Source organism: Coloeus monedula (genome assembly GCF_965178545.1).
Source record: "Coloeus monedula genome assembly, chromosome: 8".
NCBI classification, from domain to species: Eukaryota; Metazoa; Chordata; class Aves; order Passeriformes; family Corvidae; genus Coloeus; species Coloeus monedula.
The window spans coordinates 22,309,078-22,597,435 of NC_138788.1; the positions used below are offsets into that span (position 1 = coordinate 22,309,078).

The window sequence follows — 288,358 nt, forward strand, 5'->3', positions numbered from 1 at the left end:
TTTGACGAGACAAAGAATTAGGCGAGGTTCTTGTCACAAAATAGTTACCGCTTTATTGGGGAGTAAAAGAAGAGAGCGGACAGAGTCCGGGGCTATTGGCGGCGGTGGCTGAGGGCAGGCGAGGCCAGGAGCGTCCGGGTGCGGGGGCCGGACGGCCGCGCTCCTTCCCGCGGGCCGGGGCGGCTCAGCCCTCCCAGAAGCCGACGAAGAAGCTGCACAGCGAGTGCCACCGCTCGGCGCAGTAGGTCTGCGCCGGCTCCTCGGTGGGCTCCGGGGCGGGGGCCGGCGTGGCCGGGCCGGCGTCGGGCAGCAGGCGCAGCTGCGCCTCGGGCGGCGCCCGGCCCGGGCCGCAGAGGCGGGCGCTGAGCGGCGCTCCCGGGGCGCAGGGGTGGTGCCGCCGCCGCAGCCGGGACAGGATCTGCCGCCAGTACTGCCGGCTGCGGGCGCCGAAGGCCGGGCAGCGCCGCGGCTCCCCGCGGTAGGCGCAGCTCCGCGGAGCCCCGCCGCCCGCCGGCCGGCAGCTCAGCCGCAGCTCGCTGGCCCCCGCCGCCGAGCGCAGCTCCCAGCGGCACCGGTGCCGCTCCGGCGTGGAGAACCGCCCCGCCCGCGCCTCCTCCGCCGCCTCCTGATCCGCGGCGCCGCCGCCGGCGGCCCCCAGGGCGGCCAGGGCCAGCAGCGCCAGGGGCAGCCTCATCCTCGGCGTGCCTCAGCGACGGCGCGTCACGGTGCGGGGCCCGCCCTCCCGCCGCATCCTCCGCGCCCTGCGGACACACGGACCGTGGCGGGCGGTGCCCCGGCGGGAGCGCAGCCCCCGGGGTCGCGCCAGCCCGAGCCGGGCGCGGAGCGGGCTCGTCTCTCCAGGCTCGGAACCCCCGGGGCTTTTAGATCGTGTCCGTCCATCCCCCAGCTCTGCCCCGGGACCACCCCGGCCGGGAAGCCGTAACTGGACAGCAGCAGCCGGAGCCCGCGCCCGCCGGCTGCGGCGTCGCAGCTGCGAGCGGCATCAGACCCCGCTACGGGCAACCCCGTCCTTTCCCCCCGCACCCGGCTGCCCGCACGCACCGCGGTGTTTTCCGCCCTGTCCCGAGGCACTCACGGCGCGCTGTGCGGTGCGTGGCGGTGCGGGGACAGGCGTGCGGCGGCTTCGCGCTCCCCGGCTGCCGCGGCGGGCCCGGCACGGGGGTTATCAATGCTCGGGGGCTGCCCCCGCCGACGCCCCTCCCCGGCCGCCGCCCGCGGGGGGACAGCGCGGGGACACGCCGGGAGCGCTGTGCCCCGACGGCACCGACTCGCGGGGACTTGCCCGAAACACTCGCGCTTTGTTCAAGGAAACCGCACGCCGGTACCACAAAGCCATCCCGCAACCCCGGCCCCCTTCCGAGGTAGCGAGGGAGTCTGGGAACCGAGCTGGGCTGCGGCAGCTCGGCTGTGCGGTGTCCCTGCGGAGGCGCGGGGACGATGGATGTGCGCCTTGTGGATGGGTATCAATTTGTCTATTTTCCTTTGCAACTGATGGAGTTAAAAGGGATTCTCCTTCCGGAAGTAGAATGTCACTGTGGATTCTTTAGGATTTTTTATTTTTATTTTTTTAATGTGGTCAGAGTTTCCTCTATAGGATGTGTTTAAAAAACTGCCAGACCTTTCAAGAGAACATAGACATAACCTTTATGTTACTGCACATTTGGAGATGGGACATTAGACATCAGTTTCAGAAGTCTCTTTTCAAAATCAGGCTCTCAAAAGCCATATGTGCTTCTGTTTCATGGGTGGTGAAGTACTTTGCACATCTGTTCCAAACTCCTTATTGTTCTGACCCTGTCACTCAACGATGACATGCCCCCGAGTTACCAGCAGCTCCATGCTGCCCTTGCCGTATTGGATGAACAGATCGAGAACAGCCCTGCCCAGAAGGACTCGGGGGTGCTGATGGAGGAGAGGCTGGACGTGTCCCAGTAATGTGCACTGACAGCTCAGAAAGCCAAATGTGTCCTGGGATGCCTCCAAAACAGCGTGGCCAGCAGGATGAGGGAGGGGATTCTGCCCCTCTGCTCTGCAAGACCCCACCTGGAACACCGCACCCAGCTCTGGGGTCCCAGCACAGGACAGAAAGGGTCCTGTTGGAGTGGGTCCAGAGGAGGGCCATTAAAATAGTCAGAGGGCTGGAACACTTCTGTGAGAAAAGACAGAGTTGGGGTTGTTCAGCCTGAGATAAGAAGGCTCTGGGGAAACTTTATTGAAGCCTTTTTGGTACTTAAAGGAGTCCTGTAAGAAAGATGGGGACAAACTTTTAGCAGTGCCTGTTGTGATAGGACAAGGGGTAATTGATTGAAACTAAAAGACAGCAGATTTAGACTAGATATAATTATGGAAGGGTATTTTACAGTGAGCATGGTGAGGCACTGGAACAGGTTTCCTGGGGAGACGATGTTTTCCTGGAAACATTTGAGCCAGTCTGGATGAGTCTCTGAGCAACCTGTTCTGGTTGAAGTTGTCCCTGCTCATTGAAGGAGGGTGAACTAGGACATCTCTAATGATCCCTCCCAACCCAAACTATTCTATGATACGACTCAGAGGAGGAGAAAGAGAAATGAGTCTGTATCAGCCTTTCTGTGCAGCAAGTCCTAAAAACGAAAGACTTCTGCAGAGACTGAGAGAACAACTGCTGCAGAAGAGGTGGGATGCAGAGTCCTATCTCTAATTCTTCAGGGAAGAGGGAACATTTTCAGGTAGCTCTCCCACTTCCTAACTGCATTGCATACTTAGAGCTCTCCCCAATTGGTTGCGGGGGGAAACAGCAGAGAGAGAGGACCATGCAAAGGAAATAAAATGCCTCAGGCAACAAACCGTAGGAGAGGGTTTACAACCAAGAATCTCAAGAGGAAGCTGATGTCTCCTCCTGGCCTGGAGTTACACACACAACTACCTTTGACGGACAAGGCTGGTCTGTTAGCTGTGTGGCTCCTTTCTCAGGATGCCACATTGTGTACATTGCTTTCATGGGTGCTGAGGACTCCCCCTGGGCTGTAGGAGGAATCTTGGCATCTGACTGAGGGCTGTTGGGTTCATGAGTCCTTCATGAGGCTGAGGCATCATGAAGGACTGCATTGTGGCTTTTAAAACCTATGGCTCCAGTGAGCACAGGGCATGTCATGTGCCTTAGATTATTAGTCCACCAAACCTTGGAGTTGCTTTCAAATTAAGTTCTGACCACCTGTAATTGTTATGTATTATTACACTGAGATCTCTTTCACATTCTTGCTGCCATTTATGCAGTGTGAAATGGAGTTGCCTACTATGTTTGAGATAATTTTTATAGTAGATTATCCTAAGTGTATCAGCTTTGGAGGAAAATGTTACTGTGTGTTTTAATGAGCATGTTGCTGTTATATTTTTTGGACAATTTACTTTGAATCTCATACAAGTCATTACACTTCAGGAACTAAGGAAAGAAAATAAACCAGAATGAGATTTCTCTAGCCTACCCATACTATAATTAATCTTCCTTAATATTCTTTACCATGTTCTCCTGGTTTTGGTACCTATATTTACACACACATTTCTCTCCATGGTTGTGACTCCTCTTTTGCAGTAAAGCAGGTGTTAGTCTTTGATGCTGACATTCATCTTTGATGATGAATTTTCCTGTGCAAGCTACTATTTTCTCTCTTGGATTCAATGGGGATACGGTGTGAGGGAAGATCTTTCTTACATTACTAAAATCACTGTATCCTTTTGTTCTGTTTTTGCAGTTTAAATCTAGTTAGTCTGTGTTACTGCTGTAGCTGGGTTTTGACTGCCCTTTCCCTCCTGTCCCCCTACCTTAGAATAACCTTTATAGTCCTAGAACAAGCTGGTTATGGAGTTATCTTTGAAAACGTGATTAGTGTGCATTGTGGCAGAGATAATTCCCTTGCCTCTGCAGAGAGCCTGAAACAAATCCCTGGGGAGACAAGGGGCCTGTCCGTCCGAGCAAATGAAATAGTGTGCTTTGCTATGTGAGTGCTGCAATGAGACTAAGCTGGAAGGAATTACAGATGTACCATGTTGGATGTAATATTTGCTTTAATCTAGATTCTAAACTGAATTCAAAGTTAATGTAAACACTCATAGGACCAGTCTAAAGCATGGCATTCAGTTCAGTGGAGACAAGTGCAAGATACTGGTCTGAAACACCTGCACAAAGCCAAGATGATGGATGCTGACGGAGTAATACGTCTGCAGGAAAGCATGAAAGGCTACAGTGAACCACAAGCTGAATGTGAGACACCAGTTGTCATCCAATTGCAAAAAGGCAAACACATAAATAAGGATATCAGGTATAAGACACAGGAAGTAAGGCATGGCCTAAAGCCAGACTTTGAGTGGGGCATTGTATCCAATTTAAGCATTACTCTTCAAAAAAAGATAAAGATCAACTGAACTGAGTCTGTAAAAGAGCAATTAGAGTATCACAGACCTTGAAAACTTGATTTATGATGAGGAAATTTAAACAAGCGGCTTGTTAACCTATCAGAGAAAAGAACTGAGAAGGCAAATGGTAAAAATTGAGTCACTCATTAAAGCTATCTCCTTATGCATCTTTTTATTTCAGAAGTTCAGACCATTGCCTTAATCACACTTTTCCCTGGTCAATGAATAAATTATCCTGTTAAGTTTTAACTCTGAACTAAAAAACCTATATGCTGTTTATAGGCCACTTTGCTGACTGAAGATATTTCACGGGAAACTGTGTTACGGTTTTGACTTCAGGATTTTGATCTTTAAAAATTCAGTTGAATTAACCATTTTTATTTTATAAAAACTCCATTCACTATGAAGAGTACTATTTATTTCTCTTATTCTAGCCTCTAGGATTGCAGCAACAACTGTAAATGGTTGCAAAACAGTTTTGCGTTACAAGTGGAAAGTAGTCACAGTTTCCAGCCCTGTCATTATAAATTCCTTTTCAGAGAAGTGGGTAGTGTAAACAATATTTTTGATTCATAAACTGAAATTGCTTTAAATACACAAGACCATAGCTGTGTTTAACCTTCTTGTTTGAGCTATCAATCTTCCAATTTCTTGGTACTGGCTCAAGAGAATAACATCATATTCAATGTGTCTACAGGGAGATAGACTGACCTTCTCAATTACCTTCTAGATCCTGTTTAAGTACTTCTCTACAGACTGATGCCCTTATCCAGGTTTTTGACATGTTTGTGTGTTGTTTCTTTCTTTCCCTGACAATTAAGAGTTACTGAAATTCAACCCAAACTTTTGTTGAAGACATAGTTTATTGCAAAATGACAGAAAAGTTAAAGAAACTGCGTAGTACTGATCAGGAGATTTATAAATAAATTTCTTATGCTGCAGAATTGGTTTGAAATTATCCATATGAAATTATCCATATCTCACCCTTCAGTCAACAGATCATGCTGCTGATGAATGCTCTTTTGGAAGCCAGGACATTGCAGTTCTTCAGAATCATCCCAGAATACATTTTCTCCTCAATCCATTTGCTTTAACAGAAAATATTCCACATATATTTCCACCATCTCTTCTGTCTTGCGTTCCCCACAGGCTTTGTCACGAGCTGGTCTGAGTCATTTGCCTTGTGTTCTCCAAGGCTGTGTTTCCACCCAGGTCAGGAAATCTTAGGGAATTGAGTTTTGGTCGTGGTTCCTCTGCTCCACAGGAACCGCTTTGTTCCTTGCACCATGTATGTATTCCTTTCTTTAATTGTCTTCTATATTCCCAACTCACATTGCTGTGTTTCTGACTAGAGATGCATAACTACATGCTATTTTTTCTAAGCATGTTATTTTTCATATTTAAAATGCCACCTCTTAAATGTTAACTTCTGTAATCTGCTTTCCACTGTGAGGATGCTGCTTTATCAGCCATGTAAAGGTTGCCATGCTTATTCTTCACGTTCATAAACAAACTTAGGAAGCTTTTCCATTTCTGCTTCTCAAATGTTTGTCAAAGAGTCATTGTTGTCTCCATTAGCAGAGAACCCACATGACCACTATTTCCTACCTCCATTCTTCACTGTGTAATGAATGGACTGACCTCAGTGTTGATAATGCCCCTTGTTGAGCCGGGTATGGGAGCTGCAAGAACACCCCTACAACTTCAGGCTTTTCTATCAGCTGATCAAAACACTAAGTCTTGTGAAAGGCTGAACTTCAGCTTTGCCTTTTCCGTTCTTTAAGCTTTTTCAAAATAATAGTGAAGAAAATTGCAGAAGGAATTTATTTCAGCTAGCAGTAAACAGAGGACTCCATTAGAATGTCAAAAAGACCCTTTCCTTTCATAGAACTTATTGCTGGTCATCCTATGGTCAGCTTAAAGAAGCAGGAAATACTTTCCTCATTGTAGCAACATGCACAGAGACCTACATGTAATTGAAACCCCATGCAAGTATTGGAGAAGGAAAATGAGTTCCCTTTTGAATTGCTCTTGTCCCCTTATTTTAGGCGCAGACAGCAGGATTGGAGGAACCCATTTAATCTGAACATTTCTAGAAATGTAAAGCATTAAAATTAGCTCAACAAATGCATCTTGGCACTATTTCTTGGCTGCAGTGTGGTGGAGGTGACCAACATACCAGGAAAGGCTTATTTCATAATTTCAGTGACAAGAGTAGCTAAAGAGCAGAAGGGTGTGGGGAGCTAAAGTGATGCAGGAGATTATCTATTAAAATGTTATCAGAGAATGCTTGTATAGATGGTGTGAGAGCATGTTTTTATTGAAGAAGCAGCGGGCCTGAGGAGAGCAGATGGCTGGGGATGTAAAACCTGGTACTAGGCATGAACTGAACCCCCCATCCACCACATAGGGTATGGATGTACAGATCACTGAGTTAACTCACAGGGGTGAGATTGCTTCTTTCTTTTCTTCTTTTCATGAAATGCAAAGAAACTTCACATTCTGAAAATGTAAATTTTGAGGGTTTCATTAAGACAATGTACTTGTAGAGATTTTAATGAGGAAACAAATCACAATTATTTGACAACCAAGCTGTAAACAGAAGACTGACTTCTTTTAAATGTCTTGTGAATTGAGTAAAAAGGCTGTATGTTGGAATACAAGTTAAAAAAAAAAAAAAGATTTCTAGAACAAAAGGTCTGAACTACTAGATTCCAGTTAATTCCAGAAAACCTAAATGGCAAATTTATAAAACTTATAACAATAAACTCTCCTGGTATGTTTAAGTTTATTTCATAAAAAATAATTTAAATAGTCCATTTTTTTGTAATTGATAAAAATGTAATATGCATAGTGCTTTCTGTATGTCTCCACAGTAAAATACCTCCCCTGAAAGGGGAGGAAGATCAGACATTTAACTTGCCCAGACAGTCAGTTTATTCAGACTGAATTATTTTGCTGCCTGCTGAAGGCAGGAGATTGGTTTTCCATGGTGTGAACTGGTATGTAGGCTATTACAGCACAAAGTACATGTCAAAAGAGATAATTGTGAGAGATGTCATGTACCTAAAAGGTGGATATTTTTCTAAGGGAACCCCATTTATTTATGGATTATGTTTATTTTTACCTTGTGGTTTTATCTAAAGTTCCGAGATAGTGGGGAGAATGCTGGTGTATTAGACACAAGCAGACAATAAAGTTGGCCCTGGCCTATAAATTCTAGTGATTTTTATGGGGCAGAAATACACAGGCTATACAAACCCTTGTATACACTGACAATGTATGATTGGTGGCTCTTGTATTACAAAATTCAAATGAGTGTGATACTGTGTTTCTTAAGTAGAACTATACTCTGCATAAATATCAAATAAAAAAAAAAACACATGCCATAACAAAGAAACATCAAAGAAAAAAACCTGAAAAAAGAAGAACTAGGAATGTAATATTACTTTAGACTGTTGACTATCATATTCTTGCTTGTTTGCATTTGCCTTGTCACTACACAGGCCCACACTACTGAGTTTCCACATCCAACATGGTCAAGTTTGTGTCTTCTGTTAGCCAGTTAGTGCTGCTTTCTCCTTTCTGCATCCTGGTCTCTCTGGGTGTAAAAGGCTCAATTAGAAATGGGAAACAGTTTTTCTATATCCTGACTGATTAGAAGAGCATAGTGATGAGACCTGTAGAATTACTGGATCAGGCAGTAATAGAATCATGGCAAATACCACAGTATCTGGCAGGGAGGGAACTGCTTGCAGTGCTGGGAAGATGCAGCAAGGTAGCAGGCACTATAGAGCAGTGGGATTGTGTGCAGGCAGACTGAAATGTAGGGAAAATCTGTTTTGTGATACAAGATTGCATGGTGTTAGATGCTCAGCCCAAGGGCTATCAAAAGCACAATGACGCCTTCTGCTCAACACATCCAGTTCTCCCCAGATAACCCCTTGGGGGTGCTGAAATTCTTGTATTTACCATGGTAACCTGTATCACTAGACTGGTGTTATAGAGTCTTTGTTCCCAGAGCAATATGCTATGCAGGGCTTTTCTCCTTTCTTACCACGTGTGATACCCTTGCCAAGAGTGATGGGTCTTCTGCCTCTAAAATCCAGTAGTGTAAGTCAGGATATAATGCTAAAAACTGCCTGTTTCATTGAAAATGCTCTTCTAGCTGAGGCTCAGAGACAGGAATGAGCACTTCTTGAAAGGAAATTATGATTTTTCTAAGTAATGCAGAAATATTAGCATCAATAATCAATGGCCTTCAATTATGTGAAAATTTTCCCCTGTACTACTATTCTACCTCCAAGGTTATTTTTTTATTTTTTATTTGATATAGATTTCCTTCATCTCCTGTCAGTGTGTTTCCCAGGAATGACTCTCATGATTGGACTGCAGGGGAGCAGGAATATTGTAGCATCACTTAAAGAGAAAAGATATATTTGGAACCATATGACTTCAGGCATTGTTTGAGCTCAGCTTGTGCCACCCCAAAATTACACATTTCAGCTTTATAAAGTAAGACATACTAAACAACAGTTGAAGCTCAACAAAGCATTTACAATTCAAATTTTGTGCCTGCCTAGTTTGCCTGTCACTGAAAGTTAGGCTTAAATTTACAAAGGGTGTTATTCAGAAGCAAAATAAAATGCTGTGTCTATTTAAAAAAAATTAAAATGTAGTGCATATTCAGATAAGCAACTGTTGTGCATTATCTGGACCCAAAAGTGATGGTAGTAGCTGGTGTTGTGACCTGTGCTGCAAATAAAATCAGTTAGAATTGTCAGAGATCAGCTCAGCACAAAAGGCATTATGTTTTATCTCTATTCCTCTGTCCCTGGACTAGCCCCAGCTGTGCTGAGGTGGTGCCTCTAAGGATCATCATAGCAACTTTTTACCACACTTCAAGGAAATGGCTTCCACAACAAACATCTTTCAAACCACATTGCACTTCTTCAGTAGCATAAGCTGTCAGCAGCACAGTGAAAATCCAGCCCCTTTTTGAAAGAAGCCTGCAGTGAACTGCCAAATTCCCAAAATCCTATTGTTCCCACTAATAGCTGCTTTATATGCTACTTTTGATGGTAACAGGTGTTTGGGGTTTTTAAACTCTTGAAGAACTTAAAAACTGTAGGCTGGCAGCACTCCAAGGAAGTATCAGTCTGGTGAAAATGTAATTCATGGCTTGGATGCACTGGTACTACAGGATAAACATTCTTAGAGTGGAAGTTATGGTTATTAATCACCACTATCCATTAATTTATTGTCACAATGTAGTTTGGCAGCAGTGATACTCTGCTATAATCCAAAACATGAGGCAATATCTAATTACCAGTTTGATCTCTTGAAACTCAGCTCTTTTATGTATTTATCTCCTTCTGCTAGCAAATGTGTACCAAGAACATTTGTCCCGATGTTATCTTTGATGGTTATATTATTGACTCAGGCATTAGCAAATATTCTATATTCTGCATTATTTTATGCACTCGTTTATTTAAAATCTCTAACTCATTCAGCTTTGTTACCAACAGCAAAAAATTGCAACTAGTTTGTTTGTATGCTGCATCTTGTTATTCCCTTTATCTTACTATCCTTCATCACTGGCTTTTTTCCCTGTCAGCTAGTCAGTCTAGCCAGTTTTTCCTCTCACCCTGAAGAAGGTATCTTCACTTAATTCAGTAAATTGCTCTAGACATGCTTGAGTCTTTGGCCTAGATTTCCCCTGATTGTAATAGAAGCTCAGAAAACTTGCTCATGTGTTTCATGCAAAAGTCATCACAAGATGTGAGCCCATTAAAGAGTGTACATAATCTCCATTTGGCCAGTTCAGATTTAAATATGAAAAGAGTAAAATGAAGTGATGTGTTCTCACTGAGGGTGGGAGCAAAGACGAATTTAATTAGTTAAAAACCTATTTAAATGTTGAACTGCAGAAAGCTCTATGAAAATTTTCTTTAAAGAAAAAACGGAACCTAGCAACAATTTCTGCAAATTTCACAAATGTCTTCTCACTACCTAAACTAAACCAAAACTGTCTCAAGATGAAATTCTCCTCTGGTTGATGAAGATAAACCTACATTTTCCCTAGCATCTTCATTCATTTCATACTATGCACATGTGAAAAATCTTGGGTACAGGTCCAAACCATTTATTGCTCTCAGTAGTTCCACTGATAGGCAGTTTTCCTATCATGTAGCTACTTAACTTAGAAAAATGTGAAATGCATTCATAAACCCTGGGCTTCCTAAAATATCTTCAGTGATCAGACACAAGTAGGGACTCAGAAGGAATAACAATGCTAGATAAGGACTACAGTAAGTTTTTTCAAGCCAAATATGCTAGAAAAAAAATCAGTCCTTTAGCATCTTTTTGCCTTTCTTTGGTGCAAATGCAAATTGGTTCTCAAGAGAACTAGAAATCTGAGGAATAGCCTGTGCCCAGGGGGTGCATCCTACTGTGTGTCTCTTTACAGTAAAAAGGGCAAGAGGTGTCACAAAGTGAGTCAAACCATTTCAATGAGATGAAGTTATGTGGTGGAGTCTGTAACCACAGTGATGAAACCACTCAGGTCCATCAGAATCCAGGGGGACTGGACCAATAGTGGTTAATATCCAGAAAGCCACTTCAACCTCCCAAGTTCAGGGGAAAAAACAGTTTATGGAGAACAGAGAATTTTTCATAAAAGAATTGTTACTGATATTCAACTGATTGAAATATGCTTAATATGGAGTGCGTAGGTGCCTCATCTGAAATCCAACACAAGAGGCATGATTTTGGCAAAAGCAAAGCAGCAACAGACGCTTCTGACAACCAAGTTGTGTAACAGGTTTCTCTTTTTGCATCCTAGGTCAGCTGTTTCTCACAGAAAGTTTAACTGAAACGTTAAGGCATCTGATACTAATCAGAGGGATAAGAAAAAAAATGGAGGTGCGATACAAACAATTGGAGTATGATCTTCTTTTCCTCATGTTGATATTTCCACTGGATTCTGCATTTGTTAAAGTTGCACATAACCATAACCTCAGCTAGCTGAGCTTTTGCATGACCACAAGAATTTTGTGTTTATCTCAATTGTATGATAAAAAACCAGGACCTGCAGCTGGTTGAGAACTTTGTAGACTGGCAGAAGGGAAAGGGAGTGGGAATTATTTGAACAGAAGAGGCATTTGGTGTATATTGTAAAGCCCAGTACATGTACTTTGATGAACAGAACTGTTTGATTCAGATGTTTAGGCACTGGCTAATAAGAGTGTTTCAATAAGGTATCTGTGAGGTTGCACTGTTTTGACACCAAGGCTATTTAGAAGCTATTTTTTAGGTCACTGTGACATTAATGGTACTGTAAACGTGATACTACTAGGCATGGAAATGAACTGCTTTTAGTCAGTGAAATTCCTTATGGATTCACCACAGTATATGTGAGGTGATATGTGGATTTGATGATCTGAGTTGTAAAAAGTGTGTTTGAGGAATAGGCATACATCTCCCTAAAAAAATAACTTTGTTGTTTGTGATTCATTTTGCTCTGCCAAGCCAAGAAAGCTGTGACCCAGAAATAGATAACAAAGTGCTGCCAAATTTTTGCTTTGAAAGATACTTCTTTTGGGTGGGCGCAATAGGGTAAATAGAAAATAATTTTGCCTCTTAACTTCTGCTGAAGTAAACCTTGGCTTATTGTAATAATTTTAATATCTCTTATCACACTTGAACCTAACAATATTAATTGAATCTTGTGTAATCTAACACAGCAGCTTGCCCTGTCATGAGAAAAATGTCAGTCAGAAATCACAGTTAATCATTACAAAAAATTATGGGGGAAATAAGTCTTGCTCATTTACTATTCACAGAAGTGGGTGGTCTGTAGAATGCTTCCCAGTCTAGTAAAATAAAATTACATAAAATATCAAAATTTATATATTATTAAATCAGCAACAGCAGATGTAGTCTGAACAGCTATGTGGTGTAGTTTCATATGAAGTACCTTCAGTAATATGCTACTGAAAATGAGAATAAAGAGTTTATAATATGCAATTTCTGTAATTTATTGCAGTCTTGAACATTACGCTGCACTTACTGCAACAGACCTTACAGCTGTAATGTGTGTCATCTACACATCAGTAATAACCATTATCAATTAGCTGCTAGAAACAAACAATTGTTTCCAACATCACTTACAAAAAGCAATTTCAAGTTGTCACTTTAAAAAGCTTCAGTAAAGACCAGGAGTTTTTCTTCAGGAAAATCCACATTTATTTTCAGGTACAATCTGACCTATAAATGAAGCATATTTAAACTATAGCCACAAGCACTGACACAAATAGCTTTTTCCATTCTTAATGCAAATATAGTTTCATAGATTGAAGCTACCATGCATTTTTGATTGTTCTTAAGAAAAAACATTCAAACATATCCGTTGCTTAATTTCTGCTACTCGCTCTGCCCTGCACTGTTTTCACCATCACTCTAAATAAGAAGTCCAGCCTAATTCTTGGGTGAGACAGCCTACATAGCAGGGCAAAACTTGTGAGAAGGGAAATCTTTCTCTTCCATTAATTAACATCTTTTATCACTAATAATGAGACTGTACACATTCTACAAAAAGAAAAAAGTTCACCTGTGAATAATAATTTCATGTGTGGCCTCGACTGCTGGAAGAGTGCCTGCCCATGAGCTGGAAGATGTGTGTGGGCAGGGACAGTTCACTCTCTGGGGGATGGAGCCAGCTGAAGCTCATGCAACAGAAACAGAAGAGTGGCAGGCAGTGGGGGAGTCACACTTCAGGGCAGTATCTCCCCAGGACGAGTTTTAGTGTGGAGAGGGTGAGATAAGATGTCTCTAGACCTTGAGGATAAAATTTTAAGGTTCTTTTTTGAAGGATTTAGATTCTGACATTTTTATGTGTTTCTGGTTTGTGTAAGAAGAAAGAAACGTATTGAGGAAAATACTCTCACAAATTGATCTAATCTTTGACATCTGAATCCATGTACAGTTTATATATGATCACATAGAAAGTAACCTACAGGAATCAAAACAAAAAACCACATATCTTGTATCTCTTGTAAGGAAACACTAGGTTTATTTCAGGGTTGCTCTCCAGAGGAGGCACTAAGCATGCTGAATGGTAGTTGTTAAATGCTAAGAAAAATGGATAATCACTAGGAGAATGGAAGTATACCAATAGCATCTCGAAGTTCTTATCTGTATCTTTTTTGCCTTCAAGAAAACATCTAAGGATAATTGCATGCAAAAAAACCCACAATCAAACATCTTAAGTTTAATGCTTCTTAAGGAGACATGCTGTCATAGTGAAGCAGAACTAGAAATTATCTCAAGAGACCATTACTCTGGGTCTTTGCCCCAAGACAGGATCAACATTGTCACTGTCATATCTGACAGAAGATTGCAGTTATTTTACTAAGAGAGATGTCATAATTTACCTAGATGACCTACTCCAGTGCTTAATTATTGTTATTCTTAGAAAGTTTTTCCAAATTCTTGCCTTGGTCTTTCTTAGAGTTAAACCATTACCACTTGTCCTGCCAGGGAAGCCCATGAAGAACAGATTGCAGTCACACCCAAGTGTTCTCCAAGGACACATTCCTGAAAAGAGCAGGATAGCAAGAGTATATTTTCCCGTAAGAATTAATGATGGGGACTTAAGAGCTACACATGGTTTAAAAATCACAGGGAGCAGGCTCACTGGGAGGAGAGTCTGTCTTTCCTGCTGCTGTCCTTTCGCTGTTATGAAAAATATCACTGTTATGAGAAATATCATCGTTATGAAAAATATCACCTGTGCAATCTGTGAGACTGAATGCCCAAGAAAACTCTTGCAGTGTACGCATTCTTCATGTCTCCTTCTGGACAGTTGCATCTTCGTCATCTTCTGGAGATAAATCAACCATAGGCAAGGGACAGAAAAAAATGGGGCAAGGATGGTGGTTAGTAGAGCACAGTGTATTAAATGGTCAGATGAAGAACTTTTAAATAGTGGACAGAGAAGCAGAGGACAGTGAGATGCCACTGTATTCCCTTAATGTCTGCTGAACCCTTTTACACACGTAGAAATAATCATAAAGTTTTCCCAGTATTCTCTCTTCTGCAAGCCATCCAACACCTGTTTGCTCTGCCTTTTGTTGGTCTTCATATCTGTAAGTAGAGAAATGGGTTGACATAGATGACCTCATTGCTTTTTTTGTGGATCACATTATATTTCTACTTTCTGGAGGGATTGGCTGCCTGAATTATGAGTTGTTTTCACTTTAATTATCTCACTATTCTTAATGCATACCTCAAGTTTGACTGCAGGGTGGGGGGTGAACAAATGCATGGGAGATGTCTAATGACTGTGAGATAACGGGTGAATGTGGCTGTGGGAAGAGGTTAATGTCTGGCTGCTATGTGCCTTTGGAATGGACTTCATATGCCTATCACCCCTCTGTGGTAAGAGCAGTGTTTTCCTATCCCTCTGGCATGGGACTTTCGTTGCTGTGGGACAGATGTAGGTTACATGGAGACAGGGAGAACTCTCCCTTTTTGCTGGCTGAGTGTGTGAGAAGCATTTAGTCACTTATCCCTCTGAAACAAGGCAATGGGGTCTCTCACACTGACCAACTCCTGTACAGGGGCAACAGTTTCCAGGGATAGCTCTGCCTTTCAATCCAATTGCAAAATAGCTGGCACCTGACAACTGTTGGGGCTGCTGCCATGCACAGTCTGTGTCTGAGAAGTCACAACCCTCTTCTCCATAGACTTCTCCTCAGTGCTGTCCTCTCCCTGGAGGCTTATGGCATGGGGCATGGGCTGCACCCAGGCAGTGATGGCAGCAGGAGGTACTGACAACGGGACAGCTCCTTCCTTCTGGCAGGTGGTGTCTTGGTGATAGGAAACCAGCTCATTGCTAAAGTTGACCCTCTCCACAGGGGACCTGGGTGTGCCACAGCAGCAGCACCGGCAGCCCAAGAGGTTGCTGAAAGCCCTCCTGAAGTCTGCATTGAAAGCATAGATCACTGGATTCACTGAAGAGTTGGCCCAGCCAAACCACACAAAGACATTGAAGGTGGTTTGGCCAACGCAGGGTGGCTGTCCTTCAGCGTCTTCGTCGAGGTTGGGCTGGCAGAAAGGCAGTAGACAATTGAGCAGGAAGAAGGGCAGCCAGCAGCAAACAAAGACTCCCATTATGATAGAGAGGGTCTGCAGCACCTTGGTCTCCTTGTGCAAGGAACTCCGCAAAGAGGAGGTGGGCTCCTTGCCATGAGCTGGCCACTGCCCCCCTGCTCTCTCAAGGGTGGAGATACGGCGGATCTGGGCCTGGGCAATTCTGTAGATCCTGGTATAGGTGATGATCATTACGGCCACGGGGATGTAGAAGCTGATAAGGGAGGAGGTGATGGCATAAGTGCGGTTCAATCTGACATCACAGCGGGGTGTCCCAGGTAGCCAGGAGCCTAGATCTCTTTTGTCCACAGCTATATGCCAGTGTAGCTGCACCGGGATGAAGGAGATGAGGATGGAGAGAGTCCAGGCCGTGGCTATCATGGCACAAGCAAGGTGCCGCGTCATCCTGCGCTCATAGCGAAAGGGGCTGGCGATGGCCCAGTACCGGTCCAGGCTGATGATGCAGAGGTGGAGGATGGAGGCGGTGGAGCACATGATGTCGAAGGCCACCCAGGTGTCACAAAAGTGGCTGCCAAAGAGCCAGGAGCCTCCAGCCACCTCAGTGACTGCCTTCCAGGGCATCACCAGGAGGGCCACGCAGAGGTCCGAGATGGCCAGTGACAGCACGAACCAGTTGGTGACCTTGTTGCGCAGGTGGCGGAAGCGCAGGACGGCCAGGCACACCAGCGCATTGCCCAGCAGCGTGCTCAGCACCAGGGCGCCCAGCAGGCACCCTGTGAGCGCCCGCAGCACCCGCGGGCCGCCCCCCACCGCCGCGCTCCCCATCGGGGGCGCTGCCCCGGCGCAAGGGCCGGCTCCGCTGCCCCGGGCCCCGCTGGCTGCTCTTACCGGCGGGACAGCGCCCGAGGCGGCGGCGGGACCCCCCTCGGCCAGCGCCGTCCGCGGCCGTGGAAGCAGCCCCCAGCGGGGGCATCTCTGCCCGCCGGCCTCGGCGTCCCCCGCGGCGGCGACGGGCGGCGGCTCGGGCTGTCCCGGGTACTCACCCGCCGGCTGCCGGGGCCTCGCCTCCCGGCCCCCGCCTCTCCCCTCCCGCCTCGCCGCCGCCGCCGCTCGCGGGGGCCGCAGGGAGGGCCCGTCCCGGCTCGGCGGCGGAGCGGGGCCGGGCTGGGGCAGCGGGGGAGCCGCGTTCCGCCCGCAGCGCCGGGACAGAGCAGCGGCAGCTCCGGGCGGTGCCGTGTGCCCGCCACAGCGGCCCCCGCGCAGCCGGACCGAGCGGGGGCCGACCGGGAAGGGATCGAGCGCCCTTCCCAAGCGCGTGGACGGAGCTTTCCCACAGCATCCCCCTGGAAGAGCTCTTTCCCAGTCCTCAGCCTGTACTTGTCGAAGTGTCACGGGCGAGGCAGGACCTGGCGCTTTCCAAGTGTCTCCTCTTGGAGACGGCGATCACATCTCAGCTTTGTTAGCGAGCAGGATGTCGCTTCGTGTCGGTTTACGTACACCGAGAATGCGCTCAGAGCTGGGTGTCTGGACCTGTTCTCACCAAAACAGTACTGTGCCGTTTATTTTTTGGTTTGAAATTTTATGTAATGAAACCGAAAGCACAGAAACCTAAGATCTCTAGTTTGGATCTGCTGCATTTTGGCAGAAAGTTGTTCACAGAACCCAAACCCTGCCTCTTTATTTTTCAACCAAAGGTGTCTTCTGATGTATTTCAACAGTCTTTTATTTGCTATTATAATAGTATGCATATTGTCATACAAATGTATATATTTACAGCACATATTCACAGCCTATACTCAATAAAGCACCCTAATGCAAATAGGGTATAATCCTTCATATCCAAAGAATGTATATGGTATTCCTGTCATGAGAAAAAAAGAGATTGGGATGTGAATAGAAAATATCAATTAATGTAATTAATTAACATGGGAAACAGGTATTTATATTTACATTAGTTATTTTTTTATTTCTTTGCCTCCTAATTAAAACTACCCCAGCCACTAGTTCCAATACAAATAATTTTCATGCCAGTAAGTATCTGATTTCCATTGTACTATTATAACATTTCTGGTAATTAATAGAGAGTGGAAATTTTAAAAATAAATTTCGAGCAGTATAGCTGGCAGCCTACCCTGTTAAAAAAATCAGGGTATTTAAGCTAAACTAGTTGGATTGTACCATTTCATAACAGATTGTTAACATTTGGTCCTGTTTTTTAAGATCCTATTTTCTTTGTGCCTTGGACATCACAGTCTTCATTAAGCAGCCCACTGTGTTATTCCTGCTATGATACTGAAAATTGGAATACATTTCTTGTTAATGTGTTTATCTATAAGACTAACTCATAATTCAAACAACTGCTTTAGAATCTTCTCTAATTAAATATTTACTTTGTTAAAGCAGTAGGAGCTGTAAAAATAACATAGGCTGTGAGTTAAGAACTAACTCCACTCTTGTCTTATTTGGAACCATCTGTAGTTCCGCTTACATGGATTTTGCCAACATCTGCAAACCACAGTAGATCTCTCATGTTCATTCTAATAGTGAAGGCTAAATCTTTGTAAGAATTATCTTCACACTTGCTAATTTGACTTGATACATTTATTTAGCAATCAATAAAATGACCCCAAAGGACAGAATATATTTGTGAAGGATTGTAAGTGGGACAGTAGAGGGACCTAAGGCAATACAGCACTGAAAAGGAAAGAGCAATGCCTTTGCATATTCAGCAGACAGTAGTGCTGCAGGGCTCTGTAGCCAGAATTCTCCATATTAAAACAGCTCTGTGTATCTTCTCTTCCCAGGATCACATTATGCTCTGTGAATATCTCTAGAGCTCCTTTTTAGCATGCATTATAAAGGAGAGTGTATGTGATGATGCTATTTTGTGTGCATATCTGTGAATGCCCTACCTCAAAATTTTGTGGCTGTTGGCTGAAGTAAAATATGACTGATTAATCTAAAAAAAAAATAATTTCATATTGTTGTAATAAAAGCAGGCATGTAGATTGAAGTCAGAACCCCTACTAATACCTTCACTAATAGGAAGGTTGCAGTGTGGACTCAACTCTTACTAAACACAATAGAATCTGCACAGAGAGAGACGTGATGAGTGCTCTTACCGTAAAGAAACCATCAACAGACACATTCATCTTCTTTGATACCAGAGGATCCAAGTGGAAGATGTAAATGCTTAAGAAACTATACAATGAGTCAGTGGCAAAGACAGAAATAGAAGCATTGCCCTGCTTTTATTCCTATATTGGGCAGGAAGGAGTGAAGTGTAAGTGTATGGGAGAGGGAGGAAAGAAAAACACAGTGGAAAACACAAAACTGTGTGAAAATTAGTGTGTGAAGTGAGTTGCAAATGCTGTAAACTTTGATTTTAACTATTTATTGATTTTATCTTATTTGGGATAGAACAGGAAAGTTCTGGGCAAAATACTGGAAAAAAATACTGATGGAATGGATAAATCAGCTTCTCCTTACTCCAGAAAATTTGCAAGCTTGTTCCATCTGTGAAAAATATAAACTTATCCAGAGAATATACATAAGACATTGTGTATATAATGTCTCGATATTGTATGTTTTTTAAATGCAATCACTGCATTTAAAATGTCTCCCTCCAAGAAGAGATTTATATAAGAAACCAAAATCAATCTCCTCCTTCCCTTTTCTTTCTTCTTGTCTTACTTCCCCCTTGCAAAGTGATCTCATCCTAGACTGAGTGTTTACATGTTTCATAGCACAGATTATGATTAAGAAGAGAACTGATTCAGAAATTAAAATTGAGCCTTTAATGGATTACTACGAGTGCATTTGGAGCTCATGCCTCAGTCTAGGTCGCTGACATGCTGGCTGGACAACAGAGGCAGGTTAAAACCCAGTGCTCAAACAGGACATGATAATCCAAGCCAAGCCTCAAGGTGCACCCTGGAAGGGCACTGCAGTTGTCATGTCCTGTGCCATGGTGCTGCAGCTGGCTCAGGAGAATGAGCCTCCAGCAGGTGAACGGCAGGGTCTGCTCTGTGCCTGGGGGCTCCATGCAGGGTAGTGCCAAGTGCCACCCACGTTGTGTGCTCTCACTCAGCAGCTGTCGGTTGCAGCCACATTGATCCAGTGCCGTCATTACTGCTTTGTCAAATGAATGTAATACCAACAGTGGTTAATTAAATAGTTAATTCAATTTTGAGATCTTGTCCAAGTGGGGGAGGATTATTATAATAAACTTCATGAAGTAGTGTCAGTTTTTAATATGCAGTCTCACTGTGTAAAATGTATTGAGGCACTGCTAAAATGATGCTGTGGCAAGGTTGTCTTCCTTGCAGTCTGAAAAGCCATTGATAGCATGTGAATCAGACTAAACTGGGGTTTGTGATTAGCTCTGTGGTGACTTTACAGTCCCTTTGGGGACTGATTTTAAACATCGTGGAAAAAAATGTCATTGAAGGCAATAATGTTACATCTGAAACCAGTATGATTATCTGTCTATCCATCTATTCATCTCTGCATAGCTAAAGATCTTTTTGTACATCTATGCCTGTCTGTACTCTCAGAATCTTGGCTCTTTATATTATATTCATGCTTTCAATGCCATGAGAGTTTTGTGAACTTGATAATATACTGACACTGCTAATCTATTTGTATAGTGGATGCAGCATTTACTGCTGAAAATAGTATTTTATTACAGAGATATGGATTAGCTGTATGAGTGAACTGGAAGCTGATGAATAATTCATTGTTTCAGAAACTGTCTAGAGAAGTTAAGGGAAGAATAACTAAATTGGCAGCTAAGTATCAAAAGCATGTTTAGTCTGCTCAGACTTAACAGAAATGATTTGAATTTGTCATCCAATACAGAGTCCACTCTGTAGCTCTTCATATATATTTTCATATATATATGGTTCTCTCAGTGATTTCACTATCAGATGTTTAACAAATCAGCTCATGAGTTTGGAATACCTTTAAAGTTAAGTAAGGATGAATAAAAAATAGGTAATAGCCAACCAAATTACTTTTCTGGGAAAAGTGCCTGGCTTCTCTCCCAGATAGAAAGGCCAGAAATACCAAATTCACTTTTTGGAAAGCCTTGCCAAGCATTACTGTTTGAGAGCTTATGTGTTCCAGTCTGGAGGGGTGCTGTGATGCTTTCTATGACCTAATTTGGAGAGACACTATTTGCATTTGGGATTCTTGTGTAAGGGCATTAGGACAACAAAAACTATAGGTAAATGGCTTTTCTGCAACACTTGTTGGTATCACAGCACAAGGGGTACTCAACAGTGAAGATGCCCCCTTTTTCTGGCTGGACCACTAAGCAGCTGAACTGATTTCCTAGAGAGATAAAGAGAAGTTGCACTATTTTGACCCTTCAGGTCTCACATGAAAGCTGCCTATTTTTTCTAGCACCAAACCATTTAATGTCTAAGTGCTTTCAGAGTTCTTGGGTATGCCACCTAGACAAGATGACTCTTATACTTTTAAAATTATAGGATTGCTCTGATTTATCTTACAGATATTATTCAGTTTGAGAGAATGCTTTCTTTTCATTACTGAAAAACTTAGAGCAAGAGTAGCTCTCTTCCCATCGTGTCTTCCAGTTTACAACTGACATAGAGAAGAAAACACTCCCCTTCCCAGGACTGCCCAAATCCTCTTTGATTATCCCCTTTAACCTCTAGTGATACAGGAAATGCACAGAGCCATTTAGAGCCTTACCAACCCTCCTAATTGCTTTCTTATTCTCTCTCTGCTAGATTCTACTGTTCCTGGGGCTGTTCTCAGTATTCAATTTTGGAGCTGAATCCCAGAATTCAAAAGGACTGCACTTTGGTTTAGCTTTGAGTAGACATCAATCATTTAGCCATCTTGGGGTTTTTGGCAAATTGCTTTTCAGTGATAAGGTCATTCCATTGCTTTCTTTTATCTTGATTTTATTTATTTTATTATTCCTCAGAACTAGCATAAGTGAACCTCTTGGTTTTTCCCTTCTGGTGTTCTTAGAGGCCCATCTTTTATCAGCTCTCTTGGCTCAGCTCTAGTTAGCTGCCTCCCTCAAGGCAGCTCAGATGAGAGATCAGGGCCAGCAGTTTATCCCCTCTGGCCCACCAGATTGGGCCCTCCTGGGAGCGTGCCAGTGCCTGAACAGTATTTTTCACCTTCAGAGCAGATACCCTTGCCAACTCAGGCAGGGATGAAATGCCCATTGTGACATTTAGGTACAGTCCCAAATCTAGAAGGTAAAACCAGAAGCTTTAGTTGCAAGACAGCCCCGTGACAGTGCTCTTAACTCTCCTGATCTTGAGCACCATTCTCTGGCAGCTGTGGAGCATCTCTGAAAGGCAAAGCAGCACACATCTCTCTGCAGGAATGCTGGGATGGAGTTGGCTCCTGACACAGCCCAGTGGTTCAGGAGGCAGAGAGATGGTTTTAATTCAGTCCTTGCTTTCTTTGAGTTGCACTTTATTTAACAAAGAAATGTGTTCAGCCGCTTGGATATTTTATGACAGTGCCTGCCATTTTCCAGAGACACATCACAGACAAGAGCTTTTTGATTTTGTTTTCTAAACAGAAATGCAAAACACATGGCATTGCTATAGTAATCTGTACCTATATTATTTTGACTAGTGTTTAATCTAGTTTAGAGTAACCAAGATAATGTGAAAATCAGTCTATAATAAAGTGTTGACCATTTCAAAATGCTACTTCTGTATACCTTAAGATACAAATGCCTCATTGACTGTTATTGCATTTATAAAACTACCTTTAAAATTAAGATTAAAAGATGCGATCCACCCCTTGTTTCCAACAGAGGGCACACACAGATCTTGAAGAATGAAAGATTTTTGAAATTCACTCTTACCAACTGATGTGGCAGAACTATTTCCAAATCATACTCAGATCCCTGTAGGAAGTATTAATTTGTCTCCACTTATGATGACACATTTCCAAAGCAGCAGACAAATGATGTCTTTGGTTTGCTTAAGAATATATGAATTTTAATAAACTAGAAAATCAGTGTGTGTTTTCCTTATTTTTTGCCCATGTCCCCACAATGTGTAAATAGTTTTATGAGAGATGATGTGCATTATTTTTAAAGGGCAGGCTGCAAATGGATTTTCTGTCTACATGGGGCAGTGCCCAGCACTCAGAATTAAGAAGTCAAATTTAATCTCTAATCAACATGATTTGACTTTAAAGAATTTCAGAAAGCCACAACATTGCTTTTTGTTTTGTGTTCATTTATTTCAGAGATTTAGTGAAACAGAGCCTGTGAGCAAGCTGGAAACCTTTCTAGCACCTGGGAGATGTGATACTTGATAGGCACGGAATTTCAGTGTTTCATAAGGACCATTTCAGTCTCACATCTTGTTACAAGTGTGCACGCAGCCCCTATCAGACCTGATTGGACTGCACAGTCACACTACATGAGCATGATGCACAATTGTTTCTGTCCTGAAGGGAAGATCCTGCCACTGCCACTAGTAAGGCTTGACGCTTGGAAAACCTGTGTTTGAGGATTAGCAGCGGAATATGGTACACAGAATATAAGCACGGCAGCAGTGATGCCAGGAGGCAGATAAAAGCCTTTTGATAAAAAACTCATATTCACTCTTCTCTCTCTGAAGATTCCACATCCCTATAATCTGTCCAACACATATTTTAGAGCAATTTTTGAATTCCTCGCACTCATTTGACAACACAAATTTTCTATTACCTAAGTTAGGGTATGAGCCCATACTGGCAAGCCTAACTTACCCACTTACTGCAAGCTCATGGCTAGACCACAGCATGTAAAGTAACTGGGCATTTATGCTCAAGGATACTTACAGACATGTAGGCACAACAGATAAGGTTCCACAGCCTACACTTACTACTTTGGAAATTGATTCCGATTCAAGTTCTTCTTAATCTGAAAATTAATCTGGGTTTCCCCAAACTTAGTGCTGGTAAAGGACACCGAAAATGCTCACAGTAAAGATCATGGTAGGAATAACTACTTGGAAATTATCCCTGGTCAGAAACAAATCCAACCTGCAGGAGTCGCTTGATTATAATCTTTGCCCCAGAAGTTCCAACAGCTCACACACCTTGCCACCTAGTGCTCCACGTTCCTTCTCTTGTAAGAGCTGAACAAATTTTTGTTTGAGATAAACAAGAGATAAACAAAAGCCCTTGTCTGTAGGGCTTCTTTTCCTGTGGTAGAACATGCCAAATATCAGTTGCACTGGCTATAGCTTGATTGCATGATAGGTACTTTCCATGAGACTGTTTAGGCTGGGGACAGGTCTCTTTCAATTCTTCCTTGGTACTCCATCTATGGAAAAGATTACACAGAGAAGAGGAGGCAGGATGTATGATTGGTTCTTAAGACTGAGTCAGGATAAAATAAGTTATACCCCTGGAACTGAAAAATGAGAAGTGTTCTACTGTCACGCTATTCAGCCACAGCCATCGTCTAATAGCTGCATTTACAGCCATTACGTGATGCAGTGTTGGATTGGGACACTTCAGTGATGAGCATAACGTAAAGCTTTATAGAATAACTCAACAACACAAGCTCTCAGTGCTGTCTGGAAAATAGCTCAGGATATGTGTAGGATGCAACACTGCATAATTAGAAGGTGATATTTCTGCGTAGTAAATACACGCCTCTTCTTTTTAATTTTTTTTTCTCATTTCCCTCATTCCTGTCCATCCATGGTGCCAAAAGTTGCATGTTGGTTTGTACAAATAGACAAACATTTCTTAGCAAATATACTTAACAAATGCCCTTAATAAATAATATACTTTAAAAGTTTCTCCCCTTTTGCACCGCCTGTGATTAGTCCTACTCCGACTGGCTGTGCCTGGCTGCAGCATTTCCTGAGGGACTGTCTGCCAGTTTAGTGCAGCTTAAACACACAGCAGTAAATTGAACCTTACCCTTTCCAACTTTCCAACCACTCCCTCTTATTCTGTTTGCCCAAGATAAGGGATACTTGTTCTTTTAAGAATAAAATTTTTTTACTATTATTTAGGACCTGGTTCAACATTCACAAGCAGTGCTTAGTAAACTGAGGTAGGCAGCTCTTGCTTCCACCTATTTATTCCTGTATCTGCATCTCTCAGCTTCATGTGCTGTGAAACCAACAGAACTTCTAGGACAGTAATGCAAAAAAAAAAAAAAAAGTAGGTAATTTTGGATCTGTGAGTAAGATCAATTCACACCAATATTGTCACTGAAAACTGTTCACTCCTTTGGTCTTGTACATTCTGTGACAAATTCTTCAAATTTCTATGCAAGTTTTGAAAGATTCTATGCTGGTCATACCTCAAGACAATAATTTATAATAAAATCCAATTAAAAGTTTTCATGTGCAAATAGTCCTAAGCCCCTTTCAGTTCTCACTGAGTTCAGGAGGAAAGACTCTTTCAAGTTTCATCTTAGTGGACTTTTTTCTTACAGTAATTCTCTTGCCACTAAATTTATCAGACAGAATTTGAGAGCACCCAGGATCTGATACTCAATCTTGGCAGCATTTTAGAGTCATGCTGTATATTTATACGTGGCATCTGTAGGTTCAGGGAAGATTAAAATCAAATCAACTAGATTATTCCTAAATATTTAAAGTGAACTTACCTTATGAAGTGAAGAGGATGTGTTTGGAGAATGCAAAGACAGAATTCTGTTCTCATAGCCCCCAATGTGTGTTACAACATTATTTTAAAATTTTAATTTCACAATATAAATGCAATATAACTTGACTAAAAAAAATTAAAAGGAAAATTCCCAAGAATCACTTTTTTCCTGCTTTTGCTTTATTGGCCATAGAAGTGATTTTATTAGTATTAATGACAAGTAAGCAAACAGCACAAGACTGAGACAGAAATTTGTTGTAATCACCATAGGGGAGGACTAACAAATCTTTATCAACAACATATTAGCTTTAGAAAAGCAAACACTCTCATTGCACGTGACAATATATGTTGGCAAGAAAAGTGCAAAGTAAAATCCCTGCAGCTGAATGAGCTCCCACAAAAAATGGGTACTGCTGTAGGCTAAGAATAATTCTGCTATCTTGCCTAAAAACCAGAAAGTTTTTAAAACCTTCAAAACCAGTTGAAACTGAATATATGTGATTCAAGATCAGTGGATGAAATATGTAGGAGAATAATTGTTCTTGGTCCTCTAAACCCCCTATACAAACCCAAAAGATGTAGGTAGAGAACAGCTGGCCAAAATGTTCTCAGGGAAAGGAGAAGAGGGCTCAGGTCTTCTCCTCGTTACAGTGACCTTCCTTTCACTTCCTTCCAAAAATATGTCTCCCCTAACAACACAGGGTTACTGCCTGAGCAAGTGAGGATCTCAGGCTGAGAAATACAAGGTCCTGTGTTACGTGTTGACACTTACTTGTTCCTTTGCTTCATCTGTGTCTGTTCTCTGCCCATTTTGGTGCATTTCAAAGGGTGAATTTGTACAAAAAGAAAGAGAAAACTCAAAGTTTCTGTGAACACAGCGTTTCTGGCAGGCATGGACAGAGACTGTGGATCAGGTAAGTAAGTGTCTGATTGGTTAACTGGATAGAAAGAGGAAAGCAAAAGACTTTTGGATCATAACAGAAGTGGATTTTAAATTGCTTTCATTTGTTTCTTCTACGCTGTTAAGAACCTGTGTGATTACAAATCTGTTTTGGATGTGGTAATAAATATTTCTGTTTGTTTCTGTTCTAAACTGGTTTCAGATAAGGGTGATTTCTAGATAACTCTCTGTCCATATGGGTATAGTGACATTTAAACCAGGAATATTTGGATACATTGCAGTCTTTGGCTTTTCTGTATTTTGATGGTGATATCCAGAAGGAAACAGAAGTCTATATGTAGGTATGTCATCTAATTAGCCCAGTCTGGCAGTGGGAAACATGGAGGTTTTATGAATGGAGAGTCTTCCAGTGACTGTCAATAACCTGGAAAGGCTCCTGGTGCCTAACAGAGCAATAGCAAGTGCAGCTTAGCCCACAGCAGTGCTCAGGGTGGTTTTGGCACTGTTTGAACCACCAGAAGTGTAAACATACACAAACAAAGTAATACAGACTGAATTGCCTTAATACAGGTGTACAAAATGTTTGATCCACAAGCAGTGTAATTTAATTGTAGGACTGCAGCAGGAGCGTGCATCGCAGAGTGTGCCAAGGAGAAACTTTCAGTGTGCAGGATTGTGTCAAATAATTAATTGTTAGTTACACTCTGCGATGAGATCTTGTCCAGAGGGCTTTGTATTAAAAGTGCGAACTGCTACTAGTGGGGTGCAAGATGTTCTTTCCAAAGCAGCATTTCCAAAGAAGTGAAAGCCTCAGGAGTGAACTGCCAGAAATCACAACTATATTGCAAATAGAAGAACATCTGAGGTTTTGGGAGCCCTAGGGTACAGCTCTTCCTATACATTGATTTGAGGAAGCCATTCCATATTTTAATTACAGAAGTAATGAAACAGCTCTGAGAAACCATCAGCTACATACTGGTTATTGGGTGTACCTGTTAAGTGGGTATTCCAGTTAGCAGCATTGATTGGCATAAGAGTTAGACTAATATCTGAGTCTTTGTTATGTTGTTCTTTTGATAATGAGAAGTTAGTGATAGGCATTGGCTTATTAGTTGTACATTTTGTTGTTTGGGTTTTTTAACAGACTAGTGTTGTTTCTCAGTCTTTGGGAAAAAATTGTAAATTACAGTTTCCTCACTCATAATCTGCTATTTAGTCCCACTTCTTCCCTGTGGATTGCTGACGATGTTCTGCAGACTAGCTGCTCATTTTTGCTCATTCAAATCAGACTGAGCTGAACTAGATGAACACTTGCCTGTCAATGGGAAGTGCTGAATGAATTCCTTGCTTTATTTTGCTTGTGTGCACAGCTTTTGCTTTATCTGTTAAACTGTCTTTACCTATGGATTTCCTCATTTTTACACTCCCCCAGCCCACTGGGAGATTGAGCAAATGACTGTGTGGGCCTTAGTTGCGGTCTGGGATTAAATCACTGCAGTCCTGGAGGTGGAAATAAATGCAAATTCAATGAACCAAATTGTCTTATTTTGTGCAATACAATGTGCTGTTCTTTGGAATCCCTGGCATAATTACCAACTATCCCTTCTGCACTGACTGAAATCAGTTCACCATAAACCAGCCCTGCGTTATACCCTCAGTGCCAGTCTCCATTTTGCTTAGCTTGTTTAACATCTAGTACTGCTTTGCTGCTGCTGCATTAATGAAATCACTGAAGTCTATTCAAAGGTCACACTGCCATAGAGCATCCCAGGTAAACAATGAACCCTTGGTTGAAAGTGAACGCGGACACTCTCTGGATCTGAGTGTTTCCTTAAACCTGAAATCCTCACTGGTAAAGGCAGAGAGCCTCCAGGATGTACATTCACTCTGCAGGCAGAGTGATCAGCCTCCACGTGTCTGAGAAGACCCGGATCAAAGTGGAGAACAAAAAGCCTACCATCTTAGTTACAGCAAAAATCCTTAACTAGAAAGCTTTATCTAACCAAAAAGCTTAATTAGTTCCTCTGTTAATGGTTTCTTTTGACCAAAGTAGTCTACAAAGTGTTCCCAACAAGCAGGTCAACTGTCATATTCGAAGGAAAGGCAATTCTGGGAATATTTACTGGGCATTTTTGCAAGCAGCTGAGATCAGTGGTCCCTTGTCTGGCACAGCTGTAGCTGGATGAGGCTGCATGCCTGCTACCAAGATAGTCAAATCAGATTTGAGATCCCAAGTATTTGCCAGTTAGTCACATCAAAAGGGATGAGATCAGACTTCCTGGTTGCATGTAGAACACCAGTGTTGCACATCTGACCTCAAAAGTGCAGTTACAAGATGACAAGAAAAAGAGAAATCACTTTTTTTTTAACTTAAGCAAAGCACAGAAGATTTTTTATTGCAAAGTGCTAACAAGAAATCATAACACAATAAAATGCATCAACTTTTTATTTAGATGAAGATTCCCAGTTTAAATATTTCTTTCCAAAATGCTCACAATTTTTAGGAAAAAAAAAACTAAAGAGAGGATGGCTGTTTCTTCCCCGTGGTGGGCGATGCCTCTCTCTGGGCATGCCCCACTTGCCTGCCTTTAAAAGGAGGGCCCTGCACCACACTGGAACACATCAGAAGGTGGGTTTATTAGATGGAGAATTTCTTTGGCCAAGGATTCCCAGAAGAATGGCACTTCCCTTGCTACGAACTGTGAGTATTTACTGTTGGAATACGTAAGTTATCTGTTGGGTTGAGGTGTCTCTTTTTGTGTTTGCCTTGGATGAGGGGTAGCCTACTAGACCAAGCATGGGACCTATGCTGTTACTGCTCTTCCGGGGACTTGAAGCCCCTTTGCCTTTTCTTTTGCATGTGACTTGTGCCCTGGCTCTCCTGCTGGGCAGAGGGGACTGTAATAACTTGGTTTATTTGAGAGATGTGGTGGGAAACAGAGCTGACAGGACCTGCCTCTGTAAATGTCCTCCATCCACCTCTCCAGCGTTAACCTGAGGAGTTGTGACACTCCATCGCTTGCTCAGGAGAGGATTCACCCCAAGATTTCGAAGTGTCGATCTCATTTCTCTTTTCTCCCTTCCCGTTTCCCCCAAAGCTCAGGTAGGTCCTATCTCCTCCAAAAAGTGATGCTGTCCTGCCCTGCCCGTCCCCGCGGGGACACGGGTGCCGGGGCTGCCCGGACCCTCCGCCGCCCTCCTCGGAGCCCGCCCCGCTCCCAGGGCTGGGACAGCCCTCCCCGGGCTGTGCCGCGGCCGGCTCCCCGGTCCCGCAGGCGGGGCGGGCGTGTGCAGTAAATACGCCGGCTCCCGGCCGGCGGCGTGCCGGGACAGCTCGTACAATCCCAGCAGGAGCGGCTCTGGGGCAGGGACAGAGGGACGGAGGGATGAGGCCGCCGGGCTGGGCTTTCAGCAGCCGCGGCATATCGGCGGAATGCGGTACATGCTGCGCGCCGCGAGTCTTTCGATGGAATACGGTAGCGGGGGGGGCGGGGGCGCGGCCTCCATAGCGCCTCTGGCGGGGAAGAGCCTGTCTGGGTGCCATCTCTATGGTTCTGGGTGCGGCCCTGCCGCGAAGGCGAGCGAGCGAGCGGGCGGGCGCTTCCTGCCCGGCCTCTCTATGGTGACTTTCCGGGGGGAAGAGCCGGCGCCGCGCGCCTGCGTGTGTCGGGCCCGCCCGCCCCCCCGCCGAGGCCGCTGCCCGACGCGCGGAGCGGCGCCGGCTGCCAGCGCTCGCGGCGCCGCCGGTGCGGAGGAAGGCGCGCGCCCCGGCCCCCGCCGCGCCCCCGGGGCTCCGCGGCGGCAAATGGTGGGGCCGGACGATGCCGGAGCTCCGGGCGGCGCAGCCGTGCTTCCCGCGGGCCGGCAGGACGCGGCGGCGGCGGAGGAGGAGGCGGCGGAGGAGGAGGAGGACGGGGAGCGGGATGGGAGCCGGGGCTCGAGCCGGCGGGGCGGCGGGCCGGGGCAGGAGCGGCTGCTGCAGCGGTACCTGGCGGCGCTCGGCCCCGCCGCGGCGGCGGGTGGGAAGCGCTGCCCGGAGAAGCCCGCGAACGGGGCCGCCTGTGCCGTGGGCCCGTGCGGGAGGATGACCAACGGGGACGTCGGCTTCCTGCTACCGCCGCAGGAGCCGCCGCCGCCGCCCCCTCGGGCAGGACGGGATGAGCCGGGGCCGGAGGAGGAGGAAGCGAAACTGCAGAACGGGGGCTTCCTCCCCTGCCCGCCCTGCCCGGCGGGAGGCGTCCCCTTGGGAACAGCCTTGGAAGAGCCGCTGAGGAGCTGCCGGCTGCGGAGCGAGGCTGAGCGGCGCGGGGGGGCGGTGGCCGAGAGCCCCTCGCCGCCCCGCAGCCCGGGGGGCGACGCCGGCAGCCGGGCGCTGGCCGCCCTCGGCGCGCGGACCTGCGGGGACCGGGCGGAGCCCGCTGCCCTGCCCCCGGCGCCCCTCGGCTTCACGGACGTGAACCTGAACTCCCGCAACACGTACGAGGTGAGCCGCCGCCGCAGCGCCCCGGAGCACCTGCCCCACGGAGGGACCGCGCCCGCCGAGCCGGCACCGCCGCCGCAGGAGCCCGCGGAGAGGGCCCGGCACCGGATGGGCATCGCCGGCGCCGGCAGCAGCTTCGCCGAGTTCTTCGCCAGGTAAAGAAGCCGGCGGCGGGGCCGGTGAGGGCCCCCTCGGCAGAGCCTGGGGCGAGGGGGGTGCAGGTCTGCCGGACCAGGTCACGGGCAACCGCGAGTGGTCTGCAGGAGCGTGTCTCGGGTCAGCAGGGTCTTACTGTGGGTCACACGAAGAGCGATTCCAGCCCTGACAGGCTCTTTCGCCAGCAAGCAGATACTTTTAGGGCAGGACAGAGGCTTTGGACGTGAGAGTAATATGATAAAGGACCCTTTACTGCTGCAACTACATGGACTTCAAACTGGAATTTGCTTCCCGTACCAGGGCATTTCATTGTCTGAATGATCACAGTGGTACTGATTAAACCGCTTGGAGAATAAGGTGGAAGTTGTTGGTATTGGAAACTCCTTTCAAATCTCCGTGGAAATTGTGAAGTGTTATAAATCCTTTGCTACTTGTTGACGGTGTAGATAGAGTTTACTTATTTAGTTCAAAGTGTGTTATGGAAAGCTTCAAGGACTATGTTTTGTGCTTGAATTGACTTCTCTTAAGTTTCCAGCACAAAACTAAAAGCTGTGGGCTATCCAGCTTTGTCTCCTAGGATCTTTGTCACATTACTCACTCTTCAGCATACTACACAGGAGGTGCAGCTGGACTATAATAGTTTATAGCACATTCTGTATTACCTTTATCATGTATGAAGTGAGGAGTTTAATTTCCAACAGTTTTTATTCTCCCAAACTGAGGGGTTATAGTTACTGTTCAAGTCACTCTGATAGAACAGTAGGCCCCTAAATGTTTTAAAATGTCAGAATAAGATGAATCTATTAACTGAAGAATTGAGATGGGAGAGGTTTGATCTCAAAGTGGGATCCCAAACTGAAAAATGGGCTCCCTCTGCCAACTCTCAGGAAAGGAGGAGATGGACTCTTGATGATAAGGATAGTAGCAGTTGAAGAGAAAGTTTGGTGCATCCGCTTCGTTTCAAGGATGGACTGAGAGATGTTCTGCTATTCCTACTATTCCCTATTAGTGTTCTTCCCTCCCATGCTTTTTTTATTTTTCCCCGTGTTACGTGGACTGCAGTATATTGTATGAGATTAGCTCAGCTGGTCGGAGCAGGCGCTAATAACGCCAGGGGTGTGGATTTAATCCTTGTCTGGGCCATTCAGTTAAAGAGTTGGACTCAATGATCCTTGTGGGTCCCTTCTAAGTCAGAATATTCTGTGAAACTACCTTCCTTTTGCCTCACTACTTGAGCACAGTGACCAGTAACATTTATATTGTTGCTTTTTGCCCCAAAGCGATAACTGATTGAAATTCTGGAGCATTTTCCTCATAGATGGGTTAACTCCAGGTGGCAACTAAGCACCATGCAGCTTCTTGCCTACCACCCCCTTCACCCCTGGCTCCTCTTCCCTGGAGGAGAAGCAAAAGTAAAATTTGTAGGTTGAGGTAAGAACAATTTACTAATTTAAACAAAGTGAAATATAATTATAATAGTAAAAAATAATGATAATATAAAGAAAAACCCAAGTGATGCACAGTATAATTGCTCATCAGCCACTGATTGATGCTAGACCCTGTCCCCACACACTGATCAGCCCCTTCTGGGTAACTCCCTCAGTTTATATTCTGGGCATTAGTTTTTATAGTGTGGAATCCTTTTGGCCGGTTTGTATCACCTGTCCCAGCTATGCTTCCTCCCAGCTTTTTGTGTACTTCCTCACTGGCAGAGCATGAGACACAAAGTCCTTGACTTAGGATAAGCACAACTTAGCAACAAACACAACATCAATGTTATCAACATTGTTCTGGTACTGAATCCAAAACAGAGCTCTGTACGAGCTACTGAGAAGAAATAAACCCTATCCCAGATAAAACAAGGACAATAGAAAAGTTTGAACTTGGTGTGCAGTAGTAGTTGTTGTCAATATATATATATTGATACTCACTGTTTTCAGTAAAGGCTTGGGTAATACATGAAAAAAATTAATTGCTTCTATCCTGATAAAAGCTATGGTACAGACACCTCAGTGAAAGAGTGGTTCTCAGCAAATGCTATTTCACAGCCCATGACTGGTCCAGCTGGCTGTGCCTCTGGTGCATTTGGCCTGGTGAGCAATACTGGCTTCAGAGACTTTACCTTCAGCTCTGCCTATACATCCATAGAAGAGCCAAAGTTACAGCTGATTTAATCTCATCAGGTGAAATGAGATTGATTAATGAAAAGTTTCAGTGATTTTCTTTAAAAACAAATTCAAACTTGTGTTGCTTGATAGATTTGTCACTAGATACATAAATACTAGAGTGGGTAATATCCTTTGTTATTTTAAACTTTTTCAGTAGTTAGTGCTTGTCTTCTGAACCAGTATTTCAAAAGCTTAGACTTCTCACTTTTATTTTAAACTGCCCAGATTCATTCAAATTCATTCAGTTGCCAATGTAAGTGGGTTATCCTGCAGTTCTTAAAAAGAGGATCTCAGTAATGAGGGCCGAAATGGTATAAAAATTGTCCTGTGAATGTTTGTAGCAACTCTACTTCCTTGTGAAGCTTCTCAGGAGAAGGTTGCTTGTATTTTTGAGTGAGCACAGAGCCATAAATTTGCTCCCCCAAAATTTAAGTTGTACCGAGTGGCTGTGTACCTGAGAGAGAACAACTCATTTGTGTTTTGTCAGAGTGTGTAGCTCCTCCCACAATGTCCAAAAAAAAAAATTCTGGATGTGCTACACAGGTAGCCCAGCAGCCTGGACTGTCTTATGTAGGATGTTTTGTCATTGTCGAGTTTGCAAGCTGTCTAAAATTTGGTATCTCCCATTGGTTTTTTTTCTAATAGCCATAATTATATGGAAATTCTTCCAAAAGCTGGACATTTCTTTCAGTTACTTAATAAAAAAAAGAGAGAAGGCAAGGGACAAGTCCTACTGCCTTCAACTTTATTGTTGTAATTGCAATGACTGAACAGTCTGATCAGACAGATCTGGGTTAGGAGGCTGCTGTTTCCAGCTGTTCCAGCTTGTTCCCAGCTCTTCAGTTACCAGGCTGACCTGCTTCCTAGTTCTTTGAAATAATCCATGTTAATTGTCTGTTGTCATTTCACTAAACCGGAGATGAAACTGATGAGCTCAGGTCGGGGAAAAAGCAAGCAGCTGTCTTCAGATGCATCTTATCCAAACTCTGTGACAGGGAGAGTGGCTGTGCTCTTGAGATCGTCATTAATAATTACTTTAAGATTCTAGGAAAGTTTGCATTAGTGACTAAAACTTTCTCTTTCAGGTAAGTCTTAGGTATGATATTTCACCCTGGGATCTCAAGTTGTATTTGTGCCAAATCATTAAGCCTGTCAAATCAATGCTAACAACTTTTAACTGCTCTACATCTTGTTTCTCTTCACATGTGAAGTGGGATGCCAGAAGTAGACCAGTATGTGGAGCAGAGTGCCATGGCAAGGAAAATTGCATGACTGTGGTCACTTGTCTCCACTGTGCTACTGTTTTGGTCAGAGTAATAAATGGATTGTTGAAAGTCACCTGTCACTGCTTTGTAGTCCTGTGTATGATTCATAATATAGTCATATACAGGCATTGTTCTTATGGTTTGTGGTCTTACCTAGCAGCTTACTAGGGCAATGCTCTGTTATTGGATCACTTTTGGGTAGGCCCAGTGGGTTGCTATTGGATGCACAATGGTTCAGTGAGCAGGAACATTGCATGGATAGTTGAATTAAAGCCATGATGATTACCTTGACTGCAGTATGCTCTGCATGCGCTGCTCTGGGGGACAGAGCAGAACAGTAACACAAAAAGGTCAAGCAGTAGCAAGTAATCCAGGGCTGAGATAAAGACATGGTGATTCTGAACCTCTTTTAAAGATGAGTTTTACTTCATAGTCCTGCAGGTAGGTACGAGGCATTTTTCCAGCTCGTATAGATATTATACTTTTCTGAATTGTGTATTTGCTAGACAAATCTAGGTATCTGGTAGTTGGCAAAGTTTCTTATTCCTGGATTCGAAGTTGACAACAGTTATATTTGTATTATTTGTATATTTGTATTTTTGTAGTAGAGCACCATTTCCCCAAATACTTTTTTTCCAGTATTCACCTAACAAGATTCACAACAAGCTTAATTCATCATTTCCACTTCTTGTAGGTCTTTGGGATGTGATGTGAGAAATAGGTGTAAGGGGTTATAAGCATGTATGGCTAGGTAGCACACATATTCTTATGGGAACTGTCTTTAGTCTCATACTTCCTTCATTGCCCAGAGTGGTTGTGTTTATTGTCCAGAAGTTTTGAAAATACTTGAGGAGACGATGGAAAGTTGGAAGAAGTCAGTATTTGTAGGCACAAAGCACTAAGAAATCACTGAAACTCACATCTTTGTCTCCCTCATTGTAAATACAGCCCTGTGGTTCCATGAGTAGGTAGCTCTTCAAAAGCTGCTAATCTTCTTGCCTTTACTAATGTCCTTGGCAGAGACTGTGGAGGGTTGCAGGGAGGTTCACTGAGTGTTGTTACTCAATGCACAGTAGTGTCTCTAGCTCTCAAGTTTGTATTTCAATGTATTGCTAAGTAGCGCTGGCAGCTCTTTGCACTGCATAGACATCTACCTAGATGTGCCTTGTGAAGGTTTAGTACTGGAGTCAATGTTTCTCTTCGAGAAAAGCTCTGGGTACTTAAATCAGCATGAAACTACAGGGGATATACTGTGCATCTATGGAGAAGAAATATGTTTAGTGGACTTTTGATCAAAAATGAGTCAAGTGGGAATGAGCTGTCTTAGTTGTGACATATCTTCTAAACCTTCCGTTCATGTAAAGATAAGAGAACAGATTGATGGGGTCACTTCACAGAGTTTAACTTCTATTGTAGTATTGCTTGTGCCTATATCTTGGTCAGATCTTGCTGAAAAAACTTGTGTGTTTTATTTCTGATTTTGGTGTTGTTTTTGCATTGTCCAAATTAAAACAAACCAAATGGAAAAAAGTACAAATATACTGTCAATATATTGGAAAGAGAGAGAGGAATTAAGGGAATACAACAAATCTTTCCCCCAGAAACCATGAGGGCACCCTTCACCGTTTTGTTTTTGGGTGCAGTATGTTTGCTTTCTCTGAGTAATCTTGTAATCTAAGAGAACAAATGAATACATATAATAGCTTTGAATTAAAGATGACTGGAGAAAGTAAGCAAGAGTACCTGGACCCAAATCTGTGGGTAACTTGAAACAGTATTTTTTTTTCCTGAGTTACACACGTAAGTAACTTGATATAAATAGGAAATGGCATTCATATTATCGAGTTGAGAAGCTCCTCTGTAGATTCTTCGCTGTTTGGTAAGAATGATTTATTTTGTGAAGTTGTGTTGGCATGTTGGCCAGTTTCTGGCTTTCAGTGGGTGTTTCATCATAGGTAAGATGCTATGCACCCATAGAATCATTTTGGTTAGGATATCTGTTTAGTAGCAAATCGAAGTTGAATTTTAGGAGTGCAAGCAGAAGAATGTTATGCTGATTTAGTTCTGTATAGGTTTTGAAGGCCATGTGGCTCCAACTTCTGTGTGCAGCAAGTCTTTCCCCAGCTACCCCTTCTAGAAAAAAAAGCTGACTGAATAGATGTCACTTCCAAAACCTTAGAGCCATATGTATAGTCTTCATCAATCTATTATGCCTAAAGTATTATCAGCAGTTTTTCTGTTCTCCGTGGTGGACAGCGTAATGGACAGTGTTATAGTCTACATTGATACATGTATTTGCACTAGGAGTTTTTTAATCCTAATATGAGTTTTCATTAAGTAAGTTCTCATTAAACTAATGCTGTAGTTTTTTTGTGGGGAGCTGTGTGGGTTTTCTCAAGCCCAACAGCTTAAATTGCTGCTTAGTGTGCAGCAAACTGTTGGAATCGTAGCTTGTTTTGCTAAGGAGTGTTTTGCAGAGGCATTTAAACTTAATCTGAAAGCATCTTCTCTTCTCCCCTGCCCCTTCATTTTGCAGAAGGCCTTTTCATTCAGTGATCTCTTCTGCTTATTTGGGGTCACAGGATTTCTTACAGACTCAATATACTGAGAGTAGTGTGACAAAGTGAATGGGACATCTCTTCTGAATAGGCTATGACTAAAAGGAGAATGTTTTACATGGGAAATAACAACCAAAGGAGGTCACTTAAATCACAGCTGGCCTCTAAGAAAATGATCTTTTTATGCTTTTGCTCTCTTGGCTGTTCAATTATTCATTAGGTTATTTTGTCTTGATTGCTTAAGAATAAAAAAGAAGTTTAAGAGTGTTTGGTCACATTTCATTCACATGGATGTAAAAATTGTTACTTCTCTCTTCAATTTCTTGGAACTACTGAGATGTTCATGATATAAAGTTTGTCCTTTTTTTCTCATAATTGGTCTTGTTTGTTGTTCAGCTGGGAAGGGACTAGGTTTGTTGCACTGGGTGGTTGTCATTGCTTTAAACTTCTCAGCCTCTGTGTGTGCATCTGTCTCTTTATTATTGCTTTCTAAGGAAGTGAAGCATGGTTTCTGCTTCATCTCTCTCGTACTGCATGCAGCCTGTTACCAGGTTCAGTCAAACCTCTCAGAGTTTGAGAGAGCTCCAGCATAAAAATCCTACAGATTTTTGAATGAAGTCTGAACACAAGGAGAGCCTGCAAAAGAGACTGATAATTTGGCTCTGTATTTTCAGAAACCAGTCAGCTGTGCAAGCCACCTGCAGAGCATTTTGCTTCTGACTCGATATTGGAATAACAGTCTGAAGAAGAGTGTGGATGTTGTGTGTGTGAACTTATGACTTCAATTAGTAGAAAACTAATTTTCATGGTTACAGATGAGTTTATTCTTTCAGAACTTCTGAGAGCTAAACACTCAGACTGGTGTTCTTCTAAATTCCTTTCCTACTTTCTTTTATGGCCTGACTGAAAAGAATAGCTGTAGCCTAGAGGAGTACTTTCCTACCAATTTTCTCCCTTCTCCAAGGTACTCCTTTATTAAGAAGAAGCTATGTTCAGTTTCCATTGTTATATTGGGAAGTTTTATTTAATGTGCTCTTGGGTAAGTGAAAGAGTATCTTTTGATCATGTAGCATAGTAAAAACTTTCTTGTTGGCTCTCCTTGCCTGGGACATTCTGCTGGTCAAAACTTCCTGAAGGCCAGCTGTAGGAATAGGCAATCTAAGCTTGGCTCTGGTCAGGCCTCAGACCTTGCAAAGCTCTGTCCTATCTCTATTGCTTCAGTTGCCTAATGCATTCATTAACGCAGGATCTTGTCTGTCTTGCTGCTGGGCAGTAATGTAGCAGTTTGTATGCTGGATGCCAGAATGCTTTAAAACTCAAACAGTCCACTAGCTATCACAGGTATTTGTGTGATTGGCATCTGTGAGATGGGAAGCAGTGGAGATTCCAAAGCACAAAGTATCTGCTTTAGGTAGCTGAGGGAAGTGGGGTGGTTTAGTCTGGAGAACAGGAGGCTGAAGGGAGACCTTGTCACTCTCTACAAATACCTGAAAGGAGGTTGTAGTGAGGTGGGTGTCAGCATCTTTTTGCAGGTATCAAGTGATAGAATGAGAGGAAACAGCCTCAAGTTGTGGCAAGGGAGGTTTAGGTTGGATATTAGGAAAAACATCATCACTGAAAGGCTAGTCAAGCATTGGAACAGGCTGCCCAGGGAAGTAGTTGAGCCACCATCCCTGGAGATGTTTAAAGGTCATGTAGGTGTGACACTTGGGGACAGGGTTTAGTGGTGATCCTGGCAGTGCTGGGTTAGTGGTTGGACTCAATTATCTTAGAGGTCTCTTCCAACCTAAATGATTCTATTATTCTAGCTTTTTGTTGTTGTAAACTGTGTTTTGCAAATGGCTTGCTGTTCCTCAAATTCTGTTAAGTAGCGGAGTGGTAGATTGGAAAATTTCTTCCTCATTTTTTAAGAAGCTATCAGGCAAAATTGAATGAAATCAGGCCCCTGCAATCTCATATCAGCTAACAGATCAAAAATGAATTCTTGTGTTTTTAGTATTTCTGCAACTGATCACTGAAGCAGTGACACAAAATATATTGTGAATTGCTAGCTGCAGCAGAAACCTGATGCACTGAGTGGCTGTAAAAGTACTACAGTAATACCTTGTAGTGCTACATTGTGCAATTGAGTAGTTGACAGGCACTCTGTCAGGCACCAGAAGGGAAAAATATTAACTGAGGCTTAACCAGGCTGGTCAGAGTAGCAATCACCCCTGGGACAGTCTTCAAAATAAAACTGCCCTGTGTTTGAACTTACAGTTCACAGACTTGTAGGCCATGTCAAAGGCTGGAAATCTTTACCACCTTTTTCTTGAAAGTATACATTGTATAAAAACATTTGAACTATAGGCATAGTGACTGCCCTGATAAAACCGGTGAGTTTTGCTTTAACTGAAAGTGAGTCACTGCTAGAACAATTTCAGGTAGTTTAATTAAGTTGTACTTGGTGAGTTATCTTGGTGAGCTGATTGAATAATTTGCTATTGTCAGGAAACAAAGAAAATGTTTCGTCCCTGCTTCTGGTATTTATATGATCCTCAGTGAGCTGTTGTAGCTCATTAGGCTGGAGAGTGAAAAAAAAGTTGATGGTTTTCTGTGCGATTAGTGAGTTGGATTGACTTCTAAGGTACGGTCTTGGAATTGATGCAGCAGAAGGGATTGTAGGACATTACTTGTGCAAGGAGGAGAAATGGGCTTCCTCATTATGTGGGTTTGTGGGAGGAAGGGATCTTGTTCCTCTAGCACTGTTTTGCTTGGAGCATGTTGCTCATTAACTAGCTGTGACTTTGCTGGAGTAGATATTCCTGGCCATACAAAAAATACCAGAATATACGGATATACCAGAATATCTGTAGTCAGCTGGTAAAAATTCTCCACTTCTTGCGGGATTTTGTTTTAGATACTGTGGGCAAGTGACATTTGATCTTTATTAGAGAAGATTGACCCTAGTGTTTGGTGTAGTGTCAAAATAGCTTCTTAACTGCCTGATCAAATATGAAGATGATAGAGCAGTTTGGCATAAAGCTTTGTTTTGCTACTTCACTCTGAAAAGTAAAGGCTGATTTTCTTCCTTTACTTGTATTAAATCATTCTGAAATTTAACCCTGTCAGTCACCTTGCCTGTGTGTCTGCTTGTTTATGTATGTTTTTGAATGCTTGAGCTGTTTGTAAAGCTGACCTGTGCAACAGCTCTTTGTTAGGAGTATAATGTAGTCTGGTAAAATACTGTTTTTCAGTAAGTGTTCTGTACAAAGTATTCTGTAATACTGCTAAACATTGTCAACTCTTAAAAATTCCCAAGTGTTTGTGTACCTGTAGTAAAACTGTTTTGCCAGCAGAGTTTGTAAAGCCACTTTGGGACTGGTATCCACTAGGAGCTTGATAAGAGAGTTGATTTGTTGATTTAATTTAGTCTTGTCAGTGCAGTTCCATGATAGTTCTGTTAATCTTTCTGTCCTCTCCAAGGCGCCAGAAGCCATCTCCTTCCCAGCCTCTCAATCCTTAGCATCTAGTCCTTGACAGTTCATTAAATTTCAGGTATACCTAATTGTAGCTGAGGCTTTAGTTGACCACTAATATAAATGGAAGCATCATATTTAATTAAAAAAAAATACTAGAGTCTTGGTCTTGCTGAAGGTGGTTGTTGTTCTGGGTAGGATTTTTTTGTTTCCTTATTTTAATTTTTTTTGGGGAGGGGGGGGAGGGAAGGAAGGAGCCAAAAGCTTGCTTGTATAGCACTTCAGACTGCAAGTTTAGAGTATTACAAACATTGAAGTTCCATTGGAGAGGGTGGTTTGGGATCTTCTTTGGGTTGTTGTGGTGCAGAGAGAAAGAGGAGATCTACTTCTAGAAGGTGCTAAAACTAGAAACCTCCTGTAACAAGTCTGTGGTTGGGGTAATAAAATCAAAAGAGAAGCTTGTATCTAGCTGCTGCTTGTAGCACGATGGTGGGAAATGTGAACTGTAAAATTGGTTGGGTCGCATCTCTTCCAATACAGGGCAGAACTTAGAAACTTGTGCTGAGAGCAATCATAAATCTGTTGGATCACAATGGGCTGACACTTGAAGCTATTGAAATTAAAAATGTAGAATGCCTGTTGCTCTGCAGGCTTTGTAAGTGGCTAACCAAAAAGGTTTTATTTCCTTTCAATGATTCATTATTTATGCTTAGAGTTGAGTTACATTTGTTTCTGCATGTAAATTATTGAAAAGTCTTGTTTAAAGTAGAGGGGCTAATTCTGCTTAATAAAGCAATGGTTTTTTATCTGCTGTTATTTCCAAATTATTTCACGTAAGACCTTAACAGAATGGCCAAGACTGGAGTATGGAGAAAAATTCTGTTGTGTTCTTAAGCAGCTTTTGTGATTTATACATGGTAGAGAGATAGCCAATACTTGGCTATAGTTGTGACAGAATATGGAATTGCAAGCTTGTAGGGGTCTTCAGAATTTGTTCTAAAAGCATGGTTTTAAGTAAAAACTACTCATTTCAGTGTGTTCTATCTGTAGAAATCTATCTATAGCAATTCTTGGAACATGCCTCTTCTAACTCCTTGCTGATACAGCTCTCTGGATGAAGATTATTGAGTAAATAAGTAATTTCTTTTTCAGCTCGTCTTTCAGCTAATTCAAATTTCAACAAGTTTCAAACATAGACCTATGTTTTTATGCCTATGAAGCTTATTAAAAAATTAGCATGGGGTGGAGCAAGAGCAGATTGCGTGCACAAGCAGAACTCTGTTCTTTATGGAGATGCAAAATCAGTTGTTTTGTAATACAAATGCAATCTTTAATGAATTTTGTTACTTCATTCCTTTACAAGTTCTGAGGTTTTATTGGAATCAGTAGATTTTTTTGTTATTGCAGAGAAATTTAACTTCAGGGCTTTCAATTGCATTTTTGTAACTGCGTTAAAAACACAGAGAAAGCTTACTGGGTTTTTTTGTCCAACTTGATGCTCATTTGTAGCATTACTTCTGTGCTGGATCTTCCTTCTAAGCCTTTGTGATTCTGTGAGGAAAAATTATATATGATAGAGTGAGCATGTTCTTGATAGGATGCTGATTCCTTCCTGTTTGTGTGTTGCTTCCCTGGGTTTAAATGATGCAGTTGTCTTATGCAGCGTTTACTAACAGGTACTAGGTGCTTAATCAAAAGGAAAATCTAATCAGCCCTCGCTTCCTCTGTCAGTTCTCGTGGCTTTCAAATCTTGTTTCTCAGCATAACAACTTCCCTGTTATCAAAGCTCTTGAAAGGTGGATGCAATGAGAAGAAATGATTGATGATGGAAAATGACAGTACACCAGATTGTTGTATGTAAAGTAAAAGTCAGAAAAGTATTTTGACAGTTAGCTTTTTTTATCTAAAAAAAGTAACTTTTACCATGCTAGTATAACTTGAGGTCTCTTTTTGGAGCTATTTTATTTGTAAGTTAGTGAGTAAACATTTTGAACAAGCTCAAAGTTATGTTGTAAGGATGAGAAATCAGAGAATAGTAGTTTACCTTTCAGCATTGAGATATAAGCACAGTAGTAACTTATTGTAAGATAACCCTAAATTCTGAATATTTTATTTAGAAAGAAATTGATTCTTTGGTGCTGCACTGTATGTTTGCTTTCCAGGGATGCCCATAGTTTAGTGGGGGGTTGGTTGGTTGGGGTTTTTTTGTTTGGGTTTTTTTTGGTGGGGTGTTTTTTTGTGCGTGTTTTGTTTCTTTTTTTTTTTTTTTTTTTTTTTTTTGTCTAGCATGATGCAGCATTTCAAATTAAAGTTGAAAATTTAATTTAAGGAATTAATTTAATTAATTAATTTAATTAATTAATTTAAGGAAGCATACTTTCCTCATGTGTAACAGTAACTATGATCACATGGTTTATGCTCTCTTCTGAGACCACTTGAATTTTGCCATTTTTCTGTAGTGCAGGATAAATAAATTAGAGAAAGGTAGGCTCATTTTTAGTATGCTTTATACTGATATTTGCCTTAAAAGGCTCAGGTGTAAGATCCAACCTTCCTGTACACCTGAAATCTGCCTATAGATTGCTAAAAGCGTCAGAACAGGTGAAGCTTGAGCCTGAATGTAGAGTTCTAATGACAGGGAAGGAAAGCTACTTAAGTAGCTGGGATACACAAAGCAGTGGAATACTGATAGCCTGCTGTTTGTGGCACCCAGTGGAGTTGTACAAAGGGAAGATCCATATATGTGATCTTTGTTGAAAGAACTGTAGCAAAATGATGTCTAGCTTGAAACTTCATTAGTTTGACATTTTTGGTCAAACAAAAGATTCTTGTGAGACTCCTGGTCTTGTGGAGAGGTGACTCAATTATGTCTAGAGGCAAAGATGTATCCACCCTGGAGCCTTTCCTACCTGCTGATGTTCGTGGTTGCTGCTGTTCAAAGCACTTCAGCTTTCTTTGAGTGGCTGTTGTGCAAATATGGCACAGTCTGGTTTTGGATAAAATTTAAGGTCAAGCTTGAAGTAATTGTGTCATATTTTCCTCAAAATCTTGGAAATCTGTCATCCTCTTGGACTGACCTATAGCTAGCTTGGAAACTGGAAAAAAGTTTTTTGTGTTGAGATTTTTGAGGGGGGGGGGGAGGGGAAGCCAAAACCCCAAAGTAAATAAAAAATTCATTAAAATATCAAGTTCCACCTATCCCCTTCTGACACTTAATTCTATTTGCATTTAGACTACAGTAATTTATCTTAAATAGCAACAAATGTGATTTTAAAAGCAAAAGTGGTGTGGAAATAAGCAATTTCTTTAGTTGAGCATAGTGTTAATGCCACCTGTAGAAATGGTTAACGTTTTTTAATTACTGTACCACCAGTATGGTGAAACTTGCCCAGACTGCTGTGGGCACAGGCAAGAATAGGTGAAGCAACACTGTTAAAACAAGGAGAAAAACCACCAGTCATAGCTGTCGTTACAGCCACTGTAGTTGTGTGATCAGAGCCCATAGGTTTTTGTTTAGTGTAACCCAGACCATGTTAGCAGTAGAAGTCTTGGTCTGTGCCAATAACTTCTCATTCTGTGGCACTTCATTTAATTTTTGAGCTCTTCAAGGCACCTACTGAAACGTTTTGGTGTGTCATTTGAGAGTGTTAATATGTGTTATATAAAAGAAGCAGGGGAAAAAACAACCTTGCAGCTTTGCCCCTGGGCTTTTGTAAACTAGAGCTTAAATCAATGAACTAATTTAATACTTCTGTCCCATGGGTCCTTGCAACAGAAAGCATTGTCTAAAGTGTAAGCTCTTTTTCAAGGAATTTTGAGGTTTTCACATGGATTTTGAGATTCTTTACCAAAATGCTATTGACTTTTCAGCCATTTCAATGGTTGACTCTTCCCAGGACCAGTGAAACTCATGAATATTCTAAGCAGCAAAAAATACATCAAATGTAGTACACTTCCTGCAGTTCAGTGAATGCAGCTTGTAAGCATTCACAGATGCTGTTCCTTAACAGGGCTTTTGTAAGGCTTTACTGCTGTCAAGGACACATCAAATGTGATACTGTTAGCTGCCAAAACAATGTATTAAAAAGTGTCCTTTCATCTTCAGCAAAGTTTATTTGTAATTTCTCATTAGTTTCTTTTGGATTAGAATTCCTATGTGAAGTTTTATTCTGACATGATACAAAGTTTTACCAACTTTTTGCCTTCACAAGAAACAGACTTCATTGAATATGTGCTCAATGAAAGTAAAACTTCTTTCCTTCCAGACTATATTCTGGAAGGTTTGTTTTAATGTTTTATTTGTTTAAAAAAATTAAAAATGAAAACTTATAAAAGCCATGAGCATGCCTAATTCTTTTGTATAGAAATATTAATTAAAACCTTCTGTATGTTTACACATTTTTTTCCTTTTAAAAATCTACCAGCTTCCTGGTTAATAATAAACTGGCTTTGATACAGTGACAGGTTGCCATCAATATTAAATGCAGCTTTCAGCTTCTACAAGTGCTAGAAGCAGTGGAGTTCAACTGCCAAGTAATCCTGGTGGTATTCCATAGTAGGTACAGAGACTGGATGGTTATTGCTACCCATGAAGTCAAGAATGGTACTCCAGAATGCACCTTCCTGCATACCTGGTTTTGGGGGGAAAGGTCTTCCCTAGTTAGGTTCAAATACAGCTGCTGCAGAAGTTGCAGATTTAAGGGCAAGGCTGTGGGGTAGTGCATAGTGGCATGTTGTCTTTAGAAAACTTCTGTCTTGTTTTGTTGATGATTCTTTGAATGCTCTTCTTTCCCTCCTGAAGACAATGTAAAACACTGTGAAAGGTGTCTTGTACTTGTGAAATGAGCCTTTGCTATTTATGTAAGCACACTCTTTTTTTTGGTCTTACTGAGTGGATCTGTTCATTTTACTAATGGTGTGCAGTCCTGGGATTGACTGAGGATAGTATTTTTTAAAGGCATGTCTTTTTCACTGTTCCTCCTTTCCAGGCTTTATATCAGAAATCACTGTCTTGGAGTTTCTGAGTGCTTACTTTGCTTCCACAGGGATGGACTAAGATATTGCAAGTTTCTCTGATGGGGACAGAGTTGTGGCATGTGTGGTTAACAACCAATGCTTACTAGAACAACTCATGTTAATTAAGTTATTATTAATAGCAACAACTAGATTCCATTGATGACAAACAACTATTCAAACCATGCAACCAATTATTCCCAAGTGTGCTTTCTCAGTAACTGGGTTGGAACAACATCTGGGAGACCTCCACAGAAGTGGCATGGTGTACTGAGACACCAACAGCTTCCATCTGGGCATTCCAAAAAAATCTCTCATGGTGTTCTCTTTCATCAGGTGTGCATGTGTAGTCCTGTACTCCCTGTCTGCTTATAGCAACTGCTGTTTTCTTGAATGCAGTTTTTTTGTTTGTTTGTTTGTTTTTTGACAAGCTGTTGATGATGATGATAGTAGTGTGCAGCAGTGGCCTCAGATGGAGTGAAGAGAGTCTTGGTGTTCTAGGTTTCTTGATTTTTCCTGGATTCCACAGGACCACCAGTCTTGAGCTTACCAGTTTTTGGGAGGCTTCCATGCTCTATCGGTATCTACTTCTCCAGCTCTCCAGTTTGCTGATGGCTAGATCCTCAACTATGCCAAATATACAGTCTGTAGAGTTCATTCACGCAAACTTGTACAGAAGGGATTTTTGACAGGCATTTGCTCGTTTCCCAAATAACAAAAAACATTCTGGGAACTAAAAAGATAGCTTGTATTTGAAGATCATACAATGCCTTAAAAACACTAACAGTTCCTAATTGTAAAACTATGCTGCCTGGCTAGAAACCCTGACAGCACTGGAATTTAAGAGCCCTGAGCACTTATCATCCAGATTGTGGTTGTTGAATCACGCTTCTTTTATCTGGGCAAAGCCAACAGATTGTTTGCTGTGCGTGTACATGACTGCATCCAATTTGAAAAGGAATTATATTTTAAAATACAGCAAATACTTTAAGTGAAGAAATCTGGGATCTCTTTCCAGAAGAAGAGTGTGAAGTTAACTAGTTAACACTGTACAAAAACATCTTCCACTAAAAGTGCTCCATATTATGCTCTCTGAGGTAAGCTGGTAAGCTTCCTGAGAAATAACCTTACAGACTACTGAGCTTTTAATCCCTTTGCGTTATGAGTTTCTGGAAAGTAACTTTCCAATATTCAGAATAAATACACTTCTTTCATTTTTAAAGCACTCGTACATAACATGCTCTGTGGGAGCTTGTGATTGGAGTCAAATAGTACAGCTGAGTATCTGACAAGTGGTCACTAACACGGTCTTGTGATGGTTGGCTTTCTAAGAAGTAAGAGCAGTGCAGTCATCTGCTCTTTGAGTGTAATTGCTATAGGCACTGCTAAAGGTTATCTGCCAAACCGAAGCTGTGTGATTGTTCCCTGTTTTTCTAGTCCATGATGTGAAAGTTGAAGGTGAGAAGATTGATAGAAGTAATAATTCACCATTTTAAAAAAACCTCTTCAATTACAGCGTTTTTCAGCTGTTTTCATTTCAGTCTCCAAATAAGTTAGGAAGATACACTTGAAGCAAGTCCCAAACAAAAGTTTGAGAGTCTGCTGTATGCTGTTTATATTTAAGGAAATGCCTGGTATTACTAAAAAAATCTCTGATATTGCATAAAGTAGTTTAGGGGTAAGGTTGAATGTTAAGTACAAATATTAGCATCAAAGCACCTGTAATGAAAGATGCTCCACTTCAAATTAATTATTTGAAAGTAGAATGCACTATGCATTTTCTGAGCAGTAAATCTCTACAGTTCATCCAAATGATAAACTGGCGGAGAAATTGAAGAAATTTAAGTGGGCACAATATACTTTTATATGCTTATAATAAACAAAAGGAAAACCTTCCTCTCTTTTCAGAAACTTTTTCACTAAAAGGACAAAGGAACTCAAACCTGCTGTCCAAAGTGCTCCTGGTTGGAAGTTGTTTGGAAAAGTCCCACCCAGGGAAAACCTTCCAAAAGATTCCAAAATTATCCAGCAGGTGAGTAAACATCTCACAACTCTAGGTATGGAAATTGTAAAAATGACACCCAGGCACTGCATTTCTCTGCTGTTATATCCACATTGGTGTTGTATGACCATGGGGTGCTCTGGGAGCACTCTTTTGGGGCTTTGCTTAAATAATAGTAATTACTAAGGAATCTTGTGTTTTATGATTAGCTTGTACATTCTTTAGTACATCTCAGTACTTATAAAAAGTACTTACAAAAAGGTGGTGGTGCATGTTCAAAAAGAATTTAACCTGTTTTTGTCAAGACATTAGAACTTGTATTAATTTCCCATAAATTTTTGTCTTATTTAACACGGTATGCTGCAGTCTGGCTCACTTTTACATAGTCATCCTTGCCTGGAAGGCTTCCTATGTAGGTAACTTGTGACAAATTGCTTAGAATTCTGAAACAAGTCATCTTTTTAAATTTAAAGTGTTAATTTCACTCAAGATACTTTGTTGCAAAATAATATTGTATATTGAACTTGTTTTGGAGCTACTGGGATTCTTCACAAAGGTACCTCTGATTTCCTTCCTCTGTCACAAAGTTGCACTTCCATATATTTGTCCTGTGGAGTCTGTGGTAAAATAATACTAAAATGTCAGTCTTCACAGGTGAGCAATTGGTAACGTATCTTTGGTGTAATGTTAGCATGCAAACCTGAAGCTGAAACATTAGTTGACATAAGAAATACGAATGTCCCCTGTGTTGGTTAAAACAGTAACTTGAATCTCTTGAGAGCTGCTTTCTCTGTCTCCTTGCTTGAATTCCAAATAAGCTGATGTGTTTGCCAGGTGCAAATGGCTGTGAATGACGAAGTGTTCAGTTATCTCCTTGAAAGAGCTTTATGGCAAAGAGGGTGTTTTGGGAGCAACTAAAGTGAAAAATGAGAGAATCTTTTTGAAGGAATTCAATGCAGCGGGACTTGTGACTCAATAAAATGCTGCAAGAAAATGATGAGATTACAGAAAGTACAGTCTTGTCCGTTGAAACTACGTGACCTTTAAAGGTCCCTTCCAACCCACATCATTCTATGGTTTATACTGTGAAGTAAACTGAATGCTTCTTGTACGTTTTCAAATACAATTTTCTTTTTTGAATGTTTTTCCTCTTTGGGTGGGAGAGGGCAAGCATTCTTAGTTTGCGTGCAGGTGGATGTTGTTGGCCTTGTGCTGTGAAAATACTGTGGTAAAATCCAGATGTCTCTTCCATCCTGAGAAATGAAGAATCTGCACAATGCAACCTGTCATCTGCTTACTGTTTTCTAGTAATGAAGATATTTGTTCTGGAGACCATGTTATAATAGAATGGTTTGGGTTGGAAGGGAGATCTACTCTCCCTGCTATGGGCAGGCACCTTCTAATAGACCAGGTTGGTCAGAGCCCCATCCAACCTGACAGGGATGGGGCATTCACAGCTTTCCTGGGAAACCTGTTGAAGATGATGATCTGAAGAAATTGTCCTACTTTCCTATTCCATTGTCCCTCAGTGATTGTGTTTGTTTTAAACTGTAGTGTTCCCATTTTTTTTAACTTCTCCAAAGTGTCAGAAAAGCAAATGTATTACAACAATGTATCTTTAACCATGATTGAGTTGCTCCTAGTCATGTGGTTTGTGCTATAATGTTTGCCAGATTAGACTCACTGCTGGATTTACATGATCTTGAGTAAAGTATCAGTAATGGCTAATATTTTTAGCTTTCTATTTGGCTAAAGCATGCATGGTCTTTAGATAAAGCCTCATGAGCTAAGAGGCACAGTTACCAAAGGGGAACCAGCCTGACAGTATGCTCTGCACACAGTTAGAGCTACATACCTAAGGAAATTTGATATTAAACTGAGAAATGACCCTTATGTCTCCATAGTTAGCATATGTCAAATGTCTTGCACGTGTGTTTAGAATTTACTATGTAGCTCCTTGTGCATATGCCTTTGAAGAAAAGCCAGTGGTTTCTTTCGTTGAAAAATGTTCAAATTTGCTAAGTTGGTGATGGGTTAGAATGAATATAGGCACACTTGGTTATTGAAGATCAGTGGGGAATAGCATCTTCACTTTCAAATGGCTGACTGTAGTCTCTAGACTAATTCCTTATTAGGCAGAAAATGTGAGTGAAAAGAATATAAGGCCTTGAAGAAGCTAATAGAAATATGATTCAAGCTTAATATGTTTTGTTCACATGCAGTTCTGTGAACCTGTCAGGTTACTTCATAACCTGCATGGAGTGTGTCTCAAAAGCTGCACTTCGACTTTCTAAATTAGAATGGAGGAATCAAATGTGTTCTGAAACAGAAACCCCACTTTTTCCCCCAATTTTTCTAGCGCTCTGTGGTCAGAACCATGATTACTTCTTGTTAGCCAGCTTTTGTACAATGAACTTTAGGTATAAGACTACAAGGCAGTAGGAAAGCTGCCTGTGAGGGAGTTTATGGTAGTCTATTGTTAGCCACAAATCTTGCCATTCCTGAACATTATTTTTCATGGTTGGACATGGTCCTTTCACTCTGCTGATGTCAGTAGCCAGCTTTGGGAGGGTGCAAATAAACACTCGATTAAGGAAACTCAGTAATGAGTCAGCATCCTGCGTGTAGAAGATGAGATTTTAAGAAGCCCTGTTGCAAGAAAAATTAACTCACAACAGGAAAAACTTTGCAATTAATAGGAGGAGGAAGTCTTTTGGATAAGGATAATACTTACATAGAAGTTTTATTGGCAATATCATGAAGCATGAAGTACTTTCGTATTAGTAAAACTGAGAAATTGCATCACTGTAGATTTACAGCCAAAAGACTAGTAGGGCTTCTGTGCCCCTATTCCATCCCGGCTGAAGGAAGCCTCCTTTGTTCTCTTTGTTATGGTAAGGATGATGTAGTAAATTGCTAATTACATTTAAATGAATGCTTGTGGCTCCCAGTCACTGTCTTATCAACTAGACACTGCTACATGTGCCTCTCCAGAGAAGTCAGGTAGTGATTGTAATATCTTGAATAACCTCCAAGAAAATCTGGAAACCTAATTGCGGATACTGTTTCAGACATTTTTCAGATGACGATGCCAGCCAGCTGTGCCTTCAGAGACTGCCTCATGAATATTATTATAAATGATTTCTTTGCAAGCCTCTTAGCCCGTGTAGAAGATGATGAATGTTTTTGTGGCACAGCAGCCTGTGGGGTTTGCCTGCACGGTCCCCGCAGCTGCACCGCCTTGGGCAAGATGCGCTTGCTCAAACTGGGTCAGAGGTTGAAAGTTCTTGGCAGCTGCATCTCCCCGCTCGCAGCTGCTGGCATGCTCATCTCTCATTGGATTTAGAGCTGCCCAAGCAGGATGTGATTGAGGCCAACTCTTTTGCTGGACATCTCCTTCCTCTGGGCTTCTTTCCTTCACTGTTTTTTTGAAAAGGGAAAACAACTCCCCAGGCCTGCAAATGTCAAATACATTTGATGGTTTTAGGAAGTGTGCCTTTTTTCATGAACTGCAGCTAATAAAACTAGCTATTATAAGAAGAGTGTTGTCATTAATGATGAGTTTGGTAAATTCTTTTCAGTCTGTACAGAAATCTGCTTTAAATTAGACTGCTGAAATACTTTAATGCAGAAGCATTTAAAGCAGAAACAGACTTGTGGGCTGATATATAACATTTTGGAATGTATTGACTAAAGTCCAAGTTCTGTTTAAAAATGCAAGTTCAATTTCAGTTTTTGTGCTTACGGTTAAAGAAAAGAGCTTTTAATCTATGGTAAATTTTTTTCTGAATATCAAGTCATTAAGTTTAGCTTACTTGATTAAAGCAGGCATGCATACCTTTTATTAATTTGTTTAAATTACCCTAGTATGGGGTTTTTTTTTTTTCTAATATGCCTGAATTAAAGTAAACTCAAAATATGCAATTACACATTGCAAAATAAAAAACAAGTAAAATATACACCAAATTAGCTTTATCAGCAGTTTTAATTATGCTGCTCTCAGTGGCAGCCTTAAATGAAGTGGAAAAATAAAAGCTTCTTTTCTACTTAAATCTGCCACACCATTAAAAGCAGTGATTTTAGAAATGACTGCTTATTCAGAAGTGAAGCCATCTTTTCCAATAGCTGTCACCTTGTGTACAAAATGGAAGGTTTTAATCTTAGTCCAGTAAATACTAGCTTTGACTGGGTCACTGTTTTACATCTAACCTCTGAAAATGTGCTGGGGTAGCTCTGAAATCTTTACAAAAAATAAATACTTGAGGGCTAAAAAACTTTAGTGTCTTCATTTGCGTATTTTTCCAGTGTTGTTATCTCCAGTCTGAGATCTAATGGAGAAATTGCAGTCACTGGTTCGGCAGAATTCCCGTGGTCTCCCAGGGACAAGGGTTTTCAGAGGCTTCTCTTCAGAGGAGCAGATGTGTTTTGAATCGGTTTTTGTATGACTCAAACCTTCTAGCTTGCAATATTAACTCTTCCCTCCAAACTTGGTTGTTAGAGTTTAGAAGTGCACAAAGCTCTTAATGCTTATAAAAATGTGTATGTGTGTAAACAAACAATGTAAAAATTGTAAACAAACCCAAGGACTGACTCTCTCAGAGAAGTTGTAAAATGCTTTTTCACAGGACTGGTTCTTAAGTAGATTGTTATTTAGAGGTCATGTTGGCTCACCTTGAACTACTACTGGAGAAAAGACAAAGGCAAGACTTCTGCCTGTTTGCCAGATACAGGGTAGAAACACATTGGTAACAAACTGCCTTGAAACAAGGACAGATAATAAATGGGGGTATTGGGTCTTGCAAGGAACCTGTAACACCTGAATAACGATTAGTCCTACCAGAAGCAGTGAGGAGGCTGGGATGGTTTTCTTTGTAAATGCTGTAGCAGTTCAGATTGTCAAGAAATTTCCCACGATTCGAGAATTGCATGTAGTTAATAAAATACCTATTCTAGAGGTAAACCAAAGACATTCCCCAGAGTTTTAGATTTCATCAGTGATTATCTTGTCAGTAAATGCTAATGAAACTGGTAGGACCTCAGAGTGACAAATGCTTTCTTTTGTTTTGCATAAAGGCTGTAAAGTACAGTTCAGCTCTTACTGCCAGGACATCCCCAGTTTGACAAGGGAATCTTGTTAAGGAGAACTTATTGTGTCAGTGCTATGTTGGTGGCAGAAATGTATCTTCAGGGAAGCACCTTGGGGGGGGTGGGATGGGGAATCAGTGTTTTGAAAATAACATGGAGGTATTGAATCTGCTGATGTGAATTCTTCTGATTGCTGTTTTTTTTAAAAAACAAAGTCTTTGAAGACAACTACAAAGAGTATTGAAGCAACCTTTCCTTTGCTAAGGCTTGAAAACGAAAGCATAGGCATTGTATGTATTTTCATTTCTGTTCCTGACAGTTGCTGTATTTGGAGGAAACAAAGAATATAAATTGAGGTAATAAAATTATAGAACTTACTTTGCTTTGATTTGGTGGGACATGATATTTTATTTTTTGGTCTGCTGGATTCTCTTTATGGGATCCATCCCCGTCTATGGGGCCTTTGAATTTCTTTAGCAAAGCATGATACATGGATTTTTGTCTTCTCTTAAAGAACTGAGCATTTGTGGCTTAAGCAGACATGCTGCTGAGTTTGAGGTGCTGAGATAGCAAAATTATCATCTAGGCAGGCTGTATCAAATTCCAAAAGGATAGGTTCAGGTGGTAAATCTGCTGTCTTTCATGGACATTTTTGTAAAGTGTGGAGTTGTGGGGTTTTTTTGTTGGTTTGTTTTAATATAAACCTTATCCTTCCAAGGCTGGCATGGTACTTCAGTATTGGAAAGGAAAAATAGTATGGCAAGGGAGAAGAAAGACTTTAAAATTATTTCTGTTATTGGGGTATGCATGGTACAGAACACTGTAGATATATTTTGTTGAATTCATGATAAAAATCTGATTTTTCCTTCTTCCAGGCAGTATAATTCAATGCTTAAAAGCAGTGGGCTGTGTTTGTCACCTCCCCTGCACCCCATCTTTTAGCTTGGTTTATCTTTCTGTTATAAAACCAGCTTTGACTTTTGATTGGAAATCTGCAGCACCGTGGTTGTACAGGGTCTTCTGTAGCTGGGCTTGCTTTTACCTGGTTGCCTTGGTGCTTGAGTGGTGCTTAGAATCTTACTTTTAATGGAAGTGACTGTTTCTCAAAGCCTTAGAGATACGTCTCAGTTCTCACCAGCTCACCACTAAGGCTGAGGTGTAGCCCACTTTTGAGCTTTCCGTTTAGAAATACTGATTATAACATGGCAGGGGGAAGCAGGGGACAATGTTTTGTTTTTCCTTTCCAACAGTGTGTACCTTCCAAGGCTAGTGGTTAAGTAAGACTAATATCTGTGAGTAGTGTGTACTAGGGAGGCACAGGGTGTATCAGGGACTGCCTTTTGTCATGCACCTGGAGAAGCACCAAGGAAAAATCATCCCTTTGGGCAAAGGTGCTGAGTACTGAAAACATAAAACATCAATTAAACCAGAAAAACAATCCAGTCGATGTCTGTACAGATCTTGCGCGAGTGGGAAGGCTTTGTATATGTGTCTATTTCGAGGGGTGGAAAAGGAGGAGGGACAGACACATCCGTGTGTTTTCAAACATACAAGATGAATACTCTACATGTGAATTTAAATTTTGGCTTGCATGTTGCTGTATTGTAATGATCTTTTCCTTCATTTGTTCACTAAGGCTCTGCTTCTGTTTTTCTTATTAGGATGACAGTTCTGGCAGTCTTGCGTCGATATCTGCTCTCAGTCTATTAAACGCAGGGGTATGAAATTTAATATATACTTTTTCTAGTTGTATTCGATGCCGTGCATGGGACTGTGTAGCACTCATTGAAATAGAACAAACATCACATTTTCACAGTAGCATGAATATTTTATGGCACTAACCATCAACTCATTAAAAACCATTAGTAAAATAAACAAGTTTCACATGTGAATCTCACTAACAACTTGAAGTGATAGACTATTATTGTTTACTGTTTATATTGCATGTTCTTGAATAGCAAGAAATAGGTAATCACAGAGCTTGACAGTAATTTACTTCTATGTTTGCTGTGCCTCATTACTTAATGGTGAAAGTTGAAAGGCTGATGTGTAGTATTTTTGAACACCTTATTAAATTTGAAAATTGATATATTAGAATCTTTTTTCTGTCACTAAGCCACACAACCTATTAACAGTGGCACTTCAGAACTCCAGATGCTTTTAATCACTATTTCCAATGTGAAATTGGAAACCTAGAAAAGCATAGCTATTGAAATTTTTGTTACATTTTACATTATTTATTTGCTGTGTCTGGGATCCTTCTGAAATTGCACATGTCCATTACTTTGTAAACTTTTTATGTAATTCTGCACTCTATGTTAAACATAAATAGCACAGATTGGCTTTTTAGTTCTGTGGAACTGTGAAACAGAGCAGTCACGTAACTGCTGGTTGATTCTGATGCCTGTGGTACACATTACATGGCCTGGCCACTCTCAGCATGTCTTTATTGGGCCCAGGGCTGGCGGCTTCTCATAAACAAAAGAAGATAAAACTTGATGCACCTTATTAAATATCCAATTGAGGAAAAAATACAGCAAACAAAGAATTGAAGGTGGATGGTGTTAACTTTGGAAGATTGTCCTAGAAACTCTTCAGTGTCTGTTTGGTTGTCCTTTTGTACTGTGTGAAGATTAGTATTTTCTTCTCCATCAATATATTTATTCTTTCTATTTCACCTGCAAATTAGGCAAGAATGTACTGTTCTGCCTGTCCTGACAGCATCTGGAATTCTTATTTCTGGGAAAGTGTCTAGTTTATGACTCACAGAATTTTTCAGTGACATCTACTCTTGCTGTAAACACTTCTTTGTTTATAATCACCTTGTAGTCAGTGCTAGCTCAGCAATTTTAACATTTAACCTGGAGGCAGCGTGCATGCTGGTGTAAGATTATGCATTAGCAGAAATTCTTCTTACATGGATGCACTTCTAGGTGATTCTATTAATGCTTCTATTCTTGGATGATCAACCTTAATTCAAATGACAGCATATAATCCTTCTGATGATATATCTAGTTAGCTGTACAATGTCTTGAAAATAATCATATAGATGTTTCATAGACCCATCTGCTGCAGTCACGTGTGTAGAGAGGAGAGAGGTTTAAAACCATTTGCACAATATATGGCAATCCCCATTCTCTTTCGTCAGCAGAAGTCACAGTTGATTGAATAAAATCTGTTTTAGTATCAGGCTTAGCATTAGAGAGGAGAAAGCATGTTTGACGAAACTGTCATACACAGGATGTTTAACTGGAGTATTAGTATGCCTTGACATCTACTTTAAATAGAGGCAATCCTTAAGATAGGGGAAGTTTATTCAGTGTTGTGTTCTTTAGTTGCATAAATTCTCTACATGTCAGATGCCTTTCTCCTCCAGCATACTTAAAACATAATTGGATGTTGGTGTTTTGTCTGTATAATTGGTACTGTGAGAACTTCCACAGTCCTTGTAACCAAAGGCTTTTATCACTCCTTCCCAGGAGTTCAACTTTTGTTGCTGGATCATAAATAGATCAAACTTAATTCCAGATTCATGTTAAATTTTATGGTTGGTATTTATTCCTTTACAGCTGTATAGTTTGCGCTTTGTAGATTCAAGTTTGTCTTCTAACACTGAATCCCTGTGTTCACACTTAGCTAAATATTTTATCCCAACAAGCATACCCTACTTCAGGTCTCCTAATGCTTTTGGAATGCTGCAATGCAGCTGGTATTCCTTTCTGTAAGGTCATTGGCTTACGTGTTGGAAGAAGAGGCTATGAGCAGTTACTTATAAATGTTACACACAGCAATCCAGTGCTGTTTAGCGATACCTAAAATTATTCTCAATGGTCTGTCCTTTATGGTACTTCAGCAGAAGGATGACTGAAACTTCAGATTTGCATGTTTTCCATGTAGATATCTAAAAGGTGCAAGCAATAAAGACCTCTGTGGCTTTTGTTTTGTTTTGGTTTTTTTTTCACTTAGAACACCAGGGCATTTTTGTGGTGTTCTTTGCTGTGGTGTTGGGGGTGGATTTTTTTGGGGTTGGGTTTGTGGTTTTTGGGTGGGATTTTTGTTGTTTTGTTTTAAGAAGATACTGTTTGAGATATTTTTATCTTCTTAAACAAATGCAGTTTATAAGCAAAAGACATTTTCCCAGCCCTGGTTACCTGTCTGTAGGTTAATAGGCTTATCTATATCTCTGCAAGAATAAATACCAGAAATGCAAGTCCCTCCACATACCAAAGCACTCTTAAGTATATTGTCACAGTGTTTTCCAGAAAAAACATGGTTTCAGCTTGTTACTGGGTTAATTATTGGCAGTGGATAAGAGGCTGCAGTTCCAGACTTAGTAAGAAGATAACTGGTTTTACTTTTTATTAAAGCTGAAATTTGCTTTTCTTTATTTTGTAATTGTGAAGTGTTCTGGAATTTTCAATAAATACCTGATACGTTGCAATAAAGATTTTTAAAAATAACCTTCTCTTAAGTTTGTGAAACCATACATGTGATGCTTCCAAAATAATTTTTTTACATATACAGGTTTTTACATAGTCTTGAATCTTAGCTGTCAACTGTTCTGTCTTCTGGCACATGCCCTGCATATTAAGCATTTGACAAGACATTTGACTTTAAACTGTATTTTACCTTGTTATGGGAGAGTATTAGCTCACATCTTTCAAAGTGAAATTTAATGTCAGCTCAAGCTTTTTAGATTCTGCATCAAATGCACCATTAAGGATATTGGATTCTTTACATCTAGTCATACAAAGTATTCCAGAAAAAAAATTGATACTTTATTTGCGTAAGTTCTCCAGACATCTGATGATTGTGGGATCTAATCTTCAAGTAAGTTTTCTAGAGCACAGGCTTTTTGAGGAAAAAGCCTCTTCCTTTGGAAGGTTCTGATACTTTGGAATGTATTTCAATTTGGGGCACGGGCAGCCATGACAGTTTGAGCCTGAGGCTATTTTCGTCTCTGTTTTGACTCTTTCTAGTAACACTTACAGTTTTCCTTCTCTGCCCATGTGATCTCTATTTACAAAACCCAACTGTTCATGATGTGTACTTACTTTCAGAAACACAGTTGGATGATGAGTTCTGCCTTTTGTGAAAATCTCTGTTGAAGAATTTTTAATTTTTGGGCTTTTCTTTCTCTGTTACTTTGGAAATGGTGTATCAGTTCTTAGCACAGGTGATAGCTGGAAGCACTAGCATTGTTCACATGTATTGCTTGTGTTAAAAAAGGTAAGTGGCTTTGTTTCTGATGTACGTCTTGCAGTGGTTTTTTCTTTTTTTTTCTTAAAAATTTGCATACAAGTTAGATATGTAGCGATGTTGAAAAGGTTGCTGATGTTTGAGCTTTCTCATCTCTGACCGCTAAATGAACTTGATTATGTGGCTCTTGTTACAAAGGAGAATATGGAAGTAAATCAGAACTTCTACCAAGAGTAGGAGGAATGGCATTGCTACTGTATGGCAGGCTGGATGCTGATCTCTAGGTGTTATCACAGGATACATTCCTAATTTACAAATGTACTGGAGTATCCTGAGGTATACAGCATGACAGGAGTACAGATGTTGTTTCTGTTTTTAAGTGGAATGAAATAATTTTAGGCTTAAGAATATGTGTATTCATTCATATGGTGAACATGGATTTTTTTTGATTTTTCTTGTGCTTGTGTGAATTACAACAGAACTCTACCAATCCTGTGTCCAGTTGTTCAAGGTACTTGTTTGTATGTGCTGAATGGTGTTGATGCATATTATTCCGTTAATTTGGTAGCACATTTTTATTTACAGAGGCTAAAAAGAAGGGGATGTGAGATTTGAGGTTTTCATCTGGCTCCGTTGAGCTTTTTTCCTAACGATTGTGTCATATTTCTGTTTTGTTGAGTTGCTGTTGTGGTAAAAGGGTTAGAATTCTTTCTTCCTCAGAATCTTGTGTGTATTGAAAGCAGTTAAATATTTCTTTCTAAGTAGATTGCATGTGTTAACCTCGGAGAAAGGAAATTACATGAAACAGACTTGTAGTGATAAATACTGGTATATTGTCACTGAGTGTAGTGTAGGTGGTTCTGGTTAATGTGGGTGTGATTGTGTTGCTAAAGGCCTCAGGAACATGAGGTATACTGGATCTTAAAGGGGGCTAGAATCAGGAGGAAGAAACTGGGAGAGACAGATGTTCTTGATTAGTGGTCTTTGTTGTTAGTGCTGGGGGGTTTTTTTTGTCAACTTTACATATTAATATACTTGTGCACTAGCTAGGCTGGGAAGATTATGCAGATTTCTTTACTACCTGATCCTGGGATGCTCAGCTGTAATATTGAACTAGAATAGATCAAAGGTTAAGTTGATACAAGAAACTGCTTTCTCATTCATCTTTACTTAGCAGTCCTGGAAAGCTGCACTGTTGCTATCAGCAATTTCAAGTTGTAGTGTTTGCTGCTTGCTGTCTTATTAAGTAATGTTAAAATATTTCCTATGACATTATTTATGCATTAAGTAATACTGTGCTTACTAATTTGGAGTGAGGCTGAAAGTTGGAATTTAATTTTTATCAATAATGTTGTTTAGGAATATGAAGCACGGACAGGAAGAATGTATAAACCTCCACCCCCATCAGCAAGACGTAAAAATATTGAATTTGAACCACTTTCAACTACTGCTTTGATTCTGGAGGATCGACCAGCGTAAGTATGATTCTGCTGTGCAACTGAATGACTGAATTTTAGATATGTTTCTGATGAGCTAAAATTCACACGTCTTGTGTGAAAGAATCTTTGGATTATTCTGTCCCACATAATAGCCTAACAAATACTTCCAGAAGTATTTGTTAAGTGTATCACGGCCTATATGAGGAATTATTTCTCACTGTAATGGAGGCACCATTCTGTTATCTACTGTATATCACAGCTGTCTGTGGCCATGCTCTGGGCATCCTTAAAGTCTTCAGTAATTTTCTTGATCAATTTAATAAAAAAACATTAGGTAGGTAATGCCTAAAAGTGCACCTGAAGGCAAGGAAACAGAAAGTGAAGATGTAACAAAACTCACATTAAGTACAAATAAGAATAGTAATGAAAAATGTGTAATAAATTGGTCAGTATTTTCAGCTATACAGTCTTCAGCAATTTGAAGAAAAGAGAAAGGACCTGCTGACTAGGAACGCAAGCTGAGGAAAACAAATGGAGCAACACTTTCAAATTGCACCATGGAAAAGCTTGTGATGGCACTGTTAAATGTTTGCTCTAATCACTTCCAGTTAGGAAATGGAAAATAGAACATATTCGTGTTTCTTTCAGTATTCTCTCTAGGGGTATATAAGCTCATTCTGTGCTAAGACAGAAATATCCTGAATGGAATTATGCATTGCTATGAGTATTTGTTTTCATAAGTGCATTATTTCTTTTACTGTATGGTAGAGAGTAAGATATGCAATAACTGGATTGCTGATGTTTTTCTTTACTTTCATAGTATTACAATTCACAAGCTAGGATAAATATGCTTTTGCAAATGACACTTGTTTCAAATTGGAGTGCTATCCCAAGTGTGTAATGTCTTGCTGCAGTCTAGCCTTTGAAAATATATTCTGCACTCACTTTCATTGACAATATTAATAGGTGATTTTGTCTGCTTGTATGAGAGGAGAGAGAAAACTTTTTTAATATTAAAGTGATAAAACTGTTTTCTATTTATTTTGGACCAAAGTTGACTAGAGATTGGGTAAGAGGCTGAGACCAAACACTGTGTTCTAATTTGCTTTGAAGTGAGTTTCCTTGGTCAGGAGGAAGTGTGTTTGGCAATTAGGGGATCATTATGCAGCCGAAAAACACACACTTTTTTATCTGGTGAACTTTTAGACTGCACCAAACTTCCTTAGCTTTAGCTCTGACATCAGTAGTGATCTAGCCTTTCTTCCTTTGGGAAACCTATCATCTTTTGTGAGAGTTTTAAAGGGTTAACTATAGTGATTAAAAACCTTTACCTTTTATTGAAAATATGTCATCGTAGATTTCATATGAACAACTGGAGTATCAACAGGCAGGTATATTTAATGATTAAAATACACATGGGCAAAAATGCATTGGAATAAATAACTATATGGTATATCAGCATTTCCCTTTTGTCACTTCATTTGAGCATCATTCCAGGTGTTCAACAAATTTAATAAACTTACTTTGGGGGAAGCTCTAGGAGAACTAAAAACAGGAGCAGCAAACATCTAGTAGTTCTCTACAGCTGTCACTGGAACACTGGCAGTGTGACAACCCCGGAATTCACCTTAGAGAGAAACCAAATTTAAACCTGTTCTGAAATGGTCCAGAATGTCATTTGTGTGTATTGAATTAAGGAACAACTTGTTTTCAGAAATCTTCCTGCCAAATCAGTGGAGGAGGCTTTACGTCATCGACAAGAATATGATGAGATGGTGGCAGAAGCAAAAAAACGAGGTATGTTAACTGCCAATAATCACTGTAATTCCTCTCAACTCTGTAGCAAAAATAAAGTAAATCCTGGCTTGTAGGCAAGTAGATACATTAAAGAACCTCTTGTTTAGTATCTGGGTTATTCTGTGGTGCATAGGGGCACGCAGTTTAAAACAGAACTCAGTTACCAAATTGTTATTCTGCTACAATGAATGTAGCTGGGTTCAGAATGCAATTTAACCTTTCATTTACTTTTTTAAGGAAAAACTTCCTTTTTTTTTTTTTTTTTTTTTTTTAAGGTACTTACATAATGTGGGCACCTAGAAACTTTCTGGATATTTGGACTCTTTGTTCAAGCTGTGTTGCTACAGTTGCCACTAAGGGCCAAAGTATAATGAAGCTGACTGCTTAAAGATCTGGTTTCTTAAGAATTTCAGATCAATTTCAATGTGAAGAGAGATGAAAACTTTGGGGTTATTTTTCAATCAGCTGTACCTGTGTGAACCTTTTTACTCCCGCTAGACACGATTAATTTAAAAAACAGATTTGTAGTATCTAGTACTGTGTCAATCTATGAATAGTTGTTGAAAGGACTTTTGTAGTCTTGTGCCTAGTATTCAGGGAATAAGCTATTTTAAGAACCTGTGCTGCATGTTTTACTTGGGCTGTTGTCAGAAATACAATCTTCTGAACTGATTGATTCTCTATGGATTCATGGCAGCTTACTTTGAAAGATGTAATAAGAAATCCATGGCATTTGACAATGCATTTCACTCTGCTCTTGTGATGTGTATCTTTTAAGTTGTGATCTGTCGTCTGTGTTCCTTACTAACAGCATCTTTGGAGGTTCAGCCATGTGTAGTGTTTTCATGTGTGTGCCCTGGTTTATTAACTGTTGCTACACACCCAAAGCTTCAGTAAAAACTTGATTAAGCTGGTCGGCCATATCTGTTTACCAGGGAGGGCATGTTTACTCTCTTGATGTGTCTAATGCATGCTTAAATAGAAAATGTCTTGCAGTTTCACAGTGGTTCTAAGTGATGTCAGGAGAGCACTGCTCTGTCCTTCTTTTAGCCTTTTTAATAAGAGGAATCTACAAATGATCCTTTTTTAACAGAAGGCAGGACATTGTTCTCTTGTTCAGCATTGTGACTTTGTCTTAGGTCTTTAGGTCCTGTTTCCAGAAAAGAAAATACAGAATCCTTTTAGGTGGAAGCTTCAGTAAAATTTGAATAATTTTAAAATGGGTGTAGAATTGCACTTTTAAATAATAAAATTATCTATAAATATTGCTGATTAGTCTAAGTAATAAATAAGGCTCAGATAGAATATGGTATGAAAATCATGAGAGGGAAAACAGTGCTGATGATGTCCTTGCTTTTTAGTCATCCTGTGTACTGCAGAAGAGAATTCTCTGAGTTTCCTAAACTGATTTTTACTTGTCTAAATCACTGCATTTGAACAACTTAGGTTAAAATAAAAAATGTCCAGAGAAATACACCTACAATCAACAGAAATAGTATGTGCAACTGTAATTTACCCTTGATCTTTTAGACATCCAAATACTTGGGTAATAGCTGAAAAACTTGCCTAATAATTTGTGTGCACTAATACAGAATTATTACCATGTTATGCCTAACAGAAATTAAAGAAGCACATAAAAGGAAAAAAATAATGAGAGAGCGTTTCAAGCAAGAAGAGAATATCGCTAGTGCTATGGTGATTTGGGTCAATGAAATACTACCTAACTGGGAAGGCATGTAAGTAAAGTTCTATTTTGTAAATGAGGCAAGCGTGGTTTGTTTCTCCTCTGGAAACTGAGGACCCACATACCTTATTTTCCTTTTCTGTGTTGTCAAGAAGTCAGTTTTTGTTGCCATGATATAGTGTGAGGTCATTACAGAGCAACATGAAACGTGCTTTCTGGGAGCTGAATGTTTGGGGGTTTTTAATGGGGCTTTAGCATACACAGAGATCCTTGAATACTGATTTGGTAAATAGTATGTTATTTTGCTTGTAAATTGCCCAGTGATTTTAGAAAACAAGATGTGCAATATGTGCCTTTTTTCTTTCTTTCTTCTCCTTGCTTCCATATATTAGGCGTGCTACCCGAAGAGTTCGAGAGCTGTGGTGGCAGGGATTGCCCCCAAGTGTTCGTGGGAAGGTTTGGAGTCTAGCTGTGGGAAACGAATTAAATATCACTCCTGGTATGTTCCTAACAGATCACATGTTAATGCTAAATTAAGTTGGTTATTTTCAAAGAAAAAGGTACAGTTTTGTTTAAAAAAATATAAATCAGGGTATATTTTTCCTGAAGAAATGTATTTTGCAAGGTTAGGAACACTTGTGTTTTACAATTAGACATTGTAGCCTCATAAATTATGGAAACAAGGTTCAAAACCTGCTTACATAAACATTTAGTATTAAAAGAATTAAGGTAGTGCTTCCCCCCAGAAAATAATTGTGTTTAAAATTGAGAATTTGTAGCTTTGCTTTCTTAAGGGGGTGAAAAGGGGAATAGCTTTATTTCATAACTAATGAATGATGAATTGTAAGCATTTTATTCACAAAAATAGAAATCTGAATCATGTAAGGCATGATTTCCCTGTCATAATTAGCATGTTCACCTCAGCAGAAAGCACGATACAGTCCACACTATAAAACTGTATATAGTGGTAAACATCTAATAGATTCTTCTCCTGCCCTCAGTGATGAAACCAAGTAACCAGAGTCAAGAATACTTAGCTTGCTTTTGTCTTGGATGGGTGCTTTTCTTACTACTTCCTTTTTGGTTATTGGTTTTGTTTTGCTTTCTTGCAGAACTTTATGAAATCTTCTTGTCACGAGCTAAGGAGCGATGGAAAAGCTTCAGTGAGACAAGTTCTGAGAATGACACAGAAGGTGAGATCTCCTGAGTGCTCAACAACTCAATTCACTTTTACAAACCCAGGAAGTCTCACAAGTTCCTCTGCAATTGCAGCATTAGGAATATTTGTTAAAAATTCTCGAAGTCATTCCCTACCTAAATGTTTGCTGTCTTTGAACAAGTCAGTGAGTAAGGGGCTTGGCAGTACTTACTGTATCAATAAATGACACATTAAAGTAGTGCATGTGCTACTTTCAAATTAATGTTTTCCTCTGAAATACCAAGACTCAGCTCTCATGAAAATGTTAGATGAAATACAAAAAGAAGAAATAGGAAACTACATTACAGTACATGCTCTTGCTTAGCTCTCCTTAGATGGCTTCTCCTTAGTTGGTATCCCTTCCACGATTATGGGAAAGAACAAAAATCTTCTATTTTTTGGTTCTGAAACTGAGAGGTGAAAAATAGGAAACATGACACATTTCAGATCCCACTTCTATTTCCTTGCCTGCCCAGGTGGGCTTTCCTCCCAAATCTATGAAGTGGAGATATTAGCACTCTTGTGTGTAGAATGCAGTTTTGCTGTCTCCTGTGGATGTTCTTTCTGTGAAAAATAGTATCAGTGATGTTTTTAACGTTGGATATATCCTTGTTACGAAGGTTAACTCCTTGTGCTGTTGATAAATATTTTTTTTAATGCTGCCCTGTGATAGCGTCTTTTCCATTACTTCAGTTCTTTGCACTTGCCATAGCCAGTTTGACTGTAAATTATTTGGTTCTTCCATAGGGATACCTCTGTGATTAATTTGAAGGTTGTCTTGAGACAAACAATTTATAAAAAATTCTGTGTATACATGACTGTAAATATGCTTATCCTTGGAAAACATGTTTGTAATGCCTCTTGGTCTGTGGGGTGGCCGTTTGCTTGTTCTGTTGTTGTGGGGGTGTGGGCTGTCTGGGGGGGAAAGCTTAGGTAATCTGTTTCTTTTGGAAAGGTAGTGGTTTCGGATGGGAATGAAGGGAGAAAGGGCTATTTTAATTGTGCCGGATGTCCTGGGAAATGTAATAATAAGGGAAAACTTGAGAGTGATAGAATTTTCATCTCTGGCTGAAAAGCAAGCAAGCTGATAATGCTTACTACTAATCTTTGGTATCAAAGTCTGGAAGACCAACTATCATAGTTTTAGGAAGACTGGAATGAAATGCTGCTTTCCAGGCTTCAGCAGAGCAGGTTCTGTTTAGCCTGTTCATCAAATCGTCATCTTCTGCTTTCCAGTTGGCTCTTGTCTGATTTAAGCCCTCTGAAAGAGCTTTTTCCCCAGGTGCTACCTTTTTCCCCACATCATCACTAGTGTTTGTATCATGTCCCTATGGCCTATTCAAGGGTCAGCAGAATTTCTTCTGGTGGTTCTTGAGTGAATGCTGCCTTCTTTATCTTTATATGCCTACAGGAGTTTTGTTCTGAAGTTTGTAGAATTTGCTTTAATAGGTGTTGGTTTTGCTTGCAGATGCAGGTGCCTCTGTTGCTGATCGTGAGGCCAGTCTGGAGCTAATTAAGTTGGATATATCACGCACATTTCCATCCCTGTATATTTTCCAGAAGGTGAGATTCCTTTAAATTTAGTTATGACAACTTTAGAATTCTGAATAGTTAAACAAGAAAAGAAATACAACTGGTCAAATACAGAATATTTTTAGGAGCTGTTTGACTTCTTAAATGTTTTTAAGTGAGAATAAAGTAGAGACTTAATGATGGACTATAAGAGGTTTTTTTTCTCCTTGAAAATCATTAATAGGAGATTCCTATTAATGATTATGAAACTACAGGCAGAAATGAGAATATTCTCACTGCTACAGAGGTCTTGATGCTTTCTAGTACACCATTTCAGGCTTTATGATTTTTATATAGCTATAATATGTGCACATGCATGTATATAAAATAACAGATAATATTGTAATATGGTAACTTGTGCTGCTAAGTATTAAAATATCCATTGTCTCTGAAAAGGAAAGACCAACCTTGGATCTGTACCAGATATCCTCATTTTCCATTATGTACTGATTTCCACTGAATTATTTCATAGGTTTGTTGTTACTTTTCTTTTAACATCTCAAAAGCATTTGTGGTAATGCTTGGAGTAAAAAATGGTATTATTCTAGATGTGAATAAAGCAACAATTCACTGGCTCACTTGCATCTTAAAATATCAGCTTGTCCTTTCCTATATTTTTAATATGATTTTGAAAATAAATATTTTTTTTTCTTCTTCCACTCTCTCCTCTTGTTAGGGTGGTCCTTATCATGATCTCCTGCATAGTGTTTTAGGGGCATATACATGTTACAGACCAGACGTGGGATATGTAAGTATTTGATGTAAAATGTTTATAACATAGCAAATAAGCTTAAGATGTCATGTATTAAAGTATATTAAGTAAATAGGTTTTCTAAACTTTATGCTACTAGCACTTAAATAAACTTTGGCAGTTATTTCCTAGCAGTCACCATGGTGGTAGTTCTTAGAGATAATGAAATAGCTGAAAATGTACTGAATGTCAGTGATGGGTGTATTATCTGGCTTACATGGAAAATTTTAAATGGATGTGTTCACAAGGCATTATAGTTCTGACAGAGTATCCACAGGAAAAAAACTCCGTAAGACGTTAGTGGACTTCCAGTTAGCACTTCACTGTTCTTACTGTTGCTCCCACTGTTGCCATTTCCATAGTGATACTCCCTGCTTCACTAGTGCACATCCTAAAATCCAGAAACTCCTCCTTGGTGTCTTGCTGACACAGAATAATCACTCCCTCTGAGTTCAGTGAAGATTAGACAGTTTTTAGCGAACATTACTCTGTTTAAAAACAAGCAAAAAAACCCCCAAAAAATAACTGTCAAAATCCCCTGAACAAACCAACTAAACCTCTCTCAGAAGCTTTTCAATAATGCTTACAGAAGCATTTCAATAATGAGCAATAATTAAGAGAAGGATTTTTTTTCTTCTTTGTTCCTGGGGGTATCTAGGAACATCTTTCACCAGCTCTAATGCTTTGGGGCTCAAAAACACTTGAGAAGTTTTAAGTCACATCCATGCAACAAAGCATTATTTAGCACAGGGTGTGTCTTCCTCTCTAAATCAGATATGCTTGGGACTCTGCATAAATAACTAGTCGGTTTTTCATGTTCAAATGTTTTTAGGCCTGAATTCTGTCATCTGTGATCTCATTTTTGGAGACTCTCCCATATTTTTTAAGTGAGATTACAAACTCTGCAGGTTCTGAGACTGCTTGTTCCCAGGGTAGAGTTTCAAAAGGCAAATAAGTAATTTTTCATGGACAAGTCTTCTCTTTTTCATTAGAAATACAGCTAGTCTTGATATTTCTCATCACTTTTTTTTAATGTTAATATGGCAGTAAATGTAATGTAATCTTATTTCCACGCCTATTTATCCCCCAGAAATGAAAAGCTGATAGACTATTTCTGATGCATTATCAATACTCTTTTCTCTAGTTGGCTAAAATGCTGAGTGCATTCTTTTTTTTAATGAGGAGGCCGCAGCATGAATGTTTAGAGACAGTGGAATAAAGATGATTGCAATTGAATTTGGTAAAATTATTGTTAGCATAATGGGTATTCAGATCATCACTTAGCTACAAGAATCATGCTCTTCACTTTTATTGCAGGCTAAAGTGTTTTGGGAGAGTAATGGTGGAAAAATGTAAACTTGCATTGCAGCTAACCACCAGCAGTAATTTTATATATTTGAAAAAATACGGTTTGGCAAGTGGAGAGACATGTATTGACTGTTCTGAAACAGAATTTTGTCTCAATTCCAACATATCTGTCTGGGTCTAAACTGTCCCATATGTGAAGTTTTTCTCCATGACTGCTTTTCCCATAATTTAACAATGAACTTGAGGCCAGGTTTTGTCTCTCATGAGCTCTGCATTCACCCTGTGTGGTTTTAACTTTCTTGTATTTCAAATCCTGAGGACTTGTGGTCATGAGACCTCCCAGAGCGTCTGAACTGCTGAAATCAAATTGATTGCATGCATAAAAATAATTTATCCATGTTGTTTCTATTCATCTGGAAATGTTATGCAATGGTATTTGATAAATTGCAAACAGTAAATATTTCCATTTCCAAAGATGTACTGAACCTACTCACCTATATTTGCCTGATGCTTTTCCCACTTGAAGGTACAAGGGATGTCCTTCATTGCTGCTGTGCTCATTCTCAACCTGGAAGAGGCAGACGCTTTCATTGCCTTTGCTAACCTTCTAAACAAGCCATGCCAGCTGGCCTTTTTCCGTGTGGATCACAGCATGGTATGCACAGAGTTTCCAGTTTTGAACCGTAACGTTCTTTTGACTTGAAGAATAGTTGTTTTATTGATGACTTCCTTTTGTCCTACTGAATAATGGAGAACTTTAACTTGTGATTACAAAACTGAGAATACCAGATACTAATCCATAAAACTCATTCTCATGTTTTGATTTCTCCTCTAGAAACATTTAATAATTTTACTTATCCTAAGGAGTCACATTGTGCTGACATTCTCAGTTCTTGGTGGGGTTTGTGTTGGTTTACAACTAAACATTCTTTTACAACGAAACATAACATTTTGCTTATGATGTGCTTTACTATCTCTACAGATGCTGAAATACTTTGCAGCCTTTGAAGTGTTTTTTGAAGAAAATCTTCCTAAATTGTTTCTTCATTTCAAATCATACAGTCTTACTCCAGACATATATTTGATAGACTGGTGAGTTCACAGGACATAGAAAACCTAGCCTTAGAACTGTCAGAACACTGTCTATTTTGCTATAGGGTTTTCAGCACTAGAAATAAAGCATTAAAAAAGGCATTCAGTAGGTCTTGTGAAATCATGATGAACTGTTTTGTGCAACTGCAGTTCCTCTGGCAGGCTTCAAGCTTTATTAGAAGGGATGTATTCAGTTAGAAAATGAGACAAACAGGAGTTCTCTGTGTTCATTTTCTTATTGCTGCAGTTGTGTGACATAAGTAGGGGAGAGGAGGCTACTACACCATAGTAGTATGGTGTACTGTGATTGTAAGTGACTTGATGAAATGAGCACAGTCAGCTACTGAAGGAAATATAACTATAGGAATAGAGACTTTAAAACAGAGGCAGGATGAAATTTAGGACCTGGTTTGGGGAGGGATAAACTTGAAAATAGAGTGAACAGTTTGAAGTAACGTATGTTCTAAAGCAGAGAGTAGCAAGCTATGTTGTTTGTAATGGAAGGTAGTAATGCAGGCACCCATGAATCATGGGCGTGATGTCAAAGACAGACTATCTGTTTGTGTGTATAAGGATGAGCTTCATATAGAATTATTATTATATTTTTGTGATTTTAATGTGGATAGAAATTCAAAAATGTATCACAGAAATGTAGCTATTGATTTATCATTGGTACATTAGTGGGATATAGCCCTCTATTGAGATGATTTATGGCTTTAGATTTAGTTCAGGAAACAAATGATGAACAGAGCTGTTAAACAATATGGCTTAAATGGGAAAGGTTAGGTTACACAGTTGTGATCTTTGTTGCTTATGTGTGTTTTATACTCTGAGTACGAAGAGGTTTGTAACTTCTTTAGCCAGAGCTTTCTATAGGAGATGACATTCAAATGGAGGATTTCCTGTTGCATAAAAACAGATGGGTTTCAGAGTACAAGTCCTGATTTAAAAAAACTGGAGACTTGTGGATCATTGAAATAGGGGAAAAAAATAAGATTGTATGAAATAACTTGTCATCTGCTTACACTGAACTAATGTAACTGAGATTTAAAGGAAGTTGTTTTTCCATTTTTCTGAAATAAGTTATAACTGTTCCTATTTGTTTGTTTTTTACTCGTTTGTAGGATTTTTACACTCTACAGCAAGTCATTACCACTTGATCTGGCCTGTCGTGTCTGGGATGTTTTTTGTCGAGATGGAGAAGAATTTTTGTTCAGGACAGGATTAGGAATCCTGCGGTTATATGAAGATATTCTCCTACAGATGGACTTTATTCATATAGCACAGTTTCTAACAAAACTTCCAGAAGATATTACATCAGAAAAGCTTTTTAGTTGTATTGCAGCTATTCAGATGCAGAATAGTAACAAAAAATGGGCACAGGTGAGTTTCTTGGAGAGATATATATATCAGTTAAATCAGACATGTCAGCACATGAATATGTGGGGCACTTCTCTTCATAACTATTTTATGCTGCTTGTCTGACTCCCGAGCCATGGGCACTTCTTTTCTAGTGTCTCATTCTGGAAATTAATCTCCATGCTAATATTGTGGTGGTTAATCTTGATAGTATTAAAACACTGGCAGTTTTTATATTCATCAAATAATTTACTTTTTCAGGTCTTTTCCTCACTGATGAAGGACAACAAAGAAGGGGACAAGAACCATAGCCCAGCACCGAAAAGCTAATGTGGAGGTCAATTGGAAATGTGGAAAACCACTTGATGACAAAGAAGTCTTCACATCACTTCTGTATGGAAAAAGCACTATAGAAAATGTGAAAATGAGATGGAAAAAAGACACAGCTCTCAGTGGAGTAATGAACTGATGAAATCTTCACCCTTTTGCCAGTATTAATTTTTGCCATGGGAAGATCTGATTTCACACAGAATACTAAAACCTATGAAACTGAGAAGCGGGGAGTTCATATTTAATACTTTAAAAGAATCACCTCAATGCAATAAACATTTGTAATAACTTCTGTTGGTACTTTAAAAAAAGTTTTTGAGGCATAACTGTTTTTACAAATACCGCAAAGGCACTTTTTGGAGGGGATGAGGGAACTGCTAAATCTTAAGGCCCCTGAACTGCTATCCAAACGAAATGCTTTGGTACAAACATTACCTCCACAATTAACGATTTGCGATTATTGAGGACCAAATAAGGTGATTTGGTATGTTTATGTGCAAGGTGGTTAAAATTTGGGAAGGGGTATTGTCTTACTTACTTGTTTGGTTGTTTTTTTTTAAGTTGCAGCTTCATTCTTCAGTCTGGGCAAATGTAATTAACTCAGGAACCATAGATGTATTGTGCCCAAACCTAGAGCAAAAATAATATGAATTTTGAACAGTGGTAAGAACAGGGCTGCTATTTTCACTGTACAGCTTTCAAAGCAAGTGGTGTTTAAGCATTTGTTTTGGTGTATTGGTTGTGGAGTAAATGGAGTAGGTATTCTGTGAAGGGGTTTTGTCACCAGAAGTTTTATTTTGTTGAGCCATTTCCAACTAAAAAATACTTGTATGTAATGGTGAACACTAGAAAATGACAAGGCTATTTACAGCATTTGTGTTTTCAAAGAAGCAGCCACTTTGAACACTTGGAAATAATGCAGACACAGAATTGTTTTTGAAACTGTCTTTTTATTAGTGTGCAATACTGAAATCCAAAAAGCATCTGGTTTAGTGATAACTTAATTCTTTAACATCTTTTAACTGTGAGACATAAGGTCATACTGTATGTGTCACGGCAAATATTTTCAAACATTTCCTGTTCTTGAAGATGCTGTACAACAACCTGTGGTTGTAGGGGACAGAAATTTAAAATGGATAGCACTGCAGGTGAGGAACACTTGCACTCTCTTGATCCATTTTTTGCTAATATTTAATGTAAATAAATTCCTTACATGTGGGTTTTTGTAACTGGTCCCTCTGGAAATCAAGTAAAAATTACCATTATGTATTTTTAAGTACAGGAGGCTTCCAGTTGTCCGGTGTTTTAAAAGCAGAGTCTGCATAATCGGGGTAAAGATTTAGTGTGGTGTAACTTGCATTGCTATCTGGTTTAAAACTACATATATGCTACTCATAACATTACAATTTGAAATGTAAATGTCAGATTTTCTTAACTTATGTATTCACTACTTTAATTGGATCCGATTTGTCTTATATTTTTGTGTTATCTTGTACAGTTTTCTTACTTTTCAACTATAAATCTGTATATAACTGTAAATAGAAGGATCAAGCCTTCCTTTAAGACCACTAGTAACAATTCCTGTGTAAATAAAACTCAAGCAGATGCGCGCTGCTGTTGTGTTCCGTTCCTGTGCCGTTCGCTGGGGCCGGGCTGCGGCCGTGGCGGAGCTCTCGGTCAGCGAGGGCGCGCTCGGCCTCCGCCGCCAGGGGCCGCTGTGGCCGCTGTGGCCGCGCGGGGAGCGCTTCCGCCGGCGGGCAGCACGCGCGGGCCGCCGCCATGAAGCCGGTAGGGGCTGTGAGGGGAGCGGGGCCCGGGGCTCAGGGGGGGACCGGCGGGAGGGGGAGCGGAGCCCGGGGCTCACCGGGGGACGCGCGGGAGGGGGGAGCCGTGGCTGGTAGCGGCCAGTGCTGCCGGGGCTCCGGGAACGGCAGAGCAGTGCGGGTGCTGTGGGTGAGCACCGGTGGTGACCCGGCAAAGCGCAGGCTCGTCTCTCACCTCGAGGCGAACGCTGGCCTTTCAGCGCTCTCCCGATAGCCCAACGTAGAAAGGGAAGCTAAAGTTGAACTGACTCAAATTCCGGACTCAAAGATTGACAGGATTTTGTTCTCAGTTGGGAGGGGCCCGCAAGGATCATGGAGCCCAACTCTTAAGTGACTGGCCCGTTCAGGGAGTGATCCCACAATCTTGCTGTTACTCGCACCATGCTCCAACCAACTGAGCTAAGGATTAGAGAAACCCCACACTGATCCGGCCGCTTGTCCCCTTTGTGAAGGGACACATCACCCGTACCAGCGCTTCGATGCCCAGTTTCTCTGCACAGCCTTTGCCTTCCCATGGCCCTCGCTGGGTGATCCCTTCTGTGTCCATTCCCATCCCGAGCACTCTTGGGAGTGTTTTGCAGGTTTGGCACAGGCCGCCTATATTGACCCGCGCCTCTGGGCTCTCCCTGGGCCCGGTTTCTCATACCCACCGTGCCTCCCCCAGCTCTGGCCTCCATAACCCTGTTCTGGTACTGCTGCTGTGGTGAGCCTTGCAGCAGGCAGCCTCGCCAGGTCCCTGCCGCTGCTGGGCAGGGGGAGTTTAAGGGAGGAGAAAGCCAAAGCTCAGCCTGAGCGGGTGTGCTGCAGGAGGACATTTACCCGAGCCTGTGGCCTTGGACGTTAAAGTCCCCCGAGGTACCTTATCATGTGCTGGGGAACAGCAGCACCCTGAAAAGAGAACAAAGTGCTTGGGAGCGCACAAAAGACTGTGCCCTAACAAACTGTGTACCATACCTTGAGTGTCCTTGCGTCTAAAAGTGATGGACATAGGGTTTAATAACAAAGTTGTCAGAGAATGTTTCTGTAATACATTTGTCATGGTGCTCTCCTCTCAAAGATGTAACACAGTTGTGTAAATTTGAGGCTAACTGATGATACTGTTAGCAAGAAACGTATTGTTCGGTCCTGATAGAAATAGAAACTCAGAGATCTTAAACAGTGAAATAAATTTTACAAAGGCTGTTAACATGTCAGTGACTCGTAGTTTTCTGTTTGTTTTCTAGAGAAAAAACACAAAGCGAGTTCCAAGTTTCCGCAAGTTACTGAGAACTAGTCAGATAAAACTTGACAATAAATTAAAGAATAAGCAGTACAAGCAGAAGAGTGCTGCTAAGAAGTATCGTAAAGAACAAAAGAAGCTAAGGGAGGCTGTCAGAGATGCTATTTCTAGAAAGCCTTTTCCATTGGAGGAATGCAAGAAAAAACAAGTTGGTAAGTGTTTGTTTAGGTATGGGTGTTACTGAATATCCTGCTGCTTCCTGTTGTAAAATTCGAGAAAAATACACTTCATTTTCTGTATACAGGTAGTTACTGTTTGTGTTGAAAGAGAGGGAGACTTGTGAAAAATACAAAATGTAGCCATTCTGGTACCTAGAACTGTCTGTTAAAGATGGTAGAAATGTGTTTGCACTGATCACTGTTGGATGTCACACTAAAGGGGCAGTTTTCTGGGATAACAAAAACCACATGCATGAAGGTCAGTGAGCTCCAGGTTGAAGTAAAGTGTAAAATGGTCTCAAAAGTGTAGACAGGGTTAGGTTTTCAAGGGTGACTATGCATATAGGATCTTAATCTGTAAACATCTTCTTCTAAAATAGCTGGAAAATGGGAAGAAAAAGAGGAAGAAGATGCTCTTCCACTGGACATGATGGATGAAGATGACTTAAAATTAATGGAGGATTTGGCCCAAAAAGCGTCCTTTTTAACCAGAGATCTTTCTTCTAAGTGAGTTGTGATGTCTCCTTTTCATGCTAATTCAGCCTTGCGTGCTCAATATGTAATTAATACGTAAAGTCATGCATTTATCAGGAGGTCTCTTTCAGTCTGGTGTTTCTTTGCAGCTCCGGTATAGTGTTTCCTCAGCCTGTCAGTACTTCAGTATTAATGTATTGATGTGTATCAGTACATTCAGGTGTTCTGCCTGACCTTCAGGATACTGTTTCTGCAGTGTTCCTTCCTGGGAGGTCCCTGGCTGTGAAGTGAGTAGCATCCCTCAAACTGAAAAGAAGTGCTTTAATCTGTAAACAGTCTTTTTTTCTATATAGAGTATTTGGGACATTCCCTGGACAATGGACCACTATACATATTGCACTGCAAATTGGTGGAAATGTGTCTGTAAACACATGCAACACCAAAACATTCATACAAAAAGTTTGTTACCAGTTTTGTGGACCAAAGCATTGGGTAGAGTTCAAAGTGACAATGTAGAAAGACAGTGCTCCTAGTTGTAGAATAGTCTTTACAAATACACTTCTACAGAGTTGTCTGGTTACATGATTGTTTGAAAATCTTAGCTTGCTTTTTTTTATGGATGTGAAAAGACTCTATGCCTAGCTGCTGTAGGGTGGTTTTAATTTGTTAATGCTGATTCTGCTTAGTAATTAATAATTTTGTCTCGTTTCAAAGGAAAGTAGTAGATTTTTTTTTTACAAAATTGCAGTTTTGCTGTATTCTACTACACGGTTTCTTGTAGCCACGCTGCAAGTTCTTGAATTAGAATTTTATTTTAAACCTTCCTCTTTCCCCAAACTAACTATGCGTGACATAATTTTAAAGTCTTATAAAACTCCAAATTTATTGTGTGGTTTTATTTAGAGACATTTTGCAAAATGTGGTTCTGTGTGTCTTACATTCATTATAATAGAATGTTTTTAGAATGGTAGGAAAACAGTGGAAGTGGTTGCTCTTTTACCTGTTTTACTGTTACTGGCTTTTAGCTCCTTTCATGGTGTTCCCTTAAATTGAGAGCTTGTCTTTTTAATCTGCTTTACTCTGGTCAGCTATAATCTGTCTTAAAAACCTGTCAGATATTACACCACTTACAGACTGTGTATTCATAGTAGCACAGACTAATTACTTACCTTCTTGTACACTTACATGTTGTTTAGGAGCATACCTGTGGAAGGGTGGCACGCCACACTGTTACTGCTGTTGTCCTTGCAGAGAGGGGTGTGACACAGGCTTTGCCAGTAGTCAGAGTGGGGGAGCACAGAAGGGAAGGAAGGACAAGTAAAACAGCACCCTGGCCTGGGTGAGAGGCAGACACTTAATCCAGCTGGTCATACATGGTTCTTGTCTAATTACATGGCCGGTTCATTTAGTTTGCCTCGTATTTTTCAGTGAACCTGTTCACGTCAAAAAACGAAAACATGAAAGCGTGATTGAGAAATATGAGAAGGTGCCAAGACGTTTGCAAACAGAGCCAGAAAAAGAACTCATCCATCTGCTCCCCATCAAAGATAAGACTGGCATTATTCCTCAAGCTGTGGAAAAGCCAGGTAAGACACAGATTCTGGAAATGGTATAGTATAGTAGCCAAGAAGTATATAATTTATTCTTTTAAAATTTCACAGTGTCGGTTATGTGCTTGACACTAGAAACTCTATTTTTGCAGTTCTCAATGTTGCACATGATGAAGAAGAGGACACAGAAGATATGGAGGAAGCAGAAGGTAATAAAACATTGTGTTTGCGTTTTGTTGGGTTTTTTTTTTCCAAATCACTGATGTACCCGAAAAGTACTTTGCTGTTTCCCAAGGAAGTTTGTAATTGAAGTGTATTTGTTCAGGATGTTTTTGAATATGTTCATGACCGTGTTGCCACCAAAGCATGACCATTAATCAAAGCTTGCATTCTTACTTGTTGGAGTCTCAGGAATGGCTGGCTTCAGATTCTCTTTCTTCAAAATCATTCTGATTTTTCATTTGGAAGTGATGCTTGCATGAAGTTCCTTTTATCCTTGTATCATCTTTGCTAGTAAGAAGGAAGATAGTGGTCTTACATAAAGAAAGTCTGCATGGTTCTATTTTGATTACTCTGAGATCATTTTGAAATGCAGTTCAGGACAGACTTTTGTAGGCTTTAAGTGTCTGTCTTTGTCTTTAAAATTTTTACTTAAAACATCAATACCAGAAAACTGGGATTTTGATTTGCAATTGGCTATCGAGTTAATAGTAATTTTCAAGAGTTGTTGCTACTTCTGGGTCCTTACTGTCTAAATATAATCTGAGGTTGAGGAAGGAGATACTTGTAGCAAAATAATATTCAGAAAATACAAACAAAACAATTGGATTTTTAAAAGAAAAAGTGAATGGTGAATAATTTGGTACAAATTGCAGAGCGCTGCAGTTTTTTGGCATGGTTGGAGTAATATGCTGAGTTTATATGTTCCCACTGTACTCAGAGAGCACCATGGGCAGATTCAAAATCATTTAGTCCACTTCTTTTTGCAAGCAAAAGATTTTGAAGTGGAGCAAAAATTAATCTGTGGGTTAATATGAGGTCTAGCAAAGTCATTCTTAAAGCTTCTTTGACTGTGGAACTTCTTGTGTTACTCCTGTGTGGGCTTACCAGGGTACCCTTCTGAAATGCAGTATCTGCAACATGGTATTTGTTGAGTGACTTCCCCTCTTTCTAACTCTCACATCTGTGCCAGACTTTAATGAGGAACCCCTGCCTATTCTCACTCCTGAGGAAATGGCTGCTGAAAGGAGAAAAAAACTGCAGGAGAGGAAGATGCACATAGCTGCCTTAGCATCTGCCATTCTCTCAGAGCCAGACAGCAATGTAAGTACATTTACTTAACCACGTGTGTCTGTGTTGTGCACTAAGTCAAGAAATAAAGATATGAAGTGAGCAAACAGTAGCAAAAGCACAAGAACATGTGGGTAGAACAAGGAAAAGGTCAGTGTTGTATCACTTCTGTTATTTTCTGTACAAGCTACTTTGTTCCTTAAGCATGACCCCCATGTAAGCTCTCATTTCCGGGTTGTATCTGATAGTTCTCAATGTTTCAAGATATACTAATAATTTTCTATAAATATGTGCAAGTTTGGAATAGCAGGATATTTTGAACATTCCTGAGATTAAAATTTCGTTGGGATATCTACATTTCATGGCTCTTCATGCAGTAGATTCTGAGTAACTGCTGAGTTAACGTACATTGTGCTTGTCCCTTGGTTTGCAGTTGATCTTCATCTGATGTCTGCCTATTTTCTTCAATCAGATTAAGAAGTTGAAGGAGCTGCGGGCCATGCTGATGGAACAGGATCCTAATGTGGCTGTGATTGTTCGGAAGCTGGTCATGGTGTCTTTGATGGAGATATTCAAAGATGTTGCGCCTTCATACAAAATTCGGCCTCTGACCGAAGCAGAAAAGGCTACCAAGGTGAAATATCAAGTCTATTTATAGTGTATGTGAGTAGTTAAGAGTTTTTTCAGCTATGCCAAGTACTAATACTGATTTGTTTAATACGAATTTATGGTTTTGAGCAAAGGGGACAAATACACAAATACTTGTGGAAGCTCTGAAGCTATGATGCTTTCAGGAGCAGAGGTTTTTGTCTTGAACCTTTAATTATTCCTTCAATAAGTTGGTGACATGCAGGTGGTAATGGAGGGAAAAAGTAGCGTCTGAAAGTAGTATACCAAACCTGGGTGACTTTCCTCACAGACCTTGGAATAAGGTCCTGTGCTGAAGAGCATTAGAAAGAAAGCAAATGATGCAATATTTTCACCTAACTGGCATGGATTTCTTTGAAATGTGTTCACCAATTTGCGAAAAAAATGCAGAGCAACTTGTTTTCTGGAGCTTGTTTTTAACCAATTATTTAGAAGGTTGAGTATAGGTTTAGTGCAGTTTAGAGTCACGGTTTTAAAATAACATCTAGTTGATAATGTTACTTCAAGCTCTATAAATGAAATAGGCCTAGTTGGAAAAGGCCCTCTGAAGACATCTGTAGAGAAATGCAGAAGCATATATTTTTTAATACATTTCTAGGAATGTCTGGCTAGAAAAAAAAAGCTACCTAGATATCTGATACTTGGTTTAAAACTTCTTTTTTTTTTCACCACTGGCTAATTTCAGTATTTAGCTCTCCAAATAAAATCTCATTTCTGTTATTTTTAAAGGTTAAAAAAGAAACTCAGAAACTGAGAGAATTTGAAGAAGGTCTTGTAAGCCAGTATAAATTTTATTTGGAAAATCTGGAACAAACAATTAAAGGTACAGTCAACACTTCCCATTTTTTTAGTAAAGACAAGATTGTTTGCAGCGGTTTCCCTCCTCTGAATGTATGCTACCTTCTGTCTTCGAGATAGCAGTTGCATGAAGTATGCAGGAGAATGCCTGCAATCACTGAAAATTTAAATATTTACAAGCTCATTATCTCTGAACAGTAATCACTAAAAATAATATTTTGTGCAGATTGGAAGCAAAGGAAGTTGAAGAAAAGCAATGTCATCTCATTAAAGGCATATAAAGGTCTAGCAGAGGTAGCAGTGAAGTGTCTGTGTGAGCTGCTTGTGGCCCTACCCCACTTCAACTTCCACAATAACATTATTGTTCTCATTGTTCCACTCATGAATGATCCATCAAAAATGGTAAGTGATTTTCTGATTAGAGTTCTTGTTTTGCATGAAAAATAATTCTTTCTGAGCCTTATTCCACAATATCCAGATCTTGTGGCTGGATCTTTTCACTGTTTTAAAGGCTGTGTGCACTTTGTAATTAGTAAATACCATGAGTGTCATCTGTTAGTAGCTGTTGTTGTGGACTTGGCTTTACAGCACAATTTATGTGTTTTGCTTTTCAGATTTCTGAATTGTGTGTTGAGGCAGTTAAGAAGCTCTTTAAACAGGACAAGTTGGGCTATGCTTCTCTTGGTGTAGTTAAGGTCATTTCTGGCCTTGTGAGGGGTAGAAATTACGATGTCAGACCTGAGGTAAGAGTCTTTCTGTTGTACATCACAATATTCTTCAGTCAAAAGTTTAAAAAAATCCAAACATTAAAGTTACTGCAGCTGCTGGCTACAGACAAGCAGAATTTCCTCACTCTGTCAGACCACAGACAGTTCAGGATTATGCTGAGCCAGAGAGTTAAAGAGAGGTATGGGACAAGGGAAGGAGGAGGTGGAGATCAGATCCTGCCAGAGATATGGGTTAAGTCAGGCAGGGAGACTTGAAGTGAGAGGCAAATGGAGGAATGGATAGAAATGGACAGTGCTGGGGAAAGAACTGGGAACAGGGATTAAGAGATACAGGTATGAAGGAATGGGAGGGGAATAAACAGAAGAACCTTTGGCCAGCAAAGCCTACTAGCTGGAATGGAATTCAGGATCTCTTACCTTTTGTTCCTATGAGGTTGTAGATCACCTTTCATTGTATTTATTTTATTTTACAATAGGTGTTAAAAGTATTTCTTCACTTAAGAATTAAGGAAGTAGAATTACAAAAAGATTCCGAAGACATTGCACCTAAGAAAAAGTTCATGACTTACAAAGAGAAAAGAAAAAATCTTTCCAGAATGCAAAGAAAGGTATGACATGTGGTTTCTCATGCTCTACTTCTGTTACTTTATGTAGCAATTTTTTCCAGCAGTGATTGCACATCTGCTGTTGCCATTGTTAACTCTCAGCATCAGTCATCAGTTTTTACTTTATATTTGAAAATTTATGAAGTCCTACAGGGAATTTAATTATCTTCCTATTTTTTTCCTCTTTCCTGTGTTGATAATGCTTTTGAGAATCACAGGGTGACTTAAGCAACTCACCAAGTGTGGAAAATTTGTTCTCTGGATATCTTTGCAACCTGGGTATCCAGACTGGTTGGAAACATTTGATCTGTTGTCTTAAAATCAACTGTATATTTTCAGTGGAAGAAAGCTGAAGAGAAACTGGAACGAGAACTCCTGGAAGCAGAAGCATCAGAAAGTAAAGAAAAGAAACTGAAGTTGGTAAGTAATTGAGAGATTATTTCCCTATTTTTGCAGAGTGGCAGCTTCTAACTCTTTTATAACTAAGTGTCTTCCCTTCATCCCAACCTGTCAGCATTCCACATCTTTTAATCATGCTGTCAGCTAACAAATGCTTTGCCTGTGACAGAGATTTCAGTAAACCACTCTCAGTTTACCCAGGAAGGCCAACAGCCATTTCTATTCCCTTCTGCTCTCTGCTCAAAAAGGTATTGAATCCATTAGCAAATGTCCTCCAGGTGCCCTACTCCATGGGACACTATGTAGTGGGTGTTACAGCCTCTCAGAGTGGCCTTTAGGCAAAGGAGGAGTGTGGCTGTAGTCAGGTGAGAGTCATGGGCAGGAGAGCACGTGAGGACTTGAGCTTTTCAGCACAAGAAGAGCAGAGAGGGCAGTGCCAGGACTGGTTTGGAAGGCCTGAGTGCAGGTTTGGACAGAGAGAAGCATTTCAATTGAGTTTAAGTGAAGTGGAAATGTCTATTTTACATGATTAAGTATTTAATTTTTTCTTTCCTTTAGCACACAGAGACCTTGAATATTGTATTTGTAACTTACTTCAGGATCTTGAAGAAAGCTCAGAAGTCTCCACTTTTGCCAGCTGTGCTAGAAGGTCTTGCAAAGTAAGAACTGACTGCCTTCTCTTGTGTGTATTGGAAAAGACATAAAGCACTAAAGAACTTTTTGTCTCTGAAAGGGATTTGAGCAGTGAGAAAAGATAGTCCCTGACAAATAAGTTGAAGTTCTTTTATTTCTCTGCTGAAGTTTTCAGCTGTTTCCAAAGGCATTTCAATGTGATTTGAAATTTTCCGTGATAGAATTGATGTGGTGCAAATGCCACAGAGGATGATGTGATTCCATTATTTTGTCTGATTAATTGCTGAAGGACACAAGCATGTTGTTAATGCTCTAGAAAAGCCATGATTAGCATTTCAGGGCTGAACTGTGCTTTCCTGTGAAGACAGTAAATGTTCAGCATTTGATTTAGCCTGCTTTTAAGATGTGTGTCTTGGCAATTCAGAACACTTTGAAGTGAATTTTCAGATAATGTCTATAGTTTAAAAATGAAAATCTCTTTGATTCAAGGTTTGCTCATCTCATAAATGTGGAATTTTTTGATGACCTATTGATTGTCCTTCATTCTCTTATTGCATCTGGGGTAAGTTGAGTTTTATAATAGTTTTCTTAAAATTAGTTTCTTTTGGTTACTTAATCAGTTTTGTATTCTTAGGATTTAAGCTACCGTGAGAGTCTTCACTGCATTCTCAGTGCTTTTCATATACTCTCTGGTCAAGGTAAGAGATTTTTAAAATCAAACTTTTGTTTAGTATTGCCATTTAAATAAATGGAGTAAATGTGTTTATTTGGGATTATGTTAATAGGTGATGTTCTTAACATTGATCCGATGAAATTTTACACACATCTTTACAAGACGCTGTTCAGCCTACATGCAGGTAATTCCAGAGTCTTATTTTCACTGTTCACCTAGATGTTTATTCTGTTTCTTTGCTATTAAAGCCTTTATGTAGCGTTAATAAACTACACTTTTTTAAAGATACCTGATTTCTGAAAAGATTATTGTCTGGTTTAAGCCACTTTTTTTCTTGGGTTGCACACTGCATTACTGCAATACAAATACTTGAAGTACTATTGCAATACATGGTTCTAGTTGTGTAATTTCAGTAGGAAATGCCAAGTATGTGATCTTGGATAAGCATTTATCCTGTCCTCAGTTTAAATTTTTTTAAATCCTTATAATTACTTCTTTCAGGGGCATTTTAAAAATTCTTGTCTTTTTTCTCTAATTCTTTCTCCAATAAAGAAAAAAATACCTGATTTTTCCAATATAATTTTTAAAAAATTAAATTTAGATTCTGTTTGCTAAGATTTTCTAGTATATATTTCTGATTTTTGTAATTATGACATTTTAATTTTCTAATCTAAATTTTCCAGTAATTATGAGAAGTTGAATAATTGATGAAAAAAGAGATTTATAAAATTTGAAATTAACATAATTTTAATTAACTTCAGAAATGTGAATTCACTAAGAATTAAAAGATTAAGAATAAACATTCTGCAGATCTGGATGGGTAAAAGACTAAATCTTTGCGCTGTTTAATAGTTTATAGAAAACGATACAATGAGTGCATTTAGGATTGAAACAGTAGCTGTGTTTCATGTTTAGACATTTTTGATGGAACAAGTCTTTTCTTAGAAAGGAGCACAGAAACAATGGTACATTTTTTTTGTTCAAAGCTGGACTATTTTGATCAAAAAAGGGTGGATGCTTAATGTCTGAATCACGAGAAGTGTCTGAGCCTCACAGCTTTCATGCTGTTCTCAGTTTCCAGTGCCCAGCCTGTAGCAGATTATCCAGCTGTATGTCCATGATGTGGTTATTTACTCTTTGTATGAAATTCTGCTTTTGAGGTGGCACCAACGAGGATATTGAGATTGTGCTGCAGTGCCTGGATGTCATGTTTGCCAAGAGGAGAAAGCAAGTGTCTCAGCAGCGAGCTCTTGCTTTCCTAAAGCGACTTTCCATCCTTGCTCTTCATGTACTTCCAAATTCCAGTGTTGGGATCTTGGCAACAAACAGGATATTCATGCAAGTAAGTTTTACTTGTTGAAATTTTTAGCTTACTGGCTAAAGGTTATTGAATTTTTTGATAAATTGATTTTATGCAAAACTTTTTAAAGCATCTTTAACTAGAATGTGAAAACAGAGTATCCTTAAATGCTGCTGAGACTGAATAATGTGGAATGAATCCTGAAACTGACTTAGCCATGTTATAATTGGGTGTGTAATATAAACAACTCAGTTTCTGGTTTTTTTGTATTGTAGACATTCCCAAAGATGGACCTCTTACTAGACAATGAATCTCAAGGCAGTGGAGTTTATCTCCCAGAATTAGAGGAACCAGAGCATTGCAACGCCCAGAACACAGCCCTGTGGGAGCTGCATCTACTGCAGGTTCATGAGTAACTCAGGGATTTGGGAAGTAACAGCAGTAAATAGCTGCTCAGTGTTTAGGTGCTTTACACAAATGGAGAACAGAGGTCTTCAGCCTTATCTGTCAAGTCTTGGCTGACATGAGCCTATTCCAACAGAGTGGAAGACCAACACAGTGGTATGGAAGGATGAGCTCAAAAGGGGATGTTACACATCCCCTATGATAATACCACACTGGGTCTACTGCAGGTTGCCTTATTAGATTCCCTTGGAGACTTTTTAAATCTGTTAAGTTCGGTTACAGTCCAGCCCTTGTTCCAGGAGGAACTGACACCTTGATCTGTCATTCCAGTCAGGGTTTGGAGAGGGCTTCCTCTGCCCTTCCTCCCTGTTTTCTGGGAGTAGGAGTTAGATATGTAGCTATGGAGAATCATGCTCGCAGCATGATATGAGTGAATAAATGCATGACTGGGTGTTCTTACTCAATCCCACAAACTGACTGATATTGAGGTGCTCAGTTTCTAAACTAAAGGACCTTCCATCTTACAGAAATGGAAATAAATATGAGAATCTATAGATAAATACATTATCCCTTACTGTCTGTCTACTGCCTTCTTTCTTTCTTTCTTTCAGAGACATTATCATCCAACAGTGCAGAAATTTGCATCTCACCTTATTGCTGGAGCTCCAACTGAAGGCTCAGGAGCTCTTCCACTTGATTTGACCCAAAGGTGAGTTATCAAAGAGTTCTTTTTTTTTTCTAAATAGGCCCTGAAAGGAAGCTGTTGCTTATACTATGTTAAAGGAATTCCTAAAAATAATTATCTATGAAATTAAGGACTCTGATCTTCAAACTCTCTTTGTTCTTCTGCCAGTACAGAATGTTGGCTGCCTTTTTCTTTTTTTTTTTTTCCCTTTTGAGACTTGTTGCCAGGCTGTGACAAGGGTAAACATCTCAAAGTGCAGTGTGTTTTCTTCCCCTGGGAGCAAAATATCTTCAGCAGCAGCCCTGATCTGAATATGGATCAGGATCACTGAACTGGGGCAGTCCAGTGGGAACTAGAACCCAAGTAGCCGTGTAAGGTCTGTAGCAGGTTAAAACATGAGAACAGCCATCCAGGCTCAGATGAAGATCTAATTCAGCATCCTGTCTTTGGCAGTGGCTGGCAGCAGGTGCCTTGTGAAAAGTAAAACCAGGGCATACACGTAAGACATGCTCTGAGCAGTGTCCTGGCCTCTGACAGGTTTCAGCTTGGTGGATTTCCTGAACCTGATACCATTTTCTGTTAGTGCCTCTCTCTTCATGGAGTTCTTTCCAAAACTGTTCCATGTTCCTTGAATCAGAGCACACATGTTGCAAATGCAGCATTGTTTGGAAAGGGTTCTATGAGTTCACAGCTCCTTATGGTAAGATCTGCTTTCTTTTGTTTTGAACCTTGTGCCAGTTTGCTTAATTTAACACCCTCTGGTTCTTGCTCTGGGAGCTGAAGTGAACAGTCTGCTCCATCACACTCTTTCTGTGCCTCATAGGACTTGGCAGACCTCAATCATAACATACCTCCATCTACTGTCTCTCCTGGATGGAGGGATCCAGCTCAGACAGGAACTGTTGCATATTTTCCATCAACTTTATTGCATGTTCCTGTACTTACACCAATTTAAGCATTTCAAGATTAAATTGGAGACTTGCTTGCAGTATTTGAGATGTGGGTGATCTGTGGATTTATACACTGATGTAACTAATTTCTATTGTGTTCACTGTTTCTTTTCAACTCCAAACAGCACTAAAGTCACAATCCCATAAAAATATCTGTCCTAACAAGAAGATTGTTTTTGTTTAAGTGATAGTGGTCAGCTCAGAGCATACTGTTTTTATGTGGAATTGCTTTTTCCAACACTAAATTTCATTTGCCATTTTTCTGATCATCTCATAGAGTCTGTCTGCAGTTCTCCACCCAGTAGCTCATTCTTACTACTACAAATAACTTGGTATTCTCCAGCTCTTTTTTGAGCATGTTGGAAAGCACAGGTCCTGGAAAAGACCTTGTGGAAATCCAGTTTCTTCCTGCCGTTGCAAAAACTGACCATAGACTCCTGTCCTCTGTTTCTTGTCTTTTAACCAGTTCTTTTCTGTGATGGTCTTCCCTGTTCTCCCATGGATGCTTTTTCATAAAACCCTTTGGTAAGGAACTGTTGGAAATTCTGGCAGATTGTGTCAGCTACATAATCTTTACCTGCCTTTTTCCTCCTCCCCTTTTTCAAATATGTACAGAGCAGAGCTCTGGGAAGACAGCAGAAAAGTTTTCTTGTCTCCCACAGCTGAGTATTTAGACACATTTTACTTACTTTGACTCACATTGTTTCCCAGCCCTTGGCTTCTGATCTTTTCCAGGTGATGCTCATTACTCTGAGGAGTTCTCCTAAAGTGTGGTGGAGGGGGGAGAGTGGGGGGAGTGTGAGAAGTTGCTCTTGGAGTGGTGATAGATCAGCTGAAGTTGTATTTATCTAATGCCATTTTTCTTTCACTGTTTATTTACTGTAGGTCTGCTACAGAACTTTTTGAGACATACTCTATGAAGGGAATGACCTTTAATCCTCCTGTTGCATCAGTAACACCTAGAAGAAAGGTACTGTCTCATCTCTCTGTATCCTTTTTTAACTATGTGACACACCAATGTAACCTGTATCTTCTGGCTCACTATGCAGTGCCCAGACATTGGCACACTGAGTTTGGCTTCTGGTTTCTGTACTTTTTGCATCAAGTATATTTTTTTAACTGGCATAAGATAGGACTGAGTATAAGGAAGGGAAAAAATAGCTGTATAAATAGTCCTACCTCCCACAGCATCAGTTAACATAGCAAGACTAATACGGTAGCTGTTATTTTGCACTGTGCAGTGGTTCAGTGCAGATTTCTTGGCTCTTTTCTGTAATGATGAACTAATGTTTGTTCAAAAAGCAATAATAAAAAGCCAGCTCTTTCCCCAGGGTGGGTAGTTGCCAAGACAGCTGGATTTCCAGAGCATTTGATTCAGTGTGTCGAGGGATACTGATCCCTGTTAGTGTCACTAAGTGGAAATTTGAGGGGAATGAAGAGTTAATGTAAAAAGAGGAGAAATGGGGAAAGTGTGTTTATATCCTCAGCACTGGATGTGTTCCAGATGCCAGCCTCCATTAAATGCCCAGTGAGTGGTGTGTCCTTTAAAAAGTGATAATTTTCCTTCTTTCTAATGTAAACAATATAACCTATTAACATTGTCAGTGCTCCACTTTGTAACTCAGTAATGTCAGCTGAAGCCTTGAAAGCACAATTTTTCTTTCCATTTTAGAGAAGCAGCTTCTGAAAATGTGTTTGTACTTAACCTATTCAGTTGTTTTATAATGACTTCTTGATGTGTGTGTCCTGCTAGGGAGTTACATGAGCGGCTCTGACAGAGCAAGGCTGAGAACAGCAGATGGGAGAGAAATTTGGGTTGAATAAGAAAATGCACAAGCTCTTTTAGGTAGCAGAAACAATGGAACAGGAAGAAAACAAAGTGTCCATAGATGGCTATAATGGACCTAACTGGGAAAATTACCTTGGGGTCTTGCCTGTTCTATGGTTGTTTGGCTCATTTAACAAATTTTGGCAGTATCTAAGCTTTCCGCACTCTGTCCTGCGTGTCCTCTGTGTGCCAGGCTGCCAGTCAGCATCTCCCTGCTCTTGACAGAAGCTCTGACTTGGAGCCCTGTGCACCACTAAAGAGAGGCTCTCATTTCTCTGTGAGTGCACAAAGTACTTGACTCTGGGAATTTTAAGACTTTCACAGGGAAGTTTAAATCATGTGCATGACAATCATTCCTCATCTGAGCACCAGGAAAATGCAGGGCTCCAGGTGTGGCTGGAGGTAGAAGGGCCAGGGGATTCCTCTCTGACTCACCTGTGCTGTGAGTATTGTTGCTTTCACTGGCCTTTTGGTCAGAGACGCTTGATTGATAAAGGTGTGCTCTCACCAAACTGTGCTTGATTTGTATTTATCAGGTGTGTTGAACAGGAGGCAGTGTGTGAACCCCCCAGAGCTGGAAGCCATGGCTGTGTGTAGTAGGTAATCTTTTAAGGCCCAGCTTACCAGAAAGCAGAAAACCCTCACCAAACCCATGAGCTTAGGAAGGACTGCTTGACAGTGCTTGCGTGCAGCCAAGGGAAATTTACTGCAGGCCAGGGAGGAGTGAGCTGCCAGTTCCAGTCTGGTCCAGATGACCGGGACCACGGGAGAGAAACAAGACTGCTAATCTAAGGTAAGCATGGAAAACATGGCCTTGCTTAGTAATACAACTAATATTTTGTATTTTTCAGGATACCTTCTCACAAATGGATTCATTTGTAGATGAAGAACTAAACAAACAGCTTCAACAACATGTCAGTCAGACTGTTGCTCACAAACCCTTGGATTTTGCTAAGCACTTGAAGGAATCATCCTTGGCATAAATGTACCTATCAATCAAGTTCACTCAGCTTCTTAATTATGGAGAAAGATTGGCTGAAAGAAATCACCACTCATCATAAAAGGAATAAAAGTAGGCTTTTGTGTGAATACAGAAACACACAAAAATGTACCAGCAGTTTTTCACACAGCTACAAGCCTGTGCCCCTAACCACCAGGCCCATGTTCAGGGGGCTGGGGCATCACAATGAACTGTCGTGTCAGTATTTTAAAAACAAACCCACGTAATTTAAGAATTGTTTCAACCATGCATAATTGTGTTTTTGTTTATGTATTTTTCTAATTTTTATAACAGAATACAGACATATGTGTTTCTGGGAACTCACTGGGTTGTGTTGATAACTTAATAAATATTTTGAAAATGTTAACATAATATTGACTTTTTGATGTCTAAGTTACCTAGACATTTGGAAAATGTATTGCGTTTTTCCTGTTTTTCTTCTGATGACTTCTAACCATTTGTCTCATCTTGAAATGATTTTGCATTTGGTGTTTTTTTTCCCTCTGATGAATCTTGGTATTAGCAAATTAAGAATATTGAATTTCAGTTCTATACTGTCATTGTGATTGAATGCTCTACTGCAGTGACTTGAATAAAGCATTGCTGTCAAGAATACTGGACAAATACAAGGTAAGAATGTTTTGAGGTTTTTTAATGTAGGTAATTCTCTCCACGTTCCCCAAATATTATTTATTGTCTGATTGTTTTCGAATCCATTTTCAGCTGCATGTTGGCTTTGCGAAGAGCAGGTGAAATATATGAAATAATTTAAAGGTGAGTACTGTCTCTATGTGAATTGCATTGTACAGTGGAATGTAGCTGGCTGACAGCTAATACATGTCTGTAGTGCCTAATCTAAGATGTGATAATGGTACCTGTGTAAGTTTTGCAAAGCTTTCCTGTAAGTCAAAAAATATCTTTTTTTCTCTAGGGTATTTAGTCCTTTATCCTGATGTATGGTTCTTTGATAGTTTTGCAATTTTTTTCTCTTTTAATACATGTTTTTAATATTAATCACACTGGTTCACCAACTTCCAAATAATTAAACATAAATTTACAAACATTTTTAGAACAGACAACTGTGTATTAAGGGATTAGAAAATACCTATTTCACTATGTAGACTGCAAAACTGCATACATAATCCTGGTGGTTATACATGTGTTTCTGTCTGCTTGGGCTGTCATTCCCATAGTTTTTGAGTAGTTCTTTAGTTGTTAAGTGTTTGCAAATACAGATGTGATTTAAATTCTGCAAAATTCCAAGGGGGCCATTTGTCAACACCACTGTCAGTTCAGGAAGGCAAAAGCAAAGAGTCAACATCTTAAACCATTTATTTTTTTACAACATATACAAATACAAGTTTATTCTTCAAGTCAGCAAAGAGAAAATAGTCCAGGTGGAAAAGTCACTTTTAAAATCGTTCATTTTACATAGTTTCCAAACATATAAAGACTGGCACGTAGTGATGTTGCATTGTCAGAATATTTTGACATGCTTGAAGAGACAGAGGAAGACAACTGTACAAGTCATTCTGAAAGAGCCTATACATCTACTGGAGCAAAATCTATTTACTGCTGTCTATTTTTGTGTTTAATTTGCTAACTCTGCCAAATGTCTATCACTATTTTAAGTTACAAAATATTTATCACAGACAGGAAAAATTGCCACCATTGGTACATTTAGTGGGCTACCCTAAAAGTAAACTGAGTTTTATAGTGGAATAGTAACAGACAGTGATTAAAAACCAGATGTTAATTGAAGCATTTGAAGAGCAGAACAGACAGTTGAGTTTCAGAAGCTGCAGATTTAGCCTGTAAAGCTTACCAGCAAGGTCTTCTTTTTGAAAATAAACTATGAATGTAAGAGAAAGTGTTCTTGAAATATTTGGATATTGCTGTGTTTAGATGTTTAATTCTCGAAAGCCTGTGAATCCTAGAAGCAGACACCTTTCTAAAAGTGGCTATTCAGACACCTCACCTAGTAATATTTGTAGCGAGAAAAAAGTCACTAGGCTTAAAAAAATTAAAACTGAGATAATATTTTGTAGTGTTCTGACTGCTCTAATCTGGGGTCAGTAAGATAGAAACAGGAAGCCCTTTGGGCGGTAGAGGAAGCAGCTCCTGGAGTGCTCCAGTTCCTACATGTGGAGCAGCTCTGCACGCACACAGGAACTGCAACTGCCCAGCTTCTGGCCCATAGAGGCACACCACTGCAAGCAGCACGTGCTGCACAGGGAAAGGGTAAGGAATTGGTAGAAAAGTAGCAGTTTTTAAATAGTACAGAATAAAATACTTCTGTGGTTTTGCCAATAGGCAATGGAGCATGAGAAGCAAGAGATTTCCACCTGTAAAGTGTGCAGTGCAAGGCCTGCTACTGCTCGGAGACTGCCTGTTTCTGGAAGATGTTGATTATTCACATTCCTTTCTTTCAAACTTTATCCTGGAAGCTGCTTCCTGTAAATAGTTTGTAATGTAAAAATGAATGTATTTTCCTAATTGATGTCCATACTCAGCCAAAAGCATGGAAAAGGACAAAGATTTTTTGTCAGTTTTGTCATAGGAATGTGTGGAGAGATTCCTGCAGCAATAAAATCCGTGGCTAAACAGAATAAACTTTCCTATTAGCATAATAACTTAGCACATGAAAGCCCTTTAACTGGGCTTTCACAAAAGTTAACAACCCCCCCTTGCTGTTTAATGCTTCAAGTGGTGGTGTATTTCCACTACTTGGAACCAGCAAAATGAAGGGCACTGCAATTCTTTTCCAAATTCACCCCAAAGTGTATCATGTTTCACCAAGACAAATTTACCTGGGTATTTACCAATACTTTAAGTTAAAAATTCTGGCACAGTTCCAGCTGTCTATATGTCTACAGTTAGGGTTTTTTAAATAAAAAGCCAAATATTTTGCTGTTTCCTTTCACTGTGATAAACAGCAGTAAAAGGAGGTTTTGATTGTGCTTGATGAAGATACTTGTAGTAATAAGCTATTCCCACAGCTAGAAAAATTGTGTTAGCAGAAATAGTACAAAACTGCTGACTTTAAATGGCCACCAGACTTCAGGCTGGTGTTAGGCCTGTGGTACACAATGTGACATGACTACTGATGTCCCCTTTGACTTCCCATGATTGGTTTTTTTGCTTTTATATCTGGGTGACAGAAAAGCACTAGTGGATGACAACATGGACATAAGACCGACGTTGAATCCAATTAATTAGCAAGGGTATCCTCCAGCCTACTGTGACACTACAGGTGATGTTTAGAATTTTCAGAGCTGCTAGAGATTAAACCCCCCCCCAAAACCCAAAAAACCACACCACCACTACCAAAAAAGAAAGCTAAACAGATAAGGGCAAACTACAGGAATTTAAGAGTTGTTTCTAAAATGCCATAAAAACACCAAAAGGAAAAAATTGTCAGTGATACCAAACTGCTATTGTGTTAAAATAACAGAGAGAATGAAGCTAACATTAAAAAAAAATGATTGCATTAGTTGAATTGTGCAGCAGATTGATATAAGTATTTCCCAGTAATTCCAAAGTATTCCAAAGCAAACTATGCCTATAAAACTATGGGTAAGTTGTCACTTCTTAACACTTTACTTGGGATCAGTCTTTCCTTGGGCAGGGTGGGGAGGGAGCACACATCTCTCACAGCAGCTGCTACTGTTGGAAACGCTGAGCTGCTTGGGGGCTTAGCTGGGTCATGTTGCTGATTTGCAAAATGCTGTTTCGGTACATAAGTTCAAAACTTTACTTTTGTGAAAGATGAGCAGTGGGAAGTGCATGGACTCAGTGAGGAAATGCCTCAGAAATCAGACTTTTTTGTATGTCTGTGGTTATTTTTTCTGAAAGCTGGAAGTGACCTCAAGAGGGCACTTTTTTGCTTTGGTAATGGCTACTTTATAGGCATTTTCTGTAGTGTATAGAGAAAGACTTCGTTGCTTCTGGTGACAGAATGCAGATTCTATCTGTTTATATGCCAGTTAATAACTTTGCTTTCTTTTAGTTCATTTTCTTATTCATGGGGGGCCATTAGCTGTCATGAGACTACTGCCAGTAACTTCGTGCCTCTGTTTAGGGTTTGCTGTACTGAAACAGAAACGTACGGAGCAATTTGTTCCCCACAGACACATTTCTTGTGGGAGACCAAAGGGATGGCTGATTGCAGCAGCTGTTCAATTTGTGCCCCTGTAATGGATTGTTTTAAATAACTAAACACATCAGTAACTCCCATGGAGGGGAAAAAAAAGAGACTACCACAACTAACTTAGATAACAAAAGATGAATTCAGCACACGTAAAACTTCACAACAGTGTTTCTATGTAAACAGAATTGTCAAGAGTTATAGTGTAAAGTTCTTTATACTCTCTGGGTTTAACAGACAAGTAAAAAGACAGTTCCTGGCTATATGCAAAAATGTGGTTTGAATTCAAAATATTGAAACATTAATCACACTTATCAATGCATTATTTTGGATTTGGTCGGTACTGGATATTAAACACCTTGTGCTGAAAAGAAACAACCAGAAATGTTCAAACATTTTTTTTTCTCTAAATCCAGAGAAAGATAAAAAAGTTTGCATTTTCTAAAAAGTAGTATATGATAAATATACTATACAATGGCATGTACTTTGGAACATGATAATAAATATTCTTTCTTTAAACACAAGCCTGGAAAACTAAAATTTATAAGAAGGAAATGTTGTTCCTTGTCAAAGTCTCACTACCAGTAAGGTGTATTCAGCTATTGTACATTATTTTGTTAATGTAGATAAACCATAAATAATTTCGAGTGTTTTGTGTATATTCACCAAAGTTAAAACAGACATATGAAGGAAGTTACAGTATATTTAAATCTCTTTACAATCACTTAACACAGTGTTTAACAGTAATCTTCAGGTAAAAGTGCATTATTTTAATATAATACACATAAAAGAACACTCTGGTTCTCTGCCTTCAGATTCTTTAGAGGCAATGAGCTAAAATTATCTTTTGTTTAAAAAGGGGAGGGTGATGACACGTGTTTGTTTACAACATACAGTCCAAGAAAACTTCTCCATCCGCCTATGGAGAGTCTGCAGATGCAAAGATACAGGAAGAGAAGCATCTTCCAAGAGCTGACAGGCATCTTTCCAATCCACAGTATCCCATTTAGGATTCCCAGATTCTGGATGTTAATCCAGCAGCGTTGCCTGGATTAAGCGTCTGTAGCACAGGGCACACAATTGCTGACCAGTTCAGTCCACAGCAGGATTCTTCAAAGGCACTGCAGAAGGATTCAGTGATGTAAATTCCAGGTTTGAGTTTCACAATTAAAAAAGAAAAAAAACCAAAGCAAAACAAAAACAAACAAACAAAAAAAAAACAAACAAAAAACCCCAAAATACCCCCAAAAACCCCAAACAAAAAAACCCCCCAAAAACCAGCAAACCAACCAACCAACTTAGAAAAAAACCCCAAACCAAACCAAAACCCCAACAAAACAAAAAACCAACCAAATGCAGAAGAAGGAAAGTGACTGTGATCTTCCTGTAATTTACTTTGCTTTCCTTGAATTCAGATTGTTTTAATGCATTAGGGGGGTTATAGCAGCCTAGAAATAAGGTATTAAATTCATCCCTTCCTATTTGAAATACCTTGCAAATGAAAACGGTGCTTGAATTCTGGTAATTTAATGGCTTAGCAGCAGCATTACAGTGCATGTCAAATAATGCTTTAATAATTAGATGTATACAGAAAAAAATATATAATCTTAAATTGGCTGTATGTGAGGTGGGATTATCAACACTGAAAAAGATTTCTTCATTTATAATGAGCTGCAACTTCCCAGCTGCTGTCGCAGTGCCATAGTAGCACTGTGCAAGTGTCTGGTTAGTGTACATGGCTGGGCAAGTGGCACTTACTGTCTCCATATAAATGGGACAGTCTTTGTTGTGTATTTCAGTTGTTTGAAGTCAAGCAAGATGGAAAAAATTGAAGAGATACAGAAAGGGTAAGTGTAAATGTTTAAACAGTTCTGGCAAGATTTCCACAGACAGAAATTAACACTATAAACTTGTTCTAGCTAAAAAAGAGATAACCAATCCTGATGATTTAATTATCTGGATGTAACAAAAAATAGTAAAAGCTCTACTGCTCACTTCCATTTGCCATGGCTCAGAGCAAGAGAGTAACAGAACTTCACTAATTAAGCACAATTGTAGATAAAAATGCATACTGCAAAATAAACCAGGATGCAACATTTTGGATTAAATGGACAGAGAAAGTGGATGAAACTCCACCATTCTGATTCACTGGAGCAAATTCCATAATAAAGGATTGGAGACCTTCCTGATGTCATTGTGCCTGTGCACACCAGTCTATGAGGCTTTTATGGATCATTCTGCCAGTGCTTGTGCCTCACTTGGTTTAATCAGCTACAGCTTGGAGACAGGAATGCTCTGTGAATGCCTGCTCAGTGCTCGAGTTGGTGTCTCGTACCTGGGCAGGCCTTGCCGAGGCAGCAGCCAGCACTACTCCATGATGTCACTGAAGGCCAGGGCGCACGCGGCTCTCTCGTCCCTGCCCTGGGGACTGTCCGACAGCACCTGCAGCGAGGGCGACACGAAGCCCCGGTACTGCTTACTCGACTTGGTCAACTTCTTCAGTTCACTGGTGAAGGAGATGCCTTTTCTCTTGTCATCTCGTGCTGCCTGGAAGAATTAAGATCATAGAGGTGGTTTAACAGCTACTTGTTCACTCTGAAATGCCAAAAGAATATGAAAACACCTAACATATTGCTAAGCAGGCCTCCCTTTAGGAATTCAGTATGGCTGTGCTTTCATCCAGGCACATCCTTCTGATTGTTCTGAATAAATTAATTTAAAATTACGCATTGTTAAAATATGTTTAGCAAATTTGGTAATCTGTGTTTATAATACAGTTACTTTAAAGCAACAGCGGCTGTGCATTGGTGGTGTCTGCTGGAAAGAAGAACACAGCTCCTTCTCCCAGTAGACATGTACTTCATTCCTGCCATTTTTTAAAGCCTGATACAAAGCAACAGAACAACTTTTTCACTGGGCAGGAATAAAGGGGACCTTATTCCAGTAGCTTGTAAGTTCTGCCCATTTGAATGGTCCTTTATTATGATGGGGAACATGGCATGCTCAGCCAGAAGGTTTTGAGAAACAGAAAGCTGGTAGCAGACAAAGGCTGTCCTGGATTTGCAGGCTGTGAGGGAATTGTGTTGCTGAGTGTAACTGATACAGTTTTGCAAAGGAAAAAGTAAGAGGGGGTCAGAGAAAAGAGGAATCTGCTTTTTGCTGTAGTCTGTCAGTCTGTCCTGCCCACCTGCCCTCATGCCAGTCATGTCTCCTTCCCACCGAAAGCGGGTTCCCATTAAGCTGAATCACACACCACCTATAACACCTACAGCAAAGTATTGCATCTTTTACCTGAACCTGTTCTTTGAGCTTAAGGATAAATTTTCCTGCTCCCTTCCACTTGCTTTGGGCCTGAAACACACACTCTTGATCAGAGAGAATCCTCTGAGATGGTTTAGATGTTGAAGACTTTTTATTTGCTGGTTCTTTTGTCACCTCTTCCAAGAGCACATAATCACTTGGGTTTGGATTACTCAAAATGCTGTAGGAGTATTTGGCTTTGCAGAGAGTCTGTTTAAAAGCAGAAAAAAAAACCACCAAAAAAGAAGGCACTCCATCAGATTCAGGTTGGTAAACTGATTCCTCAGCCAGTGCTGAGAACAAACCCCACCTTGGCTTGTTTGAAACCAACTTCCACCCCACTTGTTAAGGTGGGCACGTGCCCTTACCTGCTGTATGACATCCTGAGCCGTGCTGAGGCGTGGAGCTTTGATCACGGTGCGTGGTTGCTCTGGGGAGACATCATGTACCTGAACAAAGAAACTGTCATCCTCAGAGCTGATGGCTGCTTCTTCTTTTGCTTCTTGAAAGACGTTTCTCTCATTTAAATTCTACAGAGAAAATGAGAGACAAATTCATTTACTTCAGAGAGGTAACTAATAGCTGGTGGTCACAAAAGGTTTTACCACGTGGAAACTGGGGACTGTGCAGTTGCCTCAGCTCCATTTCATTAAATACATTATCAGAGAGTTTTAACAAGCCACTATTGCTTAATCTAGTAAATACCCATATTTTCTAAAATCAGTATCTCAAATACCTTTCATAGTAGGTGAGGAATGGAGATGTTTGCATAGCACCATATTTCACAAAAATGGTCCCTTAAATCCTTTCCTTATGTGTACAAAATGATATTTTGTCATGTAATGGTGCCAGTACAATGGGAGATGGTGGAAAGGGTTATTTTCTTTTCTGTCCCTGCACTAAAGCCAAAAGAATTTAGAGAGCCAGAATCTGAGTGAACATTTTCCTGTGGTGTGGAACAAGAGGAAGGCTGCTTGTTTCTCTCTCCCTTTTCAATGACTACTGCAGACTTTAGACAGAATTCCTCCCTGAGCCTTCTCTCAGGGAGTGCATTCCTGTCCAACGCCTTGGAACACGGCTGGGATTCATAAGGGGTAAATATGTGCTGTGTATTGCACCCTGCCACTGGACCTGCTCCTTGTTTTCCAGTCAGATTTGCAGCTTCATTGCTAGCTCCAGGATCTGAGGTCCTGCTGTCTGCAGAAAGGCTCAAAATTATGGATAATGCTTTGAGGTACATCACAGGACAGAACTACAGCATAATTTTCACGTGTGCTAAGACAGATTTTAACCCGTTTTCTGAAGGAATGGGGCTTGGCAGGACTGTGTGGCAGCGTACACTGACAGAGGCAGTGCTGCAGTCAGTGGAATTCAGCAGGCTACTATTTCCATAAACAAATTTCTACCTTGTCATTTTTGCTCCAATTATTAGATGTAAAGGAAACCAAAATGTGGACTTGTGTAATATAAAAGCAATTTGTCAAAATTTGAAGCTGTATCAAAAGTTCTGTCAAAATAAGCAAAAATACATTTTTTTCAGTTTAAAGTATAGCAGAGGACCTCTGTAATTTATGTATGTAAAATCTGTGTACTAAGCAAGCATTTTTATTTGCTGAACTGACCAAAGAAAGTGCCTCTGAAAATGGGATCATTAAGTGTCTTTCTCCTGCTTTTTTTGTCTCACAAGCCTGGGCACTAGCATATTTTAAGCTGTAGATGCTTTGCTCATAGTTTAAACTGAAGTCATGTTCCACCTTTAAATTAAAAGAAATCACCTATTTCATTATTTTCGGCTATCATTGGTAATTTAATCATCCTTTGAGGCTTTTAGACTTATCCTTTAATATTAAAATTATTTCCAATCTTTCTAGACAGATAAGAAGTTCCTGCCATCTAAATTGATTGTGGTTGTCTGGAGTTCTGTTATCTATGATCCTTTGGTATTAACTATTATCTTTATATTAATTTCCCATGATGGCATAATCTAGATTTGCATTAAATTAGAACTGTCACTCAAAACAGAGGCACTGAGCTGGTGACTGAGCCATAATGAATAAACACCACACAGCTGCTACTGGAGCTGAGGGAGGTCCAGTTGGTGTCACATAGGTGTATAAAGTCCAGCTGTGGCTGCTCACTCAAGAGTTAAGTTTGTTTTTAAATAATGTACACAGCATTGACATTACTTACCAAGTAGTGAAATAAATAATGCACACCCTTTTGTTTCCTGGTCCTAAGAGCTATTTTTAGCTACCTTTATAAATAATAATTTATCTGAAACAGACTTACTTCCTCTCGGGTTTTAAAGATAATTCTTCCAACATATCCTTCTTCTGGGAACCAACTGTTCAAAAGCTGCACTAACCCTTCTTCAGGACCAATCACTCTCTGGAATGGTGGTTTCCTGCATTCACTCTTTTCTTTAGATATAAAACTCTTCTCTTCCATCAGAAAATAGTCTGCAGCGCATGACTTGGTGCCTTTTATGGTAGCCAAGAGCTAAGACAGACAACACACAACAATTAGAATGCTAAATATAAACACTGCATAATTAGTAGTTATAAATGAGAATGAATAAGGAGGCTTTAAGAATCAGTAACTATTCTGACAGTGCAGGCAGGATTTCTGATGTGCTATTTATTATTCAGATATTTCACTCCGGGGTAATGTCCTGTTCTCTTTAGCCCAGCCAAGCAGTTCAACTATTCCAGACAAGGCAGTACTATTTAAGCTTATTTCGGTCCTTTTTGGCTGGCCAGAAAATTTATTCATAATCCCAGGACAGTACAGTCTTTTCCCACTGCTAGAATAACAATCCCTGCTGAGTTAACTGGTTTTTCTACTCATGAACTTAGCCCTCTAACTTTTACTCTCTCTTCCTACAGTGCTTCAGTTCAAAGAATTGTGCAGGAATGTTTGCCCTTGTTGTAAGGAGAACCCACTGCCCCCATCAACTAGAGAGATTGTTCTTCTCATCTGCATATGCCCAAATATTAAAATACTAAGAGGGAATATGTTCTAAGATTATAAACCCATTCTCTGAAGCCAAGATTGGGAAAATTCCACTGATTATACTCTGTGTTTGCAATGTAATTAATTCCACAGCAATGCATTTCTAACCACCCCTTGCTGTGATGAATGAACTACAAGGACCCTGTGTGTGAGAAGTGCAGGGAGACAGAAGTCCAGAACGATGTTAGTGTGGATTCTTGCAATGAATTCCTTGCAATTCAGCAGGAAGCTCACCTGATGGAGCAGCTGTGCAGCCGTGGTCCCTGCACTTACATTGAAAACAGTGAAAGGCTCCGGGCCTGGAATTCCATGAACTGTCACTTTGTAAGTCACAGGAGCTTTCCGTTCTCCCAGGCTAAACAACTGTTCAGACAACATTCAACCGGTTACTGGATGTTTTCACACAGGCATGTTATTTCTAGGTTGCTTAACAGAAACTGTACAAACAAGTTCTAAGGGCCTTGACAAAGAAAAGCTGTTCAGTTAATACATGGCTCTTTCTTACACTATGGATTGAGGCATTTAAAAACCCCCAACAAACCCTCCAAAAACCTCCATCCTACCTTGAAGCTGAAGAAAAAAGGGAATTTTTCCAGTGGGAATATATAAACTGCCACTGGATGAAGGGCCAACCTCCATCACTCATTCCCCACGCTAGCTGAGCTCAGATATTTGGATTCAGCACACAGATTACTGGACGAAATCTGTTTTAACCTGTTTTAACCTCCAAACAACTTGTTCTTCCTTTCTGCCCCAGTAATTCACCAAGATACAAGTTTGGTATGTATTCACAGGAGGTAATATCTGCAACACATCTGCTGCACACATGGGAGCTCAGGAAGTTTTATGACACTTTAGGAGTCAGTAAGATGATAAAATACATGTTTAAAGTTGCCAAAACACAAGTAACTCAGGTAATCTAACAGTAAGGGCTTTTAAACAAAAATCACATCCATCTATGCATGCATACATACATATTTTTAGATATACAAATATCTGTATGTATGTATACATATGTGCACATACATACATAAATCTGTATGTATGTATGGAACCACGGAGTTCATCTTTTCTTGTAATAGAAATCAATTTTACTCTCATTATTTCAAAGTTGTTGGTAATTTGCATCTTTCTTTTTTTGGTCTCAAATGCTTTGCTTACAATTCATGGACAAAAAAATGCATGAAGCAGCACTGAACCTCACTGCTCATCCACACTCCCCCAGTCAGGGGTGTATTTCTTGTTCTATACCTAAATACAGCAGAGAAGCCAGACTTTGGAAAGATTTACCTTCCCACCGTTTAAGCCAGGTGGGATAACCTTACTTCCACCAAAGCCAAGAAAACGATAGTCATCAGGGTATGTCTGAAGAATGTGCAGGTTTGAGGGCTAACATCTTTGAACACTGGCTCTAGAGATCTTCACATCATAGCAGTTACTAAACTAAGAATACAGGTAATTCACACACACAAACAAAAGTTAAATTACCATAGATGCAGGCAGATTGTTTCCAGAGGGACTTTCTTCCATTCTCCGACTGTTTATGAACAAACTGGAAATTTCCAATGTTTCATTGTGTAGGTTATGGAGCTGGACATGTCTGTAGCCTAAAGAGGAAAAATCCTTCTGTAAATACTTTGCCACATCCTGGGACACAAGTCTCGTAACTGGAAAACTCAAATTTTCTGTATTTATAGCTACACTTTGCGACATGGGTAGGATTTAAAGCACTGTAATAACACTGCATTCACACTCTGTACAACAGTGTGACACCAATCCTGCTGCCAAGTGGCTCACAGAGCAACCTATGTTTTGCTGTAACATTCAGTATAGTCATACATTAAAATATCTAAATGAATGATTTCTAAGTATCAGAACATGAATGAAGCAAGGTCAAATTCTTACTGAAAAATGCATGTCTATGGCCAGATCTCCTCATATGCCAACCCAGATAGTTGTGTGGTGTTACAGTGGCACAAAGCGAATATGGAAGAGCTACTGGCAACACGGAAACTCCCACCCCCAGGTGTCACACAATTACTGATGTTTCCTCATCTCTCTCTCACTTTTTTCCACCCTTCCTTCAACTCCCCTCCAGCCATGGCTGCGAGAAGCACAATTCCCCTCTGCCCAGTGATCAGCTGTTACAGCAGTTTCTTGGTCAAAGAACAAGGCAGGAGTGGAACCACTCCAAGCCTCTTAAGGGAGCAGCCAGTCTTCCAGTGAACATAATCTCAGGAGCACCCCCAGAATTGGAGCAGGTGTGTACAATACGCCCCTGCCTCCACAACAGCACAGGATCAGACTTTTTACAAGTCACTGGGGCCAGCTCCCAGGGAGCCTTAGATCAGCCCTGTACTGCCAGGCCATGGTATGCTGTCTGGCATTTGTTCCCTGTCTCCTCTAGAAAAATGCAATCAGCTGATTAAAAATTTCCCTCTGGAAGGACCCAGCCCAGGAATCTGCTGGACCATTTTGGTACAGGGTGCCACCAGGAACTACACTGTACCTCTCTTCAGCGCTTTTAGGGGAATGATTCTCTGAGCTGTAACAGCTGAGCTGTTGTTTTCAACAACCGCAAACCGCAGAAAGACCAAATCTTCAAAGTGAACCCGGAAAAGGAACTGCTCGTTCCACATGGGGTTCAGAGTGTTGCGGTGGATGGGCTTCGTGCGGAAGTGGCAGCTGTCCAGGGGCATCCCCAGCACGTCGATCTCGATACAGGGGCTGCCCGTGCTATTGCTGGGGCAAACGTTCTGGCCAGACACAATCTGAAGCCGAGGAGGACAGAGAACAATTAGTGCAGTAATCCCTATGCTGTCATGATCCTGAGCTAAATACTGCTCAGCACACCCCTAAGCACAGTTCGTTAACATGCTGATTTAATTACAACACTCACTTTTGTGATTGCCAGGGCAGTAACTTCAGAAGCAGAGCTTCCTCAACCCTCCACCCCCAACACTACTTCTATGGTATCTTTCCCCTGAAAAAATACACTACACATAGTGAGTGTTCAAGGCATCTGAACATTAATCCAGAAAGAATGTACCAGTAATGTAGTCAAAAAGGATCACAGTTTCTTCTCCATTACTCTGGGGTGATGGCACTGAGTTCTGGCTTGCTTTGGCATACACAACACAAGAATTAAGTGTGCAATTACCACAGCTGGGAGAATTCTGATTCTTATGAATCTCACTTTTCTGGCACATTTCCTGGAAAGGACTAGCTTCTGAGAATACTTTGGTTTTGGCCACAAATCCATGAATTATATATATTATATAACTTACAAAAAATATTTTTTCAAGATTCAGTACAGCTTTCCATAATGGCTTTTTGTGCAGCTTTTCAAGTGTTCACAAATGTGTAAAACATCAAGGCACGTGTAATTTTACACAGTTGTGTAGTCCCAAGGAAAATGCTTTCAGAACTAGGTTTCAACAAATACTGTGAAGGAAACATGAAAGTAACTACGGATACAAATCAGCCAACACAATAAAACAAAGACAAATCTTTGTTCCTTCCCTCTCCAATTTCTGTTAGTTAGGCTGACTTTTGGAAGCAACATTTAAAGATTCAATCTTTTCATTTAGAAGGATGACTGTAATGCTGGTTAAAGACTGTAGTAGCAAATTGTCTCTCTGTTTGCCTGTATGAAATTCCCTTTTCATGTACTTACTGTTAAAGAATATATAGCTGGCTCCTTATTATCAAGGTCTCTTTCCAATGGACAAAACTGCTGGTACATTGAACAGTTTTTATCCCACAGAACTGGAGGTTTCAAAACATATCCACAGCCACCGTTAGCCTCAAACATTGCTGCATTGAGTTGCAGAGGAAGGTCTGTGAAAGTAAGGCAGCCAAAATTGACAGAGAGCAATGATACAATGGAAAAACTGTAACAGTGAAGACAACGTCCTGTTTGAAGTACCTTTCTAAAAATTATTTTAGTTGTGTGCTATTCCTGATTTTCAGAATTAGCTGTGATTTATGTATCCAATATATCCAAGTAATTACACAAAACTCTAAGAACAGTTCATTCTTTCCCTTTCCATTGTCTTTAATGAACTGCAGAATGAAACAGCACTGTAGATGACCTAATGGATCCCCCACTGAAAACGTGAAGGAACACAAGATAGGATAGCCAATAGTCCAAAAATGTTTTGGTCAACATTAAACCAGCATCCAGGCACTTCAAAGTTAAAAATAGTTCAGTACCTTTTTATTCTTGAAATTATCAGAAAGGGATAATAGTTACTCAAATTGGGGGAAAAAAACCAACCTTCAGCAACAGAATAAAAATAAAAATGGAAGGTGTTGCTGTCCAGGCACTTCTGGTTTATCAGGGGACCTGGTGCATTGGCATAAAGCTCCTGGACTCTGGGGTCAAGGCTCTCAAGGACCAGATTGCCGTGGTATGAACCTGCTTGTGCTGGGTTGCACAGATACAGGTAGATCCCCTCAGGAGAGCAAGGAAAAGTAAACAGGGAAAATACAAATTCATTACTTAAGGCCTCCTATCACATTTAGAACACTAAAACCTGAGTTTGTGTAGCCTTACCATCTGTTTGGTAGTTAAGAGCCACGAGCTGTACCCCGTGGAGCCAGAAGATCAGTGGGTGGGGATTGGAGGAGTCGATGCGTGTGGCAGCAGGGTAGGTCCTCAGGAGCTGGCAGGTGGTGTGCTGGATCAGCTTCTGGGAATAGCGCCTGCAGAGCCGCTTGGCAGCGTTCTCGTTCAGGGACGAGATGTGATAGCACTTGGGCGTCCTGATAATGGCACTGAGGGAAGCTGGAGAGTTGTAAGGAGAGCAAGGATCTTCCCAGGTCTGCCGCATCGCATCAAAGGGACCTGGAAAATAAACAGTGCCCTCAAGGTACAGCTGCAGGTCCAGAGACTCCAAAAATTCAATGTTTTCTACGGGGTGTGTGTATGTGTGCTTTGGTTCTGGTAGAAAAAGGTGATCCTGGAAAATGACACTACTCAGGGCAAGTGTCACAGTCCTTACACAGTAAGAACAATCCATGGGAGGAAACACAACATTCAAATATTGAAGTAATACCATGATTAGATGTGCTAACAACCACTTTCATAAATAAATACCTAATTAGCATTTGCCTGAATAAAATAAGAGAATAAAATTCCCTTCTTCTCATTTATGTATTTTACATGAGGAAGAGAGGCAAGACGGAAAGCCATCTGCTAATTGTCCAAACAAGCAATCTACAGAGATTGCAAAAGTTAGGGGACAGAGGCAGCAAAATATTTATATGCCTTACAATTAGGCACCAGACTTCTTCACTTTTAGGACACTGGCCACAAGAAGGAAATCTTTTCTGTCTGATGCAGTTGTGCCCTTGGGCTGTAAGAAATGCAACCCTCCTTGAGTCAGAAAATGAGTTCATAATATCTGTTTATGGCAACCACTTCAAAGGCAGGGGATCTGGGTCTTATTTCTGCTCCAGAACCTTTTCTGTACTTTCTTTGTATTTCTTTACATCTGTTCATAGGCAGAAGCACAGTTTCCAGGTTCACAAACTGAATTACCTGCAGAGTCTAATTTGCACAATTACACATTTGGACTTGGCTGAATTTTAGGCCGCTAAGTTCTACTTCAGACAATAAAAATTCTTTTCTGGACCAGCCCAACAGTCCTGGCTTCCATTTGTACTTTGAAAACACTCACTTAGATCTTTTAAAATACGAACTTCAAGATACATCATTTAAAACGTACATTAGTTTTGAACTGTTTATGAATTAGGGTCATCATATTTCTGACCAAGTAATGCTAGTATTCTACACTCAACACTTCAGTTGTAATAGTGGTACTGTAATAGCTGCCGTGCTAACGAGAAACCATTCCAAAGTTTAACGTCTTACACATTGCAAAGCATTTGATCTTTAACAACTTGGTACGGTGCATGTGTTGCATTACAGAGTCATTCCATGTGACTGGTGAAAGAAGATGCTAACTTTACCTTTTCCAGATGCTTTGGCAAGAGCAGCTGACTCCCCAGGGCTCAGCCTGCCAGGATTGTTGCCAAAAATGGACTTCCTGCTTTTTCTTTCTTTTCCTCTGTTAGAGCCAGATGGGTTTAGAGTTGACAAGCCTGTTCCCATAAATGTAAAATAAATGAGCCAAAAACATGACCAAGAGGGCATGACATTTTCCATCGTATTTTACATTATTTTTGAAGGCATGAATTCTCTTGTTATATAGTACACAGGACAAGGGTACTATAGTGTATTTTTCTCCATAATTTAATTTTAATATCTTTACATATATACACACTTTTATATATGTATATATTATGTATGGTTTTATATGTAATATATATATGTATGTATTTCTATCATGTATATAGAAACTCATATGAAACAGTACAATATACAGCTCTCTCTCTGTGATATAATTTTTTCTCCATTTTACTTTTTGGCTTGAGGAAGGTGGCTTTCTGTCAAATTACTGAATTGTCCAAATTGATACTAAAACAATCTGAAGTAACATTCCCAATGTATTCATCCTAGGAATAATTTTAAAAAATAAAAATCTTTTCTACAGAAGCAATCAATCTGTACAGTAATGAATATCATGGAATTCATCAAGATTACTATATCTATATAATTAAATAAATGTAAGATTACTATTTTAAAACATAATATAATATCATATAATACAACATAACATAACATAACATGACATGACATGATATAATATAATATAATATGCCCAAATGCTGTTGGTTAAACAGTTTAACTTCAAAATGTTTTCAGAGTCATCTTCTGTGTAGGGAAATGCAGTTAGGTGTGCAAAATCCATTACATATTTAATGGCCAATATGTACTAGGAGTGGAGCTGGAAAACTCATGCTATTATTCAAACTTGTTCATTCTAGAAACATAATCATTAAAATCATGACCTGAATCCTGGTGAAGTAAACAGACTTAATCCCACTTAAGGTTAATTTCTTTCTGTTGGCTTGGAGAGAGCACACAGCAGATCAAAATTAAAGTGCACAGTAATTATTCTGACACCCACAGCAGTGAGGTAGGGGATGCTCTCAAAGACCCAAGATGCATTTGTGGTATAGAATATAACAAAGCAAATACACTGTATATGCCTAACTGTGACTCCTAAAACGTTCCTCGTTAATTCACATCAATTCACACCTCCCTAAAGACAGTTCTGGATTTAATACTTATATTTCAAATACAAATGTAAATCACAAAGAGGATACATTGGCCTCTTTCTGACTGAGCTGCAAATTTTCAGCTCTCAATCTTTCTGTACATGTGTACATGTACTTACTAAAATTACGCACACAGTTTCAGTGGAACTGTTTGGGTTAGTAATATTTAGAATATACATAAATGTTTTCAGCATTGGAGATTATTGTCTCTTTGGGCCAAAGCATATACATAAACCACAGAAGATGGTAGAAACTGAGATCAAGGAATATGAATTGAACTAGAAGAATGAGGAGTTATGCACTATGTGCTTCCAGCACTATTTAAACCCAGTTTTCAATTGATCAAATGGATTTGGCAAGTAAGATCCAGGTTTCAAAATGCTATTGTGGAGACAGTCACTGAGGAAACAAACTAACCTCATAAATCACCAGAGAGTGCAGTGCAAAGCCCCAGGGCTGACTGAAGCCAGCATGATGGCCACAGGGTACACTGCATCTGGGAGTTTCCTTTCAGTCTTTCCCATGCTTTGCATGTTACACATCTCTTCCCAGAGACAAGCTCAATTTTTCACTCCAATTTAAACCTGACTTTAGAATATAGCTTTACTAATTCATAGAATCATAAATTCACAAAATAATGGACGTTGACAAGGATATAGGAGTCACCTGGTTCAACTCTCTGGTCAAAGTAGGACCAGCTTAGATCCCACCATAATGTACATAAATCCTATTGTACTACCACAGTGACAGAGTAAATGTTTTGTGTTTCCCTACAACCCCTGTGCCATGTTCTTTGAGTTGCAGAGTTTAGTGCCCATTTCATGTGTTAGATATAAGCACACTGCTTTACTGCTTCTAGATTTTTAGTCCACAGGACTGAAAGCTTCCCTGCCCTTCTCATTCTCACCATACTAACGTAACAGGTTAAACTGTAATTGCCACTTCCTCACCACATCTTTCAGACCAAGAGAAAGTCTGCAGGTTTGAAGACCTTGAAAGAGAATTTAAAGCACTTTTATATGTAGGGTTCCCCTTTCTATGTTCACTGTAATTTCTTGAAAAGAAATTAATAAAGGGGCAGATAATCTGATATGATGGAGATGGTGACCAAATTTCATGCTGGTGAGCTCAGGTGACTCCTTGCTCCCTCCACTTGATTGTGCAAATCCTGCTTTTATGTACTCAGTTTCTCTAGTCATTGTGTAAGAATCTCAGCTCCAAGGCGACGAGCCAAGTGCCAGTAGCAGTGCTCAGGGCTGCTCCACTGCCCTCAGCTTGGGTGAACCCAGAGATCAGACATTCAGCCTCTCAAATAAGGGTGCAATGACATCTAACACACTGAAATTCAAGTTAAGCAAGGACTGTAAGGTCAAAAAGCACAGAAACAACATGAGCTATGCTGGGTTCCTTGTTACCAGAGGTTTTATAAACAAGAAATGCTATTTTCTCCACATGAAAAATTCTGTTTTGACCAGGGAACACTTAGGGAAGTCTGTGTTACCCAGTAGGTTAGGGAAAGTGAACATAATGGTCCTTGTCCTTTTTTATAGTCACAAATCAGTGATTAGCATTCAGGGATGTAGGCAAGGGTAAACACGGAACAAAAATACATGAAGACATATGGAGAAATAAAGTATTTATGCCATTGATCAGACACTGACATGAATTCTGCCCTCTCTATTTCCAAAACTCTTGCATTTTTACTGCACAGGCAGTAGAGCTACATAGTCATGGATCTACCAGCTTTGTTCCCCTCATTTAATGGACAGTACTGGGGCAGGGCACTGCACCATGTCTGTGCCCTCCAGCTGAGCAGAGGAATCCAATCAGTGGCACGGTGGCCATGGAAATCTACGTTACCTCAGAGGAGGCAGTATTTGTCTCAAAGGAGACAAAGTTTGTTGGAAAAGTAATTTCTACAGTTTCATATGTTTATCTGTGAAAGTAGATAATTTTCTTAATTGTTCTATTCATGATCTCTTTAAAGCAAGAGGAAGAAATTTGAGAAGGAAAGCAGGTATTTCTTTTATAACCAGTATTACATGAAAAATTAAATATTTCGAAGTTTTCTTAGAATATCAGAATTTTTCTGTGTGTCAAAATGCTTGGAACAACCCTAACTATCCCCATTTAATCTTGAATATCTTTCTTTAAAAGAAAATATTTTACTTGAAAGATATCTCATTCCAGATTTCATTAAAAAGAGTATCAGATTTGAATTTTTAGAAGTCATTATTTTTACAAGTGACACCTACAATTCTTAAAGTTATAAAAGATTAGAAAAGAATGTCTGTCCATTTTCCAGCATGTTTATCTTGCCTATTTGACACTATTTTATGTTTGGTTAGCTTCTCTAATCTGATTATAGTTCTATTTGTATAAGATCATGTTTTGGCAGAATTGCTCACTTTTCCACAGAAAACCATTCCACTAAAAAGCAGATTTTTCATTTAAACATTAAACACATCAATAAACAATAAATTCTCAATTTAAAAGTATTTATGTACACAGTATGAGCCAAAATATACCCAGCCTCACATTTCAGTACTGAACAAGTAACTATCAGTGATCTCTTCAGTCACTCCCTCTCCTTTTCTCTGCAAACATTATTCTTCCTACTGTACAGAAGAAGATTCTCCTATTTCCGTAACTGCTTCCATGAAGACTGTGTGAGAGTGTGCAAGCAGCTGCCCTCTCTCACCCCAGGAAAAGTTGCTTTACCCCTGCAAATGGCTCCTCTCCTGTCCACTTGGGAAAGAACAGAAGATGCAGCTGCAGGCAAAGGTGAAACACACTAAACCGAGGTCACTTAAAGGAATGTGACACACTCCTCCTTCAAGGTCTTAAGAGTATTTTCCTTCTTAATTCAGTAGGTCCTTACATGGAAACTCGGAGCTCTTAAGATAAAGCTTTCTGTCATCTGGCATTTGGCAGTGAAGCAGTTGTCTAAGTTGTGAAGACTGGCAAATTTCACTTTTGTAAACATTTTAATATGACAAACAGTATGTATTCACATAATTTATGAACACTACTTCTCAGCCAGGAGCTGTTACTAGGAAGACTACCAAATCATGAAGAACGAACCTCCTCGACTACTTCAAACTAATTCAAAACATAAACATAATGTCTCCAGGAATTAGAAAGCTTAAAGCAATAAAACAGGGCAGTGTACTTACCCGGGAACTTTACAGCTTGACAGTAAATGACAAGATCTGATAGCTCTGGAGCTATTTGTCTGCTTTCCTTCTTATTTTGAGGAAGATAGAATTCTTCACCCAGCTCCATGTCATAAACCTGAGTGACAACACCAAGAACATTTAATAATAGTATTACTGAATGTGGAAGAACTCTTGCATATCTTACTTATGTCTTTGAAATATTTTCTCTCTTTTTTCCTCAATGGTTTCTGTTCTCACCTAACAAATCTCCCTCCCATGTGCAGATTTCTGCATAAATACCTGTTACTGATTCTGCGGTAGTGTGTAAAGGCCTTTTTCAGAGTGAGTTCTACAAACATTTAGACAAAACACATCCATGTTGAGAAGAATCTACAATATACTAAACAGCAATACACTGGTTCCTCTTTCAGATGATTTAATAAGAGGTGTTGTGGTTATCTGATATTTTAGTGTGGTATTTTAAACTTATTTTGAAACACAAAGATGCTGACTATTCAGATGAAATCTTCAGTTCCATCAATATCAATGGAATGAAATATCTAAATAAGCTTCTGGATCTAATTTTCAGCCAAGCAGCCTATATATACAATAAATTCTGAGGACTTCTCTTGAACAGTATGGTGAGCATCTGTTCTATTTAAGCTATTTTCTCTGCTGTCCTTCCACGCTTTCTATTATTTCTCTTCACTAAAGTGCATTTGCCATCTAAGTCTCAGTTATCTAAACTGTTCAAATCCTTTGGAACCTGGTTATCTATCAAAGCATAGCTGAAAAGAAAGGGGGAAAAAGCAGAACTACCTTTCCTTTATTATTGTAAGTAGCACAGTCAGCCTTCTTTAGTCGTTTGGCAGCCTCTTCATTATATTCAAACTGCAGCTTATCACTTGATAATTTATTCTCAGGTCGGTCTTCAAGAATATTATCTAAAAATTAATGGGATTTTAATAAATCCAAACAATTTCAAATGAAAACTTAATTTGAATTAACAGTATTTGTGGACAGTGCTGTGAATCTTATATGAATAACCAGATGGTAAAATAATACATTTACTGGTCAAAGCATCATCCTTGAGTAGTAACCTTCTGTTTAAAAATTTAATGTTTGTATTTGGTTGAGACATTGCACTTCCTTTAAAGCCCATCCTTTTGTGCTCAGATCTTTAAACCCAAACCATCTAATGATTTAAGTTTTCCATCTAAAAACAACTGATACTCCTGAATGACAAAAAAAATGCCAAAGTCCAATCACAATTAACCCCATCAAATATGTACACATTTTGTACAGCAAGTTTTGGCTTTCCTCTGCTTGCTTTCACCATGCACAAGTATTTTTTACATCTATAGAAATACCTCTTCAAAGCTACATATTTTTCAGAGAATAGTATGCCTAATAATGATGTGGTCTTTCTGGACCAAAATACTGCAGTTGTCACAAAAGGAATGGTTCAATTCATTCCTGATGCTTTGACCATATTCATTTTATGCATAACAAGTGTCACACATGCAGGTTTCTAACAGTTCCTGAACAGTTAACAATGCCATATAAGAATATCTACTTGCATTTATAATATGAAGTAAAAACTATATATTCACACTGTCACATTGAACAGGCTGAAGATGCAGTGCTGATTTCATGCAGTTAAAATGCTCAACCAAATGGCTTTTACCTTCCTGGCTGTTAGGAGCAGGAGAAGCATTAAGGACATCAGCTACAGGGAAACGAGTCAGAGAGGGAATAAGAGTACAGGGGATTAAGATTTAGAGCCAGAGAAATGAAAAATAAGTGTCAGCTGTAAAACTATTAGCCTTACGCAAAAAAAAGTATCGGTAAAAAAAAAACCCTGAATCTGTTTTAGAAAGTTTACAGACCATTATTTAGATTAGTTTTAACAAAATATTAACACAATTAAAGACTCCAAAGAATAATAATTGTAATAAAGTAGTAAACCATACTGCAGATTCCTTTGTATACTGGAAGGTGTGAATGTTTCTTGCTAGTTTCAGATTTCGCAAACCTTCTCTTAACTAGAACAGTGCTCAAAAGTCACTTACTGCAATTAAGTTTGCAATATTTTCTTGGCAAGTCTCTTAGCAAAGATCTAAGTTTTCACAGCAATTTACTATCTACACTGTCTCTACTCTGTTCATCACGAAGAGTATGCTCAAGTAGCCAGTTACGTCAACTTTCAGGCAAAATGCAACTGAAGGCAGCATTGACATCAAACTCATAAATAACACTGCTATTCCACAAGCAGTGTCAAGTCCTGAAATGCATTCATTAATTTTATGACTATTTTTTAAATCCCTAAACACAGAAGAAAGTAATGTAAGTAAGAGACCATCTGGAAAGAAGTCCTGTGCTGCAGGACATGCTCAAGCCTTACATCTTCTCTGAACACGGTACCTAGAACAGGTCCCCACTAGACTTAAGGTGCAGTGAGTGAAGTGCTCCACTGATCACTCAGGAGACCATCCCCAGCTGTGCCAGTTGTCCATCTAGCCTAGTATTCTCTTTCTGGCAGTGGCAACAGAGCAACCAGCCACTAATGGTCCACTTCCCTAGTACCACCCCAACAATCACAGCTGCTGAATAACAGGGATGTTGGACCAAATACTGCTACTGGTAACATTTGCTTATAAATCTGCCCATGAATTTGTCCAATCCTTTTTTTTTAATATTCTAATGCCATTTGGCTCTGCAATTTGCCACGGCAGCAAATTCCAAAAGTTTACTATCAGCTGCACAAACTTGTTTTAGACTGATCTTCCACTTGTTTTACTGAGCACCTCCTAGATCTAACGAGTAGCATTCTCTGCTTCCCTTAATCCACCATTCCATGACTCAGTAAACCTGCTTCCAATTCACCCCTCAGTCCTCTTCTCTACCAGCTGAAGAATTCCAGCCTTTTCAGACTCATGCAAGGATACTGTGTACCTAGCTCATTCCTGAACTAGAATATTCACATATCTTATTACTACAGTTCTAAAAAAAGCACTGTAATGAAAAAAACCCCCCAAAAATAACTATAGTTACCATCAGAGAGAGATTCATAGTCATAGTCATATTCATCCTCTTCATCTTCTTCCTCTTCATTGGTGGGTGTGGGGTTGCTAGCACCATTGCTAGCCTGTGCTTGCATATGTGCCAGCTGGTGAGCCTACAACAACAGAAGTACTTACTACATTATTGCTAAGTACTTTTAAAAAGAGAAAGAATTTTCATCACTCTTTGCATCTTATTTTGTTTATATGAAAGCAATGAATAGATTAAGTGAGAAATAAATAAGATTGTTAAGATCGAGATAAAATACCCCTTTAAGGGTTTGAATATAAAGAGAACTTGTATTGCAAGAAAAAGACTTAATAAGATATGAAACCTAATTAATTATGGGAAAATGCCCATGTTGCACATCATTCAAGACTGCCTTTTTCTAGTCTGAGGTATGCTGTTTCAGAAACAGTTAAATACTTTTTCAGAAGATGGAGAATATCCATATACTGGTATGATCAGTGTGATTTACTCCTCTGATAACAAGAATTTAAGTCTAATGCAATTGTGCTTACATTTTGGGTAATGGCTGTTAGTTTTCAAGGATTCCATCTAACTGCTGACTAACCATAGACATTATTAGATTGAGGCTACTAGAGATGAAGCCCTAATTTTTAGAAATCAAAAAAATTCTCACATGGGAATAAGCACTATTTGAGTAGCAGAGTCCCCCACAAAAAGTCAGTAAGAAATTGAGTATTTGCCTGGTTTGAATATGAAAAAAGAAACAAAGCAGAACTCTACCAAAAATTACTACAATTATACACACGTACTCAATGCGTATCACTACTTCTCAAATAAACATGAACAGCGAATGTTATAGCCTCACAGAAAAAGATTCATTTCTATTTGTCACGTAGGGCATGTGGTGTTAATCATAATATTATGAAGTTTTATAAAATTAATATACACTAAAATTTAGTTAAGCTGTAGCTATAATTTACTGTATGTGTTGTCTACTTATTTGAAAGCACTGCAATCCACTGTGAGTCTTCCAAGCATGAATGTGTATTAGATTATTCTGCTGTACACATGGGATTAGCAAAAACTTCAAACACAAAGGAACTATTTCTAACAAGAGTTGGGTCTCACTGCTTGCTGTTAAGGAAGGGCTTTACCTTTTGTTTCAATATATCCACTGGTGTTTGATGGGCTTTCAGCTTCTTGTTTTTAAGCAGGATTTTTCTTCGCAGTTGGCCGGGGGAAGGAAGCATGGGATCATCAGAAAAGTCGCTCTCAAATAAAAACTTTGTCACCAACTTATCTCCAAATACATTCTGAAATATCAAGAACACGTGAGGTATTATGGAAAATCCCAAGGCATGAGCATGGAATAACTTCCTGCAGTTTACGGCCTACCTTGAAAATCTCGGCCATCTTGCGCTGCTGAGGCAGCGAGCAGTGGTTTTCTATGGAGATGATGACTGGCAGGTCAGAAGTGATGAACGCGTTGCGATCAATGGCTTCAACCACCTCCTGCAAGAGAGAAAGGCCATTGAAAGAATGTGGGATCATTCTGCAGCACCCAGTTCAGCTACTGCTAGCTGAGAGGGGGGTTGGACATCTGCTTTCCTCTGGAAGAAGGGAGAGGCCACAGTGTGCTTTCAAAGCAAGCTGACATCTTGTTACAACACAAGTGGCAATACCCACTTTTGTTACTTATGTAACAACAAAAAGACAGAAAATTACCCTATATATGCTGCAAATACTAATTTGATAAGAGTAATATTTACTGCTGAGAATTTAATGTCTGACATAATCTATAGTTTATATTCTATTAGAATTTAACCCATCAGAATTTGTATTTTTCTAGTAGCCAATTACTATTTCCCTTTGTTACAGAAAAAATAACTTCTCACTTTTTTGTTTCTATGTGCAATTACCAGCATACCTTAAAAGAGATCTTTGTAGTAAGAGTGTGCCCATGATAAATGATAGGCATCCCGTCATCACCATCCCAGCAGTCTAATTCTACACTTCTGCAGCCTTGTAAAAGGACCTACAATGCAATTGAGCAGTGTAAGCACATATAAGACACAGCATCATACCATCAAAGTAGAAGACAGACATCGCAGAGATGAATGAAAGCCCAGTGATTCAACAAAATTGCTGGAAAGAGCAATTTCTGTGAAATATACAGCCCACAGAAGGTATAGTGCCCAGATAAGTGCATTCCCTAACTGAATTACTTATTTCCCAGTGAAAAGCGATGGGAAAATTAAGAAAGCATGTATGTTCTTGGAAAAATTACCATAAAGCTTTCAAATTCATGGTATCTTAGAGGACACATGGAATCTGTTTGCAGAAGTTGGTTCTTATTGTACAGCTTAATTTCCTGAGAGAGAGAAACATTTCCATATTTCTACCTGCAAAAGCAGCTATAAAGCAACATAGCAATTTATTCCAGGTTACTCCCATGACAGCTTAGGGGGAAAGCACCTGCAGTTTGTTTGTTGGGGTTTTTTTTGTTATTGTTAGTTTTATACATAAAAGTCTGAAAATGATGTCTTCAAAATTTCTGTGAGGATAGTTAAAATGGAAATGTGCCAGGCCATCTTAATTATATTAAGCTAATTTACAGCCATCAATTCATTCATCATTCATTTATTTATTTAGAAATCCATTGCTAAAAAAACCAATGAAGGAAGCAAAGAGGAAGGATGAAGGGAGAGATAACCCATCTTGTGGTAGCCCAGTTTTTTATTGCTATCAGTATTTAGCATGCCTGTCATCTGTACTACAATTTAATATTTTACTGAATAGAAAGATCTCAACAATCAAACCCATTTGCAGCAAAACCATTCATGAACAAATAAAAAATTATTTCTACTCAAAACCTGAATAATTTGATTTCAGGCAGTTGTGCCCATAGCTGGCTCTCCACCACTTCTGTGAGAGCCAGACATACAGAGCCAGAACAAAGAGCCCCTTCAGCAGGCAACAGCCACTTGAGGGACAGGAAGAAGCTCTTCTTAATCATGCAAACCTTGCAGGCAGTTGATCTCTATCTCACTTCCCATCTACTACCAACACAATACTAAGATCACTATGCAGTGCTACTGCAGGAACCTCTGCAACTGCATTACTCAGTGCATTCATGTTATTCAGGATTTCCTAACATGGCCTCACCTCTCTGTCTATAGCCACAGGTGAGACAGCACATGGGACACCAGATGAGTCTTTTCTCAATGGTGAGTCATTAACTCAGCATAATGAAAACACTACTGATAGGAAGTTTGATGCTTTCTCCAGCACTTTGCAAACTCACAGACATACAAATATATATATACAAACAAACACAGAACTGAAAGCCCAAGGGAGAACTTGTTCCTCCCCTGTTCACCACCAATCAGGCATAAAGTCTAAAACCTGTATAATATTCCTAGAAGTAACCTTTGTAGAAGTTCTATTTGAAATTTGTCTTTGCAGTGCAATGTACAGTATTTCAGTAGTGTTTTTGACATCTGAATGAACTAAAATATTAGATCAGTCTTTCCTGTGGGAAAGTCTAATTTTAGTAGGTTGGGTCAGACCGACTGGTGTCTAAATGCTATGAATCTCAAACTAAACCCATTTTTTTGCCTTAGAAAAGGCATTTGAGCACAACTGTTCTTACAGGCAGCTTTCCCACACATCATGTTTTCCAAAGTTTTGCAAGCAGGGGTTTAGGACATTTAGATTTTCAAAGCAAAAGGGTCATGTTCCTGAAACTTACCAGTAAAACAAACAAGTTCATGTTGAAAGCTACAGAACAATCCAATCCTGCATACCTGGCTGTAGAGCTCCACTGAGGACTCCCCTTTAAGCTGATGGCCAGTAAGGTAAGTATTGTGTGAGGATTCTATGTAGTAATATGAGAGAGGAAAGTGCAAGTCCTCAGCATTCTCCTGTGATTCATCATTTTTGGAGGCAAAGTTGTCTTTATCCATCAAAAATCTAGAAGTGAGAAGATGTGAGGAAATTTTATGCTGTGCTGAGCATTTTCTGACTCTCCTAGAAACATCAATACACTTGTACCATCTTTTAACATATATATATATACACACACATATATATATACACACGTGTATATATAAATTAGTGCATAAGTAATTACCTTGCAAATCCTTCAAAAGATAGCAGCCCCTGCTGGCACATGTTCACACTAGGCTCAAATTTCTATAAGGAGGAAGGAATTAAAGAGATATATAATAACAATTCTTAGAAATATGTCTATGTCATGTTTTTATATGTAGTCTGCTCATAGCACTGAACAGTTAGTATGTAAAACCATGTTTTGTGGATAAAATAATCAGGTGCCTGCAAATTGTGTTTTACAAATCACTAAACAAACATACTAAAGTCATAATCATAAATCAAAGAATCATTCCAGTTGAAAAGGATGTTGGGAGATCGTGTAATCCAACCTCCTGTTCAAAGCTGAGATGGCAATTAAGTTGAAATTAAGAAAGATTTGTGATCAGGTGTCCTACTCCCATCTATTATGCTTAAATACAACATACCACCATCTCAAGTTAACAAGATTTGTGGTATTCCAACTTGAAGTTTCTTTAGAATTTCTGTCTTTCAAACTTTGCAATTCTGTCTTACATGTTGATAGTTATATATAGTTTTTAGCCTTTGTTAACTGCTAAATGGGTGCTTAGTTTTGGAGTACATTAATCATGCATGTTTCGAGGAATAAAAGTTTTTCTACACACTTTCTAAAATCATCAGCCATTGTACACAAGGGAATAAAATGTCCATGTTTCCTCTGGAAATTTTTTTTACAATAAAATAAAGATACATGTAAATGGTGCTTTTTAAAGTTCCAAAGCAGGGTTATGCTCAATCAAATGTGGTCACAGACAAGGAGAAATAAATGAACTGTCACAAACACTTTTCCTAGCTAGTGACATCCCTTCCCTGCTAAAGTACACATAGCTAATAGAACTATTTATTTGCGTTTTTTTAAAATGGATATATTTATGGACATCCATACAATTTTCTAGCCCAAAATAAAGACAGTATTAAATTTTAAATTCAAGTAAACTGCAGAGACAATATCATTGTGAAAGGAGATACCCACACAGATGCTATTCTGAACAGCATACAATGTTAATGGGCAAAATGGAAGTACCACAAATTCTAATAGAAAGGAAAGATATTTGTATTGCAGACCTGGATAATACTGAGGATTTCATCATAGGTGCAGTGTTCTCCTTGACAATTCACTAGGAAGTCATTCAGCTGCTGGATTCCTACTCCAAATACTCCCAGCGATGTGCTTTCAACTCCAGTACCATTGGTTACGATGCTGGCAGCAGCAATAGCATCAGATATTTGCCTCTGGTTGTCTGATAGCTGCTGCCTGCTCTTAATGAACAAACCAAGGTCTGAAACATTTCTAGTCAACAAATCTTAAAAGAAAAATGAGGAAATAAAAATATAAGCTAAATAATTATGTGTATTATATATCCCATATAGAATATAATGTAGTGTACAATACACACAAGTATTTCACTGAGTGTTTTAGCAGTGACACAGTCGATCAGAACAAAACCATCTTGTTTCTGTCCACTAATAGAAGAGAGAGCATTAAGCATGCATGTGAGTGGACTACAGGTGTCCAATGACTCTGAACAAAATCCTGGAACCTTTAACATGGATCCACGGCCTCTCACACACCCAGGACTCTCCTGCTCCCTCTCACCACCATGTACAGCCTCAAAGCCTTTCCTTCACTGTGTGCAACCCCATATCCTTCCTGTTCAATCCCCTTTTATCTTCTTCCAGTCTCCTGTGCCAATTGCTCTACACCCTCCCCACAAGCTGCTTGGCAGAAAGACTGTTTTCTTTACATGTGGCCAAAGTCCCAGACTTAGATTATGGTGACTGAGAAATGTAAAAGGGGACAGAGGCTTCCTTCCCCCTTATCCCACATGAAGCAGATCCACTAGGAAACTAGATAAGAAAAAACAGCCAAATGGGACACAGGGTACAGCCTCCTCATTTCTCCTCCCTATATTTGCACAGTGTTTTAGCCCTTCCAGTGCTCCTGCAACCTGATCCCTGATCCTACAGATCCCTGGGCTCAGCCATTCAGCAACAAGCTTTATTCTTCTGCTATTACCAGTTACAAATATATCTGGCTAGTGGAAAGCTGGAATACTTTTCCTTCACTTCATTTTTGTCTTAAACCCTGCTAACTAGGTATTAGTGGAGGCATGGCAGCAGCCCCTGACTTAAACATGTAACTGATAATGAGACTGACTGAGATGCATTTTTTTAAGGCCAATAACTGAAGTTGCACAGCAGTCTAACAGCTGCATTTTTCTCTTTAACAAACCTAAATCAGGCTGGAATCCACTGCTATTTTCATCAATCTTCAAATTAGTATAAAGTGGAGTAGGCTCTAAGCCAGACCGGTTGCAAGGCACAGCATAAACATCAAAAAGGTCTTTCAGATCCTTGCGGCTACGGACACTGCAAAAAGAGCAGAGAAGTTCAATTTTTGCTCTTTTATAAACTTGGATGAATGAAATTAGCATAGAAAAAAAAAATCTTTTACCTGAAAGATTTGAAGAGCTCTACAAATTCCACAAAAGTCATGTTACTATCAGACACCATGAAGTTCTGAAATCCCTTCATTCCTCCTTTGACGCGGCCATGCCAGCTACTGCTGCTCCAGGTGCTAAATCCAAAAAAGACTGCTGTAGTTTGGTTATATTAAACCTCTACTTAATTGAAATATTATGCATTACTGTATTAACAGTTTATTTGTGTTCTCCTTAATGCATTTGTTAACAAAATCTGGAAGAAGCAAATTAAGCACTATCTTATAAGATGCATTATGATGGTTTTTACCTTCTTGCTTTATAGGAGCTATTTTTTTCCTTCAAGACAACTGCAAACTTTACCAGAATGAATAATGCATATCATGCAATTTAAAACTTTCATGTGGAAAAAGGCCTGATGCACATAGCACAAATGAAAGCACTTATTTTCCCTTTAAAGAAAACAATGCCAGTATTCTTGAAATGCAGGCTGCGTATCAGGTTCATTGAAGATGAAATAATAAAATAGATTGTTCAGTAACTGCAATCATTAATCTAAGTTGCGTAGCTGAAAAAGGCTTTTGAAGTAGAACCAGCACATTTCCAAAAGTCACACCCAAAATCTTTAGGCTACTAGAAGATTTACACTGGTAAATACAATTAGACCCTGACTTGAGCAGTATGAACAAGTCCTTAGTGAACAACATGTAGTAACTTGCAATGAGGGGCTGAGCTCTTGAGCCCCTTCCTGGGCCTAAACACCAATGAACACACATTACAGGAATGGGATCTGCCAGCACCAGCATCCTGAAAAGGGCAGGAACTAAGCAAACAACACAAATATCAGGAACTATCTAGTTTAAACCATAACTAACTGCAGAAGTGACAGTATTTCCTTCAAAATATCAGACCATGTGTCAGATTTTATTGCTCTGTAATGTTCAAATATACAGATCCATTAATCTATTAATTTTGCCATCAGGTTCAATACAAATAGTTCCAACAGCTGTGATGGCAAAACAGGACCAGCTTGTTGTCCAGTGTTCCTAAAGACTTGCCTGCAATCAGGTGACTTCTTACATAAATATGCTGGACCAGATTCCTGAGTTTACTCCTGGCATGAGATGGATGCATGCAATTGGAAACACAATGTGATTTAAAAGTATTTAAAAATACCATCTATTTTAGTTGATAATGTTCGATTTGTTTGACATCACTATGGCAAGTACTGAGACATACTGCATATAACTTTTTTTAGCTAAAATAATTCCTAGCATTTTTATCAGAGAGGAAAAATAAACCATGATGAGGAAAGTCTCTAGACTCCAGAAAACAGACTGGAACTGCAGAGTACCAAATGGGAGACCAAGAGCAGAAGAAAATGCTCAGCATTTCATCCTATCTGATCAATAAGATTATCTTCCAGAGTAGTGGGAAATAATACAAACAAAAAGTTTTCAAAAAAGAAGCCCCAAACCCCCAAGAAAACCCCATCATCACCAACAACCAAAACTGCAACTAGTAGCAGTCTGGATTACACCTGTAAATAGTTAATGAGAGAGGAGGTTTATTCTCTCTTCCCAAAAAAGCCCCCATCTCTAGTTTTCCATGTCCTGTGCTCTGTGTTCCAGTGGCCTTATCAACCATTCTCCTGCTTCCTCCACCTTACAAGTGGCATTAGATTTCCAAGGAACGTGGAAATTTGTTGGATGCCCATCTGCTTTGAAGGAATGACAGAAGCAGGTGCAAGCTACCTGTGTTCAGAATAAAACTCTCCAGTGCTCCAAATTTATTAATGGCTCATGAAAACTGGGTCACGATAATGGGTAAAACATGTAAATCTGTTCTGAGGAAGACTTCTTCTGGACATATGAAACAGCCATAAGCTACATCCTGAACAAGTTCTACCAAGCAGGGTCATAGCAAATTTGGGATTTCTCTGCGAAGCAATGCTGAGGAGGTGCCAGACAACTTTTCCAGGGAAAACCTGTGATAACCGGGGGAGGTCCACAGTGCTAAGCTACAAAGAGATCCATGCAGTTCTGAGAGGATTTAAAGGAACATTAGCTGTCCTTTCCCAGGGAATGCAAGTTCTCCATTGAGCCTTTTAATCTCATTTAGAGACAACAACTATTTTGGCATAAAAGCAAAAAGAAGATTTGCAAAACATGGAAGCATTTTCCAGAGATAGAAAAGCAGTATTTCTTCAGTTCAATGTAAAAGAAAGCTATTCTCATCCTCGCAAAAAAAAAAAAGAATAATTGCTTACCAAGACAAATCCAAGCTTGTGAATGACAGTGAAAAACAAGAAGAACACAGAGCCTCACAAACCAGTGTTAAGCCAACCACTTATGTTCACAGGTGGCTCTACTACTCATACCTGTTGCCAAATCCAACTATTTTTAGTATACATATGATCCCCGAGAAATACACAACAGAAACCATTGCACAAGACACATCTCTTCAAAAATAATGTTCTACCAGCAGCAATAATCTCTTCCACTGTTTACTGTTGCTGTCCTGGAACCCCGAAGATTCATATTCATAACGATATTTCAGCATTCCTTCTCTGAAAGCCTCTGTTGAGACTGTCCTCTTGTATGTCATACATATACTGTTCACATCCCTGACATATTATCATTGTTACATTATATTGTTAATACTGTAATTACTACAACTATCACCATTAGTATTTACAGCATTAATAAAATAATGCACTGTTACTGCACACATTGCAACAGCATAACCTTTAACACTCCCTAAGTGACACAAAAAGGATGAATGTTCAAGAAAAAGAGGCCTGTAAGAGGAAGATTCCAAATCTGTTCCTCCAATTCCCAAGACAGTACTGCAGTCATCACCAGGAATGCCAGCAAAAGTTATTACTCCCCCAGGTAGAAATTATTTATGCTGAGAAATCTCAGAACTTCAGTTCACACATCTATAACATTTCTGTTGATTTTTACTATACAGAAGGTGCCTAGAACTATGTTTTGGAGAAGATCTGGAGAAAGAGTTAAGCTCCTTATTTGTGTAGTTTTGGAACAGCATTCCAATCTGCTTCTGTAACAGACATAAACTGAAGCGTGCTGCTCAGGGACCTGCTACAAAGCCATCCTCAGATTCATGGCATTTCAGCTTAAATGTTTTGTGCTGTTCTACAATGTGTTTTAGATGTCTACAAAAAGGCTAATGACAATTCTGGAGCTGTTTTTGTCAAATTTTGCCAGTTTGGCACAAACCCCACATTTGATGATAAGTAAGTAATAGTAGCTTCTTTTCTTTTTAAATCAAAGCATTGATTCTGTCCTTACCTAGACTGACTTTTGCTTGATGATATTACAGGAGAGGAGACTGGTCTTGCTGGTGATGTAGCTCCTAAACTGGGAGATCCAGATGCTGTCAGAGAGTGAGCTCTTCTTGATGGCAGGTTGTTAGATGGAGAAGAGTTGATAATAATATTTTGATCTAAGGAGAAAACAAAAGTTTTCATCGCAATTACAACATCTGTCCCAATAAAAATGCTTTTGTCCAGAAGACCTATAGGATATTTCATTAAAACATATAGTAAGACACCAACAAGATTCTAGATTTGTCCCAAAACAGTCAAAAAAGTACATATTGAACAACACATAAAAATGCATTTTATCTGAATAGAAATGGAAAGCTACTGAAACTAAGTTAAAGAACAATCATGAACAACTGGAGAAATGAATTTCAAAGTTCACAGCATTTGGAGTTTCAACTGCAAAAGTAGGTTTATAAGTTTAACACTATAAAAAATGTCTGCATAAAAAGACTTCCAGCAAAACCCTGATGGACTTTAAAGTACTGAAGCAATATATTTACCTGGTTCTTCTTGTTCATCAATATCTTGAGGATCTGAACCACTTCTATTACGATATTCCTTACAGCTTTTTGCCTTTCGAGTTGCCATTTCATCATCAGTGGCCTCTCCACTTTCACCCTAGAAATAATGAGCACCATAATAAACATCCCAAACCCCCTATTTCCATTTCTTATCTGTACAATCTGTAATGAAGCCATGATATAAATCACCTGTTCCTTACAAAACAGGTATTGTAAGGCCAATACCAGTAGAAAAGAGACAACTTAAACAGATACATAGTCAAGCGTGGGACCATTAGGTGTTACCTCAGTTTGACATCACACAGAAGATGACAATGATTGTGCTTCTCTAAAATGTTGCAGCTGGTTTTACACTATTTTACTGGTGCACTGGAGCCCTAAAGAGGATGGATCTTTTCATCTGAGAATCTTTCTACCTGCCCGCTAGAAAATGTGGGTAGCATAGAGGTGCTAGTCCTGCATTTTCTTCTCTCCTGTCTAAGTTTAAAGCAGTTTTCTCTAGGAAAAGAGAGGAGATTCCAGACTAGGTCATGTTTCTGTCACCCACATGAGATAAAAGTGGGTGCTAATGTGAGGTGGAATAACTGTGGTAGTGTTTTTCGAAACATGAAAACAAAAGGATTAAAAAAAATTACACCAACCTCCAGACATCCCTTTGCATGTTAAGATTTTTATTACCACCAATATTTTTACCTTTATGCTGAGGTAGCACCTAAAGGTTGCAAGAAGATTCTGTCCCCTTCTGCTAGCCCCAGCACCTACATGTCCTAACAATGCTGCGAGCATGAGAAAAGAAACACAAACTATCGGAAAACCATAATCCCCAAACTTGAAACTACAATAAACAGTTTTAAAATTATCATCTAACTTCTTTTCTCTGGTTCAGAACACAGCTACGCAGTAACTGAAAGAAGGAAACAAAACACATGAATAACAAAATATTCTACCCTGATGAGTACTTTCTTCTTTTTCTTAGCTGTGCTGATTCCCAGAGTGTTGTTTCTCTGTACATTGGGCTTCTCAGTGCTTTTGGTGAGCGATCCCGTGCCTGTGTTTCTTGCACTCCATCGTCTGCCTCCGAACAGCTCAACAGCCTGAGCCAAGGTTGGGCCTTCAAATCTTCCATCCTCCTACAAAGATTCTCAGCGTTAACAAAACAAGGAGAATAAGGACACCTTTTTTAAGCAATAATATAGACTACTCTGAGGAACCAATGAAAGAAACATCAAGAGGAGGCAATTTTTGATTATTGAGTGAATTCCCCAGGGCTATTTTGTTTGCTGCTTTGGAGATGTTTTTGGCCCTAACTATTATCACTCAGTATTTTGGTGCCCTTTTCAAGTACTGTCATTGCTTTTTTCTTTAATAAAATACTTACGTTGTTTACTGTAATTGGAAAAGCTTAAAAGTGAAGATGAGATCAGGCTAAAACTCCAAACATATGAAGAGCTTCATAAGAAAAAAAAATTTAACCTCAGTGTATTGAAAACTTACAAGGTTTGACATAACCTTGTGTGGAGAATCAGATCTTACTGCTTAAGCCATGTTACAAAGTTGGAGATTTATTAATCTAGTCTTACTTAGGATAGAAACTAGTTGCATTACATTAAGTTGTTGATATCTTTGAACTTTTTTATAGAGAATCACAGCATGTTTTACCTGGTAAAGGCTGACATACTGTTTCCGTAGCCACTGTAGTCTTTGATCAGGGAATCTCCTCATTTTTCTTACAGCTTTAGTCAATTCCAGCAATCCATCATACAGCATTCTGGCAGTGTATTTTGGAGCAACAAAGTGCAGCAACTTATTATCAGTAGTCTGAAGTCCATAAAGTAGTGTTATACCATTTTCTTCAAGGGACATATTGCAAAGTTTATTTTGAACACACACAGTGTGCATATCAATGCCCGAGTGTCCCATATATACAGCCTTGGCTGAAAACAAGTCCAAAAAACCTTCCACCAGTCCAGTATTACCAAGAAACTGGTATTTACCAAGCTCAGCGGTATTACTCAGCACACTCAGTTTTACCTTGGCATTTGCAGGGCAAACTGTTGTGGGTTTTGTCCAAGTCAAAGTACTATTGTCAGGCTGGAGCTGAAGAAAGCAACGAGCTGAGAGATGTGTCTCCTGGTCATAATGAATGACGGTCGCCCCTTGTTGCATGAACTGATGGACGTCAGCCCTGATGGACAGCACGTACCAGGGAATGAGTTCTATCCCGTGGCAGAAAGCCTTTTGCTGCTCTTCCACTGAATTTGTGTCCCATTCTTTCAACTGCTCAAATATGTCACTTTCAGAATCTGAAAGATCTCCAATGAGAAATCTGCATATGAGCAAAGATGAGAGAGTTATATTTAGTGATACATGTGCTGATTTATGGTATGCTTTATTAATATTTTTTCTGCTGTAGTTTAAATAAATGAACTACTATCATCACTATATAATTGGGACTTACAGGAACTTGTGTAGTTTTTGAAGTATTACAATTTATGTTACTGCAATTTTGCATTAATTAATAGATGCTGCTAGAATTAATTATAACTCCTGAAACAATATGATTATATTTTCCTAGAAGTTTCCAAACTTTGCATTAATAATAAGAGGTGTCTGATTGGTTCTTAAAGCCAAGCGATTCCAGTTTTTAAATACACTGTGTAAGATTGCTTCAGTTGAAATACCAAGTACCATATGTGGAAGATGTTAGCAGGATGTAGTGGATTTCAGACAGGACTTCTAATCTCTATTCTATTACTGATTTAATGTGCAGACCTTTCACATTATATAATACTCTGACCAACACTAGCAAAACTGTGGCTAAAATACATACCTTCCTCATAAGAATGCAGCGAGAATTTTATCAGATACTTTCCATCAGAAATTTTATTTTACTTAGGGAAAATATTAACATAAAACTTGTATGCAGCAACCAGAACTTCTGAAATATTTTGCCAAAGTTAGAAACAGTAGATACAGAGCAACAATACTGAGCTAGTAGATTAGGTAGTTTAAATAAAATGCCTTCCCTGACGAAGCTTCTAACATGTATGAATGTACAAATGTTCAATATTTGGATACTTCAGTGAACATAAAAAAGGACGAACTGTTCTGTGTACAACAGAAATAATGAAGCATATTTTCTTAAGGATATCCAGCCAATAAAATCCAAACCATCTTCCTCTACATATCCTTCAAGACATCTTATCCTAGTACCTCCGTGCTTCCCCTTCCTATCACCACAGCACTCCCAGTTCCTGCCCCTCTCCTACCAACCAAGCCAAAGATGACTTGTGTTTCCAAGTCACATACACCATCTCCCCCAGTGACCATCAGCTTTCCCTAAAACTCTTCCCTACCTGGATGACAAATTAACCTGAATTTTTCCCTTATTCCATACAGCAATTCTAATGATTCCTCTACAAATTCATTTATTGGTGAGATCTCTATCTCTTCACCAAATTTATAAAAAAGGGACAAATAAGCTGAGGATTTATTGCTTGTGGTGAGGGGCCCTGGCAGAATAACTGCAGTCTTAACTGTAGCTCTATTTATTTAAGAAATATTCCTAAAAATAATGGTCAAGCATGATAACCGAGCTGGTATATATTGCCTTACTAGAGTCTTACCAGACACATGTAAATAGAAATATTTACCTGTATTATACACAATAAACATTTTAAAATTAAAGAAACAACTGAAGCAGCTCCTTCTCCCCTATGCCCTCAAAACAATCAAACAGGTCTCTGTAAAAATGCTATAAAATGTATTCTGAGAGTAGATGTGCATGGCTGGAGGAGTCTATTATAGCAGAGATGGCAGAGCTTTGTTTATGCCTTGTTTCACATGTGTTGCATGCTGCAGATTAAAACATACAGGAAGCAGGTAAGCCAAGCACACACACACGTAACCATACACAGAAATGGAGCCTCTGACACGAGCTGCTAAAAGCCACACCACTGTCAATTACTGAGAGCACTTACAGAGCCTGGGGTGGACCAGGGGCTTTCTTTACACGTGCTGCACTGAGAGGCAATGAAATGAAAAGATAAAGGAAACAGTGACACAGATTGCAGTTTTAGAGGAGAAAATTGCAAGGTACACAAAAAGAAAAAAAAATGGGAGGTTTTCCTCTATTATTTTATATGCTATTTAGTGTCATTGGAAAAGCTTAAAAGTGAAGACAAGATCAGGGTAATAAAGCAATGATTCAAAGTCAGCAGTATCTTCATAGGTCACCCAGTAATTAACAATTCCATAAAAACTGTATTTCAAACTTGGTTTGTTTTTTTTTTTTCATTTTCCTGCCTACCTTTTTTTAAAAAAAATTATTAATTGTCGAAATTGAATTCTAAGAAAGATTAATGTTTGATATTTATCTGGCATGTACAGAAATCCAGGGCAATTAGATGGGTCACTGACTACAGAGTGATAGAGCTTATTTGCTAACGCAACTAGGAAAGTAATTATACCCACTGCCCATTGATTCTATTAGATGCCTTTCATTTTCTTCAAATCAAATTAACCTACCAGCTTTGGTGCATTCATGTTCCACAATACTGATCCAAATCATCAAACGAAAAACTAATTGAAAATCTTTCTTGCAATTATAAAGTAATGAGAAACATGTTATGCAGTGTATTTTTCTGCCTTTATGACCACAACATTACAATTATCAGATAATGCATAATTATGATATAATTTGGATTTTATAACACGGTATGCAAATATGACACGTCTCACAAGAAAGAGGACTAAATTTCTTCCTTAGAACTTTTTAGCTGTTCATAGCAATAAAAATAAACCAAACACAGCCTCCTTACGAGCACAACAGAACATGCCTCTGTTGCCATTTGCTCCTGTACCTCACCCATCTTTCTGCATGCCCAGGAAAGTCACGGCAAGTGAATAAGGAATTTCCAAAGCCTATGAGATACTTGAGTTAAATCAGTACTTTCAGAAGTATTCTCCTACAAGTATTATACTGTTAAAATCAGTATTTACTGCATCAGAAGTACAGATACTCATAACTGAGTAGTTAGTAGCCTGAACCAGGAAACATAGCTTTAACTACCGATCCGCAGTTTTGTCCATTCAAATCCTAAATTTTCATTTCAGATTCACACTGGGTTTTTTAAAAAACTGAATTCCTACTTTATTTTAGAGCAGAACTTACCAGATTCTATTTACATATGAAGCATAAATAAGTAAATTAACAAAAATTATTTCATAAACACATAAAAAAAGGAACTCCATTTAATTTCTATTTTGTTCATCCAAGTGAAATGTTTATATGCCTAGCTTATTCGCCATTTGAACTGTGATTTGCAAGTTGATTTTAAAGCATATTTATTAACAAAAAGTAATTCCTGGAAGAAAGTATTTGGACTGAAGTAAGAGATAACATAAATGGGCAGAGAAGTGGGTCTGTCTTTCTTGGCTTAATCTACTGCTCCACTTCCCAGAAGCAACTAAAGCCAGATGTGAATAATTCTATTAGAAACCATTCTTTCAGGAAATAATGATTATTTATTTGAAATGAAATTTAGAATTATATGTTAATGAAATAAATGCATTTTCAACAGGAAGATAGTAGTTGCCTCTCAGGCACTTATTAGATTTAATGTTTAAGTAGCTGAAATAAGTTGGATAGTTCTGAACATATTGATATTTCTGACACACCTTATCAATAAAATAAATCAAGCAGTGACTTAAGCATGTTTTTTTTATGCAAGCCCTCACATAATTTTACAGTGCTTCACCTCAGAGCAGTACAGTTCTGTTACTTAATTTGAAGTTAGTCTAACACAGTTACTCAGCTGAAAGCTGACCTGACCCACCTATCTCTACATGAGCTTTGCAATGTGACTTAATTGCAAAGCAACACTCTAGAATATCATGCAATGTCTTAAACTTTGCATTTACTGTCTTTCCTGTTGGTGACTAGTACAGTCTTCAAAAGTGGTCTTCAAAGTGAAATCAGATTACTGAACACTGGGCTATTTTTACACAGGGCACAATGAAGTAAACTTCTTTGCAAAATAGCAGGACTATAGCAACCTAAAAATTCAAAATGTGTACTCACACATGAATGTTTTCTGGACAAAATTTAAACCCCTCAAACTAACATGTCCTTAAAAGAAGAAGTCTTTTGAAGGATAATAAATAATCTTTATTTTGGAGGGGCCAGAACACTCCCTGAGCATGCAGAATATAATGTTCTGAGCTCTGATAACAAATATGTCCTGGTGCTATTCCTGTCACTAGAGATCAAAATTGTAATTGTAACTGTGGATTTTTAAGGCTCTCTGTGTAAGACAAAAAGGATTTACCCTTATCATGAGAGGAAGTAATTACATCATGAGGGAAAATATAGCTATACAGAGACTTTCCAAGAAGTTGAGTATCAGGGGAAAAAAGTTCTGAATTGGAAGTGGATAAATACAAGGGAAGATGTTAAAGTTGCTCTTATTCCTAAAAGCAAGCCTTGGTAAAAGAAAATCAAATATTAAAACCATGAAATATACATTTGATGATAGAAAATAAGATGAGACCTACTGGTACCGGTTTTTTTCCTTCAAGGAGTTTTTCCTTGAATTGCTCCCTTCACTAACAGTGTCTTCACCCTCTTCAGACTCCAAACTGCGATTGCAGCTCCGAATAGTTTGAAAGATATTGTTTGTTGTTGATTCTTTCTCTGGATTATTTAAACCATCTTGGCCTACTCGTTGTAAGAAATTGTCTTGTCCACTGTAATCTGAAACAAACTATATAGATATCTAAAAGATTAGTATAGGTATAAATAGAACATTGTGTCATCTACTTCTCACTGTATAAATTTTTACTATTAAGATAATTTAGTGCATATTTCCTACTTGCTTCCCAAGAGATTTTGTGCCTACTTGCAACCCAAAACAGAACAAATCATTTCATAAATCAAGTAACACAAGTTAAAGTAACTCCTGAAAACTTTTAAAAAACCTCAGTCTTTTACTTTTCATCTAACAGGGGCATTTTTCTTTTCAAACCAAAATAATAAAACTCAAAAGAATTGTTTCTTTCCATAGAGAAGCTTGACCTGATGAGCTTCTAAATTCTGTTTTTAAGGAACTGAAAACTTCCAATTCCCAGTGAATTAAGTGGAAGGTCAGAGTACTTAGCAGAAAATAATTACACATTTCAGGCTTTATATACTTACTTAATCCAAAGTATAAATATGATCCTTTGTTCCTAATGCTAATTTCTCAGTACTCTGATATTGAACTAGGTAGAAACAACCAAATTTAAATTTCTAAGTAACTCTGGAAATTAAATTGAGGCCCATGTAACTGACAAGTCTAGTAACAGTCTGGTTTAGAAAACTTTAATTAGATGATGCTTTTGTGTAAGATTATATAAAATAAAGCACTGGATAAGAACATAACTTAGAATATTCATCTCATTTACCTCTAATGTTTCATCCTGGGAGTTATACCGCGGACAGAGACTGATGAGGCTTGATGCTCCATCCAAAACTTCACAGAGCTCTTTTAAAAATACACCACAGAAAGGAACAACTTTACAGCCTGGAATATTGAGTGCCCGGTTGACCACTTTCCTGTATTCAGATGATGACTCATGTTGTGCCATAGCATCCTTCAGACTTCGCATGGTTTCAATATCAGACTGGTCCATAAATTGCCACATTTTTAACACTTTTCTTGACCTATTGCAAGAGGAGATCACCACATTTATTTAAAAAAATGGAACAATTTATCTTCAAGTTCAACACCTGCAGCATATCTGTAATAGAGGAAATTATCATTGCTCAGAAATGAATGCATGAAATCAAGGCCATTATTTTTATGAAAATTCCCTCCCTTGAATTATCAAAGAACAGAACTAAGAATTAAAAACTAGCAGTCTGATCTACTGGAGTAGTATTTCACATTTTAATAAAAGCCCAGCTGCATAAAACATACCAACAGGCTTTCTAACATTTTTATTGTGCCATTGCCTAAAATTTCCAACGGCCCAGAAAGAAATAAGACAAGATTAAGGAAACAGCATAAAGATAAACCAGAGTGTTTCTTACAAATTCCTTCAGCTTTATTATGAACAATCCATAAAACTAGCTAAAGTTGGGGGGTTTTAATAAAATTAAATTTATTTTTAAAAATTTACATTGATTTCCTCCCCAATTTGCTCACAAAATAAATTATTTATTTTCACAGAAATAAGGACGTCAGGACCATGTTCCAGCTCCAGTGCGGAGCTGTAGCTGGAAAGAAATTCTCATTTCAGACAGAAACAGCTCCAAGGACTGTGAGTATCTCTGGGAGTTCTCTTACCTTCTGAACTGTTTGTCTATGTAATTGTATGGCCTTTCTTCCCACCCCTGGCCTCAGACATACCAAAAGGTCCAAAGATACACTCACAGTAGACTGCCCTTAACCCCACTTTCCATCCCTGGCCCGGAAATGCTGCTCATCAGGACTAGCCTTCCTCTCCTCTTCCTCCCTTGTGCTGTGCAGATACATTGGAGATAAAATTAAGCCCTTAACTGGCTTTGCATTTTCCCTCATAACTTACATGGCTTGGAGATTGTGGATGTATTCTGCTGAAATATACTCCCCATGCCTATGAGTGTTCCAAATGTGCTTTATATACCAAAAACATAAACAAATAGCTCAGTGAGAGCCTTACTAAACCACAAAGAACAGCAATGCAAACACTTTAGAGCTTTGTTACACAAACATTTTATACAACAAGGGTCAAAGACAAGAGATGGGAAATTTGATCTTAACTCTTCCCTGTTCAGTCCCATTTCCTGCCATCTGAATTGCCAGTGCTAAGGCACTGCTTTCCTGCTTCCCTGGCCCTACATAAACCCATAATTCCAGAGGAAAGCACACAATGAGCTGTCTTTGACCCCCTACTCTCTCCTCTTTGAGATAATGCAGGTCCTTCTACATAAGACCATGACAGCATGAGTCTGTCTAAGTACATCAGTCTGCATAAGTAAAGGAGAGGGGTTAAAAAACATATTTGGCTGTGTGGTTTTGTTGGGGTTCTTTTGTCATTTTGGGGTTGGTTTCTTTTTTACACTTAAGACTGATCCTTTTAGAGCATCACCATGATTATGTTCCACTTATATTCTGGAGACTCCAACCCCAATTTACATTAGTTGTAGCTCATTAGATAAACCACAACTGCTTTCCCATCTTCTTTGTTCATTTTAAAAAATTTCTGTTTTAAAAAAAAAAAGTTTTCTAATGCAACATATTCATGCACCAGGAAAACTGATGGAGTCTTCAGAGCATTTTGAGGAAAAAAAAGGCTTTAGCACGCTTCATTTCTCCAAAAGGGATTACTAGAAAGTCACAGCATGAGATGATGTGGCTTAGCCATGGATTTTTGTTTAGTTTCATTGTTCTCCAGAGATATCTGCTTAACAGAAGCTGCAATGTAATCTATCACTGAAAAGCCATCTGAAAAAAAGAGTTGCCAGTACCTCAGCCCTGCCAGGAATTCCATTACAGCATTGTAGTTGCCCATATTCCAGCAGCATTTTGCCACATGTACTAGGTATGAGAAGACTTCTCGTTTCTCCTCCATAGAACCTGCAGTCAGGATCAGCCAGGTAACCCACGAGCTCACCTTGTAAAATCAAACAAACAGTATGGTCAGCCAAAGCAACGTCACTTGGAGCATTCATGTGTACTTGACAGATAACGTGGGGTTTTTGGTTTTGTCCATCAGGAGGGTATCAGTCAAAATTCCACTTACACATTCATGTCCAAATCACATATGCCTTGCACACACAACTTACACAGTGACATATTCACATCACAACAGTAAAATCATTAACTAGTCTAGAAAAACTTTTATTAAACAAAAAACAACTGCATCTTAATATAAGATATTCTGAATGTGCATTGATGCCACAGAAGAAAATGGACAGCTTCAGCTAGCACTGATTTCTAAAGCTGCTGGAGCAATCTGCAGTATAAATTCTCATTAACATGACTTACAAATCTCAGCCTGACAGTGAATAACCCTTGTTAACAATATGAACAGTGAAAGTTGATAAATTGGAATTTTTTTGTTTTCGTTAGTTTCATAAAACTAGATGCATTTAATGCACAATTTTGCTAATTCCTATATGCATTGAACATTCCAGATAATTTGCATTATCTGTTTGCAAGATCACAAATGAAGTAAATAAAAAGAAATCCCACCTTCCAAAGTGTGCCCATACTACCAACTTCTCTTTGGTAATTAATTAATGCCAGAATCAGAAAGCAACTTAGTACATGATTCTGTTTGTATTTAAACAAATAAAAATCAAACCTTCATTTTATCAGTGTGCAGATTCTCTTTCCAGTTTATGTTCCCACAACATCCATAAAAAGTAGATATATTTCACATGGAAACCTAATTTAAACCAACTGTTTCTTTTTACAATATGACTCCCTGGTGGCTTGACTTTTGTCATTGTGTAAACACTTAGGAGGCATAAACGTGATTTGTTTACTGACACTGTGTTCCATTCTTTGGTCCTGAAGGACTCAAGTGTTTAGAGATAATACCAGTGTGAGGAGAGGCTTATAAAAATTAGAAAATGCTAGTTCACCCCTCAGGGGCCATAGACTTTTATTTTAAAAACCAAGCATGTGAAATAAAATGCGTAAAGTACTAACAAGAAAATAACCCCAGTGAAAATATATAAGGCTTCTATTTATGCAAGTCTATACAGACTCAGAGTTCCAAGCCACCCATTCCTGAGGGAGGACAGTCAAAGAATATGAAGAATCTAAGTTACTATTTAACCTTTCTGATGGCCAAATCAATCAAAAACAATAAATGAGAAAGGTCCAGATGAGAAGAAAAGTCTTAGTCCCTATATGCAATGTATATGTCTGTACAAAAAAAAAAAAAAAAAAAAAAAAAAAAAAAAAAAAAATCACATTTTTAGGGCTGAATTCTTGAAGAAATTAATTAACTGGGGAGGACAGTAATTTACAAGTGAGGACAATGCTGCAGCAGCTCATAATGAGATTCTGAATTCAGCTAAAATTTCATTTGATGTGTTCAATTAGTTACTCCTAAAATATAAAACTCAATCAACAAAGAAGAGCATACCTGAAGAGCAGGAAGGTATGGAAAATACAAACCACCACAGCACTGTGTGGCGCGGGGGTCAAATGAGGGCAAAACCAGAATAAAAGGTAATAATATAAATCCACTAAAAAGTCAGAAATTGTGAAACAAAACAGTCAGATCTGTGATTCAAAGCTGGCACAGATTTGTTTTTGTATACTGGAATAAAGTGACATATTATTTTTGGATATTATTCTCATTTTCCAGAAATGGCTGTTAGGGAATGCAACTGCTAAATGTGCAACCTCACAAAAAAATTAGTATTTGTTTTCTATGAAATACCAAATGTGGTAATGATTTGATTAATATGGCTGTAGACGTTTTAAAGAATCATATCACTTTAAACAGATATGTTTTAACCTAAGGTAGTAAAGATGTAATGATCAGGAGAAAACAGTATCAAAATTGAGAAAGAATGTCTCAAAAGGCAACTGACTTCATTCTCTCCCTTAAGAGGAAACCTTGAAACTAGGGCAGCCACTTACTGAAATTACATTTAATAGGGAGTTTAGGACTGCTATGAACAGTATGATGAACTTTTATAATCAGTAAACACAAACAAAAAATTATAAAAGGCAGCATGGGTGAGCATTTGCAGCCTCAAGATAATGTATAACATGTAAGAGCAAAAGAAGGGTACAAAAAGCACCATGAAGTTTATGCTCACTCCTCTTGCAGGACAACAACTGGGAGTAGAAAATATTTTAAAAATCTTTCACTAAACAAGAAGAAAAATAAAGTGTCTGAATCTTTTAATTTTAAAATAGAATGGGCAAAGGGAGATATAACACATTGGGCTGAATCAGGGGACAGATGATACAATCCACTCCTGAAAAATAATGAACATGCCTGCTTTAAAAACTCTGGTATTTTATTTTTTTCCTGGAGATCAGGAACAGAGGATATTCAAGAAATAACAAACTTATCAAATTTTCATTGAACTGGAAGTTCAGAAGTGAAGGATTCCTCAGATGCTGTCCGTGTGCAGCTGAGCTAGATGCACCTCACACAGAAGAAAAGCAGAAAACAACTCTGTATATTTACTTATTTCTTGGTGGCTATGGAATTCACCTGGAAGCTGAATTTAGAATCTTGTTTTTTCCACTTTGGCAAGCAAGTAGCACAGATGGTATTTTAATGCGGCACAGTTTCTCTGCCACTAAAACCAGGGGTTTTCTAGCAGGGGGAAGAGAGCAAAGGGAAGCCCCACCCCGGCAAGCTCTGACCTCTGGACACTCCAGCCAAGTGGATACAGAACAGCACCTCCTCTTGCAGCACTTCCCTCCTGGTTGGCTTGCAGAGCCACCCCCCCAGCTGCACCACAGCTGAGGAACACCTGACCTGAGGATGAAGCACCATCAGCTGCCTTGGTATCAGGCTGCCACTACAGCAGCACGAGGGCTTCACGACTCAGGCAGTGCCTGAGCACAGACAGCACATCCCAGCCAAAGAGTGCGCAGGAGTAGCCTTGCCAAGGAGATCAAAATACATTGGAAGCATTTCTCAGAATGAGCACTAAAGCTTTTTGGACCAAGTTTTTGTGTTGGACAGCACTTTAACATCAGATCACAATCTACATATCAACATAGTAATCATTATTTCCTTAGTTTACTTCTTTTTCACACTTGACTTACATAGTTCTGTTAATGTAACTCATTTTAAGCTCCCTTCAGAACAGAAATCATCACAGCAAACCTATAATTAGATTTCCGCTGCACTGCTGATGAGTCTGAAAAGCATGAGAAAATGTATCCTGGCTTCGTTACGATAACCCACGATTGCAAGACACAAGAAAAGTAATAAATTAAAACACAATCCACTTAAACAAGTTGATAATAACATCAGTCTTTTCATTCAGATGGATAAAAATGAATGTCTTTCAGGATTACTGGATACCAGTACTAAGTACTAAACAAGCAAAATCGAATAGGTGTTTGCTTAAGACTTAAATATTTTCCGGTGCCCTAATAGAGAGAAGCACTGACAACATTGAGCCAAATTAAGTTCAGATACATAGAAAGTAGCCTCATTTGCAAATTTTCAGATATATAGGAATCTCCTTTGAATCTGAATCTGAGCACACAGGACCTGCACCAGATGTCTCAGCAGTGCAAGCTGTACTGAGCAATATGTATCACAATTTGTAGTACAAAAAGATCTGTACAGTTTCAGGTTTTCTGGAATTATCTTTTTATATCACCTCTACTATTTTAACTGTATCAAAATCTATACTATTCAATAACTCTTTTTTTTAAAGTTTTTTGGCTTATCTTACTTTGATCAAAGACTTCAAGTAAATTCAAGTTAGATATTGCTAATGCATTTGGGAAAGGCATATTTTTACTCAGCATTAATTTTTCTTTACTTTTAAACATGGTAAATATATATCAGTCATTTAAAATGTAAAATGATCCTATGTTTTTGATTACCTAAATACTGAACTACCACTGATTTCAAGTCAAATCTATATGCAGGCAAAAATCTCCCAACTTGTCAGGGGTAGGATATAGCTTATTACTGAGGCTCAGCTGCTTTTACTAATAAAATATGAAGGACGTGAAAGAGACACCCCTGATGGAACTTGATCCTCAAGTTACGGTACATGACCTTAAATCTCTTTACAAGTGCAATCTATGGGACTGTTTATCATTTACTCTATGGGAACCCTGCTACATGTAGTACACAGGAAGGAACAGCATTTAATGCATGTTGAATTATTAACTGTATCCCTAAACTTGCCATGGATTGTCTTTACTCATTCTCTTATTTCAGTCTTCTAATACTCAAGATTATGATAATTCATACATATAATATATATTTGGCTATATTTTTATATATATAGTTTCTTTACTGTCTTCTATATAGCTCCTAGAGAATGTATTATGTGATTTTTTTTAAATGGGCATTAATTTATTGTTTATATTTTATCAGAATATAAATGTAGTGGTGCTATCGAGGGAGGAAATTAATAACAATCTCCACCTGCAATGTGCAGTGTTTTATCATTTGTAGTGTTTTACACTCATTTCCCCAGCACTTAAGTTTGTAAAATTTTTACAGCAATTCCCAAGCTACATACTTCAGTGGGTGATGCTACATGGAAGAAATGATGTCTTCTATTTTTATATCACATTTTTAGGAACTTCATAATACTTGAGAGATGCAGCTTTCAGAGGTGAAATTACCAAACACAGCTGCCTGCCTGAAGTTTAACAAATACCATTGCTAGCAAAGTAACATAAAATCTTCTGGTTTACCACAAAGTAACATTACAGTACATACCTTCTTTAACACCTAACATAAAAATTAGCCATGGATATGTTTCTATAACAAATTGCAGCTGATTTCAATACTGCCTACACTGGAGCAAGAAAGCAAGAAACTTTAATACTGACAAAATAAAGTATGTGTATGAAAAGTCTCTGAATACAAAACAAGAAGATGATTTTTCAGGTATCTAAAGGATAAGCACAGCAATCTATAACCCATTTAACCAAGTCATTCTGGTTTTAGTAATTTTGTTTGACAAAAATCAAGAAATCTGAGTAAAATCTGAAGAACATGAAAAACCCATGTAAGAAACAACCTTCATCAGATATCATGCAGTAATTATGGCAAGAGGGAAAAACACGATTTTGTTTAAAAGCAGAATTCTGAGTGTATCAGCATAGTCCAATTTCTCCCTTTAAAAACAATAATTAAAAAACACTAGCAGTGTGCAGCACTAGCACTAATAGCTGGCTGCAATGAGTTCCTCTGCACTGCTAACTGTGCACAAACCTGCCAGTGCATATTGATGAATATCTGTGTATATATTTATACACAGTTCTGTGTATAAAACAGAACTGGAATTTTTTACATGGGTTATACTGAGGTTTAAGTATTACATTTTTTTTGGCTCTTGGTATAATATGCAAAATAATTTTCAGATGAATTTTTAAAATCTGAATATGTTAAACTGCATATCTTATGAACAGACAGTTTACTTTACATGCTTTTGTGAAATTATATAATCTTACAGAGAACATTTACCATTTAAAATCTGATTAAACACTATTCCAAACAAGGACTGGAAACAGTTTGATATTTTTACAAACACAATCTTTTTAAAAGCATTATGCAAACCCATTTAGGCATTGCAAAAAAATGCTGAACTAAGAGACACAGTGCAATATTTATTTACATTCCATTATTTCAGTAAAATGATATGTCTCTGTTTCGCTAGTGAGGTTTAAATTTGTATTTTGAATGAACAATGAAAAAACCTTACAAAATTTAACCATTAAAAATAAAGCTAACATCATCACTAAGTGTCCTAAGTACCCATATTTTAATTAACTTTACTGATACTAAGAATGACTTAGTGAGTGGTGAACCCACTCCAATAGCAGGGCTATACTAACACTGTTCAAACTTTTCTACCTTCTTAGCTTATTTTTTGGCAGTCATATCTTTCCAAAAAATCATCTTATCCATTCGACTTCTTATTTTGCATTTTCAGTTCAGTAGTGGAACTACCTTCAGTCAGCTGTCTGAATGATCTTCCAATCTGGTGCAACCTTCAATCTAAGACATCGCAATTGCTTTGTATCTCAGCACGGAAAATTAAATGTTTCAGTTTAAGTTTTATTGGTTTTCTTTTACTTGAAGCTTAAGCCAGAAAGACTGAGTTACAAGAGACTCTTTTCATGTTTATAGACAGCAATTATTGAAATTATTTTAAATGTTTACATAAACATAAATGTTTATAACATGTACATTGTGCTTGTTTCTCTGTGGTTGCTTTGCTGGTGAGAGGTGGAAGAGTGGTTGGGAGTCAGTCATAAAGGTGCAAGAGCCTGCAGGGGTACAGAGACAGAAAAAGAAACAGAATCCCAGGAAGACTGTGACATATGACACTGAGTAAGGAGCACATGTCACTCCAGGTAAAGAAGTACGGCGAACCCATGCCATACAGGAATCAGAGAAAATAAAATGAAGAAGAGAAAGGCACAGTAGGCAACAAGGAGAGATGGAGAAAAAGTATGTCACAGTTGTCAGGGTCCTACAGCACGCTTAGGTACCATTTTCCTAACTTCTTCCCAGCTGCCAGGGCTCAACTAACTCTGCAGAATCTCAACAGTTTCTTCCTACAGTTTTACATCCTTGAAAACTAAACTTCTGATAGAGCTCCATTAGAGCAGAAAAATATATTACTGCTACTGTTAAGTGCACAGTCCAAGAGACTTAGAGCCAATAGTTTTGTAAAGGTAGATGTTACTGTATGTCACTCTTATCCTCCCACACTTGCCACTAATTCAGAATCAGCTTTCAATTACATTTAGTAACAGGAAAGAATATCTGTCTTTAGCTTGGTCTACATTCTTGCTCTGACAAGACTCTATGATCAATTGGATATTATTAGCAGCAAATGAAGTATCTGCTGTGTCTCATTGATAAGTATGTGTTTGTGCCCAAGGTCCCACTATCATGCAACGGTATTTTTAATCAAAACTTAAAGACTACAGGCTTTATTTATAGCTGATGGTACTGAATGCATGTAGCCCAAAATCTTTGGGATTGACTGTCATTTTACACAAGTATTATAAAGTGCTTCTCCTTAATACGTACTGTCAGAAAAAATACTAAAAAGTATATTTCTTTATGAAAAATACTCTAAATAATATAATTGTTATTTAACACAACAATGACATGGAATTGTTTTTACCCATCATGTATCAGAAGCCTGTCATCCTAAAAGTAATTTTGGCTCCCACATTATAAATACACTTCAGTATTTCTATAGGCAATGCCAAAAAAATCAGCAAGTGCTCACTGAGTTTTGCCAACAAAATCATGACTCTTTGTACAAGAATTTTCTTTCCATTTATAAACATAGACATTTTGAGAGTTCAAGCTTGTGATTGGCTATGGCAACTGATATACTTCATCATAAGATACAGCATATAGCAAAACAGTGATTTATTACAAGCAGTGAATATTGTACAATAACTCCATTTAAACACATAGCATCTATGTTCTTAAAAAGTTATTCCAGATTACACTTCGAATAATCTATTGCACTAAACACCAGAGAACCTGTGCGCTGAATATTTAGGAATTAATTCAAATTATATAAAAAACTATCCTGTAGCATTACCAAACAAGTAATGCTAGACTACAAAACTTGCGAAGTCACAAACCTCTAAGACTAAAAGATAATGCTGACTGTTTTAACAAAAGGCAACTTTAACACTAAAATTGTAATTGGTAGGGAACAGACTCAGTCATTTCTGACAAGACTTCTTCAGCACCTACTTTCTTTTCAAGTGACCCTTCAGTTCAGAACACAATCATGGTCAGTCTAATTTGTACAGCTGATAGGAACATGTCCTCAAGAAACTGCCCTGGCATTGTGCCTCACCAGCTTGTAGCCCAGCTTGGCCAGTGCACCTTGTCTCCCCTGGCCTCAGCACAGTGATCCCCGTAAGAGAAGCCCCACAGGAAGCGGGGCCCCAGCTGGGTCAGCACCTACAGTTCTCTCTAGAAACACACCAGCCACAGAGTCTTCTTAAATATTGCTACTACAGCTAATTTAACCTATTATGCCGTTTAAAGACTGAATATTGTAGTTGCAACTTTTATGTATGTTCCCATAATGGAATGAGGTGAGAGAAGCCAACATATTTACCCTATTTTAGCTGCTAAATCTCAGCAACTTGCAAGAATCAGGAACACTTTGAAACATTCTAAATATTCAGTCACCGATTCTTCTTTGCCCAGCAAAAGGAAGTGCACTGGGGTTTAATACACAACTGCTAATGTTGCACCTAATTCACACCCCCACCCCCCCCCCCCCCCAAAAAAAAAAAAAGAAGAAACAACTGTTCCATGTTTCTGCAGATGAAACATGAGGTTTTACTAGGGTGGTTTGATTTTGAGTTGGGGTTTGGGGTGGATTTTTTTACACTTTTCTCAATCCTTAATCAATTTTCTATTAAACTTGTTAGAAGATCACCTTACTAAAAACAAAATAAAATCTTATTAAAAACCTCAAGATTTGGCTTGTAAAAATGTCATGCCAAGTGACACTTCTTTGTATAACAATGCTCAAGACACACACAGTGATTAAATAAACAAATAGTGCAGATTAGCATAGTTATATTACCGAAAATATAGAAAATTCTAGTTTATAATACTTCTGTGCTGACTCCTAAGATCATGCTTAGTCTACAAAAATCCAAAACAAATAAATATAACTCCAGCACCTAACAAAATAATAAACTGACTGAAACTGTACTCTGTACTGTCAGTATAAATACAAAGAATTAGAAGTCTGTAATTTTTTCTTCATGTTTACTTTACAATGTGCAAGAAAAAGTTAGGCCACTGTTTCCCAAACTCACTGAGCAAATCGGTCACATAGCTCCTATTAAATTCAGTGCCAAGTTATTTAGCTAAATCCCTGGTCATCTTGATTTATATTTTAAAAATTTGTCATTCCAGCTAAATTCATTTCTGAGAGATAAAGGAAATAACTAACCCACACATCAGGTAATAACCCTTATGAAAAGCAATTTAAAAGTTTTGTTTTACCTCATTAAACCTTGTCACAAGATCTTCTACAGCATTATGTTCACCATTGGGAGAAGAAAGAATAGTAGCAGATATGGAAGCCTTAAGAGATGGCAGCTTGCTTTGACATTCAGCATTACCCAAATCCCTGGTTAGAAAGCAGAGGTAGTCGATGGGTAAGACTTTCCGGTAGAGCTCCTGCTCCTGCTCGGTCAGAATGCTGGCAACCTCCTCTGGGAACTGGATGAGGTGCTGCAGTTCGACCAGCTCCTTGCTGATACCGGCCACGCTGGAGGGAAGCATGCTGGAGCCAGCCATAGATGTACACGCTTGGCGTTCTAAAACAAAACAAATAAAAAATTTATTAGGCTCTGCCTTTAACTCTTGGACCATGCTGTGCAAAAGCAAGACAACTTGTTATTTTGGTTTCGTTAAACTGTTCATTCATTTACTCAGCAATACACTGTATTCTAACTACTTTCTTTCTATTTAAACAATCTAATACATTCTTTTACATGGGGTTTTTCTGCGCTCTTTATATCTGGTGTTGGCTAGATAGAGGGCAACTAGAGTTGGGAGATTGTTAAACCACCCACCAAAACAGACTTGCTTCCTGAAACATCCAAACACCTGCTTCTGGCACCTGTGGCCTTGTCACAGCCTCAAATAAAAGCGTCATCTGGCAGAGTGTGCCTCTGCTTTGCCTCCATGTAACAGCTATAGTGCAAAGCAGTTTGAGTCCTTGGCTGGGGCACTGAGACCCTACTGCCACAAGAAATAATGTATAATGATAACTTAAAACCCATGTGGGTCAGCATTTTTCTTCATAATCCTCTTGCTGTAAGATAAATTGCATCTGAGCTCACTGCATTGTGAAACCAAATGTCTGAGGCTACAAAACATTTTTCATTCCTCTCAGAAAATGCATATATTTGGGAGTATGCATGTTTTATCCATTAATACAAAACATTCATGGTAGTTTTATAATATCCCAGCAGTGATATCTCTTGAAAAATAAAACTTTTCCTAAGAAGGAAGAAGGCAAGCTTTCTAAGATCGTGTGGGAAGCATGAAACATCATCACAATGATTCCAAAATAGTGAGTGAGTCTTCTTACTAGATAAGTTTAGAATGAGTTCTCTGAACAATTTTTCAAGAATTACTTAAATGTATAAACACTCATAGTCGTATATTATGTACTCTTTCTCATTCTCAGAAAAAGAAGTTTATTTTTTTGCATTGCTTCACAAAATATCTTCAGAGATTTTTTCCACACATAATGGAGGTACACCCTAGATCTACCCTTTACCTAATTTTTTTAATATATATATAAACTCTCATTTTATAGAGGTAGCAAATGTCCTTTCTTTTCTCTAAAAATGAAAAAAACAAGTTCATAATGACTGATTAAAATTCAGTCCCCTATAATAAACATAAAATATGCTACATGAGTTTTTCACTCTAAGTCACTTTGTGCAAACTATTATTAATCAGAGGGAAGTTTAAAAGACAGAAAATTGGCTTTTGTTAATATATTCTACTGAAATTCAAAAGATAAATTGCAGCAGCCCTAAATAAAGTCTTCGGGCTAACAGAACCTATTGAGAAATGTTCAAACACAGAAGAGGCTTCTGAAAGAACAAATTGTTTCTGTCTAGACTAGGAAGCAAAAAAACTAATGGGCTTAATTTGCAACAAGCAGTATCTCGGTTATATAGTGGGGAACATATGTAACTTCGGTGATAATGAAGAAGTGCTGTACAGTATCTGTAGATACCGAGAAATCTCTGTCATTGAAACACCTGCAGGAAAGATTAAGGGGGAAAAGCCAGGTAAGAACACCACTGACATGACTCTGATGGTTTAGGCAAGAGGTGGAGTGCAGTGAGCTTCTGGGCTCCCTTTCAGTTGTTTGCTTCAATTCTACGTGAGACTTCAGTTCTGTTTCCTGCTTCAATCTGCCCAGAACTATTCTGAGAGGTTTCGTAATAAAAAGCACTAAAAGCTCATGTGCACTATCCTTGACTTTGCAACAGAACATAGGCTTATGTCAAAATAAAAACAATGCAAAATACCATGTTCATTTTATATGACAAGGATTATTTACACATGCTTTGCTTATATGGACTGAACTGTCACTGTCCCAACCAGCATTATCTCAGCAAGAGAACGATATCTAAGGCATGACACAAACACCCACCAACACCCATTTGCTACCTAGAAGTCACAACGCCTCTCTGACTCCACATGTATGACAGCTCTTCCCACTCAAGGCAGAGAAAGTGCAGCCTGCACCAGCTTCCCCTGTGTCTCACCACTGAAATTGAGGGTGTACTGGTTGTGTCTATGTTGTACATTTATTTTAGATCACAAATGGACTTCTGAAGTGAAGTCTCAAGCATCCTCACTTACTGTGCTTTAGTTTAGTCTTAGTGCAAAAAAGTGGATCCTTTTCAGAAAAAACTGCACCAGAAGATGCACTACCAGAAGGCAACTAGCACATCCCAATTTGTAAAAAGCTGTAGCTGTCAGAAACATTCAGTCTCTGGAACAGGCACTGAGGTCAGGAAAGGACGGTTGGCCCAGACAGCTCAGATTATGGCCTGGCTGCAGGTGATCACATACCACAGGAGACAGACAGCAAGTACTGTGGACAGTGCAATGCCACAGCAATACTGGTGCTTTGGAGATCCAACATTATTTGGTAACTACAGTTTTAAACACCTTATAGCTACCAATATGGCAGGAAAGGAAGATGTAACTCCATAAGGAGTGCCTATTGACTGATAAAAGAGAGATAACAAATGAGTGAAGATGAGCTGTTCCCCAACGCACTGCTTGCTGTGCATTCTTAATAATTCACCTTCTCCATCACAGTAACAACTACACCATGCACAAAGACCTCAAAATCTGGCAAAGGTTGACACTGAATTTGCAATACGCTAGAGCACTGATCATGCTCCTTTGCGCATTACCTTGCCTAACTATAATCACCCTTCAGGCTCCACTTAGTACAACCTCTCATATCTAAGAACAAGGCTCAACACCACAAGCTGACCACAGCTAAGGCTGGCTCTAAAGCATATCTCCATACTGCCAGAAGACACCAGGAATAAATGTCTCATTAGAACTTGATTTCACTAAACTGACTGCCCATTGATCAAATTCAGCAGAAAGCTAGTGCAGGGAGTTCGAATGCCTTTAACGAAACTTTTAATGAAACTATCATCTTTCATAATGAAATCTTCACAACTCAGCTTCACTCTAACAGAAAAAGTAAGCTGTCAAAAAGAAAATCTTTTCATGGAAGCTAAGCCAAGGTGATTCAAGAGCAGCCACTGGTATTGCTGGATTTGGAAGAAGATCGAAGATGAAAATATATAAAACACTTCCTGATTCAAAACACTGAATTTCAAACTAGCATTTCTCAATTCTTCATTAAACTGGAAGAACTGTATGTAAATTCTCTGTGTAATGTGAGAGTCCATGGAACAGGCTGCTGCAACAAAAATGCAGCTGATATCCAAGGAGAGGAACACAGGCTAAACAGAAATCTGAAGGCGCACAGCTCATGGCTAAAGTATGGCTATAAATACTGAAGAAGTATAGATAACTTATTTAAGTAAGTAGAGTAACTTATTCCTGTTGACATTTTCTACACCTATAAATATTTAATTCTTCCATAATTCACATTTTTGCAGGTCTTGGTTGCTGGCATATTCAGATATTTTATCTTTCCTCATTCCAGTCTTCTGTGTTTTATCACAGAAAATCCAGGATCCTTATTCTCAACTTCACCACCTTCCATGATTTACACTCTGCATGAAAGCCTATTCCTTTTTCTGTCTCTTTGCCTGTATTAAACTAGGTTTTTTTCCTGGACTATCTTTTTGTGTGTGCATGCTTCAGACTTCTACCATTTTTCACTCCAGGAACTGATCTGTTTCTGCTATAAAACTCCTTATCCAGTCTCATACACAAGTCCTCCAGCTTTGCGTTGTCAGTTTATGTTCTTCAGGAAATAGATAGTATCATTCTGCTCTTCAAAGAATGGCCAGGTCCTTCGAGTAACTTGCAGAATGGAACTGCTTTCAGACCAAAATCACAGTAGTTTTTTTACAGTTAAGGCAAGATACAGTCCTCACTAAAATTAGCTGCTGCTGCAGTAAATGTTACTGGTTTTTGTGTTCTACCACACCAAGTTAATGCTAAAAGTACTACAAGAAAATGAGGACCCTGACTATTCATTTGCGAGTTGCTTTAAAGCCGAAATTGACAGCTTTGCTTATCCCTCTGATAAACAGCTGAAGCAGATAATCTTTAACATATCAAGTATTGCATTCATTAATCAAAACAAGATAACCTCTGCTTAGCTCTAACAAAGGACTCGTGGACTGATTTAATCATTGCTGATGCCCATGGGAACAAAAAGGTCTCTTCTTCTGTAACAAAATAATAATCTTTTTAAGAATGGGAAAAAAATATGGAGTGCCTGCTTCAGGATATTTCTCAGCCTAGGCACATCATAAGTAATAAAACACCCTGTCTGAAGAACAACGTGGTTTTGTTATTTATTAAAACTTTCTACAAGGCTTAAAGGAGCTCTTCTGTCAACAGAGTAACTTAGAATTAATTCAGCCTTTATTACTATAAAGCTTTGAATTTCCATACGTCTTGTGTAAGTACAGGCTCTAAAAAGCTTTACTGAAAAAATGAATTTCAAGCAGGTAAATATGTAAAAACTGTGTGTGCATTTTTGTGTGTGTATGCAGAGAAGTTTCAAGACAGTCTTAAGAAACTGGGTTTTGTTCTGGTGTTTTTCTCTATTGAACCATGTTATGTTTGTTTGTTACGTTACCAAGAGTGTTGATTGATTCAGTACTGTATTAATTTGAAAACCTGAGAAGTTCACTTTAAAGAAAAAAGCCAAGAAACTTTTATGAATAAAACAATGTAAAATACTGCTGGAAAGGCTGTGTTAATTATCTATAATTGTAGCATTTTTCTATATTTGTATGTTCTGCTAAACATAGTAGCTATATGGCAAGTGATATGTCCTAACAAAAAAAAAGTAAAATTGTCTGTATATTTATTGTATTTAAGCTAAAATTAAAAGAAGTTGCTTTATAAAATTTTATTTCATCATGCATACAGATATTTTATTAATACACGATATGATGTAAATGTTGGACTGCTGCCATTAATTTCCCGTAGGGCAGAAATTCAGGACTGGGTTTGAACATGGTAAGTGGAATCTATACAAAAACAGAAGGGAAATAAATACAGCCCTGACAGTAATCACACCAATGTCAAAGTGCTAATCCTACTTAAAATTACTGTGGTCAACCATGTAATTTGTACTTTGATAAAATCGCATCTCTTTCCACATGAGCTGTGACCAAGTAAGGACAGTGGTACAGAATTACTTCATCCCAACTCAGTTACAACAACTCTTACATGTGATACTTGTAGGAATGCACTGTGCATATGGGAGCTCATCCAGGGAAAGCTCACTGCATTTTTTAAATGAATGCAATTGCAAAAGAGTAAGCTTGCCTAGAATATGAAAATTTACTTTCAACAAAGTTTGATGAATTGAAAAATTAAATAACTGGATTTCTTTCTTAGTTTTATTTCTAGATTCTTTTCTTTCTACACTTACTTTGATTTAAAAAAAAAAGTATTCTCTCCATTCAAAAAACAGTTTTAAAGCAGTAAAGTGAAAATTATAATCAATAACAACATGCTCACTCTCTAGAAGGCTACTGGCGATTATCTTGTGATTATGACAAACTGTGTTCTAAAGCAAAAGATGGATTTCAATAGCTGTAAGAATAAAAGTAATTATTCAACTTACTATAACATCTTTTAACTTAGATGCATTTTTGATAATAGACTTTGCTTCCATGACACTATACTAATGTAACCGAAAACACAGAAAAATCTTAGAGGATTATTTTTCTCTGCTGGTATTAAAATGTGTGCAATAAATGGATTATAATAGAAGCCTTTTTAACAAGATATGCTACAGATATCCTGCAAACTGTTCATTTGCTTTAAGAGAACATATGGATTATGTGTACAGTGAGAAAATAGAAACAGACCAGAGAAAAAAAAATTTTAAATAGCCACAGATAAACAGCTGTCAATATGTAAAAAGTGGAAGCGTTCTGTTCAAAAAAGAGGAAAAACACAATAAAAGCTCCCCCAAACAGAAGACACCTATGCAATATATGGCCGTTTAATTGAACACCAGCTTCCAATACAGATCAGCATAACTGGGATACCATTGTTTTGCTGTCCCTTGGATGTAACGTATCTCAGTACCATAATAACCAACCCAACAAGCTTTTGTTAATTTCCTGTTTCTCTTCTATCTAATTAAAAATCTCTCTCTCTCCCTTAATGAACATGAATTTGCTGTTATCAATTTTGACTGCAAACAACTCACTCCAGTATTAAAGAGCCTGATATTTAACTTAGTGGGAAGCTTCGCACAGAATAGGATCAAGTTCAAGTTTAATTTCACTGTAGAAACCACTGAAATCAATAGATCTGTTTCTTCTTCAAATTTGCTTATGAGTCAAATAATCAAAGAATGAGAAGATTCACAGGCTCTCTCTCCATATACCTATATCTAGCAATATGGGCTACTTCTTAAAGCTGCCTATCAACATACATTGGAAATTATTATCACCAGGGGAGCTCTGATCTACAGGGTACGTGCACTAAATAAAACTGGAGTTCATTACGACCTGAGCATCAGTAAGCAGAAGACATAGAGATGACTTGAAGAAAAGATGAGCTAGGGTCTGTAGGAAAAATGATTTTTTTTTTATTAAACCAAGTAAGATTACTGATAGACTCTGAGGGCATGGGATCTTTTTCAGGCTTGGAATAGAAACAGCAAACTTCACAGCTAGTTCAAGAATGCCTGCTTCGAGTTTAATACAGTCATAGTAACAGCAAGACATTGAAGAAGGTGATGACCTCCTGGGGAGCAGCAGCAAGTTACCACATAGGGTGAGCTGAAAAAAACAATCACTTCTACAATACAAAGAGAAACAGAAAAAGGTAGACACCACCTGTAGAAAAGAAAACTGCAACACACAGATATTTCTGCTTAGGCTGAGATTTTATTGTTGAACAGATATATGAAACCTCTGGAGAGGATTTTTAAAAAAGGCAACTAGCATGTTGAAGTATAACTGAATGAAATTACATTATATACCACAAAATCCTGACTCATGAACTGACTGCACAGTGGAATTCAACAAAAAGAAAGATATGGAGTGACCATAACAACAGCCACTTACTCCTAAAATCACTTCTTGCTTTAGGAACTGGCAATGAGTTCAGTTTTGAAAACCAGACTCTGAATACACTTTTTTATTTTTACAATTATAACATCAATCACGTGAAAACCTGGAAAAAAAAATTGAAAGTACTGTATAGTTAGAGATACAGCCTGCCTATATAATTTCTGACTTGAAACAAATTTAAGTTGTCTAAAAAGTGACAAAATTATTAGGATAGTTGAGATGCACGTGCATGGGAAAGAATTTTTTTTTCTTTAACCACAAAAGTTGGGTAAACATCTTCACAGGGTAAAACCTATGCACAACAAAACATTCATTCAGATTGTAAAGTTGATTGAAAGACAATCAGCATAAAGTATTTATTAATATATTAACTTTAAATTAACAATTACATAGCAGTCCTTACATTTTTCAGAAGTTCCTACCCATAAGTATGAGCTTGAAAACCTATTTAAACTCTGTTTATGGGTGGATTAGAGGATCCTGGTTGTAAGCTATATATAGTGAAATTAGCTCAGTTGGCTGGAGCATGGTGCTAGTAACATCAAGGTCGTGTGTTCCGTCCCTGTATGGGCCATTCACTCAAAAGTTGGACTCAAAGATCCTTGTGGGTCCCTTCCAACTCAGAATATCCTGTGAAATCTCTGTGAAATATGAGCACTGACATAACACATGAAAGGCATTCAAAGCATCACCATGATTTCACCACACCTGAACTGCCATGCCTGCCTCCCATCATCCCAAGTGTACAGCTACACTGCCCTGTGTAATTACATCCATTACTGCTGCTCAGATTTCTGGAAGTGTATCCAAGGGCTTTTACGACTCCACTGGCCTGAGTCATTCATGGAAATATTTTGCAGCCTACAAGAGAACTTGGCTGCTTGTCTCTGAATTACCATATACTGTCAACACATTTAACCAACCATTTCCTCTCTGTAGGCAGGTTGGCTGGTACTGGCTACAGCTGATAAAACCAATCAAAGACATGTCCATAATAAATAGATCCACTGGATTTTCTTCTGGCTGTAAACTCACAAGAAAAAAGGCGAAACTAGTAGCAGTGTAACAGTAATTTTAACTTTGCAAAATCAGCAGATCTCAGGACAAAATTTATCCAATTTGATGCTGATTTTCCAATTCCTTTCCATTTTCAGGGCAGTTAGCAAAGAGCTGAGACTTCATTCTCATGCAGAAAAGTGTAACTAGCAATGGCTCCAGAATATCTGCATAAGAATCAGTGTCGTTTTGTGTGTTAACCCCAGCCAGTAAACATTTCTTCTGCATCTGAAATAATAGGATTTGAAGACAGTGCTGCAACAAATGACCCTGAGGCTACCAGGGCAGCAAACCGACCCCTCAGCTACGAAGGGCACTCCATGTTACGCAGGGTTTGGCTGAACATAAACATAGGTATTATGGAGAGATGAATCAGCAGTGTGTACTGCCAGAAGTCTGAAGAGATCCACCATCTACATGCTTAGTCAGAAAGCAGCTTTAGTGCTTCCAGACGACATGTATGGCAAGGGGCCACCTGCAACCTGCTAATTTAGGGGACCTTCACCTACTGCTGTAACTCATGAAACTATATCATGATTTCAGAACACCTGCCAGAAGAAGGTTTAATTATAATTTGGTAGATAGACTGTGAATGTCTGGCTGGCTGGTTGAAAATTAGCTCTCAAAAGCTGTTTGATACCAACATGCCATCTGTCTTGCTGTGGCATGCTGCAGCATGCACTGTGCAAGACCAGACACAAGATTTCATTGCTTCAGAGGCAACTATCATCAGGAAGGCTGGGTGAAGGGATTCTGGGCAATAATGACTGATCCTCTAAATCTACACCTTTATATCACAGTGTAACACACATGTGAAAAGGCTGGAAAGTGGTTAATACAACACCACCGCACTTGCTGTTTAACTGTTTTCGGGTTTTTCATTATTTTCCTGCAATGAAATCCCATCTAACGAATCCCATCCTCTGCAAAACTCCTGAATTATTTCATAAATATTCCACTTGCACATACATTTCATAAATCTTTCTCCTAAAGGCTGTCACAGTGGTAGACTAACAGGATTTTGACTTGAGTGACACACCAGCAGGAGGGTTCTCTGTGCAGCATTTGTATTCAAGACCTTTTAAGATCCTGGATATAAACACAGCATAGCATATGGAATGTTAAGTTCAAATGCTAATAAATGTACAAGTAAATTAACAGATAAATTCCAGCCCGTAAGAACGAAATGGTCAAAAGGAAGGATTTATGAGTTTACTTTGGAAGAAAAGAGTATTGTAGAAAAAGAACTGTAAAATTCTCACTGCAAAATGAACTACTTACTGCTTGAGTTAAAGCAGAACTCAAGCTTTAACCCCACCCCCCAAAACTGATGCAAAGCATGTCCAAAACCAAAGCAGGAGCTGCTGTTCACTGACAGAACAGAATTAAATTAAAATGCATACAACTTTGAGTTAAGGCTGCAATGGAGAAATATCCAGCAGTTACATAGAGTGCAAGAATCTCAGGTTGGGTTCCAATATTTGAGTATTTTGATCAAGACAATTAAAATTTATCTTATTCCTATTTTTTTTCCATTTATGTAAAGCAGAAGCTTTTCAGGTTTAAGAATGAAAGAACTCTGTTATAAATCAGTGAGAATGGGAGAAAATGCAAACAAAAATGTAATTTGGGAATATATATACACACACCTATGGAAAAAAAGGATGTTAAATAAATCAGTGAGAATGGGAGAAAATGCAAACAAAAATGTAATTTGGGAATATATATACACACACACCTATGGAAAAAAAGGATGTTAAATACAACATGTATATGAAGTTAGGTACCCATTAAAGCAAGGTCTTATGATACTGATTTTCTGTATTTTCTTTTTTGTTGTTTCAGGAACTTTTTAATTTTCAAAGACCATACAAACTGTAGCAAAATATAGCATTCATAATGTAAATAACTAAAACTGCAACAACAGGCATTTTCAGTGCTTCAGAGCCTCAGCCTTGAGGCATTCCTTTCTAGCCTGAGACTTTGACATCAGCAATCCCTGCATTTAATTAATGACCTGTTGAAGTTTGCACCTTGGCCGCACAACTTTTAAAAATTACCACAAGCACAAATTCAAAGTGCATTTTTGGCTTTAAGATCCTCAGAAACACAATTTGTAAAAAGCATCATCTTCCTTACTTTGGTCTTATCCTGAAGACTAGATTATATGTGACAGTGAACCTTCAAGGATAGGTGGGAAAGATGAATGGTATGTTCCCATCTGGTCCCGTTTACGAAATAACTGCACAGGAATGCCTAAGTTCAAATAACTATTCAAATGAAAACTGTTTCTATTTGGAAAACAATCATTAAGTATAGTCCTTTAAGGTAAAAACAGTAAGAATGTTTCCTATGTCTTCAGTGATCATACCAGGTGAAACAAATACTAAAATTGCCATTGATGTTAGCAGTACAAGACGAAGACTAGATGCCAATCTGAGCACTTAAGTATAATTATGTCAAAGAATAACATGAGAATTAAGTAAGATAAGTGTACAACACTTACAACTCATTATTCTTGCCATTTGAATCTTCATATGAAAGACAATCCAGTGCATGAGACACACCACCAGATTTTCCACATAGACCAAAGGGCACACAAATCTGCTGCATAAGGTGTTTTGGTTATTATTCTTACTGATGATTGGAACAAAATTAATCCAAGCCACATCCAGCAAAAACAACAACACTTGATTAGATGTTCCCGATTTAAGCCCTGAAGCTTAGCAGTGAAAGAATTTTAAAGGAACGGAACACACTTGAAAAATGTTTGATCAGTTCAGAGTTTTCATCATTCTGGCTTGCTTTCAGCAGTTACCTAAACAGAATCTGTTCCTAAAACTAGCTTGTTTGAGACCTGTCCTCTACGTAATTATTTCACAGAAAATGGATAGAGAATAGAACCACTAACAGCAGATAGTCTCGACTGTGCACTTGCATACAAAATACCTTTGTATGATCTGCTAAGGAAACTTATCCCTTATTCTATATTACACTTTGAATAATATCAATTCAACCTCTACATAACTGAAGCACCTACAGAATCTACAGCTTCACCAGTTAGTTTTGGTGAGGATTCGATTACTGACTCTACTGTGTGCCCTGAATATTCCCTCATGATGAGAACATTTCGTGAATAGCAGATTTACTGTAGCAGCTGTAATTTAGTTTGATATCCAAGAGTTTTAGATTTCTAACGAAAACAAAATCCAGGAAATATACCTGTATTTAAACAAAAACATACACACAGAAATGCTTAAGACAAATCAGAGAATACAGCAAGATTTACTAAGGCATCTGTCAAAAAGCTGTAATGGAACATCACAAAACTATTGTGATAATATTTTTGTATTATCTGTGTCAGCAGAGTACAGCAGCAAGAACCTAATAACAATACGGTCTTTCAAAGTGCTCTTAAAGCATTTTATCATCATTTATAAAGATACTTAACAAAGTTAATAAGAACAGTAAATTCTATGCTGTTACAAAGAAATACTGCAGTAATTCTACCTTGTAGTTCAAAATTCACAATGTAGAGAAAAATATTAAAAGGTCCTCTCACACAAGAATATATGAGTGAACCAAGGACATTCATTGAAAAGGATGCTAAAAATGGAGAAAAATTATGAACTGGAAATAAAATAATGGATTACATAACAGGGTGAAGGGCAAAGCTAATACTCATAATTCACAACCATTCAACACTTGCACTTCATTATTAAAGAAATGGCTTAAAAGTATTTTAAGACATACTAAAAAAGTATTCACCGAAATTGGTCAAAAAGAGAGGGAGATGTTTAAGATGTGAAAATGAGTACGTCATTAACTGATGATGACCCAGTCAGTAACCTGCAGCCACTGGGAATGCTGTTCAGCAAATCCATGGCTCTTTTCACATGTCCTGCAGAGCACTGTCATGGTGGTCAGCTCCCTCGACTCTACCCCAACACAGCCAGAGCTGTGCTACTCCTCCTTAGGTCTCTGCATACAAAATACCATTTGATCTGTGTCCTGTTTACACTGCACAGAAACACAGATGCAAAATCATAGTCGATGCCCTTGCTGTTATCCTTATGTGTATTCCTAGATAAAAGCATGCACAATCTCTTAAATTTAAATTAAAAGAATTATTATTCTATTGCAGTTGGACTAGATTATCTGTAGGTCCCTTCCAACTGAACTATTTTGAACTACTGTATTGTATTCTACATATTATTTACATTTTTTTTCTTGTGGTTGGAATTAAAAGTGGACTATCTTCAAAGCTAGTATTAATAGCCATTTCTGAGAAATCCAGTATTATGGGCTAAGTATCATGGGTTGAGTGCTCACAGGACAAAAAGCATGTTACTTAACAGATACTTTAAAAGAACAACAAAAAAATCAGAGTAACATAAGATGTTTCTTCCACAAAGATTCTGCAATATCAAAGAAACAAGCAGTTGGAGACACACATCAGATGAAAGCTGTGGGAACCTCTAGAAGTCTGCCAATGCAGTTAGCCAAATTCACTGGGGGAGCACTTCATGGATAAAAACTACAATGCACAACATGCAAAGGGATCCATGCAGGGAAGACACAGATGGCTTTCCTAATACATGTTTATTGTTTATTTTAGGGTGGATTCGTTTACGTTCTTTTTCTCTTCCCCCAGACACAGTCTTTTCTCAAGCTCTTTGGTGAATATGTACTGTAAATGTACAAAATGTTGAATTAGAATTTTTTCCTATAGGGTTAAAATACAACTCAGGAAGCCAGCCTGAAAAAAGGGAAGTCTGTAACCACAGAGGAATAAAATAAAATTATTACCATGCAGGTTTATTTTCAGAAGGGAAGTAATTCAGCTCTTTTCTTCTGTAAACTACTTCCTCTCATAATTCAGGAAAAGTAAAACCAATCTCTCTACCCAGAAGAGCAGCAATCCTCTTAGTTACCCCAGTCTCACATTTCCTCCTAAGCTGCAATTTGAATGCAAGTTTCCAGTGTAGTACAATACCTGTTTGGCAAAGTCCAAATACCATTGCTAAATTTACTGAGTAAAGAAAAGGACTCTGTAGTTTACAGAATTAAATGAAAGAAGGTATTCCTTACTCTAGAATGCAATTTCCAAATTTTAAAAGGTAATTTTGAAAGGCATCTTTCAATGCAAACATCTAATTATGCCAATTACCAGAAAATTTTCAAAAGGGTTATAACAGCAAGCATCCTGGACAAGCTGATTTTTCTCATGAGGAAGCTGATGGGAAGCTAAGGGAAATTCATATGCTGTTTTGATAAGGGATTAACATTAATTTACAACTTCCCATGATAGTAAGTCATGTTCATGATGTTATATAAGTATTATATCATGCCAGATTTCTTTTAATAAAGTATTGCTACTAGCCAGCTATTCTTAGCAAGGTTTCTGGAATCACAAAGGCTGTGCCAGAAGCACAACTCAAAGGATGCTGAGAGGCATTTTAAAGGGGAAAAGAGAAATATGCAGCAAAACTCGGGTCAATATGATCAAAGTCCTACCACTGACATACAGAACACATCAAATGCACAGTCACAAAATTCAGTGGCTATACCAAGGACTAAAGGACCGGTTACATCGTGGGCTACCTCACCACCAGAAAAGTACTGTACTGCTGTGCAGTACAGACATGGCCAGGTGAGCTACCAGTGGAAATGCTGATATGCTTAATAAAACTCTGAAGTCCAAGAAACAATCTGTAGTACTGAGACAGCAAAAATACTATGCAGCTTAATGAAAGGAACTCATCACAATAACAAGAACTGCCAAAAAGTCAAAGCTGAAAAGATTTTGATTCTTTCTTTCATATGTTTTTAAATTACAGAGTGGAGGAGCCTGTGTGATTTAAGCCTTAGAACTGAGATCTGTTCTACGACGCAGGAGTTTAAGCCAGAGAGGGATTAGTGGAATACAGCAGACAGCAGAGAACAGGGCAGGCGCATGTCTGGAAGCCAAAAGAAGTAAAACAATAGACTACACAAAGTATTAAATCAACCTTAACTTCATGATAGAGATCTAAACAATCTCAACATCTATGACTTGCCTCAATATTACTTACTTCTTCCAACGTCAAATATAAATGTTCTAAGTACTTATTTATCCTTGCAAGCTTTTTTACATCTTCACTAGTAAATTGCTATAGTTCTGCTTAGACTAAACCCTGCTATAAGCAACTGTTTTCTATAATTGTTTTTGTTTACATCATTCGGGCATCATAAGATAAATTAGCAAAAATATGTTTTTACAAAATCATGTTCAAGTGAACAGAGGATAGCTATATGTATTATACTGCTGGAACTAGCTATCTTGTAAAAAAATGGAAGTATGTATTACATTTGGCTTTCACAGGATTAATACACTTGCTACACAAAAGCTATTCTAAACAGTCACAAGACTCCTTAATGAATTGTGTCTTTGTCATTAAGCTTCAGCAGATTATACTAGAAGGGGTGTTTGCAGTCCTTTCCTAACATGAAAACCTTCAAAGCTAGTGATTTTACCATCTGAAAACCAACTCAAAACTAGTACCTTCCTCAGATTTTAAGAAATCTCCCTTAACCTGAAGATTTCAAAAGCAATTAATTCCTTCTCTAAAAGTGCATAGTAAAAATTAGCTGTTCTCTTACTTCCTTGTGGTGCTACGGCTACCTGTACAGCAGCTAAGGTTTTAAATGGAGTTAGGGCCAACCTTGTCAGCAATATTGTTAATATAGTAAAAAAATAAAACAGCTGGGAAAATAAAGCACATTCATCTTTAAGACCAGCACAGTCCCTTCCAACTCAAATTATCCCACGACTGTTACATGGCAGTTTAGCATTTTACCTTACAAACCTGACTTTAATAGAAAAGCAAGAAGCAGTCAAATCAGCATACATATTATAGATCTATTGGAAATAGGAAGTATTCTACACAAAAAAATTGCAAATACCATGTATGAAAAGTTTTGCTTTCCTAAAGTTCACGGCTCTGAAGAAATAAGATGGGACCCTAAAACTAAATGTTTTCTATGAGCTTTTAGGAGGTGGTGGTGGCAAAAACAGGTCCTCCTGAATAGATCATGGATAACATCAATAATACACAGTTACCTTTTCTGTATTTTTAAAGCCACAGACAAACCACAGAATATGCAAAGAGCTATAAAATTATTCCAGGCTTGAATAGTGAGACCCAGAAAAAGAGATCAGAAATGCATAACTTTAGTTCAATAAAGTGAAATTGAGAAGAGACTTGACTTTAGTAGATATGTAAGCACCTCCCAACAGGGGAAATATATCAGATTTTAAATACTGAAATCTAGCAGAAAAAATGCATAACAAGAAAAATGGTTGGTCCTTGATGACAGACAAACTCAAACTAGAAGTGTCACCCTTCTTTGTCTTGGAGTTTCAGCGACTACTGGGAAAAGCTGTGCATGTTCTCAGGCTTCTTCTGAAGGCTGTACAGTAGCACAGTCACCGTTCAACTACTGAGCTTAGAATTGAGACAACTCAGAAGGATGTCAGACCAGCTAAATGTCTCCATTGACATTAGGCTTTGCAATTCTATGAGCTTTCTTACTTTCCCAAACAACATGCTGTTACTGCCCTCCTGTTTTCAAATTTGATGTACCATCATCCATGCAATCACTAAACCTTTTTTTTTCTTTCTCAAGCTTTCTGAAATATTTTCTAATATTTGATGTTCAAAAAAAGTTTTGGTTTTTGAAGGATCTGTCTGTTTCTTTTGAACAAAAAGAAGTATAGTATTTGTCGGGTTTGGAAGTAAACAGAAATCCTAGTTACTGACACAGTTCTAGTTCTATCTTTGCAAACAAGAATTCTAAATATATTTTTGTTTTTCCTTGATGTCTTTTTCAGCGCAATTCATTCTATATATGGTTATGGAAAATACCTGAAGGTTTTTCTCCCAAACACTGAACTTGTATGCAAATCCTACCACCATCTTCCAGAAAACCAGTACCTGAAGCAGCACCTCTCCTTTTTTTTTTTTTTTTTTTGTGTTCAATGCATATTTAAAAGATTTGTTAGTAGCTGTTAAGAGGTTTTATATTCACAAATCCTGTACCTATGAGGTAGACATGAACTATATGATTAATTTGATTCCTTCTACTTCATGGCAATTACAGAACTGCACACTATGAAGATCTAAAGCCTAGAAGAAAATTCTACTTTTAAGGTTCATTTTTTTTTTCAAATTGAAAACACTTTAACTCAAATAACAAGAAAACTACTTCATGGTGCTTTAAAGTATGATACCACAAGTAAGTTCTAAAATGTTAATTACATTTTATCACCCAAGTGCTACACCAACACAAAACCAGAACTACCTCTTCTCAGCAAATATGACAAAAGCGTTCTTTTTAGGTATAGCTATTTTCAGAATCAAGTATCAAAGATTAACAATGTTTCAAATCGGAATTCTTCTGAATTCCAACTTGAAACTTCTAGAAACTCATAAGCAGAGCAATTTATTTGAAAAAAGCATATAAGAATTTTTAGAGTAAGTTATGCACATTTATGATACTTCAACAACTACTCTGTTTTTAAAAGGAAATATCTATATTAAAGAAATTTTTCACAGAATCACAGAATATGCTGAGTTGGAAAGGACCACGAGGATCATCCAGTCCAACTCCTGGCCCTGCACAGGACCATTTTGCTCTATTTCTCTGCAGAGCTCTGCAATTTAATTTTGAACAAGCAAATACAGGTGAACAACTCCAGGTCAAACCTTGTCTAAAGCTAACAGTAACAAAATTAAAGGCATTTAAAGCAATAGTTTTTCCAGACAGAGAATTCTTTCTCCCATCTCAAAGAAAAATGCTCTCAGAAGACACCACTCCTGCCCGGGGATGGGGGTGAAGAGAGGAGACCTAATGCAACAGCATCAGATCGAACCCTTTTCTAGAAGATCTCAACACTTTACAAAGAAAGCTGAAAATGTGCATGAAATCTGTGGCACTAAGTCTGTGGGAAATGTAGACAAAAATATGTAATTACTGTATAATTGTGCAAAGCCCTTAAAATTAAGCTCAAGAAAAAAATCAAAGTACTTTTAGCATCAAATTGTATCCTAGTTCTTCTACTGTTGCTTTGAAACATTTTCAATTTGCGCTTGATAAATCTTCCTGGCAAATTACTTATTTCAGAATTACTAAAATATGTAGCAATGCTTTTATGTACATAACTAGTATTTCAAGAGCAAATACTTAAACATTCGAAAACTATGTCAATATGAAGCCCCTGAAATAAAAGCTAAACCAATTACGCCCTAAGAAAATGCCCAAATCAGCTTAATTTTTAGAAAAATGGTTACACCATTCTGCCTCAAATCAAAGCTAAGAACATTACAAAACAGCCAAAAGGCAGCATCTGGGTTGGAATTAACTAAAATAATTTTCATTGCCTTTCTAGTAATACTTCTAGGTATCTCAGATTTGCTATCAGTGACTGAATAAAGACATCAAAAACACCACTGTTTTGCAATTAATACAGATACACTTGGTATCAGGGAATTTTTTTTCTGTGCTATCTAAATCACTGAGGTGAAAATAACAGTGTTGACAACCAAGACAACCTTCCTATTGCAATGGGGTACTATCACCTTGAATGGTGAATGTTTGTCATAGCCTTTAGCTAACAGCCAGATTAGGGAAATGGGAGGGTTAGCACGTAAAAGACATTCCTTTCACAGAGTAAAATATTATGAACCTTCATTAAAGTTACAGATGCCAGTTTAAAAAAACGTGCAAACAGAGGTGTTTCTTTATGACCAGTTAGTAGCAAAGCATTGCTTTTACATGCTGCTGTGCATTTGTGCCACTCAGAAACGAAAAAATAGGTAAACTCCCTTAAGCAACCATGAAACAAAAATTGATTCCAAGTTTTAAACTTGTATACTGAAGATACAGGGAGAAAAGCTCACTAAAGAAAAAAGCAGCAGTGCATTTACATTCAAAAACATATTACTAACTTACAACATTTGAGTAATTTATGTACTTTAGGAAAAAAATACTTTTACCTTGTTCTAGAACCTTAAAAAGTACTGAAATTCATATTTTGTCCAGCAAAAAAAGGACACTTCTTTTTTGTAGAATAAGAAACAAAGGAATGTCCCACAACGTAATTTAACATTGAAATAGTTGCAATGTGAACCGGATAAATGCAAAGCATTTTGCCTAAATTAATTGAAATGTTGTATTCCATTTCAAACAAGTTGAAATACAAAATACACAGTCACAACATTATTTCATATTCCTTACTTCCCTTTCCACCTAAAAACACTTTTGTGTCCTTAAAGCACTATTATTAAATGCAGCCAGTATAGATCTAATATTAGATTAGAAAACTGTCACCCAATTTACTTCTCTGGAAATAAAACTACCACTTTGATTAAACTCCCCGCATATAATCAGGGCCACAGAAGGGCAAATCTTACCAGCAAATGTACCTTCCATTGAATCTTAGATTCCTCCTAAAATGCCAGGAGAGCAGGTACTTTCAGTACCATAAAAAGTCTCCACACTGCACTTGTCCAAACTAACAGTCAGGCAACAGCTGCTCAGTTTAAAGCTACAAACTGTGGCAAAATGCATAACTGACATGCCTTGTGTAAGCCATGAAGAAGACATGCATTTGGCTGGCTCACTGAAAGGTCAGATTTCCCACCTCCCCAGATAAAAGCTGAAACACAAGGATTCAAATGGAAGGAAGTTTAGAAATTAAGGATGAGCATACATCCCGCTAAGACTAAAAGCATTTGATTTTGACAGCAGAGTTATAAACACGAGTGATTTTAATTCTGCTGGATTTTTGTCTTTTAATATATTAAGAAATAAGTTACCCTACAGTCAGGCTTTTGTACAAGTTATATTTATAACAGTGTTGTTTAAACAGACCAAAAGTAATAAACGGAATTACTTTTGTTTTAGGAAACTTCATCTGAAGCATTACAAAAAACACAACATGGGTTTCTTTATTAGCAAATGCCCTACCTTTACAGCTATTATGCTCTCTGCACTAACGACTCTAGTAAAAGGCAATAGCATTAGCTTTAATGGGACAAAGGGCTATGACTTAGGCAACCATCCAAAAAAGTTTCTTTGAGAGGCAAAGTAAAGGAAAACCTCCCTGAGGCTTCCAGAAATGTGATGAACCGTAAAGAAATTACAAATAGGGGGAATTAAAAAGACAGCATAGTCCTCACATTGCATCTATGTTCAGAAAGTAAGTAGACACAAAACGCCTGCCTTCATCTCACAATCATTATCTGGCTCTGGCATTTTTATCACTTCTTTTCTTCATTCTAACCTTACACTTGTCTACACACAGTTTACATCACTTTTACAAGCAGCAGGACTACATCACTGAAAAGTTAGTTATGAAATTTGCTAGAGTACACAAGACTGAAAACCAATATGCTGCCACAAGAAAGCTTTCTCCATTTCCCCAGGAAGTCTGAGAGAGAGGTCTGTGCAGAACTGGAATGCGAGCAGTACACTCAGAGACACTCTGTTTATACGGTGAATATACGTCTTGTCTGAAAAATCTCTACTGAAGGAATGACCATGGGACCTGGCCAACACACCATTATTTTTTCATTGACAACACAAGCATATTATTTCTTAATTGGAAGAATGACAATTCAGTGTTGTATCCAACTTCCAGCTGGAAACTAGGACACTTAGATTTTTTAAAAATTCATGTTAAATATGATAATGTAAGGATGCCCATGGAGATGGAATAGAAAAATTTAAAATTAATTTTATTTATAAATATCAATTTTATTAATGCTATCTCACTACAAATACACAAAATAAACCATCAAATTAAATATTTCTCATCATTATAGGGTCAATACTAAAGTATTTTTCACTAGTCATAAAAGCAAGTATCTGAAAACACAAAGAAAAATATCTGAATGTCTTTGATTCTGCTAAGTAAACTGTAGAGTATTTCTTAGAATTTAATAACAACAAAAAAATGTGTCTGGAGAGAAATAAAACAGCATTATCCTACAAAACTTGACTTTCTCTCCTAGTTTGTTCCCTAAAACCAAAACTTCAAGAGATGACTTTTGAGTCATCTTGATGCTTGAGTCCTTGGGGTTTTTTGCTCATGATTGACATGCTAACATAAACATACAAAAAATTTCCATTCTACACTTTAAAAGTTCCCATGGACACTACTTTTACAAGGTCCATTCAAACAAATGTTCAGACCTTTGAAATAATAAACAATAATAAGCATTTCAGGGATTAACTATCTGCACTCAGAATCCCATTTCTTTTTTTGTCAGAAGAGTAGTCGTCACAAAAAAAATAACAAATTTGCTTTTAAAACTAACATCATTTTGCACAAACTTCTGCTCTCTCAGTCTTCATCCAGATATTAGCATGTCCTTTATTACCTTCCTCACAACAAACCTCTAACAACACAAACTCATTCTATGTATTTAAACTGTTCTTTTTCTTGTGTTAGAAGTAACAGCTATAGACTCCCAACAAAAATATTGCTGTAAGCTGAGACTCAGATACACAGGTTAAAGGATCTTCAGTACCAAAACTATCACACAGTATGAGTGGAACCAAAATCTATATAAAATCATCTGAAACTCAGTTCTGTTTCTTAATGGCTTACCCCTGTACACAGGTTAGGATATCCAGATCCATACAGACATGTACCTTGAGTATGACAGCTATTACATACAAAGGCGGAATTTTACAGATGAAAATATATTACATTTTTTTATTTAGATTACTTACACTGGTTAACTTCGATCTACTGCCTGGTTCAATTATGTGTCTATCTTGCAGTAATACAGCTTACTGAACCTGGAAAGAAGACTGTAAGGACAAGACAAGCTATGCTGGTAGAATTTGTATCTTTGTCCCTATAATGTCTTAAACATGTTGGATTAAAGGAAGTTTTTGTTAAATTAATGTTGTCAAGGATCCTCCTTAAGTCTTTCTCCCACTACCCTTGGTGTGACCAATATGGCTGTAACTGGGCCTGGCCAAAGGGTGACAGGCCCAGGAGACTGACCTCAGTGATCTTTCCCTTCTGTCAATTTGCAGGGACAATCATTGTAGCCAGCTCCAGACGGTCCCACGTGTCCCTAGACTTACAGCTGTCCTCCAAAATGCTTCTCCTCCTTCCTGACATCTCAGTCTTGATCTGTGCTTCCTGCCATGTCACTCTTCTTTCTCTTCCTAACCAGATGACCTGCACTTGTTCCTGCTCTTCCTGACCTACATCCTGGAGGCAACACAGCAGGCATGAAATCCTTCTTTCCTGACTCACACCCTTGCCTCAGGCCACATTATCTACATACAGTCTGACCTATCTCCAGTATTTGATTTCCTCTCCTACAGTGCATTGCCTGGCTCATCTTCTTACCACAGATTCTCAGCCTAAGACACATTTTGTCTTTTCAGGTCTTAATGTCAGCTCATTTGGCTTTATCCCTCATTCTAAATGGTCTTAACCTTTGGGCCCAAACACACACACCAAATAAATCATGCTGGCCTTTCTAAATCTATGTACATCAAGCTTGTTATCACCCATTACTCGGACATACAGCTATCAGACAACTGCCCCAATTTCAGGGATCCTGGAATTTTCCCAATATTGTAACAATACACTTTGTGCAAAGGATGCAAGAAATAGCAGTGGGAAAAGCCACAGAGATTTGGGCACCTGTTTGCTGTGCAGTCTTACAGATGGCAAAGTCTGATTACAGATAAAGGGTAATCACTAAATTCTGTGGTATGAATGAAGTAGGTTTGTTTAAGATCAATGCAGTCTGCCTCCACATTCATGACAAATTAGTTTCCTAATGTTCTTGGTCAAAACCTGCTACTGTCTGTTTAACAAGTCCTGCCCAGCTTTCTCTGGAAGAGGCAGTCCGATTTATATCACAGAGACTGGCATCAGACTCCTCAATTCTAGAAGATGCTAAAGTGAAAGAATATTGATACAAAATGTTTGCAGTCTGCTCCATCTTCAGACACCTCCTTCTACTTTCCTTCCCTTTATCTTAGACTACAAATTGAATTAAATTGGGGTGGAGGGAAGAGTACAAGTTTCTTTCAAATGACAACTCTATCAAATGTAAAGTACAAACATTTTCACATACTCTATTTCCTTCTTTTTTTCACTTTCTGCATAAAAATGTCAATACCATATGAACTGTGACAATGACTGGCCCTTCAAATATGATTCCAGTGAAAGTTCTGGCCCATTCACAACTATGAGCAAACTTCTGTAACAATCAATTTGTAAGACACAGAACAGGCTGAAAAGCAGGATTTCCTTTCGACAGGAAAAAAAGCTGGCTTCAATCCAAATCCCACTGAAAGACACTCTCAAAACTTTTTACTAACCAAAAACTCTGAGTTACATACAGAGGTACTAAAACAGTGCAGGATAAATGTCTTCAGTGTTCATATGTGAAAATTATGTTCTCTGTAGCAACAAAGATGCTGACAAGGATGTGAATGTCACTGACCAGCTGTGGGAACTCCAGGCATCTGTGGTTCCCGGAGTCCACTCTCAGACTGTCCCTGCGCTACCGGGACCGGAGTCGCAGCCCCTCAGTTGGGAGCCTGACGGCTCTGTGAGCCGTCTGAGAGGAGGGATTGCAGGCTCCCTGCTCCAGGCCCAAGACAGGACTCTCCTACACAACAAGCCTACATGAGTTTCTGAAAACTCTCAGTCTCAGATCCATGTGACTGGGGATTCTGGCTTAGGAGGTCTGGTATGTTTGGAAGCCTTCTGTGGAACTAACAACACTGGCTGATCTGCCCACAAAACCATCCTAGCCCTGGGGACTCAGAGCATTTAAGGTCCTTAGCTACCAAGCAAAACCTTAGAAAACTATTCCCTGGAGTTGGACTGCTTGTGACTGCAAGGTTCATTGCTCAGGTCACTAAGTAACCCCTGAAGGACTGAACACAAAGAACTCACTAAGTGCTTGGTGCTAGGGAGACAGAAATCCAGGAGGCTATCCCAGTATTAGGGACTTGCTGTTTGCAGGATCCCTATTTCCAGGGCAGATATTACGTAAAAGCCCTAACTAAAGAGAGTGTAAAGTTTTTGAGAAGTCTTCCTTTTTGAGAAGTCTTCCTTTTGAATCATGAAGGCACTCCCCATTAAAGTAATGGGCTCCTCTTTAAATAGACTGGGCAAGAGAGTGGTGAACTTTGTCTCCAAAAATTGCAAACATTTTGAAAGAAAAGTAGTGGAATACTGTCTCATCCAGAAAAGGTTCTCCAAATACAAATTCAACAGCCCTTGAGATCTTTTCAAAACTTGATGATACAGACTGGTTCTAATTAACAAATTTACTTCTGCTTTGGAAGCTTTTTAACAACTGTCTTGAAAATCATTTGAAGTGCAGTAATATTTACTCTTTAGTTGACAACTGATTTGGAGTTACAGTGCCCGTCTTCCCAAGTCATTAAATGTGACAGAGCCCTACTTTCATGGAAAGGGCTAAACACCTACCTGCTGATTGCAGGTAGTGAATTAATTATTTATTTTCGCTTTGCTTGCGCACAGCTTTTACTTTATGTATTAAACTCTCTTCAACTGAATTTTTCAATGAATTTTTGCACTCTTACCCTTCTGATTCTCTTGCCATCCCATTGTAGGGGAGTGAGTGGCAGCACAGTGCTACCTACCAGGGTTAAACAACAGCAACTATTAAAGCACAATAGGATCAATATAGTCCCTTTTCAATGCCTCCAAACTACTGAGTGAAGTGCTCCGATGACATTCTGTATCCTGTGATAAATCCTCCATTGCATTTGATGACAGAGCTCTTACTGATGTGAATTAAAATTTCTCAGGTTTAGATGAGATTAGCTTATTGAGGTTAAATCCAGCCATGGAGAGGATGCTGGACAGATGAAAATAACCTTCTTACCAATCTGTATGGACAGGACAATTTCTCAAAAGGTACACACCCAGGAATAATGACCACAGCTCTGAATTAAAAATATGGTTGGGTTCCTTGCTAATGTGAATGACTCAGCCACATCCTCAGGTAACACTCCATAAACGTTTTTAGAGAGGACTCTGTCATTTCTCAGCTATAATAGATCACCACAACGTAACTGAACAGGAAGCTTCCACACTCAGAAAACTTCAATATCCTAAAGCTGCAGCACATCTCTTCCTCACCAGAGACCAGTAGAGTAAATCATGCCTAGACCACTACAGTAAATCCAAGCTCTACCATGTACACAGGCTATCAGTGGAATCACAAACTGAGCTCAAAATCCTGTCTTTTGTCTTAGTGTCTTACATCCTTTGGCTCAGAATCCAACAACATACACCATGTAATACTGTCGGCACAGATATCCCCAAACTGGTGCAAAGTGTGCTAGTACATAGAGTACACAGAGCACACGTGCACTCGCTAGCTCAAGCTCCATAAAAAGATAAAGCCATATTAGCAGCTCAGTGAGCCTAACTATTGCTGCTGCTTCCAGTTCCAGAACTCCGTTCCAAAGCACACGCCTTCCGAGCTGTTGCAGGAATGTCCCTGTCCGTTTGTCTAAAGCACTCATGTCCCCAGAACAAATACAAACCAAACAAAATAAAAAGGAAAACCCTAACAAAATAGGACACTATACTGTATATATCTGTCTCTCACAGAAAATGAGGGTATATGAAGCTTAGTAGTGCTGCTCAAGGTACTACTGAAATTCATTCAGATGCTACAAGTTTGCCATCTGTACCTGTTATTCTTAGATATTTTACTGCCTCCCTCTGCCCTTTGATTCACCTAGAGAGAAACTAATTGAAACAAGAAAGGGCCACTCTTTGGGATAAAAGATAGCCATATCTGAGGATAAACTATACCTTTATTTGTCTGTAAAAATGAAGTCAGTATCTGCATTAGCTAAGGAACCACGCTGATTTTGCACTTATTTTGTCAAATTCCTGAAAAATTTTGGGCAAGCCATAATATCCACATGCATCACTTCTCCCATGGTATGACTGAGATACTATATCCTTTAGTTATGGTTTATCAGATGATGATAAATCTCCAACTGCTTGAGTAACTTATGAAATATTCTAGGCATTAATTAAAAATTAATCGATAATGTAGGTACTATTCTATACAAAAGCATCTTTTAAAGCACAGAATTTGTACCAAGAAGGCTTTATTTAACTTCCAAAACTGACTAAACTAAATCACATTAAGGATACTCTTACTACATACGAAGATGATCAGCATGGAAGTTTAGCATGCAACATCCATTTTCCAAAAGGCATTTTCCACGTAGACAATACCCACGTTATTTGAAATGATTCAATACCAGAAAGATGATGGACCCGGGAGAAGACCACCAATACATCAGTAACGAAGTGTACATACTTCACAACACAGTGCTATGCTGACAGGTACTTGTATAATGACAACAATAATAACCAAGTAGACCATACACTTCTTTCTCCAGTTCTGAACCAAGCCAGCCCATGAGCAGGAGCACTTGGTAAATGAGAAAAACTACACATAGGAACACACTAAAAACAATGGCTTAGGCATTAAATTTGAATGCAGGCAGAAAAGATTCCAACAAGAAAAAAACCTGAAAAGGTGTTTGTTTTGTAATAAGACTCTTTTCAGTTTAACTGCATTTTTACTTTAGTAAACTAAGATAGCTAGTCATTATGACACATCAATGATTGCAAAGGAAAATATCTGAAAACATGAAAACTTTTTTTATCTGTTAACTTCATATGAGTATATAAACTACAGAATACTATATAGTATTAATAATTCTGCAACTCATTCTATAATTAAAGCAGAGATAAAAAAAATAAATCTTCATTACCTTTAAGCATTGTTCTTCCAGTTGAGCCTCCGAAGATATTTAAAAGACCGCTTCTTGCTCCTAACGATGTAGTTGCTTCTAGCAAAGCACCAGTTATATAGTTAGAGAGTGCAGTCCTCTGTAAAGTGGCACGATACTGACAGTAAGCACCTCTTACACATGGTTTTACACAAAAACCATCTCCTTTGCATATACAGTCTGTAACAAATGTTGGGAGCTTTCTCAGAAGATGAGGAATATATTCAAAAATATCTTCTGCTCCTTCCTCTTCTTCTCTCACTGTACTGAAGATCTGTGGAGAATGCAAAAGCATGGACCGTTAGTTCATTTGCTTAGGATAACACATTGAATATAAAACAATTCCAAATGACCACAACTTCTTGCGAAGTTCAATGACCTGCAATATCTACTTATCCAAAACTGGTTTTTGAGGATTTTGTGTTAGGCTCCCAAACAGGATATTTAAGTAAGATGTCATTCTGGCTTTCAATCTATGGTTAAAAGCATTCTAAGGATAACTATTAGACTAAAAAAACCTCACATCAATATACCTCATCAGCATTTAAAATACAGAATATGCAGAAATTTGTTTATAAAAGTATTAAATCTATTGTACTTCCAGAAAATCTTAGAGATATCAGTAGCAGAAAAAACAGATCAACTCAGAGCTGGCACTTTTTCTTGCTGAGTGGGTGGGGTTTTGCAAACAGAAATGGCTTTAATCCCTCTGAACCCTCTTTCAAAATGTTCCGGTGTCACGTTTATTGCATTAAGTCCAGCCTACCCACAGGTCCTCTATCTTATATTGGTTTAGTACTCTTTTTCCAATATTTGTGATAACACATTAATGAACTTCAGCCTGTGGCTTAGCAACTAAGTAGTGTTTGCTTATTTAAAAGAGTCTAACGATCAAAGCAAGAATCTGGAAGAAATCTCTTCATTTAGTATACAAGGGGAGACTTGATTCTTTGCATTCTTCTATGTTGACTTATTCATTAACATTAATAATTTGTTTCAGTGATCTGTGCTTCGTAATTACAAAGTGTAAACTACCAAACTAAAAATTAACACAGGCAAAGGTCAGTACAACTGCCACCAAGACAGGTGCTGAGAAAATTTTTGTGAGGTTGTTCCCCACCAGTCTTAGATGAAGTCTCAGAAGTAAGCTGATGGTTTCATGACAGTTTTTTTTCAATTAATGCCTTGTTTCTTGTTGCCACCCTTTCCCACATACAAACAAAATACAGCTATCCATCAACATGGCAGAAACTGCAGCGAGTCCTACAAAGCAAGCACATGTGTGCTCAGTCAAACGATAAGAAACTGTTTGCACAGTCTGTGCATGCCACATGTCAGAGGCACCGGCATCCTGCCCACAGGACGCACACGTGCCCAGCCACGGATCCAAGGAGGGAAGCGGCTCCTGGTACAGGGATCTCACACCCATCCACTTCTGCCCTGAGACTGGCATTTACCCTGCCACATAAAAGAGGAGGGATCAAAATCCCTGCTCCCATGAGGGATCTGACCCTCCACTAACAGAAGAGGTGAACAGCGCTGTACTTCTTTCATCCGCGTAAACAAATTGCAGAAAATCAAATACAATCCAATATGTTAAGTACATATTTGTTGTCTTAGCCTTAATTTTTGTATTAACCATGTTTGGGAGAAACCAGCAAAATTTTATATTAAAAGTATAAGAATTCATTAACTAGTAATGTAATTCAACGATTTGAAAAAGAACCCTGACATATTTGTTAACATAAAAAAAGAAACTTTCACATGTTGACTACGGCTATATATAACTCTAAATCCATTAAAAGAGAGCTTCTGTGATGCACTACACCATGAAATGCTGTGGCATCTTTTTTCCCCTCTCTCTGCAACTTTTCCAAAATTTATTTGATCTGAGGTTTCTAGAAATATTACACCTGCATTTTTATCCTCTTTTCTTTGCTATCTGGCAGTTTTATGGACTTTTAGACTGTCAGTACAGACACATCTCCACCTTAGTTCAGAAAGAAAACGTGCTCTTACAGCATGCCTTACCTGAACAAGATGTGCATAGACCTTTTATTTAGCTAACTGTCTGCAAGTACCTTTTCAAAAGGTGTACTGTGAAATAGTGAACCATTGGACTATGAGCGTGTCATGCACAGCAGACATAATTAGTCTTTCAGCTTGTTTAAAAAAATATTTAGTTAATGAATATAATTTAACTTCTCAAAACTGCAGTTACCATCCAAAATATTTTTAAAATTGGGTTCTGCAACTTATAAAGGCATGTTCTGTTGCCTACACAACTAAAATTTCTTTCAGCTGCCAAAGCAAAGAAACCATTTGTTGACAGAAATAGGCGACAGTGTTTTGCTGGAGAGATTATACATAGAATAATGGTGTTAATCTCTTCTGTGTAAAGTAGACTTCAGGGCACTAGCTGTCTCCAAAGACTCTGCACGTCATATAACATTTTCAAATTTTGTTTTGATGTGTTAAAGTTCTGAGCGTGTTACCTCTGCTGCACACAGATGAGGTTACGAAAAAATGTGAATACTTATCAGCCCCTGTAAAAGAACTGAAACAATCAGAATAGCCACAAATCCCTCAGGTAACTGATAGGGGAAACCACCTTTCAGAGAGATTGCACCAGACAATTGGGGAAACTTAATCTTGCCTGGGAGACAAAGAAGTTTATTCCAAGCCAGGGTTTACAGTTCATCCTAGCAGACTCCAGATCCTATTGATCCACATCACTACCAAAGAATGACTAATGTAATTAAAAATGAATGTGAACCAAAAAGAGGAAAATGCAGCACTAAACTGACAGCTACCCATCAAAAAACAAAGTCTCACTTTTGCCTTACATATCAAATTAAAGATTTCAAAACCATCTGCAGTCTGACATTGCCATGTCTCACCTACTGCATATAAAACAGTAATTCAAAAGAAACTCAGGACAGCATCTGAATCTAAAAGTGCTGTGATATTAAACATTCTAGAATGAGCATACAACACTTTTAAAATAAGAAATGAGATGAAACAGGAAACTACATATACTAATACACCAGTATTTCAATCAAAGTATACTATGGCTTCAAGAGATTTTTACTGTCTTCTATTTTTTAAGGAGATTTTAACGGAAAGTAAAAGGAAAATAAAAATTACCTGCAACATACAATATTTCTGATTTCTACAGGAGAAGAATGTCCTCCAACTCAAAAATGGAAATTAGCATTAAAATAAAGATTAAATTCAGGCAAAATTCTATCCTTGTAGCTTTACAACCAAGTCCATATTTGGAAAATACATGGAAACAAAATAGATTTTTCAGCTCTTAAAAATGTATGCAATAAATCATCAAAACTTTTTGAGGGACTTCTAAAAAGTCCCTCAGTTTTGCTTCAAGTAACTTAAAATGGTATCCGCAAGTTAACTTATTGATAACCTTCAGGCAATAAAACTTTCTTACAGTGACAACAGACATATTTTGCCAGGATATTAAAAATATCTTTAAAAATAACTATAAGAATGAGGAACTTATGCTAGCCTTGAAACTATTCCTTATTTTTCTCTTGCAATCTTTTTTTCTGTTTAATCATCAAGCAATGGCAAATTGCAATATGTCCTTTTCTCCACGACATTACTATAGGTTTACTGTGTAGAAATGGTGGAAATCTAAACACTACAGCTATTTATTGCCCAGTTTATGACAGATATTCCCCCAAAATGAAGCTGGAATTAATGGATGCTGCTGTACTGGAAATATCAGATATAGCAGTTCATAAGAAATAAAAGTGATTTCTTACTTAAACTTACATGTACCTCTTACTGTAGTCTTTTTTTGTTTCTCTTTTCATATTTTTTCTGCCTCAGGTATTTAGCTTAAAACTTGGAGGCATGTTACCATATTGCCAAACATTTAGCAGCTGCTGTGCTTATGAAACCCAGAAACAGGAATTACGAACAGACAAAAAATGTCCCATTATTAGGAAGCAAGCTTAATTTCTCTCACTTTATTAAAATAATGAAGAATATGTGTACCCAAGAATTTCATTGCAAAGAATGGTCATGAAAAACTATGCTTATTGCTAGTACACTGTAAAAATATGAGAAAATAGGGTGTAATAGAGCTTTAATACTTCACTGCATCTGTCCAAACTCTCTCTAAACATATCTATCAAGATATCCTGAATGATGAAGATGAAATACTGAAATGTAGCAGGTGTGTGCATGTGCTCAGTTGGTTTGGCATATTTCACTCTGATTTCCTGGCTGTTCACCTACATAGCATTTCTATGATAGAGGGCTGCTGATAGCAGCCTGCCTTCATTTGCTGCACACTTTAAAAGCAATTTTAAATACCTGTAAGCCAGAATGGTATATCAAGTAATAACTCTCAGGACAGCATGTGTTGAAGATCAATTAAATATCTCCTTTGAAAACACAAAGGTTTTACAGAACATACAAGCCTAAACACAATTAACATCACAGGAAATGCTGCTCTTTTCAAATTTGTTCTGCTCCAAGAAAAATTACATTAAAATGAGGAAACTCTGATGGTGATTTTTCATTTTGGCCCTGCAGGTTTTTCAGAAGAAAACCCTTACCAATACTGATCAAATGAAGCTAACAGTGATCTCTTGGAAGTCATGACCAAGGACCATTCCAATTGCTTTTACAGGTATTTATTCTACCATTTAATTCAGATATCTGTAGCATGGAATTCAAGCACAGTCAGCTACAAAAAAAACCCACTTCTGGCAGAAAGAAAGTAGTATGCAAGGTGAACTTGGGTGAATGAGGCATTAGTGCACAGTTGGTTAATACTTCAGTTTTACGTCTTCCAAAATGGTACTCCAGCATAACACTTTGGAGCATTTATTAGTACAAATGTAAAAAAGAGGTGATGCTGATTTTAATTTTCTGAAGTACACTGGATTTTCTCAGCTTTATCTCATTCAGGTTATGACCATACCCACATTGATTAGTTCACAACGTTTCAAGATCACTGCTAAAGTACAAATCTTTAATTCAAGGTCTTTCTAAAATATTAATCTCTTGTAACAACTTCTGATTATGTATCAATGATAAGAACTGAAATACATTAAACACTCAATGCTTTTTTCTTTATCCCTAGGATAGTGTATATGTTGTCTTTCTTCTTACTGTATATGTGACATTCTCAGGAGTACATGCCAGAGCCCATATATCAAACAGTTGTGCAGGTTGTTCAAAGCCAAAGGATATTACTGTGTTTGACAAAGAGGATGCTCTGAACAGCTGAAAGGTCTGCTCTGTCAGGGCTATTTCTTAGTTCTGTTCACTGGCAAGTCTTGTTCACTTTAGCAATCGAATAGGTGAGGTCTTCAGAAATCCTTTCAAGAAACTGGACATTTGGTAAGTGTTTTTCAGTGTTTGGAGTACAAAAGCCAGACATTTAGACTGTTAGAACATTATCTTCTTGGTGGTACTCAGCAGCCTGTAACCAAATAAGCACACACCAAGAGAGCTGATGAAATTTTTGGCTATGTATCTTATGGAGTTCTGGTATTTTACAAATAGGGCAAGGTTTATGATAAAACCTGTGGTCAATTAAATTCCATTCCTAACTTATTACTCCAGGTGAAGTGGACGAATACAAATAGCCAACTGTAAGCTTTTCTAAATTCTAGCACCACTGAAATTTGTGAGAGACTCACGATGGTGTAGCCCAGCAGGAGATGAAACACCATTCTCATTCCAAATCCAAAACAGAGCACTGTAACAGCTACTAAGAAGAAAACTCTACCCCACCTGGATGAGGAAGGATGAGGAATATGTTGATATTTACAACGTCAGGACAGAGCACAAGACAACAGTACTGTGCTACAGAGCAATAAAGTGCGCTTTTTCAACAGCAAGTTTCGTTGAGTATTCAGTTCTACACAGTAAGTTGTAACTGGGCAACGTGGCACAGAGCAGCAGAGGACACACAGAAAACAGATGAGTTGACCCTGGGAACATGGAAATCAGTGTTGACGGCAGCTGGAAGGCTGCCAAAAGAGCGATCAAGCACAGATGTGCCCAAACACTAATACTCATTAAGTGATGTTCTGTGAACTTTCTACAGCTTCAACTGCAATTACAGAATCTGCATTACCTCACCAGTCAATATTTCTTATGAATTGCATCCTGTTAAGGATGAGATAATTTCAAGGAACAGAAGCAGAATTTAATGAGGATCAAACTATCTTGCACAGGCGATCCTTAAATACAGTTCAACATTCTTCAGAAATATTAGCCACCACTATTCAGTTCTGGTATCTGATAAGTGTCATTAGTTGAGAATTTTTTTCATCTGTTATCATCAGGAAATGACGATGCAGTTTTTAAAAAAATTAATTTGAGACTTGTGTTTAAGACCAGAAATTGTAACAGCAGGTCCAAACTTCCAACAAGTCATCATTTTCACTTTTGATAAAACTTGGTGGCTATTACTTACTTATTTTCCATTTCTGCAAGGTAACAGTACTAATTTTAATAGCCCTTACCAAAGGAAAGATGGACTTCACAGAATCAGAAGATGGAAAAAGCAGTGTAATTGGGATACAGATTTAACACAGCATCTCCACCCCCAGAAAGTCCTGCTTTTCAAGGCAGGTAACACAATTTAGATTAAAATAATTACTAAGAAGAGTCAAGATATAAAACAGAGGCTGATGAAAGGCATTAATTAACTGTCATTCAAAAGTTTTTCCATAAATACTTGAAATTTCAAGTCGATTACGGAGAAGATGAGAGGATGACACCAAACACAACACAGGAGTTGTTCACATCACTTTTCAGAAATGTGAAACAATACCCTTGCCAGTGAGAGAAACCTCTGTAATCTCAGCCAGAAAAAGCCAAAACCAACACTTTCTGGTCAGCTGGGTCAGATATTTATACCTCTGTTGGTACAAAAGTGTATGTGAAAAAATACATAGTTCTTAGTTATTCTAACTTGCTAACTTCTTCATTTTAAATATTTTATCTTTTTCTAGTACTTCGCAACTTTCAACTTTTAGCTGTTTACTGTTCTACCCCTGTCAACTCCACATGCAGACAGTCCTCTTTTTATTTCCTGAGTGCTTATTTACTTCCTCCAAACTTTCACCAACAATATAATTTACACACAATATGCTGTCATAGTAACTAAATAAATTTAATTACTCCTTTAAATAAACATCTGTGTTATCTCCACCTAACTAATGCACAACCTGGGTTTTTTTTACTGAAAAGCTGCTAGTTTTACTAGTCTGAAGTGGGTCATGTCTTTGAACGCCCTGATCATGTGGACTAGAATTTCTTGGGTTATCCTACTGTGTTAAATTACCAACTGTGTTTTTAACATAAAAGTATATGCACCACACACATAGCTACTTTTCAAAAATATTTTTTAATAATGACTTTCGATGCACCTTACTGATGAAAAAAAATCATTCATATAAAACTTCACAGGTGTGTTATAAAAATATTTAAAACAAGAAGATGACTAGCAAGTTGAATTTTTGTTTCAGTATAGAAGCTTTAATATAACGAAGTACATTATCTAAAATAGGCTAATTAGGCTTAAAACTATGTCAGAAAGACTGAAATAATCCACTCAAACCATTCAGATGTTAGAATATTAAATGTGTCATGATTCAGTAATTTCAATTCAAGAGAGATGAACATTCTCCTTTCATCGTAGGAGAAAGGTCTTTGGTACATCAAACTGTAATGGGACGTTACTATTACAATGGATCGCTGAACCTTCCAAATGCAAGTAAGAAACAGTAAGAAATTCTAACAGAAGCTACTGAAAACTCTATTTATACATCCTTGAAAGCTTGCTTTCTTCAAAGGTAGAAAAGAAAAAATTAATTCAATTAGTTCAATAAAGGTTTCAAACAGGCATCATGTTCATATTTTTCATTTCGGAAATACTGATGTGATGGGTGCATTCAAAATAGGTGAATACTGAGCACTCAAAGCGGAGGAACCCAACAGCCCCCTTCCCATGTCTTCTTTCTATCTATTATTCTATATGTGGAGCAATACCAAGTCTAGATTTTCTCTAAAAAACAAACAAAAACCTCACACACGCATCAGATACAGGCAGAATTCTGTATGGGTTTTTACCTTACTATCAACTGTATCCTTCCCATTTGAGGAAAGGCTTCCACAGAACTCACACATTTAAAAATAGCTGCATTCTCACTCATGTGAACTGACTATTTAAACAACTTTGAAAGATGAGCTTAGTTGCATATTCCTGAACTACCAACTGACAATAAGGTTGAGGGGTAACGCACAGTACAGAAAAAACCACTTAAGAGATCTCCTATCAACATGATCATCTCAGAACCAAACAGAAAAACCTAAAAATTATGGCTGTTGAAGACCACGTCTCACCGCCCTTTACATGTTTGATTTCTCATCCTCTTTCTACAATCTCATCTATTTGTCAAAGTTCACCATAGCTGCTTATGCCAAACTCTGGCCTTACGTGTTCTTTAAAAGTATTACGTTAATATGTATACTTACATAACTGATCCAGAAAGCACACAGTCTGTTCCATTCCCATGTCTCTCATATTAAAATTCATAAGATAGCCAATGGGAAGGGTTAAAGGTCACAGAACTGGCTAATTCAGTTTTTACACAGGTGATGCTGCATCCCTGTGAGTAGAGAAACTGCTCAGAATTGATTATGAAGGTCTCAAGGTCAGAGTAAATGTGCCAAGGCTCAAACACAAAGTACATGTAATTAAACTGTCTTTGTAATTATATAATCACTATTATTATTTGTATCAAAAAAAGCTCACAATGGGACTTTGTTGTGCTTTACATTCTGGACTTAGATTGAAAGGTGGATCTTTCCAAATCTATCAATAACAGTCTATAGTTCAGATCTGTAATCAGAAACCTAAAGATTAAATAAATGTAAAGTGCAATAAAACCTTGCTGTATCCCTAAATATTTTCATTTATAACCAACTGCAATTGATATTACAGTAAAAGATTGGTAGGCAGATTACTACAGCTGTAAAATTTATGCATCCTACCCATGGCATACAGCTAATAAAAGAGCAAGTTTTCCTTAGCACAGGAAATCTAGTTCTCATTTTCTAATTTTGTAGACACTGAATCCATGCCTATTTATTTGCTTGTACTTCAGCTGTTGGGTTCATAGGGTCACATGAATAATTATAAGATTATTTTGGATAGTACTTAGGGGCCAGGAAATTCTCAGAGTTTTCATGACTGAATTGTTTGATAGACTTTTAGGTCAGAACATGATTTCATGAAACAAAATAACTTTGTTTTATAAAGAGGCATTTTCCACTTTAAGAGGTTTTTTTTTTTAAATTACCCAGAAATAGGAAACACAAAATTCCTTGCCCAAACTCACAACAGAATATTGACACTTCAAACTTAGTTTCTAAATTACATGTTTAATCTTAATTTACTGATAAAAAGTGAGTCTTCATTCATCACTGTTCACAATGAACATTTAATAACAACACTAAAAAAGATAAAAATAAAAAGGGCAATTTTGTAAATTTTTAGAATAAAAATTTTGGCTAAAATTAAGCAATCACAATAATCCATCATGGTACAATGAAGCGATTTTACTTATGTTGGTTTCTTGAATCAAGAACATAGTACCTTCAACACTATTCATCTTCCCCGTCATTAGCTGCTAAGGAAGACTGTGCTGGATCTACAGAAAGCATCTCAAGTGTAGAAAAGCTAAAAATGTGAAGACAGTGTGAACAACTAATAAACGGTGCAGTAACCTAAAGAAATAACTTCCTGTTTTCCATGTTTCCAGCTGGGGTGTTCAGCTGCTGCCTTTAAATAACTGTCCTGCAGAACACCATACATTCAATTTTCACATCATATTTTTATTTTATGACACAACTTTGATGACAGATACCTAATACACATCAATAGCCATAGTTACATTAAGACAACAGTATATTGGAATAAAACTGAATCTACCAAAGTAATTGTCACTGAAAGAATCTTTGATTGTCATCTGAATCCGCTAAAATGATGAAAGGATGGTAACATTAGGTTTAATTAAAATTGATGCTGTCTCCAAATGGAGCTTTGGAAGCCAATTCCAAGATCTAAACACAGGGCATTGGTTCATTAATTGTATTTCCAGTTCAGTTTAACTTGACTGAAAATCACAAAATAGGTAATCCACTGTTCTGCAATTTTCAAAAGTTCTAATTCCTTCATCACATTTAAAATATGCTTTCTAAAATAAATATGCTTGTTTTAAGAGAATGAGTGAAAAAGTAGAGTGACTGAACAAGGTAGAGGGAATAAGAGCACGTTAGTTCAGTATTTAAATTGCAGGTTTTTGTTGTTGATGAAGAAAGTTTCTGCAGGACCAGAGTGTATGTTCTCCTTTCTTTTCCCACTGGAGTGGAATGTCACTGGAGGCTTGATTTTCAGAATTTAAGGTATCTGGCTTAATACCAGATGAACAAAAATATTTTAAATTAACTTTCCTTATTCTCTGGGGATTGCTACAGACCCAGGGGCTAGAGTTTAGTCATCCATGAGATTTATTTTGCTTTAGCATTAGCTTCAACTAAACTCTGTATATACAACAGCTTCCTTACCAAAATTCATAGCCGCTCTGCTCAGTGTAATCATTTTTATAAATTGCAATTATATTATACTGAATTACATGCATAAGTGACCTGTGTGTATGCTTAGCCTCTCAAAATGAAGGATAAAACTTAGATTCCTATTACAAGCTTCTCTTTCATACTATCACACCAGTTCTGAAAAAGCTTTGACTCATTTATCTGTAAGTACGTGTGCCAAATTCAGGATTCTTTAAATTTCAAAAGCTTTACCTTAGTGAGAAATAGTGCTCTTCAACAGCTTTGGGAGAGCTGAGTACAGATTTGTTTTGAATTAACTGCAGCAAGTTTTCACGTACATAACAAACTACTCACGTACTTGAGGGAGGAAAATTTGCAATGGATGTTTCAGTTAACTATTCAGCAAAAATGGTTGTTTGCTCTTGTTTTAAATAATTATCATAGAAAGATGAAAAAATGTTGAAAGCATTGTATGTTTCCATGAAACTCTAGTAGTAGCTTAACATTTTCCTAAGTCCCAAATACTTTCAACTTGACAAGTACATTCTCAAGATCTTTAGAGGGCAATTTTGCCACAGCGTCATCATTCTGAGAATAAGCAGGAAGACTTGTTCAGACAGTGCTGCGATAAGAACTTGAGGCGACATCAGGGACAAAAACTCCCAGAAAAGCAGTACTTTATAAAGATTATATAGATCTAATGGATCTTTACTGTAGTACAGAATAAACAATCAGAGATCATTTCCAGGCCCCTATTTTCTCAGAGTCACATGAAGGACAATCTATTCTGTTGAGGGTAAAGTGTACATATCCTTTTTATAACAGAAATCTCATCAAATGCCAAATCTACATTAAATACATAAACCTATTGTAATACTGGTGCAGAAAAGGGCAATTCTGTGGTGAAAAAAATTAATATCCATCTGAGACAGGTACTTCTAAAGCCTATTTTAAAACTGAGTCTTTATATTCCAGAAGTTACTCTACAAACTACACTAACACATTCTTCTACAATGAAAACTGCTTATGAAGATGTATTTATCGAAGACCACATGAAAACAAAAGATGAAGCAATGATGGAGGTCTAGCTGCTTATGCAAATGTAAGATATAAAGCTTGGGCACTAGTTTAGTTTTATTAAAATGACTGATATAAAAAAGACACTAGCTGAGAGTCATGATCCCCCTCTAAATTAAGAGAGGGAAGAACCAATAAAGATGGCAACAAATACAATTCCATAAACTAAGAATGGTTTTGCTAAGTGCACCCTCAATATGTGCTTAACAAACGTGTGACTGTAATTCAACATTTTGTCTAGTCATTCTTTTTTTCTAATCTTCTGACTAGCTAAAGATGTATTTTATTCATTTACAGGGCATTAATGCCCTGGACTTAGTAATATATCAGCAAAAGCCCATATTCACATGCTACTTAGCAATATGGTCATTTAGTAAAATATCATATCTGTATATCCCACAGCTCTCCTTTTTTATCACTTTAAAACAGGAACTTTTACCTTCCTATCCATTTATTCTGCTTCTTGGAGAGTAAGTCCCACAACCTAATGCTGCCAGGCATTATCACTGTATATATGACTTAACATTATTTGTAATGTATCAACCTTTAATTCCCCTTTGTGTTATGATTTATTAGCAGCACAAAGAAAAAATTGATATTTTAGACCCTTTACTGAAAGCACCAAAGCTTTGTCATAATGTTCCCAGGTCATTTGCTTTGAACATAATAAAGCTAACCAAACTACAAAGGTATCAGAAAGGTAAAACTCCTCCAGCTATTTAAGTGAAAATAAGACAAATTGTCACAGAGGTACACAGTTTGTGTACATTTAGTGTAACCATCACAACTTATTCTTACTAATCATCAGAGCTTGTGTACAAAAAAGAACATTATCGTGTTATTTTTATAAGTAGGTACTTGGATCCCTCATTAACCAACCTACACAATAAATTGCTTGCGCCAAGTCAAAAGCACTGTTCATAGTTTAAATTCCTGAAACATATTGCTTTGCTGGAAGACTAGTCCAGTACATTTAAACATTAAAAAACTTGGAAATTGTCTAGACTATTTAAAAGTACAACATATGTTTGAGAAAAGGAAACAATTGTCTATCATCACTAGTGGGTAGTGTAATTTTAGCTTCACATGCACATGATGGGAAAATAAGACAAAACAGTATTTTTAGCATTTATAAAAATATACATAATAATCAAATGTCATCCTGACAGCATTTTGACTGAACAGTTTTCTATTGATTACACTGGGTAAAGTGATAGGTACAGAATTTTTCTCATTTATATTCTACTGTATATTCAAAAAACCAAATCTTTTATATTTTGTTTATGATTGCAATATACTTTACTAAAAAATATCAAGTGTTTCCTATAAATCCTTGCTGTACATGGAATATTTCTTCATCAAGTCACAGTAAGAGTCAGATATTCATTGGGGGGAGTTAATGTTGACTTCATTAACTGCGTCTAAGTATATTATAAAAACAATAAAGTAAGAAAAAGAAAAGCCTGAAATTAGTAATTACTTTATTTATAGAGTTAGAGCCAATACTAAACAAAACAGTAGACTTTTATAACTTCATGTGCTAAAATTCTGTAAGTGGCTTTACAATCAAGTAAACACAATAAGCTAGTAAACATTCACATGCAGTATGCCTATTTTAAATAAAAAGGAAACAACACAGACTTTTCAAAATTACTAATTGTTTACATCTACAGGGTAAGCACTGACTGAGAAGAAACTCATTCCAGAAAGAAATATCTTGCTTAATAAAGCAAGAATATATTTTTTTCCAGCACTGCATTCTTCTTTCTGACGAAGGAAAGCTTTCCTATTATTCCTGCAGTAAGAAAAACTTTTTAGCATTTTATATTACATGAACCATACCTTTTTCCCTTGTGTTTCACCATATCCATATCATATCAACTGGCAGGAAACATGACAAAACTGTACAGAAATTGAAACAAGCCAACACAAGCAGAAACTGCAGGTTGGCTTTCAGAAACACAAGATGACAGTGTGTTCCCGTCTACAGAGACTGCCTAAGAGCCCGGAGAGAAAAGAAGTGTGTTGCCAAATCTTAATCCCGTCGCTGCATTTCACATGGTGCTGCCTCACCTCTGCAGCTCCTACAAGTCTACTTCCCAACAGTCAGTGGAAATTTGTTCCTTGTAAAAACTCCATAAGCATTTCAATGTGATCACAGACACAGATAATAAAATCTGATACATTTTATGTTTAATTTTGCAGACCTACTGGAGTTTGTGTTTACATTACTGCAAATGAAATGATGCAATGCTAAATTTATCTGAAAGCACCGCCTTAGACTCTTGGTATTGTATGAATTTATAGAAAAAAATTAATTTGCAATGCCAGCCATTAAGCAGTTTCTAAAATGTATTTATAAATACAGAAAATAAGGTCACTGGCATGATGTAAACTCACTCTCAGTAAAATAATTCTTCCCACATTAAATTTCTCATCTCTAAGCTACTAATACAATTATATTACTTCAGAAAATATGCAGATTATTAGGAAAAAAGCTTTGAGACAAATTATATAAACAGAAGAGGATTATTTCTAATTAGGGTTCTCTTGAACCAGTTCCCAAGCACACTGCTGAGGCCGCCACACACTGACTGCTCTGCTCTCATGCTGCAGTATCCCTTCCTGCTAACTCACCATACTTCTTCACAAGGGGGCACAATTTAGAAAGGAAAGGCCTGGTTCACAAGTCATTTTTGCAAGCCAAAAAATTCCAAGGACGACTGTATACAACTTTAAGAGGGTCACAGAGAAACACAGAGTGGATGAAGGAGAATTTTTGCTAGTGCAGGAATTGAAATAAGCAGCTTTACAAATGTTTTTTTTTTGGTGATTAAAGATACATGAAGGAGCCAACATAAAAGTACTGCAGCACACTGGGTATTTTGTGGCTTTCCTCAGATAGGGTCCTTAGAGTGGGTCACACTTTAAATCAACATGAATAATTCCATATCTGGTAACCTGGGTAACTATCTCAGAAGTGGGCCTTGTTACTATTTAGTTAACCCTCAAATACAGCTCTTCAGTAACTTGATCTGTGGACAAACACGGATTGAAAAAAGACTATAGGTGAGAATAACAAGTTATGGAAGGGGAAAAAAAAAGAAGTATGTGATAAAGGTAATGATGACAAAGGTGAAAGTTGCAAAGGCACTGACTAGCAGGAGTTTTGAAGAACCACTGAGTAGTAGAAGGTGTGAAGTAAATGTGAGAGTTGCATATCTTCTGAATTCTTTTTAAGTAACATGACACACCACTTACTGTATTTAAGATACCTTCCTTTACAATTATGGAAACACACAGAAGAAAAACTCTTAAAAGATATGCCACAGTTGCATACTAGGGTGCTGGGAAAATAAAAAGCATGCAAAACATCCAACTATCAGTAAAACATGATAGTTTCATTCAGTATTCTCTTACAATAATTGACAGACCGCAGCAAGTACATAAAAAGGTCACATGGCAGAGAGCATTATGCTCAAAGAAAACAAATATAATGATTTCTGAAAAGAAATATGTAACAAGTGTTTTAATGTTATTCAATTTATCAGGACTATCAATTTTAAATGGAACATCATCTAGGCAAGTAAAGGAAAATAGCAGGAAGTAGCTAAGGTCTATACAAAAAATTTTACAAAACTTCACGACACCTTGTCATTAAACACCCCATAGACCAGTACATTAGAACCATTTTAAGCATTGTAGGCTCTAGCATTACAATACAGTTTTTTCACTCTTCCAAAACTGAAGCAAGAACAATTTCACATGCATGCTTTTTTTGAATAAGACCTCCTGGAATAAATATGATATACTTTCCTACAGAATCTGTCCTTTCACTAAAAAAAATGAAATATCATACAACAACTACATGTGAAGAACTTTTCTTTGGAAAAAATAATTTGTTTAACTCTAATAACTGATCTTTCTCTAATACCAATTTGTGGTTTATTTTCTCAAGTGCTGGAAGCCAGAAGAAATATTTTAGTGGTTGTATTCAGGGAAAATGTATTTTTGATTGACAAGGCATGATGACTTTAGGATATTCCAAAATTTGGTTCATTTTTCCCACACAAATTTGTGTCTAGAAGACAACCCCTTGGAATTCCTAAGCATGAAAAGAACAGGGTAAAAACCTCTTCCATATATACCAATTTCATTACTTCTTTTGGAGACAGAGATGGATCAATTACTTTTGAGCAAAAGGGCAACAAGAAAACTATGCTGGAAGGAGAATCCATATGGCTAATGAGCAAGAGGAACAGCTATCGTCTATTCTTGCCTATTTTATGCCCAATAATGAGTGTTTTTCTACACAGAACGACAAAATAGTAGGTACACACTCAGCTATCTGCTTTCTTGCTACTGATTAACTCACGCTGAAATGCATCTTTCAAAATCTAAACTCTTTGATAGAGACACATCATATAAATATTTAAAGATACCTCTCCTACAGAAAACATGTTGGACACACTTCTAACCATGCTGAGGTTTGCAACGCAGATTAGCTCCTCAAAGAAATCCTCTACCATTATTATATGTTTTGAAACTACAAGTCACAAAACCCAACTATTCTCCCTTAGCAGGCCTGCCAACTGTTTTACTGGAAACAGAGAGAAACATCAACAGATGTTTTCAACCTGCTGATATTTTTTAAAAATGGACATCTTAGATGATAAACCTGTTCCTTCATTTCAGCAAAACCACTTTCCGTGTAACAGGTGGCCCTACTGGGAGATTATCAATGAAAAGATGATCATCTTTACTATATTCATTCCAGTCTCCATGGCAGCTTCTACTTCCACTGCGAAGTAGGGGAACAACTATCATTCTGAACGAAGAAAACTTAACATAATGAGTGAATATAATACAGTTCAGACAAATAGTTGTAATTCTTTTTCTTAATTACAAGGAAATTTATTCCAAGATAAACCTGAAGTTTGTGGGAAAGCATCTATGGGCATTTAGTTCATAATGTATTGACATTTTCAAGTATATGGATATTTCAAAGGAGACATTAATGATTTCTTAGCAAAATGATTTTGAAAGAAGGTAGCAGAAAAAAAAAGTTTAAAAATATGTAATGGACTTACCTAAGCAGATCTAGAAACTGTAGCTTTACCTATATATACTGTGTGCTGCTAAGGTTCACAGTCTTTCATAGCTACTACTCCACAAATGCTGCAGAAATGTTCTTTGAGAATTTAAAACAAATCACCTGGTCAAAAGATGTAATTTGAACTGAAAATTCCTAACTCCTGGTGCTCATAATAAAATCTTCATTCTAAGTGCCTATGCCCATATCATTATCCCAAGTGTGAACCTTGATACCATCTAGCACAGAAACTGCTTTCCTCTTTTAAGCTTCTTTAATGTGCAGCATGATCCATTATGCAAAGAAATACTTCAAGACAGCCAATCCACTCTTGGCAGTCCCAACAAAACAACAATCTAACAGATTTATTCAAATACAATTTAAGTGCACTTCTGGCAGATAAACAATGAAATTCTCTTTCCTCTTTGGGGACTTAGGGTTTGTGTAGAAAAACATAATGCTATCTAAATTCCACGTATAATTTGGTAATGCTCTCTATCAGTTGAATTTAATATCATCATGCCCCTATGGTCTGGAACATATTCTTTTCTACACAAGTAGGCTTGTCAAACTAACTAAATTGACAGCATTCTGAAGTGAGTCCCTACACACACATACACGCACCGAAAAAAAAAAACAAAACAGGAAGACTGGGAGGAGGCAGCTGACAAGTCTACATTCATTTAAGTTGTCAGTTCTGAGCAGTTTCTAAGATCTCATCAGGAACTCCAATATCACATGCAGGACGTGAGGTAAGTATTGACATGACTAAAACAGTCAGGAGTCAGGCACCGCTAAGACATCCTTGCTCTCTTCATCTTAGCACAGGGTCAGCAAGAAAACCAAATGCTTTTCCTGTCAAATACACATTTCATGTATTTTTTAGTGCCATAACATATGGACCTAATAGCATTTACAAGAAATTCCATTAATCTGTGGAATCCAACAGAAGAACAACACTGTTCCCTCCACCCACGTCAACAGCTTTTTTGGTGTTTGTCATTTTTTCAGTCCAAGGAAGACAAGCAATGTTTTCTCAATAATGTCAAGGAATTTTAGGTAAATAAACCACTACAAAATGCCTGAGGGATGAGAGTTTATTGTGCCAGCACAAGTCATAAATGGTGTGACCTGTCTTCAGAGAAGGTGACATTGTCCCCAGCTGCAGGATTTTCTTGACAAAAAGGTGAAGGTGCACTATTAGCCAGCTTTGTTTTCCTTCCAAAGACAACAATCCATCTCTGCAGAAGACCGACTATATGACCTCGTAATTAAGAGTTGTCAATTCTAAAATAGCTTTAGTTTCACAGGGACCTTCTTTGACATTACAAAGAGCAGGAACTTTGTGCTATGGAACAAAAGCAAACTCTGTATTTCCTACAAATCTTTAAATGCCTATCTCATTTGCTTTCCGCTTCTCTGTCTGAATGGAACTGGAGAGAGCAAATATCTGCAAGGAATTGTACTACAGTATACAGCCTGGGGAAAAAAAAAAAAAGACGACAACAGCCAACATTTTCCCTTTGGTCTCCTTGCCAAGTCTGTCCCAGAGCAGAAAACCCCAGATGCAAAACTCTGGTGTTACAAGTTCTCCCACACACCTTTCATGAATTTTGTCTGTGTAGGTTTGTCCCAAAGGGCTTTAGTTTCTTAGATATTTTGGAACCTGTGTCCATACCAAGACATGCATTTGCAATACAGTAAACTGCTGTTACTTGTGAACTTCAAAACTGGAGCTACTCAGATGTTTTCTCTTGGCTGGATAAGAAAATACAGCTACATGCTGTGTTTAATAATTAAGATTTTCATCTGATTCCACCTACTGGTAGAAAAATTGTTTTCTATAGCCTTGACAATGGTATAAACAAGAAAAAAGCATTGCCCACAATCTTATTTAAGTAGTAGAGAGTAAAATGGACAACTGGTTTTTTCAACAAGGAAACCAATTTTAAAAGGTGCTAGTAAAGAGCTGAAGGAGTGACATTCCATTCTTTTTTTTAATTCACAGGCTGTATTGAGGCTTGACTAACTTTAAAGCCTAAACTTGTTTGAAATACATAGCACTTAGGACTGAAAAAAAAATTAATTTCATTTTAAATTGTTCTTTTATACAATCTATTCTAGTTAGTGTTTGTACTGTTCTTTACATGAAAAAAGTTTCTTTTCATCATTTTGCCAAGAGCAACATTTTACTAGAAACAGATTTTAATCTGTTTTTAAATACATATGTGAACACAAAGGACATTTTAATCAACAACACAAAGCAAACTGAATAAATCTTTTAAATTAAGATAATTCGCTCAAAATAAAACTTCTTATTGTTTATATTCATATAAACATAAGTACCATGACATAAGACTATCCAAGAGAAACTATCATCTCTTTTCAAGCCATATAAGCACAAAAAGCCAGGAAGGTTGGCTCCATGATGGGCAAATTCACCTTAGGAAAAGATTATTTTGTCTGGTTTGTAGAAGAAAGTCAGCAAAACACTAAAACTCAACCTTAAACCATTTTCTGAGGATTCTCAAGCTCGTAAAGGGATGGATCTCACAAAACTAAGGTTTGACATATACATCATAGACCTAATTCTCCTAAATGAAATATGGGATCTAGGCAATTGAACTACATGACATTGCAAAGCCTGTGAAAAGACCTGACTCTTCTACTTGGTCCCACAGAATGGAAGAAGACCGGCCTCTCTAACTGCACTCTTAAGTTGGAAAAGTTCTACAATGACAGTGTAGGGGGGCTTCCCCACAAACTGCCTGAAGAAATCCTTGAATGCCCTTTAAATATCATAAAAACACTCCCCCCAAGAATCATTAGAAAAATATATCTGTACATGTTCCCGTTTTTTTTTTAATGACCTCTTCTGGGCTTCTCCTTTGGCTGCCTATCATTCAATCAGACTGGGAAGAACACTTTTAAAAAAAATATAATATGATAGAAGTCATTCAGAACTTCAAGGGGAGAAAGCAGCATGCGGAAAATGCTTTAAAAATTGATGAGAAAGGATCTTTTCAAAGCAACTTTAGACACCAGTGTTTGTTGAACCTTTTGAAGTGCTGTGGCCTTTCTGAGGGTAAATAATCATACAAAACATTTTAGACACAGTAAGATTCATAGCACAAACCACAGAATTTACTCCCAATATAGCATACATATGTTTCCACAAGAGTGCAGACCATGTGAAGTATAAACCTGTAAACATTTTAGCAATGTTCTACTGAATGTATTTCCCAACCAGTGAAACAGTTAAAAGGCGGGTAAGCCTGTAAATGTTCTTTCATCACTAAATATTCGACACAAAAAAGTGCCAAAGCAGCTTAGTTCAGAAAGAAGCTCTGTTATACTACAGTGCAAATAACATTTCAACTCTAATTTTTGCAAATAAGCAGAAAACTTGTCCTACTGCATTTTTAAGCATTATTTCTCTTTGAATGTTGAGAAATAAATTAGTTACAAGAAGAATAACAGAGCCATGAAGTTTGGAGTCACATATAGTAAGTCTGTTGAGTCCACTCTAAGCAAGTTTACTGTCAAGAAGAATCTTTTAAAATATTTCTAAAGTAGTCAGTTACTTCCAGTAATAAAACAAACCATGAATACTTCCATGTGCAATTAAATCTCCCTCTTGTTTGTGCACTCTTGTGTGGGAATGTGGTGCAGTACAGTGCCAACACTTGAACTAGTGTGAACTAGTGAAATCAGGAGCATATGGAAGCAATACCATTACCTTTTTTTACAATGTTTTTTCCATTGTATTGTATTTCAGCTCCTTTCCTTGCCTTTTCATTAGCTAGTGGAACAATGACATAACATGGTGATGACAATTCCATTTCACACATGCACTGATTACAATGTATTTAAATAATTTGTTCCTTTTCAGACTATAAGCACAAACTTGCTTTTATTAGATCAAATCTGTAGTAAATCACAGTATGAAAGGCATTATGAAGCACTTCTTTCATTATTTTCTAATATGCTAAGAATAAGTTTTGAAAAAAATAATTTTAGATATTTGATCAGTCTGAAGAAAAAATGAGGGAGCTGTACTATCAGTCTTCCAGTAGATCACAGGATGTTAGATTCCTCCATGTCCATAAAAGAGCAAATAATAAAAACTATTCACCAACATAACAGAAATTTTCTATCAATATACACTGACTGCTCCACTTGTTATCCCATACTATGTCTACTCCATAAACTGTCCTGAGATGCATATCATGAAGTCATGCCCCCATGTAGCATTGTGTGCAAAGAGAAATACTCAATAGGGGCCACACTCTTTACTGTATCTGCCTAATCTAGGCTTTTAAAATAGCCAAGTCACAGCTGCATTCACACGTACTAGAAATCCGACATTTGTAGAAGCATGGCTTTCTGCACAAAATGGTACTTAATGAAACTGTGCCCCAAGTGGGGGGCAAAATGGAATTCTGACCTGCAGGCAAAGGCACCTGAATGCTGCTGTAGGACATGGGCCTCCGGGCTCAGAAAGGCTGCTCCAGTCTCATCTGCCATGTCACAGCAACAGCCAACCTGTCTGCAAAGACCATGGCAAACACCTCATAATCTGCAATAAGCCAGAGGCTATTTAAGGAGAAAGGTCTATCAGGCATGATCTTTGACTACTTGGTACATAATTTTAAATCTTTAGAATTCTTATTTGAAGTGGGGGAAAATGGTTTCATTACCATTTGGGTTTTGGGGTTTTTCTTCCAAGCATCCAGTTGTCTAATCAAACACCAGTGCCAAGTTTGGAATTCCATTTTCCCTCAAATTCAGTTTTTAGATTTTTTTTCCCCTTTATTTCTGACTAAAGAAATATCTACCAATGGCAATTAAAAGTGATAATGCAGCAGAGAAAATGTATCACAATTAGCAATAAAACCGTATGAATTACTCTATCCACCAGATGGCATATGCCTCACATTTTACTTCAAATACAGTAAAACTTCAATGGCAGGTGCAACAATCAGATTTTTCCTGTTTCCTTCTCTTCTAATGTACAAATTTCAATAATATTTTAGTATTTACATAGTTTCAAAAAATGAAAATATATGAGCTGTAACCATGGTATGGAAAAATGAACTAATTTCCACACTTAAATACACACAGCCCATCTACAAGCTGTTTTGAAACCTTAGCCTTTGCTCTCCTAGCAAAGAGATGCTAATACAGTTCTACTAGGAAAGTTATACCTGTAAAACTATCCTTGCAGAGATCTGGGTCAGCATAAATATAGTATAAGGATTCTTCTTTAGTGAAGTCTTATTGTCAAAAGGACTGCAGAAAGACAAAGATATTATCATCAAGGGTATCATATCACATACTCAGTTATGCGTGATTATATATGCACGTGCATGTATATATGCATCCAAACCAGGTCTAAGTGGAAATCAGTGATGACAGTGATGCAGCAGCCCTGTCAATACTTTCAAGGAGTGTTTCAGTGGAATTTAAGCCCAAATTTTTTAACTGGAGTCCTAAAAATCAAACCTGTAAATCTCTAAGACTTCTAACTGTTGCTGGTCTGATTATGAGGAACACAGGGAATTCAGCATGTTGAAAATCACAACAGTAGGTAAATCATCCAGTAGACTAATTAAGAAATTTATGTGTCTAATTTAAACACACAATTGTGGCTGCATTTTTTCTGAGTAGTACCAAAGTGTGAATTCTAACTTCAGAAAAGTATAATGAGAATTATTGTATAAACAAAGCCTTCTCAGATCATCTCCCTCCTGTTCTGGAGGATCAACTGACAAAGAATAGTTTGAACCCTCATACTTTCGTTGGCTGATCTCAGTCAGACCAATTGCATCTGTCCATGGTATTAGGCTAAGTTAAAAGCACTATGTTGAACAACATGACAACAGTTGGCTGACAGGAGCAACTTGCAACAATTAGCAAAATGCAAATAGCCTTTGAACCAGGGATGTATGAAGTCTAATGGTCCTAGAGCCATTTGATCCAAGCAAATCCTATAATCAAACTTGATTCAGGCAGGACACATAAAATATAATTTCTTGTATGCCCTTCATTCTTACCTAGGTCATATGTTAATAAATGCAGAGGATCAACTGCTGGACCACATGTTAATGGACATACTAGTAAGGAGATCCTCTGACTACAGAAGATCATCTAGAAGAGAAAACAAAGTATAGTACTTTAGTACGTTACTTCTCTCTTGGGTTAGAGAAAAGCTGTTACCAGTGACTTGCCTATAGTGCTTGCTTGCATAAAGAAGTTAAAAATTAGAAAAGTACAAAAATTAGAACTGCAGAACGCTCAGTGGCAAAAACATCCTTCAAAAACAGTGCGGTTTCAAACTTCCAGTTAATATCCTGTCAATGCTTAATCAATTTTATGAACGTTTCTTACTGAAAAGAAAAAAAAAAAAAAAAAAGAGGCAAATATCGAGAAGAAAAAATAATATGGTTTTCCTTGTTACAAAATAACATTACAGAATAATCTAGTCTATAAAAACATTCCCCAAACACTTTGTTATCCTACAATGGTAATCTTGACAAGTCATTAAGAAGTTTTTTCCCAGTCTTAATGGATCTTGAAGGCTTTAATATCTTAACATCTTGGCCTAACTACATGGCAAGGCTTTTTAAAAAATATCTGTAAACTTTGAAACTTGCTTTACAATTCTGCAGACATGCTGTGTTATCCAGCCCCTGCTCACCTAGCAGCTGCTCCAGTCCCTGGTAGAGCTGTGTGATTCCTTCCCAAGCACCTGGAACTGACACAGGCACCAAGAGAAGCTCTGTGATGTGATTCAGGACAAGCCTAAGAGATAAGGGAATGTCAAGAGGATGAACAGCGTTTTCTTTATCCCATTTAAATGTGAACATTAAATGGCGGATGTGGAGGGTGTGCAAGGAAAGCCCTGCAGTAACTCCTCAGCTCAGCAAGGTTTCAGTAAACCATAGTTTTAGTGGCTAAAAATTTGGACCCTGGGCTTCAATGTCCTCAGGCCACTCACAGTGTTGAAAGAAGTCATAATGCCTGACAAAAAGATCACAGCTATGGCAGCAGCAGTTTAAGATCTGAAATCGAAAAGTACCCACATCGAAGATAATAGGGCAGAGAACATATGGACAGGCCTGGGGTAGAGGCATAAGTTAGACTACAGAATGATGATGATATGCTTAGGGGGCTTTTAATTTTAATTTCGCTTTTAAAGTTTCATTAGATGTCAACTTTTCTTCTGTTCTCCCAACAGGAAAACAACTTACGGTCTAGATTGTCTTTATGGGGCCTGACATAGTATTTATCAACACAATACGAAGCAAATAATCTCATCTCAGCCAAAACCTGCAAAATTTGGTCCAACAAAGTCATGGTCTCAGTCATGGGTTTCCAAGCTGTGGTGCACATACTATTAATGACACACAAACGTCAGTTAAGAACCAAAAATCTCTTCTTGTATGTGCACAAGTACTGTGGCTACTGTGGCAATAGTAATATATGATCAAGGTAAAGTAGAAAGCTCTGCTCCTTGTCTTTGGGAGAAAGGTGGAAGTCTGCAAGTCTCTGGAATGCACAGAGAGTCAAAGTAGCAGCAGTAGTGTTAAATTTTCTGATATGCCTCATCTTAGTCTTCTAAGAAACTTTGTTATTCTAAGCTTTCCAAAATTAAGTTTCATTCTATTTCATTATTTAATTTCATTTGTTGACCAGGTAAGAATTTGAACCCAATTTTTATCCAACTTGAGACTCAGTAACTCTTCTTGCAGATCTGTTTTGTTTAAACTAACATCCATTTTTTAAAAAGCATGTTATTTTTATCAAATACTTTCCATAGCAGAAATATTGTTGAGGGAAAAAAACCCTATAAAATATCATCTAATTAAAACCCCAAGAAGGTAGTAAAATTGCCCAACTACTGAGCCCTGCCACACTTGCTTGGCCTTGTCACATCAAGCCTTGCCAAAGTGTCTCAATTCACAATGATTTAGGAATCAAATGATGACTAATAATCTCTCTCCAAATTCTATTAATTTTCATTACATTTCTACTTGAAAGTGCAAACTCTGTATGTAACTATCACGATCACACTAGCACTACTTTACATATGCCTTAGTTCCACAGAAAATCAGCAAATCTCTTAGTTCTGGTTAGGTTTGAAAACAAGATTCTGTCGGTTTTTGCTCACAACATTTTTCAAGTCCCAAAACTCAAAGGATGCTTTGTCAACTATCTCTTTTATTTTCCTTCCAAGTTTTTCATAGAACACTGGCTCCTTTTCATTAGTTCCTTCAGTTAACTACCTTTCATATCCCATTAGCAAATTCGCCCACTACTGTTAAATCAATTTCCATGTCTTTTACTTAATGAAAAAAAGGAGGTTTTCAAGTTTTTGTTCTCTCAGATCCACTGAGTCACAACCACAGGGGTATGTCCTGTGAATCTGCTTTCATCTTGGCTGTTGTTTTCCTTGTGTTTTTTTGCAGACTGGAGAAATTTAAATTCAGCAAGGATCAGAGGAATCTGGTCATTAATGCCTAATATAAATACTAATTAGCAAATACTTTTTTCCTGATGAGTACAGTAGAAAAAAACCCTTACAAATGTAATATGCTCTATGATAGTTTGATTTAACTTTGGCCAAAAATACCATCTCTTTTGAAAAACAAATTGCAGTCTAAAAGTGTAATAGTACAACCATTTGCATATCAACCACCCAACGTAAAGTTTGAATGCTGTTTACTAATCTTCACATGAAATAAAAAATCCCCTAAAAGAACATGGAAAGAAAGAGGACAAAAGAAAAGTTAAAACTGAAATATAATAGCTAAAAATGGGACAGCCGCCACATGGGAATTTATATGAGCTCCACAAAGCTGGACTTAAGGCTGATATAAGTAGGAATGCCCACTAAGACCACGCAGTTGCATGAAGAAGGAATTTCAGCTTTAAGTGTGAGACTCAGCTGAACATAGATTGTGAATATTGCCAAAAACCCCCCTATCTAATAGTAGAGAACTAAAGGGAAATAAATTGGGAAGTTTTCTGTCTCTATAAAAGATTGAAGAACAAAGGAGACTCCATAAAGACCACCAGTGTAGGCAATAGTAAGCACGTTGAGTGTAAATTCAAGAATGGCACTAGGAGACGAGATAAGACAGCTACTTGATCGGCTTGAAGTACAAACAGCAAAACTAGTTAGCAGGAGTTAGAAATAACTAGAATTTTCAAGGGAGAGAGGAAAATGTTTCCCCCTTCCCATCACTGAATTTAATGAGAATTCCCATGGAGACTTCCAAGATCAGGAAACCTCGAAAGAGAGAGCAAATCTTGGAGTCATTCACCAAAAGGAACTTGGGGAGGAGGAGCCTGGAAAAGCTCTAAAGCAACGAAGAGAGTGCAAGATGCACGGGTGAATCTTTCTCAAATGGCAATAGCTGGACGATATCCTGAGGTAAATACTATTAAGGCTGGCATGTGTAGAAGACTGCAGAGCCCTTAAAATGGCATGGGATAAGGCCTGTAAATGGGTAAATATAAAAAATAGTTCAGGCACCCTGTCCAGGGGAGCAAATGCATACTCTGAGGTTCTGGAGCTGGGACTTTCACTACAGACCCAGCTCTTCCTCTGCTAGTCACTGATAAGAAACCCAGAGACCTAACAGGTAAGGAATTATTTAAAGCTCACGATCCAGGGGATTGGCCATGGGAGTAGAAACGCAACCAACAGAGGTCTCTGTGTGCTTTTCTATCATGCCAGAGGGGTGCAGATTAAATAAAATCTGACCACTCAGGTCCCAGAGAGGACTAAAACAGCACAAGGGACAGGTGTGCCTGGATGCCACAGAACAGCCTGGTACACTAAAACAAAAAGAAGAGCCAATGGGTGATCGTTCCACAATCCTACACAGTAATGACCTCAAATCTGAATATAGGGGACAATATTTTCTTTACTATCTATATAAATACCTCTTTGGTTTAGTAACTAAATCATTTAAAGGTCCTGAAGAAAGATGTCTGAAGCAAGGACAAAACACAGCTGCTGTCTATGTGGATATGGAGTAAGTTCACCATGAACAAAACAGAAACAAAGTGTACTGCACAAGCCAGTCCTAATAGACGGTAATACCAGCTATTCCCTGTCTTCCCCGATACACCTGCCCTGCTTTATTCTGAAAATACACATATACAAACTCAGTTCTAAAATTCCAAAGCAATTTGTATGATTATAAAAATGAACGTATCATCTATCCAAAGCAGTCCAAAACCTGGGGGGTGGCAGAACAGGACAAATATGATGTAATGGTCAGGTAATTATGTTGATCATCTATCAGATAAATCAGAATATTCTCATGCAAACATAAAAACTTGGAACTGCTTGAAAAATTCCAACACACACACCCAAATTCCCCACACACAGCTTCATCCTGGTGTTTCCGATGCTGGATTACTTCTTCTATATGAAGTGAGTTCCTGGTGTGGCAAAAGCTCTGCAGTATATGAAACGTCTACATACAGCAAACAATACTTCATCTTTCGAATTTCAGCATAACTGCATACTTGTAATGGTGTCCAACATATTTGTTTTACTTTTCCATCATTTTATAAGGGTAATTTAATTCTGAAACAAACCATTGATGCATTTATCTCCTCAGCAGCTGAACCACTGGCAGGAAAAACAGGAAACAGCTGGTCAAAACTAAAGTGTGATGAGAAATTCATTCAAAACTAAAAAAATATGACTCAAAAGTGATCATCATTTACAAAGGCTGGATTTGCAGTTTTTACAAACCAATGGCAAAGAAACACCGTGCAAGCTAAATTACATATGCAGTGATTCACAAATGCCTGCTAAAGATAAAAGAACTTTGTTGCTCAAAAGCAGTCAAATTACAATAAATGTCCATCCACAATCTGTTGGTTAAGGAAAACTGTAACGAAAAAGAAACAAAATCCCTCTATTTCTGGACTAACAGAAAATAAGAAAATTAATACACTGCTGTTAAATATGGTTCATGTTATACTTCATGCTTATAGATAACCTCTATCTTTCCTACACCCCCAACCCTGCTGAGTGACTTGGTGTGAATAGACCAAAGCCTCCTTTATGCTGATGGCAAATCACTACATCTCAATGAAATGTTCACACGGGAAAAGTTTTGCACTCTTGTAGTTCTCCCTGACTGTATTTTAAGTAAGGTAAGTTTTAAAAGGACACATAGGTAAGCCAGAATATGAGCTAATTTCCTAAAAGGGAAATATTCTAAATGCTCATGAAATAACACTTTTTTCCCTTGAAAATATATACATTGACATACGCAAGCCACCAGTGCAATCCCAAGATTGCAAACAACAGACAGGAAGTACAATGTTACAGCTCCCATGACAACAATAATGTGCTTATATAAAGTAAAAAATTTCACATATGCACAGGGTCAGAACCAGAATGGCCTCAAGCATGCTGCAGGATGCTCTAAGTCTGCAAAGTTTCTCAAGATAAATTCCTAATTTAAAACAGAAGATTGAGGACAGTTTGCTCTCGGGAGTCTTTTTCTTGATCCAACACAAAATCCCATTTAGAACAATTCTCCAGGCCTCGGATACATTCTTATGTTCTTGCTGAAAGACGAACCATTCAGAATTATCATTCAGACCTTTATTCCGCCTAACCATTTGTGATGGGTTATATACATTTTTATTAAAGACTTGGTTTTTACTTTGCTCTTATGCTCATAACTCTAAAATTCCCTAATATTAATATTTGGAACTGGTGGGTACATTTTGGTTCCCTCCCCCTCCCGCCATTGGAAACTTACAGGATATGTCTCTTCTGCAGACTACAGTGCAGCACACAGCTACTGAGCTTGCTGAGATAAAAGGAAATCTAGCCACAGCATATGGAGAGTGTTTGGGAGAAGTTTATCTTCTCCAAACTCTGAGTGAGCTCACTAACAACTAACTGCCTCTAAGTCTAGAGAACAGATGAGATCATTACTTGTTTGTAAAACAGCTAGGACACAGATTCAAGTTCAGAAGCACAGCTTCCAAGCAGTGTGATAACATGAACAGTAAAAACCAGCATAAGCAACTGAGGGAAGTTTTATTTATTAAGTTAATGATCCCACCTGAGTTATATTACAATGCATTACACATATTTATATAGAGAATATTTTTAGTTTAAAACTATGGTTTTAAAATTGCTTAATCCAAGTTTGGCACATGTCTGTCTCTTAAAACATTTGACATAAAACTACGGTTCCCATGAAGCCAACAGCTCCATTCTGCACATCTTTTTTTTTCTCCCTCCAAGTAACATTATCCCAATAGGAGATTTTAAACAGATTACGGTATGACCAGGATTTCACCCATTCTCTAATATTTGAAGGGAATTCCTAAACATTCTAAGAACTAAGACTGCTGTAACATGAAACTAGTGCAGCTAATAATACATCTTTTGTTTTGCCCACAATTTACTAATGAAGGTTGGTATCTGTTGTGATTGCCTGAAAACATTTTTTACAGTGTCAGGAGACTAGCATGAAAATAACCAGTACATAACAATCACTTTTAATCACCTTAAAAGAAGCTCACATTATTTTATTGTGGATTCAAAGTCCAAATTGTAGCAACACTCAGTTGTATTACAGTTACTATAAAAGCTAAGAGGAAAAAGAAAAGCCCCACTTTCATGAGAGTTCATTAGAGTATTCAGACTCCTCAAACAAGTGCAGATGCTGATTTCAAGACAAAAATAAACTTTTTCATTACTGTTGCATGCTTCCGTGCTATCACAGCAACCTTCTCTGTAGGTCTCCATCTTTGAGTATTTTCTATACTAAAAGCAGGTCTCCAATCTCTCAGTTCAAAAATTAATGTATCTGGTTACAGTTGAAAATATTAAACAAATTGTTACTTTCACACAATTGGCAGGGCAATAGAAGCACTGTCTGATACATGTGTTTTGCAGGTAAATAATAGTGTCTATGTAATTGTCTAGTGAAATTATCAGGAGAACAAAAATTAAAAAAAGAAAAAAAGAAAAATAAAAAAGTGGCTACAAATACCAGGTCCTAATGTTTGTTTCCAGCACTGCCCCACTTCTGACATTCCTGATGAAGGCTGTGTGCTGTCACACTGCCCTGAGTCATTAGTTTAGACTGGTGTGGGAGCACTCTTGGAACCCCCCTGTCACCTGATAGTCCAGCTCATAAATACTTGGACAGTACTTAACGGCTGTATTACATTCAATTGTTATTCTGATTTTTAGGCCGTCACCAATTCGTATTTTCAAGAAAATTTCATGACCAGAGGGCTCATAACTGTACATTATCCAATCACTTTTGACACACAGAGGAACCAAATAGCCTCATATCTCATGGAGGACGTCTTAGATATTGTGGCAAGTAAAATTTTCCAGTAGAGATTTTTCCTCTAAATTGTGTTTTAAATTTCATACTGGTAAGGTATATGCCTACCAATTACTGTCAACCCAACCCAATTTTAGAAAAATTTCTTTTTAAAAGATTCTGAAAGATTGTAGAAAAGCAAGATAAATTCAAATGTATATGAAATCTCACAAATTCAGATTTTAGTTATTCACTCACCAACAGAGTGATCTTTATATGGCACAGTTTTTATTAACTTACACCAGAGTAAACAACCCAACTTTTCAACAGTTCATACAGGTAATGGAGATAACTTAGTTTCAACTGAGAAAGAATTTAGAAAAGTGTCCAACTCTAACACTCTAAAATGAACCCTTTAATGTGCTGCAGGGAGATTTTCTAAACCAGACCTTCATGCTTCTTTACAGTTAATGAACAGTCACTAGAAGGAAAGTCAGAAAATGTGGAAAAACTGAAGGCATAATATAATACTCTTGCCAAGACTCCCACACTATTGGCTCTAAATACCTAAGTGTGCTCACAGCTAAAACTTATTGTTCATAATTTGGCCCAATGTTGTTAAAGGTATAAGGCAACTAAAAAATAATACAAAGTATTAAGCAATTTAGCTCAAACTCTGTGGCACATTATGGTAGTAAAATGACTTCTTCTACAGACAGAGGGTAAATTTTCTATTTTTAAAGCTAGCCTTTAAAACTGGAGTAACTCAACCCAAAGCAAATATAAGTATAGAGCCTCATTTTAAAAAGTTCAATTTATTTTTACAGCACTTACTGAAGGGAAAACATAATTTCATGCCTGTTTGGCTTCTCTCCTGCTTCCCTGATTTTTTTCCAAATAGTCAATTCTGCTCATTAACTTTTTTCTTCAAACAAAGAGACAAGAAACACAAGGTCCAGGTAGAACAAATACCAGCTTGTCCTTACCTAGCAACTACTTTAACATAAGTAAATAAACCTTTATGTCTAAAAGCACAATGGCATTTTAACAGGCAAAATACTCATGCACAGTCAGATAAAAAAATTACTGTTAGAGTGGAGGAACACTCCAACCACTTGCAGATTATTTGCTTTATGTCATTATTTCCTGTAAATTCCTTTCAGCATGCTGGACTAGAAATTTTATTTCAAAATGGAAAGCTGAAAAATCTCAAATCTGCCTGTAGTCCACACCACAGAATCACAAAGTAGCCTTTTTTCTGTTAAATAGAAGTACAAGTACAGCATTAAGTTTAGCATAAAGAGCACTGCTACATTTTAGGTATGCAGGCAAAACTGTGAGGGGAGAATAAAAATCCATTTAAAGAATTCCATCTTTTAAAATAAGTAGCAAGAAGTAACAAACAGTGGGAAAAGCACATAATTCTAAGAGAAAGATGGTATGACAGCAAACCCAGACCTGAAATTCCTACAGAAACAATTAAAAACAACCCAGGAGTGAAAGCCAGCAATAATTTAATTTTTTTAGGCTGCTTTGTGGGTTGTGAATCTCTGAGTTTGGCAGAATAACTTTACTAACAAGACTCTTATGTCCAGGTTTCATGTGGACACTCCATAAGCTGTGTGTCTACTAAATCCGATCAGTCACCTGAATGAAACAGCACATAAACAGAGACTCTTATGCTGCTTATCCCTTTTAGCACAGAGGGTAAATCAGATGCTTTCAAGCTTTTGTTTCACTTCTTAAGAATCAACATGGGCCTCTTCATGATATAAATTATGTTTTGAATGCACTGGAAAAGTGTATCTTCCAAGATACTACTAGATATAAAAGACTCTAGATATAAAACACTCTTCTTTCTGACAAAATATTGACAATTAAAGGTTACAATTAACTCAACACCTGAGAAAAATGACCAACAAAATGTTCTCCAAACACACTGCATTACTAACTCTTCCTTTGTTCATAGTCATGTGTTAGCATTTGCAGTAACGAGCTCCTGCATTCGGTTAGTGCAATTGTTGTTGAAATAACCTAAGCAGACATTATTTCCATGACTGATAGTGAAATATTCAATCTATCTATATTTTCAGGAATGCCAGAAAAGCATGCAGACTAGAATTGTTGATACAGCTCTGGAAGGGAGGAGGGCAGCAGAGGGAGGAAACTGAGCTCTCTATAGGTTCAAAATTAAAAACAGTATTTATATTAATTACAAAGTATTTATTTTAGTTAAGAATATATTCAGAATTAATAATCAATTATAAACAACAAAAAAAATCAAATACTATCTATTAAACAGAAAAAAAATTGTGCCTAGCTCTATTTTTTTAAAAAATATTATCCAAGATGACTATTTTAGATTCAACATTAATAAAACATGATATAAAAATGTTTTACCTCCAAATCTTTTTTCTCTCCTTAACTTTTTATTAACAGATACCACCAACTGACTACAGCTCAACTTTATGGAAATAAAGAAATCTTAACAAAGGGCTCCTTACATTAGCCATGCGTATCACAAATCCTTGCATTACATTCATTTTACACAGGAGTCATAAAAACACTATGGATACTACAAGGAAAAAAACAAAAAACTGATGCTAACAGATGCTGAACTACTATACCAAATCATTACATTAACTATGAAACACTCCCACAAGATAAATCTATAATAGAATCACTATTCTACCTGGAAACAGAGTGGGGCAATTAATGTTTTCTTTAATTGTTGCCTAATTAGTATTTGGCATTTCAGTACTGCCTTAGCAACTATGATGAATATCAGGTATATTAGAGTGCCAACTTCCATCTGAGCAGAATTCAGCAAGCCAGCAGAGTTCTTGCTTCTTAAAGCTCAAACTACTGGCACCAGGAATGTAATGACACAGCAAAGATAGTACTGACGCCTAGAAAATAAGCTTAACTAAAGAATTCAGCTATGTTGTTGCAGCTGCCATCGCAGATCTTGAGGTCACTTGAGAGAATCAGTGAAAGTCTAGTGAGCTGCCCAGATTTAATATCTTAGTCAATGGCCGACATGGTTACTTTTGTCACACTACCTTACCACCACAGCCAAACCACCACCATATCAGGAAAAAACAAAGTGTATTTCAGCCCTATGAACCTAACATCTCACAGATCTCAGAAACTCTGACTTTGGGAATTAGTCAGGTTGCTAACATGGTGCAGCTGAGCTGAACCCAAGCAGTGGATACTGCCCAAGCAAAGCCAACACCAGAGCCTGCACTCTCAAGATCTGTTTCCATGGCAAATTCTTTGCACTTGTGACTTCTTTAATATGTACTGATGTGTGGGGCTTGCACTGTTCCAACATGGACAAGCAAATGTCTCCTGAACAGATACAACACCCATCTGAGAAGGGTAAATGCTGCACTGTATTTAGCTACAAAAACTAAGTGCAAAACTAGAAAAAATATTCAACATAAAGATCTTCTCCCTTCATACAACACACACATTCAATCCAGAGGGGTCTAAATCTGTATACAAAATACCTATAGATAGTAATAATATGCTACATGAAGCAAAATATAACTTCATGTATTTTCTATATAGCGCAAATCCTTAGTCCCACCTCCCTATGTAGAGGAAGAAAAAAGAAAAAATCATTCAATAAGATGACAGATCAGTGCCTTTCCTATATTAGTGCTAGAATTTTTATGTAAGGGATATGCACAAATGAGACCCACATTTTCCTACTTAGAACATAAAGGTCTCTATTGTTCCATGTTACACCAGTACTGCTATGAAAACTTAATTTCTTCAACTTTTTTTTCCTCTTGAAGAACAGAACTACTGTTCCCTTAGCTGTTCCAAACAGAATGCATGCTCAAAGGGTGAGATAAGGGGAAAGGAAGAACAAATTACCACATTCATTTACTACTTTTTCCTTCTTCCTTTGATTATTAGCATGAAAGATTCCTACAAATGCCCATAATTCATTAAATTATTTTAACCCAGTGCCTATGTTCAACAGGTCCATATATTTGTCACATCCATTAAGTTAACTTCTGTTTGTGTAAATCTATCTATAGTGCTAATAATATAAGCCATAAACACATAGAAATATTACTGCAGAAATAATATTTGACACTAAAATAACAGGAAAACAATGCTAAGAGAACTTGATGCACGTTATACATAAAGAGATTATATACAGAGGTTGATAAGAAGAAAAACAGTTTTGGTGTCCATTTGGATCAAGAAAGACTTAGAAACATGTGGTTTTAAGCTTTTTCTGACCATGAGGAAAACATTTTGTGCCTTGTAGTTCCGCAAAGTGCTTTACAGTGCCTGTTTATCTTCTGCTCACTTGTAGACAGAACTTTTTCTATTTAAAATTATTCAGTGAGTACTTACTACTTTTGTTTCCGAGTTCATATAAATAAACTACAAAAAAATCTTCAAATGCTATATGTTCAGTAATATACAGCAGTGGTAGAAAGTGGTGAAACAGGCATGCATGATAAAAGCTAAGGAACTCATGTCAAATTGGAAATGTCCAGTGAAGAAACATGAACACATCCTTCAGCTACCTCAGCTACAAAACATTCTCCCATCTCTCCCCCAAAAAAGTTATAATGATACTGAAATGTACTGAGCATACGCCACGTTAAATAAATCCACAGAATTATATTCACCCCTCCATGGGAGCACAACCATTCACCCTGTAGTGCATCTGCTGTCCCAGCAAGTTTGAACTTGCACTGACCAGTGTAGTGAATTTCACAATAATGAACAGTACCGCAAAGCTCTGCAACCTGGTAAAAAACCTGACATACACGTTTAAAGAACTCTCCAATCAACTATTTAAATGGAAAAATACTAATTTCTAGAAGGACATGAGGATATTACAGGAGGGCACAATTATAATGAAGTCACAGAGTCCTCTCTTCCCCTATAACTGACAAAATTTTGAATTTGTTTGATCAATTTTACCATAGGACTCTGTGATCTTAAACGAATGTAAATGATAGATGATTCTGTGATTCCATTTCATGAAGTTTTCCTCCATTTCAGTCCTACTGAAAGTTGTTGAAGACTCTGAGCACTAAGTGCGAGAAATTTCTTCGAGCAGAAGAGATTCCCATTTATTCAGGACCAATTTATAAGCATAGCTTATATGACAACACTCTCCTTTACCTTGATTATTTTCCCCTCCCTAGAGCTTATTCATACATTTTAACAAAAAAACCCCACAGCTCCTTTTTTTGCTAAGCTCAGTAATCAGTGGTCAAAATCTTTTATAGATTATATTGACAACTATGTAATTTTTACCAGCACAGAAAATCTTTTACTACTTAAAATAATATATTAAGAATGTGCTATGTAATTTCTATAATAATAATTTATGCATTCATGAGTTCATTCTAAACTTAGAATTCCTTGCATTATGTAACTTAAGAGAACACAAATCAGGGCAATATCAGCACACTACTGTATATTATTCAAATATTACTCATTTTCTTATTTGCAAGTGTAAAAGAAATAGAAATACCTGTAACTTGGGGAAATACTATGCTTTCTTTTCTTGAGCAACAAATTTTTCACTGTAATCTAATACTCTCACATATAATGTTATTACTGTATTTATGGAACAATTATATCATTAATATATCCATCAAATGTTTATACGCACATATATGCTATATATATATTCAAATGCGTAGAGCTATAATATATATTTATACACCTATCATATATATGGAAAAATATAAATGTATATAATATACCTTTTCTATTTAAAATACAAATATCTATAAAATGCAAATATATTTTTAATCTGTATATAGGTGCGTTATATTCTTATATGTAAAGAATCTTTGTCAATAAATAAATTTATACATAAATCTAGGTATAAATATTTACCTATACACATTTTATACAGATACATATGTATATACATATATATGTATAGCTTTTATACACATATAGTTGTAGGCATATCTACTACATGTATTTTAAACCAAAAGAATTTTAAAGGATGACAATAAATTTTTCTAAAAAGCAGTGTTCAGCATAAGGTTGTTCAATGCGGGTAAGTGAAATATCCCATTCATTGTTACTAAGTGTTTACTAGTTGAAGGCACTTTTTTAATGGAAAGGTCATCAGGTTATCAAAACAAACAAGGAAACAAAAAAAAAAAAACCAAAACCACTATGAAAAACGTACCTCACACCATAAAGACTTCTCAAGACAGGAATTAAATTTCCATTTTATTAGGGACTGAATCATGGTTAGCTGTTCTGTTGTAATCCTAGAAAGCTTCACACCACTGTTGTTCCTTCTTTGCTCAATATAATTCCAAGCAACGGTTCCTATGTGCCCTGAAGGTAAAGTCCTAAAAATTGCTCTCGTTCCAGTATAAACTGATTTTTTAACCTCTTTATCATTTTTACAGAAACGTCTTATTAATAGTGTAGAACGTTCCTTTTTGCTTCTAAAAAAATCCTCTTCCAACTCTTCTTCACAGTTATCATTACAGTCCTCAAAATGGCTCAGAAAGGGCTTTGAGGGCATTCTTCCAGTAAAGTTATTTCCACAGAAGTTGTGACCTGAGCATGCCACTTTAACCTTTCGTGGTGCTCTTTCCAGACATAAATACCTATCCCTTAGAGCATCTTCATACAACTGCTGCCCATTTTCATTCTCACAATTATTTGTCAACTCCATTATGCTGCAGGTGCAGGCTGGGGAACCAGTGCTGTTACCATCATCATCACTCATGGGCTGCAAGCAGTCATCCAGAATGAAGCTGTTGTGTAAACTGCACAAAGCCTTTGATATATTCCTTTCACTAGCACAATGTAAGTGAAAAAAGGCCACTTTATTGGGATCACTGTTGTCATTCTTATTTACTGCTGTCTGGCTTCTTAATGAAGGTCCATTCATTTTCAACTGAATTTCAGCAAGCATGGCTCTTTCCAGCGAAACAGGAATTCCAGTTTCCAGGCATGCCTCTTCCCCTGCTAAAGGATCACAAGATTGATACAACTGACTGCACGGGATATTGCTCTTGTAGTTTTTCTGCACAATGTTACAGTTAATGTTAAGAAATTCCACTGAATCAGAGATGGAGCTGTTCCTCTCCCAGAAGTTTTCATTACTCTTGTCATTAGTCAGTTGTTCTTTGGCCAGAGGGAATATTTTGGGCACTGAGCCCTGAAGACTTTCTTCTTCAAGTCTGTGTAAGTAAGACAGAGTGTGTGTGGTTTGCCTTCCTGAACTGGCAGTATGTCTTTTTATAGCACTGGTGTCCAAAGCATTTTCAGTATTTTCATCTCCAGCTGACTGGGCAGGTATCACCTTACGCTGTACCACAGAGAGGAGAACAGATGCTGCCATCTCCTCAGAGGTCATCTTGACACAGTCTTTAGTTGCTGGATGTGTGCTGGGGATGGGGGGAGGACCTTCTCCACCAATCCTCACACCATGATTTCAGTGTAATAAAAGATTCAGTGCTAAAGAATCAGGGTACACGTGGTAAAATGTATATTGACTGCTTGTTCTTTTTGAAGTGGCTTTTACAAAAAAATGTACTTTTTTACTGTTGGGCTGCTAGGCTTTCCCAACCTTGGATTACTGGCATGAAACACTAACATTTTAAAACCAGTTTCTTATTGTGATGTAGCCATTCAGCTGGACTCTCTCCACAATTAATTCTTCTGTCATATATAGCACACCCACTGTTGTCTCAGATTGTGGATGACTAAACACGTACTCCATGTCACAGATGCATCTCCCCACTGGACATCCAAAAAGTTGGTTTTCTGTAAAGAAAAGACATATATAGATATATTGAACAACATCCATGGCACAAAATCCACCATCACAACTACAAACACAACAATGTGAGTTAATTGTACTGAGATCTAGAGAATTCCAAAATACACATTTAAATTTGTCTTAAAATTTCACAGAAGAATTTTGGAACATCACAGTCATATTTTACATATTTAAATAGCTTTCTTCACTTCACTATGGAAAGCCACATGACTGCAGAAAACTAATTATACTGAAGCTGTAACAATTAAATCAAACACATAAATAAAAAAAGGAAAAAAGAAAATATATTTTCCATATTTTTTCTGACTCATAGCCAGGGTAAATTAAAACATTTTCAAGAACACAGTAAATTTTAAACCCACACTGTGTTTTTAAATAATTATTTTCTTGTTCAGAAATACAATTGTTTTGGTGTTACATGGTTTCTGCTTTCATTAAACTGTATACTGTTACCATGAAATCATGAAGAAAACAGTATTTTTGCCACAAGTTTACAACTGAAAAAGCACAAAGACAGATTAGAGCAAGACTGAAATACAAATAATCTTTTGACTCCTTTACTTGTATGCCTTAATCTAAAAAGTTAACCTGCATTTCAACATTGTCATTAATTCTCAGCTTCTTTCCTGCAAGCAGCATGGTAGAAGTAAATCTTGGAATCAGAAAATATGAGGTTACAGACAGCTCAACAAAGGAAACAGAAGACTAAAAGAGACACACCTAGATAATTCATGAGATAAATCACGGTGAATTAAACAAGCGTGCACTTACACTTCAATTTATCATATTTAGCACTGAAAAACAAACTGTATTATTAAAAATGTGGAAAATGTAGAGCTGTACTAAGGCCTACATTTACTAAAAGTCTAAATTCAATAGAAACAAGCAAAAAAAAAAACCTTTAAAGCTTCAACAGCAAAAAGTAGCAGAAAACTGAGGCAAATTATGAAATCACTGGTTCAGCTGCACATAATAGTTAAATCATCTGTAGTGGATAGAATTAGGAATGACGGTAGGGATAAAAAGCATAAGAGCTCAATAATTAATTTGAGGTGTAAAATCTATTTTGATACTCTTCTCAAGTAACTATGATTAACAATTTTATTTTAATGCACTTTAGAGTGTCAGCTTTCATTTTTATTGATTACTAACCATCATCCAAAAGCAGTCTAGCACAAATCAAAAGGTAAATACACTCATTACTTCACAGGACCTTTGACATGCTATTTTCTCACACAATTAAATTTGAAACTAAATGTATCATTTTGCCAGGGATGGAGGATCACAAAGAAAGGAAATACAAATTAAGAGAAGTTACATTTTGCTACAAATCTGTGGCTTAAAAGTTTGCTAGGCGACCAACAGCATTGTTTCTTCATACAGTACAGCTACCACAAGTGCGTGGAAAAAAAAATACAATTTAATACTTCAGTCAAGATTTCAATTTTATTGGTTTAATGACAGGGAGGGTTGTAAAGGAAAGTGACAGAGAGAACAAAGAGCCACAAGTTTTACATTCTCCACCCATTACAAAATGCATGTGCATGCCAGATCAGCCGAAGCAGAGTCCAGGTGGTAAACTCAGATCCTGTACTAGACAGATTTAGCACCAGAAAGGAAAATAACAGCTCCAGTTCATAGAAAAGTTTTGTAGAAGGAGACAGCAGTAGTTCAATGGGCTGGCAACCTTGGGTCTTTAAAAGAGTCACACAGCTCACAGAGCGGCCTAGGTAATACTGCAACAGCACAACTGTAGAGCACATGCAATGAAAAGGCAACACTCAAGCAATTTTTAAAGTCTACATTCCCTGGTAGTCCCTATACTTTTACATTGTACCCTGAAATGCATTCCACTTTCTTCAACTTCACCTATTTCACTTTAAAAAGAACAAAAAAACACCCCACACCACCACCAACCCAACACATCCACACAAAAAAAGGAAAGCACTTCACCAATTTTTTTATTCTACCATTTCCTATCCCTCTTCCCTGTCCTTCCTTTTCAAATCCACAGGTGACAGCTTACATAACTTTTTGCCACTGCACACTTGATGGATCCCATCTTATTTTTTTCTGGCAACCACTGGCCTTTCAGTTCACATCTACATATGATGATGCTGATCAAAGGAGAAAGATTTAGGAAGGAGAAGCAGCTGATTTTTTCTTCATCTCTTTAGTTTCTTTCTTGCTATATCAAGTAACAATAATTCTTTGTAAAAGGTATAAAACATGTATATGTAGTAGTAGTTGTCTTCAGCATTGATTTTTCAAGGAATTCTGTGATCTATCAAAATGTCTTAATCTACTGATTTATCTTCCTCTTTGGACCAGAACACAAATTTCCACACAACTGAAAGAAAATACAAGCCACCGATATATTCATAACTATACTCTCTGTATTATTGCTAAGTCAAGAATAAAAATGAATGAATTGGATTGTCACTGCAAATATTATACCTCTTATTACATCCGTTGCAAAATGAAACTCTTACAAAATATCACTCTATTATGCAAAAAGACAATATTATGCAACTTTAACATCCCACAGTGATTTTAGGATAATGAAATTGACCATGTTCGTTAACTTACATTGGGTTTTTATGAAGAAACTTTAAAAAATAAATATAATCACATAACTGATTTGCTTCTCTAAGCAGGTTTTGCTAAAACCAGAAGCCCATTTATATCCCAGACTATCCACAAAGCTCATTCAGAGACTAGGACTGGTCTTTCAGTCCTCCTTCCTCCTACATAATTTTCCTCTTTCTCTTATACCTAAATGTTTCCACACATCCTCCCCAAACAGCTTCTCTCAGACCTTTTTCTTTTCTCTAGAAATTATCTCAAATCTCCCCCAACACTTCTTGTGCTGGTCACCTCTCTCCTCAGCTGCTGAGGCCACACACCTGCCCATTTCTCTCTACCAATATCATTCTTCTCTATCTGTGCCTGTTTGAAATCCAATTCAAGAATAATGTCTGCATAAGAAGCTCCCACTGCATGTCCAGCTGTTCCCATCCTCTTGTGACCACTGCAATGTGACTGCAATGCAAATGTGATCCATCTCAAGAATCTTTTACTCAAGTTACTTCACAGCTAAAACACTTTCCCAATCTAGTTCATAGTATGGCTGTACTAATGTGCCACAACAGCACAAGGGAGAAAATGAGCAGCACAGGCAAGGGAAGAAAATGCTTCCTAATGTGGTTTACACATTTCTGCAATTTGAAAACATCATTTGTTGTTTCAGCTATGTCAATCTAGTAGGTAGCTGCCACCAAAACTGGTAGACCTACCCCTCCCCTCACTCTTTTTTTGTCCCCATTCCCACCATCTCACTCCTCTGGAGATCATGAGTCCACAGAGTTAAACTGATTCACCTGGCTGATAAGTCACAAAACTATTCTTTTCATCCAAACAAAGTGACTCACATTGCAGTCACATGATCACTATATTCCATGAAAATAAAATATTAGGAATGTCTGGTAGAAGCTTCTCAGTAGAAGCTTCAGTTTAGACCATGTTTGCTAGGATGCCTAAATGCACCCTGAAATTTCTCTTAGTCTGGTATGTTTAGTGTATGAGTATGCAAAACCTCATGAGACAGCAAGTAAAAACCATGATGGTAGAGCCTCTGATCTACGGACAACTGCAAAAATATCTGAAGCTGTGGCTCTGCTGAACAGATGACATGGGTTTCATGTGTCCTAAGTTATACTCTTCTCAGTGTCTGCTTTCCATAGCAATCAACAGATTTCAGTTCAGTGTGCCCAGCAAATTCCTGAAACTGATGGAATTCATTACACATGCTGTGAAGTGCGTTAACACGGTGTTATAAATGCTATCAACTGTAAAACTCACAAGCTCAACCAATAAAACTGTATTTTGTATTGTACTGTAGATTTGCAGAATTATCACTCTCTGTAGCTTCCTTTACTTGCCTGTCTGCATATGGGTGGCCAAAGCCTAGATCTTCATATAAAATCCTCATACAAACATACACATGCACTTGCATATAAAAATGCTGAAATTATTCAAAAGGATATTCTTCCTGTTGTACATCCACACTGATTTAGACTTACAGTTAAATCTGAACATAAAAGCACATGAAGTCAACAGCAAAGCCTGCACTGTATTCAATACATGCTGGCATTTTCTAAAGCCACTAGATTAGCTGATTAAATCCATTAATAACTACACTGGTTCATTTTACAAGGCTGAAGTTATGTCAGAAATGTAATGTGCTCCTTCTATCAGTAAAGGAAAGTAAAAATATAAGAAACTAGATCCAGCATTAGTGAATCATTGTGGATGCAGAGGTCAGCCAACAAAGACAAATGAGTAATTAAAATAAACAACAGCACATGCATTCACAGAATGTATTAAGTCTGAAAACATGTGACACAAAAGTAATTTGTCTACAATTTGTCTGCTTTTTTTTCATTTACACTGACTGCATACACTTTAAGACTTCAAGTATGAGCTTGTTCTAATTAGTATTAATAACAATCTATAACAACATTCAAAGATTTCTTATTCCCCAGATATCTGGAACTGAAGTCTACAACAGTCTAGGTAAAACATTGAATATAATCAAAGACTACAAAACTGTATTAATTTACTATCAGTTTAACCTATAACTCATTACTCAAGGTAATTTACTTCTGAAGTCAGCAAGAATTCTGCTTCAGCAAAAACAAAACACAGTATGTTGAACTTAAGAGTATTATTTAGTCTTAGGAAAGGCATATGAAGGACCAGAACCATCACATGATGTGGTAAGTTAGAAAGCCTTTCAGTTCTAGGCTGTCAAAGGAAAAGATGATCATGTAAATATTGGGAACAAGTGGCAACTGCATGAGGGGCAAGTAAAGGATGGGTATCAAGGTGAAGATGGGGATTGTTTAGAGAAGTTGCACGCTGTCAATGATGCCAAATGCAATTCTGCATGTACAATGCTGTGGGAGCCGCACACGAAACTCAGTGACTCCCTGGTAGGGCCAGGATTATGAGTGCAGAGAATACGGCGGACTGACAAACAGATACAGGACATTACTAAACACATACTGTGGTTTCCATGGGCTAACTGCTATTGGACTGGGACAGACGGTAATTCAAAACAGCTGAAGGGCAAATGCAAGCAACCTGACAATCCTCCCCTCCACCCTGGCCACACTCAGACATCTATAACTATTTCTTCAACTTTCATCCTACATGCTATGTATACAAGGTAACTATCTATCCTAAGCAAAAGACATTTCAGCACACAAATCCCCTCCCAACAACCAAATAATTTTATTAATATTTCAAATTCTTAAGTATTTACATATTATCTAAGGCATAAGCAATCAGTTAGTGAGAGATTCTCGGGAAACAGCAAATGACAGAAATAATTTGGCATGGTAAGTGGATACAAAACAATTGATCATCTTCGCCACATCACCTCAACAACATGCTTGACAACTACAACCCCAGTTCAAGCTCTTAAGGAGAAAACTGATTCATTAGGAAAATTGTTTGTATATTAGAACTATCATTTTACAATTAAAAAAGAATAATGAGCTTTATTTTTTAGTAAATAAGCTATAGTTTGTTCCAGAGCAATTCCATGAACAGAATAAGAAACCACATTTATTAAGTCCTCTTTAATTTATGCTGTATTATGCACACTATTAGTTTTTCATTACAGTGTTTTATGTCAGAAACAAGCAAGAGATACTAGAACAAGAACAGGGCACCAATATGTCATCACCACTTTCTAAACCTCACTTCTCCCTAGGGAACCACGGGCAAACAGTAAGGAGGAAATAGCTAGACTCTTAAGAATCACTTGTGATGTGCACAAATCCTATTTGAACAGTTGGAAACAAGTTATAACAACATTTGATTTGGCATAGAGCATCATGCAGAACCTCAGATTTACCAGCAGCATCTGTGTTTCAACAACAAAAAAATCTCAAAGAACTACAGTATTTATATATCCTGTCAAGTTAGAGCCTTTTTTCTAATTTCTAGAATACTTATCTAAACATGATTGTGTATTAGATGTCTCAAACTATGCAAATGTCTGCCAGATGGTGAACCCTCTCAATTGCCTCATCATTCATCACTGCATCAGGGAGAATGTGAAGCTTCTGCCAGATACCAGCTCCACTCATTATTTCTTTACAGAAATTCCTTTTCTGCACAAGTTGATGCACTGAGAGAAGCCAAAACTGCATTTATCTTACTTTCAGGATCAGTTCTGTATTTCTTTCTAGATGATCTGCAGTAAGCTGTTTAAATAAACTTTTTGTTTAGCGGTTACTTGAATTTCATGCTAAGTGACCTTATCTGAAAGCTGTAATTCCATCATCGACACTTGGATGAACAAGTCCTTCTACCTGAGATGCACAACAACTCTAGCTGTTAAAGGCAGTATAATTCCTCTCCATCTTTGAACAAGTACTTCTGGAATAACTTTTAATTTTTTGAGGAACGTGAAAACAGTCTTAAATGCATAAAAAGTACTTTCAAGCACTGAGTCACACTAACAGGAAAACGAAGTGCAGCACAATTCAAAATAAAAATCTTCAAGGTACAGAATTCAACAGACTTGTCACTGGTAAGTAGATCTCTTAGAAAGATTAGGCAAACTATAAAGAAAATGACTGACAATAAAATGTATGTATAAAAGACAAGGATAAATAATGCTTATACAGAAGAAAACCAGGAAATACAGTGAGAAATAATTTTTTATTAAAAAAGCATGTAAAAGATGAATGAACTAGTGCATCAGGATTTATTTTAAGATTTTAAAATTTTAAAAGTAATCATACAAACCATGCAAAAAAATAAACACAATTAAAAATGGGGTTTGAGATTTAAGCCAAGCTACTGGCAGGCTCTAGCCAAACTAGCTGATCCCTCGTTCCCTGTCACTCTCAGTAAGGTATCTCCTGAATAGGAACTCCTGCAGCGAGAAGTATCAACTAATCCAGAGGAAAACTAACCAAGAAAGAATGGAAGAGAGTCTTCAGGTAGAATTACCTGATGATGCTCATGATTCAGTCATGTAAATTGACAGAGACAGCATAAGCATAAAGCAGGGCGGAGACTAAGGGAGAATCCAAGGCCAGAGTAGAAATGCATCTGCAGCATGTCACATTGAGATAGCTTAAATAAGTCATCAAAATACATTCTAAAAGTTGATCTATAGGAATATAGACATGTAAGTATAAAAATCTGAGAGGTTCAAGCAACACAAGTTAAAACTAACAAATAAGACTAACCAAAACAAATCAAAGACCATAAGAGTAAGATTGGTACTAGCTGAAAGGATCAACCATTTTTTGAAATTCAGATGTTATCCTCTGCTTCACTGGAATTATTCACATAATTTGCAGTGAACAGCAAGAAACACATTCACAGCACTGCCCACACGTTGAGTGTATATTTGAATACCAACAATCAGTCATTCAGATCCTTTGAAACACCTAGAGCTTCAGACTTGAAAATAATTCAGCCATCATCCTCTTTCAAGGCTTTGTCCACTTTTGAAAACTTTATGATTCACCCTGAACTCAACGCCATCATTCATATCTTCCTTTTACTCTTTAACAAATTCCCAAGTCCTTCATTTGTGTGGTTTCTCTTTACTCAAATTATGCCATTTCTCCTCAACTGACAAAACACAGTAAGTCTCTTCATTAAGGCCACCCAGTAGTAAATATGCTGGAAAGTAACAGGAGACTCTTCTACTAAGGCTCTAAGTCCATCAAACAGAAGTGAAGAAGAAGAATTGAAAGTGTTTTGTGCACAATACATCTTGATTTCAAATTATTTTTAAAATAGTGCAAATCATGTTTCTGTTAAAATATGAATGAAAATAATTGTTGTCATCAAAATACAATTAATAAATACGGGGGAAATGACTGTATATACTTATTTGCCAGTCACTTCTGTGACCTTTAAACATTAATACAAAATGGAAGGCTTACAGACAAACACTACTGTTCTGAGAACTTGGTTATCACATTCAAAATCTGCCACTTGGAAATATGAACTGTTTATGACTGTAAAGAGTCAACAGTAACCCCGGACTACATACTAATGTAGTAGTAATTTGTAAACATGGTATACCCCATCCATCCTAGTTTTTACCAAACTCTGTCTTCGAAGAGTCATTAGCACATGCAAACTAAGTACATGAGCAGGAAAAAGTACATTATTTGAAAGCCAGATGAGTTCTTAAATGCGAAGGGAAAGTAAGTAGGAAACCGATTGCAGGCCTTCACTTATAAAAAACATCCAACCATAGATTCACAATGGCACACCAGAGACAGAATTAGGTGTTCCATGTTCTGATCTCATTCTCTTCTTACTACACCTTTGAAAGATGCTTTTGGAGATGCTGCCTTTACTAGAGGATACCATTTGTCTGAGTCAGTTGCTCCAAGCCTTCAGAGGTTAATGCCTTGGTCAGCCAGCCGTTGGCCAAGCCCTACAGCAGGCTGACCCATTTGGAGTAGTGGACAGGGTTCAGATACCACAGCACGCCAGCCACACTCCATGCCCTACCTGGAGCACCACCTATGCCTCCCAGCAAAGTTTCACCCCCTGTACTGGGATCCACGCTTGAGCAGTGATAGAAACCAGTACATCAGTTTCTACAGCAACAGGTTTATTTGCTTGGACACTGGTAACAGAGTGACAGTTCAGCCTTGAGGTAAAGAACCATTTACCAGCTATCCAAACACCGTTATCTCTCATTTTCCTGAAGCGATACCAGAGAGGTTCACATCACAGAGCAAAACTCCACATCCAGCAGGAATCTCCAGCCCTGACAATCCTCTTTCTTATCTAGTTCTGCTTAACAGCAAAGTGTCACTAATAGTAGTCTTCCCATCTGAGCTCACCAGCATTTCTACCCAATGTGAAACCATGCCTTCAAGGGACTTAATGTGCCCTACTGACACATATCTCAATAAACAGCAACTGAACTTTGTTGTAAGAAACTGTCACCCTGCTGAAGTTTAAAAATTACTCCAATCCAGGTGTGACACAATAAGCAACAAGAACACTTCGCTTCCCCTGTCTTGTTTGTGCTTCCTTACAGTATTTTTCTCCTGTGAACACCCAAGTCTTCTCTCATTTCCCTCTCTCTCTGTCCTGGATTAGCTGTAATTCAAGCCACACTGGTGAGAACAGAACAAACCTGTAATAAAAATATTTTTGAGTACTAAAATGTCTGAGGGTATGTTAAAGGCGCATATATCACTACAGTTTATCTTCTGTAAACCCAAGCTAACACTTTTACTCACAGTATGCTAAGCCACAGTAGTCCTATTTAAAACATTACTTGAGGAATAATTTTTATGTTACTGTTCAGCCGTCATAACTACAACAAGAGTGAGTTTGAAACCCCAGTGTATGTTTCAAATAAAAAATAAATGCTAATCTGTATGAGGACAAAAGTTCCATCATTTGTCAATTTATGCATTCACACTTTAGTTCTAGAAAAGCAAAGAAAAATGATTCAAATGCTGAAAACTGACATTATTAAATTATTACACTACTATTCCCCTTTCTCAAAATATGTTTTCTTTGTATACCATTCCTGACCTATTCATGCCATTCATTTAGGAATCTTAATATTTAACCTCCTATTCTTTCTCTTTTGAACATCTGCTATGTCACATGCATATTATTATGCTGAAGAGAGAATATAAGAGTAAAAAACAAGATAAGAGCAAAACAAGGCAAGAGCAAACAACCTGTTTGCTTAGATTGTAATTAATTATCTGCTTTAAAATCATGGAATTTTCAGAAGCCTATTGATTCAGCACCCTTGAAGATACACGAAACAATTTCTATACTACTATTATTGTTCTAACATTTCTAGATATCAAGCACTGTGACACTGGAAACAGCACTACTCAAATATAGCAAACAATATTTGCTCAGCAAATCACCGCAACATTCATTTTTTTCTTATGATGGCTTTATCAATCACATCATTCTCTGGGAGAAAGCCCACCCTGACGTCTAATTCAAGCCATGAAGCAATCTCTGAGATTTTCGCTCTTGCCAAAATTAAATGCGCAAGCAGCAAGTCACCACACAACTGCAAGTTATTTTTTCAGGATGTTTCAAGATGTTTATTATGTTAAGATAAAATTGATTATGTTGGGAATGACCTCTTCTGTGATCATTTTAAATTAAATGTTTTAGTATTTTAAAACCCCTGTAGGCCTCATTGTAATTCAAAATATAAATACTATTTATTCAATCCTACTCAGTAAATAAACGGGACAGAAATACACCCATGATCAAAATTAGGAGGTTTCTTCTATAATATATTGTCACATCTTCCAAGATAAACAAAATCAAACATAGAAAATACACAGCAAATTCCATGTTTGTTAAGCTCCAGTTGCATTTCTTTAACAAGCTAACCCATCTGAAGGGGAAACATGCCTGAAGATTAACATAGCATGTCTTCATTAATGACTGTGACATATTAAGGTTTTCCTTCATTAGAGAACCTTTAAGATCATCATAATGAACACCTACAGCCTTGCTGAGGAGATATTTATTTGCTTTTCCTGGTTATCTTTTAGACACTACGAAAGTAGTCCATTAAGTATTTCTGCCTACTTGTATTTACAATATGTGGCTTATAAATGTGCATTTGTACTTCACCAATTATTTTAGGATAAAAAGATAACCTTCACCCAGTATTCAATTTAAGTTCAGTCATCATAAAACAGCTTCAGTTTGGGTAGCACAGTCAAGCTCCTTGCTTCAAGAATAGTAAGAATATGGAATTCTAAACATGAAAATCTGCTCCCTTGATGAGATGGGACTTTATGCCAAATTTTTAGTCTACTTCAGTCTTCACAATTACAGTTAATTCGAGTAAGAATGTGTGGCAAAAGCTAATTCTGTTATCTAACACAAATGATCACTTGTTCAAAGTTTCTTACATTTCTTAAAAGTTCTTGTACTTTCAGCTGAATAGATGCAATTTTAACCCAATGAAGTTCTTGGTAAAATTAATGGACAAGTATTTCAGAGGATATTTAAGGTTCATGTAGAGTAGTTAAAGGTACAATCTAAAACAAGAGAATGCATGATAACCAAGCATAATATACCTTAGTTACTCCTAGAAGTAATGAATTTGAAATAATTGTGATGCCACTTGGAACTAAAGCTTTTCTTAGAGCTGAGGTATTACTAAGGACTTTCTCCTATATGGACCTTCAGTTAATGTGCAGTTTCTTCACAGACAAAATGATTTACAGAACTTCTCTTCTGCACCTGAGTAACATCTGCATGAAATTTATTGAGTCTTCAGCATTTTCGAGATCTGCGCTTTGTAATAAACCCAATTGCTACAGGCCAAGTTAAAAGTTGGAAGAAAGTATGTACAGACACACAGTGTGCCTTTGCAAAGTCATTTCCATATGAAACTAGGCTAAAAACTGCAGTCATAATTTGGAAAATGACACTTCCTTCTCCAGAACACCTTTTTTTTTTTTTTTGACTTAGCTGGCAATATGTGCCAGAGAGTCCGCTAGTATCCAAACAAAACTGTTTCATTAAAATCTGAAAATGCTGCTAGGCAATCTTCTCAGTTCTTTTACCTTAGGATAGAGTCTTATTTTCATATGCTTGTGTAATAACATATTACATAAAAAATGGGTGTTACATACATACTTTTTTAGTCAAGCAGAAAGTTTTTTTTGCATCCATTTGATGGTGCATCCCTGCTGCTAACACATTAACTCAATACAACTCAACTCCTTGTATTTAGGTCAAAAAGGTCCTAGAAGGGAGGAGGCATGCACGTATGCCTGATCCACGCTCTAAACTTGAGCAGAGAAGGGAAAGCACCACAGAGGAAGCAGCTGGTGCCACAATTAAACAAGCCAAAGAACACAACCACAAAAGGACTGTAAAAGATAACAAGCCAGCAAATGCATGTTGAAACGCTCAAGGTTATTTCTGCTGTAACACTTAAAGAAGATCAAACCACTCTGTTTTCTGTAACACATTTGGGCAGGATAACAACGAACCAATGCTGCAAGCAGCACAGAACGCCATGACGTTAACCCAGGATGGGATCAATGTGGGAATTTATCAGAGGCACCGTCAAGGCTGAAGAACACGAAGTCCGTAAACGTTGTAACCAGCCCCACCTGCAACCCCCCCAGCAGGCCCAGGAGCCACTTCAGCTCAGGACTACTCCCATTTCTGGGCTGAGCTATGATGTTGACATCTCTGGGCTCAGGCCCTGCTCTCTGCCACTCCTCACCATTTGATCAGACTTGTAGATCAGAATCAGGACCCAACTCACCCACTGGTGCCTTTCTTGACCCAAGTGGAGTGCAGCAGAGTCTCAACCCTTGGCTTGTCCTCCCACTGACCCCTCCTGTAACTCTCCAGGATGAGAGGTCATTGGTCTCACCATCAGGCACAACCACAAACGATAAAAAGAAATTGAGTGAAATTAATTATTGAACAGCACGATGAATATGGACTTTTCTAAGTCGCCAAAAGCAGGGATGAGGAGGTTGCTCTGAAACGCTGAATCAAACACTCTCAGGCCAGTACTGAAGCAGCAAACTGAAAGATAAGGAGCAGTCCAAGGCCTTGTAATCGGACTTCTCTTGGGCAAGATGACAGCAATTACTTCATCCCTCTGAGAGGAAAACCCTGCAGACCAGTGCAGAGGAGGCTCACCTGCAGGACAGACCGTTCAAACCAGTGATGACCCCAGCAGGCGGCTGAGTGCATTATGAAGTAATAACTGGCACGAGAAAAGATCCCTGAAGGGAGGCAAAGCAGCAAGGAAAACTAATGGTCTGTGCAAGCTACACAGTTCTGAACAAAACAATGGCTGATGTTGGCAACAGAGCTCTGCTTGCAACAAAAACCTATGTAATGTCTCAAAACGGTGCAAAACCAAAAAACTACTTCAAGGAAGTTTGCAAGGTGATGCCTACCAGTGGCTTGCCACAAATGTCAGTGACTTGCCACCACTGTTCAAGTCCATTGATGATACGAAGAGAAAGCATTTACAAATGATAGCTCAGTGAGGGTACCACCTGTACCAGCATTCACAAGGTGCAACAGGCAGAATGAAGCTCTCCTTTTTCCCAATCAATATCTTTCATACTATACAGAGATCTTTGTTTAAATAGTAACAGTTTCTAATGTGAACGGTATTGCTTTCCTCTCCGGTACTTTCTGGTTGATAGAAAGCCAACAAGGAAAAATCAATTTCTCACAAGGTTGTGTGAGAAATGTGGTGATGAGAAATAAAGATATAGTACCTGTACATCTAGAATAAAGTTCATGGATAACAGTAGAAAGAGCATATAAAACCAGCATACGTAAATGAATGCAGACTAACCTGTCCTTTGAGATTTCAAATTAAATATTGTTCATCTGTCTTCTTAGGCAGGTTACTGCCACACCTCAAAACAGTTAGCTGCTCCCGTAGATCTTTTTCACTTTCATTCTTTCCTTCAAGTTCTAGGGCTTTTTTTCCTTGATTCTTTACTTTTTTTATCAGTAGTCCTCTAATTTTATTATGAGCTTATCTTGCAATCTTGTAAGTATCTCCTTACACCTGTTAATTTAGTTCCTGTTAATTTAGTGGGGACTATGTCACACTCAGACCCCCTGTATTCAAGATGTCTTTTTCTTGATTTCCAAAACTATCTGTTTTCCCTTTTTACCTACCTTTAAGAAAAATAAAATCAGTAGAATGAAATACAGTTTAGAAAAGGCAAGTTCTACCCTCAAAACCAAAATCTACCTTAGACCTCGCAAAGTATTTGACAAACTTCAACAGTTCATGAAAGTAATCTGAGAACAGATTAAATTAGAAACAGACAGCACACTCCTTACACTAAAGTATTCATGGATTCTGTAGTTTTCTGGCTTATTACTTGTTCATTAATGCTGGTTGCTTTTACTTAAGTGTTCTAATGCTTTTATAAAAGCAGAAACAGCTATGGAAGTAATAAGGCTAGTAGTACTACAACATTTCGACATATTTTTGAAAATACAATGTATGTATTTCAGCACTTCTGATCTTACATGTGACCTCTCTGAAAAATAAAAATTATATCCACTACAGAAAATATGTTGTAACTATAGAGAAAAAGCCAGAAGGGTGTACATTGTTTATATAACTTTATAATAGTTGTACATAATCCAGGTGTGCATAATTATTGCCTATAATAACCATAAAAACCAAAGCACTTGCTTAGTTTTCATGATTCACTCACCAGAAAAAAATTACACAGCAACCTTTACATAATCTTAGTTATGGTAAAAAGAATGTGCAAGAGATATTATTACGTACTAATTATAAACTCCATATTCTTACTTTTAATACTTTAAGTTCAAATATTTGACAATAACTAATTAAATATTTTTTAACCATACCAGAAAACATTAAAAATAAGCCTAAATTTTACGAATAATCTCCTTCATAACTTAATAGTCTTATTTTATATAGTCACACATCATTCAATGGATTGTCAGATTATCTAAACACTGAAAGTTTTAAGGCCCTGAACATGAGAAACTCAAGTACTAGAAGTGCCTACACACAAACATACAATAAACAGTACAATATCTAGGCTTTTTTAATTACACACTCATATGTACATCAAATAGTAAAAAAGCAAGTAGGTCTTTAGATTTAGTAGAATGAGAGACAAGCCATGTGCATAAAAATCGTAATTCTGTAGATACGGAATTAATTGTTGATATTTAGGACCACAACTAGAGGGGGAAAAAACTACTACCAAACTGATAAGCAGAGGAAAAAGCCCAGGTTAATCTATCCAAGTTCACTGTAGATGGGCGGTCTTTTCCTGGGGGCTTTGGGCCACATCTAGCAAGCAAGAGACAGGCAAGTCATACCAAGAATATGTCAGGGACTCAATACTTGCAAAAATCTGTATGCAGAAAGATCAGAGCTTTCCTTTTTCTCTGACAGAGGAGGGGCCCCAGCTTTCATGCTTTTCTGGCAAATAGAGGGAACATGGCCAACTTTCTTTGCATTTGCTGGCCAAAAGCTGAGACAGTCTCTGTCTCAATTCAAACTTTAAAACCTTTATTGGGATGCATATGGTTGCTCACAGAATAGAGCTTTATTGTAAGCAAAATGGGTAAGGCAGGAAAACCAGGACACAAAGGCTTTTTTTTTAAATTATCCATCGATTTCTTTGACTAAAATGCACAGAATATGTATGGGAGAGTTTTGCTAAGTGTAAATTCGAGCAAGAACAAGCAAATGAAAGTTGGATTTTTTCTTTTGTTCAGGGCTTTCCACTCTTCGCAACAGCAACCTCAGAGCTCCAAATGCTGTCATACCAAACAATTTTCTTTGCTTTAAATCTGTGTACACACCTTCCTCAAATATTTTTACAGCTCTCCCACTAACTCCTAAGTCAATTCTATGCAGCTTTCTATAAAGCACCATGGCTGAAATGAAGTTCAGGGGTGCACTGAAGCTGTTATATAGGATAATATTGTGCTATACTGTTGTAACTGTGGTACAAAATCTTTTGTCCTCAGAAATTTTAGCCTCAAAACCAGCTTTCTGTACCTAGGCAACAGGACAACTGACTGTTCAGGATAAACATTTTTATTATTAACTTGCATAACAGAATAAAGAGTATGCAGAACAAAACAAGGGAATGACACAAACATGAAGCTAAGCCTTGGGCAAAGTAGAAGACATTCGCAAATTTTAAGAGAATACACAAACTTGCCTCTTCTAGGAGGGTGGAAGACCTCCAGAAAACCCATTACTGTCTGTGCATCTCTATTATTCCTACACCTATCAGGTAACAAAACTCCAAACAGATGTTTTGATCTGAATCCTGAAAGAGAATTCAGGCAGGCATAGTAGTCTAATACTATACAGACATTTGAAGGATGTTACTGCATATTTTAACACTGACCTGTTTTATAGCCTGCTGTCTAGGGAACTGTTTATTTCTGCACACCACTACTGAACCTGGCTTGCAAAGCTAGAATCACAGTTCACAAAGTATAAAGAATTAATTTCTGAAGAGGCATCCCAGTATTGCCAATTCTTACAGTCATGTAAGAAAGGCACTGTTTTTCCAGAAGCCCTAGTTGTACTAGTAATATAATTATTCATAATCTCAACCTTAAAAACAGAATGAAAATGGGAACAATAATGGTTTAAGAATTTTAAGACAAAAAGGAAGTTTCCACACTTATCAATTTTAAGCCATATCAATCATAGAAGGGGAAGGATAATGAAAATTTGGAATTTGATGCTCTAAACAGTTGGTGTTGACAACACATTTTTCATACTACAAGTTTGTTGGCATGCCCCCAGAATGGATTGGAATGACTAGACAAAACAGTGAAAATACACCTCAATTGTAGATATTATCCATTCATTAATATCACAAATTACCCAATTATTTTTCTAATTTTCCCGAAGTTAATCTAAAATTTTAGTATTTCCTTCTCTTGGTAAAGAAGAAGGACCATTTACAACCCAAAATGTTGCTGATATCCAAGGTACTTGAATTCATTTATACAAATGAATCTACAAAATCTTAAACACTATTTTCCCTGATCCCTCAAGTTCTTATACCTCCTATTACACAGAAATAAGAAGTTTTAACATAGAGTGTTGTGATTTGACACTGGTCCAATGCCAGGCACCCACGAGAGCCACTCGCTCACCCTCCCCTGCCACAGCTGGGCAGAGGAGGGAGAAGGAAAAAAAAAAAAATTAATGAACACTTCACGAGTGAGATAAGGACCGGGAGAAACACTTCAAGGGCGAAACAGGCTCAACTTGAGTTGCAAAGCGAATTTATTACTAACAGAATCAGAGCGGGATAATGAGAAGTAAAATAAGCCCTTAGAACACCCTCCCCCCACCCCCAGCCCCTCCCTCCTTCCCACCAACAGCACAGGGAGACAGGGCACGGGGGTTTGGTCAGTCCATCCCCAGATTTCCTCCCGCTGCTCCGGGAGAGGAGTCCTCCGGGTGAGGCTGTGGGGCCCCTCCCAGGGGAGAGGGTTCTCCTGAACTTCCCCAGCCTGGGCCCACTCCCACGAGCAGCAGCCACACCGCCCCTGCTGCAGCCTGAGCCCCTCCCATGGGCACACAGCCCTCCCAAACTGCTGCGCCGGGGTTCTCCCTTTCCTCAGGGTGCAGTCCCCCAAGGACACGCTGCTCCAGCCTGGGAGCAAGGGCCCTCTCTCTCCACCAGGTCTTCCACTGGATCACAGCCTCCTCCAGGCATCCACTGGCTCCAGCATGGGCACCTCCCCCACGGGCTGTGGGTGGATCTCTGCATCACCCGTGGATCCCCATGGGCTGCAGGGGCACAACCTGCTTCACCATGGGCTGCACCATGGGCTGCACCACGGCCTGCAGAGGCATCTGCTCCGGCGCCTGGAGCACCTCCTGCCCCTCCTTCTCCCCTGACCTTGGTGTCGCCACGTTGCTTTCCCTCACATGTTCTCACCTCCTCCTCTTCTCTGACTAGAATCCAAAATCTTGTGACTTTGTTTTGATTTTCTTCTTAAATATGTCATCACAGAGGTATTACCAACCTCTCTCATTGGCCCAGTTTTGGCCAGCAGCATGTCCATCTTCAGAGCCATCAGCCATTGGCTCTGCCGGACACGGTGGGAAGCTTCCAGTAGCTTCCTCACAGGAGCCGTCTTTGTGGCCCCCTGCTACCTAAAACCAGGCTGTGCCAAACCAATACAGAGTTCCAGAATTTGCTGCACGAACATAATCACACCAAGCAAAACATTCTTCCAAAAAGTATTCATAATTGAGTGACAGAGGGATCCTGCTAAAAACTTTTGCCATAGCTCAGAATTTGCTGGAACAAGAAAAAATTTCAGCTGGCCACTAAGAACAAAAAAAAAGGCATTAAATAATTTAGGAGACTCATAAATGCCTTCTTAGTCGTGGGCCTAAACTAGCGTTTTACAAGAATATTGTCTTTATAGCAAATCCGAAATGTTTCCATAACTATATATAAACAAATTTAATCTGTGCAAATAGATTGGTAGTTGACGATATCTGCTTAATACAAACAAGAACAAACAGTATTAATATTATACTCTTTCTCTACAGTGAAACTGGCTGCTAAAGCTATTAATGGCCACCACATTCCTATACTAGGTTACTACGTATACACTTTTATTTTCTTTCAGAAAAGTTAGAAGAGAATGGAAACAACTGAACAGTGCATTTGGGGGTTCAACTGTATTTCCAAACTAGTTTCTACTTTAGATCTTTACCTACAAATGTTTTCTGCTTAAGTACCTAAAGCTAGTTTGGCTTAGGTAAAAAAATCCCACCTTCTTCTTCAACTTGACACATCTAAAAAAAAATAATTAAAGAATTAATAAACAATTCTGTTTCATACTGCAAGTTAGCTTAACCACGTATTGGAATCTTGTCATACAGTCTCTGAAATCTGTTTTAATTAGGGGGACAAAGGCATAAAAAGTATCACAATGAAAACAACAGCATCCAATGCTACATGGACTTGGCCTAAGCTATATAATTTCATGAGATGATGAAATACTGATAGCTACTTTCTAAATCCATCCAACAAAAAAAGAAAAAAAAAGGGGAAAAAAATTTAAAATGCTATAATTGTACTTAAATATTTAAATTACCCAGGCTAATATTAGGAATGTCTCTAAATGGGATTGTCACAGAAGTTTAGTAAATGACACACATATGAAAGCATCCATTTCTATGTTGTTTCCCCCTGAGACACTTCTAAGTCTACTGAGTGAACACCACCACTGAAATTGAACTTCTTGCTTATACTTTTCTGAATTAAAGCACAGAATGAGAACAGACGTATATTCAAATCAATAATGACAGCAACATATTGAGTGGCTCTTAAGACAAAAATATTTCCAACAGGTGTCCAACTGTTTGATTTTATTGTTTTTATTTTTGTTGTCTATTCCATAAATTGATTATTAAGAAAAACAAAAACAAACAAACAAAAAGGTGCAATCATAACAAAACAAAGGTAATTAGGCAAGATTCTCCCCTTTTTGTATGTTCTTTGGGGGTAAAAATGCAAACAACGGACTATCCATGCTACACTGAAAATCTTCAAGGGCTGTAAAGGAGCCATATTAAGAAATATTCTTCACCTAAAAAAATGCAGAAGTACCATAACACAAAAGACTTCAAGAAGAATTATCTGCCTGGTCCTCTTTGACACCTTTGCCACTCAATATGTTACAAAATCATAGCCCATGGCATAACTACGGAGTGAACTCCAAAACCAAGCAGGGACTCAGCCTGTTTGCCAGCCCCTCCTGCAATGAGAAATCCAGGGGGTTCCAGCCTTGCAAAGATACTCCTCTATGTTTACTGCTTCCCATAAGTCTGCTGAACTAGAATGGGTGCACACTGAGTGATGAGAAGCTTAAAGCTTTCACAAGAAATACCTGCAATGAGGTTATTTTCCCACAGCTTTCAGTAGAAATAAGGCATGTACTCACAGAACATCTTATACACTTGAAAGTCACCGAAAGTGACTATTTCAAGAAAAAGTTAGAAAAATATTAACCAACTATTAGAAATCTCTGCCCACCAATGCAACAATCTGATTATAAATGCATTTTAACATACTTGTCCAAACTGACCAATAACTAACTGGTTGAAAATATATCTTTGAAAAATGTCAGAGTATGAAAATTACCTAAACTTAGAAGAGAAGCAGAATACAATCTTCAAAACACAAACCAGCCTGGATATTAAAACACTGGGTTTTCTTTTTCCCTTGTAATTTGGTACATAGCTAAAAATCCAAAACCCTAAAGGAATTAAAAAGGAGGCATTCACATCAAGAAAGTTTCTCAAGAAGAAATCTACAGGTTGTTCTTTGATGTGAACTGTTGGTAGTGCACAAAGCAGTAGCTGGTCTGGTATGACCCCTTTTTATCTTGCTAAATTCCAAAGGGAAACCAAGTTGGTTTTCCCCAAAACACTGCTGAAAGGTATTTGTACCACTACAGAAAGAAATTAACCTAATCCAAGCAACAGAGTTTTGTACTTGGAGTAAAGGAATGCATTATGAAAATGTTTGAAAGAAGATGCAGTGTAACAAAAACCTCAAATACCAAAGATCACTGCAGCAGCATTCTTGCTGTATGCTGTAGCAAGACAGAGAAAAATACTGTGGGAGGAGAGATCTCACATCAGAGCATTGTCTGAAACAGCAGACAGCAAGGTCCTACTACACAAGGCAAGGTCAACACAACTGGAGAGTCATCTGTTTAAGAAAACACACTATTATTAGATGCAAGCTATGCAGCACTTGTGCATACTAATAGAATAAAACCATTACCCCAAAAATAAATATTTTCAAATGGTAGCTTCAAGTTCGCTCTCAGTGTTTCTACTTTTTGTGTCTCATTTAAAACATTGAAATGAGTAACATAAAGAATACTGAAAACACCTGAGCATTTAATTTTTTAATTACTTATGAAAAGTTACAACTGACAAATATAATAGTGTATTCAGTTTTCTTTTAATGAGGAGGCACCACTGAAAATGTTGTAACAAGTTATTAAATACTACTTACTGATAGCTATGTAGAATAAAAAGTATCCCACAGTGTACAGCCTATTCAAACTGTTATGATATGCCTCAGACTACTCTGAGTAAAATGTCACAGTACATATACTGGCCCACAGAATACACTTCCTTGTACAAGACTCAAGCCTGCACTGTCTCAATACCCAAATGCTAATCCAAGTACACACGAGTTTCGGGTGTAAAGAATGCAGGAGGAAGCTCGGTGGGGCACGCACCGTGCTCCACAAGGTTTGTGTCCCTGCTGCTCTAAATCATTTAATGAAAGAGCTGGTATTACCTGTGGCACCATCACTGACACCTGATAAATTGGAGCAATGTAGCGGACTCTGGAAGAAGTGTAATTCTGGGGAGTTGAGCTCATTCCTCTTCGCTCTTGGAGTTTACCAGTTTTCAGTAAGTGCTGCCACATCAAGCTCTTGCTTGAACATGTTGGATTATTTATGAATGACTGGGCAGTTAAGAAGAAAGTACTGTGGATGGCCTAGTTTAAAATCGGTGACATTAATTATGTCTTGCACCGAGATGTCAGCATGACAGAGTATGCGAAACCAGTGGATCAGACTTTGATCCCACATTGACATATTTCCAAATTAACTTATTTGTTTCAAGTAAAACCAAAATTCTGTGCCTCGAAACAAAAGAAAAATATTAGAGACCTCCCAAATTAGGAAATTCATAGAAAGTCTATCAGTACTTTATACTCAGCTCTTAAGCACAAGTCTTGTTTCAGCAGATAGATGCTTTGCTCAAAAAAATCAAGGAGTGAAATATGACCAATATCTGGCAGAAGCATGACTATGGAAAACCCCACCCACAAGCAGATATATATATATATAGGTTTGCCAAGATAAATAAAGCAGTATGCAGAGTTAGCTGGACTGCTCTCACATAGTATGTACTCAGTCATGTAGGTCCTCAAGTACATGTGCAACACCTCTCTTCTCAATTATTAAGAAGGCTCAGAAAGGGACAAAATTAATCTAAGGAAAAACATGGATTTCATGTTAGCATGCTAACAGCTTTCTAAAACAGAGATGTGATGAAAAGTGTTATTTACAAATGAATCAAACTGCATATTAAAGGTACAGACAGCTGTTAACCTGCTGTCTGCACAATCAAATTATAGCCATTGCTCAATGAAACCATCAATGGCTGCATTGTGAACAGGCGTGAGAGTAAGTCTGTCCATGCTGGAGCTGCATAATTTGTTCCAATATTTCAGTTACCAGTATTTTCAAGAAATATATAAAACAAAAAAGAGATGTGAATTATTGCTAATAACACGTATCATTGTCATTTATAAAATTTAAGAGTCATAGTCATGACTCAAAATCCATTTTGCAGTAAGTGCTGTAGAAACAGGAAACAAAATGACAACCCCTGTTCTGAAACGCAGTTGTCAAGTGTTTTAAAAGAAAAAACACTCTTAAAGAAATGCTTTTGTAAATATGCACATAAATCAAGATGATCACTAAAAAACCCCTTAGTTTTAATATTTAATGAAAAAAATCCCTATGCAAATCATGGAATTCTAATGAAATAATAGATTAATTATTTTTTGCCCCCTTTATAACCGAAGTTTTCCTTTAACTAATTCTCATTTCAAATCCAAGAACTATTACTAAATTATAGCTGCTCTTCTCCAAAAAAAGGAAGAGCCGCTAACTTAAGCAAAATGTTTCCAGGGGTTATAAATCTACAACCTTCCATGAACAGTCACACCTGTCACTTTTCAATATGTGCCTTGCTTCTATATTGGATTTCAGTGCAGGTTCTAGTCACCAGTGGATCTTAACATTCATATTTCTCTTAAATAAAACAGCCCTTTGATAAAAGAAATACTCACTTCTACGGGTACTTACGAACAGTGCTCAAACTGTTCCATGACATTCTTTTGGATAACCTAAATACCGAGAATTTCTTTTTCTCATATTACAAATCTCCCAAATCTCATCTTATCATCTCTTTCATGAACTTGCTCAATGATCTCCAGTAAACACAGTTTTGAGAATTTTTTTTATTCTGCAGTAGGGCTTTCATGTTTCTTCACCTAAAAGTTTTACCTTGCGGCATTTTTTTCCTACTTAATGTCTTGGAGCTCTGGTTTGAGCATCACACTTTTATTGGATAAGATGTATCACATGAAATCAGTGTTAACTGACAGGACAAGAACTGCACTACAGTGCCTGATCTACAGTCACAAAATCTTAGAAACAAACTTTTTACCATGTATGAAAACACGAATGAACTCATTATAGAATCTGAGATTACTACCTCAATATGGCAGAACAAGAATGAATTCTATATAGATGACTAAGAAAGCAAGACTTTTAGTAATCCTCTGCAAATTTATGCAGACTGGACATGCTCTTTTGTGTCTTGGGAATTTCTCTCAAGCATTTCCTAATACACAAAACATTGTGTCTGTTTCTGGTTTCACCTTGTATGTTTCATTGCTCACAGATTTCCTTAGGTGTTTTTGTAATGATCACAAACATTGGTTATTTGCCATTGACTTTTCAAGGGATGCAATACCACAGATCAGAGATGATTATTTGTAGCTGGAAAGACATGACTTCTTAAACTACATAGTAGTCACTGCTCTGCAACAATTACTAAGTGGTTGCTTCATAATTGGCAGGTTCTCTGATCCTCTTTCAAATATACAAATGTAAAGAATGGAAATATTTAGCAAACTTTCATCATACAAACGTAGAGGACTGAAATATTTGGAAAACTTTTTATCAAACTTTTAGCATAATAAATACAACAAGAAGGCCAATTCTGCTCCTTACACAAACACCTCACTATGAAACAAAACATTTTACTGTTCCTTGAAGTACAGCTGATCCTTCAGGCATTTCTCTACCACTCTTAATCCAGCTCTTTCACTTCCTTTATCAGAAGCCCAGTTCAGTCACCTGTATAGGCTCTTCCCTTTATCACCTGTGCTGGTGGCATCCAAAGAGGGTGCAGCAGAACAGATAAGCATCACACCTAGACACTTTGGTCCTGATCCTACGAACACTTCAGTGAAACTACTTCTGTAAGTGTTTGCAGACTTTGAGTCTTTCTAACTCAACAACACTTCACCAAACAGGGCAAAGTGAAGTCTGGAGCTGGGAGGAATGCATTGCCCCTTCACGCCTGGGTGTCAGGGCCTGCAGCACCCCCAAAGAGCAGAGACCCACTGAAGGGGGGAGAGAGACAGCACCCCTGTCGCTTACAGCCACAGGCTCCTTCCAACGCTACATCTCCGATGCACCGCACCAATCTTGGACTACAATTTGCCAGACATTAACGTAAAAAATACAACTGTTTGTACAATCACAGTGGAAGAGAGAAAGTGAGGGATCAATTTGTAACAATTTCTAGCATATGGGCTAAGGGCATCCCACCCCAGTTTTCTTTTACGTTTGGGATCTTCTTGAACCCTCCCGGAGGAAGGGGGAGAGCCTTTAAGCCGAAGGTCAGGCGGGGAGGGCGCGGGCAGCGGGGTCTGCGGAACATGGCCGAAAGCGGAGCCCCCGTCCGCCCCCGGGCACGGCCGCAGCGAGCAGCCCTCGGCAATCCCCCGGTGCCACAAGAGCGGGGGGGCCGGGACCCGGCCCCAGAGAGCCCCCGGAGGAGAGCCAGCCACGCTCGGGAGTCAGGGAAAGAGCCCATGAAAGCGGGCGGGGGTGAGCACGGACGCACCTTTCAGCGTCCCCCCGGCATCTTGTCGTCCTCCTCCTCCTCCTCGGGTCGGCGGTGACTCCAGCAGCGGCGGGGCCGCGGCGGCGGAGGGCTCTGCGGGACGGGGCCACCCCCGCCTCGCCAGGGCTCCACGGCCGCCGCTGCCCGGGGCGGCGGAGCGAGTGAGGCGCCTTCCCCGGCGGGCCGGGGGCGGAGGCTGCGGGTGCGCACCGCCCCGCCGGGCCCGGGAGGGACGGGGAGAGCTGGGGAGGGGCCGCGGGGCAGCGCCGCCGGCTGAGTCAGCCGCGGACAGAGGGCGCGGGGCCGCCCGGGAGGGTTGCCCCGGGACCGCCCCTCCTCGGTGGTGCAGAGCGGGTTTCTCCCGCCGGATGCCTGCCCTCGGGACGGGTCGCTGGGAACATCCCCCGCACACGAGGCAGACGGGATGCGGCAGCTCCTCCTTGTCCGCGCTCCCACAGGCACGGCGCGCTGCGGGCGGCGTGTGGAGCACTCCGCGTCCCGCAAGTGCGGCAGCGGGAACCGCTGCCCCCGGCTCCGCGTGCGCGCGGCTGCTCCTGAAGGACCAGGCGGCGCCTGCTGAAGGGACCGCCAGAGCCAGAGAGCGCGCCCCGGGTCCCGTCCCGCCGCTGGCAGCTGCTAGCTGGAGCCGCCCGCGGAACAGCCTCCTACCTCCCGCAGACGGGCGCCGTCGGCCGAGCGCCCCAGCCCCGCGCCTCCGCACCGCGGAATAGCGGCGCCGTCCCGCGCGGCTGGAGCCGGTCCAGCGCCATCGGCGTGCGCGCCCTCCGAGCGGGGGCCGGGGCGGGGGCGGGCCGGGCCGCGGCTGCCTCACCGCATCGGAATGTGGGCCCGCGCCCCCCGCTCCGCAGCGCGACCGCGGCTCGGCCCCGCAGCGCCCAGGGCGCGCAGCGGAGCGCGGGAAGCGCAGCCCCGGCTCGGCGCCTCGGCCCGGCAGCATCTCCGGGGACAGCATCCCCGGGGACAGCATCCCCGGGGACGCATCCCTCGGGACAGCGCGGAGCCTGGGGAGGGCAGGGCAACGCGGCGTGGCTTCCGTCGGTGCTGCGGGACTATGCGGTTTGGTGAAGGCAGCAGTGCATCTCTGCCTGCAATTTTTTCCATAAGAAGTACAAGAAGGAAGAGCGTCGTAAACTTCCAGTTTAAAGGAATCATTCTTAATTCTTAAACTGGCGAGAGTTGGCTATAGCTAACACGGGTTTGTTTAGGACGTTTTTATGTGAAGGGCGCCGATTCTCATAACGAAGGTATGCGGAGATTGTGTCCCAGTGTGGAGATATAAAACTTACAGTTCATTTATTTCATTCTCTTTCAAAGCAAGGAACTCGTCGTACCATTTTACATTATACTATTTACATTATACTTGAAACATCAGATCTATCCCTAAGTATTCTACTTTGTTACCTGAGCAAACACTCATCACCTCATTGCAATAATTATCTTGTGAGCATAATACAAGAGTATTAATGTCCTGTAGATAGTAATAATAGTGGAGAAAGTCTGTTAGCAAATAGTCTATTCAACAAATACATCAAAAAATACCAGTGAGGTTGCCCACTGGTAAGTTACATATTTTTAAACAGTTTTTATGTTGTTATTTGGATTTTTTAAACAAATTAGGTCAGGTATAGTGTGTTATATATTTATTCACTTATTACTTCCTGGCTTTACATTTATTATCTATTCTGAGTCTGTCCATGGCTTACAGATTCTGATTATCAGAACAGAGAAGAAAATACATCCACTATAGTAAAACACCTTGATCTTTTTAGCAGAATACCATCTAAATAATTTATTGTTAAGGAGACATGAGACATGATCAATCTGAACTAATTTAGGTAATTAACTTGTAATATTGGTCATTCTATACTGAAATACAGTACATACTGGATAAAATCCAGGTTCTGCAGAAAATTTAACATTCCCTTTGCTTCCAGCATGGCCTGGATTTCATTCACTGCATATAGTATCCAAAAAATACCATAATACAATATTTTGAAAAAAATTAAAATTTGAGTAGTGAATGTTTTCCAACTCATGTTTTGTGTGGTCTGTGTATTTTTCAGTACTTTCATATACTCAGATCCTGAATATTGGCTCAAAATACATTCAATTAATAATATTCTAGTGTACACTGCAACTTGCGTCAGTTGCTTCATAACAAGACATGCAATGGATTTTCAGCTCTACAATAGTGATAATGAATTATCCTCCAAACACACAGGCAACACCAACCTTTCCACAGAAGTTTTTTCCAGTTTCTCTCTGCTTTTCCATTTGTTTTAAAGAGTGCAGGAAATTTGCTATCACATTATTCCAGGGGGAAAGATATATAATTTTTCCTTTACAATGTGTTTGCACTTTTTTTCAACTTCCAAATTTCCAACAATAAAAGATATCCTATACTGAAAAGAAAGTGTTACATTTTACTGAATGGGAAATTTGGAGAAATCACCAGATCCTTGACTTGCCAAAAAAGCATCGGTCGTCAGGCACACATCAATGGGCCAACTTAGCATACCAGGGATCAATAACAAGCTCGAGCAATTTGTTGCATTAAGGATCTTATTCTTGAGATCCAGCTCTTCACCTGTAAATTGAAAACTTCTTGTTTCACCAGGACACTGGATGATTATTTAATAACAGTAATATTTTTGAACACTGTAAAAGTTACACGTTAGATACAACAGTGAGAAGTGCTCTCTACAAAATAATTAGATGCTCATTTTCTCTGGGATGACATTTGCTTCTCTGAATACTGTAGGAATGAAGAAATTATGAATATCACAAAGCTGCAGGACTGCTCTTTTCCTAAAATGTATTTATGCAATTAACAGTTCAGAAATTGCATCCCTGCTACCAAGCATTGCAGGATGAGAAAAATTTGAATATGAATAAATAATGGTGTCTAGATATATCTAATAAAGTTGCTGCAAGCAGACCTACTTGGGAAGAAGCTCATTTCCTTGGTGACAAGTTGGAAAGCTGCTGTTAGGATTGTTACCCAGGATGTCTCTCCCTGGTTGTACACACAATGAAAGTGACTCCCCCCCCAAAAAATCACTGACCTCTCCTCAAATTTGTTCCCAAGGTGGGAGAACTCTGCAGGCAGCCAGAATTCCACTTTCTGTTGGGTACTCCCACATCTGAGCTTTGCAGAAGTGAATTTTGAGCTGCGTGGTAACCTCAGCGTTAAACAGATGAAGAAAGTATTGTTTTGCTGGACTTAACTCACGGGTCATGGTTTCTTTTTAACATTCTTAGCCAAGCAGAGAGTGTCTTGAGAATGCTTCAGTTTTCTCCCTCATTGTACATCAGTGTCTACCCTGTTCTCACGAGAACTCGCTGTTAGTCACCGCATTGTACCCTACTGCTCCATCAGGCTTGCCGATATAGAAAGACAACACATCCAGCTAAAATACAGTATTTATAGGGAGAGAAAAATACAGGACTTCCAGAAAATATTGATGTGTCTCACAGTCTTCTATCAGCCATGCATTTTGGAGTTTGGGTTACAGAATTGATTTAGAGATGAACTTCAAAGTGATGCATGAATATTAAATTCCACACATTCCCATGAGATGGTAAGTATTATTCACATTATACAGATGGGGAACCTAAAGCAATGTGAGTTTACTTGGGCAATTTTCCCATCAGGAAAAAAGTAACTACAGTGGTAGCATCAGTACTCAAGAATACCTGGCTTTTTTTCTGCACACAGTCTGAGCTATGTATCACTTGCCTAAACCCTGCAGTATAATGTACAAAGGAATATTTTGTTTTTAATTGTGGTATTATATAGCAATATTTTCAAACAATTTATTTAACAAATTACATAAAACACTTAAAATATGCTTTTGATTTTAAAAAAATAGCCAAAAGGTTTTTCCTTGGGCTTTGCTCCAAAATTCACCCTTCAGCTAGGACTAAAGAAAAGCACGCACACTTGCACAAATGTAAACAGAAATTCTAAAAGAAAATTAGAAACACATGAAAGTAAGGACTGAGAATGTTTTCTTAACTGCACTCTGGTTTCAGTACAGCTAACTTTTCATTGATTTACTAACAGATAGACAGTTTTCTTGTGAAGGAACACACAGGCCTTATCTGCAATTCATTCCTTGCTTCCAATAAACCAATTATCATTCTGCAGAAGTACAGCCCATGGAGGCAGGGGTGGTGACTGCTCCGTCAGGGCATCTCAGCTCTCTCTGTAAAGCACAACCCTACTTCAGTCATGAAGGGATTCTGCCCCATGAAACCAGTTCTTACAGAAAGGCAGTTACACTTAAAACAATTATTTTACTAAGAGCCCAATTTTGAGGCTGTTTGTGATTGCTAGATAAATAATCCTGTACAACTTCTATACTGATTCAAAATAATAAATAAATAAAGGCATAAGACAAACTACTTGAATTTCAGAAATTGTTTTTAAATTATTAACTCTGAACTGGAGCTTTCTTATGAAGTCTGCTATTCTCCAAAGGTTCCAGAAGCTTTGTAACTAAATTACAAACTTAATATTACTTTTTGTGATGTGAGGTCAGTTTTGCCTGACTATTAACCATCAGTCATAGAGGCAATTCTGAAAGTCTAATGAACTTGCTCAAAGACTTTCTGATATTTAAATTAGAAAAAAAAACTTATCTAGATTTTAAAAAATAACAGTTAAAAACAAGCTGAAGCAATGAGCTTTGGAATTGACATCAGCTGTTTGACTTTCAAATCATTAATAAAGCTATGCCCCAATTAGTCTTTGGAAGAGATACAAAAGGTTTTGTAGTAAACTTGCAAAAAGCTCACACACTTTTTTCAATTATCTCTAGGCTCTCCTTTTCTGCTAAGGATAATTAATTATAAATATGGAATAATTGCATTATCTTTTTTTTGGCTACACAAGTTGTAGTCCAAGAAATTTCATATTTCAGTGAAGTAGCTCCTGATATAGATCAAAGAAAGCCTTTTATGCCTTAACTGTATTCCCATTGTATAACTTAGCTATGTTTTTAGTATACCATTATTTTATGACAGTTTTTTAAGTTAGAGACTACATTAGAATACTTTTTAATTTCATATTACACTTCAGGGACAATGGAAGTCGAAGTATTAATACTAGTAATTGAATAAAGTTAATATATTTAATAAAATTGAATACTATACCATAATTTTGTTACTTCTCCCTAAAAAAAACCCAAAACCCAGAGGATGGAAAATACATAGCTATTAATTGATTAATCTATGAGAATTTAGGGGCCAACAATATACATAAAGATTAGCAATATTAAAGTGGCAAGGAACTAGCCCTTTCATTCCACATCAAATTATAGAGTCATGATGAAAATGTATTGAGAAACCTGCTTTATTGTTTTCCTCATATAGTCTTAGATTTGAAGTTCCTCAAATACACAGTAAAATCCTCAATACATTTATAATGATAAAATATGTTGTTTCTTGCATAAAATTACATGGCCCAACCAGAATGGAGTATTGTCCTGAACATCTAAACAATAAAGCCTGATGGATCTAAATTATTATATGTAGTTGTCTTTGTTTAATGCCATTAACTGTTCAAGTTCACCTTATTAATCCTTTTGAACAGCATTTCTAGCACAGTATTTCTCTTCTAGTATTTCTAGAACAGTATTACTCTTATTTGTCCTGACTGACATTTTCAAGGGAGCTTCACCAAAAGGTAGTTCATGATTGTGTCTTTAGTTTGAATACCAAATTATCACTGCACTCATGGATTCCCTTCATCTGCAAAGCAACAAATTGCCTGACTTGCCCGTGCTCTGTCATCCCTTTAAACAAGCAGCCAAGACAATGAGTTATTCATGTAATAAATTATAAAATCTATATTGTCTTTAATGCTCACATCTAAACAACAATCAGTCTACACGTTGAATTTAATATTAACCCCATTCAGCTCCTTTACTGGCAACCTGCCATAGTATACATTTCACCAAATTCAAGAACCAACACAAGAATTTGTTTGGGTAAGTAACCAGAACAGTTAAAGCCATAAGATATTTTAACTGTTTGTTTTTCTTTTAATAGTTGAAGAATATGGTGTCAACACAGTGGGCAATCACATTAGAAAACATGTAATTACCCAGTACGTTAGTATTTTTCTCTTAAGGTATTTCACGTTGGGAGATTTCAAGTACCCTCTATGTAAAAAGTGTAACTCAAAATCTTGTAGTGTTTTCACTGTGTACTGTAATTCACTGCAATTTTAATGCAGCATTACACTAACAGGATAATTGAAAAGGAAAATAAAGTGAGTAAAATCTTTTAGCGCTGTAACAGCACCCATGTTTTAGTCTGGTAAGCACTTCAGTGCTTTGCTGAAATATATAAGAGGTAAGTAAATAACAATCTAGTGTTTTCTACAAAGTCAGGCTGACTGATTAGGTGTTGAAAATATGAGAGCAAGGGAATGCTTGTGGTTGATAGTTCTTGAGAAATGAACATTTATGACTAGGACTTTCCACAGAAGAAGCCAGACAATCAGACTGCAAAACGGGTAATCACCATTTTGCTCTTTGCTCATGAAATTAAAAAAAGGATATTAACTTTGCAATATCTATTCCAGTCTTCTCCCCCAAAAAGGAACATTATTAAATTTCCTGTAAATTCTAAAAATACGTATTTTACAATCCACTTGTACTTCTAGTACTAAATATTTAAAGCAAAAACAATTGCCTTGTTCCATTGTCACATCAGTGCACATAGTTTCACAGCTAGTTCTAAACAACACAATTTTATGTAACCTTAAATACAACAGAACTTTAGTAAAATGTTTTTTCTTTTATAATAAAACCAAAATAAACTTCAGCTTCTGTTTTATATGCCAGTTGAGATTCTTTGCAGTAATTCCTTCCACATCTGCTCTGCAGCTTTCAGGTTTATAAAAGCAGCATCTCCCAATTTCCTTTCATCAAGATATCCATATGCTGTGTTTTATAGACATGTTGGTACAGTTTAACACTGAGTCACTAATTACAGCTTGGAGTCATATATATACTAAGGCTAAGAAAATAAATACATGTGGTTATGAGGCATTTAATACTGAAAATCCCAGACAGCCTAGTCGAAAATTCTTTGAAGTGTGATAACATGCCAATAAAAGTACCCCTGAAATTATCACAAAAGTCATAAAAACAAAATTGAGACTTAAAGTAAAAAAGTCAATAATAAAACTATACATAAGCACCACCAGATTCTAAACTAATGACCTAAGATCATGTGCAGCAAAAGTTACCAGGAAGATTGTGACAGCAAAAAAAAAAAGGGGGCTAAAGAACCAAAAGGTTTGTGAATGGGGCTGTTACGGAAAGATCTTCATAAAACATTTGTCCAAAACAAATTTCTAGGATTTCTGAAGACAGTACAGTGTTGATATCTCCCGTTTTCAAGTTTCTCAGTTGCCAGTGTATTGTAAATGTGATCAGCTTTCCAGTGAATAGTCCATCATCCATGGTAGCATTTGAGGGGAGAGAGAGCATAAGATGACCTCAAACCCCAATAATCTTCCCTATATGCAGGATTAGGAGTTTTGCAGTGTCCTGACTGATCTGCAGTGCTGTATTCCATTTACTGTACACCCTCACTGCACACCCAATATTCCTGTGCCCTTGAGAGTACAACCACAGCAGCCCCCATCAATTCCACCTCTGAGAGACAACAGTGTAAGCACAACTGAGGAACTGAAAGTAGCCGCTGTTCTTTACAGCACATTGTATGTAAGCACAGTATGATCTATATAAAAATTTGGGGGCCTACACATATCTGTTAAGCTCCAAAGAGAGAGATCTAGGCTGCAATTTTTAAAAATGCAGTGTAACCCTTCAGTCTTCTGTCTATAAGCTCCTAATGCACTAAAAACATTTAAATGGTAGAAATGAAAAGTGAATAATGCTTTTTCATTAATTACCTACCTAGAGCATTATTTCTAAGTGTGCATATGAAAGAGGAAATCTGTCTTGTCACAAAAAAACCATCAGTAAAGACTGCAAAAATGCTTTCAATCCTGAAATGAAGTTCTAAATATCCAAGGGGACAAAAGGCAAATTAGAAAAACATGCTACAAAAATATCTGTGGGCATCAGAGAACTTGGAAAGACCAGAACCCTCCAGAATATTTTAAAGAGAAGAATCAAACTGGCAAATATATTTCTTTTGAGAAAAACAGCATTTAAGTTTCTTGATCAAAACTGACATCTAGAGAGCTACAGGCTAAAATAAAGTAGCATTCATTACCTTAAGCCCAAGGTTTCCAGGTTTCAAAAAAGGCATAGTAAAGAAATAGAAATGTGGGTATAACTCTAGTTTTCCTATTTTTTTCCATGCTAATCATGGGATACAGGCTGTAACGTGAAGCAAGCAACATGCTGTGAAAAGTATTCTTATATAATCAGCAGAGAACAAACTGTTCCTTCTCTTCCTTAAATCTGTACCCAATCACACAGACAGGCTTCACTGGGACAGCTTTGCTACAGAGTACTTGCCAGTGAGAGAACAAAGATTTTCCCCCAGACTTTTCCTTTCCCTTTTCTCTCCCTTCTCTCTCCCTCCTAAGAGAACAAGAGATACAAGAAGCTGTTCTGTAAGGCTCTGTCAAGATGATTTATGATAGACATTGACATTAAAATGTACAAGTCCTGTTGATGCAGAAAATATGATTAATCTGTAAAGTTTATAGCTTAATATATATACGCATATGTATATGTTTCACACCTTCCTTCTTTCCTTGAAAAAAACTACACAACTGTGTTGATAACATCTGAAATTAAAATTAGCCACCTTTTCTGCAAATTAAGAAGTAACAAACTGCAAAGGAAATAGAGCTACATGGTTCTGGCAGGTAAAGCAGAAAAGGGAGAGGAATCATGTAAGCAAACAAGGCTTCTGGGGAAGAAAAGGCTACCTTGCGACTTGCAGTCCTCCCATGCGGGATTTCAGATTGTAGTATTGTGTTCTCACTCTCCATTTTCAATAATGAAAAAAGTGTTTTGTCATATGGCAAGAATAAAGAACACCAACTAAGTGTTTTCATAGGACTCTCCACATACATTACTACGAATAGCAGAACATAGGGTCTTATTCATATTACATAAAGATGATGTTTAATGAAGAAATTCAACCCACATCTATTACAAGGCGTTGATTGACATGAAATATTTCTGGCAAAGTGAAAAAAACCCAATACAATCAGGTTTACTTCTTAAAAGCAAACAGCTTTTTCCTTCACTTCCTGATCAAAACTCAATAGTGACTGAAAAATTTTTATGGTAATATAAAAGAATATTTGTTTTAAGAAATAAAGTACTAATGGGAAAACAAGAAAGAAAATATTAATATCTGATTCACAGTGCATTGTGTGTATTTTTATAAAATAAAATGGATTTGCCATGTTGCCTTTCCAAATAATATTAAAAAGGTTTTTCTCTTCTCTAACATTACTCAGCTTCCCAAAAATTGTCCAGTACTTCCTACAAAGTAGAACAACACCTAACAGAGCCAGTTAACACCAGCAAAAAATACTCCAGCCAACCTTCCAATGGAAAACATGTTGACAAGTATTTTTTCTAGCTCACTGAAGTACTTAGCTATGTCACCTCCTCCCTTTCTAATATTTCTCTCCCTTAATTTAAGTTGGGACAACCTTTCCCAACTCTACCAGGCTTTAGGCACAATATGGTGTGTCTATGCTCAAAAGCTTGCACATCTTCCTTACTTAATCAGCTGCTCTGGCTGAAGAGACTCTTCCAGCACACCTGCTCCTGTCCATAGCCCCGTGCTGTGGTGACCAGAGCAACAGTTATTGGGAAACCCTGGCACTGGAAATATTTGGCAGTAGGGCCTGGAGATGAGGTACTAGATGATGTATAAGGCCTCCCTGCCCCAGCACCTGCACCAAGAACCAGCTCAAGAACTATGCAGGGGTCTCACCCCAGCCCCAAAGTAAAAATTAAGAGTGGAACAGAAATATTTTTTGTATCCCCCAGCCAAACAGGAGAAAAACAGAAGGCAACAATTACAACCTGCTGGTCAACTGCTCAGACAGTGTATGTGTTCTGTTTCTGTGCAACATTAGAACCAGTACCCTAAATTCATCCTAGCCCACCACAAATTGCCACAAAGAATTCAACAGCAAGGATGTACTTGTTATCCCTCCCTTTTAAATTTTTTTTTTAATAATAATAAGAATGTTTAGGATATATGCTACATATCCAGACTGCATCATACCCAGTACCATCATTACTGATAAGATGTCCAATCTCATTACAAGATCCCTGCCAGCTCACTGATGCTCACATGAAGGGGGCAGACCCTCTCTCCTTGCTCCCTAGAACTTCAGAGAGAGCCTTGCCAAAGTCCTCCAGCACCATCTAGAATCTTTTGCTCTCGGAGGGTGCAGGATACAGTTTAAAACATCAGGAAAGGAGTTTAAGAGATTATTCAAGGGTCTGCTGACCTGCATTCTGTGTAGTCAATAAAATGTTTCAACAACATTTGGAATCCTACTTAAATTTAGTATTTATACTACATACATCACATTGTAGTGAAATGTTTAATGTCTAGATCTGTGGATTTTTAAGAGGATTTAATCTTACATCCTGAGGAATAAATTAAGAAAGACAGCCCCACCTGCCGACAGAACAGTCACAGTACAAAGGGAAAATGAACTTCCTACTCACTGGCCAGAAAATACAAGTTTTCTTTCCACCTCTTTCATACAGACCCCAAAAACACTTCATTCCAGCAGAGCAAGAACTCAAATCTCTTTTTCCCTTTGCTCAACAAGTAAATTCAGATAACAAATTAGTTTGTTATCCTTTCTAGAATTCACTGCTCCTTGACAGGGCAATGTACAAACTCCATTCCGTAGTGTCCGAAAATACAGTTCAATAAAAGCTAATTGAAGAAAAATCAACTGAAACCTATTTGAAGAATTCATCTGCACATTTTATCTCAAATACTATTTCCTGTGCTCAGGACTATAAGAACTCTTTATCAAATCAATAAGGGGATAACTTGCAGTGCTCGTATTTTTACAACTTCAGTGAAGTTTGTTTCCCAAGTAATAATGGGAATGCTTTTTAATTTGAAATCCTTTGATCTCTTTTCCTTTTGCTTGGGTTTTGGGGGTCTTTTTGACTGAATAGCATAATTCTGTAATTTTGTTTCAAGAGTTTTATTATCTAGTAATAGCCTTTGTCTCTTACGCTATGTCACTAATAATTCCTGAATAAATATTTTAATACTATCCAAAAAGCTCTTTTTCCCCCCTTCCCTTGAAGCCTAAATTTCTATTATATATTTTTAGCTATTCCAAAGAACACACAGAACTGCCAAGAGAAAGTGGCAAAGTTTCTTTCACAAATAATCTTCCCGTGCCTATCCGTGGCACAGTTAGATCTCTAGGAAGTACCTTGCTTTTCCTTTACTTTAGAGCACGTGAAACAAACAGCACTGAGTCGTTCTACAAGAAGCTAATTTTTGAGCATATAAAATGAAGAAGATGCTGGACAGACAGGCCAACACTGCCAGTAATTCCCCACGATGTAACTCATAGCCCCTCATCTATTTTTCCCTAAGTTACACCCAGAAAAAATGATTTGTCATCTCCTCTCAAAGCTCTCAAGCGCAAGCTTGAGAAGTTCACTTCTGCTATCTTCTGCTCTTACAAAAACTGGCAACGCTGTAGAACTAGCAGTGGTCTAGGGATAATAAATTTTGCAAGCTTTTTGTAATACTTAGCAAACATGAATTTTTTCTTCCTCTTTGGTGAAAAATTAATTATTGACACACTAGATAATGGGAAGCACAAGGATGAATTAAGTATCACCTTGTGACAAGAGGGACAAGAGTTGGATTCCAATCATGATGTACAGTAATAAAATAGAACAAAAAAATCCACAGAAACAAACTGCCACTTGGACACAGGAAAATTTAACTTTACTGATCTGTCAATGCTACGGTGTTTCCAGTTATGAAATGAACGTATGGAAGTTGATGAAGCTTCATTTTGTGACTAGCTTGTTGCAAGGTATAAGATGCGATGCAGCATGCTAATATCAGCAGAATTTGAGGCATATATTCATGTTTACCAGGGACTGTTTCATTAACAATTCTTTCATTAAGTTTTACAATCACTACATTCAGTTATATTCCACTAATCAATACAAAACCAGAGACTAATTCTTCAGGATCATTTTATTAGGAATGAGGAATATAAATCTCTTATGAAAATATTCTTAACATTTCAATATATAAGAATTGTCTATAAAAATATACTACTACATAACAAAGCCAGTAACTTCTACAAAACATATAATTCAACATATATTTAACAATATATAGGACATAGTAAAAATCCTTTAATTAATGCTGAGGGTATTTTTACCCCCTTTTTGTCAAACAATAATTCACATAACATAGGAAATTACTCATTCTAATACACAGAAGTTATCACCATAAAACTATGTATGTTCCCCCCTGAAGTCACCTGCATCTGCAGGAACATAAAGCCACAACTTTTCTTTGGATGAACAGGCAGTTATGACCCCAAAAACATCCTTCTGGTAGCTGCAATGTCCTGCTGAAGTCAGTGTTCACATCTGCTGTCAGCACTGCCAATGCTGAATCCACACAGGGACAGAGATCGTGTTTTTATTACCCTTGTGGGGCTGATGCCACAGATGAGCCTGCCATGGTTATCATGGTTAGAGAACTAAAAGACAGACTTTTCCTGGGTAACTACTGCTAGTTATCAAGGAAATAACTTCTAAAGAGGCTGCCTCCCTAGAAATAAACCTTCCAACAGACAGCTCTTAAACAAAAACGCAAGGAAGAGAAAGTAACGATGGGGGTAGTCATTTATTTTAAATTATGATCAAGGGAAGTATGATCCATTTGGTCATTACCAATTATGGGAAGCACCATCTTGGAACACTTTTCGGAACTGGGAGTCTGGTTTCAGAATAAAAATGACACATTTAACTAGTAATATCACCTGTTATGTTGAGGTTACTTTATGCCTGATGTTTGACAAATGCTGGAAATCCACTTTAATTACATAGACCACCCTTGTCTACACAATGAGTTTGTCAAATTCCTGGTGTAGATTTATTTAAAGGGCTTTTAGAGCATACTTTAAACAACCAACTTAACCTGAAAGAAATTGGCTGCTGCACAGTGACAGTACAAAGCCATCAGCTTTCTATAGAAGAGGTGGGTACATAAGGCTTTAAGGCTACAAAGTCTCACTGAAGACCACAGGCAATTACAGTGTCTTGCATAGTAAAGAACACATGGAACAAACTTATGATGCATCAGTAACAACTAAATATTTTTATCCCTACATTTCTGTGCAAAATAACCAATAATTAACTATTATTCTTTCTATTCAGAATCAATGAATGAATATGTTGAAATTCAAGAGAAACTTAACATTTTAACAAAGCAATTGCAATGCAACAATATTTCATCATATTACAAAGGAAAGAGTTTCTATTAGAAAAGTATATTTATCAAACTTTAAAGATAACAACAGGACACTGCAGACAATGAACATCAATATATTTCTGACTCAAAGCTCAGAAAAATAACTTTTGACCCTGAGAAACTTGCTATATTGAAAAGCTAAAAAAGATCAGAATCCAAAAGAATCAAGGCTCAGTTTCATTTCAGATTCTCAAACTGTTAAGCTTTGAAGAAGAGTTTTACCATCCTAAGAGAAATTTAAAGAAATATTTTCAATTTAAAAACCCCAGCATTTCATGGTATCCACATTTTTGTAATTTCTTTAAGGCTTGCAACTAATATTTATGTTTTCAGCCTATATTTAAGAGGAAAAAAAAATTTTAAATTGAGGTGGTTGAAGAACTTAAAGCTTAAATGTCTTTCATTCTCAACATCATCTAAAAAACCGATTACAGAAACTAGCTTGTCATGCTTTATGGATAGAGAAGCCCTAGTCAAGTTCTTCATTCTCATTCCAGTTAAACAGTTCCCTAAAAGACAGATCAAAATCAAAACAGTGTTCCAAAACACTGGTTTAGATTATTATTTTAACAACTTAAATATTTAGGAAGTTTTAAGAACAGCAAGAGGAAATAAGCAGATGATACCATAAGGAAACCCTGTATGTTTGAACAAAGAAAAAAATCAATCATCTGGGGGTTTTGGCACTAGAAATATATTGAAAGAATTTCTGCAAGAACTTGAGACAAAAATTACAAATCACTGTACCTAGATGTTGATTTCTGGTCATGTAGCATATTTTCTACATTTACTTATGTGTTAAGGGCAAGAAAACAATCCTTTCTTCAGTAGCCTGTTCTTCTCTACTGAGTGTAAACAAGATTCATTGAAATCATATGAACTAAAGAATTTTATGTAAGCTTCCACATAATTTTTATTCTGTACTGACAAAGCAGCATTCATACACTGTACTTTCAACTATTATCTAATTCTACTTCCTAATGTTTTCATACTGTCATCAAGTTCAGGCTACTCTGGTTTTGCCCTCTCCTAAATTATGATTACTAAAAGATCGTACTGGATCAGCTCCCAGGGGTAGCTCATCATAACCACATAAGCACTGAGCCAAGTGGAGAGATCTGGGCTAGCTGACAATCCAAGTTTGCATCAATCTGAACTGCTTTGGAACCACACCTTTATAAGTGGCAATTCAAACACATGCATATTAAACATGAAGTGAAGCAGTAAAAAATGCAGCCTGTTTTCTTTCCCTCCCCTGAAAGCTGTTGCTCAATGGCAGTGATGGTTAAGCAGCAGAAAAACAATCCCAGTTCACAGTATTATGCAAAAAAGGGTGCCAAACTGGAATTTTATTATTACGTGAGGGTTTTTAGAGATAGTAAAGCAGTTTCCTGACCTTGTCAGCAGTAGCTGAGCTTCAGCCTTCAGGAAAAGCAGAGAACAGACAGCTGTAAGCAGGAACTGATTCTACCACTCAAGCAGAATCTGCTCATATCCATAAACACATTCAGATTCAGGGTGCTGGTTTTACCTACAGAAACTTGGACAAAGTCAGTTCCTCATGATACGTGGAAAAGTACTGTGAGGTACTGAAAAACACCTGGAGGACAACGCAATGATTGGTCCCAGCCAGCACAGCTTCATGAATGGCAAGTCTTGATTGTCAAACCTGATTTCCTTCTACTACAGGATAGCCCACCTAGTCAATCTAGGAAAGCCAGTACATGTCATCTTTTTGGACTTCAGCAGAGCTTTTGATACTGTTACAGCATCTTTCTGGACAAATTGTCCAGCACACAGCTGGATAACTCTGGTGCATGATGGGTGAGCAACTGGCTCACGGGTCAGGCACAAAGAGCTGCAGTGAGTGGGGTGACATCAGCCTGGCATCCAGTCACCAATGGGCTCTAGCCTCAGCCCAGTTCTCTTCAACATCTTCATTAATGACTTGGACACAGGACTCTAAGGAATATGAAGTTTGCTGATGACACTAAATTGGGAGGAGCTGTTGACTCCCTCAAAGGCAGGGAGGCCCTGCAGATACCTCTATAAATTAGAGGGCTGGGCAATCACCAAACATAAGAAGTTTAACAAGGTCAAGTGACAGATTCTGCACCTGGGGTAGGGCAACAGACAGACTGGGGAATGAGAGGCTGAAGAGCAGCACCACAGAAAGAGACTTGGGGGTCCTGGTAGATGGCTAGGGAATATGAGTCAGCAGTGCCCTGGCAGCCAGGAGGGCTATCTGTGTCCTGGGAGGCACCGGGCACAGCATTGCCAGCCAGGCAAGGGAGGGGATTGTCCTGCTCTGCTCTGCACTGGGCAGCCTCACCTCAATTGCTGGGGGCAGTTTTGGGTGCCATAATATAAGAAAAACATTAAGCTGTTAGCTTAATGGAGCGCCACGAAGATGGTGAAGTGTCTGCAGGGGAAGACTTACGAGGAGTTGCTAACGTCACTCGATCTGTTCACCCTGAAAAAGAGGAGACTGAGGGGAGACCTCACTGAGGTCTTCAATATCCTCATCAGGGGAAGCGGAGGGGCAAGTGCCGATCTCTTCTCCCCATGCTGTGACAGGACTTGAGTAAATGGCCTGAAGCTGAGTCAGGGGAAGTTTAGGCTGGATATCAGGAAGAGATTCTTCACCCAGAGGATGTTTGGGGACTGGAACAGGGCTCCCAGGAAAGCAGTCACAGCACCAAGCCTGTCTGATTCAAGGAACATTTGGACAATGCTTTCAGGCACATGGTGTGACTCTTGGGGTGTCCTGTGCAGGGCCAGGAGTTGGACTCAATGATCCTGACAGGCCCTTTCCAACTCAACAGATTAGATGACACGCTGACCCTAAAGTACTACATACATTCTATGCCTTTGGGACTGAAGTCCCTAGATCTGCCCTGACATGATGCAATGCTTACTGGCAAAAGAAAAGACATGTGACCAGACATCTATAAATCAAAATAAGAAAACATGTGCCACCGTTAGTGATTTTGAAAAAATCATGTTATCAAGTGTACAAAACACAGCATTCACTAGAGTGAGTAAGTAACTGAAAACCTCCCCATGATACAAAGAACCAAATCAAGATTCAAGTTAAAATTTTCTTTCAACTCTACTGAGACAAGATCCAAAAGTATGTAAGATTCAACTTGGGAAAATCCCACTTTCTGATACTAAACATTTAGTCCTCCTGAAACATGAAGGACACCAAGACCAGTAATACAAGTATTTTTCTTTAGTATTTGTTGCATTCAAGATAAAGCCTACAAAAGAAAGAAGATGTGCAAGAGAAGTGATAAATGCAGACTTAAAAGGGCCAGCTGGAGAAGTGGGATTCAAGTTGCCCACTAGCACTGTCTGATGTAGTGTGGATGCCTGACTGTGATGTGTATGCATAGCTTCATCCTTACACCAAGCTTTCCTCAAACCTTTTCTGTAGAACCTCTGTACGACCTTGGCCAACCCCCATTTTCTGTGAGACTGCAATTACATTGCAGGCTTGTACATTCTTAGGAAACAGGCAAAAGCTTTACTGTAAATCCTCCTAACTTTATGAAGGCAAAAGAGACTCAAACTTCATCTCATAAAGAACTATTGTATAGAAGATCTAAAAAGAGTCATAAGCAGCATTAAATATAAACTATATTAAATACCTAAAAAATACAATCTTTTGCATAGAATAAAGAAAAGTGCAGCTACAGTGCAGCATTCCATACCACAAGAAAGGGCTTATTTATGAGTGGTACAGGATTAACTGTTGTCTCTCACCACTGAGACTGCAGCAACTAAAGACATGTTTATTGGGAAAATCACATTTGAAAAAAAAAAAAAAGGTGATTAGGTTGTTTCACTATGTCGGTAAGGTAAGTGCAAACACTTAAAATTCTTTTTTAAAAAAAGCCAAGCTGATAGGTAATTTTCACAAGTTAATTTTCCCTTGGTATTTCTTGGAAAAATGAAATTGCTTTTGTTCTTTTAGAATCCAAATTAAAATTAAATCCGCATTTGGCATCTGTTTTGTGCAAAATAATAATTAGAAAGCTTGTAGAAGAACAAGCTTTATCTGTTCTATAAAAGCTGGTTGTTTAAGGATTATCAACTCTTCATTCCCTTCTAACTTTTGTACTGCAATCCCTGTGGTAATCAAGCACAGAATGGTATTAAGTCTGGGAGACTTATTTCCATTGCTCTGAAAAATAAAGAAATCATCTAAGAAGTAGAGAGTCAGGAAATTCAGGAAAATAAATATTGTCCACTTTGGAAAGGAAGCAACAAATTTTAAGTATCTACCGCCCATATGAGCATGCCTAAATATAAGAAAGGAAAGTATATACCTCCTCAGTTGCTAAAATATCTTCAGTTTTGGTTAAAAAAAAGTCAGCTTATTTTATTGGATATAATTTGGTACTACAATTTGGTAAATGGGATACTTAAAATAAATAAAAATAAATATTGTATTTATATATATTTCAAGACTGCTTGTTTCTGTAATGAATTAGTGTCTCTATTATTAGATTTCCCTCTGTTTAGGTTTTTTCACGCTGTGTCGCCACTTACGAATGGCAGTTCCGGAACTACTGGCTACTACACAAAGGGCACCACCCACAGTCCACCAAGTTGGGAGATGATTGAGAAAAAGAACTTGTAAAATAAAAGCAAACACCACATCCATTGTTTTCATGATTGATACAGGTCCAGCTTTCTCTATCTGTAATGCTTTTGTGAGAAATACCTGACCCCCCAACCCTAACAAGCCTATTAATATTAGAAAAACCCTATCTCTGCCACAGTGTGGTAAACGCCATTCATTCAAAACAAACAATGCTATAACACATCCAATTAATCCAATGACTGCATAATACCAAATTGACAAAAAGTAATGCACAGATTTTCCCACCTTCCTTAGTATAACAATAGTCAAAGCTGCAGATAACGTGCTTGTAATTGCTGCTATAGTTCCTTTAAGGTGATCTGTGTAACTTCCTTCAATCCCCGTAACATGTGACCCAAACAGAAATGGTGGTCTGGCAATAAGAATCACTCCAGTGATTGCAAAGAGAGTAAACAGAAGATCCCAAAGGCTGTATTTCTCTTTGAGAAAGATCCATGCCAGTAATGATGTAAAAACAGGACTGGTAAAAGTTATAACAGTGGCATCAGCTAGTGGCATGACTTGATAAGAGTAGTAGAGAAGAACCATTGCAGTAGAACCAAGGAATCCTCGGAAGAAAAGAAAAATTCTTTTACCTTTTGGTCCCAAAAACCCTGTTCTGAAAAACAGAAAGGTCACATTAATGTCACTGTCTTGCTTATTTCATGACTAACATCCAAACACATTTAAATATGGTACACACCTTTCTAAATGAGGGACTTTAATACCCAAATATTCTTAACTGTCTGATCACAGACCAATTTATTTCCATCATGACCCGCAATCACATTCAGAGTCCAGAACCTGTTCTCCTAGCAATTAATTTTTTGCTTGCAAAATAACCCAAGAGTACCTACAAATTACCTTCTATTTTTTTAAGATCACCCCTTTGTGGAAACCAAAGCATTTGATACAATAATCCTAGTACAAGCCTCTACCATTCAGGGAGTCAAAGATTTTCAGTTTTCTGATTCGTATTAAGAAACTATCAACTAATCTAAAGTAATGCAGTTATGCAACTGAAGTCCAAACTAAAATAACACTGCAATCTTATTTAAGTGAGTCATAATTCTAGATCTAGTTCTAAGAAATAACTTTAAACATTTTCTACACTTACTTGTAGTATATTAAACCAGGAAGAACAAATGCCATTTGGAAAACACATCGAAATGCACTCACTTCCACTGAATGTACATCTTCTATTTTTTTAAGAAATAAAGAGGCCAGTGAGAAAAGGAAGGCAGACAGTATGGTATAAAACAGACCAAGTCCTGGGCACGCAGCTTTCTTCTTTGTCCCTGCAACAGATAAACTACAGTTAGTAAAGATGTATTAGAAGACTTCTCTGATCAGGCAGCTCCACACACTGCAGTGCTCCACACCTCTGTAGCGATTTTTGTGGTGGAGAACAGGGGAACCAAAGAAACAAATGCAAATATTACATCTGTTTAACAGACATACCTTGAAAATACTTTTCACTGACCATCATGGGTCCTCTTTTTTTTCTCAAAACAGGGTGTAAGACATGAACTCTAACACCTGGGATACACAACACTGCAGTTCTACATGAGTTAGTAGGACTCCTTGTAGATATCAGACTAGTACAGGTTTTACTATAGGGACTAGTCACAAATCTGCCCAGGGACCAATAAATATAACTGACTACAAAATAATCAGATTCTGAAACAATTATCTTGGCAATCAGCTGCTTAGTTAACTAAGTTAACTAAGGACCCTGAGCAAAAATTTAATTTAATTTCTCACAAATACACAATGTAAAATTTGTATACAGAACATCATTTTTGTTATACCTCATGTTTATTTTGCAGCTAAGTCACCCTAATTTTGACCCAGACCTACAGAAGTTTCAGATCACATTTTTATCTTGCTGTAGGAATTCAAATATTTTCTTCAAATAGGCATCAAATATACATTTTTAAGCAGAAAAAAGTTTAAGTAACTAATGTTAAAACATCAAAGGCCTGATGTCTATCATAATTCCATGAAGACCTTAGTTTATGCTTATTTATCAGACCTCCCCTTCATGAAAGTTTCCCAAGTCTGATGTTTCTATTAAAGTTTCCTCATTGCCTAAGGCTTTCTTCAACAACATACTCTTCCTCGTTCCACTCATTTTCTCCACCCTGAACTATTTAAAAAAAAAAAAAAGCAAGGAGAGGGAGAACTGTGTGAGAGAGAGAACTGTGTTGAGGTCAGCAGCAGCGATCTCCACGGAAATCAGCCTTTTTTGTTACTGCTTTGCATAAAAGTAACAGTCTTTCCACTGAACCTAGAGGTGAACACCAGGGAAAATAAAGCCCACCTAAAAATCTGAGTGAGATGTCATCTCACTATCTCTTTCTTTTTCTCTACCTGCATAAAACATTGGGAGTCACCTTTTCTTCTGTGACACCCTCTAAAGATAGGAGCAAGAACTCCATGTCCCAGAGGCAGTGTTTTGATAAAAGGGTGCCTCATCTCACATTAGTGTGGCAGCCTGTGAGCCTTACGGATCCTCTAAAACATAATCAGCAGGGTACTGCTGTGAGTTGCTTAGCAACTAAGTATGGTTTTTGAGAGGTTTTTTTTTTTTAATTAATAAAACTTGTCACAAACCATTTTGATCCTCCTTGAGATCAGCACTCAAGGCTGATAAACTGCATCTTACTGCCTAGGAGAGGAGACTGCAGGCTGACAGCAGCAACCACAACGGCTTTACAACAGCAACCACAACCTGAAGTAGGCAAAAGGTTTGCTTCTCAAGGAATCCTGCCACACTGCAGCTGAAAGTGAGTTACAGCTCCTACTTGAAATACTTCTGTTTAGCAACAGCTTCTTACATAAAACTGACTATAAAAACTACCACCAACCAACACTGGACCGGGACATCTACCAACTATGAAACAAAGTGGATTTAAAAAATGTTCATGAACTATGTAATACCTTAATCCACATAGTCACATAACAGAACTACAAAATCAACAGTCTCTAATATTGAAGCAAGAGGAATCAGACTGGCCTATAACTGAAATGGGAAATCCAAACCCAGGCTGGCTTATGGATGAACACAGCACAAACAGAACTATTAACTTTTATTTCAGGCATGACAGCTTGTCTGATTACTACAGAATGAAGCCAACCTAAATAAAGAAAGTGTTGAAATGGAAAACCAATCAAATTAAAGCAAACTACACCAAAAGGATCTTACACCCAGAACTAAGCTTTGGATCATAAGGAACAAACAAAAACCAGAAGGAACTAATTTCTGTAAGCTACCCAATATACCAAGCCTATCAGAAACAGAATCTTCAGAATCTTGTAATACTAGAATTTAAACCATCAACATCTTGCATTGCCAAAGCATGTACTCAGTGCAATGAGAAAGTGTTTTACTTCCTTTTAAAAATAAAATGGTACAAGTTCTTCCACCAAAAACAAGAACTGCAGTTCTGAAGAGTACTTATTTCAAAGTAAGTTTCAGGGAGAAGTTAGGTTAAGATAACATTCCCACCCCACAAAATATTAGGCCTCGAAATACTAGCCTAACGCCATCAAAGCAGTCAAGCACTCATGCTTTTTTGAAAGAATGTAGCAGCCTGAAAATCAAAAGGTTTCAAGCAGTACCCAGGTCCTCTTTTTTGAGTGGCTAGAGATTTGGTTTTCCAATTTTACTCCCCTGCCATCTCCACAGGTAATGCTTTCAAACAATTTTCTATTCCTGTTTCAAGTTGTAGGTAAATGCCTCCCACTGTGCACTGTTTTAGGTGTAAACTCTGACTGTGTTTTTAATGCCGTGCTTTGTTCCAAACAGTTTTTATACTTGCAAAATGCACGCAATGAAGAAAATCACACTTATCACATGCAAGCATCTCAGGAACAGTAGCAGACGCAGAAGAGTACTGGATATGGGAAAAGTGGTAAGTGAGAAGATGATTCTTCCAGACCTTCAGGAAAGGTAGGAGAGTCTCCATGTTGAAAAAGCACAAGAGCTCTCTTTGACTTCTGTAAAGTGCCAGGAGCACAACAGCCTGCATTGGAACTGATCATGGTCATGCAGACAAGATCTAAGCATGATTCATAGTCTTCAGTCATAGACTCAGTCAACAATTTTGCGAGACAGACATCCCAAAGACAAAGTACTCTTTCTGGTTAATTAATGTAAGTTTTTCAGGATTTCAAACACTTTTTTTTTCTCCCAAGCTTTGCCTCAGAAGGGACACTAATGTGAATTTCACTGGTGAAGGACTCTGAGCTCTCCGTAGCTCACCACCAAATCTATTTTCTGCTGGAAAGTCAATTACAGTCAATTTAATGACAAACACATTTTCAGTGAAGTTGTTTGAAAAAAATAAGTACTCCAGATAACTTGAGAAGTTATTTCAAGATGGCATTTATGTTTTAAGAGGACTCTTCTTTAAAACTACATGTTGCATATTTCACAATAACTTTGTGGCTTTATCAACTAAACATCACCAAGAAGTGACGCGAGGACTCGAGTTAGGAAAAAACAAACGTTACACTCAGACTAAAGCCATGTAAGAATTCCCAGGAAGTCACAGTCCCAAGTACGTGGACTTGCTGAACTGCACTCTCAAACGTATTTATAGTGCCAGAAGGCACACTGGCAGAAGGCACCTCTATTTACCCAAACCTGTCAAGTCTTACTTTAAAATTTTAACAACAGGAAATACTGTTTTCCCGAGAAATAATCGTTTTCAAAGCTCTCTCAGAGGCGACAGAGCCGCCCGGCGCTGGGGATGAGCGGTCCCGGCGCTCTGCCCGCTCCCGGGGCGTGGGGGGGCACCGAGCACCCGGCCCGAGCCGCGCCCGGCGCACGGGCACAAGGTGCAAGGGCACGGAGCAGATCGCGCCTGCCAGCCCGCTGATTCCTCCACCGGGGCCGGCTTGTCCGTACAAGAGGAGCGGGAGGAAGAGGGCGAGACTGAACCCGCTCGCAGGTGACCCGCGGGCACGGCTCGGAAGCGGCGAGGCGGCTCCTGCCGGCGGCCGGGCGGGCACCGGTGCCGGGCGCCCTCTGCGGCCGCCGGAGCCCGCTGCGCGCCCTGCCGCCACGTGCGGACAGCCCGCTGCCCTGGGGCCGCTTCTCCTTCCCCCGCGGCCCGGCAATGTCACCCCGAGAGCGGGCAGCCTAGCCGGGAGGACGCTGCCACCTGCCCCGCCTGACGGACTCCCCCTCCTCACCAGGTGCCTCGCAGCAGCACGGCCAGGACATGCCCGAGCAGCAGCCGCAAGCGCGGCGCTCCTCGGCGCTCGCCGCCTCGACGCCGGGTGCCGGGCACAGGCACGGCTGCACCGCACCCGCTCCGTCCTCCCGGCCCGGCGGCACCTCCGACTCCTTCCCGCCCGCTGCCGGAGCAGCGTCGCCCTCTCCGCCCTGACACAGCACCATGAGGACGCAGGGCTGCCACGATGCTCCCGGCGGCTCCTCGGCTGCCGGCGACACCTGCCCTCCTGCGCATGCGGTGCGGCCGCCCAGCGCCGCCTGCCGCCCTCCCTCCGCCCGCCCGCAGCGTCGAGCACCCGCGGGGGGGACTACACCGGGTCCCGGCTCCGCCACCCCCCGCCACGCCCCGCCCGGAACCAGCAGGGCGGCCCGTCGCTCCCGCGGCGGGTACCTGCCTGCGAGCTCGGCGGGAGCCGAGCGCCCCTGCCGGGACAGGAGGCAGCGCCCCACCGCTTCCTTCCCCGCGTCCCCCCCAGAGGGACCCGGCGAGGGCCGCGGGAGCGGTGCCGGGGAGCGGCGAGGCCGTGGTGCCTCGGGAGGGGGAGCTCTGACCCCGCCGGAGAGCGGCGGGGGCTGCACAGGCCGCGGCTGTTGCCGAGCAGAGGAGATAAAACACTGGGAAGCGGTGACGCAAAGTTATTTTAGGGGCGTTTTTGCGTCATCCGCGCGCCCGAAATGAAAGTGTCGCTGTGTGTGTCCGCGGCAGTGACCCCTCACAGCTCAGCCTGGGCGGGCTCATCAATTGCCCCGTTTCTGACCCGCCACAGCCCCCCATGTCCGGGGTGTCACGGTGGGAATTCCCGCTGGACCGGGCTCCGCGCCCGTTGGGAGAGCCGGGATGACCTTTGGTGGGCCCGTCAGTGTTGCCGTGTCAGTGGGCAGGGCAGAACATCGCTCCCTGCAAGAGCTGCTGCCTGCACTCGGGTCAAAATGGAGATGGGAACCTGGTGGGCGATTCAGTCAGGATCGTTAGTAGGGCACAGAAATCATTTAGCCACCTTCTCGGGGTACGTTTTCCCTAAGAAAACAATGCCGCCTATCGGAAAGGGTAGAGAGAAAAACAGGAGTAGCCCTTTTTCCCTACCCATGAGAAAGTGCAGAGTAAAAGAAGCAGAATAAATTTAAAATACTATTTTTTTCCCTTTTGAGCAAGTTGAGCTGTTACCAATAATTAAAATGGGAGGAAAATCTCTTAGCTGCATAAATTAATCCGTGTTTGTTTCTTTATTCTTAACAAAGGGAAATGTAATCTACAGCTTTAGCAAACTGAATGCCAAATGGTAGATACAAGCTATTTCATACAAATGATTTTAAGTTTTCCCTCAAGCTACCTCATAAAAGCTATTTCAAGCTTTCTGTGTCTCTGGTTTAGCACATTTTATAGTCCATGCTAACCCACCAGAGGCTGTAAGTATTTCATTATCTTGGAGCCAGTGCTTGATTAATATGACCAGAATTGTTTCACAGATTGTTCTTAACTAAAAATTAGATGTGCCATATAAATTATTAAACCAAGATAAATCAATTAATAAGGTTGTGTTGAAATCAGAATTAATTATTTCTAAATATTTAAATTATCTGAACTCCTATTGCTATAAACCAAGAAAATAAATATATGCTGCAGTATTTATAAGCAACTTTATTACAGCTCCTATCAGCATAGCTCTGTACAAAGTCTATATTGAAAGCTTTACTAAAGCTTTCCTCTGGAGATGCAAAAATTCCCAAACAGACACCCTTAATTAAGAAGTTACTTTTTCCTAATGCACTTCTCTATTCCTCAGAGTTTGGTTTAATTTAGAGAGGGAGGTGCAAATAAACCTGGCAACCTGTTGCTTTCTCAAGAAACTTAAACTTATCTGCACTCCAAGGCAGCTTTCACAGGCCACTGTTCATGAATCACCAACACAAAGTTAGAGCTGTCCTTCCCCAGACAAGTTTTGGTGGAAGGGCAGTGGGGATTCTGTCTCTCAGCAGCTATCCCGGGCTGGCGATCCCACAGGTGTCTCAGAGGAACACCTGGCACATCCCCTGAGCAGTGGGATTTTTGTGGCTGTCTGCACAGTCACTTGGTGAGTTGCCTCTGTAGCCAGTAACAGCAGAAGCAGCTGGCTAACTTGAGTCTTCAGTGAAGAAAACCAGAGCCTAAACATGGTCCACAGTACAGACACAGAACAAATTTTAGTGAATGCTTACAATTTCTGGCTATTTGTTAAAATACACAGATTATGTACTTATTTTATAATACTGCCACTATGAAACCCAAAGTAAATTTTTCTAAGTGCCACAGTGCCAAGTACTGAGCTGTAAAGAGTTTCAAAGAGACTGCAACAACCCCCTCTGTACCCCTCCATGTCTGGTTTTGAAAGGGAACATCTGAGGGCAGTGTTTGTTTATGCCAAGATACATGAAGTGTTCTGTTTGCTGCTGGTCAAACTGCCAGGTTTGTCTCAGCTTGAGAGCTTCCAAGTTCTTCCTGTGAAGTACAACCCTCTTCTCTGAACAAGGAAACAGAGCAGTTGCAGCTGCCCAAACTAACCAGCAGGCAAATGTAATTTGCAGTCATGCTGCCGTAGACTGGAAAATTAAGTACCTGCATAAATGTGACGTGTCAATGCAGCCTTTTCAAGTACAGATTAAGTCTCATCTCTGTAATACTGTGCCCAGAACTAGCTGTTCCTTTCTCCAGCACATCACCTATAGTATCTTTGCTGAGTGCAAGGTCCATAAGAAAAAGCTTTAGTAAACTTGGGCAATTCGATCATTGAAAATTAAACTGCAGCAGCAGCTAAAATGGAATTCATTTGGTTTCCATAATATCCTAAGTGCAGAAAGTGAGCCACCTCCTGCGTAGTCACCACTCTCCACACAGGGAGCTTTCTGAGGTTACTCCTTCCAGAAGAAGAATATTATCATCCTCACCCAGAATTTAGACAGACTGTTTTTGTCATTGTAAGTGCCAGGAACAAGCCAGTCCTTCACTGCCGGTTGACATACAGGCCTGACAGGTACTTTAAAGTCCTGTAATGTGTCACTGGTCTTGGTCTGTGTGCCTGGTAAGGGTCCCTTTGGTGTTCGGTTTCCATCTCCCCCCCCTGCAAATGCTGTCTCTGACTCCTCACAGTGGCTTTCCAGAAACACTAACAAGCACAAATGACAAAGCAATTAAGTAAGTTTTGTGGAGAACCGTGGGACTTTTCTAGAGATTATAAGAACTTTATCCACTATCACATAATTTCTTTTATCCACTGCTGATATATTCTAATAAGCTTTTTGGAACACTGCTGCTCTTGGAGGCTTAGTAAGAACTAAATTAATATAAATTGAGGGAGCCCTGGAACTGACCTAGCTCTTACTCACTTCTCCTAAGAGCAGCACTAAAGCTCTGCAGAGCTCCAGCAGGAAGGACATCTGGGTTCCTGGTACTGCACGTGGAACACCCTGGTGACATCTATCCCAGTTTGATCTGAATACAGCTGAGTCAGCACAGTTACATACTGCTTAAGCTATAAAAGTAGTAGATTTAAATCAAAACAGTAGTCCATTTCTATGGCTTTTATTCTGTAAAAATGATAAGTCTGTAAACCAATTTTTTTTAAGTTGTCTAGCAAAAAGTTCATTAAAAGAAATATAGACTAATGCAAAGGAAGTAACAAAATAAATAATAAACTTGTATGGTTTCCTTTCCTTCTGAAAAGGTTTAACAAAAAACCAGATAAGAATTACTTCCTCAGCTTCTGAAATGGATCCAACTCTTAAGTGCATTGTAATAACCATTTACCTCTGCACCTGAGTGCCATAAAACAGATGATTATTGCAGCACCAAGGAGTTTCATTGTCCTGGTCATTCATTCAAACTTCTGTCCAACCCAGAGTTGTTTGGGAATCGTAGAATAGCTGAGGCTGATGGGCAAATCTGGTGCCTTGAGAGGTCATCTACTCCACCCCCCACCTGTGCTCAAAGCGGGGTCAGCTAGAGTTCAAGACTCTCTCTCTTGGGATTTTGAATATCTCCAAGCCTGGAGACTGCACCACCTCCCTGGGCAATGTGTTCCTGTGTTTGATCACATGGTAAAAAAAATTTAAAAAACTAAAGTTAGGTTTAAAATGAATGAACACTTGTAGTCTCACAGCCCAGTGAAAATGTGGTCCATATGAGCTCCTGCCTCCCCATCAAAATTCCAGTGTCTGTCTTAGTGGGTTTTGTGTCCATCTTAGGTGTTAGAAGAGACCTGTATTTCTCAGATTCCCTGTTACGGTGGATGGTGAACGATTCTTAGTTTTGCCATCACCACAAATTGCTTCTGCATGTATATATAGGACTGTTGTACAAATGTTTAATCTTGTGTCACAGTGTGTTCCAAGTATCACAGTTTTCTTCTTCCTGAGTTGGTGTTTGTAATGAATAGTACTATAAAACAGGAGATGGGGTGGAACACTGAAGTAATAGGGAATCCTGCAATTATGGTCAATACAATGGAGATATACCGAGGCTCTTTTTAACTGCCTTTTCCAGATTGCACTATTATCAGTTGCTCTTCAGGAGATTGAAAGTATTGAGATATGTAGATTCAAGGAGTAACAAAAGATTCTGTGGTCTCCAGAATGAAAGATTTCATTTTCTTTACTTCTGAAGAATTGAAAAATAATGGATAAGCAGTACAATATTCAAATTCTGCTTCTATAATCGTTAGTGTACTTTCAATCCAGTATTAAAGGTGTACTGCTTAGCTGATTTCGGCCACATAAAGGTCATGGTTCTATCCTCAGATGGCTTAACTACACTGCTTGCTAAGCAATCAAGTCTCTGTAGCTAGTATTCCTGGAAGGATAAATTAAAAATAGTTTTCCACGTACTCTAAAGACTGCAGTGTTTTCATTCTTGTATTTCACTTAAATGTCTGGAGAGTTTATGCAAATTTAGATGGTGATCCTTAAATTAAAAAAGTTATGTACATTTTTTAATTCTCTTTAAGCATGTGGAAAAGGCTGTTATTCCAATACATCTTGGACAAAAGAATATTTTCTTTTAATCTCTTGATGAAAAATCTGTCTGATTCCTCTTCTTTCTTTCTCTATCATTTTATTTCCACTGAAGAACATAAACATCTAAGCAAACCAATAGAGTGAACTTTAGTAACTCACTGTGAGAAAAGAAAATGAACAGTAATACTGGTTTTGTTGATCATTTGTATTTGCCACAGGCCAAAACACTGTTAGTTTTCTACAGCACAGTGGTGGTGGGTGGCATTCAGGTCTTGGCCTGGTACCCTGAGGAAGCAGCAGCACTTGCTGTTGTACTGCAGTGAAGTTTTATAGATTGTTATGTAACAAGTATATCATGCAAATCTCAGCGAAAGGAGTTTTTAACAGGAAATGTGTATTTACAAACCCTGTGTGCCTCTCTCTCAGTTGTAACTCCTGCATGTCATGGTGCGTACATACATGGGTATGGTCTTAGTTTATGCTGGGACACAGTGCAGGTAATGAACAGAATTCCTAATGTATCAAACTGTCAGTGCTTGATAAAATATGTTCAAGGCTATTACTTCTACTTCTTTAGGAGAATCTATATTTTTAATATAAACTTGGCAAGGCAACCAGTGTGAAAGTATAAATTTGGAAAAGTCTGCTTTCTGGCAAAATAATTGTGGGTGGGGTTTTATTCAGGCATATTGTCTCATTTGGTGGGTTGAAGGTATCTGAGTACTCACTATTCATAAAAAATTCCCAGGAAAGTGCCTTTTTATAAAATGCTAGAGGAGTATGGATTCACTGTAGCACAGTAACTCTTATAATTCCAGTTGTTTATTGGAGCCATTTATGCAGTGAAGAGAATGCAACCTTGGCATGTTCCCTTTCCCTTACTGCATTTCCTGTTGTGTCAGTACTATTTCTAGTTCTGAGTTATGAGATTAGCCATAAAATTGAGTAAAGCTCTATTCCCTTTAAATAAGTTGTTACTCATAAGGAGTAAGATCAGTCAGTGTATACAGAGATGCACAGTGGGGGGGGGGGGGGGGAAGGAAAATACAATAAAATTAACAAGGAATCCAGAAAAAAAATCAAAAATTGATGGCATGGGCTTATGGAAAAGAAGAAATGAGCATGCTAGAATTTATGTATGCACTGCCCTGGGTAGGTGCTTCTCCTGGTAAGCATCTCCTCTTGATTGTTGCTTAAATTTATATATTTCCAAAATACAGTGCTTTATTTTGAAATATCTAAATTTGATGTTTCAACAATATAAATGCCTTCATTTAAAATTCTTTCCCAAACTCATCCCAATTTCTGGATCTTTCAAAAACATATTTGGAAATTTTGATGACCTTTTTTGTTTTCCGCCTCTTCCTTGGAAATCTTGGAAAGAATTTTTCTTGTTATTTAGTGGCAAATTGCCACTATGTATAACTGAACTTGCTATAAAAGCTTGTTCAACGCAGCCACTAAAGCCAAAGGGCTTGCAAGAGGGAAGGGCAGATATTCTTTGAACCACAGATACAGAAGACAGGGGTAGGTAGAAGGTTATCAGTTACCATTCTGCAATGTGCTTGAATAGAAATGATGTCATCATTAAATACATACTCCTTGTAATTTACTCAGAGCATGAGTAGCAGACAAGAGGGAGTTTTTCTTTCTTCTTCATAGCATGCAGCACTATGGAGAGGAAAAGAAGAGAAATAAAATATTACGTAACTTTAAAGTTTGTGGTGACTTTCCAGAGATGTCTTTTCTGGCAGGCAGTACAGTACAAAAATCAGAGAACAGAAGTATAGCTTGAGTGCCATTGAGGGTCAGAGCTCCCAAGGAGGGGTGGAGAAAAGTGGAAATTGCTCATAGTTGCTATTGTTGCTTGTCTGATTTTGTTCTGTTCTATAATGCCCTTTGTGACTGTTATATATTTTCACAGTCACTTTAACTGTCTTTTTACAGCAGTAGAAATGGCTGAATGTATAGTTTCTCTTTGTGGAAAGGGAGAGAATTATTTAAATCAGCTGCATTTCTTGGCACTTACACAGTATGTTTCCTATTCTGTAAGCTATCTGCCTGGGGCGGCTCTGCAGGGCAGGAAGGGGGGAAGCTTCCTTACTTGAAACTCCTATGAATTATTAAGCAGTTGTTTATATGCCTTACTTAAAAGAGATTATTCTTCATTAGCTTCTACTTTTCCCCAGAACAAAAATTAAATAAAATGTAAAGAACCTTGTCACAGGTGATGGATCAGTATTAGCTTATTGGGACTCCATAACACATTTATATATTTATATATGTGAATGATTTATGATATTGTTATATTATTATATAAAGCATATTTATGTTTTGTATTTATATATAGACACATGATAAACATGAAACATTAGCATGATTCAGCCTGTGCACCTCTCACCTTGTTCCAACAAGCTGGTGCAATGCTTACTCCTCTCAGTTTGCTTGTATGAGTATGTTCAAAGGGGAGTGAGCTGAAATGCAACTCCAGCTTTTGTTAAGGAAAAAAACCCTTGCAACACAGATTTTAAAACCCTTTCCCTTTGTCAGAGTCACAGACATAAATGGGGTCTTTTTTTTTTTCATTATTTTTTAATTGAGTCAGTGCTCCTTCATTACCTCCAGGAGCCGCAATGCAGAAGAGCATTCCTCATTAGAGCAAAAAACCCTGCTGCTACCTTGCATGAGGGATGTACCTATTCTAGGCATTTTGCTGTCCACAAGAACACCTCCTTAAGGCAAGAAGCAGGGTTTCTTTTCCTTTCTTGCTGGAGGCTGAGAGGGTATACTGGGAAATCATAGTGCTGTAATTCCCATACTGTTGGGTTTTCTGATAAGCATCACTTCTGGCCAAGTAGGCAGGACATTGGAGCACACGAACCCAGGTCTAACTCCAAATGGTTATTTTTATGTCCCTGTAACCTCAGCTAGCTCAGATCCTGTGAACAGTGCCAGAGTGGCAGCCCCCCAGGAATGGGCTGACCAAGCATTTGTGGCGTGTGCTGACCTCTGCAATCTGTTCCTGGCTCCCCAGCAAGTGGACGCTAAGTGAGCTTGGGTTTGTTGACACACACAAGCTGATTACTCCCCCTGAAATACCAGCAAAACTGGGAATGTTCTGACATGCACGAGCTGGTGCCCTCAAGACCTTGCTGACTTATCCTTGTCACTGGGAGGAATGCCTCTGCTCTGTGGCTGTACTTCAAGGAAATTGTTTCTGTTGAGGCATGATTGGAGCTCGTTCCCGTCCTCCAAGGGCAGCTTCTGGGGTGCCTGCTCCCTGTGCAGGAGCAAGGAGGGCTATAAGGTACTCTCAGAGAAGGAAGGACCTTTGCAATTCACTGGCTTAAGGGAGCTCTGGCTGTATAGAGTGATATTGCTCTGGCATAGTTTATTTGTAATAATCTTGCCAGGTACACTTTACAGTTCATATAATTTCTTTAACTTATTATTTTTCAATAATTGTACTTAATTACATTTATACAACAGTTAGGCGAAGTCACAACCAAACCCATAGGATTTTTTGATAAGTAGTTGAAATCAGCTTCCTTTTTTCTAACTCTTAGATCCTCTGGTAGCATCACTGCTCTCAAAATGATTTTACAGAAATTCTGAAATGAGTTGTAATTCTGGAACAAACATTCATTTCCAATTCGGTTCAAGCTAATAAAATATGATTATCATAGTGCTGTTGCAGTTTGATGTACTCCAGAACCCTTTATAAAAAGGCAGAGCTTTTCTAGCAGCTGCTGTACCAGATATTTTTTCTTGCTTCCAGCCTTGAAGTGAGTTTAGTTGGAAGGACTCATCGTTATCTTAAATAATGCTAAGGAAAAGTTAAAGATAGGATTTAAGACTGGACTAATGCTGGTGCATATGAATTATTTAGAAGCAGTGGATTTTTATCTGTGTTTGCAATCTATAATCCAGGTAGCTAACGCCTTCAAATGTAAACATTAAAAGGATGTTCTCTTTTTCATAGTAATCTGTATATCAAAAAATTTAGATATTCACATGTGCAATTAAACTTTCTGTTCCAGATTTATCCTTTTTCTTCCTTTGTTTCACATTTTGGAGCAACATATGTACGGTGTTTTTCCTGAATGGGCAGTATCCTTATGTTATTGTATATGGGGGACAAAATGGAGCAGAATAGGGGTTTCAAATTTCACAGTTATTTGGAAATTGTGACATTGGGATTGTTTGTTTGTTTGTTTGTTTTTCCAAAATTGTTGATCTGTTCCTGTGGTTTAGAAATTACTCCTTCACAGGAAAATACTATTATCTGCTTAACCATAAGGTACTTTGCTACTAATGTTCCTACAGCTCTAATATTCAAATCTTATTAATAAGTTTATAAAAAGCTGAGTTCTGTTCTTCCCATGGGAATCTACTTCTGTCATGACTTACATAGCTGAAGCAAGCCTAAGTTGTGCAATTACATTCTCAAGTACTTGCAAATAATTTGCCAAAATTTTTTAATTGTTGACATAATTTCAAGGAATTATGTTGCTGGTATCTTATAGATTTTTTCAGTGTTAACTTTCTCAGTATTGTAAATGCTTCTGAATGTCTGTCTCATATGTACATCTTACATATTTTATTTTGTGGACCTCAGCAACAAAGTTGAGCTAATTTCTGAACTGAAGATAGGAAATGCAACACTGGAGCACATTCATTATCCAGCTGCTTGGCTTTTCATCCAAAGTGGTTACAGCCAGATGCTTCTGACAGAAGTGCAAAGACCCTTCTCTTCCCTAATGAAGAGCAATTATGTTTAGTACTAAAAAAATAGAATTACAATTTTTATGTAATTTTTCCATGTTTGACTTTCTGAATGCTGTATTATTGTCCCCTATGTCACTGCCTGTGACAGTGAATGCCACAATTTAATTCGTAGGGGAAGGTATTTTGGTTTATGGCTTGGGGTTTGATAGTGTCAAGTGCCATCTTGTTCCACGCCTTCAGGGAATTTTTCCACATCTCTGTCCTTAATCACGCTGCAGTGTTTTTTGAGATGGCTACATTAGTACTGCATGCTGTATCTCAAATAAGGCAACAGCAGTGATTTGCCATGACATGTAGTGTTGTATTCTCCCTATTATCCTGCACATGTGGTAGCATTATTTGTTCTTTCCTGTAGCTGTATATTGAGATCAGTATCTTTCTGAGTTGTTCACAACAATGCCAAGTTGACTTTCTTTACTGCTAATTTTAAACTTTGCAAGCCTTTCTTTCCTATGTATAATATTTTGCATTTCTGGACCCTCAACTTCACTAGTCAGCCTGTCCCACTTGCTTAGTTACCTAATTTCTCCTGAAATTTTACACTTCCATTTTCATTTATAATTTCAGATAAATGTGGATTTTACTTTTACTTTTTACTGAAATCCCACTGGTTATCCCATGAACTTTTTAGAAAAATTGACATAATGTTCATTACTTCTACTTCTTTTGCACATAAATTGTTTTTAATGAAGGACTATGTATTCTTAGCAGATCAGCCTGTTTATTCTGAAGCTCTTTCAGCATTTTTGGATGCTCACCATCTGGGCAGGTTGACAACTTGCTAACATACTGCTGTCGCTATCCAGGCCTTCAAACAGGAAGTGAGAATGGGTCAGAAAGTTCTTTTTCAATTGAAATAATTCAGTAGGAAGAATAAAGTAAGGCTGAGTTGAAAACAACTTTGAGAATTCAGAAATTGATTTGATGAATGGGAGATCGGAAACAGTAACATAATTATTGCCATCATCCACTTCAGTTTATTTGGAGTATAAATAAACAATTCTATGAATATAAATATGCATATTTGGGGGCAAATTGCTTTCTACTGTAACAAATTTGAAGACAGAAGTATTACACTACCATAACTAATTGGAGCAATTCAAAGTCTCAAAGCACAAATACAACACCACTTCTGTATAGCACACTGGAGGTCTTTGTAGTTATAGTTCATTTCAGGAAAATTCCTGAATAGAAATAGGGTTAGGTTCGCCTCTGAGCACTTTGTTTAAGTGAACTATAAACAGAGACATGCCTGTAACACCAGCCATTAGGATTCAGAGTCATCAGTAAGGAAGAAAAGTTGCCATTAGCAGTAAGTCAGGCAGTGTACCGCAGCTCGGTCTTGGAGGAACTGAACTCCCCAAGACCTCGACATTTATCGGTGAGTTCCTGGCCACAAAAACACATTCAGCCATTCTAATCAATAGGAGTCTAAATCACAGCTTTACTACCACGCCTAGGGCTCCAGATCAGCAAGAATGAGAGGAGAAGGCTTTCAGACATATGAAAGGTAGTGGCAACTGTTGGCAATATGTATAACAAATCAGAGAGAAAACCTGCTAGGCAGTGGGGGAGGCAATAACAGCTGAGTGAATTGAGTGCTTGGGTTTGCATTTTCCATCTGCTGAACCTGGCTTAACTTCTGTCTGGCCCTGGCAGGGCCCTGGCCCTTTCACTGGGCAGTAGTGTGCTCACCACTCCCTTTGTGTTACCACGGCTGAGACTGATGTAACAGCGAGGTGTCAAAAGGAAAAAAATCCACATATTAGGATCATGGATGTAATGTATTTAGTTTGTAAGCCTCTAACTGTATTTTGCAAGAACTGGGTGATTATCTGGATTTTCAGGGGTCCCCACTGAGGAGAAACCTGTTACGTGTTTCATGGAAAGAAAATTACTTCCTTGAAGGGGAAAACTTCCACACTCTTGAGACTTGCTGTGGGCTTATATTCTGTTCCTAGTTGTAACATTTTGGGCATGCTGACTTCTCTGCTTTCTCTTGGTGCTATTGTCAGTCTGAGGACTTTTTGTTACTTCTATGGTTTAAACATTCTTTATTTTCCACTGAATGCTAACACAATATATTGTAATGCTCATATACATAAATACAGCTGTTAGTGAGCTTCCCACTAGAACATATCAAAGCATATCACACGTTATGAACTATGCTAATAATTGTTTCTCATCATCAAGTGTACTTCAAGTGGCTGTTACAACCCCTTCAAATAAAGTTTAAAAAATTAAAATAATTAAGTTATAATTAAAATTAAATACAAACCCGTAATACATTTCTGTTTATTTTACCTTACTCAACAAGATATTTCCTTACTGAATTTCCTTCTTAGTAGCAGAGTGCATTTTGTAATTTTTTTTTTAATGGAAAATAAGTAGGAACAAAAAACCTCCAAGTCCTAGACATTGCAACAGACAAAATAAAAAAAGTTACACATGGTATAGTATCAGATATTCTGAATGTATTTTATATATCTCTTCCAAAGTAGAGAGGTGCATATTCTTCTATATTTGTGCTCTATTAAAAATATAATGAAGTAGTTGTAGGAATACAATACTATTCCATTAATGTTCTTTTTCTCTGTCTTAGACATTAACATGACTAAGGAGCATCGAGGATCAGCAGTACCCATTAATAACCTTCAATACTGTCTTCTGTAATACATTTAGTAGCTTACATACTCTGTCAGTCATAAACAAAACAATTTGGAGTTTAGAAAATCCATTACAACTACCGAAGACAGCCAGTCAACCACAAGTAACAGAGACTTTGCTGAAAGAAACAGGTTTTTTAAAACAACATTTTAAAAAAATATCAATGTATCGATGATAAAAGGTTCTATTCTCGTTTTTTGCTGACTCTTCCACTGATATCAGAAGGAATACTGAGCAGAGAACCAGGATGGAATATGGTCTTAGCCTTATGCTCAGATGAGCTGTTAAAAGGCCAGTTTCTGGAATCAGGAAGAAACAGCTCAGGGAACCACCTAATGAGCCTTTACGCTCTTCTACGTTAGGGATTATGAGTTCTGTTCTAAAAATACCCCAGTTCCTTCTGTGGCACAAAGAAATGCTATACTCACACAATAAGAAACTGGCTCTTGTCCCTGTGAGTCTCCACCTGACTGACTAGAGAAAGGGATCTTCAAAAGAGAATGGATTTCAATTCAGCATTTTATAGTAATTAGTTGGCCTTCCAAAAATTACATAGGCATTAAGAACTTCCCAAATCACTAATGCTTGATTACAGGTAAAATTTTCTGAGACAACAACCAAACTGATATCACAGTTGCGTTTTCCAGCAGATTAATCCCTTGCTACCCTCCACTGTACCATGGCTAGTTTTGTATGTACTGTGAATGTAAAATTCTAGTGACTCACACCCTTGCAGCATTTAAACCCAGATGTAACAATGAATTCCCATAAGTCTGTCATATTATTTCGGAATGAGGTAACTCAGAAAAACAATCATAGCACTACTATAGCATAGGCCTTAGCCAGCATAGCTGGCTGGCTCTGAAATACAATTCCGTGAAACATAAATTTTTCAAGGTACACAATATGTTGTTTGTAAATAAATGTTGGTAGCAGATTAGCAAGTTTCTCCAATTCCACTTAAATTCAGCCAGATGTGGATAACATGTTCATAATGAGGAGGATACATAGCCATTATCTTTATAATTTGGTAGAATGTGCATAAGTACAATGGGAAAAATCAGATCAGAAACAGTGCACATAATTCAATTGGACCTTAAGTAAAAGACTGAAACAGAAGACAAGAAGAAATAGAAAACATTTAATGGTTTGCTGGTAGATTGGAGATGGGTTCATGACTTTGTATTTCATTCCTTTCCCATGCAAAGAGCACTGAAGAAGAAATGGACAAACTGAGTTGGCAATCACAGATGTGTAGCCAATGTTGAGAAATAATAAAAAGTATTATTTGGGTTCATCTGGGGTTTGAAATCATGCTCATATAAAAGCTAAAACCACATAAAGGAAATATGGTTTGACATATAAAGGAAACTGCCAAACGAGATTATTTATTAAGAGGATTTTTGGAAATGTATTTATTAAGAAAAAATTGGGAGGTTTCAGCTGTGAAACATAGTTTAAAATCTTTCTACTCACATTGTAAATACTTACGGAATAGGTAGTTATTAAGCCAAATACTTAGCATCTATGGATAAAAAGGCATCAGAAAAATTAACTTATTAGAGTAGTATTGTTCAGGTGAGATTTCTTACTTTTCAAATAACATTAAATATAAAAACCCCTCCATTCTTTATTACAGAAGCATACTGTTTAGGACTGGCTTCCTAAAATATACATTAATCAGCTCATGTGGCTAGCTGAACTGCATAGTATGATTAGTTTTATTCACCAATCATTGTCTGTGAATGGTAGAAATGTGTAGAAATGAACAGAGTATTCATGTGTATATTTTGAAGATGGCACTGGAGCACAATGATAACTTAAGTGAATGCAAAGGTGTCTAAAATAAACTTGAGCTCTCTTCCTGAGCTGCACCAAATCATTTTCAGCATCAGTGTAGGTTTCTCTCAAGTGGTGCACTAGATGTATGTAAACAAAAGACTATTTTAACTTTGAGCTTGTAATGGATTTTGATGCCAAATTCAGATTTGGCATAATTTAACAGATATAGTTAGGTTCCCTGGAATTGCATACACTATACAAACTGACTTTATCCTGCCACATTCAAAATTCCCTGAATTTCAGAAGTACCTGCTACTAAGATTCATTGCAGGGTAGTGGAAAAAAATTACTTCCCATTCACTAGCTTCATTCAGAATAAGGAATAAATTCATTGAAGACTAAATAATTGCAATTACAGTGGAAAGACTTGACAAGGACACAGAATTCATGCAAGTGATGTTTGACAGTTCAGCTATAGAAATAGTGCTAGCTGAAAAATAAGCTTTGCTTCCAGCTTTCAGCTTTTCAGCACAGTAACAGCCCCAGTGTTGTACCAGAGATTTGTTTTCTGCTGCTTCAGCATCAGGTGAAGAAACACAGACCTTTACCTTATCTTTTATCCTGCTGAGTTCTTTGTAAATTTTTAGCTATACACAGTACAATGGCCCATCCTGCACTTAGATGTGTATAACTGAACCCTTCATCCTACAACCACATCTAGGTAACGGAATTCTTTTTTCTGCTTAGAGTTCTATTTAAATAAGTGAAGCTTTACATAACTACAAGGATTGTCCAGGTGATAATTTATAGGCTTGTGTTTCAATGCAGTATCTTTATCAAGAACTTCTTGTTATAAGCAAAACCCACCTGATCTTCAATATTGTGCATCTTCTATGCATTACAACACTGCATTGGGCAATATGCCTTCTTGGCTTTATTTTATATGTGTATAATATATACACAAATAAAAAGTATCACCTGCAAATAATATTTGGAATGTGAAAGACACAAAATGTAAACATTTTATTTGGCAGTTGTTTCAAACAGGTGAATAAATAAATGGAAAAGTACATCTTAATATTCTTTATAGCAACAGATGCAGTTGCACATATATTTACATATTGTGGATGCAAAGAACAGTTAATTTCTTTCTGTTAAAAAATGCAACTTCCAACACCACTAGACTTGACAATTAAAGATGAAAATACTAGTAATACTTTGTTCTAGCAATCTCAACTTTTAAAGGCATTCATTTGGAAGTAAGATAAGAGAGTCATCATGCATTTAGTTCATTTTGTCCACTTACAGTAGAAAGTCTGATGTAATCTCAGAATTATGTGTCATGCGCTTAAGTCAACTATGACATGTTTATAAATCAATGTAGTTCCCTTAAAACTTGAAGCAAAGAGAAAATCTCGTTTATCGATGGAGACATGTATGAAAGATCTTGGTGCCTGTACGTTTAATTCTTGAAACTTCACAAATTTTGCCTTTTCCGCATCCCAATAATAGACTTGAGTGAAAGAATAATCACTTCCAAGAATGGCATATTGATAATTATTTATCTGAAGTGGTTGGAATACCATTGACCCTCGGGATGGCATCCTTTGTAAATCCAGAAATGCTGAACCACCCCATTTCATTACTTTAGAGTCCCCAATAAATCTTGTTAAGCAAATGTATACATCCTCTTTCACTTTGAAATGCTTCACTGCATATGCGTCTTCCATATCTTGAATATCAAACCGCTTAACAAATTCATTTGTTCCTTTGTTCCACTGATATATTACAGGTCTTTGGGAACTACTTGACAGAATTAAATGTGGTTTGCCAGATATTTCAAGATACTCCACATCAGTATCTCTGTACCAGGCGTGCAGAGACTGATGGGAATAAAATCCATTCCCATTCCACTTGTAAACCGTGGTGAAACCAGCCTTTGAACTGTCTGCAACAACAAAATACCAGTCTTCAGCAATCCTGAAAGTTTCAATGTCATTGGGTTTTCGGATTTTAAGGATTTCAATATCTTGAATTTTTATAAACTTATTAGCAAAAATATCTCTTTTATATATGTGGGAGCCTCCAAACAGCTGTGCGACAATGACATACAGCTGGCTCTCAATAACTATAGGTTTACACACAACAGTTGAAGTACCTATAAAGAGAAAAGTAAAAGACAGGGTTAGTACCACTTCCTGGATAATTTGTTGTAATGTTATTTGTCAAGCAGCGTTCATACCTGTAATGTTGTCGTAATTCCTGAACATCACTTCCACATGGTCCCATTCAAGAAAGATGCATTTTCCGGTAAAAGGCTGAGCAATAACCACGTGTTCATCATTCATATATGAGAAAGTATCTACTGACAGAGATTGGTATGGCAGGGACTGATAAACTTCAAATTCTGCAAAAGTGCACACAACAGATGATAATTACAGAGATACTTTACATACTGTACTGAAAAAAAGTCTGCTTATCAAATACCAGTTTATTACAAATTACAGTATTTCATCACTAGTCCAATTTTTCTATTGATAAAGGAGCACTACAATTTGGTTTTCAATCTTTCTCAATAAAAAGAGGTAGTGTTTTATGTCCCAGTTTTCCAAATCCTTATGTAACATAATGAAGTTTGAGTAGATACTGCAATATGGGACACTGCTCCTAAATGATTCCCATGTCAGACTTAGACCATCAAAGAGTTCAATATTGATTTTAGTAGAAATTCCATCCAGAATGCAGCCTTCCTGCAAAAAGGGGCTCTAGAATGAAAAACTATAACTTTAATTTAACAAGATTAAATAATTTGAGGCACATTACCTGTAATAATGCAATCAAACTCTTCTGGAGAGAGGCTATTGATTTTGCGCTTCTTATATTCTGGTGGGCTTTCACAGTAAATGTCTTCAACAGTTGCATTGGTGCTGCCCAACCACTCCACTAACCACTTCAGTTTGCAGTCACAATTAAATGCATTGCCTCTAAGATCTCTACAACAAATAAATCATGCATCGAAAATAAGTAGTCAGCTAATGTGTTTCTCCTAGAGAACAACAAAACAGGCTTTTGTTAAATATGTGCCCTCTTGCTTATTCTCACTTGAGGCCTTCCTGGCTTAATTTGTCCTGACCCATAGCTAAACCTGCATACCAGAACCCACACAGCTTTAATTATATTAAGGTAATCCAGGAGATCTTAACTTGGTGATCAGTCAGAAATTTTTATTGATTTCCCCGAGTTTACAGGTAGGCAAAAGCCTACCAAACTAGTGACCCCTGCTTCTTTTGGATTACTGTTTCTGAGAAAGAACTTTCTAGGTAACAAAATAGGAATTAATGTAACCTGATGGTCAGTCAGCCAGTATTCACTGTCTCCTTTAGATACATTCATCTGGGGCTTCAGGAGACACAAGCAAAGGAGTTCTGTTCAAGTCTTTTACAGCTGTCTTCAGACAGATTTCCGATCGTATGTACAGGAACAGGCAAGCGCCAGGACCAGACTGTGTGACCACCTGGCCACGATCAGTCGTGCCAAGTAATGCTCCCAAATACACTGGCCACGTCCACATCTTACTACTGCAGCTCTGCACTAGGAATTCAGCCCACCTTGTTAATACAGGCAGCAGGCCAAGGATTTCTGTTTATTATCCCAGATCAGATGAAATGGGATTTGGTATATTCTAAACAGGATCTATTTCACTAAAGCAACTATAAGATTTATCTGTTTATCTATATTTTGTGGTTTTACTAGTATTTTATATATATATATATATACATATTTAAACAAATTGATGTTTTGATTTGGTTTCAATTAGATTTAGTATGGGATACTTACTTAGACACATGTTTTATTGAGAAAAGACAGCCTTCCCAGACATTGCTTACACATTAAAATGTTACTCCCTTAAATATCTTCCACCTTCCCCACATGCCTTGCTCTCTCATGCATCCCTAAGGATCCTCCCTTTTTAATCACGAAATCTTAATGAACATGCAGCTTTATTACATAAATACTAACAATATTACTTATCTTTATAACTGGTGGAATGTTCAAAACTATCACAAATTCTCAACAACAAAAACTGCAAGCCTATCCATACTGTGTAGTCTCTACCCAGTAATAAGATCCATTACTGGCTACTGGTTTGAATGGTTACTCAGAAAGTCCTCTAAAATAACCTCTTTATACTTCTAGTATAATTAATAGATTAATTAATTGCTTTCTTACACATTTGTTAAAGAATCCAAGCCTTTGAATATGTCTTTTGGAAGTGACTGGAGATTATTATTTGCAAGACTCCTGTAAAAGAAAACACTTCAGTATTAGTGCTAGTTCATGAAACTGCACATTTTTGCAAGTTGTGGTATACTGTGTGGGGTTTTTTCTTATGACAAAGAACACTGGTATTCTCCAGCACTTAGTTCTAAAAGATTGCTTTTAAGAATAGCTCACTTACTTTGTGACTTTTCCTTCCACTAAAATGCCATGCCTCTTTCTACTTTCTCACTCTTCAGCAGCCTTACAGCATTTACAATACTTCACTTAGCAGGGTAAAAAGTGCTATCACCTTTGGTGTTTTGCCAACACCATTTAACATTTTAAAACAGTCATGATTGGATCTACTGATGTTTTCCTAATGAGATCCCAATACATGGTGTTCATATCACTGCAATTTCCCCACTTTCTTGCACCTCTTCTGGAAGGAAAATCTTACTACTATGGGCTGATGGGCTTAGGCTTGGCTGATAGTTTTTGAAAATATGCAGTAATAGGCTATAAATTGCTGATTGGCATGTGTTGCTTTCCTGGAATGTGCATGTGTGTGTGTAAGTTGTATTAGACCAGCAAAAAAATGTTATTAATTCCCAGTTTTTAATGTTGGGAAAACTTGTTTAAATTCATTGAGTATCTTAGCTAGTAAAAGTGATGAGGAAATGTGAACAGGCTTTGAACAAACAGTATATTACATTTCAGTCAGACTATCTCAGTGAGTCCACCAAAGGTCTCAGATGTCACGGGGGACATGATAGAAAAAGAATAATGTTGCAAGGTATAGTTTATGCCTCTTCCAATTAACAAAATTATTTATTTCTTATGAGAAGAAGCAAAAATGGAAAGAAATCATTCTAGATTAAGATCTCAGTTAGAATCTGTAGCTAGTAAGACTTAGGACCTCTTCTGTTTTAATTTGTAAACATAAATGTTATCTATTAACCACAATTTCTCTAGCCAAACAAAGACACATAGGCACATACAAGAACAAGCCCAGATGTACTAGGTCTGCTGCCTGATTTAAAAATAAGTGTTTGTCTGATCAGGAATAGTAAATATGGGAGGCTTCCATTAGTCCATTCTGACTTCACCACTTTCAGAGTATGCCTCATTGTAACACTGTATGTGAATGTATCATGTGCTTCACTTATGTGCAATTTCATGCTGCAGAGCAATTTTTTAACAGTCAGGTATTCACTTGGAAAAAGCTGTGTGGACTTGCAAGCTGAGACAAGTTTAATGCCCTATACAGTTTTTTTATGTTATTATATAGCAAACTAATAGGGACAATGTTCTTGGAAGTAGGAGTGGTTCACCACTGCCATGGGAATATGACTGACAGAAAAATTTAGGCAAGGTTTATGCATTTGCCAATTTTTGAATGAAAATTAGGCAATTTATATTCCACTATTAAAAAGCATACTAATATACTAGAAAACAGTGTCTTGACTAGATGGTGCTGTACATGGTATTTGGTTTATAATAACAGAGTAAAGTTTGACTCAAACATGCAGTTAAACTTATGGTGACAGTTCTGAAAGAAATGCAATCAAAATTATGTATTGTGCATAGAAATTATTGTCCAATGCCAACTGTAAGATTTTGACATTAAATTAGTAAATTAGTAAAAAAATGCAATCTTTTTAAAATTTTTCTGTTCTTAAATTTACTCTAACCAGAAAATAAATCCTGTTGCACAAGAATAAATACTAGATGGCTCTCTTTTACAATAAGGAGACACTGTAATTATTGAAGTTAATCGCATTATAAAAGTACAAATGTTTGGATAGCTTACTGCATTCCACAATTTATGTTGTGAAAAGGAAGTAATAGAATAAATAGAACAAAGTTCATCTTATCTAACTTCATAGAACTTATTTGCATGCTCATTTACTATGATTCTTTTAAATATATTTTACGTACACAAGTACTCTCTTGTTTCTTAAATGAAAAGTGCCTCAGGGTGCCAAATGATCATTATTAATGTGTATGTGCAATTTTTCCCAAAAGATGGCAAGTCTGCAAGCAGATTAAACTAGTGGTGCCTCTGCAGTTATTTTCCACAAATTTCTCATTGTCTTTGTGAATAGTGCTCCATGGACAAGAGCAGCATGATGCACAAATCTATGCCCCAAAAATGTGCATGCAAATGGCAGTTGCTCCTCAAATGTGGTTCTGTCTTTTGCATATGTTTTCTCTCGTGAAAACTCCTGACATCCCCAGAAACCAATGTAACAGGCAAGACAAGAGATGAGTCTTGGACTAAATGCTCTGTGGAGAAGAAACTGTGCCTTCCTCTGTTTTAGAAAAGCAATTTGTTCGCTAGGAGCAGCAGCTACTAAATAAGTAAATGAATATAATAAATAATGTACTGGACCCATTTGTGAATATAAAGCTACTTGTGCATAAATATTTTGAAGACAGGCTCCCAGTTACCAGCCTTATCCAGCTATCTGTGTTTTCTGACAACAGTATAATTCTGCCTGGACCTCTAATATGGATTGTTGTTGGATGTGCACAGCCTTCTTATGTACCTCTTTCCCTCTCCTCTCTCCTTCCTCTTCCTCAGACCTACAGTCATTCCGTAAGTAACTTTATCTACACAAGTAGCCACAGTAGGCCTGGTTTCAGCCAGCTGTAAATCTTGTCCTGACCAAAAGGGAAAGCATAAAGTGTTTTACGGTACATTTACTAGGTGGTGAAGAAGTGGTGAATTGCAATTTGACAATTATAGTTATGCATTAACTGTTTAAAATGGAACCTTTGCTTTCTCTCCTCTGTCAAAATATATGAAAGAAGAAGTTAAATGACCCTGTTTCAAAACCCTCTTGGAGATTATCATGTTAAGGCCAAAAGGTCAGAATCCACTCCCTTGCCTATGACATGCACCCCATGACATGCTTCAGAATGCAGATGCTCAGAACTGGGTATAAATCCATGTCAGGCACACTACAGATGCTTCCTTTTCTTCCTTTTCTTATTTTGTATTTTTTTCTGTTTTCTTGTAGTGTGTATTTTGTTTTTAAAAAATTTATTCCTCATTAAAGTACAATTATTACTAAAAGATAAACTTGCTGTAAGATAAGAGACAAAAGCCTGTATAAAAAACTGTCTCCCTAGCTCAGAGACAAGGATGCTACTCTTGTTTGCAGTGAATGTTGCCAATGTGTGTCTCACCTGCTGGGCACAGTGTCAGAAATGCCCCTCCTGGTGTAGGCATGGCCAGCACTGCTCCTACTGCCACACTGGCATCCAGAGTGCCTTGGACTAATTTCCCCTCCCATCTAATGTAGGGCGCTGCAGCAGGTCAGAGGGCAAGAGCTGGCCATGTTTCCAAGATAGCCAAAGGGCTGAGCAGCACACAAGGAATGGTAAGCAGATCCCAGTGTCAGCGGGTGACAGATCCTAACTGTGGGAAGCTCTTGCTCACATGCAGGAGAGGACAGGGTGCTGAGTAGGGTAGGTGCAGAATGGAAGAAGTAGATCAGTAAGCCATAATAAATACATCTTGTTGCAAGTGTTCTATTTAAAACTGCTTTGGGTGGGTTATTTTCAAGTTTGATTTAGTCAAATTCTTGTGGATACTATTACTGTCTGAAGTGGACACAGGCACAGACAGTGATGGCCTGTCCACAGAATGACTGCAATATTCTCCTGGATCCATGTCAGACTAGGGTACGTGGGAAGAGGTGTGTGTCCATCCCTCAGCCTCCCACATACCTAAGCACAGCTCCTCCTTTCCAAGTCCCAAACTGGGACTCACCTCATCAGTGCCAAGATTCCCAATTCATACTCCTCCCTGCTTCTACATGTTCAGCTGGGAATCCCCTGTGCCCCAAGCAGAGAAAGTCAGGGAACTACTGCCTAACACGTATTTCTTTGCCTTCTACACATACCACAGTTTGGAAGTCTTTGATGGAAACACAAAGATTAACATTCTAATTAAATTACTATTAATACTACTTAAATAATATGAACAGTTATATATGAAAATGAGAAATTCAACAACACAGTGGTTCAGTTACTGTATTAAATACACCAAGTAATATATTCAATCACTTTACTTACAGGTGAATTAAAGATTTCAGTCCTCTGAAAGTATTTCTTGAAATTGACTTAATGCTGTTGTTCTCTATGAACCTGTAATGGGTTGTAAAGTGATTCTGGTCAAAGCAATGCCTGGAACTTGGAAGCCCAACCCCTCTACTCAATAATGCCAGGAAATATACTTTTGTCCACTCACAAATATTCCAGATGAGGAAGGCCCATGAAAGCATCATCACTAATAACATCAAAAGTGTTGGACGTAAACAACCTGCATAAAGAAATGCAAAACAAAAGACCATTAGGTTATTAGCAGCTTTAGAAAATGGTTCAGCAAGCCATGGTAGGCCAAATTTCCACTGCTTGGTTTCATGTTTTTTCTGTGCAAGCACTGTAAGACTGTAAGGCTGATATATAGCACCATAGTGCAAAGGGAAGGATCCAACCATTGTCTACTGGGGCCATCTGATAAAATTCCTTTGACTTCTGTGGGATGTAAACGTGGGTTTATCATGCTAGTGAAACAATGGGATTGTACAACTGCCTCTGGAGATATATTAGGACGACAATGAAATGTTCAAGTACTACAGAGGTTTAAATTGTCTTGGTTTAAATTGCTGGTTAGCCAGACATCAGGTTGAATTTGCAACACTGACAGGAAGGAAAATCCTTTAACTTTTAAGTTAAACTTGTGAGTGTATTTAACCTGAGTGTACTGAGAAGTTACTGAAGAAAAAAAAATGAAAAATCTCTTAATTCAGTCAGTGTTTAAGTCAGAATTATTTTTAAGACCTCATTATACCTCTTGGAGATACTCTTAGTGTATGCATCTAACAGTAAAAGTACCAGCAACACTTTCATTTTATGTAATTTTGTAAGCATTAAAAATGGACTAGCATTGATTTTTCCAGCTTTATTTATGCTTATCTGCCGTGTTTGCATTTGTCCATTATAATCTAGCCCCGGACCGCCACACTTTTATTGTGGTGAGACATCATCAAGTACGATGACCTTTACCCCAGTGGAATACTACATGCACATCTATATTTTAATCAATTGACCTGATGGATAAATAGATTCATACGATGATGTCCTTAGACATTCAAGAATGCAAGATTTCCAAGTACTAATTTAACCACTTAATGAGTTAATATCTTATTTTGAAGTTTACATTCAGAATAAATTGCAGGTAATTTATTTTCTTACTTGGCTGTTGCAGAGTGCTTTTTCCACTTTAGGTACGTTCCTATATGAAGTGTTTGAAAAAATACAAGCAGGAAATTCTTCCTTTTTGTCAAAATCAAGAAGTACTTCAATTTTAGAGAAAACAAGTATTTTTGTAGAGTCCTTGAACCAGAAAACCAATTTATTAAATCCTGCAACTTATTTTACTTTTCTGATGTGATTTGACTGGATAATTTTTCCTTTTCTGCACTCTACTGTATAATTTAGAGAACAGAGTGGTATCTCTTTAAACAGTATTGCTGTTTTAGAGATTGCCAGGCTGATAGCATAGGTCTCACACTTGGTGAGCTCACTGGCCTCCCAACTCATACCTCTCCCCAACGGCTGTATCACATATATTTTATAGACAAAGTGGTTTTTCTCCATTCTGTACTCAAATACCATACTTTCTACTTCTGGAGATAGAGGCTGAAGGTACTGCACTGTATCTAGGGACTGTATCACTTGGCAGGAACAGCACAGTGCTAGCAGGTGCAAATCCTGATGCCATGATTACCTCCCTTCTTTCTACGGGCTTTCTTGTCATCAGTTTATAAGGGCACCCTCAGCACGTTGCTAATATACAGAGATAAAAGTGCTGAAGATGAGAGCTGGGAGGTTTTCTCTACATTTAGGGAACACTCCTGCTGGCACTTCACCGTAGCTGTGTAGGTTCTTTGTATTTTTGTTGTCACATGAAGAGCACAGAGCATACCATCCATACTACACAAGAAGAAAAGCTCTCCTGGACTGGGAATAACGAGTAGTGTTTAGCTCAAGACTATGACTTTTCCAGAGACCATTGGTGCTACTACATTAAAAATAGTAGTACATAATAATAGTGGCAGAAATATTCCATATTTGGAAATCTGTGACTGGTGTATTGGAGATACCCAGTTACATTTGGACTTCAAAAACGTAGTGCTGGAGACTATTACTATTTCTATATGTATTTCTATTATTATAGACATATATATAAGCTGCTAAATCTTGCTGTTGGCTAAATTAAACCTACCATAATACAGCTATAATCACGCAAAGCTAAAACTTACTGTAATGTTTAATTAACGTAAGTTTTCCATAGTCTTATTTCCCTTACTATCTTCTTCCAAATATGAAAATTTTTCTTTCCCATTTACAAACTGGAGTGTTGTCCCCACAGATACAATCCTGCTCCTATGGTCTGTGTTTCAGGAGTCATTTGCCTTAGATTAGCAGCCTGACATTCCAAGGATGGCAAGCGGCTCAACTACCATGTTAAAAATACATCTGGAAAAGAGATCACTCATTAAAGCCCATAGTGGAACAAACCCTGCTTTTCTGGGGTCATAGATTTTGTTGCAGCATTGATGAACAGCAGTGTAGAACATGCATTTCTTTGTACAGTAGAAATGGAAATTATTATCATTACCAAAATGCCATAAGATGTTGCCCAAGCCCACTGTGCCAGGCACTATAATAACTCAAAATAAGATGACTGTGTCTGTCCTACTCCACCATGCCAAATTCTGCCTGCTTTGCAGTGGGATTGCTAAGTGTAGGTGGTGTATCGTAGCCAAGAGAGATGATGTCCTACTCACTCTCTTCAGATACAAGCTCCACCAATGCTGCTGCTTTTTCTTTTTTCCTCTCCTTTGAAAGGCCCATTGCAGAAATTATGTGAAATATGTCCCTTTTGTGATCTATGACCACCTGGGAAAAGCTTCTCTGGAATAAAGCACCATGGAAAAGCATTTAGGTTTCCATAGTAACTGCATTTACCTATTTACCCTGTATCCAAAATTGTACAGTATGTCTGCACCTCCTTATCAGCTCCACTTGAGGTAGCAGAGTACAGCCAGGGTCAGGGCTTCAGCTGTCAGTACGCCACCAGTTTAATTTAACAGCCAGAGAGCTCCGGTACATCAACATTACACCTCTGACCACATCCAGAGTGCACGGGAAGTCGGTTTGGGACAGACATCCGATTTTGGTTCTGATCACACTGGGGAGTCTGCCTTGCCGGATTTCTGAGACAAATCTGGGTGTGTGTCAGGCTGGCAGCACATCCACTATAAACAGTTCAGGTTACACCCCCTCTACCTCTGTATAGCTCACAATTATATAATCGTATGCCCACATTTCTAGGAAAGCCTGTGAGCCTGTAAAAATCCTGTGTTGAAATGCAGCTAACAGTTAAACATCCCAAAATATTCTCTTTCCATGTATACCTCTTAACAGTATTTGATTTTGAAATAACAACTTCAGTTTCTTTAATTGGAAAAAAATCGTCATTACTTTTAATAACATAAAATAAAAAACAGGGTCAATTCCAGGTGCTATGAAGGGAAAACTCCCACTGAAGTGACTAAACTTCCACAGAAGTCAATGGCAATTTTACATGGAAAAGGACTTCAGGACCTGTCCCACTGCAGTGACGGGCCTGATCTGAAGGGTTCTGAGCTCACAGGCCATGGGAGTTGCAAATGGGCGGCTTTATACTGGGATCAGGTCCCAGGAATGCAGAAAATAAACAAGAATAGTTGTTGCAACACTCAAGTCCTTACTGTAATGTTAATTAAAGTACAATGAAGATAACATACATTCTGTCACCACAAGCTTCAGCATGTAAGCATTCAAAGTAGCACTGACAACAGATAGCCTTGCAAAATACAAAGTAAAAATTAAACATGCACTGCACTATCTTTCAAATTGCTAAAAAGTCTTGTATTTTATGATCTAATAAATCTTCTGCTGCTGTTTCTTATAAAATTAATACTAAGACCTTTTCTGAAATATTTATGAATACATATACATTTCATAACAAAAACTGTATCATATAAATATTTCTCACAGAAGCTGCAGAGATGGTGTGAGCAAAAAACTCCCTTCTGGGATTTTAGTAAAAGCAGATCTCACAAAGGATCTGTAAAGAAGAAAAAAACAACCATACATTAATGTAGCCTCATATATCTATGGTTATAATACTGATCTGGTCATCACAGAGAAATTTATTTATATAAGTAAAAAAAATACCTCCCCCCCCGAATATAATGTGACAGGTTTCATGTACTATACAAGAAGGTATAAAATGAGATGTGTGCACATACACAGACACACAGACAGACAGACAGATGAAAGAGAGATAAAAATCAGGATTCAATAATGCAGCACAATTCTAACACACTAGCTGATGATTCTGAATGCTGGAGGTACTCCCTGCAGCAAGCATCCTTCTGTATGCACTGAAAACACCACACATCCTAGTTCATTTTAAATCATAAATTAAATAACCAAATGCTTACAGCCCTTACAGTGAGATAACATCAGGCGGAACGCTGCGAGGAATAGATCTGGCATTTTCACATAAAGCATTATCTTTGGTACAAGTACACCAGGCAGGACATTTTGGCTTCACTGGTTTCTTCCCTTCAGTCAGCAAAAGCACAGATAAAAGGCATAAGAAATAAGCAATTCTTCTAAAGGGTCTGCTGGCATTTCCCATTCTTTTGATCCGCTCTCGTTCCAGCCAGTTGAAAGAATATCCCAAAACATGAACAGGGTTCTTTATTCAGCCATTGGATGTCTTTCTATAAGTCCAGGTCAATATTTGTCTCTGCTTTCCCAACCCTTTTCTTTCTCTTTCACTCTGTTTTTGTAGATAGAAACCTGCAGCTGATCTGTATGTTTCCACTCACTCAGGCAACGTACTGCTCAGAGAAGAGACCTGCGAGGTGCTGTAAGATGGGGAAAATCCAACCGGCTGAAGGGAAAAAAAAAAAAGAAAAAAAAAAAGACTTGCATCACCACAAAAACACTGAGCACAACACAGCATTAGATTGCAAAGTGATGTAACTGAGAAATACACTGCTTTCTGTTTTCACAGGGAGGCCCTTTCCCTGTTTCCAAAAATAGTACAGCATTATGTTTTGCTGGTGGGTGGGTGAGTGGGTGTGGGGTGGAGTGTATGTGTGTGGGGGGAGAAATCAGTCATCTCTTACTGGATCCCTACAACCTCATGAACCTTTCAGAATTATGCTTCGCATATTGCAAGCAGCAGAACTAATGGCAGTATCCACAGCAAAATGAAATAGAATGAAACCATCAAAAGCATTGCTGCAAAAACTGTTAGATTAATTTTTATCCTCGGCCTTTATTGCACATATTTGTACCACTGAAAAACAAGCTGCCACACATGGAAAATATTACAATGTATGAGAGAATGCCTTTGACTGTCATTCCTAAACAAAATATTTTCTCATGCAAAATAGACCCCAAAGACAGCTTTTTTTTTTTTTGCTTTTTTTTTTTTTTTCAGAAAAAGAACACTTCTCATTTGTTGCATGTTTTCTGAGCTGGTTAAATAAAGGCATAGGGGGATAAGGCACAGTTCTATATGGACAACATTAATTTAAAGTTCAAGTTAAAAAATGTATTTGCTTGGAACTGGTTTGATCATTTTAGATGGAAAAAAAGCAAATTGTCATTTAAATACCAGCTGTGTTAAACATATAGTTAAGAATGGACCTTCTTTGAAAAGTGACAGGATAGGGACAGATCTTGGTGGTAATAATGAACCTTTACAATCCTGCCTGGAGGCTGCAATCAAAATGAGTGCTAGGTGTGGTTTGAGTGCTCTGTAAGATACAGTCCTCAGCCTGAAGACTTTACAGTAAACTACATTAAATATTCTATAGGGAACTTAAGTAGCACCTAAGCATTACTATATTAAGAATGGTAAGACAAAACTAACAAATGCCAAATGGCTGGGAAGCCATATGGGATGATTTTTTTGTTCAACATAGTATTGCTGTTAGAAGAGTTTTGCAAACTTTAACAGGTCTTAACACTTCTCCATTGGACTGTTTACATTAGACAGCTCACAAACACTACTGGGGTCAACCCAGTGGTACAGACATTTAATACAGTCAGGCTCACTATTGGCTCCATCACATGGATGTTGTCTCCTCACCAGGTGACAACCTGGTCTCCTGATAAAATCTCTTTTGACTTCTGGTTACCCTTCCTTTGATTTCACCTGATGGCCACCTGGCTCTGGCCCATTGCTTCTGCTCTACAAGCCATGAAATCACAAGATCAACATCAGGCCATGTCTATCTTCCTCAGGAACAATCCCAGCAAGGCCTTAGTGCATATCCAGATATGAGTGCCCACCAGGGATTTCACAGGCTATGGGCAGAGACTGCAAAACTGCAGGAAATTGTCTATGGATACAAGGCAGGACACCAGCACTGCTGAACCCTTTCACTGGCAGGTGGCTGTAGCCCATCTCCCTGGGATGAGGGGAGACACTCAGAGCTCACACCAAGTGTTGGGACTGCACCCTCTGAGGGACTGTAGGATTCTGGGTGCAGCCAGAAATGTCCAGAAAGCTTTCAGAGGCAGATGGCCACCTTCAAAGGCCCTGCTGGGAGAGGACAGCAGTGTCTGTGCACAGGCAGGCATCCGAGCCCGTGGAAGAAAGAGCAGCTCGTGCTTTCTCAGCTCCCATGCTTTCTCTGTTGTGTTTTTGTAAAGCGCTTTCTTAATTTAAGTGTGGGCCAATGTTTTTGCTCTTAAGAAAACCTTCCCTGTCAGCAGTCTCTCCTGAAGTACCACCAGCTAAGAGTGACAGAAACCTGGGTTATTTCTGAGCCCTTCCACCTTCTGTAAGAAAATGGAACAGAATTACAGTAGCCAAGGCACTGAAATAATTATTAAGCAAATGTTAATGCCTTTCCATCCCCGAGTATAAGGGTAACTTCTTACTCTGGAAATGATCTAGTTGTACCTACTGAGAAGGGAGCTGGATCTGTGGGACTTGCATAAGTAGGCTACACCATCTTCTCCCCTCCAAGATGTCCAACGGCATAGACATGGTGAGGTGAGAACAGAAAATTCTCTAAACTTTTTTTTCTGAAAGAAGCCTGTTGTTTGTTTGTTTATTCCTGGCAAAGCTACCCATTGCCATGGCAATATTTTGCCACTGATGGGGAAACCCCGTGTTTCATTTCCTTTGGCTCATTCACTGAAATCCACCATCAATTACCTAGGCATTTCTCTTTAATTAATACTCCAACCACATTGTGAACCTCCTGAAAACTTCGCAGTGTAGCGTTTTCTTCAGTAACAAAAGCACATTCTGCAGCAGAGCAGTAACCTGACTCCAGTTTTGTCCACGCAGAGAACCGCCTGGAAGTTAGTTTTCTATTCCAAACCACATGCCAAAACAACCGCTTTTTCCAAAATTGCAATATTATGAATATTTATAACAGCCCCATCAAAAGAGAGGCATAATCACATTTTCCAGGGTCCTTTTCTGCCAAGCTCAGCATCTCATTTCTTGCCATGCAGCAGTTTAAAAACAAATTGGTTCATGGATTTTCGGTGGCATAGCTTCTCTCCAGCCCGGCGACACTTGGCTCACCCTTTGCCAATGCCATCGCTGTTTGTCTGGGGGCCAGCGGAGCAGGCAGTGGCCTGCTGCGCCCACGGACCAGCGCCCGCCTCTTGGTCCCTGCTTGTTTTCCCGGGTGTTTCAGGTACTGAGTAGGCACAATGGGATTCAAAATTCATTTATTTTTCTTTCAGCAAGGTTCCAGCAGGGGGGATGAGGGAGTTGAGGATGCGTTCCTCGGTCTGCTTCCCATCACTTGACGTTCTAGCCGAAAACCCTGCACCTTGCCGTGCCGCGGAGGGGGCCGGCGGTCAGGCGCGTTCCGGGCTGGGCAAAGGGACGCTGGCAGGGGGACGCCGGCCGGGGGACACTGTTCGGGGCCGGCGCGGACTCCGCGCCACCGCCTCGCCGCGGCCCCGTATCCCGGCAACGCGGCGGCCCCGGGCGGCGCCCGTCCTGAAGGGCCTCGGCCGGGCGGGAGCAAGGCAGGGCCCGAGGGAGCGCCCGGGCTGCCGCTCGCCCTCCCTCGCCCCGCGGCCCCTGCGGTGCCAGCCCTCGCTGTAGCCGAGCGGGCCCCAGCCGAGCGGCTGCAGTGTTTCCTGCACCAATGTGCCGTCATATTTCATCTCTCCGGTGTAGACCAGAGCCAACTACTCCTTAGGGACCAGTCGTTTCCCACGCCCTGGCTCTGCGCGGTAAGAAACAAATTGCTGTTTCTTCCAATGTATCCAAATTGTTTGGTAACAACAATTTTTTTATGATAATCAACCATCTAGTAAAAATCTTGGTGCAAGTATATGAGTCAAAATTAAAACTACTTTTGCCTGTTGCCACTAGAGGTATTCACCACCGACCACTGCTTGTGTTCTTTGGTCAGACTTAGCACAACTTCTAGGCTTTGTTCCTAGAGCAAACATATACACTATTATTATTATTATTATTATTATTATTATTATTATTTACTAAGCATGCAGTTTTCAGCATGTGTTCTCTAATATCTGGTTAAAATATTAGTTTTTCTACAAGTAAACCTGCTTGCTAAAATATTTGAGGACAGCAAACACAAATGGTCAGAACATAGAACCAAAAATTATTTTTAAAAATATTTAATATTTTTGAGGTATTAACTCCACGCCAATGGCTATATTTGCATATTTACATTAGACTACCAACACATGACAAAATTTGAATAAGCTTCCTGGGGTTTGATGCTCAGTACACTTCCCTTTGCAGACCCATATCCTGTTGCAATTATCTTTAATTTCATCCCACTTTTAGAATACTGTGTTGCCTTTTCTCTGTTCAGGATGAGCAGTCTGCACATACATAATCCAAAATCCACTGATGGTGATGATGAGACTTTACTGTGCTTGGTGTTAAGCCCATAATATTACACCACACAGATGGGCAATAGTCTGAATCACACCCAGTATTCATGGGTCTCCTAAAGAACAAAACATTGTCATTGCTATGTTACTACTGTGTTTGGAGCAGAAGGATTTTGAGATCAAAGACTCCTAAAATATCTCATGAGTCTGAGTTTTTGCTCTCTTGGCTCCACCCTTTTAAGAAATTATGCAGCAAATGGCAAATTTAAAGCAGCTGAGAATGAGGCTTACTTTCAAAAAACAAAACGAAGTCTTGTGAATTCTAAACAGTTTTGAAAAGATTATGCTTCCTGGTGGATCTGGCACCAAGAGCCACTGCCAGGAAGAGGCCTTCTGCAAGTTAGGCATAATAAAACTTGAGATGCCTTTACAACAGGTCATAGCACAGACAAGCTTGGGAATGATCACAAGACTACCCAAAACTTTTTATTTGGAGTTTTGCTGACTTTGTCCTATCCTGTCTATACAGGTTCGTATTATGGGTATCCTTCTTTATTACACCAGTTTCATTAAAAGCAGAACAACCAGGCCAGTTCCTGTGTCAAAAAGCCAAGGAAATGGCTGCTTAACTGCTGCCAGCTTTGGAGGAAAGAATGACTTGGAGGGTGGTCTCCTTTCCCTTACATAAAGTAGCCAGTTCACAGTTCACTATGGACTTAGAAGCAATCACCTCTGAAGTGAGCTCTCATGGCCAAAACTTCATAGCGATGTACAACACCTGCTCCACTGAGCATATCCTGGTGAATGTGCAGGTGTCTCTGGAACTGCTCACTGGTTTACGTACACCAGAATTTTGCCAATGACAAGAAGTATGTCAGGAGAGATGTACTGGTATCTGAATGATCTCTCTTTATGAAAAACAGTTGCATAATGTATTTCTTTCAAAGGGAAGCCAGGGAAAATTAATCTCTTTCTAGGTTTTATTTTGTTGCAAATAAGAACTTTCAACATCCTTATGATTCTTGATGCTTCATTTGCTTCTAAGCTCTGTTACCAAGCAAATACAATCCAGTAGCATCAACTGCTCTCCTGATAACCAGCCACTTTTTTCCAGACCTACACAAATAGTTCTTCCTTTGCTTCTGTTGTCTGTGTTTTGCCTTGAAAATGCTAACAATGGATATTTAAAGTTGGGGGAGAAATGAAAGAGCAAACATACAAGCTCAAGAGCGAACCAGAGCCCAATTCAAAGATGTATGAAGCTGTGCTGCTTCATGGTTCACAGCAGGAACTGAGACCACACCTAATACAGGGGGAAGTGTAAGAAAGGAAACAATATACAAGAACACAAGGTTTCCACCAGCTGCAGAAATCTGGATTTTTTTTTCAATCTTTCAAGACAACTTGCAAGAAAATTTGTAGTTTAGTCAGGGAAGATCAACTTCTCCTATGTTGGAAATGGAGACACTTTTGAGACAGACATGTCTCATATGCCCATCCATTTCAGTGGAACTGACATCACACTCATCACCTAGCATACATCCTACTGTAAGATTAAGTGCACTCTATATGAACCTCTCAGAGAGGAGAAGTCTTGTTCAAATATGCAAGTTACTTTTTTGCCTTTTTTCCCCCTACATAGATGGCTTGATCAGACATTAAAACCATGATATTAGTGAGAGAATCTATGCTTTATTTGTAATTGCAAGTTTCTTCAAAACTGGCATGGTGATTTTAAGAACGTATTTCTGTGCAATCCTTTCCTTAAGAGGATGGTCTCTCTCTTCCCAGCTCTTCCAAGTACTATGGATTCTCCTGTCTTCCACAGCTCATTGCTGGTGTTTCTGCTCTAATGCTATTTTTTAAACTGGATTAAATAAATTAGCTGGTAAAAGAACCAGAAAACAAAACAAAAAAACCCTAAACAAGTCCAAATCCTTCAAACCTCCCCCCCCCCCAAAAAAAAAAAAAAAAAAAAAAAATTTAGAGCCAGAACAAGCAGCTGAGGACAGGAGTGGGCAGAGAGCATTGGTTTCGCTGATAGAGAAAATGTATAGGGAGCCGCATGCTTGAGGGGCAGTTTCAAGTTACAAATGCTCATATTTAAATGAACCATAGGCAGAACTGGTGACAAAGCAGTTGTCAGTCAAACCTCAGTCTCCACCAAACAGGACATATATATGAACCTCATAAAACACCCCAGTATTTAGCTACCATTGTTTAAAAGTTATCATTTAACTGGAGGACAGACTTTCAACAGGTGTATACAAACTGATACTTCATAATTATCATCTCCACTCTGCCAGGTCCTTGCACTCTTAATTTGGTATTTATTCATGGAAGGTATCCTTCATGCCTGATTCAAAATAGGAGGGATAGAAAATCCAGTAAGAACCCTGAAACCAAAACAAAATGTCCCAGATTTTCTAGCATGAGCAAGTGCTTTCTACAGACCCAAAACAACATACTACTGTCAGTGTAGCTAAATGCCATTTAATTGGCAGCTAGAAAAGTCTATAATACATTTCTTCATGGAAAAATGTTTGAGCTCTTCCAGTTTGCCAAGATGCTAATTAAAAACAGACAGCGTGTTACAAAATCTTTTCCTTGACCTGTGCTATCTTACATGCCCTTCTGTACTTTTTCATGGCATTGGTTCCCTGAAGAATTATTCTAATCTTTATAAACTTGTCTTTAATTATCCTTGTCATTTTGCAAACAGAAAAGAAGTAACAAAATATTATTTATTTAAATGTACATAGTAAATTTATTTGTTACATGGCAGAGACAACAAGCTTTTGAGGAGAAAGTCTTTACTTGTTAAAAACAAAAGGTTTCTATGTCCTGAATAATTTACAACGAAAGAAATCTTAGCGCCACTGAAGTCACTGAAATACTTCAAGTAGAAGCCTTGCTGGAGTGCCACTGACATAATGAACTGCACAATAGGAAGGATGTGCCTCATCAAACACATATTATTGTTTCATCATTGCTAATCAACATGCTTTACAAAGCAGAGATTTGGATCAGAGCTGAAACATTTTACAGGGTTGTTGGTGATAGCTCCACAAGTGTATTTTACTGATGTTTTTATTATTCTCAACAACTCAAGAAATTTGAAAAAATATCTTATTTCAGTAAGAGTTAATCCTTTTTACCTCAAGCAAATACCAATTCTGCCTGACATCCCACCCTACATTATGGCAGGCAGGCTGCCACTGCACAAGCCCAGCACAGATTCTCCGTCAAATAAAATACTGCACCAAGCTGAACTCCAAGGTCCCTTTTTCTTACGAACCACATTCACCCTGCAGAGGAGACTTTGGAGGGCTGAAAATTTCATTACATCTGTTTGCTCATATGCCAATATGGTACATATTTAGTACAGCTTTAAGAAAAGATTTGCTCTTTTGGCTGCTGGCCTTCTCCCTCTGCAGTGGGAGAACAAAACCAACACATCTTTATCTAAGAACTGACTGTAGTTTTAAATATAATTTTCATAGCAACAGAGAAATACATGTTTTAGTTATGACTGCTCAGAAGCGAAAGGATTTTCTCTACCTTGAATATGGTAACATTCACACTTAGAGTTCAAAATGATTCCTAATTATCACTTTTCTAAGACAACAATCCAAATACTGTACAGCTGACTTTCTTTTTGACACCAAACACTTGTAGGCATCTGTAAGTTTCCACTATTGCTGCCCTTGTGATTTAGGCAAAGAGTCATTAAAACTGGAGGGCCTAATTCCCAGCCTCAATATAACACATTAGTAAGAAGTAATAAGCTCCTTCATGAAGCAATATAGCTCCCCAGCTAAATAAATGGCACACAGTACTGATTAAACAAAGGCACATGTGGCCTTTTTTCCCAAGATTTTTTTTAGAAGCAAATGGATGAATATATAAGAGAAAAAGACAAGGACAAAAAAAACCCCAGGAATGGGAACTCAAGAGAACAGTTAACATCACAGAAACCAAGATGTTGGCGCCTAAGCATGGAAGGGGGGACCTGAGAAGTTCCCTAAAGAATTTCTTGAAGCAAGTAATGTCTGAAAAGAGCTTGGAGCTGCAAATAGTCTCCTGCTGTTCAATTTTCCTTTACTTAGGGAAATGAAGGCTATACATTCATTGCAAATAAAGACTGGATCAAAGATACCCAATTCCATTAACAATTTATTTTCTTTAACAGAACAATTGTAAATAATGACTTTCTAGATAACTGCTAAGGTCACAAATAGTAATAATGCTCTACTTTATGTTTCTGACACCACTGCTTCCCCCTCAGGGAGGCAGATATCCCTTCATATAAACATTATATATATACATATATATTAAGATCTCTCTCAAGAGCTATATATAGCTTCTATTCACAGGCAAGCACCACAACCACTTATTCATTCTTTTCATGCTTTACCTGCTGTTTTCAAGGCTGCCCTGATGCTAAAAATAGCTTCACATATTAGAGGAGGGTTGCTATAGATTCAGAATGGGTGATGTTCCAAAGACAGCTAAATCCCTCTTTGCCAAGGACCCATGTGGATGCAGCTGATGGGCATCTGTGACCAGGGCTGTGATGCCCTTTCATGAAGACTCGGGCTCCAAGGATGGGGTATTTGTGTTGTTCTTAAGGCTGCACTGAACTGCAAATCAATATGAATCATGGATGTCATAATAAGTTTAAGGCTTTGTTTTTCATATGCTAGTGTTAGATCACAGTACAACAGCACCTTCAGATAGTAATAGCATATTAGCTTCTTTTTAAATGGGAGAACAA

At 38.5% G+C, this 288,358-nt stretch overlaps 7 protein-coding genes across 15 annotated transcripts; 2 read left to right on the forward strand and 5 right to left on the reverse strand.

The window, feature by feature from the left end:
- Positions 1-184: 184 nt before the first annotated feature.
- On the reverse strand, positions 185-694 carry FGFBP3 (fibroblast growth factor binding protein 3; the record flags this gene model as incomplete). Its single annotated transcript, XM_082286412.1, has 1 exon — positions 185-694. One exon carries the CDS (start codon positions 692-694, stop codon positions 185-187), a length of 510 nt encoding a protein of 169 aa, XP_082142538.1.
- Positions 695-15,063: 14,369 nt separating this feature from the next.
- Positions 15,064-16,350, reverse strand: LOC309575753 (D(1) dopamine receptor-like; the record flags this gene model as incomplete). Its single annotated transcript, XM_082286537.1, has 1 exon — positions 15,064-16,350. One exon carries the CDS (start codon positions 16,348-16,350, stop codon positions 15,064-15,066), a length of 1,287 nt encoding a protein of 428 aa, XP_082142663.1.
- A 13,487-nt stretch (positions 16,351-29,837) lies between these two features.
- Positions 29,838-71,459, forward strand: TBC1D12 (TBC1 domain family member 12; the record flags this gene model as incomplete). Of its 2 annotated transcripts, XM_082286495.1 has the most annotated exons (14): positions 29,838-30,682; positions 47,054-47,177; positions 53,894-53,950; positions 58,791-58,906; positions 60,585-60,667; positions 62,286-62,403; positions 62,744-62,850; positions 63,464-63,544; positions 65,018-65,112; positions 65,798-65,869; positions 67,707-67,835; positions 68,163-68,272; positions 69,397-69,655; positions 69,893-71,459. In XM_082286495.1, the coding sequence occupies 14 exons, from the start codon at positions 29,853-29,855 to the stop codon at positions 69,959-69,961; spliced, it is 2,250 nt and encodes a 749-aa protein (XP_082142621.1). In that variant the 3' UTR covers positions 69,962-71,459. The 2 variants fall into 2 exon arrangements, with proteins under 2 accessions (XP_082142621.1, XP_082142620.1); XM_082286494.1 differs by lacking the exon at positions 53,894-53,950 and having other exon boundaries at positions 29,853-30,682.
- A 250-nt stretch (positions 71,460-71,709) lies between these two features.
- NOC3L (NOC3 like DNA replication regulator) lies at positions 71,710-87,548 on the forward strand. 2 transcript variants are annotated; one of them, XM_082286320.1, is made up of 21 exons: positions 71,710-71,749; positions 73,008-73,215; positions 73,602-73,728; positions 75,124-75,281; positions 75,398-75,454; positions 76,438-76,568; positions 77,008-77,169; positions 77,913-78,006; positions 78,208-78,383; positions 78,596-78,724; positions 79,186-79,317; positions 79,654-79,734; positions 80,272-80,372; positions 80,836-80,908; positions 80,981-81,044; positions 81,132-81,203; positions 82,180-82,361; positions 82,595-82,723; positions 83,336-83,433; positions 85,245-85,329; positions 87,039-87,548. In XM_082286320.1, the coding sequence occupies exons 1-21, from the start codon at positions 71,741-71,743 to the stop codon at positions 87,168-87,170; spliced, it is 2,400 nt and encodes a 799-aa protein (XP_082142446.1). In that variant the 5' UTR covers positions 71,710-71,740; the 3' UTR covers positions 87,171-87,548. The 2 variants fall into 2 exon arrangements, with proteins under 2 accessions (XP_082142446.1, XP_082142445.1); XM_082286319.1 differs by having other exon boundaries at positions 85,245-87,126.
- An 859-nt stretch (positions 87,549-88,407) lies between these two features.
- PLCE1 (phospholipase C epsilon 1) lies at positions 88,408-228,826 on the reverse strand. 6 transcript variants are annotated; one of them, XM_082286033.1, is made up of 35 exons: positions 228,686-228,826; positions 202,726-204,323; positions 166,404-166,695; positions 140,182-140,498; positions 130,958-131,103; positions 128,911-129,169; positions 128,023-128,231; positions 125,448-125,489; positions 123,499-123,793; positions 122,415-122,597; positions 121,447-121,564; positions 120,912-121,065; positions 117,612-117,734; positions 117,390-117,526; positions 116,222-116,460; positions 115,158-115,219; positions 114,832-114,997; positions 112,953-113,060; positions 112,421-112,537; positions 112,180-112,338; positions 111,047-111,170; positions 109,680-109,721; positions 108,812-108,936; positions 108,011-108,128; positions 103,623-103,754; positions 102,205-102,495; positions 101,323-101,486; positions 100,156-100,417; positions 99,135-99,253; positions 97,881-98,009; positions 96,924-97,133; positions 95,003-95,164; positions 94,626-94,844; positions 93,670-93,881; positions 88,408-92,455 (listed from the first exon to the last, which is right to left on the reverse strand). In XM_082286033.1, the coding sequence occupies exons 2-34, from the start codon at positions 203,911-203,913 to the stop codon at positions 93,702-93,704; spliced, it is 6,591 nt and encodes a 2,196-aa protein (XP_082142159.1). In that variant the 5' UTR covers positions 203,914-204,323; positions 228,686-228,826; the 3' UTR covers positions 88,408-92,455; positions 93,670-93,701. The 6 variants fall into 6 exon arrangements, with proteins under 6 accessions (XP_082142159.1, XP_082142154.1, XP_082142157.1 ...); XM_082286028.1 differs by having other exon boundaries at positions 123,127-123,793; XM_082286031.1 differs by lacking the exon at positions 125,448-125,489 and having other exon boundaries at positions 123,127-123,793; positions 128,029-128,231.
- Positions 228,827-246,300: 17,474 nt separating this feature from the next.
- On the reverse strand, positions 246,301-252,276 carry SLC35G1 (solute carrier family 35 member G1; the record flags this gene model as incomplete). Its single annotated transcript, XM_082286625.1, has 3 exons — positions 246,301-247,485; positions 247,984-248,164; positions 252,069-252,276. The coding sequence occupies 3 exons, from the start codon at positions 252,274-252,276 to the stop codon at positions 246,726-246,728; spliced, it is 1,149 nt and encodes a 382-aa protein (XP_082142751.1). The 3' UTR covers positions 246,301-246,725.
- Positions 252,277-267,674: 15,398 nt separating this feature from the next.
- On the reverse strand, positions 267,675-279,370 carry LGI1 (leucine rich glioma inactivated 1; the record flags this gene model as incomplete). Of its 2 annotated transcripts, XM_082286279.1 has the most annotated exons (8): positions 279,171-279,370; positions 278,711-278,782; positions 274,853-274,924; positions 274,678-274,749; positions 270,565-270,636; positions 269,158-269,327; positions 268,577-268,741; positions 267,675-268,492 (listed from the first exon to the last, which is right to left on the reverse strand). In XM_082286279.1, exons 1-8 carry the CDS (start codon positions 279,359-279,361, stop codon positions 267,675-267,677), a joined length of 1,632 nt encoding a protein of 543 aa, XP_082142405.1. In that variant the 5' UTR covers positions 279,362-279,370. The 2 variants fall into 2 exon arrangements, with proteins under 2 accessions (XP_082142405.1, XP_082142406.1); XM_082286280.1 differs by lacking the exons at positions 274,678-274,749; positions 274,853-274,924.
- Positions 279,371-288,358: the final 8,988 nt, after the last annotated feature.

What these genes read in the sequence shown, in the direction of transcription:
- PLCE1 (XM_082286028.1), bottom strand. Translation starts at nt 203,913, where the DNA reads ATGACCTCTGAGGAGATGGCAGCATCTGTTCTCCTCTCTGTGGTACAG. An exon ending in TGCCAAAGCATCTGGAAAAG is followed by an intron (nt 102,496 to 103,622) that starts GTAAAGTTAGCA and finishes TTTATTTTCCAG; the next exon opens with GTCCCTTTGATGCGATGCGG. An exon ending in AGCTCAAAGAACAGGTTCAG is followed by an intron (nt 93,882 to 94,625) that starts GTAAAAGATGCA and finishes TAATTCTTCCAG; the next exon opens with GCAGCACGAGATGACAAGAG.
- NOC3L (XM_082286319.1), top strand. An exon ending in TCAAGCTGTGGAAAAGCCAG is followed by an intron (nt 75,282 to 75,397) that starts GTAAGACACAGA and finishes CTATTTTTGCAG; the next exon opens with TTCTCAATGTTGCACATGAT. An exon ending in GTGCTAGAAGGTCTTGCAAA is followed by an intron (nt 80,373 to 80,835) that starts GTAAGAACTGAC and finishes CTTTGATTCAAG; the next exon opens with GTTTGCTCATCTCATAAATG.